This window comes from Grampus griseus, assembly GCF_964374135.1.
Source record: "Grampus griseus genome assembly, chromosome: 8".
In the NCBI taxonomy this organism is placed as follows: domain Eukaryota; kingdom Metazoa; phylum Chordata; class Mammalia; order Artiodactyla; family Delphinidae; genus Grampus; species Grampus griseus.
The window spans coordinates 66,934,237-67,222,594 of NC_139002.1; the positions used below are offsets into that span (position 1 = coordinate 66,934,237).

The 288,358-nt window shown below is 41.6% G+C and overlaps 3 protein-coding genes and 1 pseudogene across 5 annotated transcripts; 2 read left to right on the forward strand and 2 right to left on the reverse strand.

Moving 5' to 3' along the window:
- Positions 1-2,504: 2,504 nt before the first annotated feature.
- Positions 2,505-3,050, forward strand: LOC309826300 (ferritin light chain-like; annotated as a pseudogene). The gene has a single exon. The product of its transcript is annotated as a ferritin light chain-like (transcript).
- A 44,737-nt stretch (positions 3,051-47,787) lies between these two features.
- Positions 47,788-171,271, forward strand: USP47 (ubiquitin specific peptidase 47). 2 transcript variants are annotated; one of them, XM_082659406.1, is made up of 29 exons: positions 47,788-48,042; positions 89,072-89,131; positions 95,133-95,336; positions 98,901-99,014; positions 100,423-100,561; positions 105,716-105,812; positions 109,834-109,979; positions 110,532-110,611; positions 112,573-112,722; positions 136,558-136,653; positions 136,739-136,891; positions 139,269-139,436; positions 141,384-141,515; positions 141,959-142,035; positions 142,625-142,680; positions 144,724-144,836; positions 145,855-145,959; positions 148,414-148,621; positions 150,844-150,959; positions 152,968-153,087; positions 154,784-155,561; positions 160,525-160,700; positions 161,063-161,143; positions 162,467-162,582; positions 162,946-163,064; positions 165,311-165,441; positions 166,942-166,989; positions 167,080-167,210; positions 168,036-171,271. In XM_082659406.1, the coding sequence occupies exons 1-29, from the start codon at positions 48,004-48,006 to the stop codon at positions 168,208-168,210; spliced, it is 4,128 nt and encodes a 1,375-aa protein (XP_082515532.1). In that variant the 5' UTR covers positions 47,788-48,003; the 3' UTR covers positions 168,211-171,271. The 2 variants fall into 2 exon arrangements, with proteins under 2 accessions (XP_082515532.1, XP_082515533.1); XM_082659407.1 differs by lacking the exon at positions 89,072-89,131.
- A 5,259-nt stretch (positions 171,272-176,530) lies between these two features.
- Positions 176,531-224,840, reverse strand: DKK3 (dickkopf WNT signaling pathway inhibitor 3). The gene is made up of 8 exons (XM_082660240.1): positions 224,725-224,840; positions 223,880-224,126; positions 217,521-217,658; positions 214,314-214,397; positions 181,754-181,846; positions 180,477-180,621; positions 179,163-179,319; positions 176,531-178,338 (listed from the first exon to the last, which is right to left on the reverse strand). Exons 2-8 carry the CDS (start codon positions 224,090-224,092, stop codon positions 178,119-178,121), a joined length of 1,050 nt encoding a protein of 349 aa, XP_082516366.1. The 5' UTR covers positions 224,093-224,126; positions 224,725-224,840; the 3' UTR covers positions 176,531-178,118.
- Positions 224,841-256,842: 32,002 nt separating this feature from the next.
- LOC309826370 (small ribosomal subunit protein eS1-like) lies at positions 256,843-257,704 on the reverse strand. Its single transcript, XM_082660484.1, has one exon. The coding sequence runs from the start codon at positions 257,573-257,575 to the stop codon at positions 256,892-256,894; it is 684 nt and encodes a 227-aa protein (XP_082516610.1). The 5' UTR covers positions 257,576-257,704; the 3' UTR covers positions 256,843-256,891.
- Positions 257,705-288,358: the final 30,654 nt, after the last annotated feature.

The window sequence follows — 288,358 nt, forward strand, 5'->3', positions numbered from 1 at the left end:
GGGAGGCTCAAGAGGGAAGGGATAGGGGGATATATGTATACATATAGCTGATTCACTTTGTTATACAGCAGAAAGTAATACAACATTGTAAAGCAATTATACTCCAATGAAGATGTTAAAAAAAAAAAAGTAGTATGCAGACGTGTTTCACTGAAACTACATAATGTTGGCCCATTGTATGTTTCATAAAATTCAAATTATCCACCAATGCTTAAATATCAGATTTCACCTGAAAATGTGAACTTTCAGATTGTCAAAAAATCTAAGGATATGGCAACGTGGGACCCACAGTTAGCGGAAGCTGAGTAGCAAACGTCCCTTTAGCCTGGAGCATTACCTCCAGGTTCCACTGCATCTCCTGCTTGGCCTGCCTCACTTAGTAAGGGTACCTTGTTGACCCCTGGCCCGGCTCTGCACAAACTGTCGTCTCCCTAATCTCAACCACAAACCCTGTAGAGAGTAGGATGGCTAAATAGAGTAGGATTGATTTATACTTTCAAGTAATAATAATTAGTAATTAACAAGCATTTAGTCTACGTCAGGCACAAAGAAGAGTATTTTGACCCTAACTTTCGAACTCAAAGATATTTTCATCCCATTGTGCATTTAGATCTGACATCCTTGCTCTATGTATTTGCTTTGTGCTCTGGGCCAAGAAATATAAAGTCACTAACACATCCAATTCATAATAAATATTACTTGCAGAAATAATCTATCTAAAACAAAAATTGCAATGGCAAAAGCTTCAAACAAGAAAATCTATTATTGATTTTTAAATGACTAAAAGAATCACATCTTTTAGGTATTACTGAAAACAGTAAAATTTGAACTCAAAATTTTGATCTGATAATTTGATCCAGGGGAATTGTACTTATGAAAGGTAATGGCCTTGGGAATTCCCCAGCAGTTCAGCAGTTAAAACTCAGAGCTTGGACTTCCCTGGTGGCCCAGTGGTTAAGAATCCACCTGCCAATGCTGGGGACACAGGCTCGAGCCCTGGTCTGGGAAGATCCCACATGCCGCAGAGCAACTAAGCCCATGTGCCACAATTACTGAGGCTACGCTCTAGAGCCTGTGAGCCACAACTACGGAGCCTGCATGCCACAACTACTGAAGCCTGTACGCCTAGAGCCCGTGCTCTGCAACAAGAGAAGCTGCTACAATGAGAAGCCCGTGCACCACAACGAAGAGTAGCCCCCGCTCACTGCAATTAGAGAAAGCCCGGGCGCAGCAACAAAGACACAATGCAGACAAAAATAAATAAATTTAGGGGGAAAAAAAAAGACTCAGCGCTTTCACTGCCGGGGCCCCTGGTTCCATCCCTGGTAGGGGAACTAAGATCCCACAAGCCCTGCGGTGTGGCCAAAAAAAAAAGAAAAACAAACAAAAAGTTATGGCCAAAAAGAAAACTCACAGTAGCAAAAGTTATAACCAGTCAAGCTAGGTAGGAAAAAAAATGCTAATTAGTTGAGTCTTTGTCGAAAAATATATATGAAAAAAAATTGACCTTCAGACAAATAATTTCAGTAAAATAAAAATTTTAATTGGAAAAAGAAGTAAATATATTGCACAGAAAATTGTTGATGACATTATATTTGGCTTACTAACTTCCCCTCTCTATGCAATACCACAGAAAACTCATGTCAATAACCTAGCGTGAATCTGACCATGTATTTCTCCATATTTATATAATCTCACACCTTCATATTCAGAGTGGGAGAAGCTTTTCATTGTTTCTCTTATAAAAATTGAATCATATTATCTTTTCTTGACTTTTTAAAAAATAGTTATTTATTTATTTTTTGGCTGCATGGGGTCTTTTTTTTTTTAAGATTTTTAGAAATTCCATGTAATGTCTGAAACATTTATATTAACATATTTCCATACAAATAACCCAAAGAAAGTTTAGTATTAGTTGGGTTTTTTTGTTTGTTTGTTTTTTTATACTGCAGGTTCTTATTAGCCATCAGTTTTATACACATCAGTGTATACATGTCAATCCCAATCGCCCAATTCAGCACACCACCATCCCCACCCACTGCCGCGTTCCCCACTAGGTGCATGGGGTCTTTGTTGTGGCACGCGGGATCCTTCGCTGCGGCGCGCGGGCTCAGTAGTTGCATCCGAGGCATGTGGGATATTAGTTCCCCGACCAGGGACCGAACCAGCGTCCCCTGCATTGCAAGACGGATTCTTAACCACTGGACCTCCAGGGAAGTTTTCTCTTATAAAAATTGAATCATATTATCTACATTTCCTGGCACCTTGTTTTTCTCACTTAACAATATCTTAGTCTTGCAGTGCACTCGGCAGTCCCCCGGCTCTGTCCCTTGCTTCCACGGTGTTTGGCCAGATTAGACCCAGCAACGCCCCTTCCTCTAGCCTCCAACCACCCTCCAACCCTTTTGCCAGTCGCAACCTCGGGAACCAGCCACTCAGCTATCCTCGGCTTCCGGGACCAGCTAACACCATTTTCTGAGCTTAGCTCCTTATTACCCGTTAACATGAGCTTCCAAATTCGTCAGAATTTTTCCCCTGGGGTGGAGGCCGCTGTCCATCGCCTGGCCAACGTGCCCCTGGGGGCCTTCTACACTTACCTCTCTCTGGGCTTCTATTTTGACCGCGACAATGTGGCTCTGGAGGGCATGGTCCACTTTTTCCATGAATTGACAGAGCAGAAGCAGGAAGGCGCCGAGCGTTTCTTGAAAATGCAAAACCAGTGCGGCTGCCACGCCCTTTTCCAGGACGGTCAGAAGCCGTAGCAAGATGAGTGGGGTAAAACCCAGGACGCTGTGGAAGCCGCCGTTCTCAGGGAGCAGGAGCAGAACCTGAACCTGAACCTGAACCAGGCCCTTCTGGATCTGCATGACGTGGGTTGTGCCCGCGCAGACCCCCACCTCTGTGACTTCCTGGAGAGCCACTTCCTAGATAAGCAGGTAAAAGCCGTCAAGAAGATGGGCGATCACCTGACCAACCTCCGCCGGCTGGCTGGTCCCCAGGTTGGGCTGGACGAGTATCTCTTTGAAAGGCTCGCCCTCAGTCGTGACTAGCGAGCCTCTGGAGCCCAGCGGCCTCTGAGGAGCCCCTCTGGCGTCAGGGCTTCTGCCTGCAGTCCCGTCTCTGCAGCTTCTCACAGCTTTTTTTTTTTTTTTTTTGCGGTACGCGGGCCTCTCAATGTTGTGGCCTCTCCCGTTGCGGAGCACAGGCTCCGGACGCGCAGGCTCAGCGGCCATGGCTCACGGGCCCAGCCGCTCCACGGCATGTGGGATCTTCCTGGACCGGGTCATGACCCCGTGACCCCTGCGTGGGCGGGCGGACTCTCAACCACTGCGCCACCAGGGAAGCCCTCTCACAGCTTTTCAACCGCCCTGTAGCCCTCTCCCAAGCTTGGACCAAATGGGAAAAATAAAGCTTTCTGTAACCAAGAAAAAAGAGAGAGAGAGAGAGAACAAAAAAACACAGTAGCTTACAGAAATCCTTTCAAATCAGGATGGGTTCATATGTATAAAAGAAAGTCTTTAAGAGAACGCTAGGTTGAAGAAAAGATATATTTTTATTTTTAGAAGTTGCCAGATCTCTTTCCAAAAGGACTGAAATAATTCATATTTCCTTTGGCAAAGTATGCAAGTACCTTTTTCTCTACATCCCAGTAGTTGGCACTACTGTTTCTTTCTAACAATCAGGTAGAGGTAATGAATAACCTCATTATTACTTTAATTTGCATTTCTCTAACTACTAATGAATTTGAGCACCTTTTCGTATGTTTACTGGCAACTGAATTTGCTCTTCCACAAAATGCCTATTTATATGACTGGGCCATTTTTTATGAGATAGTTTATCTTTTGCTTGCCTTGTGTAAGAGTTCTTAGTATATTTTCATAACAAATCTTCTACCTGTCACCTGCATTACAATTATTTTTTCCAAATTCGTCATTTGTCTATTGACTTTGCCCATGATATCTTCACCATACAAGAGTGTGAATTTTTATATAGTTAAATATGGTTAAGCTTCTGCTTAAAAGGGTCTTTCCTCATCGCTAGCAATTCTCATAAAATCCGGGAATGTAGTCTCCCAGAATATCTTGCAAGATATTATAGTTTAATTTTTTTATATTTAGTTGTTACATCTATCTTTAATTATCTATTAAAGATAGATATAAAAACTATTTATTTTATGTTATTTTATTTTTTATCCAAAATGTGTTTATTAGGATGGTTTCCCATTCATCTTGATTCTGGGGGCTTTTAGTGCTGCTTCATACATAAGATAGGGGTCCAAGTTTTTCTTCCAAATGGATAGCCAGCTTTGCCAGGATCATTCATTATAAAATGTATCCTTTTCCCACAGAACTAAACTATCAATTTTCTAATACAGATGATGCTTATACATTTCAGGATCTATTTCCAGATTATTTATTTTATTCTACGGATCTAGTTATCTATTCCTATGCCAATACAACATTTAATTTATAGTATGTTCTGACATCTTGTAAATCCTCTCTCACTAGTCTTTTTATCATATTTTTCTGCACCATCTTTGGGCATTTATTTTTCTATATAAACTTTAATATTATTTTATTGAATCCTCCTCACTCCAAAGCCACTGGAATCCTAACGGCATAAAAAAATTCATTAAATTCATATATTAATTTTGGAAGAATTAACCATTTTAATATTGTCTTCCCATCCAAAAACATGGTATTTCTATTTGTTTATATCTTGTTTTGTGTCCCTCTATAAGACACACAACTTCTAATGGATTATTTGCTTCATATAAGTCCTATACCTTTCTTGTTAAATTTCTTTTTATTTTATACTTTTGTTGTTATTATTTTTTTAACATTTCCACTTGTAGCTATTTATTTTTATAATAGATAAAAATTGCTGATTTTTATATATTTATCTTGCAGCTAGACAGCTAGCCAAATTATCTTATTAATTCTAAGAAGTTTTTTACTACAGCTTCCTGGATTTTCCATGTATATAATCATATGTTCAGAAAAAGAGATTGTTCTTCTCCTCTTTCCCAGTATTTTTACCGATTATTTTATCTGTTTATTATATTTGCAAGAACCTCCAAGACAATGTTAAATAATAATGGGGAGAGTAGGCATTCCTGTCTAGTTCTTGGTTTGAACTGAAATGGTTTTACCATTTTACCATTTAGGATAATATTTGCTGTTCGTTTCTGGTAAATAATCTTTATTTTATTCAGAGTATTTTTCAGGAATAGTTGATAAATTTTCAAATGTCTTTTCAATTGATAAGTTGATTTTTTTTTCTTTAGCTTGTTGATTAATGGATTATGCTGATAGATTTCCAGTACTGAACTATATTTGCATTCTTGGGCTTCCCTGGTGGCGCAGTGGTTGGGAGTCCGCCAGCCGATGCAGGGGATACGGGTTTGCGCCCCAGTCTGGGAGGATCCCACATGCCGCAGAGCGACTAGGCCCGTGAGCCATGGCCGCTGAGCCTGCACGTCCGGAGCCTGTGCTCCGCAACGGGAGAGGCCACAACAGTGAGAGGCCGGCGTATCGCAAAAAAAAAAAAAAACTGTACTTCTTTTACTACTCTTAGATACATTAATAGAATCTATTTGCTAATATTTTAGAAAGTTTGCATCTACATTCATACATGATCATTGTCTATGACCTAGACTAGTTTATAAAACATTTGAACTATGTATTCTTTAAAAATAAGGAAAAAAACTCAATTGTGAATCTGTCTGGTCCTGTTGCCTTCTTCAGTCTTAGCTTTTTAATCACTTTTCCAACATCATGTTTGGTAATTGGTACATTTATATTTTTCACTTCAGTTTATTCCTTTGGGGGATTTATATGTACAGTTATTTTAATCTCCATCATTTCCAATTTTACATACTTTTTCGTCTCCTTTTTCTTTAATCTTAGAACCAGGGTTTGAACTCAAGTCTTTCTGCTTCCAGCCTGAGTCCTCATGCCACGGCTCCATACTATGCTCTTAGAGGTTAATTAAGGCTGAATCCATAAATGTAAATTATTTTGACTTGTTTAATTAAAACAATCAGTCAATTGCAAAAGTTAGATTTATACAAATTTTAAATTATTCTAATTTTTACTTAAGATAGCTATCTTGGCATAAGCAGAATCATCAATAACATGGTCATGCTTGCAAGATCTCAGGGAATTTGAATTGTCTTCATTTAGCAAGGAGACTCATTGTTTCCTTCATCCTAAAACTAGTTTTTGACCAGCACCAATAATTTCCATAGAAGAAAGTGAAACCCACTTTATCTGAGACTATGATTACTATTTAATTCTTGAAAATGATGTTCAAACTAACATGAAATTTCATTCACTTTAATAAAATATTACCTATTTAGGAAGAAGCTTTACTGTTATCTCTAGGGATATATTAATATCATTAAAAAGAACATACGGTTGAGAAAATTGCATGTACATTTATAATTTTGTTCCCTTCTGAGTATGAAAGACTATTTAATTAAGATTATTACTATCTTTAAAGCTTTTTCTCAAAGGAAATGTTCTTCATTCTAAGCTACATATCTTCTTTGGAGGGAAAAAAAGGAATTTTAAAAGAAATCCTGAAATACTCTGAGTGCATATGCTCTGGTTATACCCAAAGGAGGACTTCGTTTCTCCTTCCCTCATTATATTTCTGTAGTATAATATAAATCAGGGTTGCTTGCATGTGCTTGCTTTCTTTCTCTCTCAGTGACAATTTTTTTCATGAGCCAACTGGAGAGATAAACCAATTCTTCATATAATCCAGGCAAAAACAAAAGAAAAGAGTTGGGGGGGTGCCAGGCAGGAGGGTACAGAAAAGTCCACCCTCTGGACTTGGACATGGACACATGTTATTGCTCAGACATCCGTTTTGCTTTGTCCTCAGTATAAACATTTTCTCTGCCTTCACGGTCAATCTACTTCAATTAGTCCCATGCTCTTCTGTTACCCTTCCACCACAGAGTTCCACTTCCTGACTTCTATTGTCCTATGTATAATCTGGTCTCTGCTGAAACTGTTCTCCCAAAGGCCACCTTCCCTGTGGCAAGTGGAACTGTGCCCCACCCCCCCAGAAAAATTCATATGTTGCAGTTCTAACCCCCACTATCTCAGTATGTGTCCTTATTTGGAAATAGGGTTCTTGTAGATATAATTAGTTAAGGTGAGGTCATCCTGGAGTAGGGTGGGCCCTAATCTAATATGACTGGTGTCCTGATAAAAAGGGGAAATTTGGACACAGGCATGCACACAGAGAGAACGCCATCTGATGACAAAAGCAGAGATTCGGGTGTTGTGTCTACAAGCTAAGGAATGGCAAGGTTGCCAGCAAATCACCAGAAGCTAGGGGAGAGGCATGTAACAGTTTCTTTCTCATACCCTCAGAAGGAACCAACCCTGCCAACACCTTGATCTTGGCCTTCTAGCCACCAGAATTGTGATTCTATACACTTCTGTTGTTTAACCCACCTAGTTTGTAGTTCTGTCATAGAAGCCCTAGCAAACTAATACTCTCTTCTTCCAAATTTAATGGTGTTGGGCTTCCCTGGTGGCGCAGTGGTTTAGAATCTGCCTGCCAATGCAGGGGACACGGGTTCAAGCTCTGGTCCGGGAAGATCCCCCATGCCACAGAGCAACTAAGCCCATGTGCCACAACTACCAAGCCTGTGCTCTAGAGCCCACGAGCCACAACTACTGAGCCCGCATGCCACAACTACTGAAGCCTGCACGCCTAGAGCCCGTGCTTCTCAACAAGAGAAGCCACTGCAATGAGAAGCCCGTGCACTGCAAAGATGAGTAAACCCTGCTCACCGCAGCTAGAGAAAGCCCACACGCAGCAACGAAGACCCAATGCAGCCAAAAATAAATAAATAAAAATTAAAAAAAAATTTAATGGTGTTTTCTCTTTACTCATCTACATTAACTTCTCATTTCAATTGATAACAGTGGCCACCAAGTCCTTGTGAAACTCTCTCCTTATGTTACAAAATCATTATCCATTGATTTTCCATTGTTTCTTCCTATCTTCTTCTCTGACTTCTCTTCCTCCACCCCCCCAAAAATGTCAGTGCCCCCAAGTGTCTGTCCACAATCATTCCCATTATTATTAGTGGTAATATTATTAGTGGTAATAAATTTTTTGAAATATCTAGCTTTTATTGAACATATGCCAGGTACCATTCTAAATATTTTACATATATCATCTTATTTAATCCTCACATCTCCTCCAAGGAAAATGCTATTTTCTATCCCATTTTACAGATGAGTAGACTGAGGCTTAGAGAGGTTAAGTAACTTGCCCAAGGTCACACAAAAAGTATGTGGCAGAGCTAGGGTTCAAACTCAGGTCTCTCTGACCCCAGAGTACAGAGTTGTTTTCACACTGGTTCTCATTCTTTCTCCATAAAGAATAGACCTCCCTCCTTCCTCTGAAATCTTATGGAATTCTACTGCTTTGTTTTCTATTCAATACAGACAATCTTGTATTCTACATCTCCAGAGCCATTTCCCTCCCATTCTCTAAAGTCTGAACTTCCACCTCAAACTCCTCTTGTCCAAAACTGAACTCTTCCCATTTCCTTCCAAATATGCTTTGCCTTCTGTACCTGCTATTCGTTCCACAATCTCCTCAGCCACCCATGCTTGGAAACTTCATAGTATTTTTTTTAATATTTATTTATTTGGCTGCACTGGGTCTTAGTTGTGGCACGCTGGATGTTTAGTTGCGGCATGTGGGATCTACTTCCCTGACCAGGGATCGAACCCCGGCCCCCTGCGTTGGGAGGGCGGAGTATTAACTGCTAGATCACCAGGGAAGTCCCCATAGTATTTTCGATTCATGTCTGTCCCATGTTTCTTTTTATAATCAGTTGCAAAGTTGTGCTAATTCTACCCAAAACTTCTGTCCAGGTTGCCCACTCCTCTCCATCCCACCAGCCTGAACTAACCTAACAACTGCATAATGTCCTCCACATCCCATCCTTTCCATCCTCCTGTCCTACATTCTACATCCAGCTCCTCTTAAAACACTCATCTCATCAGGTTGCACTGCTGCTGCACTGCTCACTGCCTGCAGAATAAGGTCCAAACTTCTTACACAGACCATAACGACCCCTACGATCTAGTTTCCATCTATCTTTCCAATCTCTTTTGTGCACCAAACAAAACTTGTGGCAGTTCTATACACACCCAGGCTTTTCTGCCACAGTTCCACGTGGCATGTTCCATCTCTAATCCTTTAAGTTTAGTGCAAATTTCTTGCTCTAAAATTCAGCTTCAGATCTTTCACTGGCTGTTGAATAGTTCTCCCTCCTCTGAACTCGCTTTACAGTTTATTTATATTTATCCTGAACCATTATCAGTTATTGATCTAGAGGTCTGATATCCCCCACCAGACTATGAGTTCCTAAAGGGCAGGCACCGTGATTAATCTCAGAATTTTCCACAGCACTTAACTCAGTATTTAGCATATGGTAGGTATTCGGTAGGTAATCACTGGCTTAGTTTTTAAAGTCTCTATGTAAATGAACGTATTAACCAAACTGACTATTAGACTGTTTGAAATTCACAGAGTTCAGAGCAGCTAAAGCCTGAAAGTATATTAAAATCACCAGGAGAACTTGCTCACCTGGGTCCCCTTCCGATCCAGTCTGCTTTGTGTTCCTCTGGAACACTCCAGGCTAAACCATGTCACTGGCCCCAAAGCCCTTTCCTCACCATTCCCACCACACCTTGGAAGTTCATAACAGGTCATTATCCTTCTTCATGTCTCAAAGTCTACAAGATGCTAGGTAGATGCCTAAACCCCTTTGCAGTGATAGCAAGACAACTGGTGTCAAAGTGCTTTGAACTCAGCAGGACCCATTTACCCTGTTGTTATGAGCATCCCTCTGCCAAGAGGCCACCTCTTGGAGGCTTCTGCAAGTCACTGAAGCCTGGTTGTTTAGCAAGTCCATGGGAAAGATTGGAGAAAACCTCAAAGTTTTCATTTCCAATCCCAAGACATGGGAAAGCTGGGTAATCTCAACTGACCCTTCACCTGGGTGTACAGCCAGGGAGAGCCCCAGGGCCCGATGAGAAACAAGAGCTTATCTTGTCTCTGCAGATTTGAGAATCATGGGGTGAGAGTTATGTGAATGGCAAAGTTTCCAGGCAGGACAGAGAAAGAGCTAAATCAGAGGATCAGAGAATCAGAGCTGGTAGTTTGAATTTTTAACCGGGTCTAGTTACTTTCCCCAAGGCAAGTGGTCAAGAAACTATCAGAAATTCTATACTAGCTCCACAATATTATTAGATAGTGTCATTGTTAATATTCACATGGCTAATAAAAAAATGTAGTTTGTTGAGCACATGCTGTATACCAGGCATGTACTTTATTCTCTATATTTTATACCACTTGGCCCTCATGCTGCCCCTGTGAAGAATTATGACTATTAGGAAACTAAGGTTCAGAAAAATAAGTAATGTCCCAAGGTCACACAGCTTCTAAGGGACAGACATTCCAAGGCAGAGTGGAAAGCAAGAGCAAAGACACAGAGATGAGGAAAAGCAAAGTATTCACAGAGACCTGCAAGTAGTTGGGTGTTCCTGGAGAATAAAGCATGAGAAGACCATGGAGAGAGGAGTTGCCCTTGTATTCTATGTTAGGCAAATGGCTATCTTGCAGATAATTGGGTGCCTTTGAAGAGTTTCATGCAGGAGAGTAACACATGAGACTTTTGATTTGAAAACTGAGGTGGAGAATGGATTGGAGGGGACAGCTGAAATGCAGGGAGATCAGCTGGAAAACTGTGCAGGTAATCCTGGAAAGAGGTGATGACACCTTTGTGCCTTCTCCATCTCTTGGATGATGGAGGGAAAGCGGTGGAACAGAGAAATACTTGGAAGATAAATCAGTAGTCTTGGGAAAGTATCGCATAAGGTTTCAGCTTATAACATCTCCAACCTCTTCAACTGCGCCTCAGACTCTCATATCCAATGTTCTGTGGATGATTCATGAGTATTATGTCAAATTATGCAGGGGACACAAGAATGAACAAAACAAGGTTTCTGATCACTTTCTAGTTGGGACAGATAATGCCAATCAACACAAAATTACCTGGTAGATAAAAGTGTTATGCAGACAATTAACAAAAGGTGATATGATAGGGTTTGGGTACCTTTAGAATGAGTGGTCAGGGAAACCTTTATGAAGAGACGCCTTTAGGCTTGCTAATGAAACAGGAGGGGAGGGGGCAGGGCACAACCTTTAAAAGAATGACATGGCCATAGGACATGACAAAAACTGTTTAGAACCAACTAGGTCCAAGATGGCAGAAAATTCGACTTCCAGTGGACCTTAAGCCTCATTATACACTCATTGTAATACATTAGCATGCTAAATGATACACCCACCAGTGCCATAACAGTTCTGAGGCTGACCATCAAAGTCCAAAAAGTGGGCAGTGGCCCAATTCCTGGAAATCCCTGGCCTTTCTCCGAAATAATTAGAATAATCCTCCCACTCATTAGCCTATGAAATTACCCAGCCCATAAAAACTAACCACACCATATTTCAAAGCTCTCTCACCTCTTGAGATGGCTCACACCCTGCCTGTGGAGTGTGTTTCTCTCTAAATAAATCCATGTCTTACCTGTCACTTCATCTCTGAATTCTCTCCTAATGAAGCAAGAACCTTAAATTCACCGGGAACACTAAAGCCATATGAAAAATCAAGGGAAAGAAGTGGCTTCCTGGGTTGGAAGAATCCAAAGCAGACCAGTGCAGCTGGAACAGAATGGGCAAAGGAGAAAAGGGAACAAAAGTATATCAGAGACGTAGACAGTGTCCAGGTCACGTAGGACTTTGAAAGTAAGGTTAAGGAATTTAGATTTTATTTGAAGTATCATGGGAAGCTGGAGGAAGGTTTTAATCAAGGGACTATTTTTACCTAATTTAAGTTGCTAAGTGATTACTCCGGCTTCATTTTGTAGTTGTTCATTGAGAAATGGTGGTCGCTTGGAGAAAAGAGAATGGATCAAGTATCTGATTTGGGGTTTTTTTTTTGCGGTACGCGGGCCTCTCACTGTTGTGGCCTCTCCCGTTGCAGAGCACAAGCTCCGGATGCGCAGGCTCAGCGGCCATGGCTCACGGGCCCAGCCGCTCCGCGGCATGTGGGATCTTCCCGGACCAGGACACGAACCGGTGTCCCCTAGCATCAGCAGGCGGATTCTCAACCACTGCGCCACCAGGGAAGCCCAAGGATCTGTTTTGATAGATTAAACGTGGAAGGTAAGAAAGAAAGAGTCAAAAGTGACTCAGGGATTCAGAAGACTGTGAAGGAGCAGTTTGGCAGAAATCAACAGCTGGGTTTTCGACACGTTGAGTCTGAGATTTCTTTTAGAGATCCAAATGCTAAGTAGGCAGTTGGTAATACAAGTCTGGAATTCAGGAGAGAATCTGAGGATAGAAATGTACATTTCAGAATGATCAGCCTACAGATGGTATTTAAAGCCATAGGACTGAATGAGATGTCTTAGTGAATAAGAAAGAACAAAGAGGCCGAAACAGAGCCTGGAGACACTCAGACATTTAGAAGTCAGAAAAAAAGAGGAGACAGAAGAGGGACATTGAGATGGAGCCAATAAGTGGCAAGAAGCCAAAAAAGAGTGTGATGTTGAAACTGAGCAGGACCCTGCGGGGTCCTCCCAGGGTACAAATCCTTTCTGTGTCTCCCATTTCTTGTAGGAAATAGGCTTCCTTCAGCTTCCTTGACCTTACCTGAGTTCCAAAGGGCAGATTCAAGCAGTTGCTTATCAGTGAAGGGAGGGAATGCAGAAACAAAGGAGGAGCAGACTTGAAACTAAAGTGCAGCCTTGGGGCAGGCTCCTGGTTCCTCCTCAAGGAATATACATAACAATATCTTTGAGTTCTTCTGCTGAACTAAGCCCCCCACCCAGGTGAAGGATGGCAACTTCAGGCTGAGGGCAAGATTCCTGGAGCACCGCCCTGTTACCTCAACATCAACCAATCCGAAGACAGTCACACACTCTGCAGCCCTCACCCCAAATTTTCCCTGTAAAAACTTCTCTCTGAAAACCACCCGGGGGGTTCAGGTTTTTGAGCACTAGCCATCCTTTTCCCTTGCTTGGCCCTGAAATAAAACTTTCTCTGCTTAAAAAAAAAAGAAAGAAAGAAAGAAAGAAAAAGTGAGAGGAAGAATTATTTTCTCTGCATATCTTTTTATGTAATTTGAATTTCTATCATGTGCCTGCATGGCTTCCATTAAGTGAGATCCAAGGAAATACTTTGCTAAAAGGCCGCACAAGTAGAGACCCCCGTGGCACTGCCATATCCCCAGCACAGAGGAGGGCCATCTCACACAGAGGGGTCCTCTGGGCAGCCATAGAAGAGGATGGGGGTAGTTCTCTTGTGACTTCCACATCCTCTCTCCACATCTCTCCCACCTCTGTTCCTTCCCCGAACAGTCTTAGACCATCAAGGGCCGCAGATTATGACCTTCCTAAACTGACTCTGACAGAGAGCTCATGAGCTGCAGGATGTTCTGCACTGAAACTTTCCTTTGACCAAACTGAGTAAAAGTAAGACTGCTTTCTAGGGAGCAACTTTTCTGCTCAAACAAAAAGAAAAAAAGCAATCGCCGGGAGAGGACATTACTTTTATTCAGATACACGGCACATTCTTCTTGCTTTCTTTTTTTTTTTTAAATCATCTTTTTTGCTTTACAGTGGTGTGTTAGTTTCTGCTCTATAACAAAGTGAATCAGCTATACATATCCATATATCCCCCAATCTCGTCCCTTTTGCATCTCCCTCCCACTCTCCCTATCCCACCCTTCTAGGTGGTCACAAAGCACTGAGCTGATCTCCCTGTGCTACGCGGCTGCTTCCCACTTGCTATCTATTTTACATTTGGTAGTGTATATATGTCCATGCAACTCTTTCACTTCGTCCCAGCTTCCCCTTCCCCTTCCCCTTCCCCTTGTTCTCAAGTCCATTCTCTACATCTGCGTCTTTATTCCTGTCTTTTCCCTAGGTTCTTCAGAACCTTTTTCTTTTCTATTTTTAGATTCCATATATATGTGTTAGCATACAGTACTTATTTTTCTCTTTCTGACTTGCTTCACTCTGTATGAAAGTCTCTAGGTCCGTCCACCTCACTACAAATAACTCAATTTCCTTTCTTTCCTTTCTTTTTATGGCTGAGTAATATTCCACTGTGTATATGTGCCACATCTTCTTTATGCATTCAACTGTCGAGGGACACTTAGGTTGCTTTCATGTCATGGCTACTGTAAATAGAGCTGCAATGAACATTGTGGTACATGAATCTTTTTGAATTATGGTTTTCTTAGGGTATATGCCCAGTAGGGGGATTGCTGGGTCGTATGGTAGTTCTGTTTTTAGTTTTTAAAGGAACCTCCATACTGTTCTCCATAGTGGCTGTAACAATTTACATTCCCACCAACAGTGCAAGAGGGTTCCCTTTTCTCCACACCCTCTCCAGCATTTATTGTTTGTAGATTTTTTGATGATGGCCATTCTGACCAGTGTGAGGTGAGACCTCATTGTAGTTTTGATTTGCATTTCTCTAATGATTAGTGATGTTGAGCATCCTTTCATGTGTTTGTTGGCAATCTGTATATCTTCTTTGGAGAAATGTCTGTTTAGATCTTCTGCCCATTTTTGGATTGGGTTTTTTGTTTTTTTTGATATTGAGCTGCATGAGCTGCTTGTGTATTTTGCAGATTAATCCTTTGTCACTTGCTTCCTTTGCAAATATTTTCTCCCATTCTGAGGGTTGTCTTTTCATCTTATTTATGGTTCCTTTGCTGTGCAAAAGCTTTTAACTTTCATTACATCCCATTTGTTTATTTTTGTTTTTATTTCCATTTCTCTAGGAGGTGGGTCAAAAAGGATTTTGCTGTGATTTATGTCATAGAGTGTTCTGCCTATGTTTTCCCCTAAGAGTTTTATAGTGTCTGGCCTTACATTTAGGTCTCTAATTCATTTTGAGTTTATTTTTGTGTATGGTGTTAGGGAGTGTTCTAATTTCATTCTTTTACATGGAGCGGTCCAGTTTTCCCAGCACCACTTATTGAAGAGGCTTCTTTTCTCCATTGTAAATTCCTTCCTTTTTTATCAAAAATAAGGTGACCACATATGCGTGGGTTTATCTCTGGGCTTTCTACCCTGTTCCATTGATCTATATTTCTGTTTTTATGCCAGTACCATACTGTCTTGATTACTGTAGCTTTGTAGTATAGTCTGAAGTCAGGGAGCCTGATTCCTCCAGCTCCGTTTTACTTTCTCAAGATTGCTTTGGCTATTCAGGGTCTTTTGTATTTCCATACAAATTGTGAAATTTTTTGTTCTAGTTCTATGAAAAATGCCATTGGTAGTTTGAAAGGGATTGCATTGAATCTGTAGATTGCTTTGGGTAGTATAGTCGTTTTCACAATGTTGATTCTTCCAATCCAAGAACATGGTATATCTCTCTATCTGTATCATCTTTAATTTCTTTCACCAGTGTCTTATAGTTTTCTGCATAGAGGTCTTTTGTCTCCTTAGGTAGGTTTAGTCCTAGGTATTTTATTCTTTTTGTTGCAATGGTAAATGGGAGTGTTTCCTTAATTTCTCTTTCAGATTTTTCATCATCAGAGTATAAGAATGCAAGAGATTTCTGTGCATTAATTTTGTATCCTGCTACTTTACCAAATTCATTGATTAGCTCTAGTAGTTTTCTGGTAGTATCTTTAGGATTCTCTATGTATAGTAACATGTCATCTGCAAACAGTGACAGCTTTACTTCTTCTTTTCTGATTTGTATTCCTTTTATTTCTTTTTTTTCTCTGATTGCTGTAGCTAAAACTTCCAAAACTATGTTGAATAATAGTGTTGAGAGTGGGCAACCTTGGCTTGTTCCTGATCTTAGTAGGAATGGTTTCAGTTTTTCACCATTGAGACCGATATTGGCTGTAGGTTTGTCATATATGGCCTTTATTATGCTGAGATAAGTTCCCTCTATGCCTACTTTCTACAGGGTTTTTATCATAAATGGGTGTTGAATTTTGTCAAAAGCTTTTTCTGCACCTATTGAGATGATCATATGGTTTTTCTCCTTCAATTTTTTAATATGCTGTATCACGTTGATTGATTTGCGTATATTGAAGAATCCTTGCATTCTTGGGATAAACCCCACTTGATCATGGTGTGTGATCCTTTTAAACGTGCTGTTGGAGTCTGTTTGCTAGTATTTTGTTGAGGATTTTTGCATCTATGTTCATTAGTGATATTGGCCTGTAGTTTTCTTTTTTGGTGACATCTTGTCTGGTTTTAGTCTCAGGGTGATGGTGGCCTCGTAGAATGAGTTTGGGAGTGTTCCTCCCTCTGCTATATTTTGGAAGTGTTTGAGAAGGATAGGTGTTAGCTCTTCTCTAAATGTTTGATAGAATTCGCCTGTGAAGCCATCTGGTCCTGGGCTTTTGTTTGTTGGAAGATTTTTAATCACAGTCTCAATTTCAGTGCTTGTGATTGGTCTGTTTATATTTTTTATTTCTTCCTGGTTCAGTCTCAGAAGTTTGTGCTTGTCTAAGAGTTTGTCCATTTCTTCCAGGTTGTCCATTTTACTGGCATAGAGTTGCTTGTAGTAATCTCTCATGATCCTTTGTATTTCTGCAGTGTCAGTTGTTACTTCTCCTTTTTCATTTCTAATTCTATTGATTTGAGTCTTCTCCCTTTTTTCCTTGATGAGTCTGGCAAATGGTTTATCAATTTTGTTTATCTTCTCAAAGAACAAGTTTTAGTTTTATTGATCTTTGCTCTTGTTTTCTTTGTTTCTATTTCATTTATTTCTGCTATGGTCTTTATGATTTCTTTCTTTCTCCTAACTTTGGGGTTTTTTTTTTTTTCTTTCTCTAATTGCTTTAGGTTTAAGTTTAGGTTGTTTATTTGAGATGTTTCTTGTTTCTTGAGGTAGGCTTGTATTACTATAAACTTCCCTCTTAGAACTGCTTTTGCTGCATCCCATAGGTTTTGGGTCATTCTGTTTTCATTGTCATTTGTTTCTAGGTATTTTTGATTTCTTCAGTGATCTCTTGGTTATTTAGTAGTGTATTGTTTAGCCTCCATGTGTTTGTATTTTTTACAGATTTTTTCCTGTAATTGATATGTACTCTCAGAGCATTGTGGTCAGAAAAGATAATTGATACAATTTCAATTTTCTTAAATTTACCAAGGCTTGATTTGTGACCCAAGATACGATCTATCCTGGAGAATGTTCCATGAACACTTGAGAAGAAAGTGTATTCTGTTGTTTTTGGATGGAATGTTCTATAAATGTCAATTAAGTCTATCTGATCTAATGTGTCTTTTATAGCTTGTGTTTCCTTATTTATTTTCATTTTGGATGATCTGGCCATTGGTGAAAGTGGGGTGTTAAAAGTCTCCTACTATTATTGTGTTACTGTTGAATATCAATTTCCCATTTTATGGCTGTTAGCCTTTGCCTTATGTATTGAGGTGCTCCTATGTTGGGTGCATAAATATTTACAATTTTTATATCTTCTTCTTGGATTGATCCCTTGATCATTATGTAGTGTCCTTCTTTGTCTCTTCTAATAGTCTTACTTTTAAAGTCTATTTTGTCTGATATGAGTATTGCTACTCCAGCTTTCTTGTGATTACCATTTGCATGAAATGTCTTTTTCCATCCCTCACTTTCGGTCTATATGTGTCCCTACATCTGAAGTGGTCTCCTGTAGACAGGTTATATACAGGTCTTGTTTTTGTATCCATTCAGCCAGTCTATGCCTTTTGGTTGGAGCATTTAATCCATTTACCTTTATGGTAATTATAGATATGTTCCTTTTACCATTTTCTTAATTGTTTTGGGTTTGTTATTGTAAGTCTTTTCCTTTTCTTCTGTTTCCTGCCTAGAGAAGTTCCTTTAGCATTTCTTGTAAAGCTGGTTTGGTGATGCTGAATTCTCTTAGCTTTTGCTTGTCTGTAAAGGTTTTAATTTCTCCGTCAAACCTGAATGAGATCCTTGCTGGGTAGAGTAATCTTGGTTGTAGGTTTTTCCCTTTCATCACTTTAAATATGTCCTGTCACTCCCTTCTGGCTTGCACAGTTTCTGCTGAAAGATCAGCTGTTAACCTTATGGGGATTCCCTTGTATGTTGTTTGTTGCTTTTCCCTTGCTGCTTTCAATATTTTTTCTTTGTTTTTAATTTTTGATAGCTTGATTAATATGTGTCTTGGCATGTTTCTCCTTGGATTTATCCTGTATATGACTTTCTGCACTTCCTGAACTTTATTGACTATTTCCTTTCCCATATTAGGGAAGTTTTCAACTATAATCTCTTCAAATATTTTCTCAGTCCCTTTTTTTTCTCTTCTTTTTCTGGCACCCCTATAATTCAAATGTTGGTGCATTTAATGTTGTCCCAGAGGTCTCTGAGACTGTCCTCAATTCTTTTCATTCTTTTTTCTTTATTCTGCTTTAAACGTCCTTATTAAACGTTTGTTGTATTTTTTTGCATTCTATTTCCAAGATTTTGGATCATCTTTACTATCATTACTCTGAATTCTTTTTCAGGTAGACTGCCTATTTCCTCTTCATTTTTTTGGTCTGGAGGGTTTTTACCTTGCTCCTTCATCTGCTGTATGTTTCTCTCTCTTCTCATTTTGCTTAACTTACTGTGTTTGGGGCAACATTTTTCCAGTATGCAAGTTCATAGTTCCCGTTGCTTTTGTTGTCTGCCCCCAGTGGGTAAGTTTGGTTCAGTGTGTTGTTTAGGCTTCCTGGTAGGGGACTGGTGCCTGTATTCTGGTGAATGAGGCTGGATCTTGTCTTTTTGGTAAGCAGGATCACATCCGGTGGTGTTTTTTGGGGTGTCTGTGAACTTATGATTTAGGCAGTACATGGCACATTCTACTCCTATTAGCTTCACACCTTTTTTGCCCCATGCTTCTCTGTTTTTTTCTACTGTGGTTCTGTGATGATGCTGATCCAGGGGGCAATTTATAGGGGATGATACAGCTTTGTCAGAAGGAAAAGATATCCTCCTCTCCAAATGCTATTTAGCAAGCCTTTGCTGGCAAAATAAACAGGAGGGATAAGATCTGTCTGACACAGGGAAGAGGGGCTTCTGAGGGTGTAGCATTGTTCTTGGTTTTGGCTGACACATTGACCAATCATCCATGCAGCATAGAAGGAGAGTTTGGGTGCCACTGTTCAGTGTTTATGGCACATGCACACATAACCAAGTACGCCCACCTAAAGTATTCTTCGCTGATTGTAGCTTTTCACTCTTCACATATACCAAGGGACTCAAAGGCTATGTGGACTAGTGGAAATCCAGGCAGAGTAAGCATTTCTACCTTGGAATGACTGTAGAGGAAAAGAAAAGGAAAAGGAAAGACCCACAACTTTATCTCTTTCACAAGCTTCACTTCAAATGAGGTTTGACAACTAAAGTCATCATTAAAATTTTGGAAATTAGTGTTTACCATAATCAGAGAGTTGCTTCTAAATTGTATGAAGAACCAAAAAATCTGACAAGTAATACATTCTACAAATTGAAAGTGCTTTAGTCAGTTTTCCAGTGAGCTCACAAAAGGAACATTTGCGCCCACCTCTAACGTGTTTTCGTGTTTATGAATGAGAACAGAAAAATATTGTATATTATGGAAAACATAAAAACCATATTTAAGGGACTTCCCTGGTGGCACAGTGGTTAAGAATCCTCCTGCCAATGCAGGGGACACGGGTTCGAGCCCTGGTCCAGGAAGATCCCACATGCCGCGGAGCAACTAAGCCTGTGTGCCACAACTACTGAGCCTGTGTGCCACAACCTGAAGCCCGTGTGCCTAGAGCCTGTGCTCCACAGCAAGAGAAGCCCCTGCAGTGAGAAGTCCAAGCACTGCAGCAAAGAGTAGCCCCTATTTACCACAACTAGAGAAAGCCTGTGCACAGCAACGAAGACCCAACGCAGCCATAAATAAATAAATAAATTTACTTTTTTAAAAAAAACATATTTTAAAAAATAATAACTTTCCAAAAACAGTTAAGACTATATGTGATGATATATCTACTCTCACATTTGTCAGGTAGCTGTAAAATATTGTTCATTATAACACATGAATAATGTACATATAATATTTAAGATCCCACATTCCCAAACAGTGAGCTTTAAAGAAATACTTGGAGTAACATAAATTTTACTGCTTAAACAGCAGCAAAAAAAAAGCCTAGGCAATGTAATCAGCAATTTAAGCAGCCATCTATTTGTCTAAAAGTGCTCATATTTCTAAACTGCATAATGCTTTCGAATAAGCACAGTATTTAATTCGATAGCTAAGGGTCAAACTCTGAGTCTTGTTTAAATAACTATTTCTCATACGGTAAAGAAACCTAAACCCAGGCTGTCTACAAGACACCAACATTTTTAGAGAAAAATAAAATAAAATATGGTGATTTTTATAAAAATCCCTCCTTGTAAATCAACAATGAACATTTTTTTTTACTATTCACTTAATTGTTTCCTAGAAATAAACATTCACACTGAGGATTATTACTTTAAAAAAAACACACAACTTTTTTTTCTGGAACAGTAGACAGCTAATATTACTATTTTCTATTCTTACTGAAGATGGAGTTCAGTTGACATTGCCTTATCTGGATTTGCTGATAACTCAATGTTAACATCCCAAGAAATTGTTGTTTCCCTAGTTCTCCAACCCATTTTCTTCCAATTAAAAAAATAACAACAGAAACCATTCTAAAATTCAAAATTATATGTATGTACTTGCATGTGTGTATATCATGCTAGGAATTTTTTGTTTTCATAGTACAAATATCACAAATATAAAAGCTGAAAAACTCTGCTTTGTATTTTGGATTAGCTCATATTCCTAAGTAATTTCTGGATTTAAACATTTCTCTTTGTCTCTGTTTTTATTCTCACTAAAAACTCTTTAGGAATAAAAATGCTCACTTTTCTTTTTTTTTTAATTTATTTTTGGCTACATTGGGTCTTCGTTGCTGCACGCAGGCTTTCTCTAGTTGCGGCGAGTGCGGGCTACTTTTCGTTGCCATGCGCAGGCTTCTTATTGTGGTGGCTTCTTTTGCTGCCGAGCACGGGCTCTAGGTGTGCAGGCTTCCATAGTTGTGGCTTGCGGGCTCTAGAGTGCAGGCTCAGTAGTGGCGCACAGGCTTAGTTGCTCTGTGGCATGTGGGATCTTCCTGGACCAGGGCTCGAACCTGTGTCCCCTGCATTGGCAGGTGGATTCTTAACCACTGTGCCACCAGGGAAGTCCCCAAAATGCTCACTTTTTAAGAAAAAGAATGAATTCAATTTTGTCTGAATATATTTTATCTCATCTGTTTCTTGCAACTTGTTGCAAACACATTTTCCCATCTGGCTATAATCGCTAAGGACTTTAATCATTATACCTAAGTCTCCATTATTGTCTTCTTTAAGGCTCACAGTCTCCAGAACATTTTTAGGAATCATATGAACTCCATCGTTAGCCTCTAGCATGTTACAAAATACACTCCCAGGTCCTTTTAGCCAAGACTTGTTTCTTCTAGTCAAACTCAAATCCAGAGGCTATCTATCTAAACCTACTTTCTTTCTTTCTGAAGAGCAAGGGGATAACTCTGGTTGCAGAACTAAAGAAGTCTGACTGATCTTCTCTTGGGTGCCCACATGGCTTCTGATTCTCTTAGAGGATCTTAGGTTCCTCTGAGTCTGGTAGCTGTACTCTTGAACTGTTTCTCCATGTAAAGATCTCTGCCCAATTTCTATAGAATCACAAAATGCTGACCCCCTTCCCCACTTTTAGCTCTGACATGCTTAGGAGCTGTTAAGGACAAATAACTACAGTGACTACTGGGGACAAGTCCAAAAATTTTTTTAAGTCTTTTGAGTTAGAAAAATCTCTTGACTGTGATCAAAACTGCTGCCTATTTTTTCAGGATTTGAGAAGCCTTCTTATCTTTCAAGGTCTCCACCCAAAATTCATCTTCTGAGTTACATGTTTTCAATTCCAGCACAGATGGATTGGGTGACAAAGGAAGCTCTATGTTATGAGGACAGCTATTTATTTCAGGGATGGCAACTCCTAATACAAGGCCAACAATGATTTCCTTGTGTGCCTTTTCTGCTTTTTGGAATCTGCTAGGATCCCATCATCACAACAGTATGAAACAGTTTTAAGATCTTCACTGCAATTGTCTCTAGAAGTACTGGCTACCTGGTGGTTACTGTTCCTCTGGACAGGCAAACATATAAACATTTACACAGCTCTTTTGGCCTTACCTTGATTTCACTTTCTGGGGGAGAGATGAGGTTTCTATAAAAGCTTTTACTAGTTATGTCTGACAATGAGTCTTGGCTAAGATTTTTAAAATGTGTTTTCTTCTTCTTTCTTTTCTTATCAACAACAGATAAGACTGAAGATGAAAGAGAAAAGGTTGGATGCTGATAAATGTAATCTTTTTTTGGTTTGATATTGCCTAGACCCTTTTTGTCATATTTAGAATGTTTGTTTTTAGGAGTTTTACTCTTTTTACAAGACAAGGCATTGGAAATGTTAGACATGTTTTTCAAAAAATTCAGATTTCCTGAATATAGCATCATATCTTCATTTTCCTTACACAGCTGAAGCTTATTTTGATGATTCATGGGATTTTTCCATGTCTTATTTGATTTTCTAGCTGTATCTTTTCTATAATGATGACTTGTTCTGAATTTTGCCTTATAGTCACTGGTTATCACACTGGTGCTCACCTGGTTACAATTGACGAGACTTAAAATAAGATAGACAACAGTAAGCTACATTCATCCATGTAATAAACATTTAAGTGGTCACTGTATGCACACAGACCTACACTAGGTATTATCTATGGTCGTACCTCAAGGAGGTTTGTTAGAGAAGGGGAGATATAGGTCCTTGAAAAGGAGAAAGTCAGTACTAAATGAGCAAATACATAATAGGTGGTAGGACCAAAGACTGTTATATCTAAAAGTAAATCGTAAGTATTCTCTTAGTGATATTATACATAGTCCACATTACAATAATTTCATTGCAATATAAATAGTATTAGATATGTCTAGCAAAACTGTAAGATGACTCAGCTGTAAGGGGTAGTGACTTGATGTACTTTAGGTAGAAATGGTTACTTTCCCAAGCATGTGCTCTAAGGTGCAGGGAAAAGAAGGTTCCTGTTGTCAATTTGCCAATTTAGTGAAGTTTAAAGAAGGGAATGTTTCTGTTTGATAAAATGTATCAAAGGGGTATGTGATGTTTTGATTAAGAAAGCAAAGGACCAATGATGAAACTTCATCTGCATCTAGGAGAAAAGTCATTTTAAAGCTACAGACATATCAAGTCACCAAAACTTAAAGGTGCCAATTTACAGTAACAAGCTGTATCCACCTAACACTGTATCATAAAACCAACAAAGCCATGTTCTGCTGCTAAGGTACTGGTAAGTATCTACATAAACTTCCCCTAAGAACTGCATATTATCCATAATAGTAATTTACTCTTGTATAGTTTGTTTCTGCTTCCAAAATGCTTTCACATCCCATAGCAATAAATGAGAAAGCATGCTATGCGTTGTGCCAGATGCAGCTGTAACGTAAGTTGAGGGAGGAAATGTCTGGACAATTAGGCAGTGGTTGCAGGCAGAATAGCTTTGTCTTTAGCACATTGTATTATGTAAAGATAAACCCCAGACTATGAAGCCGGCCTCCAATCAAAACAAAATCCAATAAGGCTGACAAAACAACTAAAGGACAAGGCAAGAGAAGCATGCTGGGTATGTGAATCAAACCTCTCCCAATTGACCTACACAATAACAGAGAAGGAATAAAAATAGAACACGAGTCTAGATTCCACTGGTTAATTTAAACTGCTTGTCATCTCATCTTTAAACCTACCCCTCCAACTCATGGGGTTGGCAACACATAAATAGAGTGTGGTTTACAGAAGGGACCTAAGCCACACGGCACGTCTCCATAAACAGAACTGATTTCAGAACAAAATAAACAAACAAAACCCCATGAAGTGGGCTAAGCAACCTCTTTCTTGGGCTCTTTCTCACCCTGTCTATTACCCTCCTATTTATAGTTCTTTAGTCTCCCCACCTGAACCCCAACTGTTCAGACTTCCCAACCCCCCACTCCTGTGGCTTAGAAACAGGAAGAGATCTTCAGTGAATCAACTGAGATCAGATATTCTTAACCAAAGCTTAACACATACAAGCAGATGTCTGGAAGTCACCTTAGAAGTCTTTTTCCTCTAATTTTTCATCCTTTGAATCTATTCTTCTATAATAATCCCCACACCTGGACTCCAGCCTCTGAATAAACACCTCCCTTGATTGTAAATCAAGGCCTCCTGGGGCATCTCATTCCATTTCTGGACTGTTCTAGTCATTAAAAGGTTCTCAGTCATGTTAGCCCAAATTAGCCCCCTCCAGTTCCTCCTCACTTGAGAAATATAACACAAGTCCTCCTCCCACCAGCCTTTCACTTCTTTTGAAGGCAGCTGTCACCTCCCCACTGAGTGTTATGTCCCTGCAGTTCGCATATGCCCAAATGCTCCTCATAGGGCATGATCTATAGGATTCTAATCATCTTGCTTCTAATCATCATTCTCTCTTGGACATGTTGGATCTATCAATAAAATCCCTCTTCAAAAGTGTTGCCCAGAATGGAACTCAGTATTGCAGGAATGGCCTACAAAAGGCATGAGAGCCTTTGTTATCTTAAAAGAACTACAGTCACCAAGGTTCATATGAACAAAAGAAGGGTTTCTGTTGTTTTTATCAGAGTTTGGTTGTTTTTTTGTTTTGTTTTGGGTGTTTGTTTGTTTGTTTGGGGAGGGGTGTTTGTGAGGGAGGTGGGGAAGGGTTCGCCATGCTTTTTATTCTGTGATTCTGGAATTAAATTTTAAAATACAAATGAGAATCAACTATGTGCAAAGCTCTCTACTAGGGACTTTTGGAGAAACAAATGAATAAGATCCAGCCCTGAAAGAGTCCACATATCATGTCCCGCCCCTTGTCCCCTTCCCTTCAGGGAAATCACAATTACACAGGGCTTTTTGATAAGGTGGGCTTATCATGTTAGAACACCTGGTTGGGGATAGGTGCTTGACCTGACCTACAAACAACTGTTGATGTCTGTTCCCTGGAACCGCAGAAGTATGTCATACGCTTGTATCACTGGTCCCAGTGACGCCCCTACCACACCAGCCTGGTTCTTGCACCCTCTGTCTCCTCGTTGCAGTCTGAGAGCCTTCCCTGCCTCTCAAAACACAGCCTCCTCCTTCTTCTGCTCAGATCCCAGGACATCACACATCTAGTATCCATTCTCCCAGACCCTGAGGTCAGGAAGGAAAGGCAGGCTTCTCTAGTCCCTGCCGATGGGAGCTCCTGAACACAGGGGGCTTCTTGCCACGGCACCTTGAGCACTCCCAGCTCTCTTTGTCGTAGCAACTGTTCACTGCCGAAGGGATGGGAGGTTTGCAGCCATCCCATGTGATTAAGGGTGTACAAACAGAGGCTATTCAGCTCTACCAGGCTGCCTTTTATAGAATCACAGGACTGAAAAGTCTTGGAGATCATCCATTCTGCAGTTTACACAATGAGGGAAGCCCAGAAAGTTAACTGACTCATTTGAGGTAACAGAAAGACCCTAGTTATGAGAGTATGGACTACCCTGATTCCCAGCTCAGCACCCCTTCCACTGAAGGGTGTTTTTGAAATCTAAATACTTTCTGTGTATTTGAAGAAGTGACCTAGGAGTGCGTGTGATCCTATCTCTTCCCCTTAATATTTTAATAAAGACATTTCCTAAAAACTAAACGCCCACCACACTTAGTGTAGAAGATGTTTCCCTTCTTCACTGTGTATCAAAAAGCTGTGACAGAGTACTGGTCTCTCATGCCTTCCTCGGGCAGAGGGTGAGGAATCGTAGCACAGAACTTGGTTGTCTTCGATTTTCTGCTCATCAGGACCATGCAACAGCCTGGGCTCCCTATAGCCCTAAAACCAGGGAAAAGAGGCAGAGGGGCAAAGCTGCGTCTCACAACCTGTGGCCACGCCCCTCTCTCACTTACCCTGCCGGCCTTTCCAGGAAGAAAGGAGCGCAGTAGGCTGGGAATGACCCTGGGGCTGTGACTCCACCCTGGGTAAGGCGAAGAGGCTGAGTCAAAGCACCTGCGGCCAAAGGCCCCCTGCCGTGCCCACCCCAGGCCCCACCCTCTGACCCTGAGGCCCTCCCCATTCCCCTACGCACCCTGCTGTCCTGCTCTTCCACCCATTCCTGCCCCATCCTTCCTCCCCCCAGCCTGCAGTACTCCCCTCTCCCAAAGCTGCCCCACACTCCCCAGATACTCCCTGGCCTCCCCTTCTGCCTCCAGCCCCAACAGGAAGGTGTAGAGAGCCCCACCATTGGTACTATACTGAAAAACAGGAATTCAAACTCTTCCCTGGAAGTTCTTGGTTTGAGTCCCTTATGGTAAAACATTTGTACCACCCATGAGTAAATAATTAAATATAACAATATGAGCTAACAGAGAACTTAGTATGTGCCAGACTCTGTTCTAAGTAAGTTACCATTATTGTACCCACTTTACAAATTGGGAGACTGAGGAACAGCATGGATTAAAAGTTTAAGACCTATGGATATACAGATGGCCAAGAGGCACATGGAAAGGTGCTCAACATCACTAATTATTAGAGAAATGCAAATCAAAACTACAATGAGGTATCACCTCACACCAGTTAGAATGGCCGTCATCAAAAAATCTACAAACAATTAATGCTGGAGAGGGTGTGAAGAAAAGGGAACCCTCTTGCACTGTTGGTGGGAATGCAAATTGATACAGCCGCTATGGAGAACAGTACGGAGGTTCCTTAAAAAACTAAAAATAGAATTACCATATGACCCAGCAATCCCACCACTGGGCATATACCCAGAGAAAACCATAATTCAAAAAGACACATGCACCCCAATGTTCATTGCAGCATTATTTACAATAGCCAGGTCATGGAAGCAACCTAAATGCCCATCGACAGACGAATGGATTAAGAAGTTGTACATATACACAATGGAATATTACTCAGGCATAAAAAGGAATGAAAATGGGTCATTTGTAGAGATGTGTATGGACCTAGAGACTGTCATACAGAGTGAAGTCAGAAAGAGAAAAACAAATATTGTATATTAACACAAATACGTGGAATCTAGAAAAAATGGTACAGATGAACCCGTTTGCAAGGCAGAAACAGAGACATAGACGTAGAGAACAAATGTATGGACACCAAGGAGGGGTAGGATGAATTGGGAGATTCGGATTAACATATATACACTAATACGTATGAAATAGATAACTAATGAGAACATGCTGTATAGCACAGCGAACTCCACTTCACTGTACAGTAGAAACTAACACAACATTGTAAAACAACTATACCCCAATTAAAAAAAAAAAGACCTATGGACAAAACAGAAAGTGGTAAATCCATACTGTGGAATACTACTGAGCAATAAAAAGGAATAAACTACTGATACACTCAGTAATGCGGATGAATCTCTGAAACATCATGTAAGTGAAAGAAACCAGACCCAAAAGAGAACATATTCAATAATTCCATTTTTTATGAAATTCTAGAAAAGGCAAAACAGTAGCAACAAGAAGCAGATGAGTGGCTTTGGAACTAGAGATAGGGCAGGAAGAAACTTTGTGGAGTGATGGAACTGTTCCAAAACTTTATGGTGATGGTGGTTGCACAACTGCGTACATTTACCTGAACTCATCAAACTGTACACTTAAAATGGGTGATTTTTGTGGTATGTTAAGTGTACCTCAAAACACTGCCAAAAAAGAAAAATCAAGAGGGAAGAAGAAGGACAAACAAGAGCCCTGGACAACACCAAGGATGAAAAGACAGAGAGCAAACAGGGAAGGAAAAGAGGAGTCGTCAAAGAGGTGAAAGATGGCCCAGAAGCCAAATGAAAAGACTAGTGACTGGTGTCTTGTAGGTGCCGAATGAGTTCTTGTTGAATGAAAGAACAGCGGTGTCCAGAGGGAAGATGTGGTCAACAGGCCACAGGGAGGTCATGAAAGATGAACTCTCTAAAGAGGCCTGTGAGGGTTAAGCTGGAATTAGGGGGAGCAGCCTCAAGAGGGAAAGTCCCCTGGTTTTCTCAGCTTTAGTGTTCTGAGACCTTCCAGAAAGAGAGATGTAGGAACTTGGTGTGCTATCAACAGATAACCCACTCTAGAGTTCAGCTCATCGTAATAAAGTTGTAAGAAAAACAATGGAATATTTGGCTCATTTGTGATATTCCTGTTTACAAAATCCATCATGGTTTTTAAATTATTTAAAACATTTATTTAATCAGGTTCAATTATATGAAACAGTTTGAAATGTTTTTAGTACAGCTTGACCAATGGCTTGAAGAGGGAGTTAATGATGATGGGTCCCACAGTCTGATCTTTTGTGATACAGACTCAAGGCCTTTGAAGAGTGACAATCATAGAATATATGGCCTCTGCGGTATGAAGTTCCTGACACTGATTTACATTGGTAGGAGAGCAGTGGGCCGTGGTATTCAGCAAAGCCAGCCCACAGGGTAGGCCTTCCAAACCCCATGCTCTGGCTTGCAGGACCTGAGTCACAATGACTGATGAAAGAGGGTGTTGCCCGAAAGTTAAGGGCTGGTAGGCTGATTAATGGTCTCAGCATGAAGCTGCGAGCCTCTAACCCTGACAGATCATTAGCTCCCAGAAAATGTCCAGCCTCTGGAGGTCATGGTTATTATTACAAACTAATAAATACATGAAACAGAGCAAATGGCCTTTTTATGTGCTGGGAATATTTAAAACCTAAGCTGCATATTTCCATGCATATAGATTGCTGTTGGTAGCATAAATCCAACCTTAGCTTTCACAAAGTGGGAGCAGCGACCCTTAGAAGAGCCATACTTCACCGTTAATGTTGCATTAAATTTTAACCACTGCAGTCATGGTTAAGGAGATATTTTCATTATAATCTGGTATTTTCAGGACTTTACAACTTAACTTAGTTCAACACTCTCTTTTGGCAAATTGATTACTTTCATGTTGGTTTCTTACTCAAAGGATATAATGTCTTAACTTTGATAAAACAGTCAGTTCTTAAGGTTACTTAAATGACAGAAAAGGTAAAATCCTCAGACACAGAGTAATACATATTATATGAGAAAAATATTAAGCTCCTGTAGGAAGGAAACATTGTTCAGTCACTGTTCCCTTGTTATTAAGTATAATATGTTCCAGTGAAAAAATACAAATAGTACCACTATAAACTGATGGTATGTAAAAAAGGAAGCCAAAAGCTACTGACGGAAATCATTGGCTATTTCTTTAATTTATACTTTATATCTTCCCAGAAAAGAAGTATGAACTGGCTAACGAAAAGAAACAAATAGAGTAATGAGGAGAACGATCAAGGAAAAAAAAAGGGCAGACTGCGACTATTCCAGTAACAGGGGCCACTTCAGCTATTGAGATGGGGCCAGGGATCGAGACTCTCTGGTACTAAGGTCCAGGGGGAAACTAGATAACCTGAGGAACTGTCATCAGAAAGGAGAAAATTAAATTTTAGAAACCTGTGAAACGTGAATCATGTCCCATTCTCTTTGACCGTTAAACTGTACCATCTTAGTGACACTTTGCTATGAACTGAATTGTGTACTCCCCTGCAAATTAATATTCTGAAGTCCTAACCCCCAATGTGACTGTATCTGGGTAGAGTCTGGAAAAGGTAGTTAAGGTTAAATGATGTAATAAGGGTGGGGTCCAATCCCAAAGGACTATGGCCTTATAAGAAAAGAAAGAGAGGGCTTCCCTGGTGGCGCAGTGGTTGAGAGTCCACCTGCCTATGCAGGGGACACGGGTTCGTGCCCCGGTCCGGGAAGATCCCACATGCCGCGGAGTGGCCGGCCCGTGAGCCATGGCCGCTGGGCCTGCGCGTCCGGAGCCTGTGCTCCGCGACGGGAGAGGCCACACAGTGAGAGGCCCGCGTACCGCAAAAAAAAAAAAAAAAAGAAAAGAAAAGAAAGAGAGAGACTTCCCCCTCTCTCTTTCTCCACCATGTAGGACACAGCAAGAAGGCAGCTGTCTGCATGCCAGGAAGAGAGTTCTCACCAGAACCTGACCATGCTGGCACCCTGATCTCATACTTCCAGCCTCCAGAACTATGAAAAAATACATTTCTGTAATTTGAGCCACCCAGTCTATGGTATTTTTGTTATGGCAGCCCAAGCTAAATAATACACACTTTGGCATAACCCATACTATCACCCTTAAGACATGAGAACACAGCATGCAATCAGGTGTCTGGAAAACTGGGTCTGATCCTGGCTCTGTACCTCCTTGCATGACTTGTCAATGTAGAAGACAGCAGGATCGAATTAGGTATTTTTGTCTGTCCTATAAACTGCAAAATAATAATAATTGATAAATAAATTTGACTCTTCCTCAATGTCATGAAGTAAAGTTATAGGTTTTCCTTAACAAACTATATGGTAAGTCTATTCTTGTCAGTCTGTTTTTAACAAGTTAAAAAAAAAAGCAGGGAATCTACATAGATGTTCAAAAATAGGAGACTGTTGAATTAACTTATGGTGCTTTGACTGCATAACTATGAACTCTTGTTTTAGGAAATTTTGAAAAATATTTATGATGTAATATTAAGTAAAAAATTTAAATAAGACATACTCTGATTACAATGACATTTTAAAAACTATAAAGGTAATGTAAAAATGAGAATAGTAATAGGTAGTTGAAATATGAGTCACTTTTGCCTTACTAATTTTATTTTCTGAAATGTTGCTAGACGTTCTTTTTTTATCACTTACAATTTAAAAAATAATTTGAAAGCACCTACGGGTATCTTCTGTGGAGAAGTGTCTTTTATTACCAAATTGACTGACTTTTGTTAGTTATTGAAGATTCCAATTGTGATTAAAGTTTCATTTGATTGATAGGACTACTGTTATTTTAAATACACAGTCAGAACGGCTAAATAGAAACAACCAAATGTTTTGGTTTAAATGAGCTCTGAAAGCTCTAATTTAGCTAAATACTTTCAAAAGACAAGGTCAAGATGAATGTTGTGGTGATTAGATACATTCATCTCACTATAAATGTCAAGACTGTCCGGTGTTTCAAGATGAAACTGAGATGGTATTCTTAGAAATAGGAACGCAATCAAACCCCACAGAAGCTGGATCCTGTTCAGTAAGCATGAGTGAATAGAAAAGTCCTCTTATGATTTATTCATTCATTTAGTCAATTAACATTTACGAATCACTTACAGGGTAGTGATTTAAGGCATGGGCTTCAGAGCCAAACTGCCTGGGTTTAAATCAGGGGTCCCCAACCCCTAGGCCGAGGACCAGTACTGGTCCGCGGCCTGTTAGGAACCAGGCCGCACAGCAGGAGGTGAGCAACGAGCAAGCGAAGATTCATCTGCCGCTCCCCATCGCTCGCATTACTGCCTGAACCAGACCCCAAGCCCCAGCCATGGAAAAATTGTCTTCCATGAAACTGGTCCCTGGTGCCCAAAAGGTTGGGGACTGCTGGTTTCAATCTCCACTCCATCACCTGCTAGAGTTCTAATCCTGTGTATTAGTCAAGATAAGTTAGGTTTGTTATGGCGTTTGAGTCTGTTTGGGCTGCTATAACAAAAGTACCATAGACTGGGTGGCTTATAAACAAAAACTTCTCTCTCACAGCTCTGGAGGCTGGGAAGTCCAAGATCAAGGCACTGGCAGATTCAGTGTCAGGTGAGAGCCTGCCTCCTAGTTCATAGACAGCTATCTTCTTGCAGCATCCTCACATGGCAGAAGGGGTGAGAGAACTCACTGGGGTCTCTTTTGTAAGGGCACTAATGCTATTCATGAGGGTTTTCCCCTCATGACCTAATCACCTCCTAAAGGCCTTACCTTCAAATACCATCACATTGGGGATTAAGTTTCAATATATGAATTGGGGAGGTGAGGGGCTACTAATATCAGTCTATAGCAAATGGTAACAGATCGAAACCAAAATCTCAGTGACTTAAATCATCAGGGTCTATTTCTCACTCATACTACATTTCCACTGTTAGGGAGAGGGGGCTGTACTCACATAATCACTCAGAGATCCAGAGTGATGGGGACTAGAGTGTCTTGCAGCTGTGTACGCACTTCAGCTTTTTGAGCACTGGAGGGTCTCATACCAGCAATTAAATGCTTTAGCAGGGAACTGACCCATAGCACAGAAGTGATGCATATCAAGTCTATTCTTAGCTTATTGACCCTTCTTAGTCACAAGGCCATCTAACTGCAAGAGGGTAGGAAAATGATTCTCCCACATGCCTAGAAAGATGAGACCAGGGAAAGTGAGCACTAAAAGACTCCTGACATCTTGGGCAAACTACTTCATCTCTTTGTGGCTCCATTTCTTCCTCTATAAAATGGAGATAATAACAGTGTCTTGCTTATAAAGTTGTGAGGATTAAGATAATACACATAAAGCACATTTAACACCTAATATTTCATGAATGCTATTATTATTATGTACTAGTCATTGTGCTAAGCAATAGGGACAAAAAGATGATTAGACAGCTCTCTCCACCCTGGGAGTTCACACATTAGCAGAGACATATAAGTAATAATTCCACAGGAAATCTGATTAATACAACTCGGAAAAATTATCTTGGTTCTGATTACTCAGGAATGCAGAAAGGCAGAGCAGCATGGGAAAATGGAACGTAGGCTGTGGAATCAGGCTTTTCTTGGTTTGACTCTTGGCTTGGCGACTTACTGGATGTGACTTAAACAAGTGACTTGACCTCGGTATCCTTCCTGTAAAACAGTGAACTCAAAAACATTCACCTGCGGTTGGTTACAGGATTAAATGTGAAGCAGGTAGCATAATGGATAATTAACAGGAACTACGATCTAGAATATATTCTTCAACATTCTAGACAGAAACTGTTTCCACCATTCTATTAATTTCAAGTCAATAAAAATACATAGAGCGCCTAGGTGCCTATCCAGACTCACTGGGGAAAATTAATTTAGGTAGCTTTTCTTTTTCAGGCCACATCTGTTTAAAGCAAAAAATGGAAAATAAAAATAAAACTACATGATCCACAGCAATATATTTCTTGACCTAACCCTCCCCCTTTTCCTGTACCTATTCTCTCCAAAGTCCAGCCGCACCCAGATTCTTCCCAATTGTTTTGCAATACCCCCCCAGGGCATCTTGTGGTTTCCCCCAAAACTAGTCCTCTTTCCTTCCTCTCCTTCATCTTCCTGCATTGAGCCACTAGAGAGGGCTCTCCAGCTCTCACCAGCTCCATGGCCCACTGACAAAAATGCATAAGATGGTCCATAGAGAGGAACATGGGATGCTCTGCTGTAAATCAGTGGTTGTGTACATCCTTTAATTATTAACTTGCAAACAATAAGTTCTCAAGCTCTACACCATATTACTATGAACACCTATCTCTGGTCAAGAATCTTCACTATAAACAATCTTTTCTTTTGCATAGTAGTTCAGCTTTTAGCACAATCAGGATGAGCATTCACTGTTAACCAAAAGTTAAGTTACAAATCTGCCCAACCAGATGACCCCACTTCTATCACAGGTTTAAAGAAATAGCTTCTAGCACCGTAAAAAGATAGACAGTTGGTATTTTCCTTAAATGTGAATTCCTAATAAATAATTATCTAGGGGTTTCCCTGGTGGCACAGTGATTAAGAATCCACCTGCCAGTGGATTCGAGTCCTGGTCCGGGAAGATTCCACATGCCACAGAGCAACTAAGCCCGTGCACCACAACTACCGAGCCTGTGCTCTAGAGCCCATGAGCCACAACTACTGAGCCCACGCACCACAACTACTGAAGCCCGCACGCCTAGAGACCGTGCTCTAGGAGCCACCGCAATGAGAAGTCCTCACACCACACTGAAGAGTAGCCCCCAATCGCCACAACTAGAGAAAGCCCGCGCACAGCAACGAAGACCCAACACAGGCAAAAATAAAGAAATAAAATAAAATAATTTTAAAAAATAATTATCTATATACTTTTCTACTGTATAATCCCTAATATCCTATAGACAGTCAATAAATAACTAGCAATAGCTTATATATAGTGATGGCTGAGGGAGGGGTGTTCATACTCTTCCCTTACACTACCCCTGGGCACTGATAGCCACCAAAGACCCCACATGTTGCTTTTGCCTGATGTCCTTGGCTGCCTCCTCCACAGCACAGTGCTGCTCTGGAGCAGAATCCTAGGCCTTTGGTTGAGTCTCAGCTTCCCCACCTATGTGTTTAATCTGGAGAGAACCTAAGGCTCCCCTGGTCCCAGAAACCTGGTATGTCCCAGGATGGCTTTTCTGCCTCTTCAGTGTCAGCCAGGTTCACAGTCCCTCTCCTCTTGTCCCTGAGAAGCATAATGGAGCGCCCCCAGAGGAGGGGAGCCCCAGTGTACCTGGCTAGGATGAGGCTGTTGTTTCTCTCAGTTGGTTGGTGACCAGGCCCTCAGCTACTCGGTCATCTGATCTAAGATATTTTCTGCTTCCTTCCTAGAAAGATTTCTCTCATTGGACCTGCAAATGTCTTCCCTTCATCCTTTTTTTGTGAGAGATACAGCACATGTGTGCAAGTGTACGTGTCTGTGTGCATGTTTAATTTAGGGCAGTGTCTAGTTCTTTTTCTCAGTCTCTATTTATATTATGTTCACTTAAAAAATGTGAACTCATTTTCATGATTGAATTTTCCAGTTTGTAGCACACACCTTTGATTTTTAAAATTATTCTCATTTATCCACTCAACAGATATTTATTCCTGCCAATTTGGTGACAGTGATGGGTAAAATAGCTCTTACAGAACTTATATTCTATTGGGATTGATAAATATTAAACAACTAATAACATAATTATTTAATTATAGTTATGTTAAATACAAAAAAGGAAGAAAATGAATTGCTAAGAGAGAATATGACACAGTACCTAACTTCATCCAAAGAGGGAGAAAGTCTTCCTTGAGGGTGTGCTGATTGACTGAACTCTGAGGGGTAAGCAGAAAATTACTGGGCAAAAGAAGTGTGTGGGGTGGGGGAAAGTGCAGTAGCAGAGAGCATCCCAGGAAGTTGAAACAGCATGTGCAAAGGCCCTGGGGAAGGGAAAAGATAACTCCTCTCAGAAACTGAAAGAATGTGGCTGAAATGCAAACAGTGCCCAAGAGGAAGCTGGAGCTGTCAGGGACAAGATCATGAGGGGCTTGTTGGCCACACTAAGGACTCTGGTCTTTACCTTATGGGCTGTGGGAAGTATTAAAAGATTATAAGCAAAAAAATGACATGATTCTTTTTAAAAAAGATTATTCTAACAACTGGATAGGAAAGGTATTGCAGGGAAGGAGTAGAATTAAGAAGCTATTTCGCTAGTCCTCACAGAGATGATAGCTTGTGGCAGTGGAGATGGAGAAAACTGGGTAGTTTAGAGATATATTTAGGAGGTAGAACTGACAAACAACTATGGCCTGAAAATTCAAAGCAGTAGATACTGAAGTTTAAATTTAAGTGTAAAGTTTAAAAAGGGAAAAAACTTAAGTTTCAGGGAAGTCTTTATTTAGAAAGGGTGGCATGGATTACTTCAAGAGAGTAACATTTATGCAGAGACTGAAGGGTGCAGTGGTAAGGTCAGATTTTATATATATAAATTTTATTTTTATAAAATGTAATTGTTTGTAAATTACACATTCATTTCCTATATCTTCATATAGATATGAATATATATTCATACTACATCTATGAGAATATGTCTACTCAAATGTGCCCTTAAGAACAGTGAGGAACTCTGAGATGTTCAGGTCATAATCCTGTAGAACACTGGGCTACACGGAACAGACTACTCAGCCCAGTTGATTTGCTTGAGAAATAATGGATGAAATTACAGAATGCGTTTATATTACATAATTTAAATTCTACCTACAGACTTAATGCTACTCTCCTTCTTCTTCATTCCTGAAAGAAGAAGGACTTACAACCATTGAAACCATTGGTTTCCTGGGAAGCTGGGCACAGACACAGCAGCTGGAGAGAAACATCTCTAGCTGTCTTCATTTCCTTCAGTCTTCTGGAATCCGAATCTTTCCTGGCTCTGGAGAAGGCATGAATAGTGAAAGAGGAGTTGTGGCCATCTGGTACTTCGGCGAAAGTGCCATCGGATCGTGAAGAAAGCTCTGGGCTAGGAGTTAGGAAATAAGAGTTTTAATTCCAGTTCTAGACGTGGTCCTGGAGTGCCTTGAGTAAATTACCTGGCCTCTCTGGGCCTTGGTTTCTCAGCTGCAGGATTTGGCCTAGTTTATGTCTGGGGTCCCCATAGTACTCATTCTATGATTCGAAGAGAGAACATGAAGGCACCTACATAACATTTCACAGACATGGTTTCTTTAATCATTCCTTAATTCATTTGACAAATGAGAACCCACTATGTGCCAATATTATTGCAAGCACCAGGGAACAAAAGCAAACATCCTCATGGAATTTAGATTCTAGGGTCTGTAGTGGCTTTTATACATACATGGGTCATCAGCAATAGCATCTTTATTATTATTATTTTTTCTTGCAGTACGCGGGCCTCTCACTGTTGTGGCCTCTCTGGTTGCGGAGCACAGACTCCGGACGCGCAGGCTCAGTGGCCATGGCTCACGGGCCCAGCCGCTCCGCGGCATGTGGGATCTTCCCAGACTGGGGCACGAACCTGCGTCCTCTGCATCAGCAGGTGGACTCTCAACCACTGCGCCACCAGGGAAGCCCAGCAATAGCATCTTTAATAAACAGCTCAAAGAAGTTTCTTGTTTCCTTGTTTTTGTTTTTTTAACATTAATGAGGGAAAGTTTGTTCTTTCAATACTTATCTCAGACTCCACCTCCTTCCTCCAGGAAGCCTTTTCTCTGAAGACTCAAGTGGGGCTGAGTAGTTTCTTCTGTAAGTCATAGCATTTTGTGCTGTGCAATATATACATAACTTGTACGTGTATTCAAGTATTTATAGACATAAGTCATTCCTATTGAAATTCTACATTGGTGTTGGTCATCTCAATCAGACTCTAAACCCCTTTCAGAAGTGACCACTTACCTTCAGGCTCTCAGCACAGTGCTGGGCCCCTGGAGGTGCTTGGTGTGCACCGTTGGCTCTGAGTTGCGGGAATACATGGGGGCTGAAACTCGGCGGCCTCACTGATTTTCTCAGCAAGAGTCTTCAGAGCAGGATTATGCCTCCAGCTCAAATCTGACTCCTAGGCTGTTGCCAGGTTTCCTCGCTCTGCCTCACCTTTCCTGCCATCCCAAGGCTCAGCCTTGCTCGGGTCCTGCTTCCACAGCAGGTGGTGCATATATTCCTGGAGGCGCAGCTCCCAGCACCGGGACAACCAAGGTGGGTGGATACATTCCAGGGAATACCCTAGAAAACGTCCTGAGGTGTGAGAAGAAAATATTAGAACACACACGCACACACCTACCTATTTACTTTTTATCCAAAAAATAAGAAAATTTAAGATTTACTGACATGTTATATGTGAGTGACATCCGCCCTTCCACTTGGCGTGCGCGTCTGATGGCCTCTCCGCACATACTTGGAGGTCCCCGGGTCACTTGGAGGAGGTGGAAGGGGACCTTCCACAGCAAAGGGGGGTGGGTCACTGAGGATTCAGTGAGGTGGATTTATACATTACGTTATGTGGCTTTAACTCACCTGCCCTCACAAAATAGAAAAGTGGCTTCAAAAGATTTCTACAAAAAAACGACCGTTGGAACATAATGCCAAAGATATTGCATACTTACGTGGCATTTAGTACACACCAGGCACTGCCCTAAGTGCTTTATTAATTCATTTAACCGTCACAAAAACCCTGGGAGGAAGGGACAGTTTTTATTCTCATTTTAAATTTGAAAAAAAAAAATACTGGGTCATAGAGAGTTTAAATAAGTTGCTAGTCAATGGCAGAGCCTCAGGTCACCCCAGGCAATCTGTCTCTAGTCCGTGTTTTAATGTGATGCTCCTTGAAAGCACGAGGAAACAAGAGCATGACAGAGCAAACACTCTTCCTCTTCTTGGTACAATACCTCAGACATCTTAGGAAGCTAAAAGTCTGACCAGTGTGACTGTCAAAGGTATTTGAAATACAGATTTGCATTCACTATCATTAGTGATCAACTTTCCCTAAGTTGTTTATTATGTCTGAGGCTGTTAGCCAATAATAGTAGGAATGTAAGTATATAAATAGATAGATAAATAAATATCAACACATATTAGTGCTTTATTAAATAAGCACCTGGTCAAAAAAAATTTGGAGACCACTGCCCTAGAGACTAACAAATAGCTAAACAACTTTCTGTGAAGGTTCGGAAGCTTACACCCCAAATTATTTATTGTAGTTATTTTCTAAGAAATGAGATTGTATACACAAAACAGTTTTAAGATAAAATTTCTGCTTATTACCTCTAGACTTAATAATGTTGGAATTTCCCAAACTACCATCAAACATTTTATAAGGAAAAGTTAAAGAACAGAATTTATTTATATGTCTCTACCAATAACCCCAAAGTGCCTAACTTCTTAGTGTGACACTTTAGATCTTCCATGACGTTTGTGACCCTCTTCTCCAACTCAGAGTGCCGTCTGTTGGTTTTGCCTTCCAGGAATCTCTTCTCCCTGGGGCCTCTACTGGGCTCTCAGCACTTGGTTCCTGCTTTGGCCATTGCATTAGGCATGTGACCCAGTCTGGGCCAATCATAGATAAAGGGGTTCCTTTTTCTCACTGTGACACAACCTACCGGTCATCTGAGGCTCCAATGCCATGAACTGACAGAATCTATTTCCCTACACACTCAGAACTTTACACAAAATCTATTATATCTTTTTAACATATCTGTTTTAATTATGAACAGGGCTGCCACATGCAATTGTGCAAGTTGTGCGCTGCACACAGATGCCCAATTAAGGGTGAATGGAGGCTGAAGCCTGGCCCAAGCACTGCTCACCAAGCTGTGAGCCCCAGAGAAAGCTCCCCAAGAGTAGGGAACATTCTTGCTCATCTCTCTGGCACAGCTCCTGGCAACATGTCTTGTCAGAAGACTCTCAATAAATATCTGTTGAATTGAATTTCAGAGTACGTTTTCAGACAAAAAACCCTTACATGCCCCATCATTTTTAATCTTCTTTATTCAGTTATGCAGGAAATCAGTCACCACATGGACTGTATGCTCTCTTAAGCATCTATCATAATATCAAACACCTCAAAGCGAGAGAGAGGCATGGACATATATACACTACCAAATGTAAGGTAGATAGCTAGTGGGAAGCAGCCGCACATCACAGGGATATCCGCTCGGTGCTTTGTGACCGCCTGGAGGGGTGGGGTAGGGAGGGTGGGAGGGAGGGAGACTCAAGAGGGAAGAGATATGGGAACATATATGTATGTATAATTGATTCACTTTGTTATAAAGCAGAAACTAACACACCATTGTAAAGCAATTATACTCCAATAAAGATGTAAAAAAAAAATCAAACACCTTAGGGATATTTAGTGGAGATTAATTTATTATGATAAAAGACCCTTGCTCATTTTCTGTTCTTTTCATTATGTTTTTTATCTATTTTATGATCTACTTTCTAAGTGTTATTTATTATATTTTATCTTCCAAAGAGCCTTGTATGACTGTAGTGCTTACACACATGATAAATTTTGAAGTTTTTGTAGTTAAATCAAATGAGACATTGAGTCTGGTTAAGAATTTTTGGTTCCTCATAAACAGCAGTGCCATATACACTGCATGAACGCAATAAATGTTGATTATTGACAAAAATTGTGATGATTATTGAAGTTAAAAATTTACAATCTGCCTGCAGATAAGTAAATGAGATAACAGTTGAAGTTTCTGAATTTTTTTTAAGTTGAAAAGATTGCCTAATCCGTGCATGTAAAAAATTCTATGAACAACTAACATCCAAGTGTCAATTACAATTTTTCCTACTAAGGGACTCATGTAAGCCAATGAGAAAATATTCCTTTACTCACTTGTACTGCTCTGTGAAAGGTCTGAATAGACAAGTTTTGATGAAAAACTGCCTGCTTCATAAAGAGAGAGAAGAGGAAAAGTAGGAAAGGAATAACAACTGCTATTTATCTTTTTTTTTTTTTTTTTTTTGGTGGAAGCACGGAGTCCTAACCACTGGACAGCTAGGGAATTCCCTGCTATTTATCTTTTTAAAGAAAAGGTTCACTTTTAGGGCTTGTAAAAAGAGATTGATAATCTTCCAGAAAAGAGCAACTATAAGGATTAAATAACTAAATCTTTAAAAATGATTAGAAAGTGAAATCAGTTAGTCTAGTGAAAATCATCAAATAATTGAAAGACCAATTTCAACATTTAAAATGTGAAAGATCAAGCAACAAAGATCATTTGCTGAAAATTTAAAAGAAAGGCCCAGAGACTTTGAATCACCAGCTTAGTTAAAAATTAAAAGTTGGGGGGGTGGGATGAATTGGGAGATTGGGATTGACATATATACACTAGTATGTATAAAATAGGTAACTAATGAGAACATACTGCATAGCACAGGGAACTCTACTCAATGCTCTCTGGGGACCTAAATGGGAAGGAAATCTAAAAAAGAGGGGATATATGTATACGTATAGATGATTCACTTTGCTGCACAGCAGAAATTAACACAACATTGTAAAGCAACTATACTCCAATAAAAATTAATTTAAAAAGAAAAAGAAAAATAATACCAAATAGAAATTTGTATATACACAGTTGAATGAGGAATGCATTAAACTGCAAATATGTGGATCTATATTTTAAAAAAATTATAAGTTGGTGATTCATTGCTTTGTTCCACTGAAGATAAATTATACTTAACCATCAACAAAGAAAACACATTCTATTGAAATATTTCTATGTGTTAAAATCTATTCTATAGTGTCTATAGAAGCAAACAAGTCTTTACCTATGATAAAAGACTTTGGAGTCAGACTTCTTGGATTGGAATCCTAGCTCCACCATTTATTAGCCTTGTGACCTTGGCAAATTACTTCATTTCTCGATGCTTGTTTCCTTGTCTGTATAATGGGCATGATAATTGTACCCAACTCAGCAGGTTGTTGTGGGGAGTAATGAGACACTATGTGAAAGTGTTTATTTAATACAAGCCCTGGACCATGGTAAACACTTAATAACAATTTGTGATTGTTATTAGAGGTATAATAAAGGACTTATGAGCCAAAGCAGACAATAAAAGACCATGAAAGTTTTCAAGTATTGAGCATCTACAATGTTTCAGTCACCATGTTAGTCAATTTCCATACCTTATTTTTAAATTAGTTGTTTTAAAATTATATAAGACAAACATGTCCCCCAGTAAAATAATTAAAGGAACACAGTGTGATTTAATGTGAAAGTGAAAAAGAAAAGATCCCAGCTAAACTTGACATTGCCACTGACAACCTCTATTCCAGGAACTCAGAGATAACCAGTATAAATTTTCTTTTTGGTGGGGTAGTATCATATGCCACTAGAGATTTCATACCCACGTCAATAGAAAACACCTTGGCAAATATATCAATGGTGGAGACATAAATATTAGAACTTACAACAACCAAAGACAAATTGACCATGATACGTCCAAGCTTTCTCTAGGGTTTTGCAAATGCTCAAATTTCAAGGTCAAAGAATAAGGAGGAATCTAATAAAATAAAACTGGAGCCATGGCATTAATCTTTTGAAATGATTCCATAAGATATTTGCAATGGAGTAGTATTTATAAATTCGGTGGTTTGATAGATCTCAGTATTCCTTGAGAATCTCAGGGGCTTGTTGTAGTAATTACTTTATAGAATTACAAGGATTAGGAATAATGTATACAAAGGTGAATTTTATTTTATTTTTTAAAATATTTATTTATTTTATTTTTGGCTGTGTCGCGTCTTAGCTGTGGCATGAGGGATCTTTTGCTGCTGTGTGTGGGCTTCTCTCTAGTTGTGGCCGCGGGCTTCTCTCTAACCGCGGCCTGGGATCCAGAGAATGCGGACTCTGTAGGTGTGGCGTGTGGGCTCAGTAGTTGCGGCGCATGGCTTCTCTAGTTGTGGCATGTGGGCTTAGTTGCCACACAGCATGTGGGATCTTAGTTCCCTGACCTGGGATCGAACCCACATTCCCTGCACTGGAAGGTGGATTCTTAACCACTGGACCACCAGGAAGTCCCAAAGTGAATATTTTATAATAGTATTGTCATGAAACAGCAACAAAACTCAGAGATGCAAGGGAAAAGATAGTCATTAAAAATTTTTAACTTGTGCATAGCAAAATATAAATAAAGTTAAAAGACAAAATATCAGCTGGAAGAATATTTGCAACAAATGGCTAATTTCCTTAATATAAAAGAGCTCTTATAAATCAATAAGTAAAAAATGAACAATCCAACAGAAGAATATTTAAAGATTGGCACTTCATAAAAAAGGAATTATGTTCCTAGAAATTATGTTCCTAGAAAAGATGTTCTACTTTACCTGTCACTAAAGAACTGCAAGTGTAAAAAACTGCCATCTTTACTCTCAGATTAGCAAGACTTATAGGGACATAAGAACTCATTTAAATTTTGTAGAATATGAATTAATGTAAACTTCTTTGAAGGCAATATATATCAAAATTATACATGGAGTGCTACATACCATGAGCTGTTCTGGTCAAAACTGCAAATATTAAGTTGGTAAATGCCAAGAGTCCACTTTATTACTCTCAGTTTCTAGTTGAGAGCAAAGAGGTTCAGAGAGGTCTTACATGGAGAGCTTGGATCTCAAAACAGGTCAGTCTGGCTCCAAAGTCACATCACAGTAACTAAAGATCTTCTTTTTAACTCCATTAAAACATAGTCATGGTGAAAACCTCCATTCACATTTACAAAATACTTTTAACATTATTACTAATAGTTCCAGTTATAGTGGTGAACATTATCACTAGCTCTTAAATTGTATCATATGACTTTGACTATAGGGCTTTATTTATTTATTTAATTAATTGAAGTATAATTGCTTTACATTGTTGTGTTAGTTTCTGCTGCAGAACAAAGTGAATCAGCTATATGTAAACATGTATCCCCATATCCCCTCCCTCCTGATCCTCCGTCCCACCCCCCCATCCCACCCCTCTAGGTCACCACGGAGCACCGAGCTGAGCTCCCTGTGCTATGCAGCAGCTTCCCACTAGCTAGCTATTTTACACATGGTAGTGTATATATGTCAACGCTACTCTCTCAGTTGACTGTAGGGCTTTTTAAAAGTCACTTAAAACATAGAAATGTTTCACAAAGGGTCCTAAAATGTAAAAGAGGAAAGAAATACCTTAAGTGTTACCATGACTATTTTAAAATACACTTTTTATCTTGGAATAATTTTAGATTTGCAGAAAAGTTACTAATACAGAACAGAGAGTACACATACACCCCTTCCAGCTTCCCCCATGATTAACATCTTACATTACCATTGTACATTTGTCAAAATTAAGAAACTGACATTGGAACATTAGTAATCAAACTAGAGACTATATTTGGATTTCACCAGGTTTTCCATTAATGTTCTCTTTCTGTTTCAGGATCCCATAGAGGGTACCACATTGTATTTAGTTGTGATGTCTCCCCAGTCTCCTCTTGTCTGTGACAGTTTCTCATTTTTTCATTGTTTTCTCGAGCTTAACTGTCTTGAGAAATACTAGCCAGATATCCTGTAGAGTGTTCTCCAATCTGGGTTTTTCTGATGTTTTTGTCATGTTTTGACTGGGGTTATATTATGAATATTTTAAAGTGAAAGAAAAAAGAAAAGTAATCCAAAAAAAGTTATAAAGAAAACAGTCCTAGCACTTTTTTTACATGAATCTCATGTAAAAAATGTCATTAATTCAACAAAAATTTATTAAGCACCCACTATGTGCCAGGCACTGTTCTAGGCACAGAAGATACATTAAGGAAACTAGTCTAGAGTGAATGGTCATGAAAGGCTTCTTTGAGAAACTGACATTTGAGAGGTCCAAATAACAAGATGGAACTAGATAAGGGCAAAGATTTGGGGGAAGAACATTTCAGGGAAAGGGAATAACAAGCCAAAGTCTCTGTAGCAGAGGTAAACTTGATGTATATTAAAAGCTTCAATAAAAGCAGAGTGGCTTGGTCACTGGTGTAAGAGGAAGAGGATAGATGAGATGAACAAGGCAGACAGGGCTGGATTACATTGGGTTTTATAGGCCATGGCAAGGAATATGGATTTTATGCTGAGTGAGATGGGAATTCTTTGAAAGTTTCAACTAAGAGAAAGACATAATCTGATATATTTTTAAAAGATGATTCTGGATGCTGTGTGGAGTAGAAATTGTTGGGGGATAAAGTAGAAATCAGGAGCCAGGAGTTAGGAGACAAATGCTGTAGTCCAGGCAAGAAACATGGTGATTGGAATGAGATGGGCAGCAGTAGATATAAAGAGAAGTGGTTGGATTGGGATATATTTCAGAGGAGGTAGCAACAGCACATAGTAATGAATTGAATGTAAGATCAAGATTCTCAAGTTTTTGGCTTGATAGACTGAGGATGGTGTAATCTGTTGAGGTGGGGAGAACTGACAGAGCAAATGTTGCAGGAGGTATAGGTGGGGCAGACTTGGAAATCAAATGTTTTATTTAGGTCAAGTTAAATCTGAGATATTTTGAGTTATTGAAAAAGTAGATGGATATATGAGTTTGGAGCCCATGGGAGAAGTCAGGGCTGGAGACATAAAATCTATATATAAAATAAACAAACAGGGCTTCCCTGGTGGCGCAGTGGTTGAGAGTCCGCCTGCTGATATAGGGGACACCGGTTCGTGCCCCGGGCCGGGAGGATCCCACATACCGTGGAGCGGCTGGGCCCGTGGGCCATGGCCGCTGAGCCTGAGCGTCCGGAGCCTGTGCTCCGCAACGGGAGAGGCCACAATAGTGAGAGGCCCGCGTACCGCAAAAAAAAAATAAAAAAAAATAAAAAATAAACAAACACATAAATATGTAATATCAGTAACTTTATTTACTAGGAAGAGTAGCCATACATCCCTGTTTGTTCATTTATTTATTAATCAATTCATGCATTCATATACTTATTCCACAAATGTTTATTGTATACCTACCAACATATCAGGCTCTAGTACAGTCATGCCAATGGCATCTAAAGAGAAGAGTGTGCAGCCAGAGAAGGTGGGTCATGGCAAGAAAATACTAAAACTTTTAAAAATATTGATTTTTATCTAAAAACAGAAAAAAGTCTTTCAAATATTTAATATATAGATCGACACTGCCATCTCACTACTAATGAATGAAAAGTGTGAGTTAGGCATCGTGGAGAATAATTTGGAGATTTCTTCATTTTCTTTGTTTTAATATATTGTGATTTCTTCCAGTTTATGTGTGCTGGGTTAAGTAGATTTACCAATTACATTATTATTATTATTATTATTATTATTTTTTCTTTTTTGCAGCTCCGGACACGCAGGCTCAGCGGCCATGGCTCACGGGTCCAGCTGCTCCACGGTATGTGGGATCTTCCCGGACTGGGGCACGAACCCATGTCCCCTGCATCGGCAGGCAGACTCTCAACCACTGCGCCACCAGGGAAGCCCACCAATTACATTATTATTTCATTAAATTAACCCCCACGAAAATGGAAGTAGCTAAAAAAGATTTCTGGAAAGAAAACATGAGTTGGAGATAATAAAGCAGGCCTAAGCAAAAAGATGACGATAGAGATGACACATCTGCTGCTAGCGTGAGCTCTACAGAAGCCATCTTATTAACTAGTGGGCATGACATTTTGAAATCAGAGATCTGGAAATATTTCCATTATGTGATTTTGATGCAAAATGACGTATGTGTGCTAACCAAGGCTGGGACTACAGTGAGCAAGTGAGGCATTCACCTCGCACACGGAATTTAAGGGGATGCCCCAAAGCAGCAATCAAGATAAATATCTAAATGCAATATTTTAAAAAGTCAAAATTAATGCAAAAACCTATGATAAACAAAATATCAAAATTTTAAGTAAAGACAAGGTCAGTACTCTTTAAAAAAACCTTATACATGTACACTAAAACTTGAAGACAGAATTTTGCAACTTGTTAAAAGAAATCTTCCAGGCAATGCATTCCAAAGAGTTTTGAAAATATATAACAATGCAACTTCTTCTGGCTGACATCAGGGAAGATAGAAAGTTACTAGCTGAGTTTCAACAAAAACTTTTCATGGTTGGTGGACGGAGGTGATAAAAATGGATACTTGCATTAGAAGAGCAGCCAAAGATGTACTTCTTCCATTAGGATCTAAATATCTTTGTAAGTTATCTTTTTCAGGTTATGACAGCCGTTAAAACAAAGTACAGAAATAACCTGAACGTTGAATCACACATTTTAATAACGATTTCATAAAGTATTACAGATTTTTAAAACCACTGAAACCTAGTCAATCATATTGCTTCCATTAAATATTTTTAGCAAGAATAACAAGGATTTTTAAAAAGACAATTAATATAGAAAATAACTCTTACAGTTACTTTAAATGTTTATTTCATCTTCATCCTTTTTACGCTTTAAAAATGCTTTATGTCATACACAACAGGAACACAACAGGACGTGTATATAACTTACATCAGTATACAGGCTTTTTTTTTGTAATAGGGAAGTGCAATCAAAAAAAGTTTGGAGAGCACAGGTACAGGTAGTTAATGCCGTGGGTGTTAGGAAAGTGGCAGGATTATATTATCTCAGCGTGCTGTAGAATCGCTGTACCACGGAAGTCTTCGTGAAGGACACCGCACCAGGTTTTCATAAACGGAGGTTTGAGGAATGAGCAGGATTTAGAAAAATAACTATTGCAAAATTTGTTGCCTATAAAACAGAGCACAGTGCTTACTGCCAGAGGAGATTAAAGTACTCTAAAAACACTTTTAAAAGGAGATCCTATGTCCAAACTGCAGCCCTGCTCTCTGAAGCTATCTCAGCCCCAGACTTGAACCTGTCGGAGAAGGAAGTTCCCCGAAATGGCCCAGGAGAGTGCAGCTCTGAAGGAGGGGGACTGGAGGGAGAGTGATACCACTTTTCCGAGCCATGGGCTGTCCCCTCCCCTAGCAGGAGGCCAGCCGTGAGGTCCCTTGAGCTGTGCCCTCGGGAGGGTGGGGAGAGGGGAAAAGAAAACGCAGTCCTTTCTGGCTGGGACCGTGTCTGAGCGCAGAGGCCAGGGGGCGGGGGAGGGGGGGTCTGTGAAGAGGGGATGAGTTCAGGTGCTTTTCTAACGGGGAGGGAGAGCAGTGTTGGTAGTAGGGCCAGAGGAGCGGCTTTAGGTTCGAGTCTCTTCCTGGTGGGCAGGGAGTCCGAAGAACCCAGGAAGGCATGGAGGACCCTAAGGCCTGGTCCTTTCCTTGACGGCAGAGGGAATCCCGAGATGGACAGTCCAGAAACCCCCTCCGGAAAGCATTTTCTTGGCCGCTCAACTAACTTTATACATCCCGAGGCTAAGAGCTGAGGTAATTAGATGCGAGCGACAGCTGTCTCGGCACCTTGGGCGCCAGGCACCTGGCTTGGAGCCCGACGGCCCGAATTCTCGCGAGAACGGCAGCCGCCATTTTTCCATTGATTGCGGCGGGCTGGGGGAGGGGCCGACGACGAAGGCGGCTGCGGCGGCGACGACGGCGGAGCCTTGGGTCGGTGTCTGCGCGCTGGTGTCTGAGGCCCAGGCTGAGGCCTCCTCGGTAGCCCGAGCGCAGGCGGTGGTGAGGATGACGGCCGCTGCCGTTTTCTCCTGAGCTAGAGCCGCCGCTACCCTCCCCCTCCCCCGGCAGGGCGGAGAGGAGCGGCCGGAGTCTGAGCGATGGTGCCCGGCGAGGAGAACCAACTGGTCCCGAAGGAGGTGAGGGGCCAGCGGAGGAGGCTAGGCCCGAGGCCTGCGGCCGCTCTAGGCAGCGCAGGCCGAGGCGAGGGGCCGGCTGCGGGCCCAGCTTGTGGGCCGGCCCGCCTGTGGGAGAAGGAGGTGTTGGGGGTGCGTGGTGGGTGCGGCGAGCAATTGGGAGACCCGACTGGGTCTAGGGGGCCGGGGAGCGGAGACCTCTCCCCTTGGGTTTCTGGGGCTGGACAAATAAAGGAGCGCACTGGAAGGAATCGGGTCCTGCTTTGGGGGAGAAGGTGGCTTCTCAAGTAGTTATTTAACACGTTGAGCCAAGGTAGAGAGGTGATTTCAAAGAAAACATTCTGCAACACTGGCTGACGGGCGCGACAGGGTGACGGTGCTGCTTCTGGTTTTGACAGTGGCAGTGTATAGCTTTCAGGGCTCGTGAAATCTACACCCAGCTTGAGCTTCGTGGGAGGGCAGTTAACTGCTACGACTTTTTTGAACAACTGTTTCTTACTTGGTAGTACTATGGGCCTGCCTAAATGGGGCTTCCCAATGATCGATGAAAAGTAGTAAATGCGACTTCCACGTAAAGGTAAGAGATAGCGAAGCATTACCATATGGAGAGCTGAATTACTTTTTGTAGTTGGGCTGTGTACGCCAGTTTGGGTGACTTCTTAAATTCTTAAAAGCAAGTGATATGAGAAGGCTTGACTTCTTGGCTTCTCTTGAATAGTAGGAGAGGATTAATGGTAGAATCCAGCACTGGCCAGGGAATTTCAACATATTAATAGTATCTCTGTTGGCTTTATAAATATCTTCAGGGTATCCAAACGTGTATTTTTAACTGGTTGATCATCAGGCGAATGCTTTGGATTTTTAGTTCTCATATACCTTAAATAGAGGCAAGTGTCCGTTGAAATTAGCTATGTTGGATCTTGATATTTCTGAGTGATGTTCTTAAAAATTCTTCTTTTTTTTTTTTTTTTTTTTTGCCTTTTTTGGCTGCTTTATAGCAATTTGTTGCTACTTGACCAAGCTCCGACACTGCAAAAGTGTTATTGGAGTTGTGTATGTATGATATGAATATTTCCCCAACATTATCAGATGATTGTTTTGCAAGGACAGTTTTTTTTTAAACTAAGTTATCATGTGTCAGTATTTATTCATCAAGCACCACCAACTCTGCAAAGCAGGTAAACAGATGAGTTAATCAGAATTCTTGCCGTGGGAGCTTTTAAGGCTACTAAGGAAGGTAACACTAGTATTCGTTGAACTCCAAGTAAGGACTAGGTACTTTTCTACAAAGGTAACTCTCATGCAGGGATGGAAGTGATAGGTGCTATGAGAGATATAAAAATGAATTTTCTTTTAGAGCTACATAGTGCTGGTTTTCATTCCTATGAAAAGCAAAGTTAGTCCTTTCTTTATTTTTTTAATTAATTAATTTATTTATGGCTGCATTGGGTCAGGCTTTCTCTAGTTGTGGTGAACGGGTTACTCTTCCTTGTGGTGTGTGAGCTTCTCATTGTGGTGGCTTCTCTTGTTGCCTAGGCGCGCATGGGCTCTAGGCGCGCGGACTCAGTAGTTGTGGCTCGTGGGCTCTAGAGCGCAGGCTCAGTAGTGTGGCTCACGGGCTTAGTTGCTCTGCGATATGTGGCATCTTCCAGGACCAGGGCTCGAACCCATGTCCCCTGCATTGGCAGGCGGATTCTTAACCACTGCGCCACTAGGGAAGTCCCCTTTCTTAATTTTTTGACCATTAGAAAATATAATATAGGTGGAACTTTGCTTTAAGAAAGCCCAATATTAGGTTTATTTCCCTAACAATTTGATTTATAGAAAACATGGTATAAATAAACACTTTCACAGGAACATACCTGAAATGCTGCCTTTACCTTTCGGATTTTAAAGATTAAACGCCTCTCCTTTAAGACTAACTCCCTTACCTGAGGCTTCAAACTCATCCCCACTTACAACATTTTTTTTTTTCCCCCTACTCTTTCTGGACCACATGCCTTTATTTTCTGTTCCCTAGACTCATCTTCAGTCTTTTCTTTTTCCCTGACTCCTTTTTTGATTCCTGGAAACTTGCACAGTACTCTCAAATCTCAAAAGTCTGTCACTTTTTTAGCTAGCTAAGTAATTCATTCTTTTTTGATGGCCATACTTCTCTTCTTGAATTCTTGCCTGCTTCTCTTCCTTGAATTTTCTTTTGCATTTGATACTTAAAAAAAATTCCTTGATTTTAGTAATACTGTACTTTGGGGCCTTTTGCCCCTGCCTGTTTGTACTATCTGACCACTCATTTAGTCAATGTCTTTCTCTTTTTTTCTGTGTCCTTAATTGTCACTTTCGTCTCATCTTTGTCATCCCTTGTCTGGTCTTTTTCAGTAGGAGTAGAATTATATAGTGCTAAAGCTGAGAGAACACATAGTGATCATTTAGTAACTTATACCCCTTCACTTCTATAGATGAGGAAATGAGGGCCAGAAGATTGAAAGTGACTTGTTCAGGGTCACATAATGAGTAAATAAATGACAGAGCTAGGACTAGAACTCACATCCCCTTGATTATACTCTGTTTTACACATCCCTTCATGGAACCTAGAAGCTCCGTAAAAGTAGTATGTAACTCTCTAAGTCCATTTACTATGTGAAAATAAATTACAGAATTTTAAAATGTCTTACTTCTGTTCTACTGGCTTATTACCAACAATTTGGCGGGCTTTTCTTTTTTAGAGAACCTCTGACACTTACTAGATTTAGATATTCGTTAAATGTGTGCATCCATGTGTGTGCACATGTGTGTGTGTGTTGTTGAACGAATAATATGTTATTCTGGTCCCTGAAGCTCAAGGACAAGTGTACCTTAGAGGACTGCTGAAGAAGGCAGCTTAGTGTCATGCAGGGCTTGGCAAACTAGTCCCTGGGCCAAATTCAGCCCACAGCCTGTTTTGTTTGGCCCATGAGTTAAGAATGATTTTTACATTTTCAAATTGTTGAAAAAAAATCAAAATAATAAAAATAATCTGTGACACATGGAAGTATATGATATTTAGATTTCAGTATTCATAAAAAAAGTTTTATTGAAACACATTGATGCCCATTTATTTACTATTATCTATGGCTGTAGGAGAATTGTGTAGTTGATACAGATGCTGTATGCAGGATAAGTTTGAAACTATTTAGCTTGGTGTTCAATGCCTAGTACACTTTGATTCTGGCCACAGTCTGCCCTTTCAGCTTATCTCTTCTTCCTCAAAACAAGTTTTTAATGCAGCCAAACAGGTTTTTCTCTGACTTGCTTTTCACTTCTATTTGTGCTAACTCTTCTTTCCTACTTCTGCCCACTGACACAGAACATTCATACACATCTTTCCCTCAGTACCTCATATCTCATTTATTCTAAAAAGCCTTTTCTGACCGTTTAACCTTAAGGATTTCTCCTTCTTAGAAGACTTTTATATATGAATAGAATTCATTTGGCAATTAATAAATAGTGCTTTGTGACATCTATTATGGTCTCAGACTGTATTTTATTATTATTCATTATGGATTTCTTGACAGCAGAGATCTTTGTGTGTGTCTGTCTCTTTCTCTCTCTCTCTGTTTTTTTTTTTTTGGTATGTATTATAGGTCTAAGACAGTGTCCTTTCTGAAGGACAGTGATCTTCAGTAATATTCATTGATATGGTTACAGGGTTGCAAGGAAACTTAAGAGTTCTAACCAATTTCCCCTGCTTGGATATTTTCCACAACATCCTTGGCAAACTGTTTTCCAGCCTTTGCTTGAATACCTTCATGACATCTCTGATAACATCTTTGTCTTAGAAGAGATCTGTTTTAAGTTTTTGAGTTGAGAGAAGTCTAGATCTCTGTAGCTGCCATCTTTTGATAGTTGCCCCTGAACAACAGAGAAATCTTAAATCATTTTGCATAGGACAGCTTTTTCTCATTGTTGAAGAGGGGGGAGGGGAGGAGGACTGAGCATCCTCAGTTCTTTGTTTCTCAGTTGCTTTCTTTTAGACATAATCCAGTGTTTTTAATATTTCTCCTAATTGTTGTACCCAGAGGAGAGCAAAGTGAGTGTAGTCTGTTCTTTGTGGTAAATAACAAAGCATTTCACCTCACTTTTTCACTCTACTATATGTCTTTGAATTGTTTTATATTGATGTTGACTTTGAGATCTCTTTTAATGTCATTCCACTTTCATTTATTGCATCATTGTTTTTATTATTCTGTTTCCTTATAAGGATTTGTGACATTAATATTTGTTGTGTACTCACTGTACGTTACTGTATGCTGCCATATAGGGAATATTTAGATAAAATTATTTTTTCCTCAAGTATTTTATAGTATAATTAAGGATAAAAGGTACATATTACTAATAGTTTTAAAATAATACTTTCACTGCAATACTTAAAGTGGCGTCCAAGGAGTATATAAATGTAGAAAGGATAGAAAAATGAAAGAAAAAGAATATGTAGTTCCATATCTCAGTAGATTTTTTTCTGCCTCTCTTTTCCATATAATAAACACTACTTCTATCTGGAACTAATGATGATAATAATAACCAAAATTTATTGAGCATTTATTATATGTCACATACTGTTGTATGTGCTTTGTGTGTATTAACTCATTTGAACTTCACAATGACCTCATAACTATATCAGGGCCGTTAATATTGAGAGCCCTCAAAACATTAAAACAACTTGTTTTTCATCTCTATTGTCTGTTTTTTTAAAAAAATAAATTCAATTAATAAATATTATGGAACATGTCAAATGAGTATTCTTTTAATTTGTATGGCTTCAAACTTTGATTGTAATTTACACATTTATATCTACAGCCCTGACCTCTCTTCTAGTTTCGGATTTCCACCTGCATACTGGATATCTCTACTTGGTTGTACTTGGACCTACAGATTAAATATGTGTAATATCAACCTCATTTCTCTTTCCTCTCTTCTCATGTCCTCCTCCCAGCATAATTCTTTCTTTGTATTCTCTTGTTCAGTTAGTGTCATCATCATCTGTTTATTTGCTTAAGTTGGAACATTTTTTTGACTCCTCCTTTTTCCTTTTTTCCGTATATAGTTAAATCGTCACTTGAAAAATATCTCTTGTATCCTTACCTTTCTCTTCGTGGCTGTGCCTCTATTTTCTCATTCAAATGTAGCCCTTTTAAATGGTCTGTGTTCTTCTAGGCTCTTTTCTTTCGTAACCGTCCTCACCACAACAGCCATTACTTTCTAAAACACATGACATTATGACTTACCTGTTTTAAAGTTTATAATTATTACCCTCTGATTGCAAATTGAATACTAGGTAATATTAATAAACACTATGCACCAGAGACTGTGCTAAACAATTTACACACTTACTTAATATCTATAAAGCCCTTTAAGCATCTCTTATCTTTCATTATGTATTTTATAGATAGATAGAAAGAAAGTAAGGCTTAAAGAGTAAGTAACTTGGGCTTCCCTGGTGGCGCCGTGGTTAAGAATCCGCCTGCCAATGCAGGGGACACGGGTTCGAGCCCTGGTCCAGGAAGATTCCACATGCCGTGGAGCAACTAAGCCCATGCGCCACAACTACTGAGCCTGTGCTCTAGAGCCCGCATGCCACAACTACTGAGCCCACGTGCCACAACTACTGAAGCCCACGCGCCTGGAGCCCGTGCTCCACAACAAGAGAAGGCACCGCAATGAGAAGCCTGTGCACCCCAACAAAGAGTAGCCCCTGCTCGCCGCAACTAGAGAAAGCCCACGCACAGCAATGAAGACCCAACGCAGCCAAAAAAAAAAGAGTAAGTAACTTATTCAAAGTTGTATAGCTGTTTGTTTCTAAGTCATTGTGGCCTTAATCACTAGGAAAGTCCTTCATAATGTAGCCTCGATTGATTTGTTTTTTAAAATTAATTTTTGTCAAAAGTTATACGTGCACATATTGAAAAGAGTTGAATAACTCTGCTCTGCAGATTCTCCCTCCCCTTCATTTTGGGCTCTCCGGAGGCAACCACTTGCTACTCATTCTTTTGATATTTATCTCCATATTTCAAAATAGTATGCCTGTAGTTTTCCCTCGTGATTTTTTCAGTTGAATGGATCCTCTACGGACTTCCCACAATGGAAGATTCGGTTTACCACTATCCCCAAACACAGACACACTTCTCAATTCTGCCCAATCCTTCCAATATTGTCATATTGCAAGTTGTTTGGATACATCAAGTTTCAAAGTTTATATCAATGTCACTGTATTCATAGTTGAGCCTTGTAGTTTATTGTGATGATTTTTCCTTCCTGTACAGTATTTTGTTTTCCATGAGTTAATATTTTCTAAGAATTTGCTTTTGCTTTGTTTTCTATGTATTTATCATTAATTTAACCGAGTGGTTCTCAATTGGGGGCAACCGAGAGGATATTGGCTATGTTGGGTAGGTGAGGGAGGGCAGGAGTGTGCTACTGATACCTAGCGAGCAGAAGCCAGCTATGCTGCCAAGCATCATCCTGCACTGCACTGGACCGCCTCCCACGACAAAGAATTATGTGGTCCAAAATGTCAATAAAAACTCTGATTTAGTCCAAACTCTCAAGTGTATGAGTCTTCTCCTTATGTTTACAACTACCAATTTTTTGATGAATTTTCTTGAATTGCAGCTGCTGTCTTAGATTTGCCTTTACAATCATTTTAGAAGTTTCCGTCAGGTCTCTCTTGTATTAGAGCTCCTGGTTCTGTATCTGATGTCTTCATCTTTCTTTGTGTTCTCATTTTGGAGGACCACTTTCAATAGCTTTCTGGATGGGCTATAATTTTTTCAAGACTTCACATGTCTGAAAATGTTTCTACCCTCTTGCTTTATAGATAGTTTGGCTGGGCAGAGAATTCTCAGTCAGAAATAATTTTCTCTCAGAACTTTGAATACATTGCTCCATTGCCATATTGTTTTCAGTATTGCTGTTGAGACATCAGATGCCTAGAAGATTTTTTTTTTAATTAATTAATTAATTTTTGGCTGCGCTGGGTCTTCGCTGCTGTGTGCGGGCTTTCTCTGGTTGCCGCGAGCAGGGCCTGCTCTTCGTTTCGGTATGCAGGCTTCTCATTGCCATGGCTTCTCTCTGCCACGGCTTCTCTCGTTGCAGAACACGGGCTCTAGGTGCGCGGGCTTCAGTAGTTGCAGCACGCGGGCTCAGTAGTTGTGACGCACAGGCTTAGTTGCTCCGCGGCATGTGGGATCTTCCCGGACCAGGGATCGAACCTGTGTCCCCTGCATTGGCAGGCAGATTCTTAACCACTGCACTACCAGGGAAGTCCCTGCCTAGATGATTTTGAATCTTACTTTTCCTCTCTGGAAGCCTGGAGAACCTTTTCCCCTAGAGTTCTGAAATTCCTGTATTATGTGTACAGGTCTGTTTTTCTCCACTTCTCCTGGGTTCAGGGTAGTCTTATTCAATCTGATATTTGTCTCATCAGTTCTGGGAAATTTTCTTAAGTCATTTCTTTTGTTTCTTCCCCTTCGTTTTCTCTGTTCTCTCTCTTGAATTCCTATTATTTAGGTAATGGGTCTACTGTCTTGGTTTCTCTAATTTTCTTCTGTTTACCTCTATTTTCCATTTCTTTTCCTTTTTCCTCTGTTTTCTGGGAGATTTTTCTCAATTTTATCTTCTGATTCTTCTACTAAGGTTTTATTTCTGCTATCATGTTTATAATTTCCAAGTACTCTTTTTTTTCTGAAAAAGTTTTAATATATCCTGATATATCCTGTTTTTGATATCCTATTTGTTTTATGGATGCAGTGTCTTATCTCTCTTAGGAAATTATTGATACTTCTCTGCATATTCTCTCTTTTCTCCAAATTTCCTTTTTCTGTTTGTTTGCTTTGGGCTTTGTCTTTCATATTAGATGCTTTTTTTAGATGTCTGGTATTCCTTGGAACTCAATGCTTATTTAGAAGAGGGGCCTTAAAAAGCTGAATGGAAGCTCTGCCAGTGGGTAATTATGGTTTTCCCTGTACTTTAGATATGTGTGGTTAATTTCCTTGTAGACTCCCAGTGACACGTTTTTCCCTTGTGCTGAATTGATTTCCCAGAAAAGATCTCTGATCTTTTGCTTGGAGAGAACAAGCTTGGGAGCTGAGTAGGAAACGGGGTTGTGGGTTTCATCATAAAGTACATGAATACCGTTTCATTTAATTCTCCAGTTTTCAATGTGGCAGCCCTCAAATTTGATTGCACCTGGCATCCTCTAGTCCAGAGATACCTTGTTTTATGCTCTTCTGAGATTGCTTAGTCTTTTGCCCGGAAGGGTCAAAGAGTAAAAGAGAGAGGATCTGGGAGTTCTGAGTGCTTCTTAAGCAGACTTTAATCTCTTATTCTAGCTTGGACTTCACTCTTGCTCCCAGAGTATCGGAAACTGCTAGTTCCTGAGCCTTTTCTGGTTTTTTTCCCCTTTTTCTTTTTAAATTTTGATAGAAAGCTTGAAAAAAGAATACACAGAGTTCCCATATACCTGTCACCAAGCTTCTCCTCATGGTAACATATTTTATAACCACAGAACACTTATCAAAAGTAAGAAATTAACTTTAGTACAATACTATTAACTATACTACAGAATTTATTCAGATTTGACCAGTTTTCCACTAATGTTTCTTTTTATTCCAAGATCCAAATTCAGAATCCCACATTGAATTTTGTTGTCATGTCTCCTTAGTTTCCTCTTATCTGTGACAATTTCTCAGACTTTCCTTCTCTTTCATGACCTTGACATTTTGAGCAGCACTAGTCATTTTTGCAGAATCGGCCTCAATTTGGGTTTGTCTGATATTTTCTCATGATTAGATTGAGGTTATTAAAGAGAAGGCTGTCACAGAAGTGATATGTCCTTCTCTGTGCATCATTTGGCGGGGGGCGGGGGGGGACATGATGCTGATGTGTCCTACTGTGATGTTAACCTTTGATCACTTGGTTCAGGTGATTCTGCTAGGTTTCTCCACTGTAAAGTTACTATTTTCCTCTTTAATAATTGCTAACTACTTTGAGACCATGCAGATATCCTGTTTCAGCTTAAACTTCTGCCCACTAGTTTTAGCATGCATTTATAGATCTTGTTACTGTTGCATTCTAATAGTGATTTTCTGTTTCCCTCATTATTTCTACATTTATTAATTGGAATTCTTTTGTGAGGCAGAGTTGTCCCTTCTCCCACATTTATTTACTTAATTATTTATTTATGTCAGTATAGACTTAAGATATTTATTTTATTCTTTCGATTATAACCCCAAACTATTGTTATTTATTTTGTTGCTCAAATTGTTCCAGTCTTGGCCAGGGGGAGCTCTTTCTGGTTGGCATCTGTGCTCATCCTTGCCTTTTGAGCACTTCTGTACTTTGTGGCACCACATAAAGCTTCAACCCATCTTATACTTGCCCTGCCCCAACCCTGCAATCAACCACTTCTCCAGAGAGTTTAGGGGTCTTTTGGTATAATTGTAACTGTGGTATGTCCTGTAAGCCAGGTGTCTTTGTTTTTCTAGGCTAATGTAGGTTTCAGTCTTCTCAGGTGTAATTGTCACTACCACTTGTTCTGCTTTCTAGCTTCTAAAATTGTGTTTCTGGTTTCCTATGGATTTATGCTCTTTAAAAAATTTCTTTATTCTTGTTTCAGAGAGGTTTTGGGAAGCTTTTGAGCTAAATGCTTGTATTCAATTTGTCCTCTTTGACCAGAAATTCTTAATGTTTTTGTTATCTCCTGCCCCAAGCCAATTTTGTTTTAGCCACATTCAACCACATTAGTTGCTGTTCCCTGATGTGCTGTATGCTTTCGTGTGTCACTTGCCCTGAGTGAATAATATGAAATGTTTTTTAATACCTGCTTTTTAGGGAGTTTTAAATGGGTGAACTTTGATTTTACGTGAAAACTATTTAAGTACTTTATTAAGTACATTTTTAGGATTCTTGCCTCTTATTTTCCATTTTTTGGATTAGTCACATAAATGTTTTGTGTCTTAGTACCAAATATTGTAAATTTTTTGCCAAAATGGAGGGGAGAGGCTTAGTGCATTTCTAGAGTACTAACATACCATCACCATCATAGCCCAAGTTGAAAGAAAAGATTGTATTGAAAATAGGGGGTTGTGTAGCACAGGGAACTCTGCGCAATATCATGTAACAACCTAAATGGGAAAAGAATTTGAAAAAGAATAGATACATGTATAACTGAATCACTTTGCTGTACACCTGAAACTATCACAACATTGTTAATCAACTGTACTCCAATATAAAATAAAAAGTTAAAAAATAAAATAAAATAAAAAGTTATTGCCCAAAAAAAAGAAAAAGAAAGGGGGTTGTGAAAAACATAGTATTAAATATACATTAAAATACCTATTGTAAATTTAGGTTCCAGAAGACATCGACTTTAAAAACTTGATTCATTGATATTAAGGACCTTATTCAGTTCAGGCAACATGATAAGTGTCATGATATTCAGAGGCATATTCTTTTATGAGGCTTATTACACGGAGTGTTCTGTCTAGGTATTGCTGCTTAGAATCTAATTTTGTACAAACATTCTCCACTGTAAATGATGTGCTTTTTCACATCAAGATTCTTAAAGAATGTATTTTTCCTGAGCCTGCTTTTCTGTCAGTATAATGGAAGAAGGGGTGGATATAGGTGTAGTGTAAGTGAACAGATGTCTCCTCTCTGCTCTACTGAATACTTCTGTTTACTTTGTCTCAGGGTGTGGGAGCAACAGTAATTGCCCTGTTCTTTTGTTTAATGGAACTAAACTGAAACAAGCATACCTAAAGTAGCCATGGACAGGAACATTTTCATTGACATAAAACTGTTGCTGCAATCCACTGTGGAGAGTGTTGAGAGATTACTGTTTTTATGAAACTTACTGAGATATATGTCTTGAATTTGTTTTTTGTTGTTGTTTGTTTGTTTTTGGCCATGCTGCACCGATTGCAGGATCTTAGTTCCCCCACCAGGGATAGAAAGCAGGCCCTGGCAGTGGGAACACTAAGTCCTAACCACTGGACTGCCACGGAATTCCCAATATGTTTATTTATTTATTTGTTTGTTTTGGCCATGCCATGCAGCTGTATTGAATTTTTTTTTTTTTGTATTGAATTTTTTATGTTTTTAAAAAGCAAGCTTTTAAAATCCTACCCAACCAGCAAAACCTAGCCCTTCTTACTACTATAAGAAACTTTTCCTGATTCTCCTCTTTCAACCTGATAGCATTTTTCTAACCCTGAAATCCCATAACACTGTAACTTTTGACATTTGAAAAATTATAAGTTAATACCTTTATTATTTGTGTTAATACCTTTATTAGAAGCTCTTCAAAGTCAGGACACAACAGTCAGAGTGCCTGGGTTCAACTTCCAGTTTTGTGACCTTGGGCAAGTTATTTAACCTACCATTACCTAAGTTAAATGAGGATACTAGTAACTACCTCCTAGGGTTGTTGGGAACGGTTAATGAGTTAATACATACAAAGTGTCTTCCACTTAGTAAGCACTCTTATAAATGTTATCTGTCATAATAAGTGTTACTACCTTCATTACTGTTATTACTTTCATCCTGTATTCTTCCTAGGGGCCAGCATAATGTACTGTACATTGTTGTTGTCCAATATGTATTGATTAAATAAAAATGAAGTCATATTTTAGTTATTAAATATGCTTAGTTGTTTGAAGTCGGGGATCTAATATGACCTGTCAGCATAAATCCTAAATGATTGTTAGATTTGACAGGTTCTTTTATATTATCAAGTAAGACCTGTTTTTACTACTTTTTGATAGTTGAAACATGTGACAAAGTACAAATGAAACTTTTTAGTCTAATGAGATCCTAAGAAAAATTGGTTTAGTATATATAGATATTTGTTGAAATAACTTACTAGATTAACAAGTTATTTGTGTATAAGTTTCAGTATGAAATGTTATTTTAAAGCAGGATTCATGTTAAGAATAGTTTGTTTCTGGGAGAACTTTATGTGTTTGATAATTCTGATTTTCAAAAACTCTAGAGTATAACCAGTTGACATGGATAGAAGAACCAATTAACCTGTCTATTTTTGTCAGTTGTATTACTGATTGTGCTTTAGATTTGGTGCTGTGTAATTGACTGCTGTAAGACTTGCAGAGTCATTCAAATATTAGCAGAAATATAGTGGCTTTCCAGTAGAGAAAAACTTAGGGCTAAGTGACATAATTAAGAAAAAAGATCTGGAATTTAAATCTTTCTGTATACAGTGAGTCCAGTACTTTTGGTTTAGCTTTAAGGAAAACCATGAACCTCATTTATCACCTAAGTGAAATTTTCTAGTATAACCAAAGCATTGTAATTTGACTATAAATACCTTTCTTGTTTCAAATGATATTACCTATTTTTATTTCATCATAAATATGCTTTAATTATTCTTAATGTAGATTTCCATAGTTCTGGATGCTGTCGAATTCATTCAGTTAAGCATTGAGTTAGTAGCTGCCAAGAACCAGAGAATCAAAGATGAATAAGGAATGTGACCTAGTTCTAGTTGCTAGTCTAGTCTGGGAGACAAAAATTTGTAATGAGGCAAATGCATAATTTGGAAATAAAGTGGGCCCATAGAGGAGGGAGCTACCAGCTTTATCTAGGGGATCCTGTGAGAATGTAACACTTAAATTAGGTCACAAAGGATGACTTGACTGCCAAGTAAAGAAGGAAGTAAGAGCTTTTAGTTAGGAGAAATGGCATTTAAAACACACAAGTCTGTAATGCATTTTAAAAGTGGCAGAAAGTTTGGGGTAAATGCATGGGGTGCCTGGGGTTGAGTGAGAGAAGATAGTTCTGACAGATCGTGTTTTAAAATTCTGAAGGCTTTGTATGCCTAAAAGGAATTTAGGTTTTTATTGTGCAGAAATTAGTGGGCGGGAAATGTTTTTTTGGCAGAAAAAGTTAACAAATTTGTTTGTAATTGTTACAAACAAATTCAGTGAAACTTGTTTGCTGAAACATTGTTTACTTGCATGAATGTTTTATATCGCTGCATTAATATTAAACATTTACACACAAACGAAAATGGGGCAAGGCAGAATTTGCTATAATACTGATTCTCTCACCTTTTTTTTTTTTTTTTTGCATTTGCAGTCATATAATTAGGTACTTTTTTTTGTTCTTTTAAGAATAAAATGTTTCCCTTTCATAATGCATCTTAAGTGCATTCTCCACATTTGAGTCATCCTGGCAGGATATCCTTTGGCATAATTGTTACATATTTGATATGGATAACACACAGGTAGGTATCTTCAAATAGGCTAACTAGATAGGCCTCATTTGCCTCCAGAAATGTGCCAGTAGCTGCACTTTGGTAGTGTAGATCTGGTTTGAAGTCCTGAACACTTGCAAGTGAGAAGTTCAGTGTACTTCAGGGACAGCTGCAGTATGAGGCTTGTAAAAATGTGGTTTCTTCACCTTTTCAGTATAAGACATATTCTTGTGAGTGACTTTAGTAGCTGGTTGCTTTCTTGAGTGCTTTACCACTGGCTTTTTGCAGGCATTTGTCTTGATAGGAGCCATAGTATAGAGAACTCCCTGTTTATACCCCCCTTCTTTTCGGCAGCTCAACAGGCTAAAGTGGCACTGGTGCTAGAGTGATGACTGGTGGCGGCTGCAGCAGCAGCAGCAGCAACTGAGAACACCACAAGGAGTGTTAATAGGGGATTAATGAAATCTTCCCAAGGATTTCCCCAGTGCTCCAAATTCAGTTGACTTTAATATTTTACTGAGAGGAGCTCTTGATTACAACCCCAGTTCCGGGTTGCATTAGAAAGTAGAATTTTTGTATGACTTACCTGGTAAAAGATACGTATTGCTTTAGTAAATATATCAATACATAAACTATCTATGAATTCATATACATTTCTTCCATTTTATAGATATAAAATGTCTACCGTTTTATGTGTTCAGGTATTTTAATTTTGTTGCCTTTAATTTTACGTACACCAAGTTGTATAATTTATTACTTTATTTATAGCACTTTGTGGTAATGAAAGGGAATTGGTGAAAAATTAGATACCTAACAATGAAGTCTCTTATTAAAAGACATCTAAGGGATTTCCCTGGCAGCCCAGAGGTTAAGACTTTGCCTTCCAGTGCAGGGGTTGCTGGTTCGATCCTTGGTCGGGGAGCTAAGATCACACGTGCCTCGTGGCCAAAAAACCAAAGCATAAAAACAGAAGCAATATGGTAACAAATTCAGTAAAGACTTTAAAAATGATCCATATCAAAAAAAAAAGACATCTAAGAAATATTACTGCTTTAATTTTGACATCTTAAATTCATGTCTTGAAATATTTATTTACTATTACATTATTTACCATTAACATAACACAAGTATGATTTTTAAAATTCTAAGAAAAATAGACAGTGATGCAGAAAATATTTCTACAATTCAGTAATATGATTTAACAGTGGAAGGGAAGTAGTAGTTAGGTATTACAGCTCCTTCATTTATAGGGGAGGAAAACATGAAGGCTGTAAAAGCCCCATAACTTACTTAATGTCTCACGTAGTGGAAGAGCTAGAATGAGACTTTTTTGAAAAAGTCAAGTTTACTGAGGTATAATTTATATACAGTAAAATTTATTCCTTTAAGGCATACAGTTTTATGAATTTTGACAAACTTATACAGTTGTATAACCACCACCACAGTCAAGATATAGAACATCTCCATCACCTTAAAAAAGTTTTCTCATGCCTCTTATAATCAACCCCACCTCCCACCTCTAGGCTCTGCAACCACTGATGTTTTCTGCCCTCATGTTTTGCCTTTTCCTCATATAACTGGAATTCAAATAGTATGTAGCATTTTGAGTCTGACTTTCATCCAGCATAAAACTACGATGTTTATCTATGTTATCTGTTGTATCACTAGGCTTCCTTTTTATTGTCCAGTGTCACAATTTTTTTATCCATTTATTAACTGGTGGACATTTGGGTTATTTCCAGGTTTTGGTGATTCTGAATAAGCTGCTACAAATATCTGTGTACAGCTTTTTCTTTTGGTAGACATATGTCTTCATATGGTAAGTGCGTGTTTAACTTCGTAAGAAACTGCCAAACTCTTTTCTGAAATGGCTGTACCATTTTGCATTCCATTGAGCAGTGTATGCACATTCCAATTGCTCTGCCTCCGTGTTGGTACTTGGCAATGTCAATATTTTTGTTTAGTTTTTTAATCATTCTAGTTAGTGTGTAGGGATATCTCTGTGGTTTGAATTTGCATTTCTTATTGACTAGTGATGTAGTGTATCTTTTCATTTACTTGAAGTTTTTTATTAAGCCTGCTTTTAAAAAATCATTTTATTTGAATATTACATATTTAAAGTTTTGCTAGTACTGATAGGAGAGAGAAGTAAAAAGAGTACCTATTCTCAAGGAGTTGATGATTTACATAGAGAAAACTGGTAATTGTGTTAAAGAGTATGGCTGTAATTTTGACAGGCTTCTTGAGAAAGGGGGTCATATATTAGCTTTCTGGTGGAGAGGATAATGGTTTGGGAATCAGAAAATGCATTGGTTTGGCTTTGCGTTGCTTATCCTTTCTGGGCCTTTCTTTTTTTTCTTCTTTCTTCATCTCTGAAATGAGGGAGTTGGACTAGATAAGGTATAAGATTTGTCTCTAAATTATAAATCTACATAAACTGTTTGGTAGTAGTTTTTTGCTTTTTTTTCAGTAGTAGGTTTTGTGGGTTTTTTTTTTTTTTGCGGTACGCGGGCCTCTCACTGTTGTGGCCTCTCCTGTTGCGGAGCACAGGCTCCGGACACGCAGGCTCAGCGGCCATGGCTCACGGGCCCAGCCGCTCCGTGGCATGTGGGATCTTCCCGGACCGGGGCACAAACCTGTGTCCCCTGCATCGGCAGGCGGACTGCCAACCACTGCGCCACCAGGGAAACCCTGTTTTTTTTAAAAAAAAATAATAAATTTATTTATTTTTGGCTGCACTGCGTCTTTGTCGCTGCGTGTAGGCTTTCTCTAGTTGCGGCGAGCGGGGGCTGCTCTTCATTGCAGTGCACGGGCTTCTCATTGCAGTGGCTTCTCTTGTTGAAGAGCACGGGCTCTAGGTGCACGGGCTTCAGTAGTTGTGGCACTTAGGCTCAGTAGTTGTGGCTCGCGGGCTCTAGAGCGCAGGCTCAGTAGTTGTGGCACACAGGCTTAGTTGCTCCATGGTACGTGGGATCTTCCTGGAACAGGGCTCGAACCTGTGTCCCTTGCATTGGCAGGAGGATTCCTAACCACTGTGCAAACCAGGGAAGTCCCTCAGTAGTAGGTTTTTAAATTATGTAAGAAGGCTGTGCAATCAGAAAACAAAGATCTTTGCAGATCTTTCCTGTCTGATGAAATTTCTGTTACCCAAAAAAGATCATCTTCTGAAATTTTAAATAATATAAATTATAATATAAATATTATAGTTGAGAATTATATATTTCTTTTTTTTAAACACTTAAAAAATTAATTATTTATTTTTGGCTGCATTGGGTATTCGTTGCTGCACACAGGCTTTCTCTAGTTGTGGTGAGCGGGGGCTACTCTTCGTTGAGGCGTGCAGGCTTCAGTAGCTGTGTCTCTTGGGCTCTAGAGCGCAGGCTCAGTAGTTGTGGCTCACGGGCTTAGCTGCTCTGCAGCATGTGGGATCTTTCTGGACCAGGTCTCAAACCCATGTCCCCTGCATTGGCAGGCGGGTTCTTAACCACTGCGCCACCAGGGAAGTCTGAGAATTATATATTTCTAAAGTCTGTTATAAGGATGGTAGCTGACAGTTCTATGATAATACATTTTGTATGATACTATATTATTATTATTATCATTTATGGAGCATTTTTAAGATGTTCTCTTTTGATCTTCAGAAAAACTCTTTGTGAACCATGAGAGACAGAGATAAGTGACTTGCATAGGATTACACGGCTAAAAGAAAAGTAGCCACCTTGACCTAAGGGTTCTAGCCTAGATCCTTTGCCTCTGCACTACATTGCTCTTTGCACTGTAGACCATTCCAGTAGGAAATAAAATCTTTAAATTGTTTTAAATAACCTTAACATTTTTTTCAGTTGTATAGTTTCATGTTCAGGGTATTATAAAATTTATTATCCATGCTTCTAAATAAAAAGCATGGTAACACATAATATAAAAATCTACTTTGATTTAGTAGTAATGCAGTAGAACATTCAAGACTTGTAAACAAGTCAGTTGTATCACAAGCTGAGTCACTGCTTGTCAAGAACAGCCTACTCACAGAAGAAAACTTAGCTGTAATCAAAAATAAAGATAACAGGAATAGTAAAGGATATATTATATACCCTCCTGAGAGTAGTTTAGTTTCTAAGTATAGATGCCTTAACAGTGGGTTACCCATTAACAGTAGTAGAACGACTGTTAAAAGGAGTATGGCAAAAGTGGGAATGGTGTTAGGATAGAAGTGAGAGGAAAAATACTATTATAATTTTAATGACACAAATATATTCAACATTATGAAGTCATCAGAAAGCTTGTATTTCTTAGGAGATCTGTGTTCATATGTGACCTTAGGTTTCTTAATTTGTTGTTCATCTGTAAAATAAGGACCTTGATCTGATGTCCAAAGGTTCATCCATCTTTAAATATATGTATTATAGTTCTGTGTGTGTGATGAGTCATCTGATTGATTGCTTAACTATCAAATGAAATATGTTGATCATAGTTAAATAGATTGTAAACTACTCTTTTAAAGTGCTGAAACTTTACACTGTTACTTTTCTACTAATCAATCGAATGAGTACTTGATGTAATCTGTTACAAGAAAAAATGTTACAGAGTTTTCAGAGTTTTATATATTTAGTTTTCTAATTATATTATGGGGGTTCTGGGAGCTTGATTTATGGGTATTTTAGAAGGAAGTGGAATGCAGGATTCTGAGGGACACCTAATACTAGAGCACAAAGGCAGGTATGAAACTGTATTTTTACAGAATTTTAAAAACAAATGTTATATGTTGACAGGCAGTTGATGTTATCATGTTCTATATTAGTTTAAGTTCAGAAAATCCATTCCATGATATATTAAATAAGTACCTGTTAATATTGCAAGTTAGTTTATCACAGAATCTGTATTTAAGTAAAATAGTAAAGTAGAATGTACTTACAATTTTTTTATGCCTTGAACTAAGCTTTTAGAATAGGTACAAAGTCATCTTTTAGAAAATTCCTATATGAAGATTTGAATTTGAAGAAACTCAATATATATGAAGAAAGCAGGTTAAAGCAGGGAGTGATTATTATCAAACTTCCTTTAAATAGTAAAAGCCCTTGCAGTAAAAAAAATTTCAAAATTTAAAATCATTTTGGAAACTTTTTAGAGTTTCCAAAATCAATTCAATTTTTAAAAATTTACTTAGAAGTTTTAAGAGCACACTATGCTTCCAAAAGCATCAGCTATAACATATTATGAATTATTTTCCTGAATGAATATATTTTGTTTAGAGAATTCCCTAAAGGACCTTAGACTTTCTGCTTCTGTGGTTTGTTTTTGGTAGTTAAGATTTTAAAGTACCCGTTTTTATTTCTAAGCTAAGTAGAATCACACTTAATCTGCTTATGTTTCTTCCTACACAGTTGTTGTGGTCTTTATTCATGTTCATATTGTATCTTTATGATTTTCTGAAGTATTTACGTATTCCTGACTAATCTCCTCAATTCCTTGGACATATTTGTTTGTTTGTTTTGAGTATATTAAGAAGAAGAGCTAAATTCTGTTTTTTAAAAAACTGATACAAACCTTAGATATGTGAAAGAATTTTTTTTATTAGAGATTTGAGCTTAAAATGAAATATTATGAAAAGCTATGGTTAAGAAGACTGAGCCATTTGGGGGAAGTTATAGAGGATGCTAGTGAAAATGGACTTAACGTGGGTACTAAGAAAGTTTTGAATTTTTGTTAGTAAAATGTCATTTGTATCACTTTCTGATTGTAATGATTAATAGAGATGTTTTATTATAAAGGCTTGACTGTTTAGGAATGCTAAACAGAAATGGGAAATGTGACATATTTAAATGATATACTATTAAAAGTTTCAGAATACCTACATATACATTCTTAGTCATTTGATTACTTTCCATTCTATACAGTAATGTCTTTAATGTTAACTTTTGAATGGAACAAATCATCTGTTTATTTTGATGATTAAATTATTCTATATTTGGCCAGTGAGAGCCTTTTCAACTGGTTCCTGTGTCCTTTTGACATATCCCATCAATGTTGGAGGATGTCCTTACTTTCTGGCAGTGCAGGGCATTCCAAACTCTTTGTGTATTTTCCCAGCCCTAACACTAACATCAGCCATTTCTACAAAGACCTATGGACCCTTTTTGTGGAGAATCGTATTGAGAAACCAAGATCTGGGCATTAGATGTGTTTATTGCTACAGGGATGTCATTGCTTCTAGATACTCTCAGTGGAAGGAGGTAGAAAATATGCACAGACATGTATATAAACATGAAATCTGTTTTTATTTCTATATCTGTTTCTCTGTAAATGTATGTATATATACAATCAAATCATCTGTAAGTCCTTAATCCATAGGCAAAAAAATTTTTTTGGTTTACAAGAAAAAAGGGAAATTTATTTCATGCTTATACATATATTTATATATATCCATAATATATTTTATGCATATTATGTGTCTGTAATACAGAACCATTGGAAACCCAATTTGCAGACAGTTTTGCTGCTTCCACAAATTTTGGTCATAAGTTCTCTATTTAATTTTTTTTTAAAAATATATTTATTTATTTATTTTTGGCTGCGTTGGGTCTTTGTTGCTGCGCGCGGGCTGCGCCGGGCTTTCTCTGGTTGCCGTGCGTGGGCTTCTCATTGCAGTGACTTCTCTTGTTGTGGAGCACAGGCTCTAGGCGCGTGGGCTTCAGTAGTTGTGGCTCGTGGGCTCTAGAGCACAGGCTCAGTAGTTGTGGCGCACGGGCTTAGTACCTCTGCAGCATGTGGGATCTTCCCGGACCAGGGCTCAAACCCATGTCCCCTGAATTGGCAGGCGGGTCCTTAAGCACTGCGCCACCAGGGAAGCCCTACTGTGCTAGTTTTGTCATTTGTTTTCTGTAGACTCAACATTCTGTTTGCTGTACACACTAGGAGTATAGTCCTTGGAATCTCCCCAGATCTTTTTCATGTACTGTTGTTCAGGAGTGTCTTGGTTATTCTTGTAGTTTTACAGATTTGTACAGGTTTAAGAATCAGCCTGTTAGTCCTCCCTCCACCCCCAACACACACACACACACACACACACACACGCACGCACGCACGCACTCTTGGAATTTTGATTGGCATTACATTGGACCTATAGATTAATTTGGGAAAGTTAACTTTTTTACAGTATTGAATCTTCCAATTTATGAACATGACACATCTTTCATTACCTTATCATTTATTCAGATCTTTGTTAATTTCTTACAAAGCGATGTTATAGTTTTTTTCATAAAAGGCTTGCAGATTTTTGGTTAGATCTATTCCTAAGTATTCTATAAGATGCTATTGTAAATAGTTTTTTTACTGCATTTTAAATCTGTTGTTGGTTTATTGGTTTTTTAATGCATAGAAACTTTGATAAGCTATTATTAATGGTAATAATTTATATGAAAAGTATTTTGGGTTTTCTAGGTAGACAGTCATGACATCTGTGTATAATGACTGTACTTCCTAATCCATTTAGGTTGTTTTTCTTTTTCTTCCTTGTCTAACTGTCCCTTTGGTACAGTGTTGACCGGAAATAGTGACTAGTGTGCAACCTTGTTTTGTTCTTAAAGTGAGAGCTTTCATCATTTTGTCATTAAATATGTTTGCTGTAAATTTTTGTAGATGCACTTTATCAAGTTAAGGAAATACTGTTCCTATTTTGTTATGCATTATCATGAAAAGATGTTTGTTTTCAGATGAATTTTCTGTATTGTATCTGTTGTCATGATTTTCTCTCTTAACCTGTTAATGTGTGGCATTATGTAAATTGATATTTCCAATGTTAAATGAACCTGGTTGTGATGTATTATGCTTTAATACATTGCTAGATTCAGTTTCCTAATACTTGGTTTCACATATTTTGCAGTTTTCATGAGTGGTATTGTTTTATAATTTTCCTTTCTTAATCTTAGTCTTTTTAGAGTTTAATATCACATGTTAGCCTCATAGTATGATTTAGAGAGTGTTCTTCATTTTCTATAGCTGTGAAGAAGTTCTGTAAAAATCAAATTACCTTTAGAGTATTTGGAAAATCTTAGTAAAATCGTCCAGGCATGGAAGTTTTTCTTGTTCTTATTGGAAGATTTTTAACTACTGACTCAATCTGTTTAATGACTTGAGCACTATTGTGGTTTTCGTTTGTTTTCCTTTGAGTTTGTTTGATGACTATTATTTTTCTGGGAGTTTATCCATTCCATTATGTTTTCAGATAAGTTGGCATAAATTTGCTTGTGGCATTCTTTTATCTTTTGTTCTTGTTGTTGTTGTATCTAATAGTTACATCCCCTTATTATAATATTTTTGTGCCTTCTCGTTTTGGGGGATTGATCTTACCAGTGGTTTGTCATTAATTAGGTTTTGTTGTTGTTCAATAAAATCAGCTTTTGGCTTTGATAGTTTTCGTTATAGTATTTTTATTTTCTATCTCATTAATTTCTGCTTTTATCTTTTTATTTCTCCTGTTCTGGTGCTTTAGTTACATGACATAGATTTTGTTGTTGTTTTTGTTTTCTGCTTCCTGGAGACCAGCCACAGCCCCAAATGCCAGATAGTAGCAGAGAACTGACTATTTTTTCAGCTCTAGATTTTTGTAGTTCTTCCTGGCTTTTTACTCTATCTTACCTCTGCCTAGTACCACAAAGGCTCACCTATTTTGCCAGGAAAGCTCCCTGCTTCTCCCCTGCCCCCCTTATTCTGTACAAGTTTGATATGTTTCCATTATCATTTGGTTCTAAATATTTTCTATTTTCCATTATTCTTCTTTGACCCATCAACTAGTATATGTTAATTTTGTAATTATGTGATTTTCCTAGTTGCCTTTTTGTTACTGATATTTAATTCAGTTGCATTATAGTGAAAGAAAGTGTTCTATATGATACCAGTCTTTTGAAGTTTATTGAGACTTGCTTTATAAAAAAGCCGAGTATCAGGTCAGTTTTTATAAATATTCTGTGTGTGCTTTGAAAATATATATATTTGCAGCTGTTAAGTATAGTCTTTGCATGTATCTGTTATATGAGCCTTGTTAATTTTGGTGTATGTTTTTCTGTAATGTTGTTAATTTTTTGTTTTTGGTTTTTTTGGTCTATTAAACCTATCAAAAACGTGTATTAAAATCTCACACTAATATGTTGGATTGATTTATTTTTCATTATACTATCAGTTTTTGCATTGTATATCTCAAAGCTGTTTTATTTAATATATTCAGGCATTTAGAACTGTTACATCCAGGATAATCCCCCATCTCCAGATCCTTAACTTGATCATATCTGCAGTCTTTGCCATAGAAGGTAAAATCTATAAGCTCTTGGGATTAGGACATATTATCTTTAGGGACATGATTTAACCTATTCCATTATTGTTGTTTCTTTTTCTTTTCTTTCTTGGCTTCTTTAGGTTCAAATGATTTCTTTCATTCCACTTTTTTTCTGTTGGTTTGGACATTATATACCGCTTATATTCTTTTAGTGTAAGTGTTTTTAAAATTAACTAATTTAATATGCACAGTTACCAAAGTCTAAAATTAATCATCTTTAATTTCCTCTTGAATAGTGTAAGGATGTTAGAATGCTTTAATTCCAGTAACACCCTCACTTGTATGGTATAATTGTTATATACTTTAATTCTCTCTCTTTTTTTTAAACATAGAAGACATTGTTTAGTTTACCCACCTATTTGTCACTTCTTTTGCTCCTCACTTTTTAAAATTGTGATAGTATACACATAACATAAAATTTACCATTTTAACCATTTTTATGTGTGCAGTTCACTGGCTTTAAGTGCATTCACATTGTTGTGCAAACATCACTACCAGCCATCTGCAGAACTTTTTTTTTTTTTTTTTTTTGCGGTACGCGGGCCTCTCCCTGCTGTGGCCTCTCCCATTGCGGAGCACAGGCTCCGGACACGCAGGCCCAGCGGCCATGGCCCACGGGCCCAGCCGCTCCACGGCATGTGGGACCCTCCCGGACTGGGTCACAAACCCGTGTCCCCTGCATCGGCAGGCGGACTCTCAACCACTGCGCCACCAGGGAAGCCCTGCAGAACTTTTTGTATCTTCCCAAATTGAATCTTTGTATCCATTAAGCAATATCTCTCCCTATCCTTCCTCTTCCTCGTCCCTGGCAACCACAATGCTACTTTCTGTCTATGAACTTGACTTCTCTCCTCCTTATATAAGTAGAATCATACAATATTTGTCCTTTGTGTCTGGTTTCTTTCTCTTACCATAGTGTCTTCAAGATCCATCCATGTTATAGCATATACCAGAATTTCATTCCTTTTTAAGGCTGAATGATACTCCATTGTATGTTTATGCCCACATTTTGTTTATAATGTCATTGGTCAATAGACATTTGGGTTGTTTCTATTTTTTGGCTATTGTGAATAGTGTTGCTATCCTGCTAAAACGTATACTGTTTTCCAGTGGAAGCACCATTTCACATTCCCATCAGCAGTGCACAAGGGCTTCAGTTTCTCCACACCCTCCAACGCATTAGTGGGAGTTTTGTTTGCTTGTTACCGGTTTTTGGTTTTGTTTGGTAATAGCCATTCTAATGGGTGTGAAGTGGTTATCTTGTATTTTTTATTTGTATTTTCCTAATGATTGGTGATATGCTTGTTGGCTCTTTGTATATCTTCTTTGGAGAAATGTCTATTCAAGTTCTTTGCCTATTTTTTAACCAGGGTTTTGGGGTATTTGTTGTTGTTTTGGGGTTGTTAGAATTCTTTATATATTCTGGATATTAATACCTTAACAGATACATGATTTGCAGGTATTACCTCCCATTCCATGGGTTGCCTTTCTGCTCTCTTGTCCTTTGGTGCACAAGCATTTGAATTTTAATGAAATCCAATTTATGTATTCTGTTGTTGTTATTGTCTCTGCTTTTGGTATCATATCTAAGAACCATTGTGAAATCCAATGTCATGAAGCTTTTCTCCTATGTTTTCTTCTAATAGTTTATAATTTTAGCTTTTGCTTTTAGATCTTTGATCCATTTAGAGTTAATTTTTGCAGCTATTTATTTATTCTTGTATCCCACTCCTTTGTCAAAGACAAAATAACTACTTTGGGACCAGAATTTAAACACTGAGTAAAAATGTTACTACCAAAGAGGGAACTAGATCTAGTACAGAGACATGGGAGTGAGGAAGTGACACAAGACTCAAGAGAGGGAATATGGTTTTTCAAAGCTGAAATCCATGAACAGTCTTTTTCTCCATGCCTATGATTAGCTGACAATATATTGGATTGGCCAGAAAAGTTCATTTGGGAAACACCCGAACAAACTTTTTGGCCAATCCCATATAAGCACTTTGTTTAGACATTGCATGTGCATTGAGCTTGGTGGTGGTTTTTCTAGAAAGTTGTCCTCCTGGTGACATGATTATGGCACCATAATAGTTGTTTAGTAGAAATCAGGTATGTCTCACTGTTGTCAGGCTAGATCAGAATTCATCTCTTACTCTCTAGGATTACTTTTCCTTCTGCCCATGATACATTTTTTTGAAAGGTTACTGTGAAATATAATTTTCCGTAATATAAACAGGAAGACAGAAGAGGAAACATCCTCTCTTTCATCATGAACTTTCAATGAAGTTCTAAGAGCATATGATGCCTCAAGCTTTTGTAGTCTTTTGTGATGATGAGGATACAAGTCTCTCATAGGTCTAAGAATTGACCTGCCTCAAACGAGTGGTTCTCACTTGGAGTCTCTTATGTGGTTATAGACAGATGTTGACTGGGATTTTAGACCTTAGAAAAGATTCTTAGACAAAAAAAACACTGAGTGCCGAAGCATAAAAACTGGTAAAGAAGAAAAATACCTTTTTAAGGGTTTCTTTAATGAGGATCTACTGGTCATAAAAATCTTTGGTTTTGTATTCCTAAAAGACATTTTTGCTGTATATAGCATTCTGGGCTACCAGTTACTATTATTTAGAAGATTAAGGGTATGCTTCAGTCTTCTGGCTTCCATTTTTGCTGTTGAGAAATCAACTGAAAATCTAATTGTTTTAGTTTATTTAAAGGTAATCTCTCATTTCTCCCTGCCTGCATGTAAACTCTGTATTTACTTTGCTTGAAATTTGTTGGGTTTCTTGAATCTGATTTGGTATCCTCCATTGGTTGTTGAAGTTCATCATGTATTTAAATTTTCTCAACTTCCATTCTCTCTCCCTTCACCTGGATGTATCCTTTTTACTGTATCCTTCATGCCTCTTTTACTCTAATGTTTTACGTTGTTCTGTCACTAAAAGTTTAGAAAATTTTAGTTCTATCATATGAGATTCATTAATTCTTCAATATTTTAAATACATTTAAACTTTGTGATTTTTACTTTTATTATTATATCCTTTTCTAGGAATTCTGTTTGTTACTTTTAAAAGCCTGCTGATTGCCAACGTCTACTCATGAATTCAAAGTTCTTTTTTATTTCTTGAAGCATTTTTCTTTTATAATGTTGCCAATAGTTTCAATGTTGAAACTTTTATTGTATGTCATCTGCTATGTTTTATTCTTTGCTGACTCTCACTCATGGTGCCTTTTTTCTTATGTATTTAGTGATTAAAAAAACAATTTTGAGCTGTTCATATGTCTTGTAATTGTGAAAATAATTTTTATGGAAATTATATGAGCTTTGGAATACAGATGGCTTCTTTCAGAAGAAAATTGTGATTGTTTCTGCCATGTATCTGGGAGTACTACTGTTGTGGAACCATTTTCAAAGTAATTCTTAACTTGTGGGTTTTTTTAAATACCACACAGATAGTGTGAATTGGGGCTGCAAATCAACATGAGGGCCAGTCTGTGACTACATGTCCTCAGGAGTACCACCCCCACTTCACTCCAAGGTTTAAAACAGGCAATCATCTTTTAGTCTCTAGGAGAAGAGAGGTGGAAGAGTAGCAGGATAGGCAGATGTATTATTTTTAAATTAAACTTTTAATTTTGAGTTAGTTATAGTTTCATCTGTAGTTCTGAGAAATAAAAAAGAGGTATCATGTACTCTGTATCCAGTTCCCCCTAATGGCAACATCATGTAAACTATAGTACAATATAACAATAAAGGTATTGGCATTGATACAGTCAAGATACAGAACATTTTCATCTCCACAAGGATCTCTCATGTTGCCCTTTTATAACTACACTCACTTCCCTCCCACTCCCAGCCCCTCTTTGATTCCTGGCAATCTCTTAGCTGTTTTCCATTTCTATATTTGGTCATTTCAAAAATGTTGTATAAATGGAATCTTACTGTATGCAACCTTTTGGACTTGGCCTTTTATACTTAATATATAATTCTCTGGAGGCTTCTCTGGGTGTCCCATGTATCAACAGTTTGTTCCTTTGCTTATTAATGTCCTTGGTATGGATGTACCACAGTTTGTTTCCATTCAGCTGTTGAAGGACATCTAGATTATTTACGGTTTTTGGATATTATGAGTAAAGCTGCTATAAAATTCATGTATAGGTTTTTGTGTGAACATAATTCTTCATTTCTCTGTGATAACTGTTGAATAGTACAGTTGCTGGGTTGTATGGTAGTTGCATATTTAGTTTTTTCAGAAATTACCAAATGGTTTTCTAGAGTAGCTGTACCATTTTACTTCCCAGCAGGAAATTATGAGAGATCCAATTTTTCTGCATCCTTGTCAGCATTTGGTGTTGCCACTATTTTTAATTTTAGCCATTCTGATAGGTGTGTGGTCATATCTCATTGTGGTTTAATTTGTATTTATCTAATGGCTAATGATGTTGACCATCTTTTTGTGTGCTTACTTGTCATCTGTTTTCTTCATTGAAATGTATCTCATGATTTTTGCCTGTGCTCTAATTATATTGTTGCTTTTTTATTGTTAGGTGTTCAGAGTTCTTTACAGTATAGTCTAGATACTAGTCCTTTGTCAATTATGTCGTTTGAAATATTTTCTCCCAGTCAGGAGCTTGTCTTTTCATTCTTTTTTTGTGTGTGTGGGGGATTTTTAGTTCCCTGACCAGGGATTGAACCTCGGCCCTTGGCAGTGAGAGTGCTGAGTCCTAACCACTGGACCGCCAGGGAATTCCCTGTCTTTTCTTTCTTAACAGGGTCTTTGCAAAATAGATATTTCAGTTTTGATTACATCCAGTTTATCAATTTTTCTGTTTGTAAATCATGCTTTTGGTGTCAGGTCTGAGAACTCTGCCTATCCTTAGCTCTAGAAGATTTTTTCCTATGTTTTTTTTTCTAAAAGTTTTATAGGTTTACATTTTTCATTTAAGTTCATGATCTGTATTTAGTTACTTTTTGTATAAGGTGAGAGACTTAGGTCCAGGATTATTATTATATTTTTTTGCCCATGGATGTCCAATTATTCCAGTACCATTTGTTGAAAAGACACTCTTTCCTCCATTGAGTTGCTTTTACACCTAGTCAGAAATCAGTTGGGCATATCTGTGTGGCTCTCTATTGTATTCCATTGATCTCTATGTCTATTCCTTTACCAATACCACACAGTCTTGATTACTCTAGCTGTATGATAAGTCTTGAAATTGAGTAGACAGAGTCCTCTCACTTTATCTTTTTAGTTATTCTAGTTCCTTTGCCTTTCCATATAAGTTTCAGAATATTCTTGTCTATATCTTCAAAAAAACTTGCTGGGATTTTGATAGGACTTGCTTTAAAAACTGTATTTTTGTTTGGGAAGAATTGACATCTTTACTATGTTGAGTCTTACAGTGTAAGAATACATTATGTTGCTTTATTTATTTAGATCTTCTGTTGTCCTATTATGAGCAGAGAATATACTCTATTTGATTGTAGTTCTTCTAAATGTGTTAAAATTTGTTTTATGACCTGGGATATGGCCTGTCTTGGAATATGTTCCAAGTGCATCTGGACAGAATGTATATTCTGTCCCTTTACAAATGTTAATTAGGTTCTGTTGGTTGATGGTATTGTTGGTTTTTTTCTGTGTCCTTGCTTATTTTCTGTTTAGTTGTTGTAGCAATTGTTGAGAGAGTTGTTGGAGTCTCCTAATTATTGTAGAGTTATTTTATTATTTTAGTTTTACTGGTTCTGGCTTCACAAATTTTGCAGCTCTGTTTGGTTCATACAAATTTAGGATTGCTATGCCTTCTTAGTGGATGGGCCCTTTTATCATTATATGTTTCTCTCTATCTCTGATAATTTTCTTTGTTCTGAAGTCTACTTTAACTGATATTAATTTTTAAAATTAACTCTTGCTTTCTTTGATTGATGTTTGCATGGTACATTTTTTCCCTTTTTTACTTTCATACTAAATATTTTACATGAAATATATATCTTATATGTAAATTTATTTTAAAGTGTTTTATGTATATCATGTATTTGACATAGTATGTATTATCTATGGGTGTACATCTTTGTGTGTGTAGGTGTGTGTGTCTGAGTTTCTTCGAGACAGCATATAGTTTTTTTTTTTTTTTTTTTTGTGGTATGCGGGCCTCTCACTGTTGTGGCCTTTCCCGCTGTGGAGTACAGGCTCCGGACGCGCAGGCTCAGCGGCCATGGCTCACGGGCCCAGCCGCTCCGTGGCATGTGGGATCTTCCCGGACTGGGGCACGAACCCGTGTCCCCTGCATCGGCAGGCAGACTCTCAACCACTGCGCCACCAGGGAAGCCCGACAGCATATAGTTTTAATTTACCCTCCTAACTCTCTTTTAATTGGTGTGATTAGGTCATTTATATTTAATGTAATCATTAACATGTTAGCATAAACCTCCCATTTTATTTTGTTTTCTGTTTTTCATTTTGCTGTTATCTTTCACTTGCCTTCCTTTGTGTTATTTGAATATTTTTTAAAATTTCGTTTTGATTTTTCCATACTGATTTTGATCATATCCTCTTGTAATAGCTTTTTTAGTGGTTCTTCTGTGTATATACAAGTTTATCACAGTCTACTTGTGTCATTATTTTATCAGTTTAATTGAAATGTAGAAACATTACCTCCCTTTATGTCTTGTTACCCTCCCCTGTCTACAATATAATTGAATTAAATACTTCCTCTACATACATTTATAACCACATCAAGCAGTCTCTTAACTTGTGCTTCAACTGTCAAACATATAATAAAAACTGAAGAGGAGAAGGAAAATGTATTCTATTTAGCCATATTTTGCTAACTGTGTTCTTTTTTCTTTCCTGATGTTCTAAGGTTCCCCTTTAATCATTTCCTTTTTTGTTTAGAGAACTTCCTTTAGCCATTCCTTTAGGGTATTTCTACTGGAGACAAATTCTTTTAGCTTTCTTTTATCTGAGCATGTCTTGAATTCTGCTTGGTTACAGAAGCAATTTCTGGGTCATTCTTAAAGGACATTTTTCTGGTTAAGGGCTCTTGGGTTAACAGTTATTTTCTGTGAGCACCTGAAAAATATTGTGCAACTTCCTTCTGGCCTCCTTGGTTTCTGATAAGAAAGTTGTCCCACTTTTCTGTTCTCTGTGTGTGTGTGTGTGTGTGTGTATGGTTTTTTCCTCTCTTTGTCTCATTTGTGATAGTTTCTATTGCTGTGTCTTCAAGTGGTTTATATAATCTTTTGTTCAGTGGTACCTAATCTGTTAACCCCATCCATTCTATGTTTCGTCTCAGACATTGTACTTTTCATCTTTAGAAATTTGAGTTGGATTCTTTTTTAAATTTCCTTTTTCTATAATTGAGTTTATTAATCTTTTCTTTCATAGCATTTAATGTTCAAGTCATGCTTTTTTATAATTGAATTTTTATTTTGGGTATAGCTGATTTACAATGTTATGTTAGTTTCAGGTGTAGAGCAGAGTGGTTCAGTTATACATATACATATATCCATTCTTTTTCAGATTTTTTCCCCATATAGGTTGTTATAGAACATTGAGTAGAGTTCCCTGCGCTATACAGTAGGTCCTTGTTGGTTACCTATTTTATATATGGTAGTGTGTGTATGTTAAGCCCAGACTCCTAATTTATCTCTCCCCACCCCCTTTCCCCTTTGGTAAACATAAATTTATCTTCCAAGTCTGTGAGTCTTTTTTTTTTTTTTTTTTTTTTGCGGTATGCGGGCCTCTCACTGTTGTGGCCTCTCCCGTTGCGGAGCACAGGCTCCGGACGCGCAGGCTCAGCGGCCATGGCTCATGGGCCCAGCCACTCCGTGGCATGTGGGATCCTCCTGGACCGGGGCACGAACCCGTGTCGCCTGCATCGGCAGGCAGACTCTCAACCACTGCGCCACCAGGGAAGCCCTGTGAGTCTATTTTGTAAATAAGTTCATTTGTATCATTTTTGTAGATTCCAGCTATAAGTGATGTCTTTCTCTGTCTGACTTACTTCACTTAGTATGATAATCTCTAGATCCATCTATGTTGCTGCAAATGGCATTACTTCATTCTTTTTTATGGCTGACTAATATTCCATCGTGTGTATCTACCACATCTTCTTTATCCATTCATTGATGGACCTTTACGTTGCTTCCGTGTCTTGACTGTTGTAAACAGTGCTGCAATGAACATTGGGGAGCATGTATTTTTTGGAATTATGGTTTTCTCAAGATAGATGCCCAGGAGTGGGATTGCTGCATTATATGGTAGTTCTGTTTTCAGTTTCTTAAGGAACCTCCATACTGTTCTCCATAGTGGTTGTACCAATTTACATTCCCACCAACAGTGTAGGAGGATCTCCTTTTCTCCACATTCTCTCCAGCATTTATTGTTTGTAGAATTTTTGATGATGACCATTCTGACCAGTGTGAGGTGATACCTCATTGTAGTTTTGATTTGCATTTCTCTAATAATTAGCAATGTTGAACATCTTTTCATGTGCTTTTTGGCCATCTATATGTCGTCTTTAGAGAAATGTCTATTTAGATCTTATGGCCATTTTTTGATTGGATTGTTTGTTTTTTTGATATTGAGCTGCATGAGCTGTTTGTATGTTTTGGAGATTAATCCCTTGTCAGTCACACCATTTGCAAATATTTTCTCCCATTCTGTGGGTTGTCTTTTCATTTTGTTTATGGTTTCCTTTGATGTGCAAAAGCTTTTCAGTTTAATTAGGTCCCATTTGTTTTTGTTTTTATTTCCATTCCTCTAGGAGGTGAATTGAAAAAGATCTTGCTGCAATTTATGTCAAAGAGTGTTTTGCCTGTGTTTTCCTCTAAGAGTTTTATAGAATCTGGTCTTACATTTAGGCCTTTAATTCATTTTGAGTTTATTTTTGTGTATGGTGTTGGACAATGTTCTAACTTCATTCTTTTACATGTAGCTATCCAGTTTTCCCAGTACTACTTATTGAAGAGACTGTGTTTTCTCCATTGTATATTCTTGCCTCCTTTGTCATAGTTTAGTGGACCATAGGTGCGTGGGTTTATCTCTGGCCTTTCTATCCTGTTCCATTAATCTACATTTCTTTTTTTGTGCCAGTGCCATACTGTTTTGATTACTGTAGCTTTGTAGTATAGTCTGAAGTCAGGGAGCCTGACTCCTCCGGCTCCATTTTTCTTTCTCAGGATTACTTTGGCTATTCAGGGTCTTTTGTGTTTCCATACAAATTAAAATTTTTTTTTCTCTAGTTCTGTGAAAAATGCCATTGGTAATTTGATAGGAATTGCTTTGAGTCTGTAGATTGCCTTGGATAGTGTAGTCATTTTGATTGATTCTTCCATTCAGGAACATGATATATCTCTCCATCTGTTTGTGTCATCTTTAATTTTTTTTCTTCAGCATCTTACAGTTTTCAGAGTACAGGTCTTTTGTCTCCTTAGGTAGGTTTATTCCTAGGTATTTTATTCTTTACAATGGCAAATGAGAATGTTTCCTTAGTTTCTGTTTCTGATCTTTCATTGTTAGTGTATAGAAATGCAAGAGAGATCTATGTATTAATTTTTTATCCTGCAACTTTCTGAATTGATTGATGAGCTCTAGTAGTTTTCTGTTAGCATCTTTAGGATTTTCTATGTATAGTATCATGTCATTTGGAAACAGTGACCGTTTAACTTCTTTTTTTCCAATTTGGATTCCTTTATTTATTTTTATTCTTTGATTGCCATGCCATTGCCAGGACTTCCAAAACTATGTTGAATAAAAGTGACGAGAGTGGACATCCTTGTCTTATTCCTGACCTTAGAGGAAATGCTTTCAGCTTTTCACCATTGAGTATGTTAGCTGTGGGTTTGTCATATATGGCCTTTATTATGTTGAGGTAGGTTCCCTCCATGCCCACTTTCTGGAGAGTGTTTATCATAAATGGGTGTTGAATTTTGTCAAAGCTTTTTCTGCATCTATTGAAATGATCATATGGTTTTTATTCTTCAATTTGTTAATGTGGTGTATCATACTGTTTGCTTTAGAAGAGTAGGTGTTAAGTCTTCCCTAAATGTTCAGAATTCCCCTGTGAAGCCATCTGGTCCTGGACTCTTGTTTGTTCGAAGTTCTTTAATCACAATTTCAATTTCAGTAGTTGTGATCGGTCTGTTCATATTTTCTATTTCTTCCTAGTTCAGGTTTGGAAGGTTGTACCTTTCTAAGAATTTGTCCATTTCTTCCAGGTTATCCATTTTATTGGCATATATTTGCTTGTAGTAGTCTCTTATGATCCTTTGTATTTCTGTGGTGTCAGTTGGAACTTCTTTTTCATTTCTAATTTTATTGATTTGAGCCCTCTCCATTTTTTTCTTGGTGAGTCTGGCTAACAGTTTATCCATTTTGTTTATCTTTTCGAAGAATCAGCTTTTAGTTTCATTGATCTTTTCTATTGTTTTCTTCATCTCTATTTCATTTATTTCTGATCTGATCTTTATGATTTCTTTCCTTCTACTAACTTTGGATTTTGTTCTTCTTTTTCTAGTTGCTTTAGGTGTAAGTTTAGGCTGTTTATTTAAGATTTTTTTTGTTTCCTGAGGTAAAATTGTATTGCTATACACTTCCCTCTTAAAACTACTTTTGCTGTGTCCCAAAGCTTTTGGATTGTTGTGATTTCATTTTCATTTGTGTCTAGGTATTTTTTGGTTTCTTCTTTGATTTCTTCACTGATCCATTAGTTGTTTAGTAATATATTGCTTAGCCTCCACGTGTTTGTGTGTTTTTACAGGTTTTTTTCTTATAGTTGATTTCTAATCTCTTGGTGTTGTAGTCCAAAAAGGTGCTTGATATGATTTCATTTTTCTTAAATTTACCAACGTTTGCTTTGTGGCCCACCATGTGATCTATCCTGGAGAATATTCCATGTGCACTTGAGACGAATGTGTATTCTGCTGATTTTGGATGCAGTGTTCTATAAATATCAATTAAGTCCATCTGGTCTAATGTGTCATTTAAGGCCTGTGTTTCCATATTGATTTTCTGTCTGGATGATCTGTCCATTGATGTAAGTAGCAGTGTTAAAGTCCCCCATTATTATTGTGTTACTGTCAATTTCTCCTTTTTTGGTTGTTAACATTTGCTTTATATATTGAGGCACTCCTATGTTGAGAGCATAGATATTTATGATTGTTATATCTTCTTGGGTTGATCCCTGATCATTATGTAGTGTCCTTCTATTTCTCTTGTAACTGTCTTTATTTTATTTTATTCCATTTTTAAAAATTTTTTAAATTATTTTTTTTGTACACGTTTAGTTTTATTGTAACAGTTTTTTAAAAATTTTTATTTTTGGCTGTGTTGGGTCTTTGTTTCTGTGCATGGGCTTTCTCTAGTTGTGGCGAGAGGGGGCTACTCTTCATCACGGTGCGTAGGCTTCTCATTGCGGTGGCTTCTCTTGTTGCAGAGCATGGGCTCTAGGCGCACAGGCTTCAGTAGTTGCAGCATGTGGGCTCAGTAGCTGTGGCGCATGGGCTCTAGGGCAATGAGCTTCAGTTGTTGTGGTTTGCGGGCTTAGTAGTTGTGGCTCGTGGGCTCTAGAGCACAGGCTCAGTAGTTTTGGTGCATATGCTTAGTTGCTTCTCAACATGTGGGGTCTTTCCAGACCAGGAATTGAACCCATGTCCCCTAGATTGGCAGGCAGATTCTTAACCACTGTGCCACCAGGAAAGTCCCGTAACAGTCTTTATTTTAGAGTCTGTTTTGTCTGATATGAATATTGCTACTTCAGCTTTCTTTTGATTTCCGTTTGCATAGGATAACCTTTTCCATTCCTTCACTTTCATTCTATATGTGTCCCTAGAACTGAAGTGAGTCTCTTGTAGACAGCATGTACATGGGTCTTGTTTTTGTATCCATTCACCTATCAGTGTCTTTTGGTTGGAGCATTTAATCCATTTACATTTAAGGTAGTTATCAATATGTATGTTCTTCTTGCAATTAAAAAAAATTATTTAGGATTTGTTTTTGTAGCTCTTTTTTTTTCATTCCTCTTTTGTTCACTTGTGATTTGATGACTATCTTTAGAGTTGTGTTTGGATTACTTTTTCTTTAAGTTTGTGTATCTAGTGTAGATTTTTGGTTTGCGGTTACCATCAGGTTTTGATATAGCAGTCTCTATATGTATATATACAAGATTGTTTTAAGTTGCTGGTCTCTTGATTTCAAATGCATTTCCAATATCCTGCATTTGTATTCTCATGATTGCTGATTTTTATATAATATTTTTGTGTGGACTGTTTCCTACTTTTACTGTATGTTTGCCTTCACTAGTGAGTGAGCTTTCCCATTTGTAATTATCGTTTTTCTAGTTGTGACCTTTTCTTTTATGCCTAGAGAAGTTCCTTTAACATTTGTTGTAAAGCTGGTGTGGTGGTGCTGAATTCTCTTAGCTTTTGCTTGCCTGATTTTTCCATCAAATTTGAACGAGAGCTTTGCTGGGTAGAGTATTCTTGGTTGTGGGTTTTTCCCTTTCATCATTTTAAATATATCATGCCACTCCCTTCTGGCCTGCAGAGTTTTTGCTGAAAAATCATCTGATAACTGTATGGGGATTCCCTTGTATGTTATTTGTTGCTTTTCCCTTGTTGCTTTTAATGTTTTTTTCTCTTTGTCTTCGATTTTTGTCAACTTGATTAATATGTGTCTTGGCATGTTCTTCCTTGGGTTTATTCTATATGGGATTGTCCGCACTTCTTGGAGTTGAGTGAGTGGTTCCTTTCCCATGGTAGGGAGGTTTTTGACTATTGTCTCTTCAAATATTTTTTCAGGCCCTTTCTCTCTCTTTTCCTTCTGGGACCTCTATAATGTGAATGTTGATGCATTTAATGTCATCCCAGATGTCTCTTAGACTGTCCTCATTTCTTTTCATTCTTTTTTTTTTCTTTATTCTTATTTCTTTATTCACACCACAGCTGTGATTTCCACCAATCTCTCCTCCAGGTCACTTATTCATCCTTCTGTCTCATTTATTCTGCTATTGATTCCTTCTTATTTATTTTTCATTTCAGTTATTGTACGGTTCATCTCTGTTTGTTCTTTAAATTTTCTAGTTCTTCGTTAAAAATTTATTGTATCTTCTCGGTCTGTGCCTCCATTCTTTTCCCGAGATGTTGAATCATCTTTACTGTCATTACTCTAAATTCTTTTTCAGGCTGATTGCCTACCTCCACTTCACTTAGTTGTTCTTCTGGGGTTTTATCTTGTTCCTTTACCTGTAACATATTTCTCTGCCGTCTTATTTTGTCTAACTTTCTGTGTTTGTGATCTCTGTTTTTCAGGCTGCAGGTTTGTAGTTGCACTTGCTTCTGGTGTTTGCCCCTTGGTGGGTGAGGTTGGTCCAGGGGCTTGTGCAACTTCCTGTGGGATGGACTGTAGCTGCCCCCTGGTGAGTGGAGCTGGTTCTTGTCCCTCTGGTGGGCAGGACCATGTCAGGGGGTATGTTTAGAGGCAGCTGTGCACTCAGGACAGATGTTAGGCAGCCTGTCTGCTGATGGTGGGGCTCTGTTCCCACCTTCTTGGTTGTTTGGCCTGAGGCGTCACAGCACTGGAGACTGCAGGCTGTTTGGAGGGGCCAGGTCTCGGTGCCAAAATGACCACCTCCAGAAGAGCTCACGCAGATGTGTATTCTCTGGAGTCTCTGCCAGCAGTGTCCTTGCCCCCACAGTGAGCCACAGCTGAACCCCGCCTCCCCAGGAGACCCTCTAAGGCCCGCAACTAGGTCTGGCCCAGGCTCCTATGGAGTCACTGCTTTGCCCTGAGTCCCAGTGCATGTGAAACCTTGAGTGTGCCCTCCAAGAGTGGAGTCTCTGTCTCCTCCAGTCCTATGCAGCTCAAGCCCCCCTGACGTTCAAAGCCAAATGCTCTCGAGGCTCCTCCTCCTGATGCCAGACCCCCAGGCTGGGGAGCCTGACGCTGGGCTCAGAACTCTCACTCCTGTAGGAGAACCTCTGCGATATAATTATTTTTCAGTTTGTGGGTCGCCCACCTGGTGGGTATGGGATTTGATTATATCGCAAAAGCCCTCCTCATACTGCCTCGTTATGGCTTCTTGTCTTTGGATGTAGAATATCTTTTTTGGTAGGTTCCATTCTTTTTTGTCAGTGGTTGTTCAGCAGTTAGTTGTGATTTTGGTGTTTTTGTGAGAGGAGATGAGCTCAAGTCCTTCAACTCTGCCACCTTGTCTCCACTTGAGTTGAATCTTTAATATATCTTTCATTTATTTCCTTTGCATTCTTTCCTGTACCTTCTTAAAATGTAGAATATAGTTATAAACTTTTTATATTCTTGTCTATTAATTATATCATCTGTATTATATCTGGGTAGGTTTTCATTGATTGATTTTTCTCCTCATTATGGGTCATCATTTCCTACTTTGATGCATGCCTGTTTATTTTGGATTGGATGCCAAACACTGAAGTTTATGTTGATGGGTGCTGGGTATTTTTAATTTCCATAGATATTCTTGAGGTTTGTTCTCTGACAGAGTTTTAATTTACTTGTAAACATTTTGATCCTTTTGAGGCTTGCTTTTAAAAAGTGTTGTAAGTTTGATCCAGAATAGCCTTTAGATTAGGCCTAATTTGGTCCCACTACTGAGACAATACTCTTCTGTGTACTCTTATCTGAGCCCCGTGTATTATGAAATTTTTTTCACTTTGGCTGGTGGGAACTGAAGTGAGCTCCAGGGATTCTTTCCTGTGGTTCTTTCCCCTGCCTCAGGTAGTTTCTTCACATGCATATGCTGGTGAGTACTTAGGGAGGACCACTACATATCTCTGGAGCATGCTATTTGCACATCTTTCTTCTCTTCAGTATTCTTCTCTGTAAATTCTAGCTGAATTGACCCACTTGAACTTCTAACCTTATCTTTTCAGCTCAGGAAGATTGCTGAACTTTAACTGGGTTCTCTCTCCCTGCACTGCAGCCTGGAAGGTAGCTTACCTTTTTTGTTTGTTTTCACAGGGATCACTGTCCTGTGTTACCTGTTATTTAATAATATTTTTAAACTATTGTTTCATATATTTCATCTCTTCTTTTTAGTTGTTTAAGGTGGAGAGGGTAAATCCAGTCTGCTATTTCATCTTAGCTCATAATGGAAGTTTTTTGGAGTTAACAATAAACAAGTAAAATATAAACAAATATATCAGGTGGCTATAAGTATACTATGGAGAAACCTGAAGGAAGGGAGATGAAGAGGATTGCAATTTTAAATAGAATGGTGAGAAGAGGACCAGTTTGAGAAACTAGCTATTTTGGTTATTTTTTGCTTTATAATAGCCTACACCCACACTTAATGACTTTTGCTCATGGACGTGCAATTTGGGCCAGGCTGAAGAGAGACAGCTTGCTCTGCTCTGCTAGGCGTCAGTTGGGGCATCTGAAAGGCTGGGGTCTGGAATCATCTGAATACTTCCTCACATGTATGGTTGTTGATGCTGGTTGCCAGATGGGATCTCAGTTGGGTTGTGGCTAGAACATATACACATGACCTTTCCATGTGGCTGCGTGGCTCCGATACAGCATAATGGCCAGGTTCCAAGGGTGAGCATCTGAAAGAAAGCCAGGAAGAAGCTGTGTTGCCTTTCCTGTTTTCTAGCCCAGCCTTGAAAGTAATGTTATGTGTCACAGGAAGTCACTAAGGCTGGCCCATATTAAAAGGGACTGGACTTAGACTCCTAATCTTGCTGGGAGGCATGTCAAAGAATTTGTGGCCACATTTTAAAGCCATCACAATGATACTTGAGAAAGGATATCTGAAGGAAGAGCATCCCAGGTACAGTGTACAGAAATGCAAAGACTCTGAGGCTGGTGGATACCTGATGGTTTAGATTTGTTTATTTTGAATTTCCCCTGTACAGTGTCATCTCCTTGAGGGCAAGGGCTTTTGTTCACTGCTATTTTCTCAGCACCTAAAACAGTGTTTGACAGATAGTTGTAGTTTAATTCTTATTTGTGGAAGAGATAGCGTATTGGCAGCAGGTATCAAAAAAATCCTAAAAATGAGTACATAACCTTTGATCTAGAATTCTTTCTTTAGGAAATAAACTTTAGGGAAAAAAATTGTACAAATACGCAAAGCTGTAGTGAAAATTTGAAGGTGTCTAAATGCCCATTAATAGATTAGTTAAATAAATTATGTTTTGCCTATATAATGGAACACTGCAGTTTTTAAACTAAATGTTTTGACCCAGAAAGATGAGTGAGTGTTGAGGGAAAAGGAGCAGAATTCAAACGATGGTGTTCGGAATGATCTTTTTTGGTTAATAATCTTTATATAATATATGCATAAAATGGAGAGGGATCTAATAGGATGTATATCAAATTTTTAATAATTGCTATAGGAGTTATTTTAGACTTGCTTGTCAAAAAATATGTATTACTATTATAATAGAAATACATTTCTATTGTAAAAGCAAATGAGGTAAAATTTTTTAATTGATATAGAATAGTATCTAAGCTACTATGAGTGATAAAAAGCACCTTTTAAAACAATATGTTGGGTTCTTTTTATTAATTAAAGAAGGTGGAGGAAAACGAAATTTGTACAGAAGAAGTTTGGGATGTAAAATCAAGATTTTTCAAGAGATTATCTCTTGATTATAGGTTATCCTTATTTCCTTTTATATATTTCTGTATTTTCTTGATTTGCTAAAATAAGCTTTTAAAATAAGGAAGAGATATTAAAAGAAAATAGCTGTAGGGGGTAATGTTAAGCAGCTTTACTTTAATAGTATTTATAATGTGAAAAATCTAAATTCGTAAGGTAGCAAAATCGGGGATCTTTTGGTTTCCTTGCAGAGTTCCTTTAATGGTCTCAAAATAGTGACTTAGAAAGAGAAAGACAAATACTATATGATTTACTTATATGTGGAATCTGAAAAACTGAACTCTTATCAACACAGAACAGATGGGTGGTTGCCAGAGATGGGGGATGGGAGTTGTGTAAATAGGTGAAGGTGGTCAAAAGATACAAACTTCCAGTTATAAGATAAATAAGTTCTGAATGTAATATACAGTGTGATGACTATAGTTAACAATACTGTATTGTATATCTGAAAATTGCTAAGGGAATAGAACTTAAAAGTTATTATTACAAGGACAAAAAAGTTGTAACTATGTGAGATGATGGATGTTAACTAAACTTATTGTAGTAATTAATCATTTTGCAGTATATACATATATCAAATCATTATGTTGTAGCCCTTAAAACTGCTACAGAATTATATGTTAATTATATCTCAATAAAACTAGCAAAATATGACTTAGAACATTTGACTTATACACAGTTCTGAAGCTCCTACTCTTTGTTAAAATGTGGTTGTTTTCCATGTTAATATTATTTTTTATCACCATAATGTAGGTTTTCAGTAACCTTACAAGAGTAATTGAGGGGCTTCCCTGGTGGCGCAGTGGTTAAGAATCTGCCTGACGGGCTTCCCTGGTGGCACAGTGGTTGAGAACCTGCCTGCCAATATAGGGTACACGGGTTCGAGCCCTGGTCTGGGAAGATCCCACATGCCGCGGAGCAACTAGGCCCGTGAGCCACAACTACTGAGCCTGAGTGTCTGGAGCCTGTGCTCTGCAACAAGAGAGCCCATGACAGTGAGAGGCCCACGCACCGCAATGAAGAGTGGCCCCCACTCGCTGCAACTAGAGAAAGCCCACGCTCAGAAACGAAGACCCAACACAGCCATGAATGAATGAATGAATGAATGAACGAATGAATGAATCTGCCTGCCAATGCAGGGGATACGGGTTCAAGCCCTGGTCCGGGAAGATCCCACATGCCATGGAGCAGCTAAGCCCGTACGCCAAAACTACTGAGCCCGTGTGCCACAACAACTGAAGCCCACGTGCCTAGAGCCTGTGCTCCCCAACAAGAGAAGCCACTGCAATGAGAAGCCCGCGCACCACAACGAAGAGTAGCCCCCACTTGCCACAACTAGAGAAAGCCCGTGTGCAGCAACGAAGACCCAACACAGTCAAAAATAAATAAATAAATAAATCTATTATTTTTTTTTGTGGTACGCGGGCCTCTCGCTGTTGTGGCCTCTCCCGTTGCGGAGCACAGGCTCTGGACGCGCAGGCTCAGCGGCCGTGGCTCACGGGCCTAGCCGCTCCGCAGCATGTGGTATCTTCCCGGACCAGGGCATGAACCCGTGTCCCCTGCATCAGCAGGCGGATTCTCAACCACTGTGCCACCAGGGAAGCCCCCAATACATTTATTTAAAAAAAAAGAGTAATTGAGGCCTAAGATTAAAACTACAAATGTAATTTATGAATGAAATCTTAGATGATATAGTAATACTTTAATTCATACATATTTTGTTGCAAAAATGTTTTTAGGTTAATTGTTCTCATTTCACTGTCTTACCTCTTTATTTTAAAGAAATAATTTGTAATTCATTTTGTTCTTACACACCATAGGATGTGTTTTGGAGATGCAGACAAAATATCTTTGATGAAATGAAGAAGAAATTTTTACAGGTAGACTGCTGATGTAATTGCATTAGTGTGATAATCAGCAGAGCAAGTAACAGCATGTTAGTATTTTTATTTAATAACAAGGCATGTCTTAAGTTTTATGCTTGTTTGGCTATTTTATTTCTACCTGATTTTATTTATTTTTCATTTTGTTTATTTATTTATTTTACCTGATTTTAATCATAAGAAAGTCACCTTAAATGAATGTATGTCTGATAGTACCTTGTCTTTAACAAGTGAATGAGGTGGAAAACTGATATAAAAACTATAGAACGTTTAGTTTTGACTTTTGGGTATAATAGTTGTCTATTTTTTACGGATGTATTTATTTTCTGAAATATTAATAGTGCTGGGATTAAGTTAATAATTTACAGAGTCAAAACCCAGACATCTTATTTGAAGAATTAAATAGAACTGTTACCTTCCTGACAGCCTGTATGCACTACAAACCTAAACAGTCCTGTGATGTAGCATCCCATTCTAACCTTTACTTAATATCTCACTTTCCTCAGGTCCCTTTAGCTCTAAGTTCAAGGTTCTTTATTTAATCTCTTCTGTCCTCTTCAAGTGATCTCTGGCAAGAGGCCACGTAGAAAAATATCATGTAATATTTTAGGGTTTGCTGGGGGAGTTGGAGTGGAGTGGAGGGAGGATCTTAAAAATAAAATAATCTTTTTCTCATGTAAGTTAAGACTCCCAACACTACTTGTTACTTGTTTAAGTAAAAATGCACAGTCTGAATGAGGCTGATAAATTTAATAAACTTCAGTGAGCAAAAATATTTATACCATCAATTTTTTTTTTTAGTCTGTGGCAGTATATTAGCCGTGAGCTGTGGATACCCAGAAGGGTAATGCTCTAGCGCTTATAAGCTCATAGCAGTTTCTTTATCAAGTAGTAGATAAAATGGACTCTGTGTGTGTGTGTGTGTGTGTGTGTGTGTGTGTGTGTGTGTGTGTGCGCGCACGCGCGCGCGTGTGTGCGCGCATTTTTAAGTTTGCAACCATAGTATTATCATTTGTAATAACACTGAAAGGAAGAAAGTCTTGAGAGAAAATGGGTTGACTATAAAATTTAGAGGTAAAGAGGTCCCTTTGTAATGTTTTTAAATTATTCATATTAATTTTTTTCTTAGAAAAATCTTAATCTTGTTAACTTTGAATTGTGTTTGATATTGTTTTCTGCATGCTAATGCCATTCTAAATATATGCATTAATTATACACCTTGTTTTGTGTTTTTGTAATAAGAAACACGAAGTATTTTATTATGAAACAAAAATTATGATGTTAACTTCAGAGAACTCAGATTTGAACTTAGAACTGTTTGGAATGCCAAGAATAGGAGACAAGATGACTTGAGAGGCCCTGAGACTCCTTAGACAGAACCATCTGTGTTGACCACTTCTAGATGTTCCTATAGATGTTTCTTCCTTTGGAAGAAATCTGTTTTCAGTGTTTTTATCCCAGTATGTTTTACCTTTTGTAAATAAGACTATCATTTTTGTTTGTTTTGTTTTTTCAAGGATTCTTTTTTCAGACTTTGCTTGGAAATCTGGCTTTGTTTCTGCATAGAGCACAAAGACAGAATACTCTCTTAGCATATAGTGTTAATGTAACTGCTGTTGACTTTACCCTTTTTCTCACAAATGTAATATTGCTATGAGTTGCCCACCAAATAAGTAGTTTTAATTTTATACTTTGTACCTTTTTTGTAATTGGCCAGATTTTCTGTGTAGGGAACTTTGTGCCCTTCTAATAGCTCACCTAATATAGATGAAATGTTTTCCCAAGTGGGACATGCTTTAGGCTTTTCTAAAACTTTGCATTTGTTTTTTCTTACCTGTTTTCTCCTATTCATTATAGAACTTTTACTGACTCAGAAATTGTGCTCGCTTCCCTAAATTATGATGTGTCTTCAGATGCTTTACCTTAATGTTGGGTGTAGTGCTTAAATGGAACCCCCGCCACCAACCACCATCACTAATACCACCACTACCACATTCTTCCCAACTAGCACTTGCATGTGCTTAAATTTATTTAGGTGTGTTTCTGTTATCTATTACTGTGGAACAGCCTACGCCAAAACTTAGTGGCTTAAAACAACTAGTTTATTTGCTCACAATTCTGTGGGATGGGATTTGGGCAAAGGCTTAGCCAGTCAGTTTTTCTGCTTCACATGGCATCATCTCGGATCATTACTTGGCTGCACTGGCTGGTGACTGGCTTTGGATGGAAGGTCCAAGAAGGCTTTTCTTATCAGGCACCCCAGTGCTCCACTAAGTGGCCACTTTCTCTCTGGGTGGATTGTTAGGGTTTTAACACAGCATGGTGGTCCCAGGATAAATGGATTTCTTTTGCCTGGCTGGCATATAAGAGGAACATTCCAAGAGGTGCAAAGGCAGAAGTTTCCTGCTTTAAATCACACAGTATCACTTCTGTCACATTCTGTTGGTCCTCGTTGGCCACAAGGCCAGCCCAGATTCATGGGAAGAGAAAAAAGAAGAAGAGTGGCAAAGAATTTTTAGCCATCTGTAATTTACCTCAAGATGGTGATTTTTTTGCTTTGGGCATAAGTAGGACCAATCAGGGGTAGAACTCCAAAGAAATTAAGAAGAAAGAGGACACCCCTATTTTCCCAGTTCTAAGAAATACTTTTTTACATTTAAGTATTGTGGAAATCTGTATGCTTAGTATAATATTGTAGAATTTCTTTTTCTCTTGAAAAGCTATAATAAAAAGATTGGTACAACTTTATTGATGAAATCTTAAAATTGGAAAAAAACGGTTTTTTCTAATTAGTTCCCAAATTGGGAGGCAGGGGGAGGGAAGAGATTTTGCCTCAGTGTAATTAGTGTGGGCAATCACGATAACAAAAATTCAGATGTAATCTATGGATGATGGCTATGTAATAGATTAAATTAGGACTGAAAAATGGGCCCAGGAGGTTGAGGATAAAGTAATAAGATTTACACGTGGCTAGCTTAGAACTTTAAAGGTCAGAGTTTTTCGTTTGTTTAAATTATCCTAGAATTGAATTCAAGAGTAATATGTGATTGGCCCAGAAATTCTTATAGGAATCTTAAGAACAAACAGAGGACTGCACAAAGTTTTATGTAGGCATTCATCACAAAATTATTTCTAAAGTGTAATAAAGTCTAGCTCAAGAGTCAGTAAAATTAAATTGATGGAACAAATTATTATTAATCCATGTAATAAAATATTATTCAGTTGTTAAAATGATGAATTAGAAAAAGTTTGACAAGGAAAGGTTACATGATATATTTATAAGTAAAGAAAGGGGTTTCAGGGCTTCCCTGGTGGCGCAGTGGTTGAGAGTCCGCCTGCTGATGCAGGGGACGTGGGTTCGTGCCCCGGTCCGGGAGGATCCCACATGCCGCGGAGCGGCTGGGCCTGTGAGCCATGGCCACTGAGCCAGTGCTTCCGGAGCCTGTGCTCCACAACAGGAGAGACCACAATAGTGAGAGGCCTGTGTACCGCAAAAAAAAAAAAAAAAGTTTCAAAACAGCATGTATATCTAACTGAATGTTTGTGTTTAAAAAGTGTGCATGTATATGTCTGTTTGTGCTTGTGTAGGAAAAGTATTTGGAAGAATATAGACCAAAATGTAATAGTTATCTCTGTGTTATGAATTACAAATGATTTCCACTTTTTCCTTTATACTCTTCCTATTTTGTTTTTTTTGGCTGCGCTGCGTGGCATGTGAGATCTTAGTTCCCTGACCAGGGATTGAACCCACACCCCTGCATTGGAAGTGCAGAGTCTTAACCACTGGACTGCCAGGGAAGTCCCTATACTCTTCCTATTTCAAAAAAAGGAACAAAATTACTTATGTGCAATGCACAGAAAAGAAAGCTATTGTCATTAAAAGAATAAAAGGCATACATAAGATTAAATTTTGTGTTTACAAGAGTACATTTAGCCTTCAGATGAGATTCCATTGGGGTAATATTACCCACATCTGGGTGTGGAAGGAGAGGAGGCTGCAGTGCCTGTACCTTGCACTCACTTATTTAAGGAAAGAACCAGGAACTGCTGATGGCCATATGTTACCATATCATCATTCTTATGTATACTGTAATGTCAGCACTTCTGATTTCTGAATTCTTAGGTAGAGTTCTCTTGCTTGGACCGTCAACTTCAGCTTATCTGAAGCTTTAAAATCTGGCAGCTGTAGTGCTTTTCACCTGGAAAACTCGAGTCTGCCTCTGAAATATACTGTTGAAAGTGTAAAAGCGGATCTTTTGTAGTTGAAATTGATTTAGAGTTTCTCGTTCCTTTATTGTGAACCAGAGTTAAAAAGGGTCCACTTTATGTTTCTCAGTTTGAGATTAAAATGTGTAAAACCATCTATTACAAGTGTTAATATAACACCTTAAGCTTATAGCTGAAGGCTTTTTTGTTCTTTGTTATCCTGTTTATTTTATAAAAAATGTATTCTTTTGTTTTTAAATGGGTTATTATTGGTAATTAAATATTTTGACTTGTCTGAAATATAGTGCTAGCCAATCTTAAACATTATACTTCTTTTATAGCAACTTATTTCTGTTTTAAACTAATTGGATTAACCTTAGTTTAAGTAATCTCTTACAAACCCAAAATTATATATGGCAGAAACAAATTATAATTGTATTACCCTGCCAAACAAACAAAAATACCTTGTGGTGGTCCTGTCTTCAATACAAGTCAATGATAATAACTGTTCTTATTTAAAAATGGATAATATAGAAGTAACAAAAGATTGAGGTTAATATTATTGTGTTTTTTATAAAAAAAGGTGAGAAATACATTCTTGTATACAGTACCAGTTTGTACAGTTCATATTTGTGCAAAGCCTTTTATGGGGATAGCGAGAGGTCCCTCAGATAATGACTGCTGCCCTAGACTTTGAGGGAAAGCAAGAGATTTACATGATCAGATTTGCATATTAAAATACTGTTCTGGATTGAAGGAAGATGAGATTGGAAGAAGCTATTGCCACGATCTTAAGATAAGATTCTCATTGCTGCAGGCAGGATTAAAGAGGAAAGGAATAGTTCAAGAGATATTCAGATGATAGAAATGGTAGAATTTGGTGATTATGTGAGTTGAAGAAGAGGGAAGAAATGAGGAAGGTGCTCCTCTCTGGTTTCAGCAGCTGGTAGATGATGGTACCATTAATTGAGTTGGGCATTACAGGAGGAGGGAAAGAACTTCTTTCACCAAAGTGCCTGATGTAGCCCACTGCTGCTGTGGAAGAGTCGTGTCCTTCAACAGCTTGAGAGAAGGCATAGCTTCTTTGAGAAAGTCTCCTTTAAAAATTTTTTCTCTGATTTATATACTAGATAAAAAAGAATGAAAAAATTTGTGACCCTAACTCCCTTCTACATTGGTAATTGAAAAGTATTTTTTCCTTGCTTTCCTTTACCCCTCTGCTGGCTGATCTATTTGGGTAAGCTTGTCAGCTCCTAACACACTGATAAATGGGGCTTTTGGACTTTTGGTCTGTGGGTACAACAAAGTAAAGGTCAGGATGCCTGATTGCTTTTATCCTTTAGTTATGGATTTTGCAATCTTATACAATCCTCATTGCATTTCTACACAGCTCTCTTTCTGTTTCATCAGGAAACCCAGAAATGCTTGATTGGACTGTGCTAGCATAGTAGTGACACATTTTTAAGGATCAGATTTTGTTATTTTCAACTGAAAATTGCTCAAGTAAACTTGTCTTCATGGGCTTGTTGATCATTGATTTACAGCCTTAAAAGGTGAAAGCAAATACCCACAAGAGCAATGGTTGATTCTTAAATATACCCCAGTTTTTCCAAAACAAACATATATGGTGCTTTATATGTTTGACATATCCATTAGAATATATTTCAGCCATAAAACAGTAGTATTCACACAGAGAAAATAGTATTTTGTGGGCATTTTTTTCATTTAATCATAGAAAACATAATTATATATATATTTTTAAAGATAAATAGTATATTTTTTTAAATTTCAGGTAGAAAATGCTGCTGAAGAACCAAGAGTCTTATGTATAATACAAGATACTACTAATTCAAAGACAGTGAATGAACGGATCACTTTAAATTTACCAGCTTCTACACCTCTCAGAAAGCTCTTTGAAGATGTGGCCAACAAAGTAGGCTACATAAATGGAACCTTTGATTTGGTGTGGGGGAATGGAATCAATTCTGCTGATATGGTAAAACTCTAAACTGAAAGCATCTTCTCTTAAGCTGCTAATAATATTATAGTCATTATTGTTGTTGTTTTTAATAGTATACTAAATCCTGGAACCCTTCTTAATATTGTAAGCAGGACTATAGAGTCTGTGCAACTCGATATTTGGATCCTCTTCATCACTTTACTTTCATTCTAGAGTCAGCATTTGATTATCTTAAAGTTTGCACAATGTCATTTCATTAGTTTTTTTATTCATGTAAGATGATTATCATAATATTGTGTCATCTATGGAAAATTTTCCAACATTTACTGAAAGGGATATTCATTTTAAATATTTAAGTGAAAAAAGCAGGATATAAAATCATATGTATTTTATAATCTAATTTTTGGAAAAGAAGAGAAAATGTATATAGAAAGAAAAAAGTAATAGAAGGACTTACACTCCAATATTAACAGAGATTATGCACCAGATAGAGTGGTAAACACCTGAACAGGAGGGTTGGTGGTATCATGACTTCAACTTCAAAGACCTCACAGTAAAGTTTTAGAGACAGGTATATCAAAAAATAATTACACTAAGATGTTTTAAGTATTATTAAGTATCATTTATTAGTTTGCTGTAAGTGCAAAGAGGAGGCACTGACCAGTTTTGCGTGGGAGAGTGACAAAGGGGAATGTTAAGTTGGATCTCATCTGTATTTTAGAATAGTATTCTAAATAGTCTTTTTTCTTTCCTCTCAGTCCAAATTCACCCTGCATACGATTGCTAGAATTATCTTCAGTCATCTTAAATCATAGTACTCTTGTCACCTTCCAGTTTAGAAATCTTTAATGACTGCTCACTGCCCTGATTAAAAGTCATATTCCCGGGCTTCCCTGGTGGCACAGTGGTTGAGAGTCCGCCTGCCGATGCAGGGGACACGGGTTCGTGCCCCGGTTTAGGAAGATCCCACACGCTATGGAGCGGCTGGGCCCGTGAGCCATGGCCGCTGAGCCTGCGCGTCCGGAGCCTGTGCTCAACGGGAGAGGCCACAACAGTGAGAGGCCCACGTACTGCAAAAAAAAAAAAAAAAAAAAAAGTCGTATTCCCTAAGTTAGCATTCAAGACAATTGGTCCTTTAAATCTAATCTTAGCTCTCAGATATTGGACTAATTTATTTTCTTAACACAAAATTTCATACTTCTCTATCTCCGTGTTTTTGCTTATGTTACCTCTTCCTGTCCTATACCATTGCTGCTCTTAAGTTTTCCAGGAAAATACCTTTAAAGGCAAATGAATGTGTATCCTGATCGTATTTGGAGGGCATAGTTTTAATTGGCTCTGCAGAAGAATAAAAGATGTTGGGTGTTGCTTGATTTGCCTTTAAAATTGATGATATTTTGCCTTCTATTCCATAATATATTTATGATTTTTTAAAACGTAGAACTAGTGTTTTTAAATGGGAAAAGAATCTGAAAATGAATAGCTATATGTACAACATATGTATAATCGAATCACTTTGTTGTACACCTGAAACTAACCAACATTGTAAATTAACTATAATATAAAATAAAAAATTTTTTAAAAGTCTACTTACAAAAAAAAAAACCCTAGTGTTTTAAATTAGCCAACTTTCCCCCTCTGAAATTGGGCAGTAAAATTGGTAGTCCAACAAGTTATACAAAGAGAAATGATATTTAATCTGAAACTTTGAATATTCTCTTTTACATTACTGTATAACTTCTAGTGTTGCCTCTTTTTCGATTTAAAGGATAGTTCTATACTGTCTGCCCAAGTCCTGTTTATCTCTTACTTTTAAGAAGCCTTACTTGATGTTTCTTCATGCCACTTTAAAAGTAATCTTTCTCTTTGTTCTCCTATTGCACTTTTTATTCTGCTATGCCACTTATAGTCTTTTTATCATAGTTGTTATTCATTTGTGTCTTTCCACTTGATAGAATATATTTTGATGTCTAGGACCTCATAGTATTAGTTTTGTATCCTCCAAAGATACTATCCCTAGGCACTCAAAAAGTGTTTGTTAAATTAACATCTGCTATAGCACTATGCCAGGATTAAGTATTTTTCTTTCTTCAGCTGTGACTGTTCTTAAGTACTTAATTTTTGTGTCTTAATATGCCTACCGTACATTTCTATGAGTATACTCTTACCTGCTTACTGTACAATGCTGCATGTATGCTTCTTTGAAAACCTGATTCATTTATCTACTCACCATCTCATACACACAGAGACACATTTATTGAGGTAAAACCCCTATGTGTTCTAGCTGTATCATCTGATCTTTTATGCCTGAGAGACGCTGAGAGATCTGGTTCCTGCCAGAGAATATAAGGGACCCAAAGATACCTTTCTTCCTTTCAAGTGGCTTCTCTTAGCTTCTGGTTCTCTGTCCTGTTTTTCTCATGGATTTCTAGATGTGATCCAAAGTGAGATGATATGTTTATTTTATTAACACTTATTTTGTGCTTACTGTGTAGCTAGTATTGTTCTGATACTAGACTTTATACAAATATAACCTCATTTAATCCTTTTAACCACACTATGAGGTAAGTGCTATCCCAGCCTCATAGGTGAAAAAACTGAGTCATGGGGAAGTGAAGTAACTTGCGCAGAGTCACACAAATAGCAAGTGGCAGAATCTCTTATAGTTAATTTTTTTGTCCTTAATACCTGTGCTTCTATATAACATTCATTTTGTAAGAAAGGCATCTCCATAAAGTAAGTCCTTCTAAGGAGATATTCCTCGTGTCTTTGAAACATTAAAAACATTTCTTAATGAACAAAATAGTTTTAAAACAAAAGAATAGGGCATTCATCCCATCCCTCATTTTTCTCAACAGTGGCCTGGAATGTTGGGTGAGTATGGCTTGGAGCATGCAGAGCTCTGTCTCTCATCCACCAACTGGAATGTATCAGAATGACAGCCAGGGTTTAAATTGCCTACCAGATAAAAGAGTTAGGTGAAGACTAAACATGTTAGATGTTTAGTTTTCAAAGGAGTGATCACTTCTATCACCCTGGGATCCTCTGAATCCTGACAGTGGACTTGAAGTAGGTATCATTTACTAGGACAGGCTTTTCCTTCGAGGGTCTTTCTGAAGGTACCCATTTTTCAATGTTACATAATTGTTTCGGTTGGGTTGCTTAGTGTGTTTCCTTATGTGGGAATTCTCATTATATTCCTATATCAAAACATGTTTTTACAGTTTTTAGTGATATAAAATAATCTTTAGTTAATTTTCATGAAAACCCATTGAATACTATATTGCATACATTTTAGAGAACATCAAAACAAATGTTTACAATACTTTTTTGTGTAGTACTTCAGTTTTTTAGATGTTGGGAAATGTGAACAGCTGGGATACCTGTCAGTATACGCCCTGTCACTGGGCTTAGCCATCCCAGTTCCTGAATAGATGAGTTAATTCCAAGCCTAGATTAACAGAATTTCTCAGAATCTTCATTTAAAAAAATACTGTTTAAGCCCAATAATTGTAGATATGTGTCTATTTACATATTACTTGTTTTATTATTATAATTAATGTTTCTCATAATCTGAGATATCTTATTTTATGCCTGTAGGCTCCACTGGATCATACCAGTGACAAGTCTCTTCTTGATGCTAATTTTGAGCCAGGAAAGAAGAACTTTCTGCATTTGACAGATAAAGATGGTGAACAGCCTCAAATACTGCTGGTAAACGCTTTAGAAAGCCCTATAGTCATAATTTTTGTGCACTGTCACCTACTACTTGGGAAGCAGTTTTCCAAAGGAAGGAGGAGAGATGTGTTTTGCAATTTATGTATAATAAATTATTTTTCTGTTTTCTGTTGGCTTGTATGTATGTTAACGTGGTTACACTGGGCATCCATAGCACTTTGTGTATATAGTCTCTTGCCACACTGAGAATCACCACTAGAACAGGGATGGGGATGGGTCTAGGATCTCCTACTGTGTTTCAGTGGCCTTTTGTTTGGTTAAGCATTTGCTTGGTTGGTGTAAATCTTCGGCAGTTTTGCCCAGGTTTTCTGGTAGAGGAACAGACCCCCAGAATTATCTACTCTGCTGGTTTTGCTCTCACTCCCCGTCCCCCACCCCCCATTTTTTTTTGGAATGACTAGTTTGTAAATTCTATGCTTTATTTCTGTTCTTTTAGTGTTTGCTGCAATTCATATTTCAATAGCCTTTCCTGTCTGGTTCAGTGGCTTTAGTGATCGTCAAATCTAGTAACTCCCAATTTGAGAGAGATTCATTGAAAAAACCTGGTCTGATTTACCTTGCTGCTTTACAGACTGAGGAAACTCACAGAGTTTATGGACTTTTTCAGAACGCTTCTCTTTAATGAAACTTTCCTCAGGAAAAGTTCTTCTGTTTGATGCTTTTCATTTAGAAGTCTATTGTGAATTAGAATGCCTCTCTGGACAGTAGACAGTAATTAAACACAGGATATCCATACAGAAGCAATGCCAGAATATGTTCTGACTTTCCTTAATCTCATTGTTTATTTTTATGACATCATGAGAAGATTTTGATTAGTCTGACATTGAAACTAAATTAGCTATTAATTTGGGGATTCATGTTTTAAAATGCTTAGTAATTAGTCTTCAGCTCTTAGTTGCTTGTGCTGATTTTATATCCCTTACTCCTTTTGGACATCTTCCTCATTAATAGGAAGTTTCTTATTGGAGACAATAGGAGACTATCCATTTCATTCAATACTTATTGAGTGTCCCCTACCTTTCAGGCCTACTTAGCAAGGGTGATGTAAAAATAAATGATAAACTCTGTCATTAAGGAGTTCACAATTGTACTCTGATTAATTAGTACCAGAAATCTCTCTCATGTAAACAAAATTTGAAAAAGAATTAAATAAATTTGAGAAAGTAAGAACTTTGGAAGGAGACCTAAGCATTTTTCCAAAGTGTGTTATATTGGGCATCTTTCAAACCTTCCTACAGGAAATAGTGAGGGTATATACTTTGAATGTCTTGGTGGTACCAGTAATGCCTTGTCTTTTTTTCATTGCCTCAGGAATTAGTATGCCTTTTTTCATTGTTTTAGCAATATTTACCACTCAGTAAATATTGGTTATGCTACATTTTAGGAGGATTCCAGTGCTGGGGATGACAGTGTTCATGACAAATTTATAGGTCCACTTCCAAGAGAAGGTTCTGTGGGCTCTACCAGTGATTATGTCAGCCAAAGCTACTCCTATTCATCTATTTTGAATAAATCAGAAACTGGTAAGATATATTATTGTTGTCGTTGTTGTATTTTCATAAAATCATAGGGCATTAATCCAGAGTAATCTTAGCAATCTCAAGCCTAATCTTCTCATTTTATGGATTAGAGAAAACAGACCCAGAGCAAGATCACTAGTTAGCAGAAGCAAAGTTAGAACAAGAATGTGGTTTCCCTTTCCCTCAACCCATTGTTATTTTTACTGTATTGTTACTGCCATTATTTAGTAAAAAATATTAAATATTGGATTTTGAAGGAAGACTTTTTCTGTTTGATAATTTTCTATCTTGAATTTAATCTTAAATTTTTGAAGTTGACTTCCTCTGGAAAGGAATGTATCTCCATGTGCATTGGAATAGACTATGGCAGATACTTTCATGTGGAAACAGATGGGCCAGGCTTATTTTATCAGAACTACTGTGTTATCTTCTAGTTTAATCTAATCATATGTTTGAAATTAATCATGTAATTTAAAAATTCCTGTTAGCTTTTTTCTGAATATGTTTAAACCTATATTTTTGAATTTTTTTTCAATTTATTGAGCTAATGGAATTGCTTTATTTATGCAGTTTTATATTTATATATAAGACTGGTTAATTGCCTGAAAATATAATCTGGATACTTTCACATATCATTTTATCTTAAAACAAACATTTTCAGTAGGTAGTATTCGTGTTAAAAGAAATGGAAACAGGCTTAGAGAAGCCTTTGATTATATAGCTAGTTAATGGTATTTCATGTTAGGTATGGCTTCAGAGTGTTTACTCTTAGAACTTTAAAACAGAGATGACTGTAAATATTAGACACAAATATCTATTATAAAAAGAAAACTGTAGAGTAATATTGTAGATACTGTTTTAATTTGTTCTGTAATCTTCCACTTACTATATTTTGTAATTGAAATGTAGAATAATTTCCTCATAGCTAATCTTTTGTACAGGCTTAATGGTGTATTTGTTCTGAAAATGGTAAAAGCTGGTCGTGTTTGGTATTTAGGATCATTTATGTCAATAGAACTTTTTGCAGCAAACTACCAAGAATAAAAGAGAATGACAAAGTATCTTTTCTCATTATACTGTCTAGAGTATAGTGACTCTCAAATTTTTATTTCTTTAAAAATCATTTTGAGATACTTGTTAAAAATGTAGGTTCTGAGGCATTACTCCTCCAAATACTAAGTTAGTTAGCTCTGCAGTAGACTGGATAAATTGCATTTTTAAAAAAATAGATACCCTAGATTATTATGAGATAGTTGGAATACTTAAAGTTCCAGATTTAACAAGTCAGGATTCTTGAAATTTTTGCTGTGTATTCTGACAACCAACTCAGTCCTTATGCAAGAAGTATTTACAGAACTCCTACTTTGTGCTGAGTACTGTATGGCTCTCTGATGCCTGTAAATTCCTAGAGACTAAAGCATACTTTAAAAAAAAAAGTTCTCCTATAATACGAATGTAATACATGTTCATTGTCATATTGTAAAATGAAAAAAGTGGAAATCACTGACAGTACTATTAACAGAAACTGCTTTAATGATTTTGCTTATTTTTGTCTTATCTTTCCTTCATCTGAATGCTTTTAAGAAAATGGGGAAATCATGTTGCGAGCAGACTTTTAATATATATTTTTTCGTGTAATACTATATGAGGAGCATGTTTCAATGTTATTAAATAGTATTTTAATATGGGTTTTAAGTGGCTGAAGAATAGTGTTTCATTATATGATTTAGATAGTTAAACTGTAATTATTACCTATGTTATGATGAACATACTTATACATAAGTTTTCATTTTCATCTGTGATTATTCCCTTAGAGTAAGTTCCTAGAAATTGAATTACTAAGTTGAAATTTATGAAAAATATTTTTAGAGGACTTTGATATACATTGCCATGTAATCATAGTCTTCATTCCCAACTATTGTTCCTCATACAGCTCTTTTCCCTACCAGTACATTTTCCTCCGGTGTTCTGGGGTACTGCCTTTGTGAATTAAAATAATCTGTACACGGGCTTCCCTGGTGGTACAGTGGTTGAGAGTCCACCTGCCAATGCAGGGGACACGGGTTCGTGCCCCAGTCTGGGAAGATCCCACATGCCGCGGAGCGGCTAGGCCCATGAGCCATGGCCGCTGAGCCTGCGCGTCCGGAGCCTGTGCTCCGCAACGGGGGAGGCCACAACAGTGAGAGGCCCGCGTACCGCAAAAAAAAAAAAAAAAAAAATCTGTACACATCCAAAGGAGCTGGGGTTCAAAAAGTGTTCTTTTTAAAAAATATTTATTTATTGTTTATTTGTACCAGTTCTTAGTTGTGGCACACAGATCTTTGTTGCTGCATGCGGGATCTTCATTGTGGCACACAGGATATTTAGTTGTGGCATGTGGGATCTTTTTAGTTGTGGCATGCAGGATTTAGTTCCCTTAGTTCCCTGACCAGGGATCAGACTCGGGCCCCCTGCATTGGGAGTGCGGAGTCTTAACTACTGGACCACCAGGGAAGTCCCAAAAAGTGTTTTGTTACTGACTACTGAATTTGCATTCTCCTTAAGAAATTATTGTAAATGTACAAAATGTTTTTATTGAAAAATGCTCTCATGATTTCAACTCAGGGCTGTAAGAAAACATTTCTCCATAATGCAGTGAGGCTGAGGACTTAACATATTCTTTCCTGTTTCCCTTGCCTACCAACTGCTCTGGTAGCCAGCCACTGTTGATAGGAGATGGTTGGGGGTCGGGGGGACTTTAAGGAATAAGGAGTGGATTGAAGGCTGATGTGGACTCTCAGGTGATTAGAAACCACATGACTGAGGTATTTCATCATTTAAAACCGAGATATCTTTCCTTGGGCAGTTTCTTTCACAATTCTTTTCGTTTTATTTTATCTACTTTAGGAGTTGTCCAGTTTCATTCTACTTCATTTGACCTGTTCGAGTTCTCGTTCATTTCTTGTTGGTTCTGTTCATGATTTCTTTCTGCATTTGCCCTCTGCAGAATGGCATGTGTTCTTATGTTCTTCTCCCTTAACTAGCTTGTACTTACAATATTGATTCATAACTATTTCAGATAGAGGACCCACTTGATAACATTTATCATTTGAAATTTGCTGGTTTAGACAACGCATAATGACAAAAGATTTCTATTCAATAACATTTTATCTTACTAATCCCACTAAAACCTTCATACTTTTGGAAAATAGTTGTACATTTATTTGAGACACTGTTCATTCTGTTTACATATGGTGCTGAGTCAGGTACAAAAGACCATAGGTTTCTATATGATTCTTATTGCTAGTGGTAAAGTAAACAGCAGTGGCAAAAATTATTACTCCCTCCTTCCCTTAAACCCCTCCCCCGCCACCCTTTTTTAAGCCCAGGGAAGGGAAACAAAGTCATAAATAAATGATACATGATTGGTCTTAAGGTACACAAAGAACAATAGCAATATTCATTTACCTTTTAAGGCTGCAGGTAGAGTGGTTGTCCCTGACTGTTGAGGAGTTGGGGGAAGGAGATGGAGAAGAAGGGAAATCCCAGGCAGCCTCAGCTGAGAAGAAGGTGCAGGACAACCTGGTCTCCTTGCTTGAGTGCTGTCGTTTATGGGAAAGAGTCCGTTTATATAACCTAAGAATGAAATAATGCTTTTTATTATTAATAATCAGTCCAGATATCTTACAGATTTGTATTACTTGTAAGTCATATGCACTTCTCCCTCAAGTGCACCTGCTGCTATGCTAAGTAGTAGGATAGATAGAGAAATCAGATTTGACCCCTCCCCCCACAGTCTGTTGGGGAAGCCATACAGGTAAATAAACAGTTATAGAACAGAGTAGGACAGGGTGTTGTGAGCACAACTCAGGTGGGGCATGCTGGTTAGGAATTGAAGCAGTTTATAAGTATATAACAATGTAAAGTAAATATATAAACATATATACATAGTATTCTTAAAGATGAAAGGCACTAGAAATCAAAGCTGGAACCTTAGTCCAGAGTGAACGATAGGTAACTACTTGGTCTCTTCTTAGAATTGTGCAAGTGCAGATAGCATGGAATCTATTCCTCTTTTCCACAACTGACCAAGGTTCACTGTGCATTTGTTGGTCCTTTCATCACCTTCATTAGCAATATAGTTTATCCACAGTGTTTACCATTTCTTAAGATATTTTTGTTAATTCTTGGGAAATTGAAAAAGTATTTCAAAAAGCTTCAGTGAACGCCTTTTGCATGTATTGAGAAAAGATTTACGTTTTTTTGAGATAACCAAGTCTTTCAGTATTAAGTGGGAGTAAATAAGTTTAATTATTAAGCAATGTGTTTACCACATTTTACTAAAATAATGAGGTATAATAAAATGATGAGGCTGATTTGTGTGCTATGTGTACCTCATAAACTGGGCCTGAAGTCTACTTCAAAGGAGAAGTTCCGAAAATGTTCTCAACAGTGGTAGCCATTTCCAATTAGGTATATAAAACTAAGTACTTAAAATAGTTCACTTGACTTTTGAATGCATGTAAGTGTCTCCTTTCCTTCTCCCCCTCTCTCGGTTCTCCCCTACCTCCATCTCTGAGTTCTCTTCTTACTTTAATAGTCACTCTTTGCATAGCGTGCTGATCTGTGGGATTTCATACTTCATGGGTTTGTTAAAACAGTGGAAGTCACTTTGAGTTTGTATACAGTGAATTTATCTCATGTTGTTAATTCTTGGTAGAAATTGGTTTATGGGGCCTGATGACTGGGATAACTGGTTCGGTACTGTCTTCATTTGTTGGGTATATATGATGTTTAAAGTGAATATGTTTATACTTTTCCGTTTTAATACACAACTTTTAGATTTGGTGAACAAAGATGATTTTTGTCAAAAAATACTTTATTAAACATAACCCTCTTAAAGTTTTATTAAATGCTATGTAATATCCATGTGTATCTCTGGACGTATAGCAATATGTCCAAAGATCCTGACTTTTTCTGAGAAATAAGGTTGACATAGTGCACATATTAGCAAAGAGGTCTTTCTTAGGTGCTGTTGAAAAAATTGAAATAATTTCCAACTGTAACCTTAACCTCTCAATTTTTACTGTGTAGTAAATTCTTGTTAAGTTTTCTTTTCATTAATTTTTTGATGTAAATGCTGATTTATGTATATTTGTGTGTGCTTTTTTTTTAAAGGATATGTGGGATTAGTAAACCAAGCAATGACTTGCTATTTGAATAGCCTTTTGCAAACACTTTTTATGACTCCTGAATTTAGGAATGCATTATATAAGTGAGTATTCAAAAAAATTCTATAAATAAAATTGATTTAAGAATGAAAATATAGTTTTTAACTAATTAAGTCTGTCTTCCTTCTTGCACTTATTTGTTAAGTTTGGGGCATCTCTCACTTCTTAAAACATACCTTGAATAGTAAATAAGGAAAGGATCTTATGAGAGACAGCATATGAAAAATTTGTGGGGAAAGAGAATCAGAAGTGCATAGACAGCAAAAGGATAAAATTGATAAGATTTATGTTTAAGATAAATTATTGTATTTAAGCTTCCTCACTTTTAGCTTTAATGCCTTTGTGAAGAAATAAGTTATCTGCTTTTGGAGATAATCTGGATGTGTAAACCATATTCTTTTTTTCCTCCACCTCTCAATTTAAGAAACAAAGTTGTCTTTTTAAACTTGCAGATTTTGTTTTTTAATTAAAATACAATGCAGCTGTTCCGGTGTTGTGTGTGTGTGTGCGTGTGCGTGTGTGTGTGTGTGTGTGTGTGTATTAGAGAGAGAGAGAGAGAGAGAGAGAGAGAATGTATTTTTAAAAGAATGTATATATATCAGATACTTTAAAATGCTCTATGGAGGAAGTCCATATTTAAATAAACCCTAAAGTCAGACATTTATTTTTATGAGTATCCTATTATAATACATTTAATACACTCTCACTTTGTGTATTTCTTTACAGTATACATAACTTATTTTTTAAGACATTTTAAAGTACAAATAAACTGATTTTTTTCTCCTTTTTGTGTTACTTTTGAGTAACATCTTTGTAATTACTGTAAATATGTATTTAAACTATTTTTGGAACTTTTGATATTACAAACAACATTATATTACCATTGCATTCATATGTAAGCTCATCATCTGAATTTACTTGTAAAAATTGGCCTGTTTTTCATTCAGCAAGTATTTGTTACCTAGTGTTTATATGCTAGGCATTTGGTAGAGAGAGATGAAGTTAGAAATAAGATCTTTGTTTTTAAGTAATTTACAGATCTCTTCACAGTAGCAATATATGTATGTATAAAATAGTTTAAATAACATTTAAGGATGGCTAAATACCATGAGAGTTTAGAGAGAAGGGAGATTAATGAAACTTGGAGAAGTGGCTTAGAAGAGCAAGTAGAACTTGAGGTAGGTCCTGAAGATAGGTATGGTTTGGCCAGGTAGAGACGAAAAAGAGGGCCTTGTAGACAGGAGGACTTTCAAGAGCAAAACTGAGTAATAGTAAGTGCTACCTAAATGTTTGTTATTGTTAGTTTGTATCAGGTACTGTTCTGAGCACTTTACATATAGACTCATTTAATTCTCATGGTAACTGTATGAATTATTGAATACATGCTGTTATCCACATTTTACAAAGGAGGTAACTGAAGACACAGAGAGGTTAAATAGTTTGCCAGAGGCCACACTGCTAGAAGTAGCAACCCACTAGATGCCAGAATTTCCATTACCCTATTCGACCTGTATTGTAGTTGATGCCACTAAGTGCGATATATTGCAGGGGCCTCCAGGAGATCTGCTTAAATGGAGTTTTTGTCAGAAGAAGATGGAAGATGAGGTTAATAGATGAAATCTAGAGCTTGTCCTCAAAACTAGAACAAACTCAGTAGTCCATGATAATGTGCCTTCTCTGGGGAGTGTTGCTTAGGAACAGGGACCCCAGGAGCTTAACCATGAGTTCCACCCTGGAAGAGGTCCGTAAACATATAGCTCTGTGGAAAAGAGTAAGAGCATAGCCAGATTGATTGATTCAGCAAACATATGTTGCACAATTATTGTGTGCCAAGCACTCTTTTAGGCACAGAAATTACAGTGGTGAATAAGACAGAGTCCCTCCCTTAGACCTTCTGTAGGTCAGCCAATAGAATGAGCTCATTTCACAGTCATGTATGCCATGAAGAAAATCACGACAGTATGGAAAGAATAACTGTCAAGACGTAGGGTGAGTAGTTACGGAGGGCCCCTCTGAGGAAATACCATAGAATAGACTTGACAGGAGTCAGTCCTGTGAAGATACAGGAGAAGAACATTCAAGGCAGAAGAAACCGTAAGTGCAAAAGCCTTTGAGGAACAAAAATCCATTGTGACTGGAGCCCAGTGAGTGGAGGGGGAGTGAGAGATAAGATTAAAGAGGATGCCTTAGAGATTGTAAAAAGAGAATGAAGCTTTTTGCAGGTGGGGAAACAAAGCCCAAGAGCCTGATGGTGTTTCATAATGTAGAACTAAGGAAGGAATGGCTCCTTTAAGAAGCTGGACCTCGCTGGGCTACAGACAGGGTAGCACTAGCATGAAGGATAGAGTTCTGTTTGTTTATTTTCTTCACTTGCTACACAAGAGCTGGAGAGAACCTACCACTTCAGGTGTGTAGGCATGAATTATGGAAAATTTCAAAATATTAAAAAATAGTGAAATAGTATAATGAATCCCTCTGTACCCATCACCCAGCTTTGGATATTATCAACTCATTATCAATCTTTTTTGTCTATAATCCTCCATTCTGATTATTTGGAAGCACATACCCAATCATATCATCTGTAAATTATATCTCAGGTCACTGCTAAGATTTCCCTGATTGCTTCATAATATCTTTTTTAAACATTCTGTTCAAATCACGATCTAAACAAGATCTGTGCATTGAAATTGATTGATAAGACTCTTAACTTAGAAATGCAAACCAAAACTACAAAGAGGTGTCACCTCACACTGGTCAGAATGGCCATCATCAAAAAAAATCTACAAACAATAAATACTGGAGAGGGTATGGAGAAAAGGGAACCTCTTGCACTGTTGGTGGGAATGTAAATTGATACAGCCACTATGGAGAACAGTATGGAGGTTCCTTAAAAAACTAAAAATAGAACTACCATACGGCCCAGCAATCCCACTACTGGGCATATACCCTGAGAAAACCACAATTCAAAAAGAGTCATGTACCACAATGTTCATTGCAGCACTATTTACAATAACCAGGACATGGAAGCAACCTAAGTATCTGTCAACAGATGAATGGATAAAGGTGTGGCACATATATACAATGGAGTATTACTCAGCCATAAAAAGAAACGAAATTGAGTTATTTGTAGTGAGGTGGATGGACCTAGAGTCTGTCATACAGAGTGAAGTAAGTCAGGAAGAGAAAAACAAATACCATATGCTAACACATATATGGAATCTAAAAAAAGAAAATGGTTCTGAAGAATCTAGGGGCAGGACAGGAATAAAGACGCAGATGTAGAGAATGGATTTGAGGACACGGGGAGGGGGAAGGGTAAGCTGGGACGAAGTGAGAGAGTGGCATGGACATATATACACTACCAAACGTAAAACAGATAGCTAGTGGGAAGCAGCCACATGGTACAGGGAGATCAGCTCAGTGCTTTGTGACCACCTAGAGTGGTGGGATAGGGAGGGTGGGAGGGAGATGCAAGAGGGAGGGGATATGGGGATATATGTATAGGTATAGCTGACTCACTTTGTTGTATGGCAGAAAGTAACATAACATTGTAAAGCAATTATACTCCAATAAAGATGTTAAAAAAAAAAAGAAGACTCAACCTATTGACTTTTAATCCTCTTCGATCTTATTTCCACATTGCAATTTATTCCTTGAATATATATATATATATATATATATATATCAAACACTGATGGCATTTTTCCTATAGTTTTTCACAGTTTGCATTTCGATGGTTGAGTGTCATTTAATATTCTGTTCCCTGTATTTTTATGAGTTAATAATTAGGACAAGAATCTTGACCAGATTCAAGTTCATCAATTACTTTCAAATGACCTTTGCGTTTTATTCATGTTGCCTTCTTATGCCTTTTCTTGTGAAAGTCTAACTTTTTTCTAAATTTATGAATTAGAGAAAGACTAATGTTTCATTAGATATTAATAGCTTCGGTTAATATCCAAAGCCCTCAGAGTTAACATCTTAACATTTGTTATGATAATATTAATTATGCTTTAAAGAATAAAGATATTTTGTAGATAATTTTCAAACATTTCATTTCAATAGGTGGGAATTTGAAGAATCTGAAGAAGATCCAGTGACGAGTATACCATACCAACTTCAAAGGCTTTTTGTTTTGTTACAAACCAGCAAAAAGAGAGCAATTGAAACCACAGATGTTACAAGGAGCTTTGGATGGGATAGTAGTGAGGGTACCAATTCTCTTATAATGATAAGTATTTGTAATAGTCAAAGGAATTCTGAGACCGTATTATAAACAAATGACACATATTAACATCTTAATTAACTTTACCTTAAACCTTTTGATTGCTTTTTGCTGGCATTTAAAAATAACTTATTTTGAAAATTTAAGCTCTGAGCCATAAATTTTTGATCAATTAAAATTTTCTTGTAAAGTAAGTTTGGTTATACTCTATTTTTATGTACTCAAGCTAAAATTTTAAAAGGGTGTTGGCTTAGATTTTTATTATCATATTTCTTGACTCTACAGTGAAAAATAACAAAAATAGCAAATATTGTAGCACTATAGAGCATATGCTATTTATAAAGTGATGAGCTCTTGTGATTCTTTTCCTTGTGATTGCCTTTTTATGACTATAATGTATATTTTGTGTTCTTTTTAAATTTAGCATTATTTTATGTAGACTTTTCCATATTTCTGACAATTTGCTTTTAAACAACAAATTAATGCTACATTACACTAAGTTAATAGCTCTTTTTAATTAAATTTTATCTTAAAATAGCTTGGCAGCAGCATGATGTACAAGAACTGTGCAGAGTCATGTTTGATGCTTTGGAACAGAAATGGAAACAAACAGAACAGGTAATTTATCTCTCAGGTTGAGGGGAGTGTTTTCTAATAAATTATTCATTACCTTACAGTGACTTTATTCTATTGGAATGTTTTAAAACTTGGGCATTAGTCCAGTTGTCAAAGTACTGACAGTTTCCTCATCTTTAAAATAAGTTGGGCCCTGTGATCTAGATGATCTCTGTTTAGCTAAGAACTAGGTAATTCATACATGTGTGTGTGTTTTGGGGATGATTTTTGGACAGTATTTTCAGATATTTGCTAAGTAAATTAGATGGCTTATCTGTTACACATTATAAAGTATACATTGTAAAGTATATTCATCTAGCATTACCTTCTTTTTGACCAGTCAGGTATAGGCATGCTTTTGACACCTACGATCCTTGTTAATCTGACCCTATTCTTCTTATCCAGTGGAAGGAGGAACAGGTTAGAAGTGGGAGAATATTAGATATATCATTGGGGTGAGACATAAGGCTGAACTGGATGGGGCTCAGGACTCAGTACAGAGGAGGGTTTATGCTAGGTGTAGTGATAGAAGATCACTAGAGGTAAAAAGGGGGAAGAATCTGGAAGGTAGCCTGGAGGATCTACTCTCTGGAACTATTATGATGGCTTGGACTAAAGTTTTTCAAACTAGATTGTGATCCATTCACTTATGAAATAAATTTAGTGAATCAACACCAGCACTTTAAAAAAAAGGAATAAAATTGAAAAGTATAAGAGAAGCATCACATAAGTAAGGGTAAGTATTGTTTTATGCAACTTTTGTTACAGTTATATGTATTGGGTTGCGGTGTACATTATTTTCTTACTGTGGGTTGCTATCAAAACTGCTTGAAAAACACTGGATTGAAACACTTATAAATGCCCTCTCAAGTAGAGAAGACATAATCAAATATAACTGGGGCAGGTGAATGAAGAAAGCTTCATTAAATAAATAGTATTAGAATAGACAGTTATGGTGGATCCTAATTTGAAGGCTTATGAATTCTAGATACTTGAAGAGGTATAAATTTATGAAAGAGGTAAACTGTAATATGCTTTCCCTCTTAACTGTTCTTAAGAGATATTGGAAAAAATTTTAAGTTCATTTAGTGATCTAGTTTCTCTTCATTATAGGATTGTATTTTCATAACTTTATGTAGATGGTATTGGGGTGTTTCTTTTTCATAGGTCTGAAGGTACCCTTCCTCCTCGTTACATCCCTACGTGGGTCAACACTTCTATTAAGACCAGTTAGGGCATTCCTTCTGAGTTCCCAAGTTTGGGTACAAGAATCTTGAGGCAAGACATTCACATGGAGGGTCCTTACTTAGGGAGTTACCTGCCTCCTTTGAGTCAGAATAGCCCCAGTTGGCTAAGTTTGGGGAGTAGGTGAGAGATCCATTCTTTTAGGTGAGGATATTTTGAGGGAGATGGAGTTTAAGATTTTTTTTTCAATTTCTGTACATTTAAAAAATTACAGTATATTTTTTCTTTAAATTGTTTTATGTATATTACTGAAAGTTAAAAAGTTGTATTTGTACCTTGAGATAGAGGATATGATTTTAGGAATCAGAATATTGCGAAAGTGGTGGTAATATATGTAAAGCTATAAAAGTAGCCAGTTGTTTAGCTGTGTGATTATCAGTATGCCTAAAATAATGTCATGATGTATTCTCATCCTAATGAAAAGATAATACGGGGCTTAGTAGTGAAATCAGTAATCAGCTTATCAACAAAACACATTTTAATAGTGGGATTTTTAGTAATGTGAGAATTGAAATAATTTTTGCACATTCTTAATTTATTTTGTTTTTGTTAAACCTTTATTTTTTCCTGTAGAATTTAGATTAGATAAATCTTAAAGGTTTCTAAAACTTCAACAGTAAGAATGAATATCCTTTTGAAAATCATTCTAAAAGACATAAAATATTGGTAACTTACTTTTAAGGAACGCTTTAAAAAATATAAATGTTCTTATTTTTTAGGCTGATCTTATAAATGAACTGTATCAAGGCAAGCTGAAGGACTACGTGAGATGTCTGGAATGTGGTTATGAGGGTTGGAGAATCGACACATATCTTGATATTCCATTGGTCATCCGACCTTATGGGTCCAGCCAAGCATTTGCTAGTGTGGTGTGTACCTTTCAGCTGACTGCTTGTGTATCCATACACAGAATACATAATAGCACAGTGGTATAATATATCCTAAGGTAAGTATCATCCTAGATACACCTTCTTGGGTTGTTAGACATTCCTGCATTTAAACTAGCAAGATCTAGAAGATTTTTGACCCTTCAGTGAGTCCTAATAGTGCATGTATAAGAGGGGAAGTATATGCAAATATACTGCCTCATGGCTCAATCTTTTATTCTTTCTTAGAGGTGACTAGATTATTTCACTTTCTTTTTTTTTTTTAAGCTCTAAACAATCTATTTTATGAATGGTACTTTTTTTTTTTTTGGCCTTGCCGTGTGGCTTATGGGATCTTGGTTTCCCGACCAGGGATTGAACCTGGGCCCTTGGCAGTGAGAGCATGGAGTCCTAACCACTGGACCGCCAGGGAATTCCCTGTAAGTCTACTTCTGTGATTTTTTTTTGTTTTGAGGGTATTGTTTTGTTCCATTGGAAAAATAACCTCTGGATTTTTTGACAAACAGAGGCCACATTTTTTAAAGAAGCATCCCTATTCTAAAATTTAATTTTAAAATGATGCAGGTATTATATAACCACAGATAATTTGAAGACTCAGAACTATATATAATTAACTTAGTTACTTATATATTGAGTATCAAATTGGGCAATTAAGATTTTCTCATTCCTCCTTTTGTTATCTATTTTTAACTGCGTTTTGATAATTTTATTATTGCATTTTATTCTTAGGTTTGCATATTGAATTGCTTATACAAAGGGAGAGTCTTGGAAGGAGTTAATTTGACATTTAAAATTAGAGTTCAGAAACATTTATTTGAACCTGTTATGAGCCAGGGGAAACTTTCAAAGCTAACTAAGATATCTGAAAAAGTAGAATTTCATCATGATATTGCTTTGGATCTTACTTATGCTGCAGTCAAGCCGATGGTGGCTGCAACTAAAATCAGTGTTCTTAAAGCTAGTCCATACTTTAGCCTCTAAAATAGTGCTACAAGTATGGTTTAGTACTCTGGTCTCTAGGACAATTGATGCCCTTTCTTTTTTTCTCCTATTTTTATATGACTTAAGGAAATAATCAGCAAGAAGTTATGGAATCAGTCAGTGGAAATCCAAAGGAAAAGACTTTCTGGATAGTGGAAGATCAGGCGTCCTTTGCTCCACTGTTTTTCAGTCAGCTTCCTGAATAGATTTGAAAAATTTTGTTAAGTGCTTAATAGTACCCTTTGTAAACTGCCACTCTGGGTATATGAGATTGGCATTGCTTTGAGTGGCTAGTTTTATTTTTCATTTTTGTTTTGTTTTTACTTTATTTATTTTGACAGTTTAAGGTAGAAGTGACATACTGAAAAATCATTAACATATGTGTTTCAGTGACTTATCTCCTAGCTTATTTTAAAATATTGGCATTTCTTTAACAAAATATACTAGGGAAATAGTCAGTAGTCCCAAGTGATATACACTATTTTTTCTACTTTATTTATGAAAGTATTTTTTATGTAAGATTTTTCACATATATGTTCAGTTTAGTTTTTCCTTTTTTTACATATTTATTGAATGTTGAGAAAGCTAGTTTTATTTGTGTTATGTTGGAATCTAATATTTGAGTATTCAGCAAATATAATTGCATAGCTAAATCTGTATGTTGTAATTTATTCACCTGCTGAATCGTCACCACTCTCTTCAGTACATTATAGACATAGCAGTGGAATGATTTGGAGGACATTTTTGGAGAAGTGAAAAAAGTCACATTTCTAAATGAAATTCTCCAAATTCTCTCCTGCACTGATACATGGATGACGGTGGTGGTGGTGGTGGAGATTATTCAGTGGGAATTGGAAGTTACAGCTATGAAGCAGTATGTGAGCAGGTTTATAACACACATGCGCTAATAGGGCTTGCAGAAGGGAACCTAAACCTTCCTAGACTTTGCTGGAATCTCTTGAGGGAAATTACAGCAGGTGAAACTACCCAAGATAGGGGTTCTAAGGAGGATACTACCTTCAGAGAACTTTAGTTAGAGGTAAGTGGTTTCCCTTTATTTTCTGAATTCAAACTTATAACCTACACTTGTTAAACTGCAGAAATCATCATACAGCATCTAAATTTAGTGTTATATCACTGCTTGCCATTGTGTATTTTGTTAGTTCTATGTGTTTTAAAAAGAATTTGGCATAAATGTGGATTGTAAATGTCTAGTTAAAAGAAGCATTATAAAATCTCATTCAGACTCTTATAATATTTGGCCTTAATTTGAGTTGAACTCTTTTAAAATTTATTTTTCTACTTTTATTAAGGGTCTCTGGTATGTTTGCCGTATTGGCTGTGTATACATATACACATAAACATACTTGAATACATGCACACATAAATACACACATGTACTTACGTACAATACAACATTGATGGTTATATGTACTGCTTATTATATATTCTGTTTAGTGAGCCATAATACTATAGTTATGTGTGTTCCATGAGGTTAACACCTGGTGTTTAATTTCAGATAATTAAGTGTGAAGTTCTGTTAAAAATGAAAGTTGTTTTTTTTAAACTTCATCTGAAACATCCAATTTCTATAGTTGTTTTATCTCCATGTTTAAATAAACTTGAGAATAATATTTAAGGTTAAATTAGAATGGAGTTGCCACTTAGTTAATTTATCATTATAACATCTGTAATCAATTTTCATGGTTATTTTTCACCGTGATTGATAACAGACTAGTTTTTTAGTAAGTGCTAGGAATCATGTATAGTTTTTTTTTTTTTTTTTTTTTTTTGCGGTACGCGGGCCTCTCACTGTTGTGGCCTCTCCCGCTGCGGAGCACAGGCTCCGGACGCGCAGGCTCAGCGGCCATGGCTCACGGGCCCAGCCGCTCCGCGGCATGTGGGATCTTCCTGGACCGGGGCACGAACCCGTGTCCCCTGCATCAGCAGGCGGACTCTCAACCACTGCGCCACCAGGGAAGCCCCCTCACGTATAGTTTTTTAAAAAGCTTTTCATCCTAATATTTTCTTTGTTGAATCATTTCTTAGTTATTATAACTATAATATTTATTAAATTTCTGGTCTTCATTCTACCTGGCCAAGTAGTGAAAAGGGTTATTCTGCCATTCTGTCTCTCAGATTGAGTTCTATTCAACACTAGTCTCCAATGAGATTTAATAGATGTTTGGGAGAAGGCTTCTGATTAAATAAATTTGGGAAACTGTGTAGCTGTAATTCTCTGTGGGAAGTTTACAGTGCGTATTTAATTTTAAATGCCCTGAGTGTTCCTGTAGTGGAGAAATTTGTTTAACTGGGTTTAACCAATCTTATATTTTCTCTGTGGGACATGTCAGTATTTCAAGAGACACTAGGATTCTAAGGAACGTAGTTTGTGAAGCTCTGCATTAGATTAAGGTGATTTAAGGAAGTCTCTACTTTGTTACATTAACATTTATGTCCTTGGGACCTTGGGGGGGAGTGAGAATACTAAAATATATGTTATAATTTCCTGTTGTTTCACATAGTTTGTTATTAATCCTGAAAGATTATATATATTAATCTTTTAAAAAACTTGATTCTCAGTGATTTATTAGGTAATTACAACCTTTTATTTTCACTGATTAGAGCTGTCTGCGTGAAACCAATCTCTCTGAACTTTATAATCAAAGAAACCTTGAATCTGCTCATTGCCAAGCATATTTGAGAATGTATTATTATAAGAAGATACTCCTAAATACATTCTAATGATACATAAAAATTGGAAATATTTTTATTGGTGAATTATGAAAACATTTTATAAACAAAAATGATATAGCCTCATATGTTTGACATTGACTAGGGAAGCTTTTCTACTTAATAGTAAATTTTATTTATTTTTAAATTTTTTTAATAGTAAATTTTAAACACTATCTTGTTATAGATACCCTTTGTCATGTATTTATTGAGTTGCTTATTCTGTGGCAGGCACTGTTCTAGACCATTTATTTTAGGGTAGTTTTATTTTCTTTCGGGATAAGTACATTTAAGTATCTGTTTATTATGACAAAATGTCTGAAATTGGATTTAGCTGTATAGTTCCATATAGTGTCTTTGGAAAGATCAGATTATGTACTTGTTCCCTAAGTAAACACAATTTAACTATCATTTTAAAGTTTTGAATAGAAAATTGTTAAATTCATAAGTATTTACAAAATCGTAAGTGTTTCAGGTATTTAGTGTACACAAGTTTATATCATAAGTGCTACCCTGATTTAACACGTAATTTGGACATTCTTATATGGCTGGCTTAACCACATAACTCATTTGGATGGTACAGTAGTCCAAATTTGTCCAAATATGTAAGCATCACATAAAGAAAACTCTCTTCCACAGACTCTATCCTCATTTTTCCAGGAATTTGTGTGGTTGGACATAGTGGGAACCAGTTTAAAAAGTGGGGACTTCTGCTTTCAGGATGATGGAGTAGATGTACATTGCCCTATTCCTCCCGCTAAAACAACTGAAAATCTTGAACATTATATATAAAATAAACATAAGAAGACTGAAAGGTGGAGAAAAGGCATAAAGACTAGGGACCTCAGGATTCAAGGAATGACATGGGGTGAGTTCCCTGGGTTTTCTTTTTGCCTAATATTTCCCAAACTTGAAGATGATGGCAGGCTGGAAATAGCAACTAGCACAGACTAGTAAGCCTGCTCTCTCTAGCCAAAAGACTGGGAAAGACAGAACAGGTAGCCAGTAACTGCTATGCTCTAGCCAAACACTGCAGAAAGACTATGGCCCCAACCCTGACCCATGCCAGCCAAGGCTGAGTGGGGAGCCTAGACTTCCACCCTTATGAAGTTGTAACAAGGCTCTCCAACCCCCTGCTGGGGTGATTTCAGAGAAGATTGAGTAGGGAGGCAGGAGTTTCTTCCCTGCTCGACAGTACTGAACCTCCCCACTGCCATTCTCCCTTTCCCCTGGTTAACTGTCATTAGAGACCATGTGGGGAGCCTGGCCTTACACTCCCACCTAAACAGTAAGGAGGTGCTCCTTTCCCTTCCCACTGGAGTAATGTTGGAGGAGGCCTAGGTGAGAGTCAGGACTTTCACCGCTTCCCAGGAGTAAGGAGGCTCTCCCCCTCCTACCTGTGGTGTTGGTGGAGGCCACAAAGGGAGCAGTAATGAGATACTCCTGCTGTCACAGCCCAGGTGGTGTCAGCGGAGGCTTACTGAGTAGCCAGAATCCCTACCCTTGCCAGCAGTAGTGAGGAACCCCTCCCCACCACCAGTTTCAACATTGGCCAAGTGAAATTGGACTTCTACTCCCACCTGGCAGTAATTGGGCAGGAACCTTTTCCCCAGCTGGAACAGTGTCAGAGGAAGCCAGCTAAACTGGAAGATTTAAAATAGGGTCCAGAATATCATAATACCCCACATATTAAGGTTTCAATTAAAGAAATCATTCTGTATTCTGAGAACCAGGAAAATTTCATTTTGAATGAAAGAAGAGAATCAAGAGACATAAACACCAAAATAACAGATGTTAGAATTATCTGACAAATATTTTAAAGCAGGCATCATAGAAATACTTCAGTGAGAGTTCCTGAACCCACTTGAAACAAATGAGAAAATTGAGAGTCCTGGGGAAGAAATAGCAGGTATAAAAAAAAATGAAACGGGAATTTAGAACTGAGAAATGCAAGAACCAAACTCAAAAAGTTAGTGGATAGGCTCAACAGCTGAATGGAAGAGACAGTGTATAATCAGTAAACCTGAAGATAGAACAATAGAAGTTACCCAATCTAAATAACAGAGAAAATAGACTGAAGGGGGGATAAAGATCCTCAGGGACCCATGGGACTATAACAGAGGGTCTAACATTTGTGTCACTGGAGTCCTGGAAGGAAAGGAAAAAGAAGGCAGGGCTAGAAAAATGAAGAAATAATGACTGAAGACTTCCCAAATTTGGCAAAAGGCATAAAGCCACAGGTCAGAGAAGCTGAGCAAACAACATAAGCCAAAAGAACTTCACGTCAAGTTCAATTATAGCTAAACTTTTGAAAACTAAAGACAAAATATCTTGAAAGCAGTGAGTGAGAAAAGGTTCTGTTTCTACAGGAGAAAAGCACTCTGATTTCTCATAAGCAGATTTTTCATCAGAAACTATGGAGGCCTGAAGGCAGTGGCATATTTTTGAAGTGTTGAAAGAAAAGACCTGTCAACTAGAGTTTTATACCCAGTGAAAATATTCAGGAATGAAGGGAAAAATCAAGACATTCTTAGATGAGGGAACACTAAGAGAATTTGTCACTAGCAGACCTACCTTAAAAAAATGGCTAAAGAAATTTCTCTAAATAGAAAGGGAATGATAAAAGGAAGGTATATTGGAACATTAGGAATGAAGAAAGAACATAGTAAGCAAAAATTTGGGTAAATACAGTAGGCTTTCCTTGTCCTCCTGAGTTTTCTAAATTATGTTTGATAGTTGAACCAAAATTGTAACACTGTTTGATGTGGTTCTAAATGTATGTAGAGGAACTATTTAAGACAATTATATTATAAATGGGAGAAGGTAAAAAGACATAGAGGTAAGCTTTCTGTACTTCACTTGAACTGGTAAAAGGATGGGACCAACAGACAGATAAGTTTTGTGTATGTAATGTAATACCCAGAGCGACCACTGAAAGAGATAAACTCAAAAGCACTGTAGATAAATCAAAGTAAAATTAAAAAAAATTTTTTTGGTCATCCACAGGAAGGCAGGAAAAATAAAACAAAACAAAAATTTAAAATAGCATACTTATTTACATGTAAATGGTCTAATTATACCAAATAAAAGGCAGAGGTCAGCATATTAGATTAAAAAAAAGTGACCCAACAGTATGCTAGCTACAAAAACTCCCTACAGTATATTGGTATAGGCAGGTTGATAGTAAAAGGATTGAAAATGTTATACCATGTAAACATTAATCAAGATAAATGAGGAATGGCTATATTAATATCAGGTAAAGTAGACTTTGAAGCAAAATTACTAGAGACAGAGAAGGGCATTATCTAATGATAAAAAGGTCAAACCATCAAGAAGACAGCAATCCTAAATGTGTATGTACCAAGTAACAGAGCTGCAAAATACATGAGGTGAAAGCTGTCCTACCTGAAAGGAGAGACTGACAAATCTGCCATTATAGTTGGAGACTTCAATGCCCTTCTCAATAATTGATAGGTAGAATCTCTAGACAGAAAATTAGCAAAGATATGGAACTTAACAATACCATCAACCAACAAGATCCAACAGACATTTATAATATGGTCCACTCAGCAACAGCAGAGTATAACATTCAAGAGCCTGTGGACTACATACTAGGGTAGACCATATCCTGGGCCATCATACAAACCTCAATTTAAATTAAAATCATAGAGTATATGTTATTCAGCCACACTGGAGTCAAATTGGAAATCAACAGAAAGATAAGTGGAAAATCACCAAACATTTGAAAACTAAACAACACACTTAAATCCATGAGTCAAAGAGAAAGTCTCAAGGGAAATGTTTTTAAAAATACTTTGAACTGAATGGAAATGAAAATATAACATGTCAGAAATTTTGAGACACAGCTGAAGCAATACTACTGATAGGGGAACTTAGAACACTAAATGCTGCCCTTTAGCAAAAATTCTTAACATTAGAAAAAAGAGGAATTGTTTTGAATCAATAATCTACGCTTCCACCTAACCTAGAAAAAAGAGCAAAAGAAACCCAAAGCCAGCAGAAGGAAGGACATAATAAAGAAAAGGACAGAAATCTGTGAAATTGAAAACAGAAAATTAATAAATGAGAGCTATTATTTGAAAACATCAATCCGATTGACAAACATTTAGCAAGATTGACAGAAGGGGAAAAAAGATAAGAAAAAATTTTCCGGTATTAAGAATGAAATTAGTACCACTACAAACCTTGTAGATATCAAAACGATAGTAAGGGACAACTCTGCAAACATAAATTTGATAACTCAGATGAAATGAGCCAATGCCTTGAAAAGCACAAAGTACAACTTATCTAATATGACTTGAATAGCCCTATAACTCTTAAAATATTAAATTCATAATTTAAAATCTCTTAGAAAGAAAATCTATAAGTTGGAATGGTTTCACTGGAGACTTGTACCAGGCATCTTTAGCACAGTGAACACCAGTTCTACACAACCCCTTCCAAAAAACAGAAAGGAAAGAACCCTTTTCAGTGTATTTTATGAAGCTAGTCTTATCCTCATACTAAACCAGACAAAGACAGTTAAAACTACAACAATAACAACAACAAAAAACAAGACACAAAAAACTATGACCAAGCCACTATTCTTTATATATATATACACACACACACATATATATATCTTTATTGGAGTATAATTGATTTACAATGTTGTGTTAGTTTTTGCTATACAACAAAGTGAATCATCTGTATGTATACATATATGCTCATATCCCCTCCCTCTTGCATCTCCCTCCCACCCTCCCTATCCCACCCCTCTAGGTGGTCACAGCACGGAGCTAATCTCCCTGTGCTATGCGGCTGCTTCCTACTAGCTATCTGTTTTACATTTGGTAGTGTATATGTGTCAGTGCCACTCATTCACTTTGTCCCAGCTTACCCTTCCCCCTCCCCATGTCCTCAAGTCCATTCTGTACGTCTGTGTCTTTATTCCTGTCCTGCCCCTAGATTCTTCAGAACTATTTGTTTTTTTAGATTCCACATATATGTTAGCATATGATATTTGTTTTTCTCTTCCTGACTTACTTCACTCTGTATGACAGACTAGGTCCATCCACCTCACTACAAGTAACTCAATTTCATTTCTTTTTATGGCTGAGTAATAGTCCATTGTATATATGTGCCACATCTTCTTTATCCATTCATCTGCCAGTGGGCGCTTAGGTTGCTTCCATGTCCTGGCTATTGTAAATAGTGCTGCAATGAACATTGTGGTACGTGACGCTTTTTGAATTATGGTTTTCTCAGGGTATATGCCCAGTAGTGGGATTGCTGGGTTGTATGGTAGTTCTATTCTTAGATTTTTAAGGAACCTCTGTACTGTTCTTCATAGTGGCTATATCAGTTTACATTCCCACCAACAGTGGAAGAGGGTTCCTTTTTCTCCACACCCTCTCCAGCATTTATTGTTTCTATATTTTTTGATGATGGCCATTCTGACCAGTGTGAGGTGATACCTCATTGTGGTTTTGATTTGCATTTCTCTAATGATTAGTGATGTTGAGCATCCTTTCATTTGCTTGTTGGCAATCTATATGTCTACTTAGGAGAAATGTCTATTCATGTCTTCTGCCTATTTTTGGATTGGGTTGTTTGTTTTTCTGATATTGAGCTGTATAAGCTGCTTTTATATTTTGGAGGTTAATCCTTTGTCAGTTGCTTTGTTTGGAAGTATTTTCTCCCATTCTGAGGGTTGTCTTTTCGTCTTGTTTATGGTTTCCTTTGCTGTGCAAAAGCTTTTAAGTTTCATTAGCTCCCATTTGTTTATTTTTTATTTTATTTCCTTTTCTCTAGGTAGTGGATCAAAAAGGATCTTGCTGTGATTTATGTCATAGAGCATTCTGCCTATATTTTCTTCTAAGAGTTTTATAGTGTCTTGACTTACATTTAGGTTTTTAATCCATTATGAGGGTTTTTTTTGTATGGTGTTAGGAAGTGTTCTAATTTCGTTCTTTTACATGTAGCTATCCAGTTTTCCCAGCACCACTTATTGAAGAGGCTGTCTTTTCTCCATTGTATATTCTTTCCTCCTTTATCAAAGATAAGGTGACCATATGTGCATGGGTTTATCTCTGGCAAGCCAGTATTCTTAATGCATACAGATGGGAAAATCTTTGTCAAATTATTACCAAATAGAATTAAGCAATATATAAGGAGAATTATATACCATGTCTAAGTAGAGTTCATTCTAGGGATTCAAGGCTTGTCAGTATGTAAAAAATCAATGACTGTAATCTAGCATATTAACAGAGAAAAGAAGAAAATTCACATGATCATATCAATTGACTTAGAAAAAGTACGTGACAAAGTTCAATATCCACTTATGATTAAAAAAACTATCTGAAAACTAGTAATGGAGGATAATTTTCTCAACCTGGTAAAGAATGTATTCAGAAATGTAGAGCTACCATCGTACTTCATGGTGAAAGACGGAATATTTTCTCCCTAAAACATCAAGGTTATCTAGGCAAGGATGTCTGCTGTCACTCTTATTCAGTTCAGTACTGGAAGTCATAGCCAGTACAGTAAGGCAAGAAGAGGAAATAAAAGGCATACCAATAAAAGGAAGAAATAAAATTGTTCCCCCCCTTTTTTATTTATTTTTATTTTTGAATTTTATTTATTTTTTATACAGCAGGTTCTTATCAGTTATCTATTTTATATATATTAAGCATATATAGGTCAATCCCAATCTCCCAATTCATCCCACCATAACCACCACCATCCCCCCGAGCCTGCTTTACCCCCTTGGTGTCCATAAGTTTGTTCTCTACATCTGTGTCTCTATTTCTGCCTTGCAGACTGGTTCATCTGTACCATTTTTCTAGATTCCACATATATGCATTCATAAATGATATTTGTTTTTCTCTTTTGATTTATTTCACTCTGTATGACAGTCTCTACAAATGACCCAATTTCATTCCTTCTTATGGCTGAGTAATATTCCATTGTATATACATACCACATCTTCTTTATCCATTCGTCTGTCGATGGGCATTTAGGTTGCTTCCATGACCTGGCTATTGAACATTGGGGTGCATGTGTCTTTTTGAATTATTGTTTTCTCTGGGTATATGCCCAGTAGTGGGTTTGCTGCGTCATTTGGTAATTCTATTTTTAGTTTTCTAAGGAACCTCCCTACTGTTCTTCACAGTGGCTGTTATCAGTTTACATTCCCACCAACAGTGCAAGAGGGTGCCCTTTTCTCCACACCCTCTCCAGCATTTGTTGTTTGTGGATTTTCTGATGATGCCCATTCTGACCAGTGTGAGGTGATACCTCATTGTAGTTTTGATGTGCATTTCTCTAATAATTTGTGATGTTGAGCAGCTTTTCATGTGACTCGTGGCCATCTGTATGTCTTCTTTGGAGAAATATCTATTTAGGTCTTCTGCTCATTTTTGGATTCTGTTGTTTGTTTTTTTGATATTGAGCTACATGAGCTATTTATATATTTTGGAGATTAATCCTTTGTTGATTCGTTTGCACATATTTTCTCACATTCTGAGGGTTGTCTTTTCATCTTGTTTATAGTTTCCTTTGCTGTGCAAAAGTTTTTAAGTTTCATTAGGTCCCATTTGTTTACTTTTGTTTTTGCTTCCATTTCTCTAGGAGGTGGGTCAAAAAACATCTTGCTGTGATTTACATCAAAGAGCGTTCTTCCTATGTTTTCCTCTAAGAGTTTTATAGTATCCAGTCTAACATTTAGGTCTTTAATCTATTTTGAGTTTATTTTTGTGTGTGGTGTTAGGGAGTGTTCTAATTTCATTCTTTTACATGTAGCTGTCCAGTTTTCCCAGCACCACTTACTGAAGACACTGTCTTTTTTCCATTGTATATCCTTGCCTTCTTTGTCGTAGATTAGTTGACCATAGGTGTGTGGGTTTATCTCTGGGCTTTCTAGCCTGTTCCATTGATCTATATTTCTCGTTTTGTGCCAGTACCATATTGTCTTGATTACTGTAGGTTTGTAGTATAGTCTGAATTCAGGGAGTCTGATTCCTCCAGTTCCATTTTTTTCTCTCAAGATTGCTTTGGCTATTTGGGGTCTATTGTGTCTTCATACAAATTTTAAGATTTTTTGTTCTAGTTCTGTAAAAAAATGCCATTGGTAATTTGATAGGGATTGCATTGAATCTGTAGATTGCTTTGGGTAGTATAGTCATTTTCACAATATTGATTCTTCCAATCCATGAACATGGTCTATCTCTCCATCTGTTTATGTCATCTTTGATTTCTTTCATCAGCGTCTTATAGTTTTCTGAGTACAGGGCTTTTACCTCCCTTGATAGGTTTATTCCGAGGTATTTTATTCTTTTTGTTACAGTGGTACATGGGATTGTTTCCTTTATTTCTCTTTCTGATTTTTCATTGTTGGTGTATAGGAATGCCAGCGATTTCTGTGCATTAATTTTGTATCCTGCAACCTTACCAAATTCCATTGATTAGTTCTAGTAGTTTTCCGGTGGCATCTTTAGAATTTTCTATATATAGTATCATGTCATCTGCATACAGTGACAGTTTTACTTCTTTTCCAATTTGTATTCCTTTTATTTCGTTTTCTTCTCTGATTGCTGTGGCTAGGACTTCCAAAGCTATGTTGAATAATAATAGTGAGAGTGGACATCCTTGTCTTGTTCCTGATCTTAGAGGAAATGCTTTCAGTTTTTCACCATTGAGAATGATGTTTGCTTTGGGTTTGTTGTATATGGCCTTTATGATGTTGAGGTAGGTTCCCTCTGTGCCCACATTCTGGAGAGTTTTTATCATCAATTTGTGTTGAATTTTTTCAAAAGCTTTTTCTGCATCTATTGAGATGATTATATGGTTTTTATTCTTCAATTTGTTCATATGGTTTATCACATTGATTGATTTGCATATATTGAAGAATCCTTGCATCCCTGTGATAAATCCCACTTGATCATGGTGTATGAGCCTTTTAATGTACTGTTGGATTCTGTTTGCTAGTATTTTGTTGAGGTTTTTTGCATCTATATTCATCAGTGATATTGGTCTGTAATTTCCTTTTTTTGTAGTATCTTTGTCTGGTTTTGGTATCAGTGTGATGGTGGCCTCATAGAATGAGTCTGGGAGTGTTTCTTCCTTTGCTATATTTTGGAAGAGTTTGAGAGGATGGGTGTTAGCTCTTCTCTAAATGATAGAATTCGCCTGTGAAGCCATCTAGTCCTGGACTTTTGTTTGTTGGAAGATTTTTAATCACAGTGTCAATTTCATTCCTTGTGATTCATGTGTTCATGTTTTCTGTTTACTCCTGGTTCTTTCTTGGAAGGTTATACCTTTCTAAGAATTTGTCCATTTTATTGGCATAGAGTTGCTTGTAGTAGTCTCTTAGGATGCTTTGTATTTCTGCCGGGTCTGTTGTAACTTCCCCTATCTCATTTCTAATTTTATTGATTTGAGTCCTCTCCCTCCTTTTCTTGATGAGTGTGGCTAAAGGTTTGTCAATTTTGTTTATCTTCTCAAATTACCAGCTTTTATTTTTATTGATCTTTGCTATTGTTTTTTTTTTTTGTTTCTATTTCATTTATTTCTGCTCTGATCTTTATGTTTTCTTTCCTTCTACTGACTTTGGGTTTTGTTTGTTCTTCTTTCTCTAGTTCCATTAGGTGTAAGGTTAGATTGTTTATTTGAGATTTTTCTTGTTTCTTGAGGTAGGCTTGTATAGCTATAAACTTCCCTCTTAGAACTGCTTTTGCTGCAACCCATAGAGTTTGGATCATCGTGTTTTCATTGTCATTTGTCTCTAGGTATTTTTTGATTTCCTCTTTGATGTCCTTAGTGATTTCTTGGTTATTTAGAAACGTATTGTTTAGCCTCCATGTGTTTGTGTTTTTTACATTTTGTTCCCTGTAATTGATTTCTAATCTTAGAGTGTTGTGGTCAGAAAAGATGCTTGACATGATTTCAATTTCTTTTTTTTTTTAATTTTATTTATTTATTTTATACTTATTTATTTTTGGCTGTGTTGGGTCTTCGTTGCTGTGCACGGGCTTTCTCTAGTTGTGGTGAGTGGGGGCTACTCTTCATTGCAGTGCATGGGCCTCACTGCAGTGCCTTCTCTTGTTGTGGAGCATGGACTCTAGGTGCGCAGGCTTCAGTAGCTGTGGCACGCGGTCTCGGTAGTTGTGGCTCGTGGGCTCTAGAGCACAGGCTCAGTAGTTGTGGCACACGGGGTTAGTTGCTCTGCGGGATGTGGGATCTTCTGGGACCAGTGCGCGAACCCATGTCCCCTCCATTGGCAGGCGGATTCTTAACCACTGCGCCACCAGAGCAGCCCGATTTCAATTTTCTTAATTTTGCCAAGGCTTGATTTGTGACCCAAGATGTGATCTGTCCAGGAGAATGTTCCATGTGCACTTGAGTATAAATTGTAGTCTGCTGTTATTGGCTGGAATGTCATATAAATATCAAATCTATCTGGTCTATTGTGTCATTTAAAACTTGTGTTTCCTTATTAATTTTCTGTCTGGATGATCTGTCCATTGGTGTAAGTGAGGTGTTAAAGTCCCCCACTATTATTGCGTTACTGTCGACTTCCTCTTTTAGAGCTGTTAGCAGTTGCCTTAATGTGTATTGAGGTGCTCCTATGTTGGGTTCATATATATTTATAATTGTTATATCTTTTTCTTGGACTGATCCCTTGATCATTATGTAGTGTCTTTCCTTGTCTCTTGTAATATTCTTTATTTTAAAGTCCATTTTATCGTATATGAGGATTGCTACTCCAGCTTTCCTTTGATTTCCATTTCCATGGAATATCTTTTTTCCATCCCCTCACTTTCATTCTGTATGTGTCCCTAGGTCTGAAGTGGGTCTCTTGTAGACAGCATATATATGGGTCTTGTTTTTGTATCCATTCAGCGAGCCTATGTCTTCTGTTTGGAGCATTTAATCCATTCACGTTTAAGGTAATTATCGATATGTATGTTCCTATGACCATTTTCTTGTTATGGGTTTGTTTTTGTAGGTCCTTTTCTTCTCTTGTGTTTCCCACTTAGAGAAGTTCCTTTGCATTTGTTGTAGAGCTAGTTTGGTGGTACTGAATTCTCTTAGGTTTTGCTTGTCTGTAAAGCTTCTGATTTCTCTGTCGAATCTGAATGAGATCCTTGCTGGGTAGAGTAATCTTGGTTGTAGGTTCTTCCCTTTCATCACTTTAAATATATCATGCCACTCCCTTCTGGCTTGTAGAGTTTCTGCTGAGACATCAGCTGTTAACCTTATGGGAGTTCCCTTGTATGTTATTTGTCATTTTTCCCTTGTTGCTTTCAATAATTTTTCTTTGTCTTTAATTTTTGTCAGTTTGATTACTGTGTGTCTCGGCATGTTTCTCCTTGGGTTTATCCTGCCTGGGACTCTGCGCTTCCTGGACTTGGGTGGCCAATTCCTTTCCCATGTTAGGGAAGTTTTCGACTATAATCTCTTCAGATATTTTCTTGGGTCCTTTCTCTCTCTGTTCTCCTTCTGGGACCCCTATAATGCGAATGTTTTTGCATTTAATGTTGTCCCAGGGGTCTCTTAGGCTCTCTTCATTTCTTTTCATTCCTTTTTCTTTATTCTGCTCCGTGGCAGTGAATTCCACCTTTCTGTCTTCCAGGTCACTTATCCATTCTTCTGCTTCTGTTATTCTGCTATTGATTCCTTGTAGTATATTTTTCATTTCAGTTCTTGTATTGTTCATCTCTGTTTGTTCTTTAATTCTTCTACGTCTTTGTTAAACATTTCTTGCACCTTCTCGATCTTTGCTTACATTCTTTTTCTGTGGTCCTGCATCATCTTCACTATCATTATTCTCAGTTCTTTTTCTGGAAGGTTGCCTATCTCTGCTTCATTTAGTTGTTTTTCTGGGGTTTTATCTTGTTCCTTCATCTGGGACGTAGCCTCTGCCTTTTCATCTTGTCTATCTTTCTGTGAATGTGGTTTTCATTCTAGTGGCTGTAGGATTGCAGTTCTTCTTGCTTCTGCTGTCTGCCCTCTGGTGGATGAGGCTATCTAAGAGGCTTGTGCAGGCTTCCTGATGGGAAGGTCTGTTGGTGGGTATTGCTGGGTGTTGTTCTGGTGGGCAGAGCTCAGTAAATCTTTAATTTGCTTGTCTGCTGATGGGTGAGGCCGAGTTCCCTCCCTGTTAGTTGTTTGGCCTGAGGTGGCCCAGCACTGGAGCTTACAGGCTTTTTGGTGGGGCTAATGGTGGATTCTGTGAGGACTCATGCCAAGGATTACTTCCCAGGTAGGTCTGATTCATTCTCCTATGGGGTCACTGTTCCTTCCCCCTGGGTCCTGATGTGCACACTCTGTGTGTGCTCTCCAAATGTGGAGTCTGTTTCCCCCAGTTTTGTCAAAGTCCTGCAGTCAAATCCCACTAGCCTTCAAAGTCTTATTCTCTGGGAAGTCCTCCTCCCATTGCCAGACCCCTAGGTTGGGATGCCTGATGTGGGGCTCAGAACCTTCATTCCAGTGGGTGGACTTCTGTGGTATAATTGTTCTCTAGTTTGTGAGTCACTCCCCCGTGGTTATGAGATATGATTTTATTGTGATTGCGCCCTTCCTACCGTCTCATTGCGGCTTCTCCTTTGTCTTTGGTTGTGGGGTATCTTTTTTTGTGAGTTCCAGTATCTTCCTGTTGATGAGTGTCCAGCAGTTATTTGTGATTCCAGTGCTCTCGCAAGAGGGAGTGAGCACACGTCCTTCTACTCCGCCATCCTGAACCACTCTTACCTGCTCCCCCACCTTTTTTAAACAACATAATATTTTGTATAGAAAACATGAAGACATTTACCAAAACAAAACCCTAGAACTAATAAGTGAGTTTAATAGGTAGCAGGATATAAGATAAACATACAAAAATCAATTGTATTTCAAAAATACTAGCAATGAAATGTGGAAAGTGAAATTAAAAATACAATACCATTTATAGTTGTGGGGCAAAAAAAGCCTTAGGTGTAAACCTAACAAAATATGTACTGGACTTATGTGCTGGAAACTATAAATTCTGAAAAGAATATTTAAGTAAAGGGAGAGACATACTGTCCTCATTGATTGGAATATTCACATGGTAAAGATGTAGATTCTCCCCCAAATTGTATAATTTTAATGAAATTCCTTTCAAAATCTGAGAAGATTTTTCAAGCTCATTCTAAAAAAAATAGCTAGAATAGCTAAGAGAATTTTGGAAAAAGAATAAAGTAGCAGAAATCAGTCTCCTTGATCTCAGGACTTATTATATAGCTACAGTAATCAGGACTGTATGGTATTGGAGGAATAGACAAATAGATCAGTGGAACATAATAGAAAGCCCAGAACTAGATCCATATAAACATGCCTAGCTGATTTTTTTTTAGAATTGCACAGTGCAATTCAATTCAGCAAGGATGGTCTTTTAAACAAATGATGTTAAAACCATTGGGAATTCATATATACAAAAATGAACCTTTACTTAAACCTTACAGCTTGTAAAAAAATTAACTCAAAATGGATCATAGACTTAAAAAAAATGTAAAGTTGCAAACTTTTAGAAATAAAACACAGGAAAAAATCCTCTAGAAAAAGGGTTAAGCAGTGAATTCTTAGACTTGATACCAAAAAGTGCAATCCACAAAGGGAAAAATTGACAAGTTGTATCTCAACAAAATTTTAAAACACTTGTTCTTTGAAAGCCCATGTGATGAAGGTAAGAGAAGCTACAGACTGGGAGAACATATTTGGAAACCCCATATCTGACAAAGGACTAGTATCTAGAATACATAAAGACGTCTCAAAACACAATAGTAAAAAATGATAACAGTCCATTTAGACAGTTGGCAAAAGACATAAACAACATTTCATGTAAGAGGATATGCAGATATCAAATAAATACAGGAACAGATGTTCAACATCACTAGGGAAATGCAAATTCAAACCATAATGAAGATAACACTCTCTACCAACAGAATGGCTAAAATAAAAAATAATGGCAGCACAAAAAGCTGACAACAGTGTGGAGGAACTGGATCACTCATGTTTTTGGTGGGAATGTGAAAAGTTACAGGCAGTTTCTCATAAAACTAAACATGAAATTATCATAACCTCCAGCAATTGTACTCTTGGTTATTTATCCCAGAGAAACAAAAACTTATCAAATATTCATAATGTCTTTATTTTTAATATTCTGTAACTGGAATCAACCCAGATGTCCTTCAACAAGTAAATGGTTTAACACACTGTGGTACAAACAAACCATAGAATACTACTTAACAATAAAAAGGGACAAACTACCGATACACACAGAAACTTGAATGAATCTCCAGGGAATTATGCTGAGTGACAAAAACCAATCTCAAAAGGTTACATATGGTTCCATTTATATAACATTCTTGATAAAACAAAATTTTAGAACTGGGAGATGGATTAATTATTGCCAGAGCTTGTAGATTAGTTGGCACCAGGGGAAGGATGGGTAGGTGGTTACTATAAAAGGACAACATGAGGGATCCTTGTGGTGTAGGAACTGTTCAGTCTCTTGACTATGGTGGTGGATATATAAGCCTATACAGGTAATAAAATTGTAAAGAACTTACTGCACACACATAGACAGACAGATGAGTACACTGAAACTGAGAAAATTGGAATAAGATTGGTGGGTTATATCAATGTCAGTATCCTGATTGTGATATTATACTATAGTTTTGCAAAATGTTATCAAATGGAGAATGGCAAAGTGTACAGGAGGCTCTGTATTATTTCTTATAATTGTATGTGAATCATCAGTTACCACAACAATTGCAATTAAAAATAGATGGCTTAAGTAAAAGTAGAGTTCTTTTCCTAGTTTAAAAGAGAAAACTATATGTTCTGGGAAAGATAGTTGACTCTCTGTAAGGAAGACATGTAACTGTATTTCAATAGCACAGAATTGCTAAGTCGAAATCAGTTAGAAAATAGTTATCAGTAGTGGTTCTAATTTATCTTCCATAGTTCAGTCTGAAAAGTAAAGTATTATATTTTAGCAACCATTTCTTCATTCAAGCCGAAGTAGATGTTGAATGATGGAGAAAGAATTATATATGTAAGTTAAGAGTAAAAATAAGTGAGAGGATTTATATACCATTCCTTGGTTCTATCTTTTGATTGCACTGTACCTAGATTTTCTGTATTTCTTACTCAGAGAACTAAGGATGTAAGACTTCTCTATGTTCTATTCTGAACGCTGGAGATCAGGGTCTAAAAAACTCTGCACAATTACACTTTGTATAATATATAAGGAGGTGTAAGCTCTAGAAAATAAAACTATTATCTTCACTCTGGAATGATGAAAAACAATCACAGTCAACCCAAAGCTAGTTTGGAAACATGACACAAGAATAACATACTCAAGAGGACAGCTCATGGTAAGCAGTATAGTTTTTTTGTGTGTATTAATAATGGCATAATGTTTATTATATTTTCCATTTTTATGATCCATAACTTATTTTTTTGTTATCTAAAATATAGTTTGGCATGATTTTTAGTTATCTTGTACATCACATTAAGTGAAGACAAATGTATATAACCACATTAGCCCATAATTTACATAATTGTTGAATGAATAGATGAATTGAAGCTGATTTTTATGACTGAATAATTTTATTTATAATTATTCTGGGGTCAACTTTTTAAAAAATGAATAAGAAGCTAAAGAAAATTATTAATATAGCTTTAACTGTTTTCTAAATCTAAAGGAAAATGGTGGCTACCTCAATCTCCATATCTCCACATATCCTCCCAAAACCATAGGCTAGAAGGAACACAAATGAAACCCAACTAACCCATACTTTCTGGATTGCTAGGAGACAATGACATGAACTTCAGATTGCCTGAAAGTAGCAAAATTATCAAGTGCCAGTGGAGCTTCCACTACTGCTGCAAGTCTGTATATGTGGAGAGTATGAAGTGGGATGCTTTAGAGACTATGAAACAGAAGAGAGGGGACTGGAAGACTTAAACAAAATGAAGACAGAATCACCCTCAAAAAGAGAAAGTACAACAGTATGTGCCAAAATAGTGAACACAGACTGGGACTTGGTAGTTTATAGTACCAGCTACCAGGAAGGAGTTTTAGAGCGTGTAGTAACTTAGGAAGTGGCAGCCTTAGAGGAATTTTGCTTCTAGAGAAGGAGATAAACAGAGAAGGGGTGATGCCACTGAGTCCTAGCAGTGAGGAGAAAACAAGAAGAAGAAGAAAAATAAAGTGTTCTGCAAAATGAAAGAAGACACCAACCTCTTTTCCCCCATTACCCATTCAAGAAATTACACTTCACTAAGTTGACAGAAGGTACTCACAAACTAAAGAACGCTGTCCACAAAATGAGTAAGGGAAAAATCAAACTTACACAGCAGCAGTGTTGGAAGAAAACAGAAAATATGTATTAAATCATTTTCAGCTGATGAAAATCTATACACACACAACCTCAAAACCTTAGAAAAATAACCACAAAGTAGCATACTGTAACACAGTACTCTAGACTAAGTTAAGTATTCTCAAGCAAGCAGAACAGAACTTGGTATCCAAAAATTTAAGGAGAGAAATGGATTAAAGAAAAAACAAAGCAAACAAGAAATGCAATGCAAGCTGATCAAACTCAGGAAGGAAATTTAAAAAAAGACAAGACTACATTAGAAATGAAGAATTAATTATAAAATGCTCAAGAGAAAATAGAATGGAATGAAAATCTAAGGAAGAACATAGAATGAAAATGAGATAAAGAAGTAAAAATTAGGATCTCAGAGCAAGTGATGGAAAGGAAAGGCTGGCAAAGGAGGTCCAACATAATTGGAATCTGTGAAGAATAAAAATAACTCAGTAGAACAAAACTTATAAACTATAATCCAGGAACACTTTCTGGAAATAGGGGAAATTTAAATCTACCTTTTGAAGGACGCACCACTGTACCTAGAAAAATGGACCTGGAATGATCAACTGAGACATATTTTAGTAAACTGCTAAACTTGAAAGACAAATGGGGCTGGCATCATACTTTTGAAGAGCAACATGCAAATCATGGCAATAGAATGGCAATTTCAAGAAAATCAAGAAAAAGTACAGGCCAAGGATTTGCTATCCAGCCAAGTTCTTCTTCAATTATTATGGCAATAGAAAATCAACTTTTGAATATTGAAGAACTCATAGACCATTGTATCCATAAGCCTTCTTGAGGAGATTGTTGGAGGATGATCTCCATCCACCCAAGAGACCACTGGGGAAGCTTCAGCAAAAGGACCGTGAGCATTTAATATACTAAATTGTAGAATTAAGGACTAAATAAAACAAGGGTGGGGACATGGAAAAAAGAAAGTATGAAATGTTACATGTTAAACAACGTACAGAGAATACCATTCTTAAAAAAGGAAGAGAGTGAGAAGGGAAAGTAGAATGAGATCATAGACTTAAATAGGTGGGAGACCAAGGCTATCATTTAAAATCGGCCGACCAGACACTAAAAGCTTAAGTAAGGAAAAGGAAGGATTAAGGGCACTAACAAAAGTACATATAAATGCACTAGAAAAAAATTACTAACCTTCCTAAATACCAAAAGAAAATGTAAAAAATAGCAAAAACACCATGTAGAAAAAGAAACACAGTAAATATTACTTAATAGAGATAGAGTAATTAAAATATACAATAGTGACTGAGATGAAACAAAACATCAGTCATATTAAATATGGATGGGCTTAAATTACCTATTAAAGGCAAAAGATTTTCAGGTTGGCTTATAAAACAAACATTATATTAAAATTTGGTTTAAACAAGAATCCAATAGTGGATGCTAAACTAAGGTGGAAAGTTCTTTAAAGCATAGTAGTTTTGTATGGTCTCCAAGTGTCTCCTTACAAATTGCTTATTAGCCACAAGAGGAAAAAAATAATAACCACATAGTGAAAAAACTGGGCAACACCTTGACCACGTGATTGAAGTTAATATCACCAGTAAGGATGTTAGGGACATCTTGCCCTTTGACTGTGATACCCTTAGAAGAACACATCATTACTTACTTACATTAGTCTAGTAAGGAATGCATAACCTGAATCTAAGGAACATCAGACAAACCCAAATTGCAGAACATTTTTATAAAATAACTGGCCTCTTCAAAATTGTTAATGTTATGAAAGAAAGGCTTTGAAACTGTACCCAACAAAATGAATCTGAAGAGGCAGACAGCCAAATGCAGTCTGTTTTCCTGGATTTGATTCTGTACTGGATGGGGAGAAATACTATAAAGGACATTATTAGGATAATTGACAGAATTGGAATATAAACTGACACAAGTACTTTACCAATATTAAATTTTCCTGAGTTTGATAACTCTTCTGTTTATGTAAGAATATGTTTTTTCTTAAAAAGTCACATTGAAGTATTAAGAGGAAAAGCATGTATGAACCTACTCTCAAGTGGTTCGGAAAAACACATAATGTGCGTGTGGGTGGGAGAATGATAAAGCAAGGTAGCAAAATGTTAAAAGTTGCTGTGTCTAAGTAAAACGTTTAAGGGAATTTTCTTTAAACTTTTCTCCGGGTTTAAAAGAAGAAGAAGAAAAAAAAAAAGATAGCTCTGGCTGTGAACTATAAGCCAGAGATCAATACGTACATATAGCTTAGTTTAGTAAAGTAGAATTTGAGTTACATAATGTTCTCACTCTCCCTTTACCCTCCCCCTGCTTTTTGAAGATATTGAGTGTTTTAACAGTTCAGTAATCCATTCGGAAAGCTCAGCTGATTTGGTATCAGTCTGTGTTAAGCTATAGATGTGATTGCTCTTAAAGCTTTTACCTCTCATGTTTTTAAAGAATTTGCCTTTTTCGTACTTAAAAATATGGGAAAAAATCCCCCCAAAATCGTTTTCTAAATGTGTCCTTTCCTATGACCTCCTGTAAAACACTTGATTATGTGGAGAAAAGCCAGCTACTTGGTCCCCCTCCCTACCCCATTGGTTCTTCTTGTGTTCTGAGGACCAAATAGGAGATGGATGAAGTTAGAAGCATTTTGTATATTTTTTCATATTTTTTATCTTATTCCAAAATAAGCTATACAAAGCAATATGTGGATAGTAGTTTTTGTATGCTTTGCTAGCTGTTTTACAACTAAGTCCATTTTGCTAGATCAAGCTCCCTTATCTTTTGAGGAACAACTTGTTCTATATCAAAATTTTTTTGAAGATACTTTGTCTTAATGATTCCACTTCTTCTTCTTTGTATGTAATAAATATTGTCGGTAGTTCTACTTAGACCATGTCTGAGGAAAAGAGATGACATCAAATGAAATTGTGCAATCCAATCTTGTATGTTGTATCAACTAAAATTTTTTAATTGTGAAAAATCAATGATGAAAAATTACAATAAAAATTTTATGCCTACTGATTCTTCAACAATATTCATACTGGTTTCTTCTGTCTTAAAGCTGTATGGAGAAAAGAGAGCTACATGGTTCCACTAGGTGAACAATCCAGCATCTCTCATACGTTTTCAAATGGAGCAGTAGCTGACAAGCAGTGAGAAGGTTGCACAGTGGTTTTCAGTCTTTATAATTAGTGCAGTGGTAGCTTACTGACTGACCCTAAATGTAGGGGTTAAGGATAATTATTAGATTTTTTAATGTACAAATAGTGTAAATTCTTCAGAGTGCTAGGTTGTTAAATGTGCAGTTTAAAATTGTCTCCTTTTACAAGAAGGATGCAATGACACATGCAACTGCTTTTCTAAGAAGTATGGAATTACTTTTTAATCTAAAGACTGAGGATTTCTATTAGATTATTTAACCAAAAATCACAACATAAAGTCTATGAAAATTAGGTAGAAATGACTAACTGATGTGCAACACTAGGAAATGTAGAGCTCATACAGAATGAAATAAAGTAATTTTTTGCTAAGTGTTTATAATGATAACATCATTTTGCTGTTGATACTTTTTTTCCGCCTTTTTGCATTTTGAATTCCTAATTTTCTTGCTGTTCTACATATAAGTATTTTGGTAATTGCAGTGTTTTTATATTCAGGGCTTTGTCGTTAACATTATAATACTTTACAATAATTATAAAACAATTTTTTTTTTTCTAACTAGGAGGAAGCATTGCATGCATTTATTCAGCCAGAGATCCTGGATGGCCCAAATCAATATTTTTGTGAACGTTGTAAGAAGAAGTGTGATGCACGAAAGGTAGATGCCATTTAGAAATTAATACTTAATTATCTGAGATAATATTCAATATTCAATAGATTCCCCCCCACACTTTTTTTTTTAGGGTCTTCGGTTTTTGCATTTCCCTTATCTGCTGACCTTACAACTGAAAAGATTTGATTTTGATTATACAACCATGCACAGGATTAAATTGAATGATCGGATGACATTTCCCGAGGAACTAGACATGAGTACATTTATTGATGTTGAAGATGAGGTGAATACTTATAAATTATACTTCAGATATTCTTCTTTGATCAGAGTAACTTGTGATATTCTTTGAAATGACAAAAAGGATATTAAATTCTGGAATTATTTCTTTAATTTGTGTGATAATCTTACGTTTCATAACTTTCTTAGTTATTGAAACATACCAGTCTAGAGATGGGCTGCACTTGTGTTTCTGGCACATGATAAACACAGAACAGATATATTGAATGAACGAGCAAACTGGGTAGTATGGCCTTAATTTCTTGTTTTGTCTTAGTGTCTTTTTCAAGCATTAAGGTTTCTGGGTTATTCTCCCTTAAGGTTTACCAGCTCTTAAATTGGCTAGGTTAGAAAGCTAGGTAATAAAGGTATTTTTCTGTGTTTCTTTTTTAATTAGTTTTATTTTTAAATTAAAACTTCTAAAATAAAAAATTTAAAACTATTTAAATATAGTTTGAGAATGGAACTTTGAGGGCACACATAAGCTCATTAATTTCTTCCGCTCATTGACCTCCCCCAATTATCTGGTTCCTCTATCCTTATCCAGTAAAAGATTCATAATGTCCCACTCTGTTCTCTTGGAAACTCTTCTGATTTAATTATTGGGAATATTTACAATGACTTAACATAGTTGTTACAGAGTGATAAATCTTTCTTATTCTCAAAACTGCCATGAAGTATTTTTTTCTGATTGGAATTCATCACAATAGTTAAAAATACCTTTTCCCAGAGGCTTAAAAATAATTTTAAACATTCTCAAGTTTTATTTATGCTCTTAAGTACTAAATGGCAAATGTTTTCTGAGCCTCACTTTCCTTGTCTGTAAAGTAAGGATGATAATTGCTTTTCATAGCTTTTATAAGATGAGATTGCCTTAAAGTAAATGTTCATTGAATGGTACCTGTGACCAGGTAACATTCTCTGAAAGGTTTAATTTGAAATAATATCTCAAACACCTGTGCTTAAGCTAGGAAGTCTGTCCAAAGTATACCAGACTTTCAAGGGAGATTCCTACTCAGAGATGAGTATTAGATGGGTTTTCTGTATATTCCTAATGTATTTCTTACAAAGGGAAGTCTTTTCCAAGGGAAGAAAACTGAGATACAAAGTTTGACCAGAACTTTTAGGAAGTTTTAGGTCCATTTCTTGGAAGAAGAGAAGATGTTCTGGCTTAGTTAAAAGGAGTTTCAGGGATGATCTCTTTGGACTTTGTGTAGAATTCTCAAGTTGGTTTTCACCTCCATTTTTCCTTGAACCAAACTTTCTTGAGGGATGAAGACTGTATGTTAGGTGCAGTTCTTACAACAAAATTCTTGGCAAGAAGTTGGTACTTACTACATATTGCTTGGTTAATTCAAGAACTTATAGGCAATGCCTTAAACATATCAAGTGCCTACATCTTAGAGAAGAATTTTCAAACTCTGTATCTAAAATATTAAAGGAGGGGCTTCCCTGGTGGCGCAGTGGTTAAGAATCTGCCTGCCAATGCAGGGGACACAGGTTCAAGCCCTGATCCGGGAAGATTGATCCCACATGCCACGGAGCAACTAAGCCTGTGTGCCACTACTACTGAGCCCACGTGCCACAACTACTGAAGCCTGCACACCTAGAGCCCATGCTCTGCAACAAGAGAGAAGCCTGCGCACCTCAACGAAAAGTAGACCCCGCTTGCCGCAACTAGAGAAAGCCTGCGCGCAGCAATGAAGACCCAACACAGCCAAAAATAAATAAATGTTTTTAAAATAAAATAAAATATTAAAGGAAAAGGGAGGAAAGAGTTGTTTGAAGATTTCTAGGAAGAATTCTTTAAATTTGTCTGAAAGGGATTTAAAAATCATAAAAGCATGGAAAAGTATTATTTACTGTTGTTACATTTCCACCTCCTTTAACTGGAATATAAAGTTCTTGAGGATAGATACAGTGTCTTGTTTTTCTTTCTAATTGTCTGTAATACCTAGCATAGTGAGAAACTGAATTGACCTTTTTGTTCAAGAAAGGAGATGATATTCTTTTGGGATTTGAGAACAACAGAAACTCATTTTGGAGCATAAGTTCTCTGCTTTTATGGTTTTGATGAAAGAAATGGTAATTTTATATAGTTACTTTGCAGCTGTAAACATAAATGGGGTTTAATAGAATTCTGAAACACTAATTTGTTGTATTAGAATTTTAAGGTTGTTAATAGAAATGCTTTTAAAATACACTTTTGTTTAATTTTATTTAAGGTCTCACTTTTTAAGAGAAAATAAATTTGCTTAAAGTAGAATAAGTATTTTTATTAAAAATAGCATCATAAATTATGTGGAAAAGCAGCATATAGATTGAAAGGTTTATATTTTCCCTTTATTTAGCTTATAATTGTAAGATAATTATGTTTTATTAAGAAATCTCCTCAGACTGAAAGTTGCACTGACAGTGGAGCAGAAAATGAAGGCAGTTGTCACAGTGATCAAATGAGCAATGATTTCTCCAATGATGATGGTGTTGATGAAGGGATCTGCCTTGAAAGCAATAGTGGAACTGAAAAGATTCCAAAACCTGGGCTTGAAAAGGTACTTTTTGTAATTTGTGGTTTTTAGTTGAAAGAGAGAGTAAGGTAATCTCTGAGCTGCTATATAATTATCTTTAAAAGAAATTTAATTGCTATTATTTTTATGCATATATGTGGTCATAATTAAACTTTAGAAAAAAACTACTTACAGGTGGGAGCATTAATTTCTGAGAGGCTGAACTATACCGCTGAAGCAAGCTGAGTGGTGGTGTGGAAAGGGTACTAGTAGTGAGGAAACCACTTCATTTTGCCTTTAAAGTAGCAACAAGCCTCTAAATCTTATATCAGAGTTTTCTCATATCGCAAAACGAAGGCATTAGACTAGATCTGTTAATTTAAAAAATTCTGACTATGGGACCTTTCCTGAAACAATAAGAGAACTAATCTTTTTTAGGTAGGGGACCCCTCAGTTTTCCTCCCCTCCCCATGACAGCCCTTAAGGGACTTCAAAAAATGATACAATTCCATGGATTATCATTTGAAAACTACAAGACTGGATAATATCTAGGATAGAATTTTTTTGTTACTAGGTCAGTGATTTTTAAGATTTTGGCAAACCATTTCTTTAATGGTTTTTTATCAAATGGTTCTTTATCAAACCATTTCTTTAATGGTTTTATCAAACCATTCTATCAAACCATCAAATGGTTCTTTATCAAACCATTTCTTTAATGGTTTTATCAAACCATTCTAAAGCAAATTTGTATAATTTGCTTTATTGAGGGGAGAATTACAGATCAGATGTCTTGAGCATGGTGTGAATAATGAATCACCAGTGTGAAGACTGATCACTAGCTCAAGTCTTACAGAGTCGTATTAAATATAGGGTTTTTTTAAGGCAGTATTTAAGAATGGAGTTTCACTTGCATAAATCTGTTTTTAGATCAAGACCATTATTCTCACCACCATTACCACTACCCTTTACCTTTTAAAATTATCTGTTTCTTTCAGGGCAGACAGATGAGGTGTGAATTGCTGTGATGAATAATATAGTGGATACATTATAACTTAGTGTAAAGAACATTGCATTCAAACAAGGGTTGGAAAACTGTGGCTCAAGAGCTAAATCCAACCCCCAACCTGTTTTTCTATATAGACAATTATGTCTATCTTTTTTTTTTGTTTTCCTTATCTTATTCCACTGGATAGGATTTCCTATACAGTGTTGAATAGGAGTGGTGAGAGAGGACGCTCTTGCCTTATTCCCAATCTCAGGAGGAAAGTATTCAGTCTTTCGCCATTAAGTATGATATTGGGTCTAGATTTTTTATAGATGTTCTTTATCAATTTGAGGAGGTTCCTCTCTTCCTAGTTTGTTGAGAGTCTTTATCATGAATGGGTTTGGATTTTGTCAAATGTTGTTTCTGGGTTCAGTTGGTAAGATCATGTAACTTTTCTTCTTTAGCGTGGTTTACGTAGGTTGATTTTCTAATGTTGAACCAGCTTTGCATACCTGAGAGATATCAAATCAATAGATCACTGTATCACAGATATTACATAAATAAATTAGAAGATGTTCAAAATAATTATATACCTTAGCTCTTTTATAAAGGAAGTGGAATCTTATTTGAAATTTTAAAAATGTTATTTGGGATTTATTGATTTTGATGTGCATATCAGAACGGTCTCATGTTTAACACCTCTTTGTAAAATTTCAGACTGTTATTTTCTTTTTACATAAATATATAAATTTGTATTTCAGTTATACATTGTTCTAGAGGTTATAGCATAATTAAAATGTGAAGGAATACACTGAATGAAACTTGTGGTATATAAAAATTATGTGATGAATTACCATTTTAATGATCTTAGAGAAAAGTTGACTTGCCATAAATACAGAGGACAACTAACATGTTAGTTCCCTGTGTTTTAGTAGAGAATAGGAAATATACAAATTAGGGTTTTGTGTTTTTCCTCTGTGCTGAGTTACTTTTATTCTTTTCTTTAGAATTCTTTGATCTATGAGCTCTTCTCGGTTATGGTTCATTCAGGGAGTGCTGCTGGTGGTCATTACTATGCTTGTATAAAGTCATTCAGTGATGAGCAGTGGTACAGCTTCAATGATCAACATGTCAGCAGGGTAAGGAGGGATTTTTTAAGATTATTATTCTGAAAGACAGGAGTAGGGATGTTTCTCATCAACAGCAGGGTTTATTAAAAATGAGAGACTCAGTCTGTCCGTTGAAGCATACCAAATCATTAAGACATACCAGATGTCATTCTTTTGTTTTTGTTTTCAGTAAATTTCCTTTGTTTCTTTATTTTGTTTTATTTTGGGCTTGCTGAGTGTTTGCAGAGCTAGACTCCCAGTTTTCTTCTTGCCCTGAGCCTTCACATGGGCCGTCTATTTAAGAGCACTAGAAAAGATTGGCCATTAGTAGCCACTGATTATGATTACATTTTGTGAACTGTTATCTGTGTGGTCCATTTAACTCTGAGGTTAAAACTTGGGTTACATGTTGACATAAAGGTAATGGTGTTATAGATCTTACCAAAAAAGTAAGTAATGTTACAACTTTTTAGATAACACAAGAGGACATTAAGAAAACACATGGTGGATCTTCAGGAAGCAGAGGCTATTACTCCAGTGCTTTTGCAAGGTAAATAACTTCCTAAGTTTTTCTGTTTATAAATTAGAATTATTTACAGCTTTTCAACATTTTTTTATCACTAAAAAGGTTTAACCCAAGGGTCAACAAACTATAGCCTATGGGCCAAATTCAGCCTGCCTTCAGTTTTTGGAAATAAAGTTTTATTGGAACACCATCATACTCATTTGTTTAAATACTGTATGTTGATCTTTTCCCACACAACAGCAGAGTTAAGTAGTTTTAGCACACAGAATAGCTCACAAAGCCTATGACTTTTACTATCTGGCCCTTTTCCAGAGAAAAATTGCTGACTCCTGACTTACCTGTAGTACTCATTCTAGGACAAAGGTTTTTTGAAGATTTTACTACGTTACCAAGAAAAGATACAGGATTTTCTCATAAATATGTCGGTAAAAGCAAAATAGTCTCCTTTTTTTCAAGAACGTTTAAATCTGAACCTGTACAAGAACAGCTACATGATTTTCTAATTGTTTGAAACAACAAAAAAACTACTATTTAAAATAAATATTTGATGCTAGGAAATGGAATCTTTACAATCTACTTTTTGTCCCTATTAATCTTTTTTATATTTTACTAGCTCCACAAATGCATATATGCTGATATATAGACTGAAGGACCCAGCAAGAAATGCAAGTATGTTGACATATAGTTACTTGATTTTAGTCTGTGTTATAAACCAGGTTTTTTGCAAGTTTTATAAACCCAGATAACTACTTTTAAATGATAGGACAATTAAATTTTTTTAATGTGTGGAAGAATTAATTATAAAGACTGTTATGAGATAATACCAACTGGTAAAAGCACTTGGAAAAAAGTTGAACTATTTTTTAATACACTAAGAGACAAAACTTACTCTGCATTGCGTACGTTGGATATTTATTTGCAGTAAGATTGTATTATATGTAGTTTGGTGCAGTGATGATAGTCTCCAGATCTGTGTAGCAGCCATAACTCACCATCTGCATGTCCCAGAACAAGTTATTTAACTTTTCTAAGTCTTACTTTCCACACATGTAAAATGGGAATAATTATAGTATTTTATAGGATTATTATAAAAAATTAAATAAGATAAAATTTTAAGCATTTAGTGTCATACTAGAGTTAAACATCTTTGCTTATTTGCTTAAAAAGCAAGTAAAGTTTTATGAGTCGAGTATGCATCCTTTATTAGATTTTAATTTTATTAGGAATCCTAAAAATAATCCTGTATACAAAGCATGTGGATTTGCCTTTTTTTTTTCCTTTCATAACTGCTACTTTAAAAAATTACAGTTCCTGTGTTTTCTTGGTAACTCTGATCGTGACTGAGATAGTATTTGCACATAGGTGTATAAAGCATGTGTGTGTGTTTGTGTGTGTGTGTGTGTGTGCATACGATATATACACAGGTGATGTGTTTGCTCATATTCTTTTCACAATTAATATAATCATTGTCTTTGATTTCAATATATTTCCTTTGTTTAGAAACTACTATACTATGAGTAAATCTATTTTAAGCAGTCTGATGTTTTTGTTTACATTTTCGTAAACTCTCATCAGATTGTGAATTCAGTTGGTGCAAGGCTTAGGACTTATTTATCTTTTCACCAATGATATAATACAGGGTCTGTCATATAGAGGCTGTTCAATAATTTACTGTGTAATTATAGGAAAGAAAAAAGGAAATTATAATAAGTCATTTCAGAACACAGATTTCAGAGTAGAAGTATTCATTCTACTTTACACATAATGAAACTATACCCTAAAGAGTAATTTGTCCAAGGTCATAGCTACCTGGAGGCAGAGCGAGGTTTCTAGTTTGTGTATCCTCTGTGACACCCAGCATTCCAGATATTTCATGTAGTACAGTAACTCAGCTTTCTTTTGTCCACTCCCCACAGCTCTAGTTTTGTGGTGAAGCACCAAGGGGCACTGTATGTATGATATGGAATATTTTTTAAATTGGAGCTCATTTCTGTAAACAGTGGATTTTTACCTTCCACAGAGGCATGATTTTTTTAAAATATAAATTGTTCTCCCTGTTTAATGCCTAACAATCATTGGCTTTATTAAACAGTGTTATAGTCTCATACTGTCACTTCGAATACTTTGAGTTACATATGAAGTTCTTTGATTAGAAGGCAGCTAAAAGACTACTTTGAGAACAAAGGAAAGAGAATCATATTAGTGAATAATAATAAACAAATAAATACCATTTGTAGTAGTAGAGCATCAACAGTATTTATTACATTTCCTTATATCCCAGGTAATAACTCTATGTGGTAAGGTGCTGTTAATAAGCTGAAGAAACCAAGGTCTGGAGAAGTAAACTTGCCCAGGGTTATACAATTTGATGGTGATAGCACTATTTGAAATCAGAAGTGCTTTTATTTTCAAGTTTAAGGGAGGCTTTTTCATTCTAAAAATCTTAATTTACATACCAGAGTTGTCTGGAGCCAAGAGGTATACAGATAAAGATATGGCTTTTTTGAGACCTAACCATGTGTCATTATCAACTGCCTCTTCACCCTTGTCTGGAAGAAGCTCATGTTCCAAGTTGAAAGATTGATGTAATTGGGATATATTTTGATAACAGCTATAGTAGAAGTGTATACTCTGGGAACATAGTAGAACAAAATTAAATAAAGGAAGCTCAGTCTCAGTGGCACTGTTTTACCCTGTTTTTACTATTAATAGAATTTCTAGAAGTAGATGAATATCCAGAACATATTAAAAATTTGGTGCAGAGAGAGAGAGAATTGGAAGAACAAGAAAAGAGGCAACGAGAAATTGAGCGCAATACATGCAAGGTTAGATTTCCTAATTTTACTTTTAATTAAAAAGTGCTATTGAACTGCTTAACTGCAGTTCTCATCACTGACTCATTGGGTTGATTCTGTAGATAGTTATGCCATCATGATCATTAAACAGTATAACCAACTATATTACTGAGGTAAAATGATTTCATTTTATGCATAAAAAACCAGTAACATGGGCTTCCCTGGTGGCGCAGTGGTTGGGGGTCTGCCTGCCAATGCAGGCGATGTGGGTTCGATCCCTGGTCCGGGAAGATCCCACATGCCACGGAGCAGCTGGGCCCATGCACCATGGCTGCTGCGCCTGTGCTCTGGAGCCGGTGAGCCACAACTGCTGAGCCCATGTGCCGCAGCTGCTGGGACCCGCGTGCCTAGGGCCTGTGCTCTGCAGCAGGAGAGGCCACCGCAGTGAGAAGCCTGCATGCAGCAGCAAAGACCCAATGCAGCCAAAAATAAATTTATTAAAAAAAAAACAAAAAACCGGTAACATAGTGATAATGCTCAGTGCTGCTGAGGTTACAGTGAGATGAACATTGTAACATTCTGCTACAAGTATAAATTGATAAAACCTTTCTTCCTAGAATTTGAGTAGGATTTATCAAGAGCCTTAAGCAAATTCATATTCTTTTATATAATTCTCTTAAGAAAATATTACCTAATGAGATAGTGACAGATGTGGTAAAATTTTGACCACAAGGACATTCTCCACAGTATTTTCCAAATTACAGAAAAATTGGAAACAACTTGAATATATATCAGTAGGAGAGTGATTACATAAATTGTGATACATGCTTATAAAGAAACATACAGTTGTTAAAATTAATGATTTTGAATTTTTTTATAACATGAGACAGTATCAATTATTAAGTGAGATAGATAGACGGAGAATGATCCCAATTATGTTTTTTTTTAATTATAATATTTTTGACTATTAGGAAAGAATACTGTCTACAAAAGAAGTAAGTTCGATTTATGACCTGTTGAGTTAATGATGATATTTTACATTTTCTAGATAAAATTATTCTGTTTGCATCCTGTGAAACAAGTGATGATGGAAAATAAATTGGAGGTTCATAAGGATAAGACATTAAAGGAAGCAGTAGAAATGGCTTATAAGGTATGTTTAATTGCACTGTTGGCATTTAATTATTGATATTTTACGTAACAGCATTAACATTTTCCCAAGTTCTTATTATAGTCAGTAGTAATATAAGCACTTGCAGTAGCTTTGATAGCCCACTTAAATCCTATGTCTCTTAAAGAGTATAGTTTACACCTCTTCTCTGGAGTGTGGTCCATTGCTTTTGAGAACTTTCTCACTCCGAAAGCCAGTTAAAGCTTTCTAAAACTCAGAAATAGAATTAGAAACAAAAATATTTATTTATTCTTTATATTCATTTAGCAGATATTTATTGAGTGTCTGCTATATGATGCATTAGAGAACTTGAGTGAACAAGACCACATGAGGTGTTAGAGGTACCAGAGTGAGCAAAACAGGCTCACTGCCTTCTTGGAGTTTACAATCCCACTGGGGAAAAAAACAGACAAAAAATATTTAAACACCACAGTTTTCAAATATCTTATTAGATGCCATAAAGTAATTCAATAGTATATTAAGGTTATTTAATCTGAGACTTAAACCATGAGGAGACAGCTGTGCAAGAAGTTGGGGAAGAGTACTTTAAGTAGAGGTAACAGCATGTGTAAAAACTGAGGTGAGGAAGTACATGATTAAGAAGCTGAAAAAAGGTGCATTGTGTTTAGATCATCTTGATTGAGAATAGAGGCACATAAAATGAAATTAAAGGCTGTGTAAGAATAGAAGTTTGCATTTTATTCTAAGAATAATGCAAATTTATAAGTGGGTTTTGAAAGGCAAATAGAAAAAGAAGCATTCTTTAACCGGATTATTCTAAATGTCATCTGTTATACTTGACAGAATTTTTTGCCCTTTCCATGTAAACATTAACATCATTTGACTAAAGTTAAACAGTCATTACCTAGAGAAAAAATTGCATACTACGTCATTTCATTTATAATTATATGTAGAACCAATGAAAGAAGTAAAAATAATTCACAAGATAGCTGGCATTGTTTCTCAAAGTGTGATCCAGCACAACCTGCACCAGAATCACATTCCTATTAAAAAACAAATTCCTGCAAATGAATCTGAACTTATGTTTTGGCACCTGGGATTATGCATTTTAAACAGGTACCTCAAGTGGTTTTTAGACACACACAGTTTGAGAACTTGTATTGTGTACCTGGTCTTTCATAGCACTTTATCAGTACTGAAAATTTACATTTGTGTGACTATTTTAATTAATTAATGTCCCTCACTAAACCGTAAGCACTTACAAGGGTGAAGAGTATTCTGGTTTTGTTCACAGTTGCATTTCCACTACTTTTGCCTGGTAAACAGGAGAGTCAAAATTGGAGGGGGAAAAAAAAAATTGGATGGGTATGTGAATGAATAAATGAATGAACAAATAATAAAATGGATGAATGGCTCTGGGTTCACCTGATTAAAGTAAAAATCCGTTAAACATAATGGTGGACTGCAAGCAAAACAATAGTGAAACCAAATTAAACTAAAATGGAGAAAATGTCTTTAAACAGTTTTACACAGTAAGGTCAATCAGTGATAGCACTAAGGGTAGTTTATATTCCATCAGTTTTTAATGTAGGAAGAAAAAATCTTGTCTTAAAAAATAGAAAGTTTAATTTCACAAATGTAAAGAGTGAAATAGAAAAGAGAAATAAATCGATCTTATATAAGAAAAATAAAGCTCCATTTGTGGGAAGTGAGGGATGGAGGAGTAGAGGGCAATGGGGACATACCAAGGCTTACAGTAATGCTTTCTTTAAAGTTGTAATCACAAACCTCAGATGAGTATTGAATACTTCTAAGCAATCCTACTATGTTTCTCCAGGAGGTTCAACTCCCACTTAAAGTGATGTTGCATCCAGGGTATGCCATCTACTAGTGACATGTACTAGAGGGAAAATTTTTGACAGAAATTCCTGTGCCCAATTTGTTGGTGTTCCGGAGGCTAAGATTGAAAGGGATGGTTCAGAGAGGAGTCGGGTAGCACTTGGGAGACAGAAGCTATGACCTTTGTGGTGCCTCTACAAGGCATGCTATCCTCCCTTGCTTAGGGAGATCTTTACTAGATACGTTAATTACCAGTTTTTCTCCAAATTGTATTAAGATAACAAAAGATGATGTTCTAGTTGGTTGTTTTCCCCTCATGTTTCCAGCTGACTGGTTATAAAGCAATAGCTTACAGTGCATTAATTTTGAGTACATCTAAAGTTTAGAATGTTAACTTTTGTAAAAACAAAAAAGTCTTTAAAATATGTTAGTGCATAGGTCGTATAATTTGAGGGATAATGAACTATGGTTATTTTAAAATACCCTTTAAGTCGTGCCTTTGAGCTTTGATGCAAATCATAAATATATGGATTTTATTGTTTGTTAGGACCTATTGTTAGTACAGTTACACATCAGACTAAAATATCAATACTATATATTTCTTTTTCTTTTTCCTCGGATGTTATATTCTTTTAGATGATGGATTTAGAAGAGGTGATACCTATGGATTGCTGTCGTCTTGTTAAATATGATGAGTTTCATGATTATCTTGAACGATCATATGAAGGAGAAGAAGATACACCAATGGGACTTTTACTGGGTGGAGTCAAGTCAACATACATGTTTGATCTGCTGTTGGAGACAAGAAGACCCGATCAGGTTTTCCAGTCTTACAAACCCGGAGGTAAGGAATTTCATGGTATTCTGAGTTGTAAAGGACTTAGAATATTCATAAGAAAGTTTTTGTTTGTAGAAATTATTTTTAAATTTTTTACATGTTCTTAAAATGTAGAATAATTCTGATAGGTTGGGAAGTAGTCAGCAACAAACCTGGAATTAAGTTCTAGATTACTTTCCAAAAAGCTATACACAAAATTTAAGAAACAAACAACAAAACTACTGGCTTATAGTCTTCAGTGGGATTTTTTTTCTTCTCCAGTACTAAATCGTCCTCCCTCCCTACCTCTGCGCCTGCCCCAGCCTCTCTCTTTTTATAGAGAAGACCCTGGTATATTCCCATAAAGTCTCAGAAGTAGAGTCTCTTTTTCAGGGTCTCCTTGAAGACCTTATTATGGTTATGGTTTCATAACTCAAATTCTGTTCTTCTGTGGATCTTATACACCTCCTTTTTATGAAGGCTCTTCTTTCCAAAGTAGATTAAGTGTGGTATTCTTTCAAGAGCTCCTTTAGTCAGACTCCGCTCTCTCTGTAAAGAGTCCCTTTGGAGCATTTTCTTGCAGATTTTTTGTGTTTTTGGTTTTTGCCTGCGTTGGGTCTTCGTTGCTACGCGCAGGCTTTCTCTAGTTGTGGCAAGTGGGGGCTACTCATCATTGCGTTGCGTGGGCTTCTCATGGCAGTGGCTTCCCTTGTTGCAGAACACAGCCTCTAGGTATGTGAGCTTCAGTAGTTGTGGCACGTGGGCTCAGTAGTTGTGGCTTGTGGGCTCTAGAGCGCAGGCTCAGTTGTGGCGCACAGGCTTAGTTGCTCTGCGGCATGTGGGATCTTCCTGGACCAGGGATCGAACCCATGTCCCCTGCAGTGGCAGGCGGATTCTTAACCTCTGCACCACCAAGGAAGTGTCTGCAGATTATTTTTGAACTAGACTGTAAAAACTATGATAAAAATATAACATGGGTCAGCAAAAAACCCACTTTTTAAAAAGAGAATTCTAAATGTCATTGTGGATTGTAAACCTTGTAAAGTAATCTCCTTTATTCATTAATAATCAAGACTTTAGCAGAATATTTATTCAGATTTAGATTAGTAACATTTGGGGGAAAATGGAGTATTGACATATACTACATATAAGAGATTAAAACAGTTAAGCTGGAGAATAACTATCTACTAAATCCAATGTTTGAAGATCATTTATTTTTCTGGTGACTAAAAGTTAAGTTATATAATGATCTCCTGAAAATAGGAGAGGAGAAGATGGCTTTAAATTGTAACATGGGGACTTCCCTGATGGCACAGTGGTTAAGAATCTGCCTGCCAGTGCAGGGGACACAGGTTTGATCCCTGGTGCAGGAAGATCCCACGTGCCATGGAGCAACTAAGCCCATGTGCCACAACTACTGAGCCTGTGCTCTAGAGCCTGCAGGCCACAAGTACTGAGCCCGCATGCTGCATCTACTGAAGCCTGCATGCCTAGAGCCCATACTCCGCAACAAGAGAAGCCACTGCAATGAGAAGCCCACGCACAGCAACAAAGAGTAGCCCCCGCTCACCACAACTACAGAAAAGCCCGCAAGCAGCAGCGAAGACCCAATGCAGCCAAATAAATAAAATAAAATAAAATAATAAGTAAATAAATTGTAACATGAAGAATTTAAGTCAGAAAACAAACATGTAATCCAAAGGGTTTCTGCTGAAATTTCCATAGGATATAGAGAATATTATTTTGAGGAGAAGTCGTCTTTGATTATGAACAAGGTCTTGAATTGTTTAATGAAGGTTGTCAAAAGCAAGTAGGGCTGCTATGTCCCCTTTAGTATTTGTTGTGCATTCTCTAGTTATTTACATTTATTTATTGTTGTGGTTTTGGTCTGTATTTTGGAACTTTGGGTATGTACTTTTAATATGCTTGATAAATTTGGCAGTGGTGTTAATGTTTTATAAGGAAACAAAGCAATTATTTTTAAAAGTCACATTTTGACTTTTGTCATTTTTTAAAGAGATCTATAAGAACTTTTTTATTAGCTTCATTTTTTATTTCTTTATATATATTTGTAATGTGATAAATTGTGAAAGTTTTAACATGTATAACATATACATCTACCATCTTGATAATTAGAAAAATATTTTCTTTGCCATCTATTAGAAACACATTTAAAATGCATTGCTCATGTGAAATACCTTTTAAAAAATAACCTCCAATTGGGTTTTTATGTTTTTCCAATGGGACAGAAGTGATGGTGAAGGTTCATGTTGTTGATCTAAAGGCAGAATCTGTAGCTGCTCCTATCACTGTTCGAGCTTACTTAAATCAAACAGTTACAGAGTTCAAACAGCTTATTTCAAAGGTAAGTTTTAAAATTGGTCAATGAATATTTTTAAGTACCTGCTGTGTACAAAGCACTGTGTGATAGTTACAAGATGTAGGAACCAATATTTACCTCAAGGAGCCAGTATTTATAGCTAGGAGACAACTGTGGTTAGGAGAGAACGATGCTGCATATGGAAGAAACAGATTGACTTAAGCGTGGAGGTAAGGAGTGTGAAGCAAGTGCACATAGCAATGATATGTGTGCTTGGCTGGATCATTGTGAAGTACGTGCCTGGAAAACAAGTTCACTTTATCTCATGGAGGGTTTTTAAATGTAAACTCAAAAGTTTGGGCCCTGTTTAACGTAAACAGTAGGAAGTAGGTTGGTTATTTTTCTAAGTACAGCAGTGGTATGATGAGAGCTCTGCTATAGCGTGGTAATTCTGGCAACACTAGACTAGTGTTCCCAGTGGACTGAGGGAGGACTCAGGAACATAGATGAGGAGGTTGTTGAAATAATTCAGATGAAGGCGTTATGACCAGAAATGAGAGAAGTGGCGATTGTAAGAATGAATATATAAATAGAATTGGCAGCACTTGTGATTGGTAAACATTGGAGCAAGGCAGGAGCACAGAAGACCTAAGGAGTTTCACTCTTGGGTAACCAGAAAGACAGTGATAGATGAATAGAAGTAGAAGAGAAAGGTGATGAATCAAATATTAGCCACATTATGTGAGTTAGTGGTAAATAGCATAGGCTCATTCAGAATTTTTGAACTGGAAAAATACGATGACGAAACATTCACATTTCCTTAGACACTCTAGAGAAATGGTTATTATCCTTTCAGGGGTCTTGTACACTATAGAACATTGAGCACACAAACATAGGCAAAATTAACCCCAGGTTAAGATTCCCTTGGTGTGGTCGAAATTGTTCAGAAATCGCAAGTCAAGGAACTTCCAGTTTCCATTCATTCATTTTATGGTAGTATTGTCTTTTATCTCATCTGGGGTTTTTTAATGCCTATTTTAACAGGGTTGTTGTGAACATGAACAAAACAAATAAATGCTCTTTTTGTGGGAAAAAAATTGTAAAGTATTATATAGAAGTTCGTTTTTAATTATTTTTATGTTTGAAAAAAATGACTTCCAACAATTTGCCAAAGTAATAATTGGAGGAAACAAATCATACTGTGAAGTCATAGTTTATGATTAAATTACTTATAAAAAGACAGCATTAGTGTAACTGCTCTGTATTACAGTTTAATCTAGAATATGAGCACTGAGGTAGTACAAAAGAAACACATGCATTTCCTTCCCTGAAGAAGCTGATAATTTTGTTGGGGAAAAATGTGTCTAAGAATAAAGACAGTGAGAAAACAGGATGCCAAGAAATATAGTGTTTAAAGTATAACAAGGATGCCTGAGAATTAGTTATCATTAGCTGTAAAACAAATCATGTTTTATAAAATATAAATTATTTTTATCTGCTCATTTCATGAGAAATTTATAAAATAACGCCAAAAATTTAGGACATGGAATTTTAGAAAACTTTAAAATTTACCTACTAATTTAATCTCATTTTACACAGAAGAAAATTGATTTAGTAAAAAAAGTATTAACAACTATTCACAGAATACAGAAGAACTCATCCAAAGTCAAGAAGTTAAACAGGTGTTGGTTTGACATCAGTTCTCAAAGTCAGTTACTCAGTTTCTTTGGAATCAAATCACCTCGTTTACTTCATGAGTTTGGGAGAAATAGAACTTTCAGTGAAAAATTGTTACTTTTAAAATAGTTTCAGAGCATACATTTATAAGTGATACTCTGTTTTCCTAATTTACATCATAATTAATGGATGGGACTAATAATTTTTCCCATAGATTCTTTAAAAATTTGTAAACCTCTACTAAGATTATTTTTCTCTTAATTTTCTTTCTGCTATTTTTAAGAAGAACTCAGCAGTGTCTCATTTTCCCATATTTCCAAGTCAAGCAGAATTATTTTTGAAAGAGCACTTTTTAATTAAATTACTTTCATTATAGGCCATCTATTTACCTGCTGAAACAATGAGAATAGTGCTGGAACGCTGCTACAATGATTTGCGTCTTCTCACTGTGCCCAGTAAAACCCTGAAAGCTGAAGGGTTTTTTAGAAGTAACAAGGTATGTCTTTTATTTTTTCATGACTATTTTCTATGCTGCCACTCACCATCTGTCTGAAATTTACTTTTTGGGTTCTCACATCCTCCCAATAATTACCCTCCTTTTGTAGTCAGGTCACATCTTGCTTCTCTGTCTTCTCAGTCAGTCTTGCTGGCTCTTGTCTTTGCCTTGTTCATGCACCGCCCCTCCTGGAGTGTTTCCCCCTCTTCCTACAGTTTGTTTCAAGCCCAAGATTAGTCCTCCTCCTTTGGTGGAGCCTTCATGACTAGTTCTGGTCACAATGATTATGTTCTCTGAATTTTGTTCATTCTTGAGCTTCTCCCATAAAGCAGTACTTCATGGTGAAAGTCTGAAGCATGCCTAGTGTGGAGAAAATTACTATCTTGGATTCACCCCACATTATTCCCTTTTCCTACTCATTTATCTCTGTAAGAAAAGAGAAAGTTCATGTTGATCTCTTTGTTTTATCTCTTGATATCATTATGTGTTCCATCATTTATCATTTTTCCTATGTTTTTATTCCTAATGCCTTTGGTTTACTCTGGATAAATTGTATCAAATTTTCCTCATTTGCTGTCTTTCTTATTTATCACCATTTCCAGTCTCATTCATCTTAGGGCAGTTTGATCTTTTATCATATTTAGCCTCTTTGTTTTTTTTTTTTTTAGTATTTTATTAATTCTGATCTGTAATTTTTATTCACCCCTAGTTTCTTCCAGTACTTCTGTGTGGTGTTTGTGTGTAACATTAAAATCGCCAATCCACCCTAATACTGTTTTAGGGTAAGGAGTGGGAGGGATCTAACTTTATTTTTTTCTTTAAATAGTTAGCTGATAGTCCTGATTTATAACATTTATTGAATAATAATCTTTTTATGCAAAATTCAAAATACTACTCATAATTGCCTGATTTATGTATATGCATTTCATTTTTTTAATTTATTGTGGAAAATTTCAAACATATGCAGAAGTGCATGAATAGTGTAATGAACCCTTATGTACGTATCACCCAGCTTCTATAATTATCAAGTCTTGTTCATGTATATTTAACTAACTACTTCCCCCAGATTATTTGAAAAACATTCCCAGCATCATATCATTTCATCTACAAGCAATATGAATTTATATTTCTAAAAGATGAGAACTCTTTTTAAAAACATAACCACAATTACATTATTATACCTAAAAAACTAACAGAAATGCCTTAATATCAACCAATACCTAGTCAATATTCAAATTTCCCTGATTATCTTTAAAAAAATTTTTTTCAGTAAGATTTGTTTGTTCAAATCAGGATCTAAATAAAGTCCATAATATCTCTCAAATTTATTTTAATCTAAAGATTTCCTTACATGTTTGTTTCCTTGCAATTAATTTGCTCTAGAATCAAGTCATTTGTCCATTAAATTTTTTATATAACCTGGATTTTGGTGTTGCATTCCCAAGATGTTTTCATACATTTTCCGATAAACAAGATATTTGTTTAGCAGTTTTATGGCTAATTACAAAGACATATGAACATAATATTTATTTTATTTAGTCTCCAAAAACAATGGGCGTGTCCTTTAGAAACATTATCATCTCAACTTTTATAATTTATTGTGCACTGTCTTATACTGATGCGATATTATTCTTATAATGAATGAGAATGTCACCAAAATTAATGATGTAATATAACTCTTTGACTTACTGTTCAGGTGTTTGTTGAAAGTTCTGAGACTTTGGATTACCAGATGGCCTTTACAGACTCTCATTTATGGAAACTCCTGGATCGGCATGCAAATACAATCAGATTATTTGTTTTGTTACCTGAACAATCTCCAGGATCTTATTCCAAAAGGACAGCATACCAGAAAGCTGGGGGTGACTCTGGTAATGTGGATGATGACTGTGAAAGAGTCAAAGGACCTGCAGGGGGTCTAAAGTCTGTGGAAGCTATTCTAGAAGAAAGCACTGAAAAACTCAAAAGCTTGTCACTGCAACAGCAGCAGGAGGGAGATAATGGGGACAGCAGCAAAAGTACTGAGACAAGTGACTTTGAAAACATTGAATCACCTCTCAATGAGAGGGACTCTTCAGCCTCAGTGGATAATAGAGAACTTGAACAGCATATTCAGACTTCCGATCCTGAAAATTTTCAGTCTGAAGAACGATCAGATTCAGATGTGAATAATGACAGGAGTACAAGTTCAGTGGACAGTGATATTCTTAGCTCAAGTCATAGCAGTGATACTTTGTGCAATGCAGATAATGCTCAAATCCCTTTGGCTAATGGACTTGACTCTCATAGCATCACGAGTAGTAGAAGAACTAAAGCGAATGAAGGGAAAAAGGAGACATGGGATACAGCAGAAGAAGACTCCGGAACGGACAGTGAATATGATGAGAGTGGCAAGAGTAGGGGAGAAATACAGTACATGTATTTCAAAGCAGAACCCTATGCTGCAGATGAAAGTTCTGGGGAAGGACATAAATGTATGTACTTAAAAAGAAAAAGGCTCCTTGAAACAGCCTTAATTTTTTTTATCAGTTTATTTAAATTTTTAGTTAAGAATCAGCTAAGAGATGCTTTGTCCTAAGATTACCTGTAGCTTCCTGGGTTATAAGATTATCCTCTCTCTCCTTTGCTTTCAGTTTTGATGCAGTTATAGTAAACGGTGTCCTTAGACCTGTGCATTATGCCTGTGATGGTAATGATGTCACAACTTTTGTGAGATGATTTTAAAAAAAAAAGGAAAAGAATTAAAAATTTTTTTAAAAGGAAAGAAGTATGATAACAGTACTAAGTAAAAAAAAAAAAAAGAATTAGTTTAAATAGTAAATAATATACCAAAAAAAGGCCAGACACTTTAGAAAATTTTATATTCAGTGCCTAGAAAAATTTTTAATTTGTGCATTCCTTCCCTTTCCTCCATCACCTAATCCAAACTGCACCCTTCCTACACCCCGTGAAAAGTACACAACCGGAAAAGTCAGGGAAAGGAAAGGGCCTTCTTTTGGTTTTTTTTTTTTTTTAAGTTTCTTTGAAGTAAGCTTCAGGCAAGATATAAACTAGAAATTCTGAATTACATAATCTCAGAAGGATGGAAGAGATCTGTCAGTTTGGGCATTTGGACAAACAACAAAAACATATCAACATTGGTGAGATTTAAAATAATAAAAGAATAAATAAAATATAAGACTAAAACCAGCCAGAGAATTAGCAGGACAAGCAGGTTCAAGATACAAAATCTTTCTTCAAGTATAAAAGGGAAATAGCTGAAAACCTAAATACTTTGCATTAGTCTGAAAGGCAAATATTAATATTACCCATTATATTTTTATATTTTAGTTTTCAAAACACTTTTTTGTTCTCACTTGAAGCTTTTCTGAAATTAATAAAGCAAACAATGATATCCTCATTTGACTGATAAGAAAACTGAAACTCATAGAGGGTGAATGACTTTCCCAAAAATACATACATATCTAGTAAATAATGGAACCATTACTAGAGGTTAAGGCTTCTAACTGAATGCATTTGCTCCTATTACTTTGGAAGAGAGGCCCACTCTTCATCAATCCATTTATACACCCACACAATTATTATTTCCTGAATACATGCCAGGTGCCAGGCCATATGTATTTGTCAGAAGTAAGGATGACTAAGATGCAGCCTTATGCTTCATCTTGTGGAGAGAAGGTGCACAAACAACCACTGTATTAGTTAAATGCTAGGATACTTGTAGTCTCAAAATTAGATCTTTTAAAAGGAAGTGGCGGGGCTTCCGTGGTGGCGCAGTGGTTGAGAGTCCTCCTGCCAATGTGTGTCCGGAGCCTGTGCTCTGCAACGGGAGAGGCCACAACAGTGAGAGGCCCGCGTACCACACAAAAAAATAAAAAAGTGGCAGAAATCATGAAATCAGTAGTAAAATACATAAATTTGTGGTTTTAATTAATTAGGTCCAAATAACAATGTAATTATTTGACATCCATACCTATATCTTGCAGAAACTCAAGTGCGAAAATGTGGATTAGTGAGTTAAAATGGAGATAGAGAAGCTCTATTATAGTAATGCTTCATTTATATTTCTATGGAGTTTTTTTCTTATAACTCTTATTAACATGTTATCTCATTTAGTTCTCAACAGCTGTGTGAAATTGATATTGTTAGACACTTTTCACTGATGAAGAAACTGGCTCAAACAAGTTAAATAATTTGCCTGAGGTCACACAGTTAGTTAGTCACACTGCTGGGATCAGATTCAGGTATTCTGGTTGTAAGCCTAGTACTCAAACCTCCACCTCCTCACTGCTACCACTGTTACTTACCTCACGTCATAGTACAGGAAAAATAGCTAGTACCTACTCTGCTTTCTTACCATCCTCAACCCTTCAAGGGCATTGCAGAAATTAAAAGTAGCTTCTCTTTGGAAAAAGGTTAGAAATTTCTTTCAAGGAGTTTGTTTTTGAAAGATGTGCTGAAAATTAGACTGCATGAGAGTTTCAGTGGTAGGAAGGATTCAGTGGGAATATTTAGAATCATAGTCTAAAGGGTCCCATTTCCATCTTAGAATGCTTAATGAAATCTTTGCAAAGGAGATTGCTGGCCATTTTAACCTTTTTAGAAATCCATTGTGGGCTAATTTACTAGCATTCATTGAAATAGTATTCAAGATTTTGTATCTTGAACCTGCTTGTCCTGCTAATTCTCTGGCTGGTTTTAGTCTTATATTTTATTTATTCTTTTATTATTTTAAATCTCACCAATGTTGATATGTTTTTGTTGTTTGTCCAAATGCCCAAACTGACAGATCTCTTCCATCCTTCCGAGATTATGTAATTCAGAATTTCTAGTTTATATCTTGCCTGAAGCTTACTTCAAAGAAACTTAAAAAAAAAATGTGATGAAGAGAAACCATTTTCTACAAATTACTTAGGCTTTCAGAAGCCATACAGAAGGTTTGTTTGAAAAGAAAAAGTGAAAATCCTGGAAAATGCCTTTTCATGTTTAAAAATCTGGCTTAGGGAAAAGGGAGTGGGGATGATAGCCAGCAGCCTAGTGTTTAAGGAGTCTCTAGTAAGACTGCTTCGTCACAGTTCCGCAGGGATCTGAAAGTAGGTGCCTGGGAAACATGGATGATACGTAATAATACAAGTTCTTCAGAGTGATGAAATGGCAAGGTAGAATAGGTAAACAAAGAATTTGATATCTGAAGAGTGGTATACCGTGCACCGTCTAGACAACTCATTTAGATAATTACCAAACAGCACTTAAAATGATAGTCTTTAAGTGATTCATTATAATCCAGGAATTGTTTCAGGGAGTATAGAACCTGTCTTTGAAAATACTGTCCCAGTGTGACCTAGTTGTAGTCTTCAAGCACTGGGATATAAACAGGAAGGCCAAAGTAATAAAAATGGTAGTGTATTTGCACTGAAATTTTTTTGTACAATTTTGGCTACCACCTCTTTCAAGAAATACATAAAAGAAAAGAAAGAAAAAAGAAAAGCCTTTGAGGCTATTTTGAGGTTGCACTGTGAAGAGACTGAACTTTTCTGTATGAAGGGGTAGATAGGAAAAATGATATGATGGTATTCTGTAAAACTACAAAATAATTATAGCTCATCAGTTAAGCTAACACTTTGTCAGTGCTATGTTAAGCATTTTACATGTATTGACCCAAAAACACATTATGAGATATAAATACTGTTACCTTCATTTAATAATAGAGGTAATTGAAGTACAGAGAACTTAGGTCAAAGTCACAAATCTAATTTGTGAGGAGGAACCAGGACTTCATTCCAGCCAGGCCATGCAACTCTAGAACACTTGGTCCTAATCACCATATTGGACTATATCAATAACCAACAAACATTCATGTCTTCCTATGATACAACATTACTAGGAGTTATGAGAGAAACCAAAATGACAGTGATAGCTTTTATTTGAGTAATGCCTTAGAATTTACTATATTTGTCGAACAACAATCAATGAGACTGGCGTAATAATCCTGTGAGAAAACGGAGGCTCAGAAAGATTGGATGACCTACCTACAGCCATTTATTTATCAGACTGAAGTGGCAAAACTGAAATCCAGCCATAGGCTTCTCATTTCTAATGAAGAAATTTTTTCATTACACCCTTCTCTCAAGAAATTTAGTCCCTCTCTGGATAATAGAGTTTTGTTTGCCAAAAGCTAGATTTTAACATTTAGGAGCATTCCTTAAAGCTTAGAAACTGACATTTTAAACAAATTAAAAGAAATGCTGCCTCAAAAGATATATACAGTAAATAAAGTTCATCACCTTATCTATGTTTTCTAATTCATACTTGTCACATTTTCTCTAGTGAACCAGTATTTTATAACCAGGAAAATAGTAAATAGACATTATTTGAAAAATCCATTTAGAAAAATTCATCAACCTGAGTTGGGATGACCTGAGAATGGAAATCAGGAGTGTTTTAGGGTTTTATCCTTAACCTTTCATGTAAATTTCACAGAAAACTGAGGTCTGCCCTAGAGAGAGCCTTAGGGCTGCAAAGAGACCATGAGCCTGAGGCTGCATGGCAGCTCTTGCATTCTGTACTGCTTTGTTACAAGAGAAAGATAAATGAGTGAAGTTTTTGCTCTTTACTAGAATATGAAGACCAGAGTAAATAGAAATATATTCCAGAAGTATCCTCATGAGTGGCTTATAAAGGACAAAATATTAATAAGCATTAGAAAAAAAGCCCATCAAAGATAATACTATTATAATGCCAACAGAGCTTAAACTGAAGCTTGGAGGAGGTGGGAGTTTCTGACCCATTTAGATATTATTTCTGTTACAGTCCAACCAACCACATGATAAAACAGACATCTTCATATGCTAGTCTTGACATATTTCTCTAGTAGAAATCCCAGAACTAGATTTACTAACAATTTTTGAGGCGATTTTTATATATATATATATATATGAAACTATTCTATAAACATATTACCTCATTGAATTTACAGTGAGATACTGTGAGGTAGGTACTGTTATTAGCTCCATTTTTCAAATGACAAAATGCAGGTACAGAGGCTGGTGGCTTGCTCTGTGTCTCACAGCTAGTAAGAAAGCAGAAGAGGTAGGGGTGGGACCCAGCCAGAGCCCACACTACTGCTGTGTAGATCTAGAAATGTGTGTATTTGAAGAGAGTTCCTATAAGTTTGGTTTTTAATTCAGCAGCCAAAATAAGTAAGCAAATAAGCACTTAAATATCTCAGAACATTTAAAGCTGTCAGATTATCCTTAGCATATGCTCAGTGCCCACATTTTTGTCCATTCAATGTAGTATATTAGCTAAAAGTCAAATAACTGAAAAGGTACTTTTTCCTGCTTACAGTATAATAAAAAGTATATGATCTGCTTTATTTATACTCTAAGAGGTTTCTTTTACCTTTTTTTTCTGTTTTTTGTGTGTGTGTGTGCTTAGGGTTGATGGTGCATGTTGATAAAAGAATTACTCTGGCTGCTTTCAAACAACATTTAGAGCCCTTTGTTGGAGTTTTGTCCTCTCACTTCAAGGTCTTTCGCGTGTATGCCAGCAATCAAGAGTTTGAGAGCGTCCGGCTAAATGAGACACTTTCATCATTTTCAGATGACAATAAGGTTGATTAAAATAATTCTGAATAATTAGAGTCTGTTTTAAATGATAGATTTGAGAACATCTTGCACTACTTCCAAGTAAGGTGAAATGGATACCCTAAAAGGATAATTTGTCCCTGAGGTTTAGTGGTTATTTGGCTTTTTTGTTGTTGTTTTCTCCATTCATCTAACAAACATTTGTTAAATGTTAACTGTGTGCCAGTTAGTATTCTAGGCACTGGGGAATCAGAGGTAAAAGATATACCTGTTTTCAAACAGCCCAGAATCTAGAGAATTGGGAGAAAAATACTAAACAGTTGAGATGAAAATGGGTAGTTTATTCTGCTGAGACCATACATCTAAAAAAAACTGTTTTTAATTTGTAGATTACAATTAGACTGGGGAGAGCACTTAAAAAAGGAGAATACAGAGTTAAAGTGTACCAGCTTCTAGTCAATGAACAAGAGGTAAGTAATATACTTACAAGCAATGTAAGGTAACTTTTGATAGTTATTAAAAACATACAGTGCACAGATTTGATTACTAGACATTTCTTTTTATCTCTCTAAAGAAGGGGATAGCAGACTTTTTTTAGGAAATATTTCAGTTGTACAGGCCATACTGCCTCTGTTGCAACTACTCAGTTCTGCCAATGTAGTACAGAAGCAGACACAGACAGTACATAAGCCAATGGGGGTGGCTATGTTCCAATAAAATTTCACTTACAAAAACAGGCACCAGATGAATGTGGCCCTCAGGCCATTTTTGTCATCCCCCTGGTCTAAAGTATTGCTACAAATGCTGGAAGGGCAAACATTTTCTGCTTTTAAAAGGGGGTTTGTTTGTGCTTCTGGGAATGATTGTAAAATGCTACAGAAGGATGGCAGTTGACTACTTTTTGTGTTCAGAGAATCATTTTTAGTATTTAACTAGCATTATATATAGTGTCTCTTTGTGCTCTAAGTGCGTACAAATATTAACCCTTTTAATCCTCATCAATTAACTCTATTATAAAAGTACTGTTATTCTCATTTTATAGATTAAGAAACCGAGGCACAGAGAGGTAACTTGCCCAAGGTCATATAACTTGTAAATGGTGGATTAAGGATCTAAACCAGCTATGTTTTTCGGGGAGTAATAAAATATCTTAGTTCCTGTGATATATAAGATTGTGGTGAATACCCAGAAGAATAAGGCAAAGACACTATTTTTAAGACATTTATAACATCTCAGTGAAGACCTAGACAAATGTGAAAAACAGCAAATAAGGGGATAATGTTTTCATAAAATGCCTTCATTTGTTCAACAAATATTTTATTAGGCATCAGTCATATCTCTTATATGTGATCCATTACACTCATTTTGACTTACATCTTTCTTCTGAATTCGGGGTTTGTGAATACTGTATCTCTTTTGAGACAGTCAGTGAATGTATTTGGAGAATTAGTATTCATTTCTCTCATTTTACTCTATAAAGGTGATTCTTTTTACTTTCAAAATTATGGTCATTGTATTACAAGAAGAGAAATATGAATGTATTATCATATTTAATCTCCACAATGACTCTGGCTCTGGTTTAAAGATGAGAAAACTGAGGCACAGAAATGTTAAGTAATCTTGCTCAAGATAGCAGAGCTTTAGTAAGTAGTGGAGCCAAGATTTAAACCTAGGAAGATAAGACTCCTAAACCCAGTCCAGTAATTGTCACACTATAAAGTGCAAATAAAACGTCTTGTTGATCCTTATTTTAATGTAATTCAGGGTCTAATTGTTTATGTTTATATTCCTAGCCGTGCAAGTTTCTGCTAGATGCTGTGTTTGCTAAAGGAATGACTGTACGGCAATCAAAAGAGGAGTTAATTCCTCAGCTCAGGGAGCAATGTGGTTTAGAGCTCAGTATTGACAGGTAAAGTAAAATTACAGTGTCATCAGCAATTTGAAGAAAGACAGTGTGGTCAATTGATATGGATTGGTATAATTTTCTAAAACTAGAAGAATTTTAAATTCCTGTACCATTCAGAATTTTAGTACTGCAGATTAATAGAACTAAGCAAAAGTATTAGCATTTGTTTGAACTTCCTCTGTAGGATACTAAATTTGATGTCTTGAGAGCTTTTCATTATATTTTCCCAAAATTTTAATGAATAACCATTTGACTTTTGTGTTTGAACATAGTTCATTTTTCTTTGATGTGTCAGATTCATGTCATTTTTTTTCAAGTTAAGAATTTCAAAGTATAATAGTTTAAAATGTCTTATCACATTTGTAGGTTTCGTCTAAGGAAAAAAACATGGAAGAATCCTGGCACTGTCTTTTTGGATTATCATATTTATGAAGAAGATATTAATATTTCCAGCAACTGGGAGGTTTTCCTTGAAGTTCTTGATGGTATTATCAATATTTTTGTGGAGAAATATCAGGAATTCTCTAGAAATAATCGAAATTATCATTTTTTCAAATAATGAGTTTCTTCTGTCTCTTCTCTGGGCATCATTTGCCTTTTAAATATTTCTTCTTTTCTCTAATTTTAAGAATATGAATTCTTCCTTTCAGGGAAGTTGCAATTTCAAAGTTGTATTTTTAGTACCTTTTACAGAAAGTAAAAGTTTCTTAGCCATGTTTGTTATTTAGTCTCTTTTTTCATTGTGACTTGTTTTGAGGCTGTGGTATTAATGATTTTTCAGAGATTTTGAGAACAGTGACAATATTAGTTTTCTAGGCTGGTACAAAGTACTACAAATTGGGTGGCTTAAACAACAGAAATTTATTTTCTCACAGTTTCGGAGGCTAGAAGTCTGAGATCAAGGTGTTGTCAGGGTTGGTTCCTTCTGTGGGCTGTGAGGGAGAATTTGCTCCATGCCTCTCTCCTAGCTTCTGGTGGTTTGTTGGCAGTCTTTGGTGTTCCTTGGCTTATAGATGCATCCTCCTGATCTCTGCCTTCATCTTCACATCATGTTCTCTGTGCGGGCTTTCCTATCTGTGTCCTGATTTCCCATATTATAAGGACCCTAGTCATATTGGATTAGTACCCACTTTAATGATCTCATTTTAACTTGATTACCATTGTAACGACCCTATTTCCAAATAAGGTCACATTCTGAGGTACTGAAGTTCAGGACTTCAACATGTCTTTTGGTGGGGGACATAATTCAACCCATAACAATGTAACAGTGACCTAGAAGAGCAGTTCTGTTTGTCACACCTCCTGGTTTTAATTATCAACATTGGTACATTTTAATCTAATGTTTTTTGGAAGAGTTAGTGGGGGAAAAGTTGGCTTTTAGGAGATATAAAGGGAAACAACTAGTTCTATATTCTTTTGTGACTTTGCTGTTGCTTAGAAAGTTTTTGATTTTCCTTTTCTTTTTCCATAGAAATTAAAATATCATAAGTTCTGGATATTTTTATGTAAGATTATGATAGCTTTCAGAGGGTTCAATAATACTAACACCTCACCTATTTCAGGTCTAATTTGGTTTAAATTTCAATGTTTGAATTCTGATTAAGTGACAAGTTAAGTGGGGAGACAAGGAATAACCAGGACGCCATGTACCATGATTTGTAAGCAAGTGCTCCAGATTGTAATTCCTTCTCTGAGTATCTGGGGCCTGAGAGAGTAATCACTGTTTCTGGGTAGGCCAAGAAGAGATGAAGGACATAGACGTCACCCTTATTAGGACGGAGTATATATTAGCAGAGATGGATTAGCCAGAACATGTCTCTGGATAGTAGGTCCTTACATCAGTATCATTTCAGTATATATTTTAGCATCGAAATACTTGAGTAAGATATGTCATGTGATTAAATCTAAGAAACATTTATTGACCTGTAATTTGCCAGACATTGCTGACCCTTGGTGCTATAAAAATGAATAAAGACCAGTGATTGCCCTCCAGATGCACAGTGTATGGGAGAGCCAGAACTACAAACCTGTAATTCCAAAATGATAGGTGTTAAGGACCAAATCAGTACAGTTGGCTCTTGTGTACATCAAAGAGAAAGGTGACAGCTGAGCTGGGTTTTGAAGAATCAGTAAGTTTGGGAGTAAATGAAAAGAGAAGGATTAATGATAGCTTGAGTGAAAAAAGAAGATAAACTTAAAGCTATTTGATTATGATTTTAGATTGTGGGGTAGAAGCCAACAGAGGAACAAAGATCATAGATGCAAAGAAGAGAGTAATTGGTCGAGCAGTGTCCAGCAGGAGTCACGAGGGAGTGGAATTAGGAGTACTGGTGGAAGGAGAGCTTGCAGGGGTTAGCGATTATCTTCTGAGACTTGGGGGAAGAGAATAAATATTTTATTCTCAAAAAATCCTTGGGATAATTGGTTTCTTTTATGCCCACTTTTTCTTTTTTATATTTATTTATTTATTTGGCTGCGCCGGGTCTTAGTTGCAGCATGCAGGATCTTTAGTTGTGGCATGTGGGATCTAGTTCCCTGACCAGGGATTGAACCTGGGCCCCCTTCTTTGGGAGCACAGAGTCTCAACCACTGGACCACCAGGGAGGTCCCCATGCCCACTTTTTAAGAATAACACTTGAAGTAAATCTTTTTGTTTAGTCAGGCAGTACAAGAAAAGGCAAATTATGAATCATTAGAGTAAATAGAATGATGGCCTAATCTTGCATATTAGGGGCAGAGAAGATGAAATCCATGTCACAACTCGCAGTTTTGTCAAGACGGTGGAGGCCTTCAGAGATGAAGTTGGATCCCTTCCAGGAGGTTGTGTTGGAAAGCAGTAGTGTTGATGAGTTGCGAGAGAAGGTAAGTTCATTTTAAAGAAAATGAACTAACATACATTTTTCTCTGTGGTGCATAAGAGACACCCTAGGAAGTGAGTGCCAGACACTGATGCAGCAACCTGTCTTTGTCTCTGTCACACATTGTGCCACACTACTCTTGTTTCTTAGGGCTGCTGATGCTTTGAAAAATTACCTTGGCTTCTGGCCATCCAGAAGTGAACCACCACTTTCTGTTACTTGGACCAACTTTGCCTTAAGTAGTTAGGATTAGTTAGAGGCACTAGAGTAAATTGCTGTATATGCTTAAAACCCAAATGAGGTAGAATCGAGTAGAGAACCCAGATGAAGATGTCTTCTGCATTTTTCATTTTAAAGGTGGGAATTCTAAGGATCTCTGGAGAAAGGGTGAATTATTCATAAGTGGTACTAGGACGGATGGCAGTTTGGGGAAAAATTTATTTCCATATTTCACACCAAACACAAAAATAAATTCTAAATAAGTTAAATTTATATTTTAAAATATAATAAAATGGTAAATGTTCTAGGTGAAAATATTGAGAATATTTTTATAATCCCAGAGAGGGAAAAATATTTGTAAGTATAATACCAAAAGCCAAAAAAGAAAAGATAGACAACATAAAAGTTTAAATCTTCTGCACAGTACCCCCCAACTGCCAAAAAAATATTTTTAAAGCAACCCATAAAGCTAAAAAACAATGGAAAAATATTCGAAACATATGTGAAACATGATGTCCAAATTTAAAAGGAGCTACAAATTAATAATCTGGACAGTCTAATTTTAAAATAAGCAAAGAACATGAATAGGCAATTCATAGAAGAAGAAATACAAGTTAAAATAATAACAACACTTTTTACCTCTTAAATTGGTGAAGATTTAGAATATAAAACAATACCTAGAGTCATCATGGTTTGGGGAAAATGCAATATCATACACCTTTGATAAGTGGTTAAATTGTTACATTTTTTTCAGGGTTCAGCTTGGCATTGTTTATCAACATTTCAGATGTGCAATTCTACATCTAAGAAATATTTGCAGAAATATGCAAAGAGATATTTATGGAGATACATATTATAGCATTGTAACTGGGAAAACCTAAAAACACGCTCAGTGTCCATCAATAGGAAATACAATGGTATATTTTTCAACTATTGAAGAGAATGAGGTTACTCGGTATCCTATTCTTATATAGAGACTATATAAAGTTCTTATATAGATATATAAAACTGTTTATGAAATGTATTTATAAATGTGTGTATGTAGTTTATATATGCATAGGAAAGGTCTGAAAGGAATATACTAAATTGATATTTCTGAGACATGGTGTTTGCAGGTAGACAGAGGAGAGAATTCCACTTCCTGCTTTTTAAAAAATTTTTATCAAACATGTTACTTCTTTGAACAAAAAATCAAGCTATGTCTGTGCTTATGAGGTTAAAGGAAAATAACTTCTCAGCAAATTTACTTTTTAGATGAACTCATGTAAAATGTTTCCTTTTACAGCTTTGTGAAATCAGTGGAATTCCTTTAGAAGATATTGAATTTGCCAAGGTAAGGCCCTGAGAATGTTTAAATCTGGGTACTAGGGCTCAATAAACATGGCTAATGGTGTCATTTATTCATTCATTCTTTTCTCCTTAGGGTAGAGGAACTTTTCCCTGTGATATTTCTGTCCTTGATATTCATCAGGATTTGGACTGGAATCCTAAAGTTTCTACCCTGAATGTCTGGCCTCTTTATATCTGTGATGATGGTGCAGTCATATTTTATAGGTAACATTCACAATGTTTTGGTTATTTCTAGTGATACCACATTTTTGTTGTGCATCTTGTTTTTCATAAATAGCTTTACAATTGTTATGATATAGAGCAGCCCTGACCAGTGCAAGCCATTTATTACATTCTGAAATTTCTAGTAGCCACATTTTAAAAAGTAGAATGGTGAAATTATTTTAATAAAGTATTTCTAACCCAGTACATCCAAAATATTATCATTACAACATGTAAACAATATAAAAATCATTTACAAGATATTTTACATTATTTTTCGTATAGTAAGTCTCCGAAATATTGTATATTTATTATACTTGCCTCCCATGTCAATTTGGAGCAGACATATCTCAATAGGCACACATGGCTAGTGGCTGCCGGATCAGACATTACAGATATAGAGGGAAAAGAATAGTCATTGGAGGCTGGCATATATGTGTTCAGATTTAGCGTTGTTATTTACCTAGATCCTCATCTGTAAAATGGCAACAATGATTTCAACCTTGCAGGATTTTATGAGAATTAGGAACTATTGCATTTTAAAAAACTGGCCTAGTGCCTGTTATAAATAGATGTTCAATAAATGATAGCCATTATTATACTAATAGTAACATGGAAATTATCCTTTGCCATTTTTCGAAGTGAGTGCCATGTTAATATAATAAACACATTAGAAATCTAGGATATCTTAATATATGAGGTTATTTAACTTCAGTGGTGATAATCAGATTTCATTTTCTCACTGAGCAGCTTTAGAGCATTTAAGCATAAATTAAAGGAGACAGATGGCTCTGCTGGTCTAATATGTCATTAATATTTTAAACGTAGGGATAAAACAGAAGAATTAATGGAGTTGACAGATGAGCAAAGAAATGAACTGATGAAAAAAGAAAGCAGTCGACTCCAGAAGACGGGACATCGTGTAACGTACTCACCTCGGAAAGAAAAAGCACTAAAAATATATCTGGATGGAGCACCAAATAAAGATCTGACTCAAGACTGACTCTGCTAGTGTAGCATTTTCCCTGGGGGATTTTGGTTTTAATTAGACGGTTCACTGCTACTGTGTAGTGTGCCATTATAGCCGGACGTGGTTAGGGGTAACCCAGTGATACCAGCACTGATTGGACTGCCCTTCACCAATCAGAAGCTCAGTGCCCAATGGGCCACTGTTTTGACTTGGAATCATGTTGTGCACTATAGTCAAATGTACTGTAAAGTGAAAAGGGATGTGCAAAAAAATAAAAACAAAAAGCAAAACCTGCTACTAGAAAAGGGGAAAGGGGAATGAGTAAACTTCTTTTCTTGCAGACAGATGTGCACATAGCCGCTAGTCAAACCAGCCTCAAACAGGATGCTCATAGCTTAATAATAAAAGCTGTGCAAAGGCCATGAATGAATGAATTTCTGTTTATTTCACTTATACACACATTACCTCATTGACAATTCGGAAGTAAATGCAACGTGTGTTGACTCTTGGAAAGCAGCAAAAATAGGAGCAGAAGAAAGAAATTCTTAGAACCAGCCGTAACCCAGTAAAGAATCGTGAAGTTGTGTTTTTATTTTGTTTTCTTTTTTTCGAAGTATTAAGAACATTATTCTAGATCATCAAAACATTTCCTTAGACCACTCCCAGCAGGTGGCAGCTCAAAATTGCTGCAATACTGTAATTATAACTGATTGTACGTTAAGTTATGGATGTAGAGAATTCATTTCACTCATTCATTCAGCATGTAAATAAAATTGATCCTATTGAGTTATCATAATTGCAGTTCAGCTATTTCCCATGGTTATTCATTTCACATATCATTCATGATGTACATTTGTGTACATTGAGAAGTATAGCAGTTTATGTAAATGTAACCCTCAGTGGGGTTCCTCAGTGCTGGGTCCCATACGATTGTATTTGCCCTTGTTAATGAGGTTTTTCTGTTCAGCGGCTTCGATTTTTTCCTTTTTTACATTTATTTTGAAGATTTACTCCAAGTTTGAATCTTCTAAAACCCTTTTAAGTCCCACTTTAATTTTTGGAGTTGATACATAGTTACATGTAGTTTAACTTTGGGGAAACAACATCGTTTTGAATAAACTTGCTAGTAAGTCAGGTCATGACACAGGCTAATGCAGTCAACATGATTTCATTGCAAAGTCTATTCGAATCGGCAAGTTTTTGCTCTGCTAAATGCAACTATTCAATGAACATAATTCTACGTAAATTTTGAAAATGCCATCTAATTTATAAAAAAATCAATAAAAAGGTTTTGGTAAAACTTTTTCATGCCAGATGCTGTTTACAACAATGAACATGCCAATAAAACATTTGTTCATTCTGTTGTGTTATTTTGGTCATTAAACTTTTGTGGATGAAGAATCCGGGTTCAGAAGAGATTTGTTTTCTTTAAATACCACATTTTGTAATGTATATTGAATAATTATCTCATCTCTGTGGTAACGTATGTTTACAGTAAAGTTCTCATAAGAGAGATGAAAAGATGTTAATATTTAACTTTGGAGGATCCTGTCGATATTTCAGAGTCGAAATTTTACCCTTTTTTTCCTTTTAAGAAAAAATTAGAAAATAGTGTTAGCAAATGTTGGTTGCAGTTTGAATATAATGATTGAGAGTTCCATAATATCTTAAAAGTCCCTACGAGGGGAAAAAATTTTTTTCTAAGACATTTTTCTCACTAATTTTTATTCCATATAAACTCTGTAGCATTCTGCTAAATTTGATGGCGGTAGTGTTCTGGGTTTGCATTAGTGGAATTGGTGGTGTTCTCAGAGGAAAACTTGAAGCATTTGTGATGAGTTGTTTTTTCAGATCATTTCGATTTTCTGATGTAACATGACAGCTCTTTGGTTCTGATGCAGGCCAGCTTCCTTGGGATATAGGGGTCAGTAAATGTGCTTTCTGCTTTCAAGGACTGACTGTGGAGCAGAGGAGGCAGATTTGTAAGTAAAATGGGTTTGGGGCCGTGTTTGGTTTGGTTTAGTGTCCCTATAAGAGGAAATGGTAGAATCTTCATACCTGCTCCTCATTCTGTGCCTTCTGCCCTTTTTATTGTTTGTTTCGTGTTTGCTGTTTCTAATTGCAGGTGTATTACAAATACCAAGGGTAAAGAAAATATATATTTCATTATGGAAAAGAAAAAGTTAAAGCTTCTTGCTCTTCAGTGCCTGATAGAGAACACAATGTTGCACTTGAATAATTTCAGTAAAGGGGGTGGTGATTTCAAAGTGGATTTGTGGCAGTGGGAACAGTAATTTGCGGGAAAGAGATTAATGTGTCAACCTCCCCCAGACTCAGAGAAACAAGTGAGCACCTGTAAGCCAAAGGGCACATTAACTGTGTGTTCCCAGGCCTGGGGCAGTGGAACCTGGTGATCACTCATCTGCTGAATCTTCTGAGTCTGAGGCAGGCCACATGCAATAAAGAGTGACCGTGTTCCCCATGGGTCATGCCAAGGTTTTGAAGAGTTTTTACTGTGGGGAAGATGAGTTTGTGTCAGCCAGGGACGCCCTGTGAGAACCAAGTACCTACATATCTAAGGCAGGTGCTGAAGGTCAGGGGTCCATTTTGGCGAAGAAGCCAGAGCTATGGTTTCAGGACTCTGCCTTGTTTATTTAGCTGGTCTGTGCAGTGTTTATTTAGCTGGTCTGAACAGAGGTTTGCTAGATGAACGTCTACTTCTCAAACGAAGTGTAAGTAAGTGATAGTAGCCATGACAAGATAAAAAGAGTGAGGGACGGAGCCCTATACTAACTACACAGTGTTTGGTAATCTCTTTTGTAATGGAATGGAAAGTACTTTAAAACTCTTGAGAAAACAGAAAGTACTTTAAAATTCTGAGGAAACGGGGGTGAACTATGCCACAGCTAGAAAACAATCAAGTAGGCAGGCTACACTGTTAGGAATGATATCTAGGCGGAGAGAGGAGACAGCTATAAACTTCCAACGTGGTCTGAGCTAGAGTGCACAGCATCAGAGCACTGCAGTGTTATTACTAAATCTGGAAGTGACCTGTGAATGTATGGAATACAATAAAATCTTTTATTCTGATTCATTCGCTAGTATTTCCTTTTCAATTGGCTGTTTTCCTTCTGAATTTTGTCCCTTTGTTCAGCATCAAGACCCTAACCAGCTCTTGCACTTGTGACTTGCAAATTGTAGTCTAGAGTATATGGAATAGAAGATAATCTGAATTAGCAAGTTTTTTGTTTGCTAAATAAAAGTATTCCATCTAAACAATTCTGTGTAATTTTTGCAAAACGAATCAGTATTTTGGTCACTAGCAGTCAAAAGCCTTCTAGGGCCACAAATCCTTAAATCCAGTGCAAAATTGTGTGTATGTGTAGTTTTCTAGGGGTCTAGTAAATGCTTTTTAAATCAGGTTTGCAAAGGAATTCATGGTCCAAATAAAGCTTGTAGCCACGTAGGCTTGGTGTACATGAAGCTGGTGTACAGAAGATGCTCCTTCAATGTCGTTCGTATGGGGAAAGGGGTACTACGATCATTTGGTTAGATATAGTGTTAATTTTCAAAACGTGGCTTTCAGAAACAATGCTTGACAAAATCAAGAGTGCGTTAAATCATGTGTGTCTGTTTAGAAAAGAATGCGACAATCACTAGGGGCCAAGCTAGGAGGGCAAAAAAGTGTTAGGGAGGGATGTGCTCCCCCTTCCCTGTGATAGCACCACCACCTACCTCCCCCTCACCAGTTAACCTGCACAGGAGAAGCTGGTCTTTTGACTGGTCAGAGTCTGAGAATTTACCAGGCCAGGGGATTATTTGTGGACCCAGGAGCCCTGCCTTAAAGGTGAGTACCGTGCTCCCCCTCTGCTGCCTTTGCTCCCAACCTGCCCCTTCCCCCAGTATAGAGGGCACACTTCATGTTCAGCCTTATAATGCTTTAAGCAACCCACTGAATTAGAAGGTATCATCTTGTTGAGATACAAATAATGCAGTGGTTCTGTTTTTCCAGTAACTATGCCAACTGTTTTGTAGAATGCAGTTTCGCACTGGAAGCAGACTTTGGGGGCAACCCTATAAATTTTAAGGCACTTTGCATTATTCAAACAATCTGACCTTGTTGAAGTTTTTTAGCCATTTGATTTAAAGCGCCTCCCCCCACCACACGCACAGTGGCTGCTGGATGTGCCACTCTGCTTGGAGAGGGAAGGAGGCTATGGTCAGAGCCCTCACTCCCCACTGGCTCTTTTCCACACCAGCTCTATAGATGGTGGAAGAGGGAAAAGAGCAGCCTTCTGTTGGTGGTGGTGAGGTTACTGTCCCCTTTTTACCTGGTCACCATGAACTCTCGTAGAAGGTAAGACGCCCTACGGGTCCTACCAGGCAAAGATTCAACTCCAAACAACAGTGGTGGTTCCTTATGAAACTTGACTATCTTTTGCCGACTTCCTGCTGGCAAGGGACATTCCTCTGAAATGCGTACCACGTTATCCCATGATGCCCTGGTCCCCACCAAGTCTTCAACCCTTAACTGCATGTTTCTTCCATGGCCCTGTCTCTGGGGCTGTGGGTGCAGTAGGAATCTATCTTTGCATCTGCCCTCCTCCACCTCACTGCTCCATCCAGTCGTCTCTCCCTGATGCTCCTCCTTCCATGGTATTAGTGGCAAGTCAATGTGTCCACCTTCTACACAACCATCCCCCTTTGAGATGTCAATGGCTCCCATACAAATTTTATTTTTTATTGAAGTATAGTTGATTTATATTGTGTTAATTACTGCTGTACAGCAAAGTGACTCAGTTATACAAATATATATACATTCTTTTTCATTATGGTTTATCACAGGATATTGAATTTAGTTCCCTGTGCTATACAGTAGGACTTTTGTTGTTTATCCATTCTGTATGTACCAGTTTACATCTGCTAACCCCAAACTCCCAATCCATCCTTCCCCACCTCCCTCCCCCTTGGTAACCATGAGTCTATTCTCTATGTCTGTGATTCTGTTTCTGTTTCATAGATAGGTTCATTTGTGTCATATTTTAGATTCCACATATAAGTGATACGGTATTTGTCTTTCTGACTTCACTTAGTATGATAATCTCTAGTTGCATCCATGTTGCTGCAAATGGCATATTTTTTATGGCTGAGTAGTATTCCATATGTACCACATCTTCTTTATCCATTCATCTGTCAATGGACATTTAGGTTGCTTCCATGTCTTGGCTATTGTAAATAGTGCTGCTGTGAACATAGGGGTGCATGTATCTTTTTGAATTATAGTTTTGTTCTGCATATATGCCCAGGAGTGGGATTGCTGGATCATACGGTAATTCTATTTTTAGTTTTCTGAGGAACCTTTGTACTGTTTTCCACAGTGGCTGCACCAACTTACATTCCCACCAACAGTGTAGGAGGGTTCCCTTTCTTCCACACCCTCTCCAGCATTTGTTATTTGTGAACTTTTTAATGATGGCCATTCTGACCGGTGGTACCTCACTGTAGTTTTGATTTGCATTTCTATAATAATTAGCAATGTTGAGCATCTTTTCATGTGCCTATTGGCCATCTGTATTTCTTCTTTGGAGAAATGTCTTTTCAGGTCTTCTGCCCATTTTTTTGATTGGGTTGTTTGTTTTTTTGTTGTTGAGTTGTCCCATCCAAATTTTATGAGTGTTTCTCTGAAAGTTCCTCCCATAGGTTTTAGCCAAAGGAATAAGTCTAATTTCCCCTGCCTCATAGGAGGTCAGACAGGGAAATAACCTGTTTTCCAAACACTGCCATCTCCCAAAAGGGGGTTTCTTACCACCTCTCTTGTCGTCTTTATATAGGGCAATTGAGTTGCTGCTGCTGCAGTGGCATCTCTCAGCAGCCCCTGTTATGAGGTGCCTAGCTACACAGCTGTCGGCCCTCTGACTTTGGAAACCCAATCTGGCTATCAAAACAATCTCTCATCTAGTTGCATTTCTTGACTCTCTGGAGGGGATGCACAAACTACAGGAATACTTAACTGCCCTTTATCCCATGCTTCCCTCCCACCACAGCAGGTCCCTGGCCTCTCCCTTCAGCTCTCATCCTTCTGCCCTGCACCCCTTTCTCCTGATTGTGTCAAAAGCGCAAAGAACCAGGCTAGGGAGGCTAGAAAAGCCAGACACTGGGAGGAGTAAAGGAAGGGAGCAGAAACAGAACATGAAGAGGGGAAGCTGGGAAGAGTCAGCAGCAATCATTTTTGTTCCATCACAGTCCTCTTCCAGTTTAGTCTAAGGCCCTGTGGGTGGACAAGCCAGCCACTCACCTGGGCGGAAGGTGGAGCTCAGACTTGGAGCCTGCACCACACACTCAAACACTTCATTTTCTAATCTTGCTTTCCCATTGAGGGTGGGAAAGCGGGTGGGTTGGGATTCATAAAGCTGCATGTTGTTCCCCTCTTAGTTGTTTCTGGTTTCAAACAACAAAGACTAACAGCAACTTTATCTGTCATATTCCTGGTTTACTTTAGAAGGAGTCCAGAAATAGTTGACAGAAGGGCTGCTTTCCTCCTCAACGTCATCAAGGACTCAGGCGTTTATCCTTCTGAGGTACGTAGAATAACAGCCCACAAAAGATGTCCATATCCCAAACCCCAGACCCTCTGAATATTTACCTTACATGGCAAAAGGGACAGCAGATATGATAAAGATTAAGGACTTTGCCATGGGAAGATTATTCTGGATTATATATGAGTCACTGGAAGTGAAAAACCTTTCCCAGCTGCAGAGATGGCACCAAAAGACCCAACCTGTTACTGCTGGCTTTGAAGATGAAGGGGGCCATGAGCCACAGAAAGAAAGCAACCTCTAGAGGCTAAAAAGGGCAAGGATGTGGTTTCTTCCCCAGAGCCTCCAAGAAGGCCGCCCTGCTGATGGCCTTGATCTTGATCACATGATCCCAAGATGGCTGCTGCAGCACCAAATGTCACATCCCAAACACCTGTGCTCAAAGGCAGGCAACCAGGGAAGGGGGTGGAGGGTGGGGATATACTTCCTGTAGGCCTCTTTCCTTCTGTCACTCAGGTAAAAAACCCTTCCCAGAAACTCTTTGGCAGCCTTCCCCTTACATTTCCAGGGCCCGGACTGGGTCATGTGGCCATCTCTAGCTGCAAGGGGGGGCTGGGAAAGCAAGTGTCCAGCTTTTTCAGCCTCTGTGATGGTGGGAGAAGCGCAAGGAAAGAGGGCTGGGATTAGCTGTCAGGTAATTGAAATGACAGCATCTACTGTGGCTTCCTTGGCAGGAACTCCAGATCTCGGGAAGGGCAGGCAGGAAGATGCAAGTACCAAACTCCACCTAACCTTTACGATATTCCACTTAGAACCGTGAGTAGAGGAGCTACACCAGCATCTATATGTGAATTTCAGCCAAGAATTTTGCCAAGCCTCTCATGTTCTTTTTGTGGCTATGATGACAAAGTAGAACAGGATAATATACCTGCATATAAGCTCCATGAGAAAGTGACCTAGTTTTTATGTCATGTACTACTGTCTCCCTGGCACCTAACGTAGGGCCTGACATTTAGTAGGTGCTCAGTAAGTTTTTGGATGAAATTTCAGCCTCTTCGCCAAACACTCAAATCTACCTTGCCTTCCAGCCATTATGAATTACTTGCAGTTCCCCCTATATACCATCCCTCCTCCTTGCCTCCCTCCCTCTGCCTGTAGCCCAGAATGCCCTTTCCTATTCCTTCTGTCCTCCTGATATACTATCATCTTGGAAAGCCAGTTCCCATGTCAGCTCTCCCAAGCCACGTGCTCCTTCGAGGATCCTGTAACGCTCTGTTCAGATATCGGGTTGACTGCTTTCATTTTGCCAGTGCTGTGTTTAGTGTATCTCCCTCATTAGGCTGTGATGCTTTCAGGGTAGGACCCTATCTGGATCAACTTGGTACCCCTAGTGCATATCACAGCACCTGGTTCTGAGTAAATATCTGTTGAGTAATAAAGATGTAGAGTGGTCCTGATGATTCTGGACATTGAAAACAGCTAATTTTAAGAGATAAACATCAGTATATCCTGAGCATACTGTACTAGATATTGTTTTGACTTCTAGCTCTATCACTTAATCTTTTTGAGTATCCATTTCTTCATCTGTTAAATGAAGAAAATATTCATGGGTTCAATGAAGATTGAATTCATATGGGTAGACTGTCTAATCTGGTGTCTATCAGTCACCCAGCTGACCTTCATATATAGTAGTTTATTATTATGGATTATTATGGTCACTGAAGATCTTACTGTGTTTGGCCCAGAACTGCATTTGATTAAAGAAGCCTCCCCAGAAAAGAGGCATACACATTCCATTTACTCTTTCAGAGACAATGAAGCACTGACACTCTTAAGGACTAATTCCCATCCCAAAATGGTTAACATTTCTAAAATATTTTGATGCTAAAAGAGGTGTGCTTCCATTGTCTGGAAAATTTGCTTTATGGAAGAACTTTTTATTTTCTTTTTGGACAATGCAGGTCATTTCTATTTTATGTTTTCTGGCTGAAAGGAATGTTTTCAAAGTCAAAAGGAAAAAGAAGTCCAAGAGCTACAAAAGAGTAGTTTAAGTGATTTATGCTTGATTTCTAAATGCAACATGTGTTTATACATAATTTAAAACTTGAAGAAAGCATGCTTATACAATTGTGTGTGACTTTAACATTTAATAACTCTGAATACGTGATAGAAACAGTCCATGACACTTGAAAATATCATTTATGGAACAGCATACAATTCAGTGCTCTTAGCCTGGATATTACAACCATATTTCACAAAGTCTTGCTTGGCTCGATTTTCTCCATGCAGTCAATATGGTCTTCAGTTGCTGGTAAGTGATTTTGCAAATTTCATTTATAATCCTGGCCCTAAGATTACCTAAGTACTGTTTCCGGCACATTAACTTACATATTATGCTCCGGTCATGTGTACCTTCAAAGTTACTGATATAGCTGACTGCCACAGGGGATAGTGTCAATACCTCTGTCTCCACTGGAGTGATGGCCACCCACACTGGGGAGAACGCTGTTTTTCTAACAAACAGCAGAACTTTAATCTTACAGGGATGTGTGAACTAGTTTGACCTTAGTTCCAGGTGTGCCTCAAAAAAAAATCTCATTCTTCATCCTCGTAGCGGGTACTTTAGGTGGCACTGAGGCTGGTGGGGAGAGCACTGGGCTTGGAATCACACCTGGGTGACATCCTGCTCTGGTCTTCACTAGCTGTGTGACTTGGCAAAGCCACTTGACATCTCTGAGCCTCCGAGATCCTGGCAGATGGGGAGACCAATGCCCCCTTCACCAGGCTGTGGTGAGAGGACATGACACTGCTGCCCTGGCACAGAGGTAGGAGCTGAGTAACCCTGCTGAGAGGATGAATGCAGGTAACGTGGAGTGAGAACGTTTAACCTGCAGCAGCTGAGGGCAGCGCTTGCCTGTGCCCATGGGGAGAATGGCATGAAAGATTCACTTGTTGCATTTTCGCAGGTTTACGTTTGCAAAGCAGGGCATTCTTCTCCACATGTTTGAGAGTCAACATTACCCCAAAACCCATCGTGGGGAAATTCTGCATTCTTTTCCATCCCCTCCCCTCCAACTATTCTCGAGGCAATGTCACACAAAACGAAACGTGCCGTCTGCCAACCAGCAGAGGCGAAGCAGCCAATACTTTGGACCAGTTTAGCAGCCCTATTCTACCTTCAGCCTCCCACACCCTGGTCTTCCCCGACACCAGAATTGTGGTGCATGGGGGAGGGGGTGGGTGCTGGGCAAGGGTGCAGCCCCTCATGTGGTTTTAAGCCAGAGGGGAAAATGTACTGGGAAGAGGCCACGGAAAAAAAGCCTGGTGAGCTCACACCTAGGGACACAGCTGGGGAAATAAATTAACTACTTCTGTTGCATGTCTACCCACAGAACAGGCCTGGGTCTAAATCTCCTCTCCCTCCAGCAGCTCCGAAGCGGCCCCGAGCTCCCTGAGAGCCATTTCCACTGACAGGCTCCTCTCCAGGTTCTCCAGCTCCCGGCGCACCTCCTCGATGAAGCCGCCGTCTTCATACTCATCAGGGACGTCTCTGGGCACCAGGTTTGCTCCGTCCTCATCGCGGCCCCCGACGAAGGTGGGCTTGCACACATACACCAGGCTGTGGCTGTGGAGGGAGGGACGGGGGCGAGGCCCAGGCCCCCAAACTGAGGCCCTGCCCTCTGCACAAGCCCAGCTCACCTTCACGGCACCTCCTCTAACATCCTGCCTTAAAGCAGATGCTGAGGGAGGGTCACCTTTGGAGAATGTGCACCAAGGTGAGCTCCCCCACGTGGAGCCACAGGTCTGTCCTCCTGTCACGGACCCTCTCTGGCAGCCCTGAGGACTTGGCGGTCTGAGAGTTTACAGCCCCCTGCCCACCTGGGCCCCCAGGCAGCAGCAGCCCCTGCTGCACCTATGGGGAGCCCTGGGCCTTGTGGGCCAGGGCCAGGGTTCTGTCTGTTTCCCCAGCCACCCTGGATCCTGCTGGGAGAGAAGGCAGAGCAGCGGCTGCTGAGTGAGATGCGCATGGAGAACTTAGCCTCTGAGCAGGCCTGGTGCTTCACGTCTCTCCACGGCCTCTACTCTGCTGGCCACTCTCCCGGCTGCCCTCCTACCTCTCTGACTGCACCTTCTCAGTCTCCTCTGCTCTTTCATTGTGATGCGCCTGGGCTCCCTCCGCACCCAGTCTTTTTTAACGTCATCTACTGAGGAGGCTTCAACCCTCACACAGATGAACCCAAATCTGTACCCCTGGCCACACCTCCTGAGCCCTAGTCCTATAGATCCGCTATTGGACCCTCCATCTGGAAGACCCAAGGACACCTCCAACTAAACCTACCTTAAATTAAATCCACATCTTCCCCCCACCCTGCTCCTGCTCCTGGGTCCCCACTGGGTGGCACCTCATTTGCTCTCAGCCCCCGACAGAAAGGGCAAGTGAGACCTCACCTATGAGGCTGGCAGAGGAGGCCACTGGCACACGGGCATCGGTCCAAAGCTCCATCAGGCTCCAGCTCCCAGGTGATGAGATCCAAAAGCCGGCTGGCAGGGTCGTGGCAGAGCTCACCCTCCACGGGCAGGGGTGTGCACACAGGAAACAACAGACCTGGAACCAGTTGAGGGTTACCCCTGTACCAGGCAGGCAGGCAGGCACCAAAGGAAGGAGCAGAGAAATGGGGTGCAGCCCCCCAGCTTCCACCCTGAACCCCAAAGTGGAGGTTGGGATTGAAGAGGTGGAATGGTAGGAAACCAGAATGATGGCATGGGCTCAGGAGGGAACAAGCCGGGAGGGCTGGAGCAGTTAGGGAGGACTGCCTGGAAGAGGTGGTCTTGTGCTGGGTTTTGAGGCCAGAGGTATGGAGAAATTAAGAGTAGAAAAAGGCACTGAAGTTTTTTTTGGAGGGGCAGGAATTATTATTACAAAATATGTTTTCAAAGAGAAAAAATCTGGAAGGATATAGATAAGACCTTTGCTTATCTGTATCTTCCAGTTTTCCTACACTGAAAATGTATTATTTGTATAATTAAAAAATGAAAGTAACTATGTTCATATATATATGGGCTTGTGAGAAAGGTTGGGACAGCAAGATTCCCAGATGGGCCAAGGAGTAGAGAGAAAAGGAGGACAGGTAAGCTGGACCCGGCCGAGGTCTTGGAAGGCCAACTGAGGAGTGGAATTGAAGTGACAGGACAGGAGCAACCGCAGCTCCCAGAGGAATGATACCCAGGGAGCCATGTCCTTGAGGAAAATTGCTGGGGCAGCAGGTACCAGGTGGACTAGGGCTTGAGGGAGGGGTTAAGGGACGGTTTCAGAAACACCCGTGGATAGGGAGAGCACCTGAGCAGACCTCACCTGGGAAGGGCAGTGAGAATGAGAGATGGGAGTAGAAGGGGGCCACTCTCAGGAAAGCGGACCAGGGCCAGGTGCTACCCTGAGGCCTGGGGAATGGGTGGAGTGTGATGGGGAGGGGGTGCCCTCATCCCACGCATCTGGGGGTATTCCTCCCTCCTTGGGCTCATGCATCCTGAAGGAATTTAATTTCCAGGCATCACAGGAGGAAAAGAAAAAGAGTGAGACAGAGAGCTGGTCTTCAGCCCCGGGAAGAAGTTGCGGTGCTGGGACACATACCAATGAGCATCGGGGACCCTGCCTAGGAGGAGGTCCCTGAAAAGGTGTGGTTGGCATGGACGGGGCCCCAGGAGGCCCAGTGTGCTAGAGCTTGGGACAGGGCTTGTCCTGCCCCCAGAGGGGAGCCCACCCACCTCTCTGGAAGGCACAGCACAGCCCCGGCTGGCAGTCCCTCTGGTTGTCACAGATGGTCCCGTTGCCGCCTTTGGTGGCCGTTCTGGTGCAGTGACCCCAGACGCACAGCTGGTCTCCACAACACTCGCTGTCCCGGGTGCAGAGCTGCAGCAGGGAGGGAAAACACAGGCGGCTCACGGACCTGAGGGAGCCCAGCCTGTCCCTGCCCCCAATCCAGAAGCCTGGAGACAGTGCAGGTCGGCTACCCCACATCCTCCTACTATAGACAGGAGGAAACCGAGCTCCTTGGTCTGGGGGTGTCTTAGGGAAGTCAAGGGGGTGGAGATGGGAGCTGGGCAGGAGACATGACACCTGGGGGAGTCCTACACAGCTTGAGATTTTATAAAGGATGGTTGCATCTTTTCGGTTCCCCCCCAGACTTGGCTTTGCCTCCTTTTCATTAGGTCCCTAATTAACGGTCAGGAAGGAAGATGGCTTATGGCCCACAGACGCAGGCAGCGGCGTGAATCTGATCAGCTGATTAAATTAAGGCCCAAGCCTGGACAGCCACAGGGACAGGAGGGCACTGGGTGCCTTGGACCTGGGGTCGCACGTGTGGAGTGGTGGCACCGAGCAGGCCAGGAGCTGCCTAACCACAGGTGGGGCCAGGCAGGGCGGCAAGAAGCCCTCTATTTTCCAAACTTGTTATCGTGCTGTGTTATTGCCTTAATAATGAAAAGGACCAGAAAAGCCCATATATGGCTTTGGCTAAAACATCTGTTGGGCAGAGGGAGTGTCGCTCTTCCCCGGCTTCCCGCTGCTCTGTGGAACCTCCATCTGGAACATGGCTCTGGCTTCTTCCTGGGCCTCCTTCTGCCCTCTCTGAGCAGACTGGGAGAAAGATCTGGGGCGTGGGTTGCCCCTTCCCTGCCCAAGGGCTGCCGTGGTGTTGCCGGCTGCATCTACTGGGATGGTTTTCCCCAGGGAAGGGGCAGGGTAGGGCCTCCTCTGTCCTCCCTCTGCATCTCTCGTATCTATGAGGCAGGCACTGGGGCCAGAAGCCACTGGGCGGGTAGGGTGACAGCAGGTCTGCAGATGGCTTCTGGTCACCCCAGGAGTCAGCCCCACTGGGCACCATGGACTGGCTGTTCCAAGCGTGGACACGGTGGGGCCCCATAGGAGGCTTCCAGGAAGCCCAGCTGAGAACTGGGGGCCACTGGCCTTCTCCCCCAGGTCCCCTTTTCTGGGCCCCCATGGCCCTGGCGCTGCAGCTCTGGGGGCCTCTGGGCACACTCACTGTCTGCTGGTCCCGGCACGGCTGGCAGGAGTACTCGAAGCTGGAAAACTGGCAGTACCTGCCAGGCCCACAGTCCTCATCAATGATGCACTCCTGGGAGGGAGGGGAGGGGAGGAGAGGAGAGGGGAGGGGAAGAGGGAGCAGCTTCATCAGTGAAAGGCAGATCAGCTGACCCGCGGTGCCCTGGAAGGGCCAAGCCCCACTTTATCCCGAAGTCTTAGCCCACAGGAATGGCCTCCAGACTCGTCTTACACCCAGGCGGCCCGCCGGGCTCTCTCACTTCAGCATCCACTCCCTCCAGGCTGGCGGGGGCCCTCACCCACCCCGCACGCCCGGGCTTCTGCCCTGCAGGATGCCACACCCAGTGCACACAATCGAGTCTGCGTGCAGCCCTCCCCCTCACACACCCGGGATGGGAGCACAGAGACTCAGCCATTCTTCAAGGAGGAGCAGATGGATTTAATAAGAAGAGCTAATGAGTTCCAGGCCCAGGTGGCTGCACAGGAAGGGCTGGGGTCCAGGCCCAGTAGGGCCCTGCTGACAGTGAAGGAAAAGTGCTGCAGAGGCTGTGCAGCTGGGGGGCTGTCGGGGGGCCTCCTGGGGGTCCTGGTCTGGGGTCCAGGGCTGCCTGGCAAAGGCAGCTGCCAGCTTTGAAACCCGAGGAGGGTGCAGCTGGCACTCAGCCCTCCAGCCCAGGTGCCTTCTCATGGCTGCCAGCCCTGCTCGGCCGGACAAATGGAGGAGAAAGGGAGAGAAGGGATCTGTCCACCCCAAGGCCCAGAAAAGGGAGGCCACTGCAGCCCGGCCATGGTCACCCGTCACTGGCAAGAGCAGGGCTGCTTTAGCTCCGGGCCTGCTGTCAGGCTCCGGCCTGGGAATTGGCAGCTTCAGAGGGAGAGGAGGGCAGCAGAGGCGAGAGGCATAAGATCCACCACTGACAACCCGTCATGGTGCCAGCCCCGGCGGGCTCAACGTCCCCGGTCTACCTCGTGGCTTCCCCAGCAAGCAGCAGGGAGGGATTACTTTCCCCATGCTATCAACCTGGAAACTGAGGCTCAGAGAGGCCAAGGGGGCCCCCCAAGATAGAACAGCTATTCAGGGTAGGGGGACCCTCTCCACCACCAGCCCTTGGCTGAGGGGGCCTAGGGCTCCAGATGTGGCCGTCAGGGACCCACGGATGAGAAACTCTCCTGAGGCAGGTGTTCTGGGGCCCCAGCAAACCTTATGGGAGGGTCTGGGGGAGGGAGGGACCTGCCTCCCCGCTCTGACCTGGGCATGCTCCATGCTGAAAGCAGGTGTGGAGCCGGACCCAGAAAGGCCTGGATGCGCAAGCCCTGGCCTAAGTGGCCTGGGCTGGTCCCTCCCTCTGCTCTGTGAGCTGAGGCACCAGTGCTAATGGGTATGGACAGGAGACTGTGAACGGGGTCTTCTAGGGACCCCCAGGGCCAGAGCATGTGTGTAGGCCTGGGGGTCAGCAGGGAGGCTCTGGCCAGGTAGCCTAGGGAATGAAGCTTTGTCCCTGGGAAGTGACAGGTGTCCCCAGGCCAACACTGCAGGCCTAAGAAGATGGGTATTTGGTTCAGGGCAGCTGCAGGCTTGGCCTCTGCATAGGACTGTTGCAACTCCCGCCCGGCACTGACCCCCAGCCTGGCATACCTCAGAGCATGCGGTCATGCTCTGTTCACCAAGCAAAGCTCACCCAGCCAGGAAGACCATCAGTCCCACTGGACACCATCTTCCAACAGCCCCTTTGAGCGATGGCGGGGAAGAGGCCAACCTGGAGACGTGGTACCAGTCACCCCCGTGTGCCAGGCTCTGTGCTCACCAGGGGCTCCAGAAGGGACCAGGGCTGACACCCAGAACAAGTGAAAAGTAATTTAAATCTCTACTGTAACCTCTCAAAAAGTGTCCAAGGGTAACCAAGCAGGACCCAATGGGGCCTTCCTGGGACAGACCCTCACCCCCACCCCATGTCCTCCGCCTGCCTCTTGTTTGTAGAAAAACTTTAACCTCCTAGGCCTTCCCTGAGTTCTGAAGAAAAAATTTAATCAGAGAAGTGAGAAAATGCAGAACCAAAGGAAAACAGTCAAGCAAGACAAAACAGTGATAGTTTAGCCATTAAATATGTCCTTGAGCCGTTTTGCAGTTACTGAAACCCCCAGCAGGTGGAAGAAGTTAACTAGATGCTGATCACAAGCCCACGGACCCCAGGCAATTGGAACCAGAAGACTGATGATGTTGACTCCCAGTTACCTTCCCACCCATCAGAAGAATGTCCGCAAGCTCATCACGCACATGTGCAACTCTCTCCCTCAACCTGTCTTTAAAAACCCTTCCCTGAAAGCCATCGGGGAGTTGGGATCTTCTGAGCTTTACTCCTTGCTTGGCCTTGCAACAAACGCTGCACTTTCCTCACCACAACCCAGCATCAGAAGATCCGCTTTACTATGTGCAGGCAAGTGGACCCAAGTTTGATTCAGTAACAAAAGGAGAGCACACTGCCCACCACCCTGCAAGATGACCTAAAATTGCTCTTCTCTGTGTCTCCCCAGCGTCCCACGCATCTCGGCCCACGAGCCCCCTCCCACGGCTCTGCCCGAAGTTTCCATCACCACAGCAGTGCAGCAGCTCAGCAAGTAGGGTCTGCCCTCCCAAAAGGAATCGATCTTGTCCCTGTTCCCAACCCAGCAACCCTAAAAGGTCGGCTGTTTTTACTGGTGAGAAAACTGAGTCTCAGAGGGGCGGAAGGGCCGCCCAAATCAGGGGCTGAGCTGGGGGCAGGGCACTCAGTCTGTGTGACTCAGTCTGTGTGACCCCAGAGTCCATAATAGCCTGAGAAGCCGACAGGTTTTTAAGTAAAGCACTCAGCCACCACACCTTCCTCGACACAGACTCAACTCAGCCAGTTAAGCCAGAAGCGTCCTGACATTTCTTCCAAAACAGAATAGCAAGAGCATGGGGTGGTGGGGGCAGGAGGGAGGGAGTAGAGGGCCCACAGGTATCAAGGCCCTTCTCTGAACCCGGCCACATTTTGAAGCATTGGGATGCAAACGTGAATAGGAGAAGGCCTTTGCCCTCAAAGAATTTATCATTCAATTAAAAAAAAAAAAATGCAACCCAGCAGAAAAGAGAGAAGGGTATGAACAGACAACTTACAGCCAGTGAAACTGCTTTGTCTCTTCACGCAGAAAAGATATTCGAGGGGCTTCCCTGGTGGCGCAGTGGTTGAGAGTCTGCCTGCCAATGCATGGGACACGGGTTCGAGCCCTGGTCTGGGAGGATCCCACAGGCCGCAAAGCAACTGGGCCCGTAAGCAACAACTACTGAGCCTGCGCGTCTGGAGCTTGTGCTCCGCAACAAGAGAGGCCGCGACGGTGAGAGGCCCCCGCTCACCGCAACTAGAGAAAGCCCTCGCACAGAAACGAAGACCCAACACAGCCATAAATAAATAAATAAATAAATAAATAAAGATGTTCGATTTCACCAATAACCAAGAAAATGCAACTTAACAGAGCTGGATACCACGTTTTCACTTAGAACAGAAACAAGAAGTTTGATACTATCTGCAGTAGGCAGAATACTCCCCCCCTACCCCAATGTCCACACCCTCATCCCTGGAAGCTATGGACATGTCATGTTACATGGCAAGGGGACATTAAAGTCACAGGTGGAATTAAGGGTGTTAATCAGCTGACCTAAGGAAAGAAGCCTGGATTTTCCAGGTGCACCCAGTGTAATGGTAAGGGGCTTTGCACGTGCCAGGGAGCAGCAGGGTCAGTGTCACGGCAATGCCACATGCAAAGACCCTCATCCCCAGTTATCCAGACCTAACTGGCTTTGACTATGGAAGGGCCATGGGCCAAGGATCAGTATTTCTCCTAGACCTTCCAGAAGGAGCCAATACTTTGATTTCAGTCCAATGAGACTCCTGTTGGACTTCTGATTTATGGAAATGTACGATAATAAATTCCTGTTTTTAAACCACTAAATATATGGTAAGCTGTTACAGCAGCAATAGGAAACTAATACATTGCATAATATCCCAAGTTGGTAGGGATTTGAGAAATTGAGCATTGCCAGATGGCAGTTAGGGGGTAATTAAAGTTGAAGTAGATGTTCTTTGCAGGCAACTCATCAGCATCTATCAAAAATGTAAATGCATAGATCCTTTGACCCAGTAATTCCCCTTCCAGGTGGCTATCCTCAGAAACACTCATCCATATGTGCAAATATCCAAGTACAGGGATGTTTAAGGCTATACATCAGTATAATATTTGTAATCCAGAAATAATGGAAATGCCCAATAAGAGGGGACTGATTAAATTATTGTACAATCATTTCGTGGGAAAATGGCACCAGGCAGACATTAAAAAGAATGAGGTAGTTCTTTGCACTGTGATGTTTACAATCCATCACTAAGTAAAACAAGCAAGTGAAAGAAGCATGTAATCTCACTCCTGTAGAGCAGAATAACAATACGTGTGACACGCGCCTGGACCCCGCACAGCGCCTGGCATGTGGGGGCACCTGATGGATACCGCTTAGTGGATGAAACCACTTGTATATTACTGGAGCAAACAGGCTAACAAAATGCTGACCGTTAGCATTGATCTGGGAACCAAAGCAAGAAAATATGCACATTCCATTAACTTGGCTTCTCATTCCCCAAGAATCCTGTAGACTTGGAATTTTTACTACATATTTCCCTTTCCAGATCTTTAATTTAAAAGATATGAGCTGTGGGGGCAGGGGCGGACTTCCCTGGTGGTCCAGGGGCTAAGAGCCCACGTTCCCAGTGCAGGGGGCCCGGGTTCGATCCCTGGTCAGGGAACTAGATCCCACACGCTGCAGCTAAGAGTTCACATGCCGCAACTAAAGATCCCACATGCTGCAACTAAAGATCCCGCAATGAAAATCCCACATGCCGCAACTAAGACCTGGGGCAGCCAAATAAATTAAATTAAAAAAAAAAAGATATGAGCTAAGAGCCCCTGCTGTTCACAATTCTCCATCAAGCAAAGAACAGCTTCATCCTCAGGAATATCTTCCTTTCCCTAAACTGACTCCTACGCAGAACAAAGCATTCCCTACAGAGTCACAGTGAAGCAATTCATTTTTTTCTAGGTATGGAAAAATTTTTGGCATGGAACCTTGCCAAACACTTTTGAAAAATCCAGATACACTAAAGCAATGGTTTCCTTTGCAGACATGTTTCTGCTACCTGCCAGGGGCTCTGGCAGGTTAGTTCAGCATGACTGACCCCCAGGAAAGCTCGGTGCTTCTTTGTTAACGGTCTGCCAGCTCGCTTACTGTGGATGTGCATTCCCAGCAGCTAGAAATGCTGGAGATGCTCTTTGAGAATTGTGATCATACTGGAAACCTTGGAACTTCAAAGTGTAAAGAACCCCTAGAGGCCAAAAGAGCAGAAACTGAATTCTGGTTTTGCCACTTCACAGCTGTGACCTATCTCACCGGGCTGTGAGAATGCCAAAAAATTTTTAAAAAAGAAAGAAAAGAAAAAAATGAAGGGCTCATGTGAGCACCACGGAGCAGGTGGGATGAGGTGCTGGGGTGAGATGACAAGCTGAGCCTACACCAGCTGCCCACGGTGTTCTGGCACCAGGCCCAGGCACGGCCGGGTCACTGCTGCCGCCACTCAGCACCAGTTCTCCTGACTCCCCCCAACGCGGGCCTTAGTACCCACACTTCCCAGATGTGGAAACTGAGATTTAAGGTGAAGGATCTGTCCAGAGTCACCCAGCCCAGACGTGGCGTTGCAAGTCCAAGCCAGTGGGTCTGACCCTAAGGACATGATCCTTCCATCTCCCCTCCTGGGAGGATCACCTCTCTCCCTTCAGTGCCAACCAGTCCCCTGTGCCTCAGTCCCAGCTTAGCAGAGCCCGCCTGGGACGAGGCCACAGGCCCCACACATCCCCGGAGACTCAGGGCCAGGGCCACGGCCCGTGGGCATCTGGGCCTCAAAGCTGGGTCACTTAGAGCCAGCTTCTTCGGAGGCTCCCCGGTCCCGGCCACTCGCTGTCTGTCCCCACCCCTCCCTCCCATCCTGGTGGGGAAGGCTGACAAACAGCCCAGAGGCCTGCTGTCAGGACCGCAGCCATTCAGAGGACGGGGGTGGGGGGGTGGGGGGAGGCTTTGTTGTTCCGAGGACGGAGCTATGTTTAGAAGGCGCTCTGCACAGCACTCTGCTCAGAGGCCGGCGCGGAGGCGGGACCGGCAGGGAACACGCTGGAGATCTGGCAGGATGCTAGGCCGGGAAATGGCCCTGGCACTTCGACACTACCACGAAATACTGGAAAATGGCAAAGGAGACATTCTGCGTCTTTGATTTTCCATTTCAGAGTTTATCAGGGGAGGCAAAGGAAGGGGGAGAAAACAGCACAGGAACCCCGCGAGGCTTTCCTCGGCTTCTGTGTGGCGAGCGGCGGGGGGAGCTCAGCTTCTCTGTGGCCCTCCTGCTGCCACACTTCGCTTCTCACACTGGCCGGGACATGTTGTTCATGGTCCCCGGGAATCCAGACATTCTTATATCGAGAGGCCTAAAGGAGGAGGCCACCAGGGGGGCCCCTGCCAGGGCTGAGGCTTTCCACAGGCTCCTCTCAAGCCCATCTTCAGGGGAACCAGCCAGGGCACATGAAATGAAGGCCCAGGGGACCTCCACCAGCTGAAACTCGCTGGCCCTTGTAGCTACAGCCCCTGCAGCAGGGAAGGTTCAGAGAGCACCTGCTTGGGCTTCCATGGCTCTCTCTATCCTCACAGCCCCGTGAGGTCACTTCACATCCCCCAGCACGTGCCCGGCGCAGAGTTGCCATTCAGTTAAAAATACATAGATGAACCAAAGACCAATCTCCACTTTGCAGGTAAGTAAACTGAGGCTCAGAGCCCAAGGTCATCGATGGAGTTGGAAACACTAAGATGTAAACCCAAGTCCCTCAGACCCCCAAGCTGAGGCTCACTGACCTTCCACCACACCCTGTTGCCTCTGAATACCCAGGTACAGGTTGAATTATGCTCCCCCCAAATTCATATTTTGAAGCCCTGATTCCTAGTACCTGTGAATGAAAAATGTTGCCTGCCATATCAGTAAACAAAGGATGTTGCAGCCGTCAAGCCATCACATGACAGCTGCCCCGAACCATGAGCCCTGAGGGAACTCAGGATGGAGACAAACCAAAGGGGCTGCCCACTGCCAAGCCCTCAGCCACTGCAGTCACCCCCAACTGTGTACCCCGGGGGAATTCAGAATGGAGAAAAGCAGGGTACTGGCCCCAGACAGCTGAAGTGCACATCAAAGGAATGATTTCAGTGAGCCCAGACTCTTGCATCTTCCCATACATAGAACAGTGCTAACTTCCTTATCTTGAGATATCTGGTTTTCTTTAATTAATAGTAATCTTTTGATGTCCTGACTACCTGGTCTTCGTTACAAAAACTCCTGTATATCCTGGCTCCACCCCCCCCCTCCGCCTTGCCTCTTCGGAACACTCCCTCAGAGTGATCTGAGAGTCCTCTCTTCCGGGCTTGAAGTCCTCATAATGTCCACCAAATAAAACATAACTCTCAACTTGCAGGTTGTGTTTGTTTTTTTTTTCAGTCGGCATACCTCAGAATGTGACCGTATTTAGAAATAGGGTCATTGCAGATATAATTACTTAAGATGAGGTGATTAGGGTGGGCCCTAGACCGATACACCTGGTGTCTTTATGAAAAGGGGAAATTTGGACACAGAGACAGACACTGCTGGAAGGAAGACGTTGTGAAGAACAGAGAGAAGATCTACAAGCTGTTCAGCCCTCAGAGGACCCACCTCGGCCAACAGCTCGACGTCAGACCTCCAGCCTCCAGAGCTGCGAGACAACACGTTTCTAGTGGGTCACCTTGTCACCTAGCTTGCTTTATTCTGGCAGCCCTAGGAATCTGACACCCGCCGCTCCCAACAAGCCTGTGGCCAAATCTCCTCTGTTTCAGACCTAACACACACATCCAGCCTCTGTCCCTGAGCTTCAAATCTCCCTCGGGGTGGGAGCCAGAGGTATGACAGAGGGGATGGGGTCGGTGGCGGGGGAAAGACACGGCACATTCTGAAGGATTTTTACCCCAGGGACTGGAGCAAGGTTTCTGCGTTGAGCCCAGAAACTTTCAACCAGCAAGTTTTGGGCCCCAGGCCCATGCTCTGGTTACAGAGTTTGGATGGATGGTCCTCTCCTGGTCCCAGGTGTGTAGTGGTGGTGCCGGGCCCTGAATGCTCCTGGGATGCGGGGATGGTACAGTCTGAGATAAACAAATGTCCCTCCCAGACGTGGGGCTGTTCTCTGAGCCCCGGCCCTCCTGAGCAGACTGTGGGCACCAACCGTCCTCATCTTCCCAGAACTGGGGGGGCTTCCTGGGATGCGGCCCCTGCAGTGCCAACACTGGGGAAGTCCCGGGCACTCTGGGAGCACACACCCTCACACCTCCCTCTCCGGGCCCCGTCGCTGCACTCAACGCACTCTGGTTACTCTATGTCCTCCAGCCCCTCAAGGCCACGTGGCACCAGTGTACCTGGGGTTGGCATGAGGGTGAGCTGCAGGCTTTGGGGCCCCAGCCTGGAATTGAATATGGGTTCACTTACAAGCTGGGTGACCTTGGGCAAATTACTGAGCCTCTCTGTGCCTCGATTTCTCTGTAAAATGAGAATCCTCAAGAGGCTGTTGGACAGATGAAAAGAGATAAAATGTGCATGCTCTTGGAACAGTGCTGGGCGCCCAGGACTCAACCCCCAGGGCGCACCTCTGTCTGCGCTCGTAACTCACTGCAGGAGCTCAAAAGGTGACCGTGGGAAGCCTTGAGTAAGCTTCTGAGCTAAGTTCAGGCCAGCAGATCTCATTCTAGAGTGAATACCTGTCCTACTGAAAAGACCCAGAATGTCAGGTGCAGCCAGGGCTCTCCATCCATCACCACAAGACAACCTCCTGCTTCACCCTGGAGCCCTCTGCTGTGGGGAGACAGGAGGGAGAAGGACAGGTGCGCAGAAGTACAAGGGCGGCCCAGGGATGCCCAATTACGAGAGGGCATGCAAGCGGCCAGGAGACACGATTCAATCACCCTGGGTGCTAGGCATTTGGCATCCCTCATCTCATCTCATCGTCTTCCAAAGTGAGCAAGAGAAGCCCAACTTTACAGACCAAGGCAGTGAGGTCACTTGCCAAGGTCAAGGGTAAGAAGTGGTAAGGCGGGGCACTCAGCCCAAGAGTTCCATCTGACCCCGACCCAGTGCTCTAGGGAGAAAAGGGCAGACCCCAGCGAACAGGCAGCCTGGGGGCCCAGGCCAGGGGGCAGGAGGGAGAAGTGTGGGGCAGGAGGCCTCTGGGGGAGCCTGGGAGCTGCCAGCTCTGCCTGCAAGGGAGGGCAGGGTCTCCAAGGCTGGGCCCTGGTGCAAGTGCCCAGAGGGCTGGGAGCGGTGCTGAGAGCAGCGGCAGGCGGCCTCCCCTTCCTTCTACAGGATCTCCAAGTCAGCTTCCCCTGTTCCTCAGACTCCTTTTTTGACCTTAAGACCAGGTCAATCGCAGGAGCTGTGACACTCATGCACATTTGTCTCGAACACAGCAGGGTGCCCCCAGCCTCTCCTAGACGCTGCCCTGGAAACTCTCAGCCAAAGCTGCAAACCTCACCCAGGGCTGTGGCCTGACCCATGCTGCAGGGATAGCCTGATGGAAAAACCCAGGCCAGAGCCAGGAGCCCACGCCAACTATCATTATCCTAAAGTCCCAGCATCTGCAAAGGCCTGGGGCTCCGGGGCTGCTCCCACCAATACCTCTTCCCCAGTCACACAACCCGTGAAACAGGAAAATGTGGCCCCAGCTGGGCTCAGCACACGAGGTGTGGAGACCCATACCCCAGAGCCTGCGGTGCCCATATCACTCAGGACACGGTCCTGGAGTTCTCCTCTCCTCCTGGCCCCCAGCCCAGACCTCGGGCCCTCTGAGGAGACCGTCACACCCACAGGTCCTCAAGGACGGAGAGGGGTGTTCCAGACTAAAGCCTGTCCCACAGACAGGCCACAGAGACAGCCAGCCCCACACTCACGGAACTTCCCAGCACATTCTTTTAGCCTGAGCCATGTTGCCTCTGGGGAATTTCTACCCATATTTAATTCCAAAAAAAACGTATTCACGTGTCCAATCTGTGTCTAACCAATTGAGTGTTGTCACCGCCTGGGTTAGAAGCAGTGGAGTGAGCCCTCCACCCTCTCCCCATCCACGTTTCTGAGGCTCTGAGTCTGCACGGCCCCTACCTCCCATTCCGAAGGCAGACTTTGAAGGTCTGACCTTCACCAAATACACACGGGACCCAGCTGGTGCAGAAGAAGCCTGCTGCCCAAGCCGTCAGGAGCCTAACCGTAATTGTTCTGAGAGCTGCCCCAGCAGAGGGGCCCTGGAGGAAGCGGAGGTTGGACTAATTCAATCATTGCCAGATTGGAGGAGACAGGCGGCCCTCCAGGCCCAGGGAGCATCCAGACCGCATCTGTGACGGTGGCATAATAACGAAGTGTGACAAGGGGAGAAGTGAATAAAAAACAGGTTATGTCCCCCTGTGACCTGAGAGACGGGGGCCTGAGGTTCCGGCACGGGGAGCTCTCTGCCTGCACCAGGCAGCACCTGGCACCGTGAACTGCCCCCTTGGCTGGAATTCTCACTCCCCCAGCAACCCTCAGACAACCAACCTGGCTCCTCAAGGCCCTGACACTAGATGGGGGGTGTCCTGGATGGGGCGCCAACATTCCTGCCACTGCAAAGAGATGTTCCTCACCCGTGCAAACCAATAACCTACACATCAGTGAGGTCTGAGTTCAGTTCACAAGAGGGCCAAGGATGTCCCGTGTCTGCATCTGCAGGGCTCAAGGGTCCTGGCAAATTCACCCAGGTTGTGAGTCCCGGTGAGACCTTCACCCTGAGGACACTCCATCTTGTAACTCACTGTCTTCCCACCTTCTCTGCCTACGATGACCCGAGTCCAATCTCTGCACGGCACACAGAGCCCTTCACGGTCAGTTCCCAACCTGCTTTCCAGTCCAGTTTCCTGACCTCCCCAAGACCCGATTTTGGTCACTGCTTCTAGAATGCCCTCACTTCCCCGCTCTGCCAATTCATCTTTAAGGAGCAACACAATGTGTCCTCCTCAGACACATCCCTGACCCTCCCCATTGGGCAGCGAGGGCCTGTCTCCCAGGAACCCCTGGCCCTCAGTACCCACCCCAGTGAAAGCCGGGTGAAGAGAGGAATACGTTTGGACTACAAAGACCAACAGGCATTTATAAGGCTTGCCAAGACTGACACTGGGAGAGCCAAGATTCAAACTGTGGAGGCTTCAAGTGTCTGTAATTGGTTTTTCTCTCTGAGGAGTGACCCTGTCCAGCAGCAGTCAAGGTGGCCGGTGGCTGGCTGGTCATTTGTGTCTCTAGGCAACCCAAGGCGGGATGTGCCTCAACTCCCAAAGCCCTCTGAGACCTTCACTTGAGTCACTGGCCTCGTCTCACCAGAGCACTTACCGCATCTTTGGATTGTTTTTTGAAATAGGTAGCTGGGGGGACTGAAAGGGCAGTCCCTCAACTATCCCACCCAACCTAGGAGAGCACCTAGGCTCACCTTTTTTAAAAAATTAATTTTATTTTTGGCTGCGTTGGGTCTTCGTTGCTGTGCGCGGGCTTTCTCTAGTTGCAGCGAATGGGGGCTACTCTTAGTTGCGGTGCGCAGGCTTCTCATTGCGGTGGCTTCTCTTGTTGTGGAGCACGGGCTCTAGGCGCATGGGCTTCAGTAGTTGTGGCTTGTGGGCTCTAGAGCGCAGGCTCAGTACTTGCGGCGCATGGTCTTAGTTGCTCCACAGCATGTGGGATCTTCCCAGACCAGGGATCGAATCCATGTCCCCTGCATTGGCAGGCGGATTCTCAACCACTGCGCCACCAGGGAAGCCCCAGGCTCACTTTTAATGAGTCTGATACAGTGATGCTGCGTGACTTTCAAGGCTGGGTCATGAGAGGCAACAGAGCTTCTGCTTCGCTCTTTCCCTCTTCAGATGCTTGCCCTCTGAACCAAGGCTCCACCATGCTGGGAGGAAGCCCAGGCTGTGGAGAGGCCGCAGCACCAGCTAATGTCCCAGGTGACAGCCAGAAGCGTGAGTATGAAGAGCTTCTAGATGATTCCAGCCTTAGCCACTGAGTCACCCTGGCTTCAAGTCAGAGCTCTCAGACTCTGGAGCAGATATGAACCATCTCACTGAACCGCATCCAAATTCCTAGCCCCTAATCCACGAGCGTAACAAATGATTGTTTTACACCAGGGAGACTAGGGTAACAGATCACCCAAGCACAGCACATCCCAAACTTGCCCTTTGCCTTGCCAATCTTCCCGCCTGGCACCCTGGTGATGATCTCACGGCTCAGTGGGTAATGCCGGCGTCTATACAGGGCTCGCTCCCCTGCTGTGGGCAGACAGGAAGCACGGCAGGCTGTGTCCTCAGCAGTGTCGGGCAGCTGTTTAGAGCGAGGAGGCCAACTCCATATGCCTCTGCTTGGTCACCTGCCTGGTGGCTGATTCTGTGAACTCCTTCGTCTCCACTCTGACCCTCTCTGGCCTTGGCCAGGCTATGGCCTCCTTGGTCTTCTTGGTTGCTCTCCAAGCCAGACAGGTTTGATGTCATTTTCCTTGGCTGGACGTCTCCCCTCACTGTTCAGGAGTCCAGCAGAGCTAGAATTCCCATGAATCCAAATGACTTTGCATAAAATACCAGTCCTTGTTGATGGTGAGTCTCCAAAGTAGCTGCTGACACTGCTCCCTGTGGCCCTGGTTGGTCTCTGAGGTAGAGGCCACCCCCCCATCCCAGCCTGGACCCCGTGGTACTGGCAGGGGAGTCCACGGCAAGGGCCTTACACCTTCTCTCTTTTAACATAAACATTCTGAGCAATGAATGGCCACCGGAAGCAACATCTGGGACGTGATGGTGGGTCCTCCGGGGCTGTGCTGTGTCCCAGGAGACCAGGAGCGCCCCTGGACTCCACTGCGTCGGGGGCCTCGAAGGAGACACAGGAAGAGATGCCTTTGGGGAAGTGTGAGCAGCCCTCCCTGGAGCAGAGGACGGGGTCTCCCAGGGGGAGGGATCTGGGTGTCATGGAAGGTCTCCCAGGAGCCAACTCCCGGGCGTCAGGACAGGAGTGTCAATGGGAAGGCGCGTCTCGGTTCTTGTTTCCACCGGCTTCTTGGCACCGGTCCCCAGCACTGCTTCTGCTGTCCCCTCAGCCACCCTGGGCAAATTTCCATCACCTGCCTCTTTCTCCTTTCCTGGTTCAGGGCTGAAATTGCTGTGTGGCTCACGTCTTCATGCACATTCTGTATCCTCTCGCCTCCAGTCCTGCTGGGGCCTTGGCCACTTTCTGGGACACTTGCAACCAGAATCAGAGGTCCCGTCGGTGCTGGTACCTGCCCCAGACAAATAATGTTCAGCCATGGAGGGTGGCGAGCCGCTGCCGTGGCAGAGGTGTTCTGGGCCTTCCTGCGTCTGTGACTAGGGGAGGCCACGGCCAGTGCCAGTCACAGGCGAGGAGGATGCTCGCAGGGGGCTGCAGTGGGCGGGATCCATTCGGGGCCTGTGGGGACCAGAGATCTGTGTCCCCACCCTCACACAACTCCTCATACAGGCCCTAGTGAAATCACCTCGCTTTCAAACAAAGCAATGACCAGGATGAAACTTAAATCGCATTCACATTTACCTGCACCCAGCTAAGCCCGGTATGGTTCACACGATCGTGTGATTCCTTCATTCATTCACAGGAAAGGATAATGCAGGAGATGGAGGAGGAACAGAGTAGGTTTCAGGGGCAGGGGATGAGCGACTGCTTAGGCTTTCCAGTAAGTAAGCTAGTAGCTTCTGAGAGTGTCTCTACTGCTCAGTTACATTTTGATTCTATCTAAGACCCTCCCTCCATCACTGGGGATAGATGGAGTTTCTCCATATTTACTCACTTGGTTTCTTTTTACTCTTTTCACATGAGTTAGTGAGCTGACTCCGCCTAACCCAACCCCTTCAAATTGTTTTCCTTTGCCTTGGGAAGAAAGTCATGAATGTGTCATGTCCCAAAACACTCTTGGAGAGGGTGCCTATGTGAGATCCAGCTGCTCAGCGTAAAGCATTCTGAGGCCCGGTCCCGAGGTGCGTGTGCTGGAGAGAACGGGGGGGTGGTGAGGACTAGCTCGTCTTCCTTCTCTTGTCTATCCCAGCGGCTCGGGGCTGAGTCTGCAGGACAGCGGGTCAAGCCTTCTCCAAGGAAGAACAGACTGTGGGGGGGGGTGTATGATCCCTCCCAAAACATCGAAAATCTCCAATGGGACGTCCTGTCTGTGTCCTCAAGCTGATCCACTGGTGAAAAAGCCCTCAGAGGGAGGCAGAATTCCGGAGACACGTCAGCAGGTGGCTCAGGTTGCCAAGCCCCAGCCAGGGCCTCGGGCCTCCCCCGAGGAAGACTCGCCTCCACCGGAGCCCTAAGCTGCAGGGGTCTGCAGACTTCCCACCTGGCCCACCTGGTGTCAAACGGCAGATCTGGGACCACCTGCACATTCCAACTCTGAGATGGACCCTGACCCTGCATTTTCAAGAGCCCCGCAAAGCCGGTGATCAGAAGTTTTTCAAACTTCAGTTTCCTGCGAACAGGTCTGCGAAGCCCTTAGGCTTCAAATACCTGAACGGAGGCTGGCGTTACTGGGGTCTGGAGGTCACGTCCCATCCACAGTGGGGGCGACCCCACCCCAGGGAATGCAACAGACAGATCCCCTTCAACAACCTTCCCTCTGCCAGGGAGGCCACGTCTAACTCTGAACGACTAAGAGGCCCCAGTGTGGGCACTGGCCCCTGGCCTTTTTAAAAACAGGGTCTTAACATTTTTCACGCCATGGACTCCTATGACAGCTTAACAAAGCCTACAGATCCCTTCTCAGAATAATGCATTAGGTAAATAAAGGAAAACACACAAGACTACAAAGGAAAATGACTGCACTGAAATACAGTTATCAAAATATTTTCAGATACAGTGTTTTATGGGCTTCTTTATTAACACACTGAGCAGTAGAACCTACCGGCTGGTCTGACAATAACCTTAATTTCTAAGTAGTGATGAGTGTAAATGCTGTTTCAAGTCATCTGCGACAGTAGTGAGAGAGCACAAAAATATGCCTGACTGCGACCGGTAACGGGAACTGCTAATGATACTGTGGTTTGTTGCCTACTTTCAAGATTGAAGGAAGTACCACTTTGATTTAAAAGTTGGTGAAAATCAAAGTGCGCTTCTTTTCCATGAGTTCTGTCCAGGTTAAGAAGGTGATTCTAATGCATGTCCAAGGTTAAGGGCTACTCCTTTAGTGCCTCCCGTCTAGCATCCTCTTTAAAAGATACATCTCAAAGGATTCCTTCAAGTTCTTTAAAAAAAAAAAAAAAAAATGAAGAAAATGTAAAGTAACAGAAAACAGAAACAAAGTTGTTCCCCCCACGCAGAAAAAGTCACTTCCCCAGGCAACTGCTAGGCCAGTGGAAGGGAAAACAGCCTGGCATCCCCCCTGGGCCTCAAATGGGTTTCTAAAGCCCTTGGTCCCCGCCTCTTTCCTGCTGTCAGCAATTATGCTCTCCCTCCCCCCAACAATCCCCACAAAGTTCACCACAGTGAGGACTGAAAAAGGGGCTTGTGGAATTGTTAAGCCTTCCAAGTTGAACCATTTGTGCTAATGAGCTTGGGAAAAGCCGAAAAACACATGCTCTGACCTCGTTCTGCTCACAAGTGGCCTCATCTTATTTTGCTTCATCTTCCTGCGATGGCAGGGGACACAGAAAGCTACAGCTCTAAGGGGGAGGCCGTGGGCCGTGGTCTAGGGAGAGTGGTCTGGGCACACCTAGGTTTTCTGCCCCAGACACCCTGGAGCCACCCATCATCATGATGGCCCCAGCGCTGCCTGCCGAGGTGCCGGTGCCGAGGAATCCACCCCCATCACCAGGTCTGCTCCAGCTCTCCAAGCCGAGACCCCGGCCACGGGCTATAAAAGGGACACACTACCCCTACGGTGAGCCCCCAGGTCCACTTCCTCCTCAACACTCCTTGCTGGAGTCATTTAACATCATTTAACATCACTGGGCTGCAGTTTCCTCATCTGAAAAATGGGAATGACAAACCCAAACCAATTATGTTGCTAGGAAGATTAACAGCGACACGGGTGTCCACATATCATGGCCTGGACCAGGCCTTCAGTCACTATTAGTGACCTTCCCATCGGCCCCTTCTGTAAAGTAGCGTATGGTAGAAGAAGGCTAGGCTTTGGAGTAAGACAGACCTATTTCCAGATCCTAACTCTGCCACTTACTAGCTGTACAACCTTGGCAAGTCACTCTGTGCTTCCTCATCTTTAAAGCAGGGCTGGTACCCCCTGTTCTAGGTGGGTTTGGTTAGAGTTAAGGAAAATCACGTCTATGAAATGGTCCACAGTACCTGGCACATAGTAGATGCTCGAGGAATATTAGTTCTCTTCCCTTTCTCTCCCCCTCCAAATCCTAGCAAAGCTATCGGGGAAGGGAACAGCTCCGCCAAGGCAGGCACCGAGCATGACTTTGGTTTAGCCTTTCTGCAGGGTGTGTGTTCTCCCTGGAGAAGGTGGTCCCTGCAGACATCATGGGGAATAAACAGGACCCCAAAGCAATGGGAAAAGCAAAAGGCTACTGGGAGGGGGGTGGGAGGCTGACCGTAAGGCCTGCTTCTTGCAGGGCCTGAGAGGGATGGAGTCTGTTGGCCCCTAGCCACTTTGAGCCACCAGGGACCCACTGGCCTGGGGAGCAGGCCTCCTCAGTCTGCGAAGCAAGATGTTTTTCCACCCTGACTGCTACTCACCAGGCAGTGGGCTCTCTCTGCTTTTTGTACCTGCTTCCTCTTCTGGGAGGCCATGAATTATGAGACTATGGAAAATTCAGACTGTGGCTGTATTTTCCACATCACATCATTGAAATGTGTCAGTGGCCAAACTTCAGATACAGGTGCCTGCCACCCACTTAAAATGCTCCTCCTCGGTGGCTTAGAACGTTCCCCTTCAGGGGCACGGGTCTCATACCCGACCAGTGGTGAGAGCAGAAGAAATCGGGTGAGAGATTCCACAGTTTCCTAACCCTGAGAGCCTCTCCCAGTGACTCCCAAGGGGCTCTGCCATTCTTGGGAGGGAAAGAGCCCTGTGTTTATGGCCATGCAGTGGTCCTTTTGTGATTCTGATTCTTCATTTTGAACATTTGGTGGGGGGTGTTCAATGACTCTTGGTATAAATGACAGGAATGGAACCAGGTGGTGGAAGGTTCGCAATAACATCTTCAAAACCACCTCAAATTATGGCTGCAAACTTCCATGACTTTTTCTATCAGAAAGATATCTTTTTATGGAAAAGGCCAGTTTATATCTGGTTTCAGAGGAATAGGAACCCATTTTACCATTCAACCATCTACCATGACTTTGGGAATTTAACTTCTCTAAACTCCAGTGTCCTCATCTGTAAAATAATACCTACTTCTGGGTATTATTATTATGGTGGCGTAGTGGTTAAGAATCCACCTGCCAATGCAGGGGCTGCGGGCTCGATCCCTGGTCTGGGAAGATGCCATGGAGCAACTAAGCCTGTGCTTCACGAATACTGAGCCTGCGCTCTAGAGTCCGCAAGCCACAACTGCTGAGCCCACGTGCTGCAACTACTGAAGCCCATGCGCCCTAGAGCCCACATGCCACAACTACTGAGCCCATGCACTGCAACTACTGAAGCCCGCACACTCTAGGGCCTGTGTGCCACAACTACTGAGCCCGTGTACTGCAACAAAGACCCAATGCAGCCAAAAAAAAAAACGTACTTCTCTGTTTTATAAAAATCAGAAAATAAAAGATGTAAAGATACCTGGTGTACAGCCCAGCAAACAGTAGGTGCTCAATAATGTAGATGGACGAATGAAGGCAAGAAAAACACAAAGAGGACCATTTTTTCAAGCAAATAAAACTCATCTATGTATTTGTAGCTCTTTGCTGGGTCTTATCTTCAAGGCCTGCTGCTCCTGTTTATAGTCCCCAGCTTACTCCTTGGTCATACAGCTTTCATCTGTTAAATTTGTTCATTCAACTACTAAGCGCCGATCCCGTGTTGATACAGAAGTAAACAGGACAAAGCCCCTGCCTTCCCAGGGCTCACAGTCTTCTAGATACTCTCCTGGCCACCACTTCATCAACTTCGGATGGCTGCTCCCTGAGAAGCCCTGAGAAGCCCCTTCCCCAGCAGTCATCACCATCTTCTCAGCATTAGGCAGACCATCTCCCCGGTTACTAATCTTGCTAGATATCACAAAAACGGTGACACCAAGGCCCTGCTTCCCCAACAGGAAACTCCATTATCAATGGCTGCTTGAAGTGCTGTGTTATCTCAAGTTCTGAAGCTCCATCTGGGCTCATTAGGAAATAACTGCTATTGATTAGTCGTGTCTGCTATGGGCGTGGCAGTGGGGAGGATAGCAGTGTATGTGCCCCATGTTTTCAACCCTGGTCTACAGGAACTCAAAGGACCCTGTGAACCCTGCCATTTATAATTCTGTAACTCAGTGAAATCTTGCTTTACTTACCTTTGGCACAAGGCCTGTCTTCACACAACAGCTTTTTCATCCGTTTGGTCTAGCACCTTAGCCAGTATCACCTGAGAAAGTTTCTCAGTTACTGGGTTTCAAGGGACGGCAAACTTACAACAAAATAAATACATGTACTAATGTATCACCCTCATATTTGGTAAATCACTGCACCTAGAGGCCCAGGAAATTAGCTCAGAGAGGAGAATCTATTTGTATTGAACATCTATTAAGTGCCGGACACTTTCCATACATTGTCTCTTCCTTCTGAAACACCCTTAGGGCAGTCACTAACTCCTCCCCTCATGGGGCAGGAACCAGTGCTCAGAGCAATAGGGGAAGCTGCCCAGGGAGCAGGGATCCCAACCCCTGGCACTTCAGACTCCAAATCCCACTGCTCTGTGTTCCCATAAAATGTACCCACATGTCTTGTTTATTCTTTCTCTTCCAGGGGGTGGAGGTGAAAAGTGAAACTGACAGTGGGTCTAGACAGAGCGATGAGATCTGGGCAAACGTTTAGATGACTCAATCCTCATCCATCATTTTTCCTACAGTCTGCTGGGCACAGGACCAAGAGAAGACATTCCTGCCTGACTTGGGAGACCAGCTCAGCTCACCAGGTTTGGGGCATACTGTGAATTCCCTGAGAGCATTAAATACATACCTCTGCATCCCAAACCTTCATCCTGACCCAGTTCCCTTCCACTGGCTCTGCCTATGACCCCAGAGCCCCTGTCCTCTGGTCCTCCTCCCAGGAAACCCTCCCGACCACCACAAAACCCTTTCCCTGGAGGCCTGAGCCCCCGCCAGAGCCCCCAGGAGTCTGCAGTGCCCCGAGGGAAAGTGGGAGCTCCCCGAAGCCTCAGGGATTCTTTCAGGAGACACGGTGCGGGATCTCACCAAGGAAGGTGTGGATGGGCAGGAGATTCCTAACGATCAGGAAAACCACATCTTTGGATCCTAGAAATGAATTTCCAAGGAGGCAGCCTGAGCCTGCCTACACCCAGCCGGGGACAGGGGGAAGTTTTCAGCATGTTAGCTAGAGGGGGGCATGAGTTAGTGTTTACTTACACCTCTGCTCAGTGGTGTCAGGTACCCCTCAAAGACACCCCCTGAGACGATGGCTGCCATACTGCAGAGGCTACTGGTGGGACCAGTGTTGGGAAGGCACTGCCTTGACCTAGGGCAGCAGAGCCCAGGGATTTTGGTACAGCCCTTCAGCTTACATTGGGCCCTTGGGTTCTCTAGTGCCTACAGTCACGGAAACCAAGAGGTAGCAAAACACCCCCATCTCACGCTCCACTGGTGGGAATGTACAATGGTGTAGCTGCCGTGTAAGAGTATTGGCAGTGCCTCCGAAAATTAAAAATAGAATTACAATATGATCCAGCAATTCCATTCTGGGTATATACCCCAAAGAATCGAGATCAGGGATTCAAAGAGAGATTTGTACACCCATGTTCATCGCAGTAGGATTCACAACAGCCAAGAGATGGAAGCAACCCAAGTGTCTACTGACAGACGAATGAAAATACACACACAATGGAATACTGTTCAGCAAAAAGGAAGGAAATTCTGACACATGCTACAATATGAATGAACCTTGAGGACATTATGCTAAGTGAAATAAGCCAATCACAAGAGGAGAAATACAGTATGATTCCATTCATATGAAGTATGTAGAACAGTCAGATTCATAGAGACAGAAAGTAGAAGGTTGGTTGCCAGGGGGAGGGAGGAACGGGGAGTTATCATTTAATGCGTACAGTGTCTTAGTTCTGCAAGATGAAAAGAGTTCTGGAGACCGGCTGCACAACAATGTGAATACACTTACTACTGAACCATATGCATAAAAATGGTTAGGATGGTAAATTTTATATTATTTATTTTTTACCACAATTTTTAAAATGTTCCATTAAGAACATGGGTTTTAAAGGTTTGGCAATGGATAAGACCTAAGTAATTTGTTTGTTTTTTTCTCTTAGTACTGGCTTTCCACCTAGCTCTGCTGTTTAACTTCTCTGAGCCTCAGTTACTTCATCTATAAAATGGGATCAAGAGTGTATGTGCCCTGCATGGTTGTTGTGTTTATTATGTGAAGGGAAGCTGGCCAGATCCCAAGCACAGTGCCTGGCACACAGCAGGGGCCCCATCAATGGCAGCTCTTATGTTCATCCTCGTCTATTACTATTATTGTCATTATGATCATTAATTATTACTGAGTACTGGATGACATCACAGCACTGATGAGCTGGTCTGATCGGTTACCAGGATTTACCCTGAAAAGGAGAAATAGGTGGCTTTGGAGAGAGGATGGCTAATCTGATCACTTTCTGAGTCTCAGTGACCAAACAAGGGAATGTTGTGGAACTTGATGTTATTTTAAAAATAAATTGAGGGGCTTCCCTGGTGGCTCAGTGGTTGAGAGTCCGCCAGCTGATGCAGGGGACACGGGTTTGTGCCCCAGTCTGGGAAGATGCCACATGCTGCGGAGCGGCTGGGCCCGTGAGCCATGGCCGCTGAGCCTGCGCGTCCGGAGCCTGTGCTCCACGACGGGAGAGGCCACAGCAGTGAGAGGCCCGCGTACCGCAAAAAAATAAATAAATAAAATAAATAAAAATAAAATGATATGGACTCACAAGCTCTGTGAGTTTTTCAGAACTATGCCAAAGATCAAGGACGGGCAGAGCTGCAGATCTCACAGTCAGCCTGAAAAAGTCCCAGGCTGGTCTAGAAGGATCCCCAGGCCCTAACAGCCAGGGACAGCCACCCACCTGCACAGGGAGCTCTTCAGCCCCTGACATGCTTGGGCTACTCAGAAGCCACAGAAGTAGGCTTGTCCTGCAGCGTCAGCCTAATGAGATTTCAAGTTCAATCACTGTTGTTTATTTGACCTGCCTACTGGCACCAAGCAAAAGCAGCGTGTTCCACTTCTAAGACTCCAAGTTTCCAGACTCCAAGCCCCGAAGCCAGGCTTTTTGCAGGGCACAGACGACTCCGTCTCGAGTTTCAGCAGGATTAAGCAAAATCCCGTCCCTACCAACACCTCTGCCATCCAAACCACGTCTTCCTGGCTCTGTATCCCGGGGATTGCGTGGAGCCCCCCTATACTATACCGAGGCAGGGTATGTGCCTAACTCAGCATGTATTTCCAACTCCTTGGCTGGGCTCTCGAAACCCTTCCTGATCTAATTCCTGCCTCTCCCCAGCCTCATCTGCTACTCCCCCAAGCACACCTCCACCTCTGGCATTCTAAGCTATGCAGTGTTCCTCACACATGTTCCAGTTCCACCAGCCTCCTTGACTGTAAACAAAGAATGCTTCTGCAAGGAATGCCCTTCCTCCTCACAACTGAGAATTCCTCGACACCGTTCAAAACACAGCTCAACTGCTACCTCTTCCAGGAAGCCTGCCAAAATGTGTGAAGGGTCTGAGACTTTAATTGCAAGGGGACAAGTGAGCCTTCCACAGTTTCACGGCTGCCAGCAGAGAAGTCAGACTCCTGGGTCAGAGACAAAGGGCTTCATTGCTGACCGCACAGAAGCAGCATGAGCTTCATGTCTGTGACAGTTCCCCTCACCCCCAGGTCCCAGGGGGCAACATGGAGGGGCCCAGGTGGATCCAGTGAGTGCAGTGGGTGTGCATCACAGCTGACCAATGTCAAGCTTAGAGCACCCAAATCTCATATAATGGACTGCAAGCAAACCTTCCCTCTGCCAAGGAGGGAGAGCTGGCTCTGTCTTCCAAGGCTGCTTGCTGTACAAGCATCCTGGAAAAGACAATCTGAAACCAAAGGGCAATTAGTGCCTCTGCTTATAAAACGTGCAGAAACTCCAGAAACCAGGAAGGATTGTTTCCTGACAGAATCTTCCCTGGCTACCGCATCTAGCTCTCACACAGTGCTCCCACCATGCTCTGTCCACCACTGCCTTAGGAAACACGTATGAATCCATGTTGTAATGACCCGTTTACTTTGCTGTTCCACCGCTAGCCTGGGTCCTCTCTGCTGTTAGGGACCATCTTTTACATTTATCTGCCAGACACACATTAAGTGCTCAATGAATGTGCAAATAAATGAATGAGTTGAATAATTAACACAGGGAATTTTGACAGCCATGGTTTGGGGGTAATCAAATAATGATAACAACAAAGAGCTGACATTTACTGACTGCTTATTCTCGCGTTCTAGGCGCTGTCTGGTATGTTTTTACCTGGATTATTTTATTTTATCCTATATGGAAGGTACTCTGATGAATCCACTTTACATGTGGGGAAACTAAGGCTCAGAGCAGTTAAGGGATTTCACCAGTCACACAGCTACTAGCAGTAGAGTTGCACTCTGAGCCAGCTCTCCTTGGGCCCAAGACTTACCCATCCCGCTAAAGAGCTTCTCCTCTCAGAGGGCATCTAAGCTTTGGGGTGTTTGTGAAAGTGGCCAAAGAAGGAAGGAGGGAGTGCCTGCCTTTTTGTGTTTACAGGGGTGGCAGCAGTAGCCTGCATGTCACCATCACCTACTCCCTGGTGTGACTTGCAGCCCCTCAGCCATCACGGTGGACACGGAACGCACAGATAGTTCCTGCTGGAACCTCACACCTTCCTAATCTGTCCCACACTGGGCCAGATGGTATTTGGCCTTGGGAACAGCCTGGAATGCGAAACTGACCCTTCTCCCTAAAGAAGAGAGGAAGTGATGAGATAAATTTGTGGACCACTCTCTTGTTTGCTACAACTTACAATTCTCAAACAGCCATTCCCCTTGACCTTACTAATAATCAAAGAAATAGAAACAAAAAGAAAATACAGGTGGTCACCCAGTATAACACTCACTGTAGGTGAGGGAGGGTTGGTGAAATTATCTCAGAAATTGCTGCTAGAAGCAAAAATAGTACAACCTTTGGAAGGAAAACTGGGCAACATCTTTCAAAATCTTCGATAGGCACACCCTTTTTTTTTTTTTTTTTTTTTTTTTTTTGCAGTACGCGGGCCTCTCACTGTTGCGGCCTCTCCCGTTGCGGAGCACAGGCTCCAGACGCGCAGGCTCAGCGGCCATGGCTCACGGGCCCAGCCGCTCAGCGGCATGTGGGATCTTCCCGGACCGGGGCACAAACCCGTGTCCCCTGCATCGGCAGGAGGACTCTCAACCACTGCGCCACCAGGGAAGCCCCTAGGCACACCCTTTGACACAGCAATTTAATTTCCAGGTTTTACACAAAGAAACACTGGCAATATTGTTCAAAAAGATAGATAGATGTCTATAGCAAAACTGTAAATAGTTCAAACGCTCTTCTTAAAACACTCAAAACATACAGAGTTCTACAAAGGAAAAGTCTCTGTAAAGTTCAATTCTTCCAGAGCTATCTACTAGTAATGATTTTGTGTACATTTTGCCAAGCTTTTTAATGCATACTGTTTTTTTCTAAAAATGAGATATTTTATAAGCTATATATATAAAGTATATCTTAAATACATAGTAGATATACTGCTTTGCAACTGCTTTTTATGCACTTAACATTTTATTGAAGACATCCTTTTATACCAGCTTATACGAAACCTGTATGAAACTGGTTTATCAACTTCACAGTATTTTGATTTTGCATGTGGAATCACGAATTCCTTCTTGAAGGAGATTTAGGTTGAGGAGAGTACAATTTAATATAGCCAGGTTATAGCTCAAAAAAAAAAACACCTCCTACTCCTTAAAAACTGCTCACCCACAACAACTTTATTTATTTGGGGATTGCTTTTCCACTTCTCAGAATGATCCAGAGCTCTTCAATTTTTCCTATAATGTTTTCCTACTGGATTAAGGCATGAGGGCCTTATACCTGGCCAGAAATTACAAAACCAATGCAAAATATAAATCTAGAAACACAAATGGACCCAAGTGTCTGGTTGTAGGACTGTGGAACTGTACATTCACACGAGACTCTGCCAATCACTCTTAGAACCACAAGTATGTTGTTTTCTATAGAAACCAAGATACGTCCTGCCAACCCGGCCCCATCCTGGAACTTGTCAGCACCTGACCATCACCTATGCTTCTTATCATTCATTAGGCCCATCCTTCCTTCTATTTGTATCCCCAACACCCAAACCAGACACTTATGACTCGTGAGGACAAGAAGTGCAGGGTGAGTCAGGCTTGAGGCAGGGAACACGGAGTTTCTAGCAAAATGCATTACTCAAGAGGGCGAGGCAGAGCTCTAGAGAACTTAGCCCAAGGCCACAAACATCAGTGGGAAGAGGCCCCTGGAGTCCTGAAACACAGCCTCAGCTTCCAGGGAAATTCCACTCCTTTTTTGCAGTAGGTTGATGGGAACCAGGGGAGAAGCCAGTTAGAACCCAGTGTTAATTACCTGTCAATAATAATGAGCCTTATGCAAAGAGCTTTCATAAACCTTGCCTTACAAGACTCTCCCCCAATTCTGTGAACCGGGGATTAGCTTCACTGGATAAAGAAAGAAACTGAATCACAGAGAGCTTGTGAGGGTCAGGACAGCTTTGAACCCAGGTGGGCCTCACATCTTGTTCAGACCTCATTCTGCCCCCAGACTGACCGACAGGGAAGGTCTGCATTTTCTGGGACTTGGCCACACACCCCTGCCCGCTACCACACCCCCAGCAGGACTCTCCAGGAGGCTGGGCCTTTGGGAACTGACTGACGTTCTCTAAGGAACCCACGCCGTCCGCCAATGCACTTCTGTTAAACTAAACCCCAGTGACTCCTCGGCATGGTGCCCTCTGCAAGTCCATGAAATTGACAAGGGTGACTCCAGCCTCGGAAATCAGGGCAGAGGGAGCAGGCAAAGCTGACACCCCACGTGCATTTACTCTGTGAGGAATGAACAAGCTGGGGACAAGGAGAACCCGAGGACCAACAGGGGAAGAGGCCATTCAACACGCTTTCTCTGCCCACTCTCTTACTGGGTCTCTCTGGGCTTTGAAGTAACAGGATGCTTGCTGTTCAGTGCAAAACAAACAAATCTTGGAGAAGTTCAGCCACAGCTCACCATCCTTCTTCCCCCAGACTTGAACACAAATAACACTAAGCACCCTCGCAGCAGAGGAGACACTGAGTTCACCCTGGTGGAGAATTCCACTGTCATCGTCCACAGTCCGCTGTCTGCCCTGACCATTCTCTTGGACAAGGAAGTCGCGGGGTTACTCAAATCACGACTATCTGGGCGATGTGGGTAGTGAAATGTGTCTACCTAGGCCCTCAGAAGTCTCCGGCAATATCCTGGAGTTGGTTGTATGTGATTGAACCTGTAGGTTCCAATAAGGTATGTTCGGCTGGAGAAACAAACAGACCTGCTCTTTCATATCATATTCTAATGTAAAAACAGAAAAGACAACAAATGCACAACGTGCTAAGCTCTGTCGCTCTGAGCTGTATTTTAATGAGAGGACGCGTCCCTTCAAAATGGTGCCTTGGCTAATTGGGCCAGATCCTTCGTATTTGCGGACATGGTTATAAACAAAAGCCTTGCATGTGTGCATAACGGCCTGTCTGCTCTCTAGCTTCCAACAAGCCACTTTCCTCCTAACCCCTTGCGCGAAAGCAGCACAGCACCGGTCAGCCCACCCAGTGGCCCATGAAGGGGAGAGGCGGAGGGCTCCACACAAAAGCCTCACAGAAAGACGTCAGACCGCATCACCATCGCCGGTGCGCTCAGGTGAAATAAGACATCATGTCCTTTTCCCCTTTCGCATGTGAGAGCAAAAACAGACCCACGCCTTGCACGTACTGTGTTAGGTTTTCTAGACGGGCCTATAGTGTTACCGTCTGTGACTTTCCGTGGGCCTCCTTGGGTTACCATACATATGAATACACACCCCAGCATGTGAAGAAAGGAAAATATGGGGGTGCTTGGTGAATATTTTTAATTGAATTCATCTGGGAGTTTTAAATCCTGAAAATTTAGCTCCTGTTTATAGTAGCTTAAGGTTGGAACAGCATGCGATTTTTGTCCTTTTGAGTGGCAAGCCTCCCTTTTCCACTTAAGAGAATGTCTCATTGGCACATAACGCATTTTCCAGAGCCAACTGTAACAATCATTAAATTGCCAAACTGTGGAATGGGACAGTGGTGATGACGTTCGGTTGTTCTCATGCCTTTGAAGGCAATCGAGTCTTTACGGCTTCCCACTCAGAAAAAGGAGCTCCACGTCTCTTTACGCTTGAGTCCCAGCTCAGTTGCGTTGGGACAATGGTAACCCAGGAACCAAAGAGGATTCGAATGGAAGGATTCTGTGGGCATCTGAGACCAGACCTTGCTTCTCTGACTGCTGGCAAGGCGTTTGACAAAGAGCAAGGCTCTGGAGTGAGGTAACACACCACCGTTCCTGCCATATGACCTCCCTTTCGCAAGTGCCTTGCAAAGTCTCCAGGCTGTTCTCTAAAGACCCATGGGATTCACCAGGCACTGGCTGGTCAAGCATCAGATGCCCCAGGTCACCCTTCTAGCCAATCAAATTGGAGCTCATTCTCATAGAGAAACTTGCTGAGTTAAATTCCAAGGGCCTGAGCAGGAATCTGGAAAAACTCAGTGAGGCTCTACCTTCTGGATTTCTCGGATATGTCTCTCCTTGTCACTCTCCTGCATTCTCAGGACCATCGTACACAGGGGTTCATGATCAACGTATGAGCCTACATCTGCAGGCATGGGGATTCTGGGCCTCCCAGCTGAGCCTGGAACATGGACACACAGGCCGTGCAGACTCAGGAAAACTGCCACAAACTCAGAGGCTGCAGCACACAAGTGCAGGCAGCTGCTCCCTGAGCCGCGCACGCTCTTGGCATCTTTGAGGTGTGGTCTCTCAGTCACCCGCCACTCTCAGAGCCTTGGTTCTCCCCGTCACAGGGCTCAAAGCCTGACACAGCTGCCTCACTCGGAGGGCAGAGCGGGGAGCATGGGATGTGCACCTGGGCCTCCAGCAGGTACAGAGGTGCTCATAGCAGTGCTGTTGCCCTCTGGGCTCTGGGAAGCTCTCCAGAGCAAAACTATACTATCATGCAATCATATACCTTTTTTTTCTTGAACACAAAAGCTTTCTTTTTGTAGTCCACAGCCCTGAGAGTTGTGTTTCCCCTGCCCTTTCACAGAGACTTAAATCTGGAACATTCTAAAGCTTTTTCCCTCTTGGTACCATCTGTCTGTCCGGGTTTTTTTCTATTTTTCTGTTTTTTTTCTTCTCTCTCTCCCCACCTTCAAAAGCTGGTCTCTCCTCCCTCCTGACCTTAGTCAATCCTGTCTTTGTTTCACAGGCTTCTGTACTTTCAGAGTCAGGAGAGATGGTGAAAATCATTGCCTTATTTAAAGATGAGGGAAATGAGGTGACCTAGTTTATATGTGACAAACTCATGCTTCCAGCCTCTGCCACTAAGTCTCTCTTCATTTCACCAAATGGCTTGCCCTCCATCAGCTCCCAGGTCCCTTGAATGGGGTGTCTCACCACCACACAAAGCTGACTGGACTCCCCCAGCCTGCAGTAAATGTCTGAGCACTGTGCCAAAACAAGCAAAAAGAACCCATCCAGTCAGCAGAGGGAAGGAAATAATAAAAACCAGAGAGGAAATAAATAAAATACAGATTAAAAAAACAATATAAAAAAAATCAATAAAACCAAGAGCTGGTTCTTTGAAAGGGTAAACAAAATCGACAAACCTCTGGCCAGGCTCACTAAGAAGAAAAAAGAGAGGACCCAAATAAAATAAGAAATGAAAGAGGAGACATAACAACCAATGCCACAGAAATACAAAAAGCCATAAGAGAATACTATGAACAGTTATATGCCAACAAATTCGACAATCTAGAAGCAATGGACAAGTTTCTAGAAGCATACAGCCCACCAAAATTGAATCAAGAAATAGATAATTTGAATAGACCAATCACTAGAGATGAAATAGAATCTGTAATTTAAAAACTTCCTACAAACAAAAGTCCCAGACCAGATGGCTTCACAGGTGAATTCTACCAAATATACAGAAAAGAATTTCTACCAATCTTTCTCAAACTCTTTCAAAAAACTGAAGAGGACGGAACACTCCCAAAGACATTCTATGAAGCCACCATCACCCTGATACCAAAACCAGACAAAGACGCCACCAAAAAAGAAAATCACAGGCCAATATCTTTTTTTTTTGCAGTACGCGGGCCTCTCACCGTTGTGGCCTCTCCCATTGCGGAGCACACGCTCCGAACGCACAGGCTCCAGATGCGCAGGCTCAGCGGCCATGGCTCACGGGCCCAGCCGCTCCGCAGCATGTGGGATCCTCCCGGACCCAGGCACGAACCCGTGTCCCCTGCATCGGCAGGCGGACTCTCAACCACTGTGCCACCAGGGAAGCCCGGGGCCAATATCTTTGATGAATATAGATGCAAAAATTCTCAACAAAATATTAGCAAACCGAATCAAACAACACATTAAAAAGATCATAGACCGTGACCATGTGGATTCATCCTAAGCTCACAAGGATGGTTCAACATACACAAATCAGCACCACATAAACAAAAGAAAAGACAAAACCGCATGATCATCTCAATAGATGCAGAAAAGGCATTTGACAAAATTCAATGTCCATTCATAATAAAAACTCTTACTAAAGTGGGCATAGAGGGAACATATCTCAACATTATAAACGCTATTCATGACAAACCCACAGCCAATATAATACTTAACGGTGAAAAGCTGAAAGCCTTCCTGCTAAAATCTGGAACAAGACAAGGATGCCCACTCTTACCTCTTCTATTCAACATAGTATTGGAAGTTCTAGCCGGCCATAGCAATCAGATGAGAAAAAGAAATAAAAGATATCCAAATTGGAAGGGAAGAGGTAAAACTGTCATTTTATGCAGATCACGATTCTATGTATTGAAAACCCTAAAGACTCCACACAAAAACTACTAGAACTGATAAACGAATTCAGCGAGATAGCAGGATACAAGATTAACATACAGAAATCGGTTGCATTTCTTTACACTAAAAATGAAATACCAGAAAGAGAAAGTAAAAAAAAACAGACCCTTTTAAAATTGCATCAAAAAAATAAATTACTTAGGAATAAACCTGACCAAGGAGGTGAAAGACTTACATGCTGAGAACTATAAAACACTGTTAAAGGAAATTAAAGATGGTTCAAAGAAATGGAAAGCTATCCCATGCTCTCGGATTGGAAGAATTAATATTGTTAAAATGGCCATACTACCCAAAGCAATCTACAGATTGAATGCAATCCCTATCAAATTACCCATGACATTTTTCACAGAACTAGAACAAATAATCCTAAAATTTATATGGAACCATAAAAGATCCAGAATTGCCAAAGCAATCCTGAGGAAAAAGAACAAAGCTGGAGGCATAACCCTCTCAGACTTCAGACAATACTACAAAGTTACACTAATCAAAACAGCATGGTATTGGCACAAAAACAGACATATGGATCAATGGAATGGAATAGAGAGCCCAGAAATAAACCCATACGCCTATGGTCAATTAATCTTCAACAAAGGAGGCAAGAATATACAATGGAGAAAAGACAGTCTCTTCAGCAAGTGGTGTTGGGAAAGTTGGAGAGCCTCATGTAAATCAATGAAGTTAGAACACACCCTCTCACCATACACAAAAATAAACTCGAAATGGCTTAAAGACTTAAATATAAGACATGACACCATAAAACTCCTAGAAGAGAACATAGGCAAAACATTCTCTGACATAAATCATACCAATGTTTTCTTAGGTCAGTCTCCCAAGGAAATAGAAATAAAAGCAAAAATAAACAAATGGGACCTAATCAAACTCATAAGCTTTTGCACAGCAAAGGAAACCATACACAAAATGAAAAGACAACCTACAGACTGGGAGAAAATATCTGCAAAAGATTCAACCAACAAGGGCTTAATTTCCAAAATATACAAACAGCTCATATAACTCAATAACAAAAAAACAAACAACCCAATTTAAAAATGCGCAGAAGACCTAAATAGAAGACCTATGTCTCCAAAGAAGACATACAGATGGCCAAGAGGTACATGAAAAGATGCTCAGCATTGCTAATTATTAGAGAAATGCAAATCAAAACTACAATGAGGTACCACCTCACATCAGTCAGGATGGCCATCATTAAAAAGTCTACAAATAACAAATGCTGGAGAGGGTGTGGAGAAAAGGGGAACTTCTTACACTGTTGGTGGGACTGTAAATTGGTACAGCCACTATGGAGAACAGTATAGAGGTTCCTTAAAAAACTAAAAATAGAACTACCATATGACCCAGCAATCCCACTCCTGGGCATATATCTGGAGAAAACTATAATTCGAAAAGATGCATGCACCTCAGTGTTCATAGCAACATTATTTACAATAACCAAGACATAGAAGCAACCTAAATGTCCACTGACAGATAAATGGATAAAGAAGGTGTGGTACATATACATAATGGAATACTACTCAGCCATAAAAAAGAATTAAATAATGCCATTTGCAGCAACATAGATGCAACTAGAGATTATCACACTAAGTGATAAACAGAAAGAGAAAGACAAATACTATATAATATCACTTACACGTGGAATCTAAAACATGACACAAACGAACCTATTTACGAAACACACTCACAGACACAGAAAGCGAACTTATGGTTACCAAGGGGGAAAAGGGTTGGGAGAGGAATAAATTAGGAGTTTGGGGTTAGCAGATACAAACTAATATATATAAAATAGATAAACAACAAGGTCCCACTATATAGCACAGGGAACTACATTCAATATCCTGTAATATACCATAATGAAAAGAATACGAAAAAGAATATATATATGCATACGTATAACTGAATCACGTTGCTGTACAACAGAAACTAACACAACATTGCAAATCAACTATACTTCAATAAAAATAAATGGGTAAATAAATATTAAAAAAAAAAGGACCCATCGACTACCAACCACAGCAACACCACCTAACAATGATGGGTACACTGCTTCTTTTCCTGTGCTAAGGCCACAAGGGGTGAGGGAATATCCTGGATCCCCTCAGAAGGCTGGGGATGCGTTCTGCACCTCAGAGAAGAACGTGCAGTGGGAAGTTTGCATAACGTGCCTGGGCACAGAGAGGCTGGCCCTCGCAGGCCCCATAGAGCAGGCACCATGTCACACGGCAGTTGCCTTGTCCTCTCCTCACCAGGCCTCTGCATCTGAAACCAGCCACCTCTTTGCGAAGATAAGGTACAGCTGAGTCACCTCCCGTCTGGGAGTCTGGACACCAGTGACTCGGCCTGGGTCATCCCCCAACCTACGCCAGGCTTTTCTTCTGTGAAATGATGTCTCTCTCCATGTTCAGAATCTATAATTCTCTAAAAAGCAGCCCACCTTTGGACTGAGCAGCAGGCCACTGAGTAGCGGGTGCAATCACAAGGGGCCCAGCGAGAAGCCTGGAGCAGGGGGACACCTTTCCAATGGGCCACTGGGTTCCACTTAAGGTTTTCTTGCTCTCAAACTGCCAGACCGGGGCTGGGATCATAAATGACGTGGGTCATGCCAGAGGTTTTAGGGTATTTTCAGGTCGGATGCACCAGGTCTTGTTACTAGGGACCCTGACCAATGCACCCGATACTTCAGTGTTCCCCTTCCAAGGCTGAGCCTCAGCCATGCAAATGACAACCGAATTGAACGTGTCCTGCCATTTCTGAGGCAAAGTGCATATGGAGGCAGAGCCTGTTACCAGACTGCGGCTGTCTGGCCAGAAATGTAGGCATTGGGGAATCTTGGCAGAAACGAAAACAGGAGAGGTGCAGGGGAGCCAGCTCCCTCCTGCAGCCACTCTGAAGTCTGGGCCAGCTCTGGCAGGCTCAGCAAAGGAGTGTGTGTCTCGGGTGTGAGCACGGGGAAGATGACCACTCACGTGGCTCCTTTTGCCTTCTTCGTCGCCCATTGACGTAATGACCGTCTCTGAAAAGACCATCTGTCCAGTCTGGTTGTTGGTGATCTATAGGAGAACAAGTACAATGAATGTGAAATAGGAGGAATTCTGGACAAATCCCACAGGTTGTTTTTTTGTTTTACTGTTTTCTATTTTCTGAAGCAGAAGCACCTGTCAAAGTAGACAGAATGCCCACTCCCTCCCCTCTTCTTAAATGCATTTTTTTTTATATTTATTTTTTAAATTTTCTTTATTTTTTTGGCTGCCTCGGGTCTTAGTTGCAGCATGTGGGATCTTTCGTTACGGCACGCGGGCTTCTCTCTATTTGTGGCGTGTGGGTTTTCTCTCTAGTTGTGGCACGCGTGGGCTCTGTAGTTTGCAGCACGCAGGCTTAGTTGCCCAGCAGCATGTGGGATCTTAGCTCCCCAATCAGGGATTGAACCTGCGTCCCCTGCATTGGAAGGCAGATTCTTTACCACGGGACCACCAGGGGAGTCCTGTCCCCCTTTCTTTCTGAGCTCCAACAGCAGCGTCAGACGGTGCAGCGATAAGAGATGTAACAGAGCCTACAGCATGGGGCCGAGGAGGTCTATGTAAAGCACACAGCCCGTCACCTCGCAAATATTCAGCGCTAGCTATTTTTATCATTCCTGGGGCTCATTTACTTGAAACTCAGTGTCAGCTTTCTTTTCAACTACAGGTCTGGGTATTGAAAGAAGCAGGTTTTAGCTATAGCTGCCCCACTTCCTGATTCTGGGGAACTGTTTTGTTTCATCAAAAAAGTGCTTAAGTACTATGGGAGGCCTGGCCCTGTATTCCTCTATCCGTTGCCTGCCTTCTGTAAACAGGAACAGGCACCTCAAAGCTGAGCCTTAGAAACCTGACGTGGAACCCAGGCTATTCCCACCCGATCCAAGGCCACGTCAAACCTCTGTGTTGGTGATAAAGACAGAAAGACACCCAGGAGCTAGGAGACCTGTGTTCTTTGAGCCCTGCCTCAGACACCAATGACCATCTAGTATGTAACCTGGAACAAATCATTTCTATTCTCTGATTCACAGTTTTCTCATTTCTAGGTCATCTTTAAAGTTCCTGCCAGCTCTAATGTCACAGGCGTCTGCAGCCAAAACAAAGTGGAAACTCTTAGGCTAATGTGCAATAGTGGATCAAATTCTAGTTCTAATTCCAGTTCTGAGGAGATAAGGATCATGTCTTCATCAACATACTTTATTTTTATCTAAATAATTCCTCTCTCTGGCAAAGAGATGATGTCTTCTTCCTTTATGCCAGATTTTTACAGGATTAACCAATGTTATATTTTTTTTAATTGTACAGTCCTATATGTATAGGTTGCAGGACTTCTCAGAGCCTTTATTATAGTAAGGTGCATTTTTGTATCTCTAGGAAGAGAAATATGTACAATGTTTTCCAAACATGTTTCACCCCTGAGCCCTTCTTTTATAAAGCATCACACAGGACAGGAGCTCCATGGAACCCGCTTGAGAACTACTACACAGTGCGGATACCGTAACTTTACTGTAAGAACAACAACAACAAGAATTTGCTGCTGGATAGCACTTCATAGTTTACAATGACTCTCACATACTTTAAGTTATTGGACCCCCATAATACCGTAATGTAGATGTTGATATCCCTATTTGCTAAACGCAGTTAGTGAGGGTCATGAAATTGAAGTAAGTTTTTCAAAATCACACTAGTTACCGGTAGGACTCACGTTTGGGTATTCTGATATCTACAAGGAGAAAATATAAGAAGCAGCTGAAACTACTGGCTGATTATTCTCAGAAAGGATGACTTAATACTGGTTTTGACAAGAATAAAACAATCACTTTTGGAAACATTCTCCAGTCTTCAGACAAGCAATGCGAAAGGATTCTGCTGCGCAGGTGGCTCATTTTTTTATGCGGGGGGTACACTCTGGAGCTGGGCCATCAGTATGTAGCAGAAGAGCCACACAGAGGCTACTTTATAGTCAAGGCAATGGCCCATGAAAATGGACCCCTTTATCCTCTACAGCACAGAAGTGCTATTGTTTCAACCCATTACCTGGGCACTTGAACAAAAGCAGGTCTCTTTTGTGAGAGCCGTCATGGCCTTGCATGTAGGCATTGAGATGAGATCAGAGGTCAAGCTCCTTGATGCTCACAACAGAAGGTCAACTCTACAGCCTCTAACAATGACCCTGAACATCTGCACACCAGACTCTCTTCGAGAGAACACAGGCCAAGTGGTTTGCTCCCAAAGTCCTGCCAAACTCATATGGGAGACATCTCACACTAGGGGCAAGCTAATGTCACATTCCTCTAGGTTTGCAACATTTTCTTCCTCGAGTCAGACTGAGAACAAACCGCTTGCTCTTCGTGCAAGATATTGGACCAAGAGACACTTAAGATGTGTGGTAGGTTAGGAAACACTCTGCTGTAGAATTCTGAATGGATAACCAGCAAACAAAAGAATATTTCATCTCCTGGCAATAGAGGCTTTTTCTTCTGAAGGCTGAGTATTATCACATTTGCGGTCCTCCTAAGGAAATGGTGAAGATCTATTCACTACAGCATGAACTCTATTTCAACTCACTACTGAAACACGGATAAAAACCTGTGAAATAGGGCTTCCCTGGTGGTGCAGTGGTTAAGAGTCCGCCTGCCGATGCAGGGGACACGGGTTCGTGCCCCGGTCCGGGAAGATCCCACATGCCACAGAGCGGCTGGGCCCGTGAGCCATGGCCGCTGAGCCTGCACATCCGAAGCCTGTGCTCCACAGACGGAGAGGCCACAACGGTGAAAGGCCCGCGTACCGCAAAAAAAAAAAAAAAAAAAAAACCTGTGAAATAAATTCCTCAAATTCGATACTAGGAAAGTATCTCTCTAAACACTTGTTTGCTTCCTTTGAGACAAACGATAAAAATCCCTGAACATTCCTTTGCAATTGGACTGGCAGGAAGAGTAGAGTTATATTTACTGCTTAAATACAAAAGCAATTTATGTTTTTGATACATATCTTTCCCCCTTTAAATAGCTCCCTCACTCCCTATGGTTTTTAACATGTATTTTACTATCCTCATTTGTATTTTTTGGCTTGTATATCAAACATGTAAACAAGACCTTAGTCCTCTGATGGGACCAGGCGACGAAGAAAGGAGGAAGTGCTGGCCACGACCATCCTTACCTTGTGAATTTCTCGGTGGACGTGGATGGTGTTATTTCCAACCTTGGTTTCCGTGTTGGTCTCATTGTGATAGCTGGGAGGTAAGCGTGCCAGGTTCACTTCTGATGACGTTTTAGCAGCAGCCTCTTCTGCCTCCATCTAATTAAATCAATGGATTTAATGAGCAATATTGTTTTCTCTTGATACAAATCAGAGTCCATTAGAAAAAAAGAACCACTTCTCTTTTCCTCCTCTGCAATTACAGTGGTGCTGATGATAGTAGGTACCAGTAATTGAGTACCCAGTAGAACAAGACGTTGTTCTAAATGTCTACGTATATCATTGCCTTACATCTCACAACCTCCCTGTGAGGTGGGTGTTAACGGCCCCACTTTACAAGTGGGGCAACCGAGGCTCAGGAAGACTAGATAACTTCCCAAGACTTTCAGTGGAGGGCAGAGTCGAGATTTGAGAATGCCTCTGTTGAACAGTCTTGACCCCCGTATAGATGCTCTCGGTGCCACGCCCATCTCCCCGTGGCCTAATCGGGAGGTCACCCACATTTGTTCCCTTATGTGCCAACAACCACCTCTGTCTCTCTTCGAGAGCATTCTCTGGCTGCAGAAGTGTGCTCAGTCTGCACAGGCCCCACGGGTTAGGGAGTGAGCACTCCAGGGACAACCCTTAAGCAGTGAAGGACAGGCTACGGGGGTAAGTACCCCAGTGCCCTCTCCCTTCAGTGGGACGGTCTCTCTCCAAGGACCCCAGGGGGATTGAGCCCTAGTTGTCCCTAGCAGTAACCTGCTCATCAGCACAGCCTTTATTGCCTCTCTTCTTTTCCATCTCACTTTCCCACTTCCTCCTCGTGTTTCTGGGGTCACATCACAAATGAATTATTTGCTCCCAAATCCTTGTTGCAGGGCCAGGTTGGGGTGGGGACCCAACCTAGGACAGCCCCTTCCCCACTGCAGGTGGCGCCACAGCTATGTCTCTTCCCCACCCACCCCTTAAGTACAAGAGGGACCCCTGTAGAGGGTCAGGTGACTAGCTCCCGGGGTGCACCCTCCTCCTGGCTCTTCTTGCACAAGTGTCCTTTTCTGATGCCACGTTTCTCAGGCCACTGTCCACAAACCATGAGCTTCCATGACATCTATACCAGACATGTCAGTCAACTTAAATCTGTACTCAATTCCAGCCCCAGTCCTGATGAGTGGGCAGGTGACAGTGTGACCAGTCACAGTTGATTGGACTCAAACAGAGGTCATGTCATCGACTAACTGAGCCAACCCCACACTCTCTCTAGGAATTTAAAATGAGAGACACTGAGAGAAGTTGTAGCTGGTGCTTGGCAATTTTCCAACAGTGCAATCTTTGACTCTGGGCTATTCTTATTCCTTTAAAGGAATCCTCAAAAAAGATTCTATTTTAAAAATCACTGTCCTCCATTCCCTTACATACTACGTGAGGCCCCCTCTTTTCCTTTCTCTCCCATCCAGATTTGCTGACCTGGGTATACATGGGGAAAGAATTCCCATGTCTCAATGTAGCACAAAGACACTGCACCAGAAGTGTGAAGAAAGTCTGGTCAGCATAAAGGACCAGATAACCAACCAAGGACTTGGTCAGCAACCGCTGTGTTTGACCCTGAGACAACTCCTCACATGTCTGAACCCTGGTCACTGGCTCCGTCATCACCATCACAGTCGTCATCATCATCACCTCCATGCTTGGGCATCAGCTATGTCTCAGCCATTGCACCAGCTCCTTCCATACCTCCTTAAATATTCACAGCAACCGTTAAGAGGAAGTGTTATTACCCTCATTTTGCAGATGAAAAGAATGAGGTTGAAAAAGGGAAGGAATCTGCCTAAGGTTATCACATTCTTAGTAAGTGGCAAAACTCGGATTAGAACTCGGGTCAGTCTGACTCCAAATTATGTGCCTTTCCTAGTATGTGATTCTGCTTATACTTTTGCTGGGGAGATAGGAGAGCCCCACACAAGGCAGTTTGAGGATGATTATGACAGTCTGTAGAAGCGAGTCAGGCGTTCAAAGAAGAGAGAAAAAGGCTTCCAGGTGGAAGAGGAGGCATGATTGGGTTGGTCTCACAGAACAGATACGATTTGGATAGAAAGGAGCATAGAGGAGGCGAAACTGGCAGCCTGGATGAGAATGGTGTGTCATGGGCTAGGGCAGAGGGTCCATGCTGTACCCTAAATGGATAAAATAATGGATAATGAAGTAGAGACAAATTGACAGGTGAGTCCAGGGGCAGTTCTAATGCAGACAATGTTAGCCTGGTTCTCAACCGAGAGGCACCCCAGAGTCATGTCCAAACTTTTAAAAAATATATACATATCTGGATCCCTTCCAGACCTGCCGAATTAGAATTTCTGGAAGGGGGACCCCACATATCAATGAGCTTCCCAGATGATTCTGAGATATTCCCTCCCCTCTACTCGCCCTCAGGTAAGAACCTTTGCACCAAGCAATGGGGAGCTGCAGCAAGTTCTGAAGACTAGTTGGGAGATAATACAGAATCCAGAGAAGAAAAAGAACGGAGTCAGGGGACTAGCTACAAGCAGGCTGAGAGTCAGAAGTTTTATCTGGGGAGGGGCCTTCTAGGTGGTAAAGGCTCCAAATAAATCTAGAAGGACCAAGCCACTGAGAGCTGGCCACTAGGTTAGGCAAGAAGTTGTCCGCAGCATCGTCAGAAGGCAGCACAGTAGAAAGTGCCCGGGTTCTGGAGTCAGGTAATGGGGGGCAGGGGCAAGTCCCAGCTCGGCCACAAAGCAGCCACGTGACCTGGGGGCAAGATACCAAATATCTCTAAACCTCAGCTTTCTTGTTTGTAAAATGGGGATGATTCTACTTTGTTGAGCAGATGTAACGATTAAGGATCATGAAATCTGAGCGCTTGGTACAATACAGTATCTGTCACCCTGCAAAGGTGTAATACTTGCATAACGTAGTCGTCTAAGAAAGCAGTTTTAGAAGCTAGTTTGCCGGGGGATGTCTGGGTAGGAGTGGAAAGGGCAGGTAGTAAATAACATGTGTTCCAAGGGTTTGCCAATAAAATGGAGTAGAAATGGATGAAGCTAAGACAGGAGATTTAAGACTAAGAAAAAGGCTTCTTAAATTTAAGTGAGAGATCCTGAGATGTTTAGTGATAGAAAGGATACAGCTGGGAAAGAATAGGAGTCTGGAGATACTAGAGGGACTAAATCCGGAAGGAGAATGGAATGTTTCAATGCTCTTAAAATTTCTATAGGAATGGTAATCCTCCAGTTTGGCTTGCAAATAATTGACAAGTTACCAAATTTAGAATTTGCTCTGGGCTGAACAGATAGTCTTTATATAAAACCTTCTCCCCCTCAACCAGTGGTTATTTCAACAGAATGAGCTAAAGCTCTTTCATGGCGCCACAAGCTAAAAGTACAGTTTACAGTGGAAATTTCAACCACAACTATTACTGCCACTCGCAAGAGAAACTTAAGCCTGAAGCAACAGGACTTGTTTCACAGAGGCGGAAAGTGAATATTGTTTAAAATGGCACCTACAATTGGTTGAATCTGCGTGTCTGTTAAAGGAGCAGAGTAAGAAAAACTGGAGAGAGAAATTCAGGCTTGGTATTGGGATTCTTCCTAGGAATAGGTGAGGTGGTAAGAACATTCTAAAATATGCCAGTTACAGATGTGGCAATGGAGGGGCAGGGAATGGTTTTATCCTCACAATACTTTTATCAGTAACATACAGAATAATTAAACAGGAAAACAGGAACAGCCCAGACTGAACCATTGGAAGATTTGCTTCCCCTCAATAATGATCCTACAAGCAGAGTTAACCTTTTTCCCTTAAGAGAAATCAGCAGCTGAGTCAGCTGGAATATTTTAAATGTCAGGGAGTTACTTGAAAGCAGATTCGTGATGCAACTCTGTAAACTATGTAAACAATTAATGCATCTGGCCTCGTGTCCTTTTTGGCTCTTCTCTGGGACAGTAAGTAAACAGCAACTATCTTATGTTTATGAGATTTAAGAGGCTTTCTGGCAGTCTCTTTTAAAAACTTAATACTAACAGCCATAATCTATTGTGAATCTATATCAGACACTTGTGGTTCTTTTGTTATCATTCCTACTACTGTTATTAATATGATGATAATGAGAGCCATTATTTATTGAGAACCAACAATTTCCCATAGTCCTGACAACCACACGAGGGGGCAACTTATATTGCCTCAATTTTACTTAACCTCATTTTTATTTTATTTTATTTTTTGGCTGTGCTGCGCAGCTCGCGGAGCAGCTTAGTTCCTCGACCAGGGATAGAACCCGGGGCCACGGGCCCACGGACCACGGCAGTGAAAGCACCAAGTCCTAACCACTGGACTACCAGGGAAGTCCCTACTTAACCCATTTTAGACGACCAGAAAACTTGCTTTACTTACATCCTCTCATTTAATTCTCCCCATTACCCCCGAGGGGAAATGGACATTTCCTCCATTTCAGAGCCTGGATCCCATCACTCGTAAGCGGCAGAGCTGGGATGAGAGAAGGAAGGTTGGTTCCCACTGAGCGGGGTGGAGGTGCCAGCCCATGTCTCCCCTGGTGGCAAACTGCAGAAGTCAGGCAGAGCCATGTCTGGAGGAGGAAGGCTGGGGCCCAGGCAGAGGCAACGTGGCCAGCTCCCTCGGAGTCAGCACCACCACAACGTCCCGCTGGCCGCAAACTGCTCTCATCAATGAAGAGACTGAAGGGGCCCTGCCGCTCCCTCATCCCCCCTCACCAGGGGCTGCCGGCAGAGGACCATGCTGCATGGGCAAGTTCACACTGAATGAAAACACGCAGGTGACCTGGTCAGGCTCAGTGGGAATCCATGGGCAGGAGGGAAGCAAATGACCTGCTCTGGAACCAGAAGGACTGTGAGCTCAGTTCAATTTGAAGGCGCAGAGTGAAAAGACACTGGGGCCTCTGATGCTTCGGCGCCTTTCATTGTTCCATGTCATGATTCTTTCGCTTTCTCAGGAAACAGAAGGCCACAGGTTTTAGAATCTGGCCTGTCCAGTGGATGTTCAGATACAGCTGCCCATGCAACCGCCTCCCAATCCAGTGTCCCCTTCACCAGTGTCCAGGGTCCACCAGGCTGACTGTTGTGGGCAGGAAGGGGAACTAACCCAAACCACACCGGGGTGGGAGGAGAAAGCCACCTCTCCTGGTAGACCAGAGCCAGCTTTGGAGACTTTGTCCAAATGCAGTGCAGAGAAGCAGGGATGTGGAGGCACCTGACCTTCCAGCCTAGACATCTGGTCCCTCACTGACTCCTTCATTGTATGGCTGGCTTCTCTCCAAAGATAGGCTGCAGCAGAGGCAGGCCCAAGAGGGGCCATGCCTACCCACCCCAGGCAGCAGGGTCCCCTGGCTGGGAGAGGTGGGCCAGCTGCACCTCCTGTCCAGGCAACCCTGGTGATGCTTGCATGCCCACCATAGAGGATGCCATCCATAGTGTTTGGACCTGGGAGGCAATGGAAGGAAGAAGCCAAGCAAAGTTTTCCCAAGGTATCTGGTATCTGATAACTAACAGCTGCTATATATTGCGCATCTATTACACGCCAGGTGCTACACATATCGTGGATTTAATTCTCACGGGACACTGAGGTACAGGATGTTAAGGGATCTGCCTAATGCCACCTGCTAGTGAATGGCAGAAGAGGGCCCTGAGCCCAGGACTGACTCCAAAGCACTCTTGGGGTGGGGTGGGAGGTTGCCCTTCACACAGCTTCTCCTCCTCTCACCCACCACCCTCTGACAACTGACATTGCTGGGATTTAGGACTCCCAGTTTCCTTCTCTGCCCCACATGGCACTGGGGAAGCCCAGACAGATTACCAGCAAAGCTCAGGGCTCTTTGTCCCCACATGACACCCCAACTGTCTCTCGGGAAGATGGCACAAGCTCAAGGCCCAGACAAGCTGGGATTTGAGATGCCTGGAGCTTCCTCAGCAAAACCACAGCGCTGGAATACCAGGGGCCTTGCAAGCCTCCGCTGAGGACAGGATAAGGCCAGCTGCACACCTGAAGATAATTGCAAGGTGATGGCCGGCAGCCTGCAGGCAGGTGGTGACCCTCCGCTGCCCATGGGCAGGTCCGGCCGGAGTCTCTGGCTGGACAGACTCAGATCCAGAGCTTTTGGCAGGAAGGCAGAACGAGGCGGGAGTTGGGATCACCCCGCGCTGCCTTCAGATAACTCGGAATCTGCTGCCCGCCCTGCCCAGCCCTTTAGCGGACCTGAGGACCCTGGCCAGCGCTCGTATCACTGCTTCCCCAGCCCCCGCTGTCGCCAGCCTCGCGCTTCCCCGGAGCGCGGGCCCTTCGGGCGCACTCACCTCCTCCACCGCGCTGCGCAGTTTGTGCTGCGTGTCCTCCATCAGTTCCTCAACCTCGCGGAACATCTCGTTGAGAGTGGCCTCCTCCTGCGGGTAGCTGAGAGCCGGGCCGGGCTCGAACGAAGCCGGGGTCACTGTCGGAGCTGGCGCGGGGGCCGTGGGGACCGCCGCCGCCAGCAGCAGGCACAGCAGGGTGCCCGCCAGCCATCGCATCTCGGCTCAGCGCCCGCAGCCGCCGCGCCGCCGCCTGCGCGTGCCAGAACGCTGTCAGAGGCGCGCCGACCACCCTCTGGCCCGCGCCGCCCGCCCCCGCCGCCTCTGGCACTACGAGCCGGGCCCGCCCCCGGCGCCCCGCTTCCCGCACCCACTCCCAGATGGGAGGAGGCCGAGTCCCCTCTGGACGCAGCTACCTCGCACAGGGAAGACCCCCACCCGCTCCAGCCCCGCGCCCGAATCCCCTGCGTACCCCCTGGCGCATCCTCCGGCACAGGCTGTGCTCTGCCCCCGCCCCCAGTGATAGCCCCTCCCGCGAGCAACAGAACCCGGGTGCCCCCAAGCTTACAACCCTCTCCCCTCACCGCCCTCCCCACCGGCCCCTCACCCCGGCTTGGTCCTGGGTTTGAGCCCTGTTCCCTCCTCGACCAGGTCAGAGCACAGCTCTGGTGCCGCGACCCCACTCCCACCCCATCCTTACCCGAGCCCCCATCTTGGGTGGTCAGAGAACAGCTCATCACCGCCCCCTCCCCATCGCCGGGGTCGGAACCAAGTCCTGAGCCCAGTCCCTCCCCCACCCAGGAGCTACCAAGATAAGCCACCTCCCTTCCCCGCCGCCGCCCTTCACCCACCCCGACTGGACCGAGCTGTGCTCCGGGCTGGACTTTCCAGGCCTCGCCAGGGGCTGCCTCGGGACTGCGGAGCGGGAGCGGCGCGCTGCGCGGGCCGCGGGTGCGGGGAGCTCGGCGAGGATGCTGCAGCGCTGCTACCCTGGCGAGCCCACAGAGCTCGCCCCGCCCGCCCCGCCCCGCGGGAGGGGCCGCAGCCCAGCCCGCCGCCAATGGCCGGCCCGGGCGCCGGCGACCTCCCGCCCCAGGCTGGCCTCCTCTGCCGCCGGCGCCCGGCTCTACCGGAAGCTGTCGCGGTCTGTTCATCACGTTGCCCCGCGGCATCCCAGTCCATTGTCGTCTCTGGCCCAGATTCTTGCCACAGTTTACGGGAGGCGAGGGGAAGGTGTTTTTTCTGGGTCCCACCTTGCCTTTTCCAAGCCATCCTCTACCCAGCAGGCAAGATAAAATCCAAGCCCCTTAGCCTGGCGTTCAAGGCCCATCACAAGCTGGCCTTAATCTGTCTGCCGTGGTTGTTTCAGTACTCCAGCCAAGAAAACCCACTCCTAACTCCCGCAGTAGGTCCCGAGAATGTCAGCAAGTTCCTTAAGGGCAGCATAGCAGAGTGGTTAAGACCAGACACGGCAGCCAGACTGCCTGGTGTCAATCCCAGCTCTGCTCCTTAGGAGTTTACCAATCTGGCCAAGTTAGCAGATTCGTCTGCTCTCCATGTAGCCCAAATGTAAAATGGAGGTTATAGGAGGACAACTAAAAAACGTTGCTCGCCATCTGGTTCTACAAGAACGAAGTCACTAGCCACTGCAGTCACAGACCTTCAACACCCCCTGAAAGGAGTTCAGGGCAGAGATCAGGAATGAGGCACTCTGTGCTCTGGGGAAATTGGCAGAACAGGCCTTCAGGAGAAAATTTGATGAACCCAAACTCTTGTATCATCCCATACTTAGAAAAGCACTAAAACCATTCATTAACACATCTGTTCCTCATGACCAGCAGCAACTTTCTATCGAGATGTGTGCTTGGTTGCATGTACCCCCTTTGCCAAAATCACAGATCTACTGACCTTCCCCCTTACCTCTTTGGAACAGTTCCACAGAGCTTTCTGAGAGGCTGTCTCACGGGCTACAGTCCTCACTAAGTCCCCAAAGAAAACTGAAACTCACAGCTCTCGTGTTGTCTGTTTTTAATTCAGTTGACAAGTAGTAAGGTACCTCGTAGGTAACAAGTATAATGTACGCAGGTAGGTGTGGGGCAGGCAAAAAGTGGGGTATAAATGTCAGCTATCGTAGTGAGAGCAGAACTTTGTCTATTCACAGCAGTCTCCCTAGTACCTAGAACAGGGAGCACTCACATAATTTTTGAATAAACCTGTGTTTTATTTGTCAAAACTCCTCCTATTTTTTCCTGTTACTCTTTCTGTCTGGACAGCCCTCCCTCCTCCCCTGACCCCATCTTTCAAGACTCAGTGTCTCTCGTTACCTGTCCCTGCTCCATCCCATTTCTCCTCTAGGCACCCCCAGCACCACGTGCTTCCCCATGGCAGCCCTGACTTGCCACGGTCTCTCTAGTCACTGGCCCATTTTCCCCAGAGACCTCGAACTCCTAGGAGGCAGGGACTGACTTGCTCACCGTTGTGTCACCAGGGCCTCAGTTATAAGACACACTTGGTCCCTGAGAAATGGATGGGCTGGTCATTATATCAATTGCTAGTGATATATCAATATAGCAGTAACATTATGAGAACTCACAATGTGCCGGGAACAAGTATTAACTCATTTAATTCTCAAACAACCTCTGAGGTTGGTACTACTACTTTTATTCCCATCTCACAAATCAGGAAACTTTCCTAAGACCACATAGCTCATAAGCGGTTGAACTGGGATTTGAACCAAGGAATCTGGCTCCAGAGGCTTCACCCTTCACTGCCAAACGCCTCTGGCCAGGAAGTATGAGATGACTTGGGATGATGACTTGGGAGCATCTGATGAGCAATTTCTGCTGGTGGCCACTTGGAAAACATGCGTTTGGGGGAGGGAGTTCGGGGCATGCCACCCCAAATATACCACTTGGGCATATTGACTATTTTGAACCGAAGGCACTTGAGAAACAGCAGATGTAGGAAGGGCTCTCTGACCTGCCCTTTTCTACCTACAAAAAGGCCATAAAATTTTTCATGAGAGAGGTGCCCTCCCTGTACCAGGAAGAGAACATCCTTATCACCAGAGAGGAAGTCAATGCCCAAACGGATCTGTACAAACACACACTTACTAAAATAACCCTTATCTTAGTTTTTTCACCATACCACTCCCAGTCACCTCCCCACAATTCACTGTCCCTAGTCCAACCCCCTTTGCCTTGTCATTTCTTCACAAATCTATCATTTCTTCGTCTAAAAGGTACAGAAGCTTTCTGCTCTGGGTCACCTCCTCAAGTCTGCATTGACCTGTGAAGTCTCCCATGTACATGTAAAATTTTAATAAAATGTGGGTGCTTTTCTTCTGTTACTGTCTTATGTCAGTTTAATTCTTAGGCCCAGCCGGGGACTCTAAGAGGGTTGGGGAGACAATTTTCCTCCCCTACAGGGACCATGGCCTCTTTGTCATGTCCATCCAGCTGAGTCCACAGCAGAGTGTCAGTCGGGAAGAAAGGATATTGGCGGCCTTCTTGGCATCGGGCACTGTGCACACCCTAAATCTATAGTGAGTTGCCTGGAAACTCAGAGAAGTTATACCCTCTGCCCAGACAGCAAGTGAACGGTTGGTCTGGAACTAGACTCCACGTGTGGCTGACTCTAAAACCAGTGCTCTTAGCTTTCCTTCTCATGACTGCCTTTCTTTGCAGACGTCTTCAAATCACTGTTTATCACCAAGATGTGGCTTCTAGCCATGTTCTCTTCAATTTCTGGGCCTCCGGGTTAAGCCCTCCTAAACATCCAGGGAAAGCCCCCTGACCCCCCCAGCATCCCGTGCAGCCTGGCTCAGCTCTTCATTAGCTTTCTGAGGGTGGCCGATCCTGTGCAAAGAGCCTGGAACTGACTCTCCAGGTTCCCCACCAGGCACACACACTAGGAAGAAACTAGAGCAGAATGGAGACTCCAGCCCGAGGGCACACTTTGGACCCAAGAAAAGAGTTGCAGTGGTGCAGATATATAGAACAAACCATGGTCTTCCATTCCTCCCCGTTGCTGGCTTAAGACACTGGGAATTTCCCTGAATAAGACTTGTCTTCTATCTTATATCTTTTGCCCTGCAGTCTGGAGTTCTTGACTTTCAGAATGAACTTTTAAAAAAAAGAAAAATTTGAGCTGCTCCCAAGTGACAGGTGAAGGGCTATGTGTTTTCTCCTATGGGGTCTAAATTTTGTACTCTGAAAGGTATGAATATATCAATAGTGCCATGATTAAGTGAAACTAGCAAAAAAGAAAGAGATAAAAGGGAAAAGAGACAGGAAAGGTAAGAAAATCTACAGTCCTCAAATATAAGGGCTCCCCCTGCCCAGCTTCATCCAATCCCATCACCACCTTGAGGCAGGAAAAGCACTGAGGCAGCTGCAGAGATGGGCCCCAGCCAGACCACACATGTTCTGGGCTCCTAGAAGCTTAGGGGCTGGAGTGGACGAGCCCTGTGCTTTGGGGGCCTGACTTAAGAAAGGGTAGCAGTCTGGATGATCACTGTGAGCGGTCGGGCCTAGGGGCACAGAGAGCAGGCAGAGTTGTCAAAGGCTGTCCAGAGCAATCATCTTTAGGGTAAGGAACTATCTAAAATGCCACAATTTCCATTATATCACTGGTCTAAGCTCTATATCCATCAGGGACATTGTTTTTGCTTTTAGGGTGTTTGGAAACACTTCTTGGAATTATTTTAAAAGTCTAAGTCCTCACATTTTCTCTATTGGAGTCTCATTTCAGGGTTGAGGAAGTGGCAACAGAGACATTGTCACCTGCTGGAAATTACCTACAAAGTCAGCACCCACACAGCAATTTCAGGTCTAGCTGTCCACCCCACAGACACTCATGGCCATGTGCTTGAAAACACTTTTTAGCGTCTTCAGCAGAAGAATGGGTGAACAGGTTTCCACAAACAATAGAATACAACAGTTAAAGGAATGGACCAATATTTCTAGGCAACAACGTGGATAAACTTCAAAAGACAAATGCAGCAATTTGCAAAATGAGATGCACAGAATGCTATTTGTGCTTATTTTAAAAACACAAAACAACTATCTATTGTTTATGGATGCTACAAATATAGTAAAAAAAAAAAAAATTTACAGAAATAGGCAGGCTGCCTGTGAGGTAAAAGGTGGGGGAAGAGATGGAGAAGGTCTTCAGTCACATTTGTAACATTTTATTTCTTTAAGAAAGAGAATGTAAAAAAAAAAAAAAGAGAGAGAGAATGTAGCAGCGTGGAGGAATGTCGAAGCAACAGTGTCCAAAGATTCACATCAGTTTAATGCTGCAGTTGATTAACTACACGGGGGCATATGCGTGTGTCTGTTGTATTATTTTCTGTATATTTGAAATAGTTTGTGAATAAATTGAAACAAAAGAAAAAAGCAAAAGGCAAGCCCCTCCCAAGCCCTATCCTGCACCCCCCAAAAACCAAACCAAAACAGAACACCTCTAAGAGCCAAACAGACTTTTCTTGGATCTGTTCTTGGCGGAAATGCTCTCTTCCCCAAGACCCAGCAGTGGCCCCCGTTGCCGTGAGGTGAGAGGGGGGAGTGGAGGGTCCACACCAGACCCAAATGGAGGGGCATTTCTCTTCATGAAATGCCCTTCTGTGTGCTCCAATGGTTGGGAGCTTTCCTCCTGGGGTGGGTGGAAGGGTGGGGGAACTGGAGTCAGGTAAGGACCCCGGGCGGTGGGTGGGGCTTATCTATCAACCCATCCCCCAACTCACCGCCATCACCAGGATAGGGAACAGTCTGCAAGCAAGGAAACCTCAGACACCCATGACTCGGAGGCACTCAATCTGGATAGGTGACTATTGTGTACCGAGTTTTTAAAGTTGAACCATTCAGAATAATTAATTAGACCAAGGAAGGATTTATTACACATTTCTCTTTTTTCTTTCCCTTCCATCTCAGATAGACTACACTGAACACAATTTGGAAACAAATGTGAAGAGTTGGCTCAGACATCATGTGGCTGCATGGCTATTTAATATCTGTTTAATATTTAGTAGCTGTTTTCCCTGCTGGAATGCAGGCCCCGTGAGATTGCCCAGGACGCCTGGCCCTGCAACCGTCTCCTGTCCCGTCCTGCTGATGGTCTGCAGGGAGTTCACACTCAATGAGGAAATCCTGAATGAATGCGAGCCTGATAGGGACTGGGCTCCCTGCCCACAGGAATCTACAGTGAACAAAGAAACAGAAGTAAGCAGGTAATGGCCGGGACAGTAAGACAGAGGAAAAGACAAGCTGATTCTTTTCAGAACGTCCATAGTGGGATAGGGCTGTTCATCGCTGGTCCAGTCATCTCTGTGGGAGTGGGAGATCCTGTGGCGTCCTCACGCGTGACCCACCTCTCCCACCCTTTTGACTGGACCAGGATGGACACCTGTCTGAAGCTTGACCCATCAGATTCTTTCCTGGATTTTGAGGCTGCAGACACCATTGTTCAGCTGCTTGAGGACAAAAGCCAACATAGAGAAAGTCAGAGAGAGAGAGAGATTGAGGGAGAGACACATTTAGAGAAATGAGATCCTATAAGCTTGAGAGAGAGGGTGATGGGAAGAGAGGGGCTGCCTCACCCCATGATGTCATTCTGGTTCTGGATTTTAGTCTTTCATGCGTTTGAAAGCCAGTAGCTGCCCCGTCTGCCCTCAGACCCTGTGAGATGTTTTGGGATTCTTCTCATAGACTTCCCTTTTTGTTGCAGCTAGGTTTCACAACTTTCTGTGGCTGGCTACCAAGCTGCCTTAAATGTCTGGGGTGGGGCTGCCTATATTTTAACAAGGCAATCCTCATCAAGGAAGGTTTGCATTAGAGGAGATGCATGAATTAGAAATAGAGGGCCACCAGGCCCAACGGGACAGGGAAATGTCAGCCAGGGGCCTCCTCTCCTTTGTTAGCCGCTCTGACCCACAGTGCCAGCCACCAGTTACACTGAGGCTTCCCAGCTCCTGCCTGGAAGCTGTCATTGTTCTGAAGATATCGGTGCCAAGATTTTTCTGAATGGAAACTCCATCTGGCCTTGGAGAGTGTTCACATGGATTCAGATTTTCCATGAGTAACAGCCACTGAATATCCAAAACATACATTTAATTTGCCAGGTTTCTGCGGGTGGGTGAACAAAAGAGACCCAGAGGACCGTATTCCCGGCCATCACCCTTGGAACGCGGCCCCGGAGGGATGAGCCCCGAGCCTGGCTGTCTTGCTTTGCTGTTTAGCAGGTGGATTCGTGTGCTCTGTGTATCCTTACATGTGTATCTGAAGTGGGTGATAACTAAGGAGCAAGAGAATTTCGGTGGAGCCAGCACCAAAAGAGGAAGACAGAAGAATTGATCTTATTAGGCAACCATAGAGGAAGACTATCTAGAAATCTGTTTCTACCCAATTCTCTCCATTGCTTCAGGTCAAAATGGTGCGTTTATTTCTTCCCTGGAGCGACTTTCAATGCTGGCTCCATCACAGAATCAGCTGGGAAGCTTACTAAACAGTACAGATGCCTGAGTACCCTTTAGAGCTGCTGATTCGGACATATGAGAGAGGGCTCCTCAGGGTACCTTCTAGAACTGTCCTTGCTGAAGATTCCCTTTTCATCAAGCCTCACCCAAAAGCTCTCCTCTCATGCCATCAGCTTCTCCCCTGACCTGGGCAATGGCCAGTAGCACTTGCTTCCCTCTGGATGTGGTTGGAAGCTGCTAGAGAGTGGAAAGAAGGCTGGACCTGGAGCTGGATAGTCCTGAGTTTGGGTTCTGGCTCTGATCCTAACTTCCATGACCTGAATATCCCAGGATTCTCTAGCTTATGGGCACATTAGTGCCCAAACCACAGGGCTCTTAGCCCACACCTGCTGTCACTAAGATAATCTGGGAAGTCCCTAAGAGATGTGTTTGCACATCTGTGATTCAGTTCTGGTTTCCAGTTGCCTCCACTACCACCGTCTCCAAAATAGTTGCACCATCTTGAAGATAATGAGTCAAAGCTTAATGGGTGAAGAGCTCAATGGCATAGCCGGGTGTCTCCAGTGGGCTGGCCGCTGTTGGGTTTTGCTACATTAATATCCTTGCTGGTCAGCAGCAAAAAGGAATGAACTACTTATATGCACAAAACAAACGCATCTCGAATGCATTAGACCAAGTGAAAGAAGCCGGACTCAAAAGGCTATACGCTGATTCCATTTATATGATATTCTAGAAGAAAGCAGAACCATAGGAACTACAAACAGATCGTTGGTTGCCAGAGGCTGGGATGCAGGGAGGTGTTGACTGTAAAGGGGCACAGGGACCTTTGGGGGATTCTATACCTTGATAATGGTGGTAGACACACAACACCGTTATGCATTCGTCAAAACTGGTAGAACTGTCCACTAAAAGCTCTGAATGTAATGTACGCAAATTACACCTACATTAAAAGAAAATGGGGGGAAAAAAGAGATAAAGTAACTTGCCCAAGGTCCGAGCCAGGGATCCAAGCAGGTGTGTGGAACTCCTGGATCTGGACTTTGAAGTGCTCTGCAGCGTGTGCTCAGGCAGCTTGCAGGGGAGGGGGCACCTCTCAGGAAACACTCTGTCCTTGGTCAGGAATATCAAAGAAGTCTGCAGTCGGGGCATCGTGATGTGGGGAAAGGAACTGTGTTCCAGTCATGCTTTTGCTACCTTCTAGATTTATAATCTTGGATGATCTAATTTCTCTCTCTAAACTCGTTTTCTCATCTTTAAACTACTTTCTCTTTTGAAGGCATTGCTGTGTCATCGTAAAGGGCAGGGGCCCAGGAACAGCCCCAGTTCTGCGTTACTCTCCACAGGTGACTGGGACAAGTCTCTCCACGTCTCTGAGCCCCACTTTCCTCATCTCGAAAAGGAGGACAGGACCTGCATCTACCTCATGGGACTGATGTTAGCCTGACAGGCACTCAGCAAAGCGCCTGGCACTTAGCAAGCATCAGTGAATGTGAGCTATTATGATATGATCACCAGCCAGCAAAGCTCTTGCAAAGCGAGCAGGGAACAGAGCTTCCTTTGTGTGCGCTCAGCTGGGGCTGTAGGGGAGGCTGGGTGAGGGGAGTGTCCATGGAAATTTTGCTCAGACCACGAAGGGTTATGGAGGGTCTTGGGCAGACAGTTCTTCTCTGTTTACGCAGGCAAACCTTTTGTCTGCCTCGGTGCACAGTGCCGCCAGCATGGCTGGGTCAGAAGTTCACATCATAAACAGTACCCAGAACATGCTCCCATCCACGCTTAGGTCCTGCAGCTGAGGCTCTTACATTTTAAACTCTTTTTCTTTTCTCCCTCACAGTCGGCACATCCCTTCCTGCAATATGATTTCCATCCAGCTCCCTGATGATATGTGAGTAAGAGACAGATGAAGGGACTTGTCCAAAGTCCCACTGTTAGCAAGGGAAATTGGAGCAATATGGATAGCTACTGCTAAAATTGTGTCTTCTCATTTTTATCCCTCTGTCGCTGTCACTCTCTGTGTGTTCCTTCTTGATCTAAAGCAGACACTTGGAATGGGTCTATTTGCTTAATATCTCTGCAAGGCAATAGCCCCTTGCCAGTTTGATTGTGCTCTTTTGGAAATTCACCGCGCTGGCCCTGAGGCTGACCAAGCGTGCCAGGCAGCACATGCTAGCACCCAGCATCTTTATGGCTGGAGTTCTTAAACTTTATCAAGCATCAGAATTGCCTGGGGTCGGGGGAGTGGGTCTTAAACACAGACTCCTGGACAGGGGCCCTGAACTCCGCATCTCTAACAATTTCCTGGGTGATCCTATTACTATCTGCCCAGGAACCAAACCTTTAGAATGTCTATTCATCACTGTTGTGGGAGATACTAAGTCTCACTTAGTATCAGAGAGATCAGAAGATGGGTGGTAGCATTGCTGGTAGCACCCTAGCCCAAGTAAAAGAGAGAGCGACTGGAGATAAAATCAAAAGGAAAATTGAAGTGTTCCCCAAGTTTTTTGTTCTACTTTCTGCCAGCAGCTATCACTAAACATTCCTGATGGGGTTCAAATTAAGAACCAAGAGAAGAGGAACTGGTGAAAGATCTGCTCAATAAAATGGACCATTGAAACCCAGAAATGCAGAGGGACAAAGAAAGATGTTTATAGAACATAACTGATAGTCAAAGAGCCGAGCTGAAAAGAACAGTGCTGAGTGTCACAGCCAAGGTAAGGTGAGGTCAGAAACAGGGAGAAAATAAAAAGGGAGCAGATTAGAAACAGGTTTGGATATGGTACCTGCCACAGGTTAGGGCAAGCAATGCAGGCTCAGGTCTGTAAAGGGTACATGGGGGCTAGAGAGCAGCCTGCTTTTATGAACTGATGGCTACATAAATCCTACAATAGACAGCTGATGCTTTAAAGGACCAGACAGGACTGAACAATTCTCTTAAAACTTAAGTGTTAGATGAACAGAGACATTATGTTTTAAGAATCACATTTGGTAAAACTACAATGAGATACTGTTTTTACCTTTCAAAAGAATGAAGCAGCTTTATCTATTCTCATTCATTCATTCATCCATTTATTCAACAAATATTTTTTGGGTGCTTCCATGTGCTAGGCTCTGTTCTAGGAGCTGGGAATTGAGATGAATGAAGCAGCAAAGCATCTGTTTTTACAGAGTTTACATTCCAGAGAATAGAGAGAGACCTTCAAACCTACACATACACACAACACACACACACACCACAGAGAGAGAGAGAGAGAGAGAGAGAGAATAGTTTATATTTTAGGAGGTGATAAATGCTATGAAGAAAATAAAACTGAGGACAGAGAAGAATGAGGAGAGTTGCTATTTTAGATGTGCTTTCGAGAGACCTCTGATAAGGTGACATTTGAGCAGACACAAAGAAAGTGAAGGATGGTGACTACAGATTCAACGCAATCCCTATCAAACTACCAACGGCATTTTTCACAGAACTAGAGCAAAAAGTTTCTCAATTTGTATGGAAACACAAAAGACGCCAAATAGCCAAAGCAATCTTGAGAAAGAAAAACGGAGCTGGAGGAATCAGGCTCCCTGACTTCAGACTATACTACAAAGCTACAGTAGTCAAGACAGTAGATCAATGGAACAGGATAGAAAGCCCAGAGATAAACCCATGCACATATGGTCACCTTATCTTTGATAAAGGAGGAAAGAATATACAATGTATATTGAATGTGTATTGAAGAATATACACCTCTTCAATAAGTGGTGCTGGGAAAACCGGACAGCTACATGTAAAAGAATGAAATTAGAACACTCCCTAACACTATACACAAAAATAAACTCAAAATGGATTAAAGAACTAAATATAAGGCCAGACACTATAAAACTCTTAGAGGAAAACATAGGCAGAACACTCTATGACATAAATCACAGCAAGACCCTTTTTGACCCACCTCCTAGAGAAATGGAAATAAAAACAAAAATAAACAAATGGGACCTAATGAAACTTAAAGCTTTTGCACAGCAAAGGAAACCATAAACAAGACAAAAAGACAACCCTCAGAATGGGAGAAAATATTTGCAAACGAAGCAACTGACAAAGGATTAATCTCCAAAATATACAAGCAGCTCATGCAGCTCAATATCAAAAAAACAAAAAACCCAATCCAAAAATGGGCAGAAGGCCTAAATAGACATTTCTCCAAAGTAGATATACAGATTGCCAACAAACACATGAAAGGCTGCTCAACATCACTAATCATTAGAGAAACGCAAATCAAAACCACAATGAGGTATCACCTCACACTGGTCAGAATGGCCATCATCACAAAAATCTACAAACAATAAATGCTGGAGACAGTGTGGAGAAAAGGGAACCCTCTTGCGCTGTTGGTGGGACTGTAAATTGATACAGCCACTATGGAGAACAGTATGGAGGTTCCTTAAAAACTACAAATAGAACTACCATATGACAGAGCAATCCCCCTACTGGGCATATACCCTGAGAAAACCATAATTCAAAAAGAGTCATGTACCGCAATGTTCATTGCAACTCTATTTACAATAACCAGGACGTGGAAGCAACCTAAGTGTCCATCAACAGATGAATGGATAAAGAAGATGTGGCACATATATACAATGGAATATTACTCAGCCATAAAAAGAAACGAAATTGAGTTATTTGTAGTGAGGTGGATGGACCTAGAGTCTGTCATACAGAGTGAAGTAAGTCAGAAAGAGAAAAACAAATACCATATGCTAACACATATGTATGGAATCTTAAAAAAAAAAAAAAAGGTTCTGAAGAACCTAGGGACAGGACAGGAATAAAGACGCAGACATAGAGAATGGACTTGAGGACACAGGGAGGGGGAAGGGTAAACTGAGACAAAGTGAAAGAGTGGCATGGACATATATACACTACCAAATGTAAAATAGACAGCTAGTGGGAAGCAGCCACTTATCACAGGGAGATCAGCGCGGTGCTTTGTGACCACCTAGAGGGGTGGGATAGGGAGGGAGGGAGGGAGACGCAAGACGGAGGGGATATGGGGATATATGTATATGTATAGCTGATTCACTTTGTTATACAGTAGCAACTAACACAACAACGTAAAGCAATTATACCTCAATAAAGATGTTAAAAAAAAAAAAAAGGAATGAGGTACTGATGCATACTGCAACATGGGTAAACCTTCAAAATATTATGCTAGGTGAAAGAAGCTAAGCTCCGAAGCTCACATATGGTATGACCCTACTTATACGAATATCCAGAATAGGTAAACCCATCAGGACAGAATGTAGCCCGTGGTCACCCGGGGTTGGAAGGGAGGTGAATGGGCAGAAACTGCTTGATGCGTAAGGGGTCTAACTTCGGAGTGATGGAAATTCTTTGGAACTAGATAGAGGTTGCGGTTGCACAACATTGTGAATGTACTAAATGCCACAGAATTGTTCAGTTTAAAACGGTTGACCTATGTTTTGTGAATTTCACCTCAATACATTATCAGGGGAAAAGAAGTACAGAATAGCATGATCTCCAAGGTAAACTGCTAAGTCAAAAAAGTGTAGAACAGTGTGTGTATGTTCCTGCGTATCTAGCAGCATGGAATACCCTCATTCACCTTTCTGTACCTGATGCAATTTACAAATTGTGTGTGTATTCTCTACGCAAAAAATGTAAAGTAAATAAACGAATTGTTTTTAAACACAGTGCTGACTTCAGAGTCACACTGGGTTTGAAATCCCAGCTTTGACAGGCATCAGCTGTCAGCCTGTGTTACTCTCAGCCCCAGGTTTCATATCTGTAATGTGGGTACAATGACTGTACCTACTGCCCTGGGGTTGTCAGGTACATTAATGAGATGGTGCAGGTAAAGGGCCCAGTGCTTGGGATACTGTGACACTGAATGAATGGTGGGAGTGGTTCCTACTCATAACACTCCTGACAGCAAATGTGTGGGCTTTTCCCACACCAACCACCAGTTCTGCAACACCCTGGACACTGACTGGGTATCTTACAGCTCAGTTCAATCCTGACGCTATTCGCCCACGGTTGGTGCAGACCCTCAGGTTAAAGGCTCAGTTCCATAAGGCTGTCCCCATTTCTTTTTTTCTTTCTTTTTTTGAGGGATCTTAGTTCCCCCACAGGGGACTGAACCTGGGCCCATGGCAGTGAAAGTGCAGAGTCCTAACCACTGGACCACCAGGGAACTCCCTGTCCCCACTTCTGAACCAGTCACAAGTCCCAGGTCATCACCTGTACTTCTGACCAACTAGCTCTAAATTGGTGCTTCCCATGCCCCTCTCCCTCAGGCTTGACAGTCTGCCAGAAGAGCTCACAGATCTCAGAAAAGAGCTTTCCTTGCTGTTACTGGTTTATTTTACAGGATACAACACAGGAACAGCCAAATGGAAGAGATATGGCAACGTATGTCGGAAGGGGTATGAAGCATCTTTGCCTTCTCTGGGCATGCCACCCTCCCAGCACCTTGAAGCTCTCTGAACCAACCCAGAAGCTCTCCGAACTTTGTCTTTTAAGGGTTTTAATGGAGGTTGCATTATGGAGGCGTGATTGATTGACTCAACGGTCGTTGGTGATTAACTCAATCCAAGCTTCTCCCCTCCCCGAAGGTCAGGGGGTGGGGCTGAAAGTTACAACCCTCTAATCAAGCCCTGGTCTTTCTGGTGACCAGCTCTTATCCTAAGGCTCTCTAGGGTCCCCTAGCCACCAGTCATCTCAGTAGCATACAAAAGACACTCTCATCACTCCAGAGATTCTGAGAGTTTTTGGAGCTGTGTGTCAGGAACTGTCGGCAAAGACCAAATATATTTCTGCCATGGTATCGCAGGATATAAAGCAGATCCTTACAGAAGAGAGACAGAGCAAGAAAAACATTATTTAAACCCTGCTCCCCAAATCTAAGCATGCTTTCTCACTTTTGCTAGGTGCACTGGTGGAAGAGCCCAGGAGGTTTTTCACACTGTGAAGGGGAGGTCATGCATCAGGGGCACTGCTGTGATGCACTCTGAGGCTGGATGCGGTAGCCACAGCTGGCATCCTGAGCCACCAGGGCACACTGGAGTAATACCAAACCGTGACCAGGTGCACATGGAGTTACTTTAAAAAGGGACTGAGAAAGCCAGCTGACACTGCTCGAAAGTCAACTTGAGTTTATGGGGCGTGCCCTTCTTTGCTGCCCAGCCTGGCTGTACTCCTGAAGCCTGAGGTGGAGGCACAGGAAAAGCCTCGCGGTGCAGCCAGAGACTCCTGCAGCTGCGGCTGCTGAACACAGGCCCATCCTCTGCTTCCCACCCCCCTGTAGCCTGGGACCCAGCGTGAGATTCTTCCCCAGCCACCCGGACTTACTGCGGTGCTGCTCCATCAGTTTCCTGGGGGTCACCTGAAACACAGGTGTGCTTACTCAGCAGCTCACGGGAGGAGTGGAGAGGATCAGAAAGGATGCAGCCTTGGGTGACTCAGGTGGCTCCTGAGGGAGCAGGTCTGTAGCTCCTGCTTGGCCTCTGGCGTGTCAGGCTCTTACTTCAAGCACAAATGGTCCTTCCCTCTTTAATTCCTGTTGCGAGGCTTGGCTTTTGGCTCTCGGTTTGAAACTTTTTTATCATCCTCACTGGACCACGAGCATCTTGGAGGCAGGCGCCTCATCTTATCATCATTTAGTCCATTTGTGCAAGAGGGCAAGGCTTCCCCACAGTCAGCAGTGTCATTCCTGAGGGGCAAAAATTGGTTCTTGGGGGAGAAAAGTATTCTTATGTTTATACATAAAGCACAAATGTACATACAGTATATAAATATAGAGTGTATCTGTGGTACTAAAATGTATAGGGGGAGACAGAAAACATTGCTAAAACGGTTTGTAGGGGAGAGATCAAAATAAAAAATGCCTGAGAAACCCTGGAGTATATAAGGAAGTCAGAATCTCCATCTCTCAAGATGGAGATCTTAATTCCTTTTCCCTGTCCTGCTGTGAGGGTTAAATGAGATAACGGGAGATGTGGCACGCAGCAGACACACAACAAATGTAAGATCTATTCACTCCGGTGGCCACCTGAGAGTGCCACTCTTCCAGAACCTGCTCTTTCCCAGTCTCTTTGGCTGCTCTATCAGCTGCCTATCTGTGCCCCTGCCCATAGGGTGTTGTAGGCACAGGTAAAGGTGCTTGTCATTTGGGTTTAGCAGGCCCCTGTAATTCACAGGCGAGGCAGGTCCACACCGAGCTAGGAAGTGCAGCCCTGGGCCCCCCTCCACTACTGGCCACAGTCCCTTTCCGGGGCCACCTCTCCCCTTGCTGGCTGGCAGTCCCTCCTCTGCGTCCAACCCCCACAGAAGGCAGGAGAAAAATCTCTGACAAGAGCACTCTCAAAAGGGCTCCTCTGATCAAAAAGACAACAAGCGATGGAGAGGATGGGGAGAGATTGTAACCCTCACACACTGCTGATGGAAATGTAACGTGATGCAGGTGCTTTGGAAAAGTGTCTCAGTTCCTCAGATGGTTCAACGTAATGTTACCATATTGTCCTGCAATTCCACTTCCAGGTATAAAAATACCCAAGAGAAATGAAGACATGTGTCCCCACAAAAACTTGTACATGAATGTTCATGGTAGTATTACTCATAACAGGCCAAATGTAGAAACAACCCAAATACCCATCAACTGATGAATGGATAAACAAAGTGCAGTGTACCCATACAATGGAATGTTATTTGGCAATAAAAGGAAATGAAGTCTTGATAACATGTTACAACAGAGGTAAACATGATACTAAGTGGTTATTTATGTGCTTGTCTTGTCCCATCTATCTGAAGAGCTCCAGTGACTTGCCTTCCTCGTTCCTGTTTCTCCAGTTACCCAGCACTTGTTCTGGGGCATGTCAGAGTTTAGAACATTTTTACTAGATGAAATTGCTAATTATCACTTCCCCTGTTCCCACCTATACTGTGAGTCAGCACTTGTTCAAGATCACAAAGCTAACTCCCTTTAAATGTTCACATTCTAAATCTAAGTCCTGATATATTATACTATTAAGTATGCTCTCCGACTTGTCTATTTCATATGCCTCAGGACCTAATGCACAGTGATCCTTAGCAGGTGGGTAGAAGATATTAGCTGAATGGATAATTTAAACAATAAAAATGCTGCAGGAGTCCTGCACTGTTCAAAGCCTGCCTTTTCCCAGAGGGTTACTGTTCAGGGTGACAGGAGAGAAAGACAAACAAATCCTTGTGTTCCGTGAGCTTTCCTCCTCTCAAGACATCTGCGCAGGGTTTCTGTCTATGTGGATTGGGGAAGTGATGCTAACATTTGCAGAATCTGCCTTACTTGTCTCAGGAACCAAGTGGGTCTACTTATATGTCTATGTCACGTTTATTTTTTCATTCAGTGAATAGTTAGAGCCTTACCAGCTATGATGCCTGGCTCTGAATATATACAAATGAAGCAGTCGGGGTCCCATTCTTAAGGAACAGAGACTTGTTTCACTTTTTCTTTTCATCAGCTTGAGAACCAATACCTAACAGCTTCTTCCTTTATTTTTTAATGTTTCCTACCAAGCTTAGAATAAACTCAGCTCTATTTTGTAGAATTGTCACAGGAGTCCCGAGGGCTTGTCTTTTACTTTATTTGTTTATCTTTTTATTTGACACGTGCTCATTGTGCTCAAGAGTAAGTCAGGTGGCCTCTCTGGGCCTCAGGCTGTTCTCAGATCCAGGGGGTATCCCCTTACCTTTCCCAACTCTCAGGGACAGTGTGAGGGCCATGCAGAACCACGAATGCTGAAAGGGCTTGCAGTGAACCCAGCTGGATGGGCGTGTCGTGTATAACTGTCATTCTGCCCTGGGCCATCATCACAATTTGAAGAGAATCTGGACAGAAGTCAGAGAAAAGAGAGACCGTTTTTATTTCTCAGTGGAAACACCTGCTTTTTGGGACATCGATTTAAAATGAAAACATTTAAAAGTATGCATGATCTTAAACAAGTCATTTCTCCTTCCTGAGTCTCAGCTCCCTCATCTATGAAATAAGGCTGTGGGACTAGATCGACAGGTTTCGAACTATGCTCCAGAGAAATTCTCACTGGGAAGAGACTCTTCTATCTCCACATCTGCAACTGCAGAAATAATTTTTTAAAAATTTCCCCTCATTTTACATATTTGGCTTCAATGTAGGTTTTCTGTTCTATTTTTTTTTAAATAAAAAAATCCTGGAGCTAAAACAAAAAGGAAAATAAACCCTACGGCTAAATAATCTGTAACGAGTATCCTCTGGCTCTGGCCATCCTGCTCACACACACATGGACCCACGTGCTACTGCTTAGCCTGTGTGCATTCCTCTTGTGTGTGTTAGGTATGTAGGAGGGCCTCTGGGTACTGAATTCCTTTGTAGGGGAGAACTGGTGTTGATCTGCAGCCTGCACTGCACGCAGAGATGACCATTTTTCATAGCAGCATTCCTGAGTCTGAATAACCTTTGGCAGCTGAAGGCGGAGAAAGAAATTCAACAACCAGTCCAGGGAAAACCTCTTCTTCCCAATGCTGGAATATGTTTTAGTTGCAGGTGACAGGGGTTGCTGGGGAGTGGAGGGTTATGGAAACAGTGCCACCTTGTGGTCCTGTGGTCACTTTCCCGAGCAAGCCCAGGCTGGTTGTTGAATGGCTCTTGGAGGGATGGGCTTCTGGAGGGATGGACTCCTGGAACCTGGGATTCTGAATTTGCTGGGAAGGGGCTTTCTGAGACCATAGCCTGGGTCGCGCCCAGGTCCCTTCCAGGCAGCAGGCCCAGGTGCCTGTCTCTGGAGCCCTTCTCTGGAAGCCACCACGCTGCTGAGGCCTGTGAGGGCTAAGGGGTAGATGTGTGATTGCTGGGGGAAGTGTGCTGTTGCTGGTGGGACAGCATCTGGATCTCGAAGACAAGGGCAAAGCCTGAGAGGCGATGGGACAATTTTCACAACTGACACGGCTGAGGCCAAGTTGGGAAGGTGGTCTACCAGGAAGTACATAGAGGGAGGGTAGGAGGTGGTATCTCCCTGTCCAGAAAGAAACTCAGGGTTCATGCAAGGAAGAGAGGACTATATCCATCACCTTGACCTCATTCTGACCCGAACCCAGGACCCTGAATGATCAAATCCCTTGTCTGTCCCTACCCTTGCCCACCCTTGGACTAGACCTCAGGGTGACAGTGATGAACCCAGCACAGACAGTATGGGAACTCACAGCCTGGTGCAGCGCTGTCTGGTACAAATATAACAGGAGCCACAGGTGCCAACCGTTTATTTATTCTAAATTTTCTTGTAGCCACATTAAAAGAAGGAAAAAGAAACAGGTGAAATTACTTTTTAATTATATATTTTATTTAACCCAATATCTTGTCATGTCAACATGTAATTAAAATAAAAATCAGTAATGAGATATTTCACATCCTTTTTTCTTTTTTCCTGCACTAAGTCTTAAAATTCTGTGTGCATTTCACGCCTGCAGCATGCCTCTCTCTGCCTCTCAGTATTAAGAGGCTGCTGGGACCTTCAGGACCCAGCCCTAAGGAGCTACTTCTCTGTCACTCGGTCACCAATGTGTCCTTTGGCCCAGGGCATGTCAGTCACTAATGTGGGGTTTGATGTCCTTGCCTATGAAATACGGGGCTGGACTGCTTGACCTCTGACGTTCTCCCTGAGGGAAGTGATGCCATCATAAAATGAGGCCTAGGCCTAACCCTAACCCTAGTCCTGCCCTGCCTCCCTCAGATAAGAGGCTCGGCTGTGTTTTCCAATGAGAGGGATGGCAGTCACTCGTGCCCGCTCACTGGTGGCCCTGTCTCCCCGTCCCAGCTTTCTGAGGATTGCCAGAGCCGTTCTGACTCCACCCAAAGACTCCAGCACTAAAGATGCTGCTGACCCTGTAGCTCCCAGAGAAGGACTCCCCAGGGCTCCTCTGGGGGCTTCTTACCTCTTTCCCGGGCTCAGGAATCTCTTGGGAAGAAACCTGCAGTGGACTCCTCAGACTTCTGGAGCTAGACAGAGCCCCGGGCTCCCCCAAGCACCCTGACAGAAGAACCCCTTTTGTGCAGGTCGTGGAGAAACTGTGTGAGGCTGAATTCGGAACAAGAGACCCCTCCCCTCTAAGCCTCTGAGCCTCCGCCAGGTGCCTGAACCTCCAGGAGGGCCCGTTCCCCCAGCTCCCCGACTGAGGGAAGCCATGACTCAGTGGGCTTAAGATGCTCACTCGGCATCTGCACATAACCGGGGCCAGGCTGCTCAGCTCGCCCACAGCCCCCCTGGGCAGGGGACATTTCCCAGAACACAGCTGTCCCCACTCCTCCCTCCCCGTATTTTGGGACTCAGACTGGTTAAGCCGGAGGTGATGGAGACCATCGGTCAACTCCTGTCTGATTAACTGCAGCCCAGAGAGGCGGAGAGTGGCCAGGGCACAGGGCTGGTCAGCGGCAGAGCCTCCTGCCTCCCAGCCTGGGGCTCCCCCCTCACCTCTCCGCACCACCCCACCTCCAAACCCTGCCGCCCCCCCAGCTACTTCGGCTCCAGCCCCCTTCCCTACACACAGTCTCCATTTTCTGGCCACCGCAAGCCACTTCACTTCCCCAGAGGGCCTCCCTCCTGCTTACCTCCAGGTCTGGCCCCCAGGCGGCTCCTTCTGCCACAAATTCATTCCCTTTCCCCTTTCTGTGTGCAGCCAAACTTCTCATCCTCAGGGACAGGCCCAGACATCACACCTCGCAGTCACCCGGTTACAGCCACCTCCAAGATTGTGTCTGGTTTCTCCCGGTATGTCCAGGGCCTGGTACAGTTTAATGAGGGAGGTGTGAACGAGGTCCTGGATTCTGTAATGTTCCCATTCCCCCTTCCTCAGTACTGATGGTCTCGCCCTCCCTTCCATCCCAAGGTGTTCTCTCCCGCAGGAAGGGAGTTGACCTCGCTGCTGTGCCTCGGCCCGTGACCAGGTGGGGCCTGGGGGGTCTCTGATTGCCCCGCGTTGGTCAGCAGGGCCCTGTCCTCGTTTCTGCCTGACGAGCTGGTACTCACTGGCACTCTGCAGGTTGCCCAGGAGGTGGCGCCAAAGTGCTGCCAGTGATAGCCTGACGGGCGCCTGGATCCCGGTCTCCAGGCACCTGGGCTCCCACCCACAGGGCCAGAGCCCACACTGGGTTCCGTTGCCGTGACCAGGGTCCCGCTCTCCGACGACCATGGGGCCACAGCCTCCTTGACCGTGAGGGTCAGGAAGTCTCCGTTCATCACTGCTGCCCTGTGCTCAGTGAGGCTGGGCTCTGAGTCACCCTTTGTACCACAGCTCTGCCCAGGGCCTGGCACCGACTGTGCGGAATGGAGGGACAGAGGCCATACAAGGACTGACGAGGTCCCGTGCATACTCTACGCTGGGTTTCTCATCATCACAATGACTTCAGTGTCCTAGGCTCGGAGGCTGGAGCTGACAGGGAACTTCACCATCATTAAGAGCCGGTGGGCCTGGAATGGGTTACGCGTTTACTGCGACATTGACCCTCAGGGGCATAACCTTGGGGGTGACTGGGTGGGACCAGGAGGGCAGGACTCCTTGAGCCAGTTGCCCCCAGTAACGAGCAGCTTCACTCACTGTACAATTATTATTATCTTCTACATTTGCTCAGCGTGAACATGGTTGGGTAGCCACTAGCCACAGGTGACTATGTACATTTCAATGAATTAAAATTAAATAAAATTTAAAATCCAGTTCCTTAGTCACACTTGCCACATTTCAGATCCTCAGTAGCTACCCTACCGGACAGCCATAGAAATGAACATTTCCATCACTGTAGAAAGTTCTACTGGACAGCACTAGTCTAGTGCTTGCTCTAGACCCTTTTCTGGATAAGGTGTTCTTTAGAATCTCAGAAAGTTCTCCACTCTCTAGCACACTGTCTTCCACTGGTATAGTTGTTGCAACCAACAGAGAGATGGAGTCAGATAGACCTAGGACTAAATTCTGACTTTGCCACTTGCTGGTTCTGTGGCCTTGGAGAAGTCATGCAGCCTCCCTCAGCCTCTGTTTTGTCATCTGTGAGATTGGGATAATATTACCCAGTTCCCACAGTTACTGGGAGGATTAAATGAGGCAGAGCAGGTGAGTCACTGGACGCAGTGCCTGACATGCAGTTGTCTGGCCTGATCACCCCCCCTCCACCCCGACTTCATCTACTTGTATCCACTCACCCACAAGCCCTTATCACTGGTCTATACTGTGTCCAGACCTGTGTCAGGTTCCACAGCCTATTCACAGGGAACACAGGGCTTGATTCTAGAGGGAGATTGTAATCTAGGTGGGAGGGCAAGATAAGTGCCGTGAAGCAACCTGAAAACAATTCTTAGGCAATCCACAGGGCAGTGTGTCATCCAGTGACACAGGGCCGGATGGGAAAGGCACCGCGGGAGGTTTATCTGAGAAGGCCTCGTAGGGGCAGATGGGAGTCGAGCTGGTCTGGAAGGCGGGCGCAGGGTGTGGGCTGGCAGGGCCGGTAGCAGAGAAGTGACAGGAGAAAGGCGTTGTGGCAGCGGAACGGCAGGAGCAAAGAGAGGCTCAGAGGTGAGTCAGGGAGCGCCTGAGCTAACGCACAGCGAGGCAGCCCCGCCAGGGTTGTCCTGGAGAAACCAGGAGGGTTTGCTAAGACAATCACTCAGCTCTCAGAAGCCAGGCTGAGTTGCTTGGCTCTGATGAAGCCGGTGTTTCCCAGGCAGGTGGGGACTTGAGCTGAGAAATGGGCAGAATTTGGGGAAGATTGTGCTGAAAACTCAGTAAGAGGGTCTGTGAGGGAGAAGGCAGGGTGAGCGCAGCAAGGTGTGACACCAGAGGCCTTCCTGGAGGCAGCACGAGGCACCATTTACCAAGAGCTGTTAACATGCTGTGACCTCAGATTGCTGGGTCCCAACATGGCCAGCAGAAACGGCGCTCAGTAGCCCTGTACAAGAAGTCCACATTTAACTGAGAGTGACAGGGGGTGGACATCGAGAAAACAGGATGGAGGAAATGCATTTACAGCATATCAGAATCTGAGCCCCAGCTCCTCGCCCAGGTGAGGAAAAGAACAGGATGGGGGCTGAAGGTAGCAGTAAGGAGAGAGGAAAGTGTCTAGAGAGAGGCCTGGATGTCTGAGGAGTAAGGCTGGGCGCAAAAGCATCAGGCAGAAACATACAGACACATGCCCACGCACATGCCTGTATATGCACACACACGTCCACATGTATAACCCCCCACTTTACATATGCATGATAATCATACCCAAAGACCCTTAAGGAAACATGCCTACGCACATCTGTGCAAATACACGTGCATGCACACGTACAGGCACCCATTGACACACATGTGTATATACACATGTTCTCCTCCAACCCGGCCTATCCTTCCAAGGCTGAGCTGGTGCTGGTGTTGGGTTTACAACAACCAAGCCAGGAAGCATCTGTCCTGGGCACTGAGTGTGTTTCTGATGGAGGCTTCTCTAGGCCTTGCTTGTAAACACTATTTATTTTGGAAAGCCACTTCTCTATTTGCAAATAAAAAGTTGGGACATGCAGTATTGGATTTCCCTGATCTGACATTGACCTAGAAAAATGTGCTGGCAGGAACAGAAAGTACCATGCCCCACTGTGCTGGCAGGCACAAGTGAGTTTCACTCTTCTTGGCTTTGATCACGAAGGTTAAGATGCAAGTGAGGGGGGCAGGGCCGCCTCCCTGCCCGAGTGGCTCTCTCGCTGCAGACCTGGGGGGAGTGGATGCGGTGCTTGGGGGCTTCCTGTAGGCCTGTGTGCTCATGGCCTTGAAGAGCGGGCTGGCAGGGGGAATCAGAGCAGCTGGGGAGTGGGTGTCATAGAGGCCAGTGACAGCGGCCAGCATGCAGAGAGCGAGCAGCTCTGGCACATGCAAATCATGGATGGGTCCCGCTTACGGGGGTCCCCAGAGTTGTCATCAAGGAAACAGGCGACGCAACTTCAGCTCTGGGTGCGGTTTGAAATGGGTTCCTGTTGTTGGAGAAGGACAGGCTTCTAGGAGGCAGAGCTGCTTGGCCCAGCTGCAGGTGAAGGTCATGGTCTGCTGCAGACCTGCGTGGGGTCTGGGTACTGGTTGCGTAGAGTAGAAGCAGAACCTGAGAGGAATGTCCAAGGCAGGAGTCCTGCATCGTGGTGGGAACATGAGCCCCCAGGGTCTCCGTGGGGGCACGGGCTCCTTGTCTGATGGGCATCAAAGTAGACCCAAGGGGACTTCCCTGGTGGTCCAGTGGCTGGGACTCCCTGCTCCCAATGCAGGGGGCCTGGGTTCGATCCCTGGTCAGGGAACTAGATCCCACATGCTGCAACTAAGAAGATCCCTCATGCCGCAACTAAGACCCGGAGCAGCCAAAAAAAAAAATAAAAGTCGACCCAAGAAGCAAGATGCAATCTATTGCCTCAACCAAGCCACAGAATCCTTCTGAACCCCTCATCTGGGCCAGTGACTTAATTCTGGGCCTGTTAAGAGCAGGGTTCACATTCCTCCCATCTTCCTCATGGCCAATCATGAGGATGAAGTGACATCAGAAATGTCACGGGCCCAGCCAGGGCCAGCGATAAAATAAGTGCTTAATACATTTGAGATCAAATCCCGGCTTCACCACTCACTAGCTGCGTAGCCTGGGACAGGCTATTCATCTGTGCCTTCATTTCCTCATCTGTAGAATGCAGACAATAATAAAATGCACCTCACAGCACTGTTGGGGATTAAATGAGTTAATATACATAAATCACTTTTGAACAGTGCCTGACCCTTTAATAAGCACAATTACCATTTACTATGATATTAAATATTATTCTTAATCATTTATTCGTGTATTTATTCACTTATTCATTCAATGAGTGTCAGATACTGTTCAGGCCCTGGGAATACAGCAGCGAAAAAGAGACAACAAGCCCTGGGGTGGGTAGAACGAGGGCCCCCCACAGACGGCCATGTCCTAATCCCCAGAACTGGTAAACATGTTATGTTACCTGGCAAAGGGAATGACGGTTGCCCATCAGCTGACCAGAAGATAGGAAGATATCTTGGATCACCCGGGTGGCCCTACATAATCATGAGGGTCCCTGAAAGAAGAAGAGGGAGACAGGAGAGGCAGAGGCAGGGAGGACATGTATTGAAGCAGAGGTCGAAGTGGAGGATGGAAGAGGGCCACGGGCCAACGCATGTGGGCCACCTCTACAAGCTGGAAAAGGCAAGGAAACGGATTCTCCCCTGGAGCCCCCAGAAGAGAATCAAGTTCTGCCCATGATGTTAGCCCAGTGAGCCTTCTGGCCTCTAGAGCTGCAGGATAATACATCTGTGTGGTTTTAAGTCGCTACGTTTGTGGGAATTTTTTGTGGCAGCCACAGGATTACTAACACACACTATCCGTCACGGGGCTTACGTTCTTACAGGGGGAGAGAGACAATAGGAAATAAATACGTGGTGTGTGGGATGGGCATTTCCTCTCCTTGGGGGTGGGGGTGGGGGGGTGGGGGGTGGGGGTGGGTTGGGGTCGGGGTGGGGGCGGTGAGCCAGGCTGCTGAGCACAGGCTAGCAGAGGGAGCAGGGGGCAGGACAGGCTGGACGGGGCATGTCAGCCTGCACCCCACCCCCATCCCAGCCCAGCCAGGAGGGGCAGGGCGGCTCTGGCCCAGTGCTTCTAGGCTCTGGTCCTGGGCTGCGGAGGGGGCTCGCGTGCAGTGCCGGGTCCAGCACTGGTGGGGCCTGCTGCCAGGAGCCTGGAGCCATCAGCGTGTTCTTCAGATGCCTGCTGGTGGGGAGATGAGGACATGTGATTTGTCAAAGTGAGTCAGGAGTGAAAGCCAAGGCCAGGTGGCCGCCTCGGTAAGAACCTCTCTGGGTTTCTGTAACGACAAGCTCTTGATTGAGCGTAATACAGAGCACCGAGGAGCCCCTCGTTAGGAGGCCGTGAAACACCTCTTGGGCTTGGCTTTCCTCTTGCCCGGCTGCTCACCGAAGCCTTCTTCTTTCATCTCCAAGGCCGTTAATTGGCAGCCTGAGCCCAGAGAATTACCTCAGGAGATGGCTGAGGCCTGGGTTGGATTCTGCCTCCTCAGCCCCTCCCTACTCAAGTCCCTGAAGTCTCCGCTGCATCCTTGAGCTTACGCTGAGCAGGGTCGGGAGGTCTTGAGGAGTCCGGCCCACCACCAGGTGGGGAACGGCTCATAGACCTTGAACGCATGGTGCCTTGCGGCCTATGTTCGGGAATTCAGGTTGTGCACTGCTCAAGGGCACCGTATCTAAGAGGCATCCCCCACATGGTAGACGCACACTAATTTATGTGGGAGCACACTGATGGCGCAGAGACTCTAGGTCTCCAGGTAGGTAGCAGGGGGGAACCACTTTTGACCTGAAGTCACAGTGGCACTTGGGCCGTGCACAAACTCTCAACACAGTCTTGTGGGTTCTGTGCCACGTGCACTGCAGCTGCCTGTGCAGTCTTACCACCTGATGCCCCTTCATGCCTGATTTCCAGGCCCCTGAGCCTTTGAACCTGACGCTGTTGCCTCACCTGGGGGTGGGGGGCAGAGAAGGTCAGAGTGGAAGAGGGGCACTCAGAGTGTGTGTGCTGCTGGCCCTGAGTGTGCCCCCGTGGTGTGTGTGTACTTGGAGCTAGGGGTGCTACCCACCAGGCAGAGCCATTCACGTCACGCAGAAATAAACTAACTCCATCTTTCGTTTTTATCCTGAAGAAGGGACATCTCTTCCTACTTTGCCCACAGGTGCCACCTGGGTCTGCCAGGCCCTTCCCTAGCTCAAGGGGACACAGCCTTTAGCGCCACCACCCATGTGGTGCCCTCCGTGCCCCTGGGTAAAGTGTCAGCTCTCTAGTAGCTACAGCTCTGTTCCCAGGATCAGCCTTGACCTGGACCCTAACTCATACTCATCTTAGTCTCTTAACCTTGGGGCTAGACCCAGACCTGTGGCCCTGCCTGGTGTCCACTGTGTCCGAGCCCCTTGCCTGCAGCTTACCTGCCCTTCAGAGTGCTCAGCCAGGGGCAAAGGCAGTGTCCAGCCACGGCAAGCAGAGAATTGAGTTGAGAAAACACTTCTGAAAGCAGACCTAGGGAAGGGGTGGGGTACAACTGGAGAGCATTTGCGATATGGCATCCTTTGACACTGTGGTCCCACTCCAGGAAATTTGTGCTTAAGAGAAAATCAAGGATGTGTGCACAGATTTTGCCAGAAAGATTTGAGTTGAAGCATTGTTTGTTCTAGCAATAGCTGGAAATAAACCAAATGAACATCACGGGAAGGAGTGACAGATCACAGGCAGCCCTCTGCTTTCATACACAGTGAGTGTTCCCAGAAATGTATCCAAATGTCAAATATTTGGAAGTTGGACACCTGCTTATTTTTAAAAACTAACAATAGCTTTTAAAGTTATGAGAGATGTTTGTATTCCCCACTGGCCCCCAAGTTAAAAACATTATCAAATCACTAAACATGCCTAACCCTTTAGACACAATCTTTAATAATATGTGTCTTAGTTTGGGTTTCCCCGAAAATAACACGAGACAAAAAATTGAATGCAGTGCAGGTAGATTATTTGAGAAGTGACCCCAGGAAATGCTGATTTGGGGTGGGGGGTTAGGGAAATGAAAAAGGGAAGGAGAGAAAGCCGAGAAAGGGTGATTCTTCCAGCAAGTTACCACTGTGGGCAACTGGAACTTACCTCTACCAGGGGCTCAGGGAAACCATGCAGAACATTCCTCTCCCCAGGGGTGGGGGAGTTGGGGTATTTATCCACCACCGCCCATCAGTCATTGGCTGCAGCTGCTCCTGAGGGTGTGGGCTTCCTAGCACCAGCCAGAGAAAGCCCTGTGGCAGAGTCCCAGGGGCTGGGATGGGAAGCCATGTTGGAGTGCCCAGAAATGGGAAATGCTGAGGGGAGTCTGTTACAGTATGTGTCTAGATTCTCTATGTTTTTCTTTAATCTGTTCTTTTCTTTAACAATTCAACCTACAGGTGGCAAAGTAATTCAGAGGATATTCATTTGAGAATGAAGATTTCCTGCTTGATTTCCCATCTTTGTCACAGTTTAATAATTACTAGCATCAACATTTCTGTTTCTATTTCCCACTGGTTTTTATAAAATACTAAGTCCCAAGTGCAACCTCCAATTAAGTGCATAAAGAATAACAACAATACCTAACACCTATAAACACATACTGTGGGCTAGATTTACTTAATCCTTGCAGCAATGCTATGGGGTAGATATTATTACCGTTATTGTTGCTTCATAGATAAAGAAATGGGGGCTCAGGGAAGTTAAGTAATTTGCTCAAGGACATTATGGGCAAAGCCTGGCAATCTTGCTCCGGAGCGCATGCTCTGTCTGTGTGACTGCTAGAAATGGTCCCCCAGCTGATTGATGAAAGCCTGAGTGTGGCACATGACAGGGAGTTGAGGGGTGTCAGTATTAATGTATATAAATGTAGATTTTTCAAACTTGGATATATCAACACCATCATGGCACAAAACAGTTGATGGCTGTAGCAGGTCCAAATTTAAATCTGTTAACTCGGTTGGGCTTGAAACATTGTTTCATCATTTCCACAGGCTGAAATGAGTATTATTTTAAGACACATTGCACCAAATGAGGGAAATTTATCTCAGTCAGCTGGGGGGCTGCCTTGACCCTTTCCCAAGGGATGAGGAGGTGTTTAGCATCAGACATTAGGGTGGGGGGTTGCTTTGCCATTTGTTAGTGGGCCCCTTGTGCACACCATCTCCACCATCCTGCCCCAGAATCCTCCTTGCGGGGGGCTGGCTCTGTAGCAGTACTTCCATGCCCCTCAAAGTCAGGAGCACTGCCACTGTTCCAGCCACTCTTGAAGACCAGTTTCCCTCTACTTTCTGAGATCAATGCCTGCATCTATGTGAGACCACTGTCATGCCCCCCACCTCAAAACGCCCCACGCACTCCCGCCTCCCCTGCCCACCTCCACATGCAGGGACTCTGCCTGGAAGAGGGAGGGGAGGGAGGGGGGACTAGTGCAGGAGCCCCTCTTTAGGAAACCAACAGCAGCTCAGCTCTTGTCCTAGCCCCTTTATTTCTCCTTTTCTCCCATCGAGGAAATCTTTCTTTCTTTCTTCCTCCCTCCCTCCCTCCCTTCCTTCCTCCCCTCCTACCTTTCTTTTTTTCTTTCGAGACTAAGAACAACAGCTCTGCCTAGTGACTGTATACCTCCAAATCCAGTGTATTATTCAAGAGAAAGAGTCCTTTCTCTTCCCACTGTTCCGGTTATCTATTGCTGCATGACGAACCACTTCCAAAACAGCCCCATAAAACATGCATTTTCTTTTGGTCTAGGGTCGCCAGATGAAGTACTACAGATATTTGACCTGTAAGTACTGTACCTATTTAAAGTTAAAAACATTAAAATTTATCTTTAGGGCTTCCCTGGTGGCGCAGTGGTTGAGAGTCCGCCTGCCGATGCAGGGGACATGGGTTCGAGCCCCGGTCAGGGAGGATCCCACATGCCGCAGAGCGGGCTCGCTGAGCCTGTGCTCTGCAATGGGAGCGGCCACAGCAGTGAGAGGCCCACGTACTGCAAAAAAAAAAAAAAAAATTATCTTTAAACACTATATGGATAAAAATTTAACCCCAGTTAAATTTGAATTTTAGATCAACAATATATAATTTTTTAGTCTAAGTATGTCCCATGCATATTTGAGACATACTTAGACTAAAAAACTACTCACTGTTGATCTGAAATTCAAATTTAATGGAAAGTCTTATATTTTTGTGGGGTTTTTTGTTTTTGTTTTTGTTTGAAATTGGGCAACGCCGTCTTGGTCACAGTTTTGTGGGTCAGGAAATTGGGTGGGGTTTGTAGCGGTTGAAGGGTGCCCTACCATGGTGGTTCTCCATGCACGTGTCTGGTGCCTGGGTACTGCATGGCCTCACACTCCTCCTTCAGGTGAAGTCTCATCCTCCAGGGCTTTTCCATGCAATTAAGGACTCTCACAGAAGGGCAGGCTCAGGTAGTCAGACTTCCTACACGGAGGCTCTGAGACCTGGCTCTGAGAACAGGAAATGAAAGCTGCCAGTCTCCTAAATCTTGGGCCTGTCAGTCGGTGCACTGTCCCTTCCTCCTTATTCTATTGGTCAAGCAGTCACAAAACCCACCTGGCTTCCACAGCAGGGGACATAGACCTCACTTCTTAAGCGGAGCAGTGGCAAAGAATTTGCAGTCATCTTTAATCTATTGCACCCACTGAGAAGGAATAGATTTTCGGCCACCCCAAAGCTTGACTACTGTGTGTGTTTCTCTCTTTCAGCATCCCCTTCCTAAGGCAATGAGAACAGCTCGTTTCAGCTTCTGTCTGGTTGGGAGAAGGGTCCTAGGAAAAGAGGATATTCAGAAAGGCAGGGGAATTTCAGTTAGTGTTTCAATGTATGATTCCTCAACAAAACAAAACCATAGGGTTGTAACAAAAAAAAAATCATAGGGTTGAATAATATATAACAATTCAGAAAGATATGAATAAAATATTAAGTGTAAAAATCAGGAGACAAAAATGTGTTTACAGTATAAAGTTTTAAAAAAATGTTACAATATAAATGTTGGAGAGCTATATGCAAAAATACTAGCAGTAGTTTATCTGTAAAAGGTGTGATTCTGGCACATTTTATTCTTTCTGCTTGTACATGTTTTTGATATTTTATAAAATGAATATGTGTCACTTTTAATTTAGAAAAAAAGAGGTTATCATAAAATAAAACAACAAGGAATCCACCGTCCTCCTAATTATTAACCAGTTCATTCTTTGTACAAATTCTACTGGGTATCTATCATGTACCAGTTTCTATTCTAGGCACTGGGGATTCTGCCATGAACAAGCCAGACAAGGTCTTCTCCAGAGCCTCTGGGGAGAGCAGGCCCTGCCAACACTTTGATTTTGGACTTCTAGCCTCCAGAACTTGAGAGAATTTTCTGTTTTTTTTTCAGTCACCCAGGTTGTGATAATTTGTTGCAGCAGCCCTGGGGAACTAACACAAGCCCGTTATTCCTTGCATCTTACTAACCAATGATATAGATTTCCATTCGGAAGTAGGTAATCTAATTGTCCCCACTTTACAGATGGGGAAACTGAGATTCTGTGAAGATCAGTAGTTTGTCCCAGACCCCACAGAGCGTGGCTTCCACAGCAGGGCCAGGGCTCAAACCCTGGTTTCTCGTCCCCAGTGTTTAGGCTGTCTCCATGATGCCACAGCTTGTAGACCTGGGTTTCCAGCAGTTTCTATTAAGTCTCATGCAACTGTTTCTAAGGTCATCACTCCCTGTCCTGCCTATCACCCTGCAGTGACAAAGAAACCAGCCCTGGGGGACTCTCTATGACAGGAGTACCTCCTCCTCTTCCCTAATGAGGAGGAAATTGTTCTTGCATCAGGCCCTGCCCTGTTCCTGCATCTCTAACTGGCTGCTGAGTCCACGCTGGGATGAATGGGACTCAGACAGCTGTTTCCAGGTGTGCTCACTGCCATTTATCAGCAGTTGCTGATAAGCCCTCTACATCATTTTGTTTAGGCCAGGGTGTACCCCTCACTCAAGAAACCTCAGCCTCTCCTCTGACAGGCAAGGAGCTAGTGCCATTGTTTTCTTTAAACAACTTTTCCTCCAGATTTTAAAATAAATACATGCTTTTTGAAAAACAAAAACAGAAAAGATAATGAAGGACAGAAGAAAATAGAACTGACTTATAGGCACCAGCAGTTCTTATTTATAAATGTGCAGAAGGAAAAAAAAAAAACTATGTTCAGATATGCATCTGGTTATGCTGCACATACAGACACATTCACAGAGCAAATTCAACGATGTTTAAAAATGAACAGTTTAAAAAAAAAAAAAAAAAAAATGAACAGTTTTACATAGACTCTTTTTCCTTTTGGAGAAATCTGGCCATAAGAAACAGTTTTGTACTCTATCCTAAGCATTTCCCCAAGGTTGTTAAAAATTCTTTGTAAATACCATTTTTAATGGCTGCACACTATTCTATCAAGTAGATCACCACTTACTAATCATTTATTATCTGTTACTAAGCACTCAGATTTTTTTCTAGTTTTTCATTAACTTAAAGAAAACACTGTTGATTGGGATTGACATATATACACTAATATGTATAAAATAGGTAACTAATAAGAACCTGCTGTATAAAAAAATATAAATAAAATTAAATTAAAAAAAACCCCACTGTTACAGACATACTTGAGATAAGACTTTGTGTACCTTTCAGATTATGCTCTTGGCCTGAAATTATTGGGTTTAAGGCTATACACATAACAGTTTTACAGCTTTATTGAGGTACAATTTAGAAACATAAAACTCACCCATTGTAAGTGAATAATTCAATGCTTTTTAACAAAGTTATACGGTCATGCAATCACCTCCGCTATCCAGTTTTAGAGCATACTTGTCACCATAAAACATTTCCTCAAGTTCTTTAACTGTCAAACTCACTCCCACTCCAGCCCCAAACAATCACTGATCTACTTGATATATAGATTTGCCCTTTCTGGACATTTCATATAAACAGAATCATGCAATATGTACTCTTTTTCTACATGACTGCTTTTACTTAGCACACTGTTTTTGTGATCCAGTGATATTGCATAAATTAGGACTTTCTTCCTTTTTACCGCTGAGTAGAATCTCATTGTACGGATACACCACATTTTGTTCATCTAGTTATCTGTTGGTGGAAATGTGGATTGTTTCCAGTTTTCGCCTATTAAGAATAACATAGCTATGAGTATTTATCTACAAGTCTCTGTGTGGACATGTTTTTACCCATTTCTCTTGAGTAGATACCTAGTAGTGGGTCATATGGTAAGTTTCTATTAAATTTTTGTAAGAAATCACCAAACTATTTTCCAAAGTAGCTGCATCATTTTACCTTCTCACTATCAATGTATCAAGGTTACACTTGCTTCACATCCTCACCAACACTTGTCGTTTTGATTATTGCCATTCTGATAGGTATGCATTAGTATCTCTTTGTGGCTTGAATTCACATTTTCTTAATGACTAATGATGTTGAGCATCGTTTCATGTGCTTCTTAGCCATTTGTATATCTTCTTTGGAGAAATGTCTATTTGAATCTTTTGCTCTTTTTTTTTTTTTGCGGTATGTGGGCCTCTCACTGTTGTGGCCTCCCCCGTTGCGGAGCACAGGCTCCGCACGCGCAGGCTCAGCGGCCATGGCTCACGGGCCCAGCCGCTCCGCGGCATGTGGGATCTTCCTGGACCCGGGCAGGAACCCGTGTCCCCTGCATTGGCAGGCGGACTCTCAACCACTGCGTCACCAGGGAAGCCCACAATTTTTTAATTGAGTTGTATGTCTTTTGTTGTTCTTTATACATTCTGGAAAAAATCCTTTATCAGATACATAATTTACAAATCTTTTCTCCCAATCTTTGGCTTGTCTATCATATTTTTATTATTTTTTTATTTTTATTTTTTTAAATATCACAGATGAGGTCTTTTATTTGTCACCATTAAAAGTCTGATTTTTAAACAGATTCTTGGACTGGTAGCTCATGTCCATCAGCTCTTTCAACTTTAGCACCTGTCTCGTCCCCAGTAGCTTTTCCAGAACTACTACCTTCACCTTGTAGCTCCATGAGTTTTCCCAATTCAAACTTGGGTTTCTTCAGCATTTTTACTTTTCTAACAAAGACATCATGGAGTGGATAAATAGATTGGCAGGCCTTTTCTATGTCTTTTCCAATGCTGTCTGGAATCAATTTATTGACCACTTCTTTCAAGTCATTTGTCTCCGCCTCTCGGGTCATGATTTCCATCATCTTCTTGTGGATCTGGCGGACCTGCTGGTGCTGGGCATAAGAGGTCTTCCAAATCTGATTATTGTGTTTTTTAGTAAAACCCACACAGAAGAGACGAAGCAAATAACCATGGGTAGTCTTGACATCAACGTGAGCTTCAGTCATGGTCTGCCATTTTATGACCATGGAGCACATTTTGTCACGGGCAAGGTCCATGCCATGGAAATTAGTCAGGCAGTTTTTGCCCTGAACATCCTCAGTAATAAGCTTGAATTTTCTACATGCAACTTCATCATTCTGCAGATCATCAAGGCTCACTTCAAACACACAACCCTTGAGGCCCTCAGATGTGATTTTGGTTCCTTGAGTTCTCGTGACTAGTGTTTTCCCAATATTTCTTACATTGAACATAGCTGGTGCTTTCACATCATACCAATCTTTCTTAGAAAATGGGTCAACCACTTTCTTCTTGGCTCCCTTTTTACCGCCTTTTGTAAGGCGCTTCTTCTTTCCAACCGCCGTGGTGCTGCTCTGAGATCCAAAAGGCTATCATAGTTTTAAATGATGTTTGTGGAAGACCAAGTTTTTAATTTTGATAAAGTCCAATTTATTTTTTTTGGATTACCCTTTTTTGTGACTTGTCTACGAAAGCTTTGCCTTACATAAAGTCGCAAAGATTGTTTTTCTCCAATGATTTCCTCTAGAAGTTTTACTGAACATAATTTGAAAATGATTTTTGTTTTTTCATTTTGAATATAATCCATGGTAATTTTAACAAATTAGAAAATATAGATGAACAAAAGGAGGAAAATACAGGTCACTCATAATCGCACTAGCAGAATTAAGCCACCATGAATGTTTTGTTCCATATGTGTGTATTGGTTATCTATCGCTTTCTAACAAATTACCCCCAAAACATATTTATTATCTGAAAGTTTCTGTGGATCAGGAACCTGGGAGCACTTTTCTGGGTGCCTTTGTCTCAGGATCACTCACAAGGCTGCAATCAAGTTGTCAGTGGGACAGCAGTCATTTCAAGGCTCGATAGGGAGAGAACGCGTCTCCGAACTCACTTCCGTGGCCATCGGCAGCCCTCAAGTCCTCGCTGGCTGTTGGTTGGGGACACCGACTCCTTGCCACGTGGGTCTCCCCATAGGCAACTTGCAACATGGCAGCTAGCTTCCCTGAGAGGAAGAGAAGGAGGTAGGGCGCCCATCAGAAGCCATAGTCCTTTTGTAACCTAGTCTTGGAAGTGACATTCCATCATTTTGCTCCCTGGTCTATTCATAGAAGTGAGTCACTAGGTCCAGCCCACTCACAAGGGGAGTGGGGATCACGAGACCATTTTAAAAGGCTGCCACATGTCCTTGTTCGTTTTCTCATGAATTAGGAGGCACATGTTTACCTGTGAAACATACAGATGCAGGGGCCCCTTTCTCGATTCTAGATTCTACTGGGTCAGAATCTCCATGGGAAATGCGTCTTTCTGTAAGCTTATCTTTTAAAATCTTTACCGGTCACTCTAATAGGAGCCAGGGTTGAGAGAGTCACTGGCAAATATAAACGTAAGTGGATGTTTCCCCACATGGATTACAACTGTGCATATTGCTTAGAAGTGTGTTTTCCCCCTCAAACAGGCTTGAAGATAAATGTGCCTCAGTTCCCAATGTGGGGCTGCCATATCCTCTGCTTCCCAGGAGCTGTGTCCAAGGGGCCGTGCCTAGCAGTCATGACCTTCACTTCTAGGGGCTTCAGGGGAGCTAAGGGGGTGGCAGAGGCCGCCTGCCTCAGTGTTTGGCTCCAGAGCAGCTCTGACATCTATTCATCTGTCCAGAGGACACTTTTAGATGCAAGTCTGCTGGTGGGAGGACTTTATGAGAACAGGAATCCCTGGCTGTGAAATTACTGGCATTTCATGATGTGAGAGAAGATTTACAAGCTGCGTGCTGTGCTGTGCTATAAAACCAAGCCCAGCAGTTATGCAAGCAAGCCTGCAAGGCAGGCAAAACGCAGGGAGGTGGCAGCTGGAAATAAAGGAAGCCACCACCCCACTGTGCCTGGGACCCCCCTGGCCCTGACCACGCATGCACGGGGGGCTCAGGTCAAGGTTCCTTCAGCCATATCCGCCTTCTGGGGAGGCTCACCTGGTAGTCACTTGGGAACAAATGTGCAAGTAGTGTTATGTGAGGTCATGGACTCAGAATGGAAGGGGTTTCAAAGGTCCCTAGGGACCTGATGTTCCCTTAACACCTTCCTTGCTAAGGCACCATTCTGCTTCTTGATATTCACCCCTATGACCCAGTCCAAAGGAGACACCCAGAATGTACTCTCCCACGACCCTATTTAATTTTTTTTTATAATTAAAATTTTTTTTTGTCTTCCCCACTAAAATGCAAGCTTCCTGACAGCAGGAACCTTGCCTGTCTGGTGCTCAAAGTATTGCTGGACCACAATTCGTATATGTTGACAGAGCAAATGAAAGAATGGATATTTGGATACTTCCAGGGGTGGGGAGCTCACCATCTTACAGGCCAGCCTGTCCTATGCCTGGATGGCTCTTGGCTCTTCCTCACCTGGCTGCCATCCACCTCCATGTGGCCTTCCTTCATTGTCCTCATCTGCAGGACGCCCTCTGAACAAGCCCCCCTCTTCCCCATTGCAGCCATCCAGAGATTTGAAAACAGTGGCCACCTGCATGCTTTTCAAGATGAATGTCACCATTTCTTTCGGCTCTCTCTCATGTATCAGTGCCCTCCTAGCCATCCTCCTCCAAAGGGCTCTAATGGGTCACTGTCCCTCAATAAGTTAGGTTAACTCTTTTGAGACCCTTAGTAAATCTTGGCAGTTTGCAGATTCTGAGACCCTTCTCCCCCAACAAACATTTAGATCATTTCTTTTTTTTTTTTTTTTGCGGTACACGGGCCTCTCACTGTTGTGGCCTCTCCCGTTGCGGAGCACAGGCTCCGGACGCGCAGGCTCAGCGGCCATGGTTCACAGGCCCAGACGCTCCGCGGCATGTGGGATCTTCCCAGACCGGGGCACGAACCCGTGTCCCCTGCATCGGCAGGCGGACTCTCAACCACTGCGACACCAGGGAAGCCCTTCCTTACTTTCTTTTTTAAATTTTTATTTATTTATTTGGCTGCGTTGGGTCTTTGTTGCTGCGTGCGGGCTTTCTCTAGTTGTGGAGAGCAGGGGCTACTTTTCATTGTGGTGCATGGGCTTCTCATTGCAGTGGCTTCTCTTGCTGTGGAGCATGGGCTCTAGGCACACGGGCTTCAGTAGTTGTGGCATGTGGGCTCAGTAGTTGTGGCGCACAGGCTTAGTTGCTCTGCAGCATGTGGGATCTTCCCGGACCAGGGATCAAACCCGTGTCCCCTGCCACTGTGCCACCAGGGAAGTCCCTTTTCTTACTTTCTGAGCTTTGGTTTCCTCAGTAGGAAGATAAGGGTGACAACTGTATAAACTTCTCATCTGGGTTAACATATCCAAAGCTTTTGGCACAGTGTCTGGCATCTAATAATATCCTAAGTTCTCCCAAGAGACCAGAGAGCAGGTCTGTTGTTTCTCATGATTGTATCCACAGTGACTGGCACAGTGCCTGGCACAGTGCCTGGCATGTGGATGACTCTGAGGGAATTGTGCCGATTGGGGATTGTCTGTCAGTGTGTCAGCTAGATATTGCTGTATAACAAACTACCCCAAAACTTAGTCACTTAAAACAGCAGCCATTTTATTTGCTTGCGGTTCTGTGAATCAGCAATTCAGGCTGGATTCAGCTCAGTGGATCTTCTGCTGCTCTCACCTGGGGTCACTCATGTGGCTGCAGTTATGGGCAGTTGACTAATGTTGAATGATCCAAGACCCATCACACACATCTCATACGTCTGACAGGTAGTGCTGGCTGTCAGCTGGAGTGCCTCAGTTCTCCTCCATGTGGCCTTACCAGCAGGCTAGCACAGGCCCATTTGCATCATGGTCCCAGGGTTCCAACGGCAGCCAAAAGATAAGCCCTAATTCACAAGTGCTTCTGAAGCCTCTGCTGGTGTCTCATTTACTAATTTCCCATTGGCCAGGGCAGCTCACATGGCCAAGCCTGGATTTAAGGGATGGAGAAATAAACCCCACCTGTTGATGGGAGGGGCAGCAAAGTTGCATTGCAAACTACAGGATAAGAGGGATCATTGCAGCTATCTTTGCAAATCACCCACCACAGTTAATACTGAGATGTAAGATAGAGGTTGGGAGGGGGCTGGAGGCTCATTGCATGAGGGAGGTGGCAGGGAGAAGTGCTGAGCACATGTGACAGTCAATCCACAACGGCCACATGTGGAGGACACTGGTGTCAGTGAGGAGACTTTACTTCACCTTCTGCCTTAAACCACAGGGAATCGTATCATCGCATCTGACAGAACTGCAGAGGCTGGGCTCGCTCTAGCTTGGCTGAAGGAGCAACTCAGCAAGGTCACCTGCCCCAGATCCTTACCATCCAACCTCTGCCCTCCTCCGTGAGGGCTTTGCCCTTTAGGCTTACAGTATGTTGACTGCAGCAGTTCCCAGAGTCACAGCCAGGCACCTGTAGAGGGAAGAGAAGAAACTGTTCTCAGACTCTAGCCCAGCAGTCTTCCCCTTATATAGCTCTTTGGCCATAACTGGGCCAAGAGGGTGGGATTACCGTGGTTGCTCATACTAGCTTCCTGGGCCTGCCATAGTAAAATACCATATGTTGGATGGCTTAAAGCCACAGAAATGTATTGTCTCACAGTTCTGGAGACTAGAAGTCCTAGACCAATGTGTTGGCAGTGCCATGCGCCCTCTGAAACCCGAATGAAAATCTTGGCTTGCCTCTTCCTAGCTTTGGGTGGTTTGCCCCAAATCCTTGACATTCCTTGGCCCGTAGACGCATCACTCCAACCCTCCGTCTTCGCATGGCCTTCTCCCTGTGTCTTCACATCATCTTCCCTCTGTGCATGTGTGTCTCTGTGTCCAAATTTCCCCTTTTGATAAGAACACCCCAGTCATATCGGATTAAGGCGCACCTTAATGACCTTATTTTAACTTGATTACCTCTGTTAAGAGCCTATTTCCCAAAGAGCTCGCATTCTGAGGTGGTAGGGGTTAGGACTACAACTCATAATGTTGGCTTCAAAGACTAATTATCTGAAGTGGAATTGATGTTGGGAGTGAACCACAATGACCCCTACAGCCCTCGAATGACTGAACGAGTGAATGAATGAACATAGTACTTGGAGGCTCACGTGGGGTCAGGTAATAGTTTCATGGTGAGGTTTGTAGGGTAAGTTTAGCCCTAGAACTCACTGAGGATATTTGGGCACTTGTGCCTTCTGCTTATGACAGATTGTTGATCACAGTTATGATTTATCTCTGGCTGCATCTTTAGTCAGGAATACAACCCCTCAAAGAGAACCAATGCTGTTCCTCTGAGGAAGTCTGACAAATCACATTATGACATGGTTTCCAGGAATGCATCATGGTGAAAAAAGTCCAGCCTGCTTACACGGATGCTCAGCGAGTACCCATGAGCACCCGCCTTGTACACACAAACTGGCATGACCAGGGCAATGCAGGACAGCAGCTGACTGCCTAGCAATACCACCTCCCTCGCTCCCACCTTCCATTACCCCTCTCCTGTGTTGGGGGCGGCCTTCTGGGGCTCTCTCCCCTTCAAGGCAGCTGCCCATGGGCAGGACGGCTGGATGTCACTGTGTTGCGGGTGGAGGTGACTCTGGATACCCCACTCACAAAACTTAACCAAAGTTGCCTTGTTGTTTTAGAATATGTTAGATCTACCCAATCCCAAACATATCACACACTTCTTAGAAGCCAAACTTAAAATCTGCACCCACCATTGAGAAGCCCTGAGTAATACATGATGCCAGATTAGGGGCTGCCATCCTGTGGAGGAGACACTACGTCACGTACCTTGCTCTTCTGAGGTGGTGGGACTGGGTGAAGTTGGGGTTTCAGAGTGCCCCTGGGAGCGTCCAGGGTTAAAAACAAAAATCTCCCTCGCACAGTCTATTAACTATGAATTCATCAGAGCAGATCCTTTAAAAATGTGCATCTACCTCCTCAGAGAGCTGGCAGTCAGCCACTTTTTATTGCAATTGTTTTTCCCATTAAAAAGGACGGGGTCTTGGGCTTCCTTGGTGGCGCAGTGGTTGAGAGTCCGCCTGCCGATGCAGGGGACACGGGTTCGTGCCCCAGTCTGGGAAGATCCCACATGCCACGGAGCGGCTGGGCCCGTGAGCCATGGCCGTTGAGCCTGCGTGTCCGGAGCCTGTGCTCTGCAACGGGAGAGGCCACAACAGTGAGAGGCCCGCGTAACGCAAAAAAAAAAAAAAAAAAAAGGACTGGGTTTTGACCAGTGGAAAGGGGAGAGCAGTGAAGTCAGGGAAATCAGTTTGCAGCCTGGACACTTTGAGAAGGTCAGACCCCTGTGAAAGTAGGTGTTTGGGGCCTTCGAAGTGGTAGAGAAAAAGGGTACAGAATGGACGAAGAAGGGTGCCAGAAGCCGTTGTCATTCTGACCAGAGCAGGAAGCAGAGGAGTGCTTCAGCTCACAGTTGCCTCTGCCACTGGAAAAGAGTGATTTTTCTCCAGTAACAGCACCTGCCCTTGGACTTGAACCCACTCCTAGGTAATGGTGTCACCACCCACCCAAGTACCCAGCTACTCTAGATGCCCCCCTTGTCCTTATTCAACAAGTCTTGCCTATTCCACTTCTTCAGTATCACTTAACCTTTCCCTTCTTCCCCATCTCTGTGACACATGTTAGTTCAGAGCCCTGTACTCTCTTCCTGCCCCCATCCCCCTGCCTCTATTCATCCTCCATCCTGCCCAAGATGGTCTTGTGGAGTTGTTCATCTCATCACACCACTGCTAGGCAGCACATCTTCTGTCTGCCCCTGCAAATCCACTCTATCCCACTCTTGGTCCTGGGGACGAACCTGTATGGACCACAACAATGGCCTCCCTTGGCTTCTAGCTTCTGGTTGGATCTGGCCAATGGGGAGTACCAGCTGGAGGTCAAAGGGGGAGGAGAGTGAGGTTGGGGTCTTTACGCCTCCTCACTGTGGAGTCCCCTTAAACAAAGGCCACAGCTCCTCTCAAGGTGACCTTTGCATGACTCTCTCAGTAACTGCTCCTTCCCCTCCCCCCTTCCTACCAACAGCCCTCATGTCCCTTGCTTCAAGTATGGCATTATACTTACCCAAACCTTAGTAAATAGCCTTTCTGTTTAACACTCCTCAAATTTTCCTCATCTGAGTGTGTCATCTCTTTCTGTTGCATCCCTGAATGATTCAGTTCTCCTACTCGAAACCACAGAGGTTCCCACAGCCTTTAAAATAAAGTCCAAGTTGATGATCTTGGGATTCAAGGTTCCTCAGCACCCCATTTACCTTTCCAGCCTAGTTCTTGTCACTGGCCTTCACTTACTCTAAAATCTACTTATAAGGAGTCATTCGTATGTACCCTCAGATACTTGCCCCTCTGAGCATGCTGTCCGTACGCCTGAGCTCTCTCTCTCTCTTTCTCGGCCTGAAGGTCTAGCACAGTGCCTAGCAGAGAGTAAACTCTCAGTAATTATACAGTGAATGAATAAATGAGATTTGTGTGTGTGTGTGTGTGTGGTACGTGGGCCTCTCACTGTTGTGGCCTCTCCCGTTGTGGAGCACAGGCTCCGGACACGCAGGCTCAGCGGCCATGGCTCACGGGCCCAGCCGCTCCGCGGCATGTGGGATCTTCCCGGACCGGGGCACGAACCCGCGTCCCCTGCATTGGCAGGCGGACTCGCAACCACTGCACCACCAGGGAAGCCCATAAATGAGAATTTTTGAGAACCTCACTTCCAGGCCCAATGTCATGCAAAAGCATATTTATGGGTACATGTGACTCAACTCTTAAGGCAACGTATTTCATGCTAATGTAAACCCAGGCACTATACACTCTCCTTCCCTAAATTTTGGGGACAAGTGGCAAGGGGAAAGTGAGGAGGCTTCTAGACACCAACCAGCACAAGGTTGCATAACCCTGATCAAAGTTTGGGAAGAACAATGGCATCTTCCCCAAGCAGGCTGTCTCTGATGATTCCTGGATGAATCACCGTGGAAAAAATAGAGCGAAGATGTTCCAGAGAGCCAGACATGTAGTCAAGTAGGAAAGTCTTTCCCTTCAGGGTGTTCTCATTTAGTAAATATTCCCCTGCTGTGAGCTTTCTTAGGACGGGATGCCCTGGTGAAAGGTAGGGATGGAGCGGGAGACGGGTGGGGGGGAGGAAGAGGGGAGAAGGGTCAGTGTAGCTCAGCCCACAGGGGAGGTTTCCTGGAGCCAGGGAGCTGAGTCCATCACCTAGATCCAGGTAGCCGAGTCCATGATCTGGAATGAGGGTATCGAGGCCCATTAGACAGGAGACCAGAGGGCCTGTAATGCTTTGGGTCTCCCCTCATTTAGGTGGGACAGCTAACAGAGCAATTCACCAATCCTTCTTACTCTGGGTTTGACTGTTGAAGAAACAATTTTCTGAAAATCGCATAAGGAATTCTGACTTGTGGGTCCCAGTGGGAAGGGGAGGCTAAGGAAGAGGATTTCGCGTTTCCATTTTATACCGCTCTATACGAATAGCGTGCAGAGGTGTTATTTTTGAAAAATGCCAGAGAGGTTATCAGTGGAATTTTGGACCAATTGGTTTTTATACTTTATTTCTGTATTTAAAAAAATAATAATAAATGTTACTGAAAATCAGTGCTGCTACTGTACCTCTAAGATTTCCAAGACAGCCCTGAGTTCAAATATTCTGTCCCTTTGGTCTCACACAACATAGAAATGTCCCAGAAATTCCGACAGCGTGTAAGAATCTAAATCTCCTCACCCACCTGAAAGCTGTGCCAAATCTCACCTTGGTTCCTAATGTCTAAGATAGAAAATATATTCAAATTTTTCATGTCTCGTAAGAACATTCACTCTTCCTTTCCTCTCTGAGAGTACCCTCCCAGCTGCTCAGACTGGTAATACATTAATTTTTTCAACAGTCTGAGGGTGCACACATGCTTCTATAGGGCTGTGTGAGTCTGCCGATCCCCAAGTTTAAGAATGTTTCCTCAGGCACTAGGAACATTCTGGGGCCACTCACTATACCTAAATATGGAGGATAACCCCCCAAGCTGTCTCCAGTTATAGATGCAGAGACCTGGCCTCAGCCAGGGCTGCTGGTTTCCATTCCTGTTCCAGAATCTTATCTTTTCTCTGGAGCTTCATCTTACCACATCTTAGCAACTACTGTCTCTCTTAAAGCAGAGGCAAGATGTTCCATTGGTGACGTGGCTGGAGCTTCCGAATCAAGCTTCTCCTGAAGGCAGACCTCTCATTAGATTTTGTTAAAAGCCAATAACTTCCCCTTTTTGTTTAAGAGTATTCAAGTTGGGATTTTTCCCTCAATATAAAGATCCCTGGGATTTCCTTGGTGGTCCAGGGGTTAAGACTCTGCACTTCCACAGCAGGGGGTGTGGGTTCTACCTGGCGACAAGATCCCACATGCCAGCGAGGCCAAAAAATAAGTAAATAAATAAATAAAGGCTTGACATAGTGCCTGGTACAATAAAGCATTCAATAAATTTTAAAAAAAATTGTGGGGCATTAAATTAAAAAAAAAAATTCCCTGAATGGCATACTATGCTGAAGGTAGCCTAGGTCCGTCCCAGGTCTCTGGACCTGGTGAGGACCTAATGTCTCCTACTCCCTGCTTGTTCCAGGCTGCCATCGGCCCTCAGATTCCAGACATGACAGTGCCACCCTGCCACCAGCCCTGCTCAAGCCCCTGCCCTGTATAATCTCCCTTGGCTTCCTGTCTGATAGCTGGGGTCCCACTACCCCTTGGAATAACCTTCAGACGACAACTGCCTTCCATGTCCTGACTAGATTAGTCTGGGAACCACAGTGAAATGAGTCTGAGGTCAGGGGAGTAATGGGCACAGCTATGGGGAGCTGTCACAGCAGAGGCTGGGACAGTGAGGCAGGGGTTGACGGGCCCCATAAGTGAGACGTGGAAAGAAACAAAGGCGCACACATATTGATTTCTCAGTAGAAGTTCTCCTTCCTGGAGCATCTCTTGGGACCAGCAATTCTGGACCTGTGGCTTCCTTCCCTCAGCACAGCTGCTACAATTGCGCAACAGAGAGAGGGCAAGAGGCAGGCAACCACTTGGAAAACCATTTGTTAGTGTATCTAGTAAAGGTGAAGACGTGCATATCCTTTGACCCAGCAATTCCACATTTAGGTATAAACCCTGGGGAAACACATGCACATGGCACCAGGATATACATACCAAGAATGCCCACTACACCACTGTCATAACAGTCAAAACCTGAAAACAACTCAAAATGCTCACCAACGATAGTATGGATAAATATATTTGATATACCCACGTAGGGGAATACTATATGGCTATGAAGATGAGGGTACTACAGCTGCATACAACAATGCAGATGACTCCCATAAACACAACCGAGCAAAAGAAGCCAGACAGAAACCCCAACGTGATTCTATTCATGCAAAGCTCAAAACAGGCAAAACAAAACTGTTTTTTTAGGACTGCAAACTTAAGTGGTAAAACTAAAAGAAAAAGAAGTAAATGCCATAAAAATCTAAAAATGCCAAAAAACCTCTAAGGGTGATAGAGGGAGAGTGTGATCAAATAGAGATACGCAAAGGGCTTCAGAGTGCTGGCAATATTTCACTTCTTGATGTCAGTGGTGAGTACGTGGGCATTTGCTTTACAGTTATTTATTCGAATGTATAAGGTTCTATGCACTTTTCTGTATGTATGTTAATTTTCAGAATTTAAAAAATGAAAGGGTGAGAGGGCTTTGTTTTAAGAAGAACGTGGATAAGGGTCTCACTCTCCAAGGCTCTCTGCTTCAGAATCCACCATCATGGTCCTAGAGGAGGGACATCCCTGCCTGGTCCTTGTATCCCCGCCCTGCCCCGAGAATCAGTCCCAAGGCCACCAGCACTGGCAGAAGCAATCTCATCCTTGACTAAGCCTGACTCAGCCGTCCCTGATTGGTCTCCTGGGCTCTTGCATCGTAAGGATGTAATTGAGTGTGCTCTGTGGGAGACAGTCTGTAATGAATTTCCTAGGATGGAAACCGAACGGAAATCAAAAGAGTTGTGCCAGATTGCCGGTGTGCAGCACAGTTGAGGAGCAGTCCTGATATGCTGGCCCAGGCTGGCGCCTGCTACGCATGTCTCATGTCTGGTTTCGTCCTCTTCCACTTCCTCCGCTCAGGGGGCCGGTGTGCGTGCCAGCTCTCTGAGTGAGCCAGGAGGGTCGCATTAACTCAGGCACCTTCTCACCAAGACCCCTTCTGAGCATTCAGAGTGTTTCTCTCCACAGAACTCAGCAAAAATAGAGCTAATAATAATAATAATAAATCATCCTGGCATAAATAAAGCAGGTGCCCGTGTCCGGCTGGTAGTAGGTGACGCATTGCTGCTCTGAGGTGGGTAATGCTGAGGCTGGGACTGCGGAGGCCACTGCCCCTGAGGAGAGAGCCTAGACTGAGTCGCCCGTGAAGCCCAGGAGCTTTGTTCAAGGCACTCGGGTCCCTTGTTTGGGGCTTGGGGAGTGGTGAGGCCAACGTTGAAAAGACCCTAGTCTCTGGGACACTGTCACCCGATGACTTGCTATGCAAATGGAGTCAGACTTTCCTCCTTTGTCCCTAGCAAGGCAGGGTCAGAAACCCTGTCCTTAACTCCTTTGCTAGGGATTTGTGGAGGTAGATCTTGGTTGCTGCCCCCTTTGCCCACTCCCTTGCCTGAAGTCACCTCTCCCTCTCCTTGGCCTCAGAGGTCACTGCTGCCTGGGCTTGTGGATACAAAAGCTCAGCTCAGATCAGGGGCCCTCCCCTCAGAGGCAGCTAGTAAGTTCCTGGGACTAAACACACTTGGCGAGACCTGAGCTTGGAGGAAGCTCAGAGCAGCCTAGGTAGGCTACAGTAAAAAAGAGGGATATAGGGACAGGCAGGCGAAGTCAGGAAGGAGCCTCTATCACTGACTACAAATAGAAACGTCAGTTTGTGGTGCAATGAAATCACCATATATGGCTTGGGAGGAAATTCTCTGCAAGGAACTGCATGCAAATAGGTCATCAAGTAATGGCAAAAATATGCAGCCAAATGGAGGTGCCTCTGCAGGGCTTCTGTGTCTCTAAGGGCTAAGTAAACTCTAGGAAGACATAAGGACCCAGAGCTTCATGCCACAGAGGGGGGCCAGGAGATGCTCCCTCTGCTTCCCTGCCCAGCCCCCTGCCTCCTTCTTGCACCACCGGGACCACTCTGAATCTGACTAGCATCCTTGTTCCCTGTTGCTGAGAGCAGGCAGGGACCCAGAGATTGCCTGAGACACTTTCTGGTGACTAATGCAGTACTTGAACAGGAAACAGACTGGAAAGGGCTTAGGAGGAGCTATAAATAGCTCATGTCCTAAAAAATCTAACTTAGGAAGAAATGGAATTAACACACTGGAAGGAGAACAAGGAGATCACAGGCTCCAAGCAAGACCAAGACTTCTCCTGGGAAATGAGCTTTTCTCCCAGATGGACCTCCATCTGCCTTGTACGAGTCAACTCCATCAAGTGTGCACTGCTCAGCCTTGAGGTTGACCAGCCAGCCCTGCCTGCCTGCCAAATGATGCCCTGAATTGTCTGTGGTTCTGGGGATCAAGCCTTGTAGGGATCATGTAAGGGCATGTGTGTGTGTGTGTGTGTGTGTGTGTGTAATGGGGGTCACTGAGACTCGCAGCTCAAGGACTATGAATGGTCTCACTTTTTGGGGAAGTAAAGAATTGAAAAAGTGTCAGGAATATCCCTTCTGCTTGCCTCAGTTTCCCCTCTATCCGTTAGGCTACAGCAATCCCTTTCCATCTTGAACCCAGTGAAGAGAGGGGAGAAAAAGCTAGGAGATCTAGCTTTAGAATGAATGGTGGGTCAGAAGACTGTGGTTACTCATTTGCTGAGTAACTTGGATACTCAACTTCACTAAGACTGTTTGCTTTTCTATAAGATGGAGAGGTTGGTTTAGTTCAGTGAACTTCAAATCTTTGTCTTTTATTTATTCAAAGCTGCATAACATTTCTGCAAAGAAAACCACAAGTCAGAGCGGAGCGGCCCTGGTTAAGGTGGGGACCTCACACGTAGACACATTTATTCCCTTCGTGGTAGCTGCTGAGAAGCCACCACAGAAACCCAGGGCTTCACAGAGCACCAGTTGAAAACCACAAAGCTAGAGCACTTGACAAGGGTGACCGGTCACCTCAAAGCTACTCCTCACTGCCCTTTTCTCTTTACCTCAATGTAGAGGCTGGAAAACTAAAAGAACGAAAAGTAATACTGAGTGATAGAGATTTAACTAAAGATATCAATCAAAATAAAGGAGGGATTTCTATCTCACAGCCCCCACCAAACTTCTTAATATCCTCATTGGATATGGGGATAGACCGACTGCAAAACAGTCACAATCTCCACCCACCCAGTATCCACACCCTCTGCAATGCAACTTTGTGATTCCTCCCATAAAGAAATAGAATTGATTTCCACACCCTTTGAATATGCGCCGTTGAGAGTTGCTTTGAACAATATTTAGTGGAAGTGATAGCATGCCAGCTTCAAGTTTAGGTCTTAAGAATCCTTGTATCTTCTCCTCTGTCTGTTAGACCCCTGAGACCGGCCTGGGTTAGTCTGCTGGGGGATGAGAGGTCACATGGAGCAGAACTGACTCACCCCAGCTGAGCCCACGACAGAGCAGCCAGCCCCCAGCCGACCGCCTGAAGACACGTGAGCAAAGAGCCTCATGAGAAATAACAAACGGTAGTTGTTTTACAGCATACATTTTAGGGTAGCCTATTTCTGTTCCAGCTATCTATTGCTGAGTAACAAAGCACCCCAAAACTTAGTGGCTTAAAACAATTTAGCATATACTAATTTATTATGATCTCCGTGGTTCTGTGCCTTGACTAGTCTCAGCTGGGTGATTCCCACTTGGGGTCCTTCACATGCCTGTAGTCAGAGGTCAGCTGGGGTCACAGTCATCGGAAGGTTCGACGACACCGGGTGTCTGCGATGGCTCACGTGGACGCCTGGCGCTTGGTGCTGGCTGTCGCCTAGGGGCTCAGCTGGGGCTGTTGACTGTGTGTGACATCTCCACGTGGTGTGGGCTTCTCACAACATGGCCACTGGGTTCCAAAGGGTTGTAAGAGGAAGTTGCCAGGCCAGTTACGGGCCATGCCAGCTCTGGTATGGCATCGCTTCCTCCATATTTTACTGGTCAAGACAGTTATAGGGTCCTCCCAGATTCAAGAGGGTAAAGAAATAGATGTTACCTCTTGATGGGGAAATGGCAAGATCCGCGAGGCATGGACATATATACACTACCAAACGTAAGGTAGATAGCTAGTGGGAAGCAGCCGCATAGCACAGGGAGATCAGCTCGGTGCTGTGTGACCGCCTGGAGGGGTGGGATAGGGAGGGTGGGAGGGAGGGAGATGCAAGCGGGAAGAGATATGGGAACATATGTATATATATAACTGATTCATTTTGTTGTGAAGCTGAAACTAACATACCATTGTAAAGCAATTATATTCCAATAAAGATGTTTAAAAAAAATTATATAAGATAAAAAAAGAGAATGTAGGATGAGAGATACTGTTGGAACCATCTTTTTTTTTCGTTTATTTATTTACTTATGGCTGCATTGGGTCTTAGCTGCAGCACACAGGATCTTTTGTTGCGGCGTGCGGGCTTCTCTCTAGTTGCGGGCCACAGGCTCCAGAGCGCATGGGCTCCAGGGGGCATGGGCTCTGTAGTTGTGGCGCGCAGGTTTAGTCGCTCCGCGGCATGTGGGATCTTAGTTCCCCGACCAGGGATCAAACCCGTGTCCCCTGCATTGGAAGGCGGATTCTTAACTGCTGGACCACCAGGGAAGTCCCAGGACCACCTTTGGGAAATAAAATCTGCCATAGCTGAACAGCGTTATTGTGGCAAAGGATAAAAGGACAGATTTGTTTTACATGGTTCCTTCTTCCCTACAGCACTGCTTTCTGTCCATCCTCTCACATAATCCCAGAGACTGGCAAGCACTGAGCGACTGGAGAGGAAGACCAGCAGAGCCCCTCTGAGCACTATCAGCTTATCTGGGCTCAGCAGGAAAGAATGCAGAGACTGAACAATGATCTCTGCCTGCCAAGAGGGGACGAGGGGGCCCAACTGGGAGGTATTAGCTGGTCCCCTTTACCCCTCTGTACCTGGGTTTTTCCTTTTTCATTTTTCTGAGGGCTATTCAGCATGGGAATGAGGAAATGTAATTGTCTAATTTAAAAAGTGAATGAATAGAGTCAATGCTAGTTAAGTGCTTTGTCAATACCTGGTGCCGTGGAGGGGAAAATCAGACGATTAACAGGTTCAAGTTGAGATTCTCACCTTGTTACCCATACGGGGAGGCTGAAGATGTCAGTCTCTGCTTGCCTGAGCCAGGCCCACCTGCAGAGGCTGGAGATCTTCAACTGCCCTCTGTACCTTCTCCCAGGACCATCACCCAGTGAATAAGATCCCCATCTGTGCAATGGGAGAGGGAAGATTAATGTCTGTGTCCGTGACCCAAGTGGTCCTGAGGAAGCCCGTACGTAGGGACCCCACCTGTCTTCTCAGCTCCAGCCTTTCCCCAGCTCAATCTGAGCAGCCGGGCTTTTGCTCCAAGTCTCACAGGTTTCCCTGTGAATGGGGAGTCCCCTGGGCCCCATTTAGCTGGGACTTTAAGCTTTCACTCACTTCTCTCATCTTCCCCCTTGCAGGCAGCATCGTGCTCCTGAATCCAAAACCACTTCCTGTTTCAAAAGTCCCCTCAGAATTGAGATGCTGCTGCCCACCTAATGACAAAGGCCAGAGACTCTTCCTGCCAGAGCCCCTGCCAGCTCTACAGCCAGCCGTCACCTCCCCGGAGGGCCCAGCCCTGCTACCCCTGTCCCCAGTGCCGGTAGCTGAGCCCAGCAGGTCACGACAGGAAGCTCGCGGCTGCCTCCTGCGCTGACTTGGGCTTTGGCACCAACACCCTGTCTGCCCTATTTCCTACTGATGGATAAACTGGACTGGTTTTTAATTAAGCCCACATCCCCGGAGAGCCCAGGGTATGAGACAACCTCACAGAACTTCAGCAGCTATCAGAGCAGGGCGGAGTGCTGGGGAGCTGGGAGCAGGAAAGAGGAAGGTGAAAGTGAAGTCCGAAGTCCAGAGTGGTTCCTTCCCGGCTGAGGTAATGCGTCTTTTGTCATGAGTAGCTCACCTGCCCTCTGTGCTCACAGAGAAGTCAGCCACTCCCGGCAGCCGCCACAGCTACACCCACTGCACATACACACTCATCCCAGCCATCCATCCATCCACTGAGCGGTGGGGAGCATCTTTGAACAACACCCCGCAAATCAAGCAAAATAAAGGGAATTATATCCACTGTAATACGTGCATATAATAGAATATCTGAACAGAGGGAAAAAAATTTCAGGGGTTCCACGCTTAGAGAGAAATAATTTCTGTATTCCGGAAGAGGATTTTTGTTTTGGGTTCTTTTTCTTAAAATAATGTTTAACCAAATTATACTCTTCAGATCATCTCTCTGGTGCTCCCTTTGGTCTTTAGCTGAGCCCTTCTCCCAGGCTACAGAGGTCATGAGGGCGACATGGCTTTTCTGTCCCCATCTTAAAGGGCAGGGCTACCTTGGTTATCGGGCTCAGGATTCTCCCCTTCACTCTACACCCACTAGACCTCAAAGAACCGTGCCTCCCCCTTCAGAGAGGATCCTCAGCTGTGAAAGTCTGACCTTCTCCTCTCCTGCCTCCCACAGTAAACAAGAGCACCCTGGCAAGACAGCTGCAATGGGGCTTCTAGACTCCCAGCACCCCGGGACGCAGACTCTAGGAAAGGGAGAAGGAGGGCTGGCCTAGAGCTTCCATCTCTACCTGCCTCCTTCCCTCTGCTCTCCCTGGTCTTTCTCTCTCGGCTTCCTCCTTCCCTCCTCTTCCTGCTGCCCTCCCTCCTCTCCTCCCTTCTGTAACAGGCAGAAGTGGGTATATGGCACTGGACTTGGATTCCACGGTCACAGGTACATAGAGCTTGGCTCACAACTCCATCAGAGACTGTCTGTGTGACCTTGATTGGATGAGTCACTTTAGCTCCCTGAGCCTTTATGGAGATGATAATGCCACTCAGGTGAGGACTAAATGGGTTCAGATCTTAAGTACTGAACCCAGGGCCTGACACAGGATACATTCTTCATGAATGTTCACCAACTAATCTGCATCAGGTAAGTGCCTGTTGTGCGCCGGACACCAAGGGCCCAGAAGGGAGCAGGGAGAAGTCTTTGAAAAAGTCTTTGTTTTAATCTGTTTATAATATATTGTCATGATCATTTTTATAAAAGGTATAAGGAGGGCTTCCCTGGTGGTGCAGTGGTTGAGCGTCCGCCTGCCGATGCAGGGGACACGGGTTCGTGCCCTGGTCCAGGAGGATCCCACGTGCCGCAGAGTGGCTAGACCCGTGAGCCATGGCTGCTGAGCCTGCGTGGCCACAGCAGTGAGAGGCCTGCATACCGCAAAAAAAAAAAAAAAAAAGTTGTAAGGAAACTAAGTAGCTTCCACTGCCCGGCACTCAGGGACCAGATTTCAAGGGCTTCTGCACCCTTAACAGCACAGAGTAGACTGGTGGCTGGAATGAAGTCAAAACCAGATCCTGCAGCAAATTATACCTCCATTCAGTCTACAGAGCTAACGGTTTGCATAAAATCTACCATTTCTCCAGGAGGCAGCAATCTCTAAAACAGGAGGAGATCACAAGTCTGATGGCCTGCACTTCTATCTCGGAAGACAGCAAGCTCAGAGCCCCGTGCAGGCCTGCAGAGCCACCAGTGTTGGGCTGTTCAAGGGTCCCAGGGAATGCCTCCTCCAGAGAGGTTAGGCTAGTTTTGCTTGCTGTGCCAGCTCTGACTAATTTGGGAGCTGCCTAAAGGGTCAGGTTGGGAAGGAAGCCCAGAGCCCCAGGCTCGGAGGTCCTGCTTTAGTGGACTAGCTCTACCTGCCACTGTGGGATTAGGAAGTGGGAGCTTGTTTACCATCCCTGGGTTAGCCAAGCCTCAGCAATCGGTTTGAAGAGCTTACTTTCATTTCCTGCTATTCGACTCTGCTCACACCCATGATCACTTTCTAGATGCTCTTTACTCTTCCACTGGAAATTTCTTTGGGAATGATGCTCTGCGGTTCATCGCCACATCCCACACAAAAGGAAACCTGAATCAATGGAGAGCTCTACCTGCCCCATGGATTGGATGATGTGGTACCATAAATACGAGGATGTCTCCCAAATTAATACATACGTCTAATGAACTGCTCATCAAAATCTCAGTAAGGATTATCCCAGACCTTTACAAGCTGGATCTAAAATTCATACGGAAGAGAAAAGGCCAAAGAATGGCCAAAATGATTTTGAAGAAGAACAAAGAGGAGAGACCGACCCTGCCAGTTATTAAGACCTATTACAAAGCCATTGACATAAAGGAATTAGTGCAGGAATGGACAAATAGACCAATGGAACAGAACAGAGGGCCCAGAAATATACTCACATGTATCTGAATACCTGATACATGACGGAGGTGACATTAATAAGGAAAGGACAGACCATTCAATAAACAATGTTGGGTAATTGGTTATCCATATGGAAAAGTCACAATTCAAGATGGAATGCAATTGGGCTTGACATATATACACTACTATATATAAAATAGATAACTAATAAGAACCTACTGTATAGCACAGGGAACTCTACTCAATACTCCATAATGACCTATATGGAAAAGAATCTAAAAAAGAGTGGATATATGTATATGTATAACTGATTCACTCTGCTGTACAGCAGAAACACAACATTGTAAATCAACTATACTCCAATAAAAATTAATTACAAAAAAACCAGAAAACAAAAAGTGGAATGCAACATAAAAACAATTTTTTTTAAGTAGAATGTAAAACTTTTTGGAACAGACTGTAAACATAAGATTATAGATTTATGACATTGGTGTAAGGAAATGTTTTTTAAAATAGAGAATAACAAACCCACAAGCCATAAAGGAAACAATAAATTTGCCTAAATTAAGATTACAACTATTGTTCAAGAAAAGACACAATAAACCAAGTAAGAAGACTCGTCACAAGCTCTATCCAGAATATATCAAGAACTCCCACAATCAATAAGGAAAAGGCCAGCCAGGAGGATAATCAACAAAGGGTATGAATTAGAAATTCACAAATAAATGACACCAGGTGTCCAATAAAGGTAAGAAGCTTCACCTCCACAGTAATTGGGGAAATGCACATTCAAATCACAATGAAGTATCATTTCATCCCCATCAGATTGGCAAGACCTTTAAAGTGTGGGCAGCAGTGGTTCATGCTGGATAGAACGGCAAAGATAAGAGTAAACGGTACAATCACTTTGGAGAGCAATGTGTTACTAGTGAGTAAAGTTGAGAAGGAATATTCCTTACGATCCAGAAATACCAATTCTAGATTTACAGGACAACTCTTATACACGTACACAAAGAGACATATGTAAGAATGTTTTGCAATATCAATTATGGAAGCAAAAAAATATCTATCAACAGGGGAATGAGCAAATAAAGCGTGGTATATTCACTCAGCGGTGTGCTACTCAACAGTCGAAACAAATTAGCACATCCTCATGAGTAAATCTCAAATATAAACATGGATAAATTTCAAAAACATAATGTTAAGAGAAAAAACAAATTGTCATTTCATATAGTATGAATCTATATCAAGTTAATATGTTTAAAAATGTGAAAAACAGCACAAAACATTGTTTAGAAATACATGCTTATGTAGGAAAAGTATAAAAACATATTAGAATGATAAACATTAAAGTCATGAGGAAATGGATGCCTTTAACAGCACGCATTAACTATAATATTTATGTTTTTAAAAAGAAAAAAAATCATCTGAAGCAAGTATGGCAAAGTAAGATTCATTAAAGCTGTATGGTGGGTACACGAGTGTTTGGTGTGTTATGCTTTATTTTCTTATGTTTGAAATATTAGGGGAAAAGCCCTCAGGTCCCAGGTCTCTGAGTTTCCCCAAAATGCATGGTTATGGCTTGGGAAAGCAAAAGGCAGAAATGTTTTTTGCCCTTGTATTATATCCAGTAGTGTTCCTAGAGATCGTGCATCTCCTTGACGCACTTCTCACCTAGGGTGTTCATTGACTTCGAAATCACCAATGCAGCACCGGCACAGTGCCATACGCTGAGGAAACAAAAATTAAGAGCGGTCCCTCTTCTATGTAGGAGCTTGTAGGCTATTAGAGGAGACAGGCAGGTGAAGGATCTTACTGTGATAAATGCTAAAACTGAGGTGTGCTTAAAGGTTTATGGTTTTATTATTTAAAAAATATGTGTGGGATACCACAGTAGGAGGGAGTTATTCATAGTTCATTCTGCCAAGGGGATGGGTACAGAAAAAGCAAGGAGCTGGGCTTTGAAACTTGAGTAGGAATTTGCAAGACAAAGAGGATGAGGAGAGTATAGAATGAGAAAAGCAAACAAGGCTTGGAGTGCCTGTTGTGTTACAGGGCTGGAGGGCAGCATCCTGATTGGACGTGTGCTTCAGAAAGAACCTTCTGGCAGTGGTAGAGGATGGAAAACCCGAATGAAGGTGGGGAGATTGGTTAGGAAGCCATTGAAAAACTGTTTCAATGGGAGGTATTGAAAACCTTAACTACGACACAGTGATTTTGGTTATAGTTTCCCTGCAAAACTACAAATTAACTAAAGGTGGGGCAATGGCTTAATCAGCTTTTGTTTATCTGTGTGTACCCCACCGCTCCTACAGGTGTACCCTGCATATGACAGGAGCTCAATGAATACAAGTTGAGTGGAAGGGAGGGGGACAGGAAGCAGGCAGCCCACCCCCCCACTTTGACAGATAAGAAGGCTGACAGTAGGAGAGGAGTGATGTTTTCAAGGACATCCTTAGCTAGAAGCTTACTGTCTCCCCCTAAAACAGCAAAGAGCCATGCAGCCACTCTGCTAACAAATTAATAAGCACGTAGGTTTTTATTTATTTTATTATTATTATTATTATTTTTAGCACGTAGGTTTTTAAAGACAAAGCCTAGACAGGTAAATTTCCATTACAACCAATAAATCTGTGTTCTTCATGAGGAAGTGCTTTCTTTTCCCCTTAGGCAGAAAAAGAGTTCCTTTAAAACAGGCTAAATTCCCTGAGACGAATAATACAAAACAATAGCCCTTTACCTGGCCTGGATCCAAATAACAGGCTTTATTCAGGTGACTCTGAAAACACCTGATTGTGTGCCAGTTGGCGCTGTGAGCAGGGCAAGCCCAGCAGTAATGAGAACTTTACAAGTCTTTTGTTCTGCCACCAAGCAGTAATTGGCTCTCCACCCCAACATAGTAAACTTCCAGCCACCTGAACAAAATTAACCTACATTAACAGGCTGCATGCAAAGCAAAACCACCTCCACAGAGCACACAGGTATGAAGATCTCCGCACCCATCCTCTCCGTGATTCCTCTGGCCTGGAGGGAGACCCAGTTCTCTGGTAGGAATAAATGAATGAATGAAGGTAGAGTCTGACACTTACTGCGTGCTTGCTGTGTACCAAGCAATGTTCTGAGAATTTTACCTGTATTAACCCTGAACTCCTGACAACACCACTGTGATGTAAGCGCTATCGTTATTAACATTTTATAGATGAGGAAAGAAGGCCCGGAGCAGTTGAATACCTACCCTGGGTCCCATCAAACCAGGATTTGGACAAAGGGCACTCTGGTTCCAGAGCCTGAACTTTCTTATACTTTGTATTCAGTACAAGGTGCCTTGAAGGAAAGAAATACGTATGAAGATGGTATGAACCTGTCCCATTCATTCATTCATTTGTTCATTAGTTAATACTTACTGAGGGCTTACCGTGTGCAAGGCAGAGGGGATAAAAAACATGATTCTTGCCATTAAGATGCTCTGAGCCCAAAGACAGAGCCAGGCCAGGAATATGATGGCATGAAGAACTCTGGTAAATTGGAAGGTGCTGACCTGGGGAAGCAAAGATGAAGCAGATTGCTTTGCTTAAAGTGGTTCCCATGCTTCACTCTGCATTGAAATCACCTGAGATCTTTAAAAATGACTGAAGCCTGGCTCCCACCCCCAGTCTTTATGATTTAATTGGCACTAGGAGTTTTAAAAAGCTCCCCAGGTGATTCTAATGTTCAACAAAATTTGGGAAACTGGCTTTAAGTGTCATAAATTGGTTTACAAGTAACACAAAACCTAACTCAAACTATCTTAAGCAAAAAAAGAAAAGGAGGGGCACTGGCTGAATGTATTGGCTTACATTTTAAAAAGGGACAAAGGCAAAAGGTACAAACTTCCAGTTATAACATAAATGAGTCATGGAGACATGATATACAGCATGGTGAGTATAGTTAATGATACCATATTATGTATTTGAAAGTTGCTGAGAGATTAGATCTTAAAAGTGCTTATCACAAGAAAAAAAATTTTTTTGTAACTATATATGGTGACAAATGTTAACTAGGCCATCATTTCAGCATAGATAAATATCTGATCATTATGTTGTACACCCAAAACTAAAATAATGATGTATGTCAATTATACCTCAATTTTTAAAAAAAGGAGAGAGAGAGACAAAGGGTATATGGTTTTGAGGGTTTGATCCAAGCCTCAAAAGATGTCACCAGAGTGAGGTTTTCCTCTTTCCCCGGTGATGGCTGTATTCACAGGCTCCCCTTGGTCGCAAGCTGTAGCGGTTCTGGTCTCTGTACCTTGTATCTTCATGTCTGTTGCAAATAAGAGGTCTGATTTCCTCTTAGCTCAAATAAAGCCCAGGATTGCATTTCACTGACTGACTGGGGCTTGAACCAATTACTGGGGCCGGAGAGGTGGAGACTGCTGATTGGCTCAGGCTGGGTCATGTGTCCCATCTCTGGGGCCAGAAATTAGAGGCAGCTTCACCTAGAAGCCCATGGTGGAGAGTGGAGGATTTGTGGCACGTCCTGGCATGTTCTGGGAGCTGAGGGTCAGGAGGTAGGGCCAGATAGGGTGTGGGTGTATTTTCTAAGAAGACAGATGTTTACAGAGGAGAATGAAATGATCACTTTTGTATTTTAAGAATATAACTTCCCTGGTGGTCCAGTGGTTAAGACTCTGCCCTTCCAATGCAGGGGGCACAAGTTCGATCCCTGGTCGGGGAAGTTCCACATGCTGCGCGGTGTGGCCACACAAAAAAAAAAAGACTACAACTCTGACAGTTATGGAAAGGATGTATGTGGCTAAACAGGTTATTGTAGTTGTTGAGAGAAGAGAGGTTGGGGACCTGAACTAAGTGGCCATAAGCATGGATAGGTGGGAGGGGACTCAAGAGATGTCTCTGAACTATATTAATGGAATTTGTTATCCAGTTGGAAAAAAAATTTAGAAAAAGAGAGAAATCGCAGATGACTGAAAATTCCAGTTTGAGAAATTGGGTTGTTGGAATACCATTAGTGAAGTTAGGAATATAGATCATTAAGTGGGTTTTGGACAATTTTCGGACGTGTTGAATTTGAGATATGTCGAGGAAGCAGGGGCAGTGGATGCAATCGCCCAAGGAGAGAGACGGAGGCAGAAGAGTGGGAAGAACACTTGCCAGCACGGGGGTGGTGGTGGGGGCAGAGAGAGGGACGGGGGTGTTTTAGGAACAAAGGAAAGAGGATTTGAAGAAGGATGCTAATCCGCAGCATCATGTGGTACCACAATATCGGTATTAAGGAGGGTGAAGGCTGGAAATAGAACACGGATTTGACAACCAGGAGGCCCCGGTCACCCAACAAGAGCCTGGGTACAGGGTATAGGGTGAGGGAGCCTGGAGGATGCAGACAGACCAAGCATGGATGGATCACTCTTCACGTCTGATGATGAGACTGTGAGAGCCGTGGCTAAAGGAGCTGTGTCAAATCATTTTCATGTTTGTCCTGTAGTTTTCTGTTTTTATTAGTTTTGTTTCCTTTTTCTAAGTTTGATTTGGTCTGTTTGATGAGAGAGGTGTGACCAGGCTGTCAGGAAAAAAATTAAAAGAGAGAGAAAGGCTGAAGAGAAAGCGATTTTCCATAGAGACTGAAAGCAGATAAGTGGTGACCAGGGGCTGGAGGGAGGGAGAGGGAGAGGGATGGCTTAATGGGTATGAGGTTTCCTTTTGAGGTGATAAAAATGTTCTGGAACTGGATAGTGGTGATAGTTGTACAACGTTGTAAATTTACTAAATCCACTGAGTTTTACACTTTGAAATGGTTGAAATGGTGAATTTTTTGCTATGTGTATTTTAAATGTCCCATTCCCCAGACACACACAGACATACACACGCACGCACACATCGTGATTTTATATACCTGGCTTGGTGGGTTTTAGGTGGATCATTTCATTTAATCCTAACAACAAAAATTAATACAAACAAAATGAATACAACTTTGTAACTACTTGATGATTCCCATTTTACAGAAGAGAAAACTGAGGTTCAGAGAGATTGATGATTTTATCCAAGATCACACAACTAGATTAGAGATTCCAATCCAAGCTGATTTAACTACCACACCCAAACTCTTAAACCCTCTGTCATACTGCCTCTGTAGCTATACGATTTCACAGGTGTATATATTGATAATATGAATGGATCCACATTCAAGGTGGATCCAAAATCGCTGATCCAAATCGCTGAGTGATAAGATTATATAGTTTATATTATTCTTTTTGATTGGGCACAGTTTTTGTTTAAAAAAAGATAAAGACTCTTTATTTTTATTTTATTTTATTTTATTTTATTTTTCCCTTTCATCACTTTAAATATATCTTGCCACTCCCTTCTGGCCTTCAGAGTTTCGGCTGAAAAATCAGCTGATAACTTTGTGGCGATTCCCTCATCAAGGGTTGTTACGTGTACTTAACAGGAAGAATAGGGGAAAAATTCACCCACTCCACCTTCCCAGAAAAAAGCGTATTTTTAATGTAAGGAACAAAAAGATTCTAGAGATACAGCACTTCTTTGAAGGAGACATTAAGGAAACAACTAGAGAGGATGTAAAACTTCACAGGGACACAGATGAGTCTACTTGCAGAATGTGGAAGGAGCATGAACCAAGGCAATAAGGAAGAAGGGGTGACCCAGGGCACAGTCTACAAGGGAGTGACTGTCATTTGTGGGTGGAAAGGAAGAGAGGGAACAGCAGGCATGAAGCCCTGAGGCCAGGAGGGGGAGGGTCTGGGTCCAATCGGGCCATGTTTCATGGCGCCTCTTTCCCAGGCCTCCGTCTGCCGCCCACCCCACCCCAGGTCCTTCTTCTCCTACTCTGCCCTGAGTGAACCACGCATCATAAATTTGCTTTACTCCTTGCCGTTCACGGGGCAGCCACAGCCTTGTTCTGAGATGCTTTCCTCATTCTCAGGGGAATAGAAAACCTCGAGGGCTGGCCTCTCAGGCATTCTTAGAAGGCCACTGTGGCCATGCCTTCCTGCTTTGTCCTGGGATCCTGTGACTCGGGCACAAACCCAGAGCAGTCCTCACTCAATCACTTCTTTGATTTTCACCCAGTTAGACTGTCAGGGCTTGTTGGCCAGTGGGAGGGTGCTGAGTGGTGAACTGCGCAGAGAAACGACGATTGAATTTCTTTGGCCCAAAAGTCAAATTTCTTTTCTGACATGCCTATGCAGAGAGGGATCAGACCCCTTCAGATGAGACCAGTTTGCCTAACAAACAACTTGCCCGATGACCAGCAGGTCTACAACTTATGCCCTCTTGACAGTGTTTTTACATCTTTGGGGCTGCACCCATCCCTTTTTTTTTTGCCATGTGTTAAAATGTTAAACATTTTAAACTAGCATGTCTAAGAGTCTTTCCTATTTCTTTTTTTTTTTTGGCCTCACGGCATGGCTTGTGGAATCTTTGTTCCCCGACCAGGGACTGAATCCGGGCCACCCCAGTGCAAGTGCCAAGTCCTAACCACTGGACTGCCAGAGAATTCCCTTCCTTTTTTCTAATAAGAATAGATCACATTTGCAGTAATTTTATAATGAGATACGTGCTTCTGATAAGTTTCAGAGTGACCAAGTGGTCAGAGCTTAGGCTCAGGAGCTGGACAGGCCGGAGTTTAAGTCCTAGTTCTGCCAGATACTAGGACATGGTATTTAACCTTCTTGATCTTTGGTTTCTCCAAGTGTGATGGTTAATTTTATGTGTCAACTTGACAGGTCACAGGGTACTCAGATATTTGGTTAAATATTATTTCTAGGTGTGTCTGTGAGTGTGTTTTTGGATGAAATCAGCATTTGAATCCGTAGACTGAGTGAAGCAGACGGACTTTCCCAATGTGGGTGGGCACAATCCAGTCCTTTGAAGGCCTGGATGGAACAAAAAGATGGAAGAAGGGAGACATCACTCTCTTAGCCTGACTGTTGAGCTGGAATGTTGGTTTTCTGCCCTTGGACTGGGACTCACACCATTGGCTCCCCTGGTTATCAGGCCTTCAGACTTGGTATGAAACTACACCACCTGCTTTCCTAGGTCTCCGGCTTGCTGACAGCAGATCATGGACTTCTCAGCCTTCATAATCAAATACGCAAATGTCTCACGATAAATCTATCTCTATCTAATCTCTTATTGGTTCTGCTTCTCTGGAGAACCCTGACTAATACACCAAGTATAAAATTGGGTTCATAATCTCAGTCCCTAATCCTAAGAAGTAATCCTGTATGGGTGATGTGAAGCTGTATAAGATCATTATGGGCCGGATGTAGGCCCGTGAGAAGTGGCGGTTTTAGTTACCTATTGTGTCAGTTCGGGTTTGATCAGGGAAGCAGGGTCATACTGTGATATGGAAGAACGGGTGATTACAGGGAGTAGAGTTCACACAGTTGTGGCGGCTGGTGAAGAGGTCTGGGAATGCTGATTCCTTGGTGCCTGCTCGGGGCCTGAAGTCGTGTTGGTCAGCAGGGTTGGCAAGTGAGAAGAAAACACAGATATGAAGCAGGAGAAATCAAGAGCAGATGGAACACAGACAACCCTTGAGGGGAAGCCGGAATTCGTGTCTATTTCTCACCACCTTCTCCTCTGACTACCCGATGACCCCAAGCGGGCTCTGGGAAACCCAGCTCTAGCTTTGTAAGTTGCTAAAATATAAAACCACCACACTTACAAATAGGAGGGAAAACAACTAACATTTAGTCAGAGCCAGTAATACACCTTCAAGTATGTCACCTCGTTTGATCTATACTCTATTCTTACCAAATAAAGCTTATTATCTCCATCTCCTGGATTGTTCAAAGTCACACTGGTAGGCGGAGCAGAGGTTGCAACCCAGGTCGTTTGAACCTGAGCACTTTCCACCAGAATTTGACATGTGAAGCTGGATTGGGCCTTTCTATTTGGGGGTTCCAGCTCCACTGCAGTAATCCTGAGTGCCCCTGAAGACCCCACTCATCTGACAAGGGGAAGAATCACCCCTCTGAACCAATCAGAGGTTGGGCTGTACTGGGTAATCTCTGGTCATCTAAGCTACATCTAGGAGAAAGATTTGAATAGAAGAGTGATTGTGCAGGAATTTAATTTTAATTAAAATGTACTTACCTGCTACAAAATGCAAGAAAAGCTTCATGGGAGGTGGTATGTGGGGAGTGGATGATACAGGATGATGTACTTTCTGAGAGGTAAAAAGCACAAATTCCTTCTGAGCATTCATATGGGCCCAAGTCTATGGCTGTGGTCCAGACCCATGGGAGAATCAGTGGGTGGGTGGTAGGAACACCTTGTTTGTATACTGCTTTTAAATAGCTTCCTCTTTTATTCCTTCAGAAAACATCTACTGACACCTCCCATGTGCGGGTGCTGTTTAAGCAACACACGGAGCGTACAGCATTGAATACCACACTGTTGCTCATCTCGAGGAGTTTAAGGTTGGGGCTCAGATGAGCTGACCCTACTGTCTTAGGATGGGCTCCCCCAGAAGCGGACCCTGAGAAGGGAATGTGAGTACAAGTAGTTTATTTGGGAAGTAATCCTGGGAAGCACCAGTAAAGAACTGAGGAAGTGATGGTAGGGAAGCAATAGAGGACATGTTAACAAGCAATTACCTGGGCTCAATCCTGCTGGAGATCTCTGGGACAGAGACAGAGATAGAGCACACACCTCCAAGATATCCCACCTGAGGGCGAGACATTTGGGGTATGTATCCGCCAACTCTTGCTCACTCTTGTTTGAAGGTTGCTCCAGTGGTGTTAAATCTCATACTTTGGACTGCCCTCTGCATTGGCTAAGCTTACCGCAGAAGCCAGAGGAAACCCACAGGTATGGAGTCACAGGTGCTTGCAACAGAACGCCACTGGTGTATACGGAAACCAGAAGCATCTGCTATACCCACCCAACATATAACAATCTATCCATTCTTCTCCCTTCCTAACCATACTCAGTTTTCGTTCAGGTGTCCACCTCTGTCCCATGCAGCCTGTGTGTCTCAGGGGAAGCTGATCCCACCCCAGGTCCAGTCAGGGGCCCTGACTGGCGCGGCCAATCAGCACATTCCAGACCTCTGGCTATGGCACGGGTTCAAGTGGGCATATGACCCAATCCAATCAGAGTGGATCTCAGGACTCCTGCTTGGAATGCTGGGTCAGAAATGTTCTTTTTTGGATAAGGTAGCTTCTGGCACTGAGAGCTGTTTTGGCGCTGGCTACAGTAAGGAAAACCAGCCTGAAGACAAAACCAACACCGAGGAGGGTGGAGTCAAGAGAATTGCAAAGAATCGCTGGAGCTTTACTTCTTCAGTCAGAGGAGTCTCTTTCTTTCCTATTGTAGTCAGATCTCCTCCGCCGCATGTGGGTCTACTGGTAGCCCTGGCTTCTGGGGACAGAGAGCTTCTCTCATGCTACCTTTACACTGGTCCTGAAGAAGAACTCTGCTTGGACCATATACATGTCTGTTGGACCAGTCACCCCTGGGGCTATGTGGTTGGCCGGGCCTGGGTGCTGTGTCCAGTCTTGTAGCCAGGAGTAGAGAGTCAGCCAGTTAGATTCACCCTGTCATATGCCAGCTCCTGGGAGACTCTGGGCGAGTGACTGCACTTCTCCAAGATTCCATTTTTTCACCTCTAAGGTGTGGATGACAATTATCCACCTTAAAATGTGGCTGAGAGATACACACACAAGTGTAGTGCTGGGAGTGGCCATGTCCCTGATCTGGAATTGTTCATAATGGTGCCTCTTAGAGACTCTAGTTCTCTACCCCCTTCTTGACACTAGACGCCAAGTTATTTTAATCAAAACCCATGTATATTATTTACTATGTATATGTGTTCGAAGCACACATCTCTCTTTGCTATTACTATTCCCCATTACAGGCGAGGAACCTGCTGTACAGAGAGGTTAAGTATTGCCCAAGGTCACCCAGTTAATAAGTGGCAGAGCTGGGATTCAAACTCAGGCATCTTGACTTCAGAGTTTGTGCTCCTAACAACTTGGCTATGATGCCTCTTAGAATAACTGCATTGTATATATTTGTGGGGTGGATATATGTTGGATGGATAGACAGTTGAACCTGAGTGAGTCCCCTCCATGGGCTAGAACAGAAAAGAGTGTCCCCGTCCTTGCCCCTACCCTGTGGAGGTTTTGGGCGCTTCATTCGATAACAGCAGTGTGTCCTAGAATGGGCTTTAGGTTTGCATGAACAAGAGTCTGCCTGGGCAGCAGGTATGGCCCAGCCTGCCATGAGGGTATAGTGGGTTTGGTGGTATTGGTTAGACTTCTGAGTCTCTAGAGACCAGAATTGTGCCCTCAGATTTCACAGTTGGCTTTGAGTACGTGTGTATGTACCTCTGCCTCTCCCCAGACTGTTTGGAGCCGGGGCCAGACTACTTTCATGACCCTGTGTCTCTTCCCCTCTCCTCCGCACACCCGCTCTCTATTTGCTCTGGTTGCTACATCACCTCCTGCCTGTGGCCTCATCTCTCCAGCACTGACCTTCCCATCACTGCAGCCAAATACACATATTCCCCAAAGGGCTGCAGTGGCTCTGAGGGCATTATTGATTTTGACATGTGCCAGTTTTTCTCCAAACTGTCTCTGGAAAGCGCACTGAATGTGTGGTAGGCTTGATGAGTTCCTAGAGACCTTGAAAACTTTTATATATGTCTTATCCATGAAAAATAGTGCATTTTGAGGCCTATCGGGATGATAAGGGGCTGGAACAAGGCCCCAGTGACCTTGCTTCTCACACACTCCTGAGCCTGTTTGAGGGAGTTAGAAATGTTTCCACTTCCTTAGAAAACCCTTCTCCAAAGATAGCTCCCAAGGTGGACTGGGGCCAATTAGCCTTTTCTCATCATCTAACGAGGTCACCAGACTGTATAGATATCGGCCTTCCTCTTCCTTCTGCAAGACCGAAGCCCTTTGATAGCGGCTTGGGGAGAAAGCTGGTGAGACCACACTCACTGTTTTACCCCTTCCTGGAACATATGCATGTGAGGAAGGGGTCCGAGGGCACAGATCCTTTTTCATTTGGAGGAGGAGGCACAGGTGGTCACTCCTTCCCCTGCCATTCCAACGCTGTGAGACCCACTTGGACTTCTCTGCAGGAAATCTCTGCATTGGGAATCCACTTAGTTCAACTCTGACCTTTCTTCAAGCCAACTGCTCGGCTGGAAATAAAAAGAAGCCAGGCCTGACACACCACCCCTCCAGCCCCTGCAGGATGCCATCAGGTGGATAAACAATGATGATGGAGATCACCAGCTGGAGTTCTTTCCGGGGAGGCATGCGTGGTGCTGCCGAGACCCATTGCTTCCAGTCTGAGATGTAGATATTTTTAGGGATGAATCTGGGCCTTCCTTCTCTCCCTCCCTCTGATGCTAATGCGGCCATCTGCATCTCCCAGACAACCTTCACAAGCACACATTCGCCATCCCAGAAGAGTGGGCTGGGAAGAGATTGTTATTAAATATAGAATACTGAGCCATGGCGCAAGGAGGTTGAGTTTGCCTGGTGTGCTCAGAGTGAAGCAGAGGCGTCGGAGACCTG

Bases quoted from the DNA above. Each gene is read 5' to 3' on its own strand.
- LOC309826370 (XM_082660484.1), bottom strand. From the start codon at position 257,575: ATGTTCAATGTAAGAAATATTGGGAAAACACTAGTCACGAGAACTCAA.
- USP47 (XM_082659406.1), top strand. From the start codon at position 48,004: ATGGTGCCCGGCGAGGAGAACCAACTGGTCCCGAAGGAG. The intron at 48,043-89,071 runs GTGAGGGGCCAG...TACACACCATAG, and splicing joins ACCAACTGGTCCCGAAGGAG to GATGTGTTTTGGAGATGCAG. The intron at 167,211-168,035 runs GTAACATTCACA...TTTTAAACGTAG, and splicing joins GGTGCAGTCATATTTTATAG to GGATAAAACAGAAGAATTAA.
- DKK3 (XM_082660240.1), bottom strand. From the start codon at position 224,092: ATGCGATGGCTGGCGGGCACCCTGCTGTGCCTGCTGCTGGCGGCGGCG. The intron at 179,320-180,476 runs GTGGGTGGGCTC...AACTGGTTCCAG, and splicing joins GTGCTGTGCCTTCCAGAGAG to GTCTGTTGTTTCCTGTGTGC. The intron at 178,339-179,162 runs GTGAGGTCTCAC...CTCCCTCCACAG, and splicing joins CTCCTCTGCCAGCCTCATAG to CCACAGCCTGGTGTATGTGT.